Below are 284,767 nucleotides of genomic sequence, written 5' to 3' on the forward strand. Positions count from 1 at the left end.
AACTCTCTATTCTGTGTGCTATTTGTTTACCTGCAGACAGCTCTGGAATTCTTTCATCTGCCAAAGACATGAATTAGAAATGAATAACTCAAAGGGAATTACTTGAAGGTTCACAAGGAACTCTGGTAAATTTTTGCCCAAAACAACTACCAGAAGCATAGACACACACACACACACACACACACACACTCACACACACACTCACACACTCACTCACACACTCACTCACACTCCCACACACACTCACTCACACAAACACTCACACACACACACACGCATAGAAAATTGAAAACAAATCTATAGAAACAGTGGAATTTTTTAAAATCATGCATTCTTAGCTTCCTTTCCCAGAAAACCAAGTGGTTGCATTTTACTTTCAGAGCTGCCTGCACTTTGCAGACTGGACTATTAGGGTAATTAACCACACCACTGGACTTTTTTTTTTTTTTTCCTGTGTATTCTTGCTACCTTTTCTTAATATCTTCTGCTTCTGTTAGGTCCATTCCATTGCTGTCCTTTATTGTGCCCATCTTTGCATGAAATGTTCCCTTGGTATCTCTCATTTTCTTGAAGACATCTCTAGCCTTTCCCGTTCTATTGTTTTCCTCTATTTCTTTGCATTGATCACGGAGGAAGGCTTTCTTATCTCTTCTTGCTATTCTTTGGAACTCTGCATTCAGATGGGTGTATCTTTCCTTTTCTCCTTTGCCTCTGGCTTCTCTTCTTTTCTAAGCTATTTGTAAGACCTTCTCAGACAACCATTTTGCCTTTTTGCATTTCTTTTCTTGGGGATGTCTTGATCACTGCCTCCTGTACAATGTCATGAACCTCCGCTCATAGTTCTTCAGGCACTTCTATCAGGTCTAATGCCTTGAATCTATTTGTCACTTCCACTGTATAATCATAAGGGATTTGATTTAGGTCATACCTGGTCTAGTGATTTTCCCTACTTTCTTCAATTTAAGTCTGAATTTTACAATAAGGAGTTCATGATCTGAGTCAGCTTCCAGTCTCGTTTTTGCTGACTATAGACAGCTTCTCCATCTTTGGCTGCAAAGAATATAATCAATCTCATTTTGGTATTGACCATCTGGTGATGTCCATGTGTAGAGTCTTCTCTTGTGTTGCTGGAAGAGGGTGTTTGCTATGACCAGTGTGTTCTCTTTGCAAAACTCTGTTAGCCTTCGCCCTGCTTCATTTTGTACTCCAAGGCCAAATTTTCCTGTTACTGCAGGTATCTTGACTTCATATTTTTGCATTCCAGTCCCCTATGATGAAAAGGACATCACTATGAACAAAGCTAGTGGAGGTGACAGAATTCCAGTTGAGCTATTTCAAATCTTAAAAGATGATGCTATTAAAGTGCTGCACTCAATATGCCAGCACATTTGGAAAACTCAGCAGTGGCCACAGAACTGAAAAGGTCAGTTTTCATTTCAATTCCAAAGAAAGGCAAAGCCGAAGAATGTTCAAACTACCGCACAATTGCACTCAACTCAAACGCTAGCAAAGTAATGCTCAAAATTCTCCAAGCCAGACTTCAACAGTACATGAACCATGAACTTCCAGATGTTCAAGCTGGATTTAGAAAAGGCAGAGGAACCAGAGATCAAATTGCCAACATCTGCTGGATCATTGAAAAAGCAAGAGAGTTCCAGAAAAACATGTACTTCTGCTTTATTGACTATGCCAAAGCCTTTGACTGTGTGGATCACAACAAACTGTGGAAAATTCTTCAAGAGATGGGAATATCAGACCACCTTACCTGCCTCCTGAGAAATCTGAATGCAGGTCAAGAAGCAACAGTTAAAACTGGACATGGAACAACAGGCTGGTTCCAAATCGGGAAAGGGGAACATCAAGGCTGTATATTGTCACCCTGCTTATTTAACTTCTATGCAGAGTACATCATGCAACATGCCAGGCTGGATGAAGCACAAGCTGGAATCAAGATTGCCAGGAGAAATGTCAATAACTTCAGATATGCAGATAACACCACCCTTATGGCAGAAAGAGAAGAACTGAAGAGCCTCTTGGTGAAAGCGAAAGAGGAGAGTGGAAAAGTTGGCTTAAATCTCAACATTCAGAAAACTAAGATCATGGCATTCGGTCCCATCATTTCATGGCAAATAGATGGGGAAACAATGGAAACAATGAGAGACTTTATTTTTGGGGACTCCAAAATCACTGCATACGGTGACAGCAGCCATGAAATTAAAAGACTCTTGCTCCTTGGAAGAAAAGCTATGACCAACCTAGAGAGCATACTAAGAAGCAGAGACATTACTTTACAGACAAACATCCATCTAGTCAAAGCTATGGTTTTTCCAGTAGTCATATATGGATGTGAGAGCTGGACTATAAAGAAAGCTGAGCACTGAAGAATTGATGCTTCTGAACTGAGGTGTTGGAGAAGACTCTTAAGAGTCCCTTGGACTACAAGGAGATCCAACCAGTCCATCCTAAAGGAGATCAGCCCTGGGATTTCTTTGGAGGGAATGATGCTAAAGCTGAAACTCCAGTACTTTGGCCACCTCATGCAAAGAGTTGACTCATTGGAAAAGACTCTGATGCTGGGAGGGATTGGGGGCAGAAGGAGAAGGGGACGACAGAGAATGAGATGGCTGGATGGCATCACTCACTCAATGGACGTGAGTCTGAGTGAACTCTGGGAGTTGGTGATGGACAGGGAGGCCTGGCGTGCTGCGATTCATGGGGTCGCAAAGAGTTGGACATGATTGAGCAACTGAACTGAACTGAAGGAGGATTATCCTGGAGAAGGAAATGGCAACTCACTCCAGTATCCTTGCCTGGAGAATGCCACAGACAGAGGGCTACAGTCCACAGGGTTGTGAAGAGTCGGACACAACTGAGTGACTGAACACAGCAGGGAGGACATCCATGGCTGCTAACACAGCCACACATGAACTGAGAAGCCTGAGAGCGGAGGGCCACACACAGCACTACGGTGAAACGGACACAAACCAGACATGAACTTCATCAAGCGTCCCCACCTGGCAACTTCTAGAAAACAGAGGAAAGGGGAACATGTTAAACGGCACCACAGGGAAATAATCAGCAAAATCCACATTGTGGAAAACCATATACATCGTACAATCTAGTTTTTCAACAGGTAAGCAATAAATTACAAAGGGAAGACACACACACACAGAACTCTATATTAAAAGAGATGACTTGAACTTGCCTTTCATGGGGTCTTCCTATTTCAGGAAGGCTTCCCAGGTGGCATAGCGATAAAGAACCTGCCTGCCAATGGAGGAGACGCAGGGTCGACCCCTGGGTCGGGAAGATCCCCTGGAAGGAGATGGCAACCCACTCCAGTACTCTTGCCTGGAAAATCCCATGGACAGAGAAGCTCCGAGGGCTACAAGCCAAGGGGTCGGAAAGAGTCAGCCGTGACTGAGCACAACACACATTTCAGGAAACGCCAGCTTCATTCCTCTAGTTCTCAAGACAAAAGCTATGGAAACGCCTTTAACTCTTTCCTTTCCTCCAACTCAGCAAGCATCCAGTCAGTAACTCTGAGTACCCCTCACGCGACCCTTCACCGATGCTCTGGTCAAATCCCCCAGCCTCCCTTGCCTGCTTCCCACAGGAACCTCAAACAAGCCCCTTCTTTCCACCCTCATACCCTGATGCCTACCATGAACACAGGAGCCGGGCTGGGCCTTCTCAGATACACCATTCAAGGTCTTCATGTGGCATCAGGCCTTGTCCACAATTCAAGCAGCCGAAGGCCCTCTAAGTCTGGGCTCCTCCTCGCCGCCCTGCTAATCTCCCTGTTGCTTCTTGGACTCTGACCACACTGACCTCCCAGCGTTCCTCAAACAGATCAGGTGGCCCCTCCTTGGAGACTCACACTCGCTCGCTCTTGAGTCTAGAGTCTTCTTTCCTCTGGTCTCCTCACCCCTCCTTCCCCTGCAGATTTGAGCTTCGGAGCCAACCCTTCGCCGAGTCCCACCTACACCGCAGCTGCTCTCAATCTATCAGCCCAGCTCTGCACGTGTAAATTATTTCTTAATATCAGTCTCCCCTCCTTAGAAGGGAAGAAAGCAGGGATTGTTTTTAATGCGATATATGCACAGCGCTTAGAACGGTAACTGGCTCATAGTAGGGCTTCAAAAACAGTAGCTGAATAGAAGCATGAAGTAATAAAAATAAATAGCATACAAACACCGGATCTAGGACCCTCTTACAATCACTTTGGTTCAAGCTCTGCTGAGTCTATCCTGACAGACTCTGGACAGGGCCCTTCCTTCCTCAGAGCCAGAATTTCCCTTCATCTCTTACAACATGCCTCTCTATCAGAATATCCTGCAGCTCGCTGTTCTTAAATCCATGAAACCAAGTTCAGTTATGGTGCCCCCGAATTTTCCATATGATAGTGAGTTTCCCAGTTTTATCTTTGGCCTGATCAGAACTGCCTTTCGTTAGCTCCTCTGATACAGCAAGAAAAGCCTCAATATATTGTGGTAATTCAGACATGATTCTGAAGACAAACTGATGGTTATTTACATCCAGGCCAGCAGAATAACCTTTACCTAAGGAAAAGTTCATGAAATGAATTAGGCTGGATTAGGTAATCCATAAATCTGCCTCTGTAATAGGTCTGCTTCTTTTACTTTAGCCTTTGTTCTCTATTGCTTTTGCGACAAGTTAATCATTAAAGGGATGTTGCCTATAGCTTAAAATATATAAGCTTAAAATATATAAGTTCCTAGCGGCTCCTCTCTGGGAACCCTTCCCCCGATGTGCCTGAAGATTAAACTACAATACCTTTATTCAGTTCACCTGGGAATGGCTGACAGCAAGAAGAATTTAACACACTCCCTCGCGGTGTCAGGCCTAAACCAGGGCATCTTTGCAACCACTTTCACTGGTCTTCTTACTTCGGCTCCTCAGCCCGCTTTTTCTTTGTTCTATAATAAATAAAAAAAATAAACAAATGCAGACCCCAGTAAGATGCTTCTCTACAACCCTTGTCTGCCATCTGCTCGGACTCCTGGCTTTCTGTTTGTTTGTTTTTTAAATACTGTTATTTAGTTATTTTTGGCTGTGCTGGGTTTCCATTGCTGCTCGGCCTTTTCCCTAACTGCGGCAGGCAGGGGCTACTCGTCGCAGTGGTCTCTCTTGTGGAGCACGGGCTCTGGGGCGTGGGCTTCAGTTGCGGCTCCCAGGCTCTAGGGCACAGGCTCAATAACTATGTCACACAGGCTTAGCTGCTGCGCGGCATGTGGGATCTTCCCGGACCAGGAATCAAATCCATGTCTACAAGAGGCAAAGCGATAGATAAGAAGTGATTTACTACAATAGGACGCTTGTGAGGCTTACAGACAGGCGGGTGAGAGGAGGAGTTTCCTTGTCCCTACATGTCAAGCCAGGACTGTCACTGCGCAATGGAAATGAGTGAAAAGGCAGCGGCACATGACTGAAACGGTAAATCGTCTCATGTTTTAGTATATCACCTTTCCCTTATATGTTTGTTTTTAGTGTGCGCAGAGGAATCATTAATTTACTGAGCTCACGGGGCAGGATGTGGGTCTCAGGCCACAATTGTCTGATTGTTTTCGGGCATGTCTCATGCTGATGGTGCACAGTTTTGTTGCTGAACAAGCCTGCTTTCTTCAGTGATCAGTAACTTACAGGGGTCTCCCGTACTTTTTTCTTTACTAGAATCCCCTAGTGGAATCAACTATTTATTAATAATTACCTGGACTTCCCAAGTGGCGCTAGTGGTAAAGAACTCGCCTGCCAATGCAGGAGATGTAGGATACATGTGTTCAATCCTGGGTTGGGAACATCTCCTGGAGAAGGAAAAGGCAACCCACTCCCGTATTCTTGCCTGGGAAACTCCACAGACAGAGAAGCCTGGCGGGTTACAGTCCACGGGGTCATAAGGTGTCGGACGCGACTGAGCACGCGCACGAACGATGACAAAACAATGACCTCATCCCTTACTCTGTCCCTATCACTTCCTTCCTGCCTGCCTTCCTCCCTTCCTTTCTCTCTCTTTCTAAAAACAAATCCTTCAGTCTTGTCCTATAGCAGTGTTCCAGACCTTTCTTTCTTGAACTCATGATGGAAGCGCATTCTAACCTGACCCTCCTTTAAAGTATCATAACCCCCTTTTTAATACACACAACATAATGTTAAGAAAGGCAAACATTAAGCAAGGGGAAAAAATGGTTACTATTATGGTCTCTGTCAATAACTTTAAAAACACTAACCAATTTTTTACTATTGATGAATATTTAGGTCCCGGTTTCTTCTTGGCCCTAAACTCTAGTTCCAACAATCTCACCACACACAGTACAGCATCAAAACCCCGTGCATTGTCTCTTTGTATCTGTTTTATAGCTGTTCATTCATTCATTCAACAAATATTACTGTGTACCTACTATATGACTGATACAGATCTAGGCTCCAGGGAAACCACAGCAAAAAAAAAAAAAATTCATAAATTTTTGCAGCGTATATCCTTACATTCTAGTGCGGAAAATTAAACAAGAGAACGGATAACAAGCAAAATTAAAATAAAATGTGTATTTAGAAAGTGATAATGGTGAGAAGAAAAACTAAATGAGGAAAAGTGAAAGTGAAGTCACTCAGTCATGTCTGACTCTTTGCGACCCCATGGACTGTAGCCCACCAGGCTCCTCTGTCCATGGGATTCTCCAGGCAAGAATACTGGAGTGGGTTGCCATTTCCTTCGGGAAGACCTAATTCCCTGACCAGGGATCAAGGCTGGGTCCCAACAGTGAAAGCACCAAGTCCTAACCACTGGACCACTAGGGAATTCCCTGTATTTTCAAACATAGAGGAAACCATAAAGGCCCTGAGCAAGTGACATTTGAATAAATAAGATGGTTATCCAGCAAGCCATGTGGATGTGGGGGGAAAGTAACCCAGAGAGAAGAAATGCAAATATTCTAAATCTGGAATACTCCAGTTATCACTTGGGTACATAAGGAGGCCAGTGAGTGAGGAAGGAGAGAGGAGCAGAAGCTGAAGGCAGAGATATGATGGAGATTAATGGGACATGACCTCACAGTGAGCTGGAAATCCACTGGCATCAGAAGGTTTGGAGCAAGTTCGTTTGCTTTTACTGATTCTTTGACATACTATTTTTTGCTTCAGTCAAATTATACTTCAGATGGGTTTGAAAACTAACATGTGTGTGTGCATATATATAAACACATACATATTTTATATGTATCTTCATAGAGATCTAAAACTTTTTCAAGTGTCAGGGCATTCTAAAAGGTAATATATAAGCTCTATGTCAATAACATAAGACAATTACTATTGATGCATCTTGAAAATGATTGTGTGTGTGTGTTTCTGTTTCCCAAGAAAGAAAGAAGAAAGTAAAGTCACTCAGTCATGTCTGACTCTTTGCAACCCCATGGACTATAGCCTACCAGGCTCCTCCATCCATGGGATTTTCCAGGCAAGAATACTGGAGTGGGTTGCCATTTAGGGATCAAACCCATGGCCCCTGCATTGGTGCATTCAAAGTGTGGAGTCTTAACCACTGGACCACCGAGGAAGCCCCAAGACACCAAAAATTAATATCCCCCTTTAAAACAAGACTGTTACCATGTAGGTACATCTTCAATAAATTTGTAATCTATTAAAATGCCATTCTATAGGAATACTAAAAAGGAAGCCTTGATGATGCACTGACTACTTTTGGACACTTTTTTCTTTCCTTTATTATGCTTCCATGAAGGGGAGAGTGATGGATTTAGGGGGCTGGTTTAATATCAGTATATGGGAGTCAAGTGATATAAGGGTGCTGACTGAATCAATGGGGTCCCTGATTTGTGGTGACTGACTTAACAATAGGAGTTATGTGACCCACAGGGCCAGCTGGATCAGCGGGAGGGCCCCCCATCTTACAGGGGATAGCAGCCTTGCAGGTGGGAGAAGGTGGTGGACTAGGGAAGCTGGTAATACACAGGCTTGGGTTGTCTCAGCTATTTGAGCTCCCTAGGTCTGCCACAACGAACTGGCACAAACCAGGTGGCTTAACACAACCAAACCATATTCTCTCACAGTTCTGGAGACTGCTGCTGCTGCTGCTGCTGCTAAGTCGCTTCAGTCGTGTCCGACTCTGTGCGGCCCCATAGATGGCAGCCCACTAGGCTCCTCTGTCCCTGGGATTCTCCAGGCAAGAATACTGGAGTGGGTTGCCATTTCCTTCTCCAATGCATGAAAGTGAAAAGTGAAAGTGAAGTCGCTTAGTCGTGCCTGACTTTAAGCGACCCCATGGACTGCAGCCTACCAGGCTCCTCTGTCCATGGGATTTTCCAGGCAAGAGTACTGGAGTGGGGTGCCATTGCCTTCTCCGGTTCTGGAGACTAGAAGTCTAAAATCCAGGTGCTAGCAAGGCTCACGCCTCAAGAGTACAAGCTGTTCCATGCCTCTCTTACCTTGTGGTGTTGCTGGCAACCCTGTGTTTCTCGGCTTGTAGATACAGCGTTCCAATCTCCGCCTCTGTGGTCACAGGGCATTCTTCCCTGTGTCTTCCTCTCTTCTAAAGACAGTAGTCAGATTACAGCCCACCCTAATGACCTCATCTTAATTTGATTACAGTTGACCCATTTCCAAATATATTCACATTCACAGGTGCTGGGGATTAGGCATGAGACTCAAGAGATGTGGGTTGGATCCCTGGGTGGGGAAGATTCTCCTGGAGTAGGGAATGGCAACCCACTCCAGAATTCTTGCCCGGAGAATCCTATGGACAGAGGAGCCTGGCTGGAACAGCCTATGGGACCTCAAAGTGTTGGACACAATTGAGCAACTAAGCACATATATCTTTTGAAAATTAAATTATTTTTATCCCTGTCACATGGCATGCCAGTCTTAAGTTTCCCAGCCAAGAATCAAGCCTGTGCCCCCCATGCTGTGGAAGCAGAGTCTTAACCACTAGACGACCAGGAAATTCCCAACGACAGTTTGTTTTCAGAGAAATGTACTACTTCTTAAGTGAAAACATTTTAGCAGTATTTAAGTGTATGGAAAAGTGGAAGTAATGTCAATCCTGAGTATCTCAGTGGGGTGATGATGGATGACATTTTCTTCTGATTATACTTTGTAAATTTCCTACAATGTGCATGTAACCATCTGGGCCATCTGAGCTGCCAGAAGCCCTAACCTCCCTCCCCAGCCCTCAACTCCAACTCCGCTTTCTTACTGAGCCTGCAGATCTCTAGCGCCCTCTCCTATCTGCATCTCTCCATTTTGTGCTTCTAGGAGGTGCAGGTCAGTCTCCTGGGGGTTTTGTTAAAAATGTAGATTCTGATTCAATGGGTGTGGGGCAGAGAACCTGGGATTAGGCATTTTAAACAATTCTTAAGGGAAACTGATGCTGGACCCCACCAAGTAACAGGGGTTGAAACTGCTGAGTCACGAGGAGTTGTTCTACAACAGTGATCACAGTCAGCCTTGGATATATCGGTGCAGGAGTGCTCCTGCGAAAGCCTAAACCTAACGCGGAAAACCGACCACCGCCAGGAAGACTGCGGCGGTCCCGCTCTTCGAGGCCATCCCGGAGCCGCAATTGGCCGTCCCACTCACGTGGTGCGGCGCTCACGTGAGGCCGCCGTCCAATCGTCGCGCGCCTCCGGCCCAGCCGCTGGCTGGCACCCCGAGAGGTGGCTGCGAGCGCCATGGCGGGAAGACCGCTGCCCGGAGGCGGAGGGGTGTGCGCCGCCGCCTACCCTAACACTTCTGCCGGATTCCCCCCGCACCTCCAGGCCGGCGCGATGCGGCGCCGCTTTTGGGGCGTGTTCAACTGCCTGTGCGCCGGCGCGTTCGGGGCCTTGGCCGCCGCCTCCGCCAAGCTGGCCTTCGGCAGAGAGGTTGAGCCGGGGGCGCTGCTGCGGTGGGCCGGCGGGAGGGGCCAGGCGGAGGAGGGGCGCTGCGGGGCTCCGGGGCGGGGCGGGGCTGGCGGCGCTGGGGCCGTCCGACCCCCGCGGGTCTGTTTTGAGGGGTGGGTTGGGGGGCCCATCCGTAACCGGGCGCTGCAGAACAGCGGGGGCAGAAGAGCATACCTCGACTTGGAATCACGCCCAGCCCTCGTCCAATGTAGGTGGTAAGAGACGTTGGGGACTGAGGCCTGTTACCTTACCAGGGACCCCAAAAATCTGCCCTCCGACTGGGCTAGTTCACTCTCGGGGAAGACGCACACCTCCTACATCCACTCTCTACCTTTCATTTTAAGCCCTTTGTGCCTGAGCATTTCTCTCCACGTGACTCTTAAGGTGAGAAGCCTGTTGTCCAACTCCGTCTTTAACGGGTGTTTTGACTGGTCAACCCACCTGCCAGGGAATTTGGGATGTCCTATAAAAGGAAGATTGAGACAACCGTTCTGGATATTTCCCCAATGCTGAGAACTCTTGAACTGCCTCCCCACGTCTGCTAAGGTCCCATCTCAAGTCAAATAGGCCAGGTTCTGCTTGGTAGAGTTTTCATTGCAGCTGCTGCAACTCAGGGTTAGTCCTCAACTGAGACAGTAGACAGTCTGGTTCTTTAGGTTTAAGCCTGTTAAGGGCTAATCCAGTGGGCACTGCCATGCTTGAGGTTGGTATCCTGACGTGTATAATTCTCATTGGAGTAAGTGGTCCAAAGTAAGATGAGTAACCATGAGCCATGAGGTTTTCTTGTTTTCTCAGTTGTGCAGCAGACCTTCATAAGCCTTTACATAAGTAGGCTGCCGCTGGCACATAATGGGGCTTCTGTGTAAATTATACAGAGACACTCCTTCCTCAAGACACCATATATTCAGCTGCTGGAAAACTGTCAGGAGAAAGAAGAGGAGGTGTAGATGAGTGCCATCCCCAGGGGAAGCGGCTCTCTGCACGCAGGTTAATAACTCAAAACCAAGTAAGGGGTCCGCATGTCCTTTGTGTAGGAGGCTTCTAAAGATCCTCTGTTCTCTCAGTACTCTCCTGAAACAAACGAATGAATGAAATCTGCATGTTCTCCAAGAGACACCTGGGATCACTAGTCAGACACTCCCAGGTGTGGTTTCCCATGCTGTGTCCTAGTTCAGAGCATGGAGTCCCACTGCCTGGGCCTGAATCCTGGTGGCTCCCCCAAGCTGTGGCACTTCAGGCAAGCTCCTTAATGCCTCAGGTTCCTTATCTGTAAAATGAAGTTAAGGAATAAATAAAAATGTAACACTTAGCCCAGGGCCTGCTACCGAGTAAAAGCTCAAGAATGCCTGGTGGGACCTGGCTGAGTGGCTTATAGGCTGCATCGGACAGCAGGGAGACCACCAATTCCTGTGTTACCTGATTCTGGCATGTGAGGACCCTGCCCCTCATTTACTCAGACTGGGGTAACTACTTGGCCCACTAGGACTGAACTTCCCCTGCTGTGCTGGTCACTGTAGGGCCATAACAGACTGGTGTTCAATAGGAGATAACGGGATATGAATTAGCACTTTACTTCTGCCCAAGGTCACATGGTTAGTACAATGGCCAAATAAATGTCTTCTCTGAGTTTGTTTCAGCTGTTAAATGAGTGTGCCACTGGCTGAGGGTTAAGTGAAGTCCTATGCAAGAAAGCTCTGAGGACCCCCAGGCTGTGGTGGCCTGGCTGCCAGCAGTGACTGTGACCCTGGGTGGCTGTAAGGGTGGCTGCTGGTCAAGCTTGTCCAGGGCTGACCATGGCTGCAGTGATCCTTTCTCCTGCAGGTGAACGTGGGCTTCTGCGTCTTAGGCATTATTATGATGGCTACCACCAATTCTCTGATGTGGACGTTCTTTAGCCGGGGCCTCAGTTTGTCTATGTCTTCAGCCATTGCATCTGTCACAGTGACTTTTTCAAACATCCTCAACTCGGTGAGTAGCCTGAGTGTATGGTTCCTCTGTCCCAAACCTGGGTTCTGGGTGGGTTGTCCTTGGGCAACACCTGCTTTCCCACCTAGGAGAAGGGACAGGAACCGAAGCAGAGGTTGGGCGGTATCTTGACTCCCTGTGGCTTCTCCTCCAACCTCTCAAACTTGGTGACCTTCTCAAGTTAGATGGCAAGGAAGTCCAGCTGTCGAAAGCCTATTTGTTTGCTGCTCCACAAGGATATGTGAACTCAGGCAGGAGACATGGAGGGTGGAGGTTCTTCCCTCCCAGTGGGGCTGAGCCAGTCAGCGTGCAGTCCAAGCAGGGCGGGCGTGCTGGGCTGGCTGTGTGCAGGGCCTGGCTGCTGGCCTCTGCTGGCCTCTCTTGTTCCCTCTGCTGGTCCAGTGCCATGAGGAGGTACCCGCCCCACTTCTACAGGTGAGACTTGTTGAAGATCACAGCTGGGTTTCAGGCCCAAGACTTCCAGCTCCAGACCTTTCTTCCTGCCCTGGGAGGCACTCGGCCACAGGGGAGTCAGGTGGTGCCCACCCACCCTGCAGGCACGTGTCCACCCAGCCTCACAGCTGTCTCTGTCCCACAGGCCTTCCTGGGTTTTGTGTTGTACGGAGAGTGCCAGGAGGTCTTGTGGTGGGGTGGAGTGTTCCTCATCCTCTGTGGACTCACCCTGATCCACAGGGAGCTCCCACCGCCCAGGAAGCCCCTTCCGCACAAGCAGCGGTAGCACCAGCCGGCTGGGCAGACCCGCTGGAAAGACAGTCATGGCGGCTCAGGCTCGGGCTGGCATGTGGGGACCGCAGCTCAGGGCGATCTGGGTGCTCAGCCTTCCGACCCTGGGCCAGAGGAGGATGCTGCCCAGGGAAGTGGGCCCATGACCAAGAAGCCTTGTGGGTGGACAGCTCCAGCTTCTGTCAGGGGAAGTACAGCTCGGCAGTGTTCTGCCCGAAGCCGCCGCCTCCATCCGTCTGCACTGTGCTGTTGATTCTCATGTTTCCCGGCCCACCCAGCAGGCCCCGGCAGGTGCAGGAGACCCTGGGGTTGGTCAGCTTCCTGTATGGACTTGAGACCACACTGTAACTGCAATCCTGTTGCCTAACGAAGGCCAGTCACGGGATTTTGGAATCAGGACTGGTTGGGCTTTTGGCTTCACATCGATGTCACCAGACCATCAGCCTCATGCTTCTGTATTAAAGCAAGAGAAGAAAAACTGGATTAATAAATGCTTTGTTTTCTAAGTTTAAGCTGCCAGGTGTGTGATCTCAATTCTGTCCTGATTTTTTTCCTTTCCTCATTTTTTTGGAGTAAGAGCAACTGGGGTGAGCTGTAGTTCTCGGAGGGAAGTTGAAATCCCATCCCCACTTCCAGGCCTGGGACTTGGCTACTCTCTGCCTGCCAGTTCCTTCCTGACTCTACCCAGGCAAGTGTTCTTCAAATTCAGGAGCATATCTGTCCATATCTCTTACAATATTTTATGTTATGTTATGGCTGCGCCACTTGGCCTCTGGGATTTTAGTTCCCTGAGCAGGGATTGAACCCTGGTCCTTGGCAGTGAGAGCACAGAGTCCTAACCACTGGACCACCCCCTGCCCCAGGGAAGTTGCCGTCTTGTCATTTTTGAGTCCTGATTGGACAGTCGCCCCCCGCCGCCGCCAGAAATCCACACACAAGCTGAAAAGTGATAGGCTGATGGTCTCACAAGAGAGCCTTAGCAACTATCGCTAACTTCGGTATAAGAGCAACTTTGCCTTTTAAAACCCTACCAGTGTGTCTCCATCTGTCATCTCTCTCCTGAGACTCCAAGAGGCAGAAGTTACAGCAAACATCATCCATTATGCAGACTGGTTTTGTTTTTTAATACTGAGAGGATTTAAATTCCAACTCGCCTACTGGTGGCAAAAAACAAGGAAGTCGTATCCTGCCAACACTTCCCTCACAGCTTACCCTGGTCGGGATGGTTCCCCAGCATTTATGATATGACATTACGGGCAGTTGACATTTCAGTCTTTTCCACCCACCCAGGTGCAATAACTACAGAAAACAAAAGCATTAAAAAAAAATAAAAATTATGGCTGAGGTATGGCTTCCTGCAGTCCCAGCACTGCTCTGACCTCGTGAGCCCACCCGCATGAGGGTGCTGAGTCACACTGCAGGGCCTCAAGGAGGCGGCGGGCGAGGACGCTCCAGTACTACACATGGACTCTGTGCCCTGAATTCCTTTCCTAGGGCAGAAACAAATGGCCACAAAATTGGTGGCTAACCCAATAGAAACGTATTCTTTCACAGTTCTGGAGGCTGGAAGTCTAAAACCAAGGCATGATCACTGCCAGGTCCTCTTGGGAGGCTCCTTGGAGCATCCTTTTGTGGCTCTTCCGGTTTTTAAGGCTCTTAAGTGTGCCCTGGCTATGTCTGCATTACTTCAGTCTCTGCTGTGTCACCCAGCATCTCAGCTTTTGCTGCTTCACACACCCTGAGACATTTCAACTCCTTCCCATTTCATTTCAGAAAGGACAAAGTTCGTTGGAGTAAACAAGTAAATGAGGTCATGCAAATATGCTGGTCCTCATGAAAATCATTCCTGTCATTCCCCGCCGTGCCCCCGCCCCCCGCCCCCAACAATTTAGTCTCCACTGACAGCTCATGCTGGGGCTTCCCAGGTGGCTCAGTGGTAAAGAACCCACCTGCTAATGCACAAAATGTGGGTTCAGTCCCTGGGTCGGGAAGATCCCCTGGAGAAGGGCATGGCAACTCACTCAGGTATCCTTGCCTGGAGGATCCCATGGACAGAGAAGCCTGGCAAGCTACAGTGCATAGGGTCACAAAGAGTCAGGCACAACTGAGTGTGCATGCATGACTCATGTCTGAACCAACCTTCTCTGATGGTTTCACAGTCATTTCCCAACTTCAGCTCTCCCTCCATGCTTACCTACTGGGCCCTGGTATTCTGTAACCAAAACCCTTCCTTCACCCCAGTCTATCATCTGTCTGTCTGATCTATCAACCATCTATCCATCTATGAAACAATCTCTCTGTGTGGGCTCAAGGATCTCATTTGTCCCCAGTGGTTTACGATTGTTCCTGTTCTTAACTGTTTGTGCTAGGACTGTCCCACATTTGCCCCGTGGAAGTCCTGCACAGCTGGCTCAGGAAGTGAACATCTCTTTGATTCCTGTCTTAACTCATGCCCCCCATGTCTGACCTCCCAACCCTTACTGTTCCAAACCTCTCGTGGAGACCTTGCAGGACCCCACCCCCTACCATTAGGCCATGTAGCTTCCTCCTGAGACTGGTCTGCCTGTGTCCAAGGGTGGATGATAACCCCCATGTGCACGTGTGTCCCTGCTTCAGAGGACTTGGTTTTCACGGTTTGTGAGTTAACACAAATGAACATTTCCTAAGTAGCTACCACTTGATAGTTACAAGGAATCTATGCACAGAGAAAATGGGGGCCAAAGAGACTACTAGTCCAGAAGCGTGGGGTCCATCACAGTCATGAATCAGGGGTGCTAGAAGTAGCACCGGAAGTCTTTTATGATGGCAAAGATTTTGTCTCAAATGCCTACTCTAACCAGGTTTGTGGGTAGCCAGGGCAGTTGAGAATGGGCAGAAAGTCCTAAAGCTGGTGATGTCTCCATGGACTCAGGATGGGAGCCTGGATAACGCAATTGTTATTTCATCTTGAGCTCAGCTGCTTGTTTTCCAGAAAGAGGAAGAGACTTACCCAAAGTAACCCAGTTCTGTCCATCCAGATTTCATCTAATTCTGTGCTTGATGGTAACTCGTTTTGGGGGACTGTAGTAAATTACCACATCCCTTCTCTCTGGCTCTTTGGCAGCATCTGAAGAAACTGTGTCCTTGGATTCCAATACCTACTTGGACTCCCTATGTTTGATGATGACCCAATCATCAAAGGTTTCATCATTGCAGAAATTCTAGAGTCTGAAGAAATGACCACCTCTCAGGAATTTGTATCTTTCCAGTATGCTAAGCTCCCAGTAGAGGTGAGCCACTAGAGGCAGACAGGGCTCCTGCCTGGAGCTCAGTCTTGGCTTGGGGTGGGTCCCTAAGATCCCTGGGGGGTGCCCTGGTTGGCTTAGTCTTCAGGCCAGGTGTATTCCTAAGACAAATAACACTTTGCTTTTCCAAATTAGATTTTCTGAAGAAGTGATGCATCAATAGGCAATTTTTTTTTAAGTTTTCGCTCAACTGAATCTTTAACATTTTAATTTTTGGAATAAGTAATTATTTGCACGTAGTACAAAATTCTAAAGATGCAAAAGTTACAGTGAAAAGCTTCTTAGCAACTCTTTCCTGCAGGTGCGCACCTCCTGCCCTCCCCACACCCCCCACCCCACCCCACCCCCAAAGGTAGTGAGGGGTCTTTCACGACTTAAGCGTCAAGAGTTTCTCTTGGGGAATTTCACTCCCCACCCTCACCTAAGTGGCTTAGCAGAAAATTTCTCCCACCTCCTGAGAGGAGTTGGGGAAAACACACGTGTCTCCAGGCAGTCATGTCTCTAGGGATGTTTGAGGTACCTTGTAAACAGTAGGTGCTGCTGCTCACTTTGGCTAACTGAGACTGTGTAGGAACTTGAGCGCTGTACTTCTGGATCTTCTGATCTTTCAGAATAAGCTAGAGGAGCATGTCTGTTCTTCTACAGTGTGAAGGTCTTCTTTAATAATTCAAGTTGTAAAAATCGGTGTGTGGATCAGACTCAGCAAGTTGGAGGTTGAAATTGATTTCAGCTCATCGGTTTATACGCAGTGCCATTTATATGGCAGAAATGCTACTGACATCCCCGCCCAGCCCTGGCAGCGTGTTCCAGCCCTAACGGCTGCAACTGACTCTCCAGCCTGGATCTCATCCTTAGTAATCATCTACAGCTCCTAGGTACTTCTCACAGCACGCAGTGTGGACGCCCATGTGCCCTGCCCAGGACCAGCCAGGACCCTTCAAAGAGGCTGAGCTGAGGCTGGGACTCCCGGCTTCTCACACAGCGCCCCTCCCCTCTCCCGCAGCACTCCCCGCCAACTGAATGGTTGTGTGTCTTTGAATTTTCTAGGACAGTGAAGCCAGGGGAAACCCATCAGATTCCACATACAAGGCATCCTAACAAAACCTGGACTCAAGAAATTTTCATCAAGTTCCTGCTGAGAAGAAATTTCTCATTAGGTTCCTGCTGAGAAGACTGTTCTCATCACCAACTAGACTTTGCCTGATGCCCCGGAAGGAGGTGGCAGCTCTGACCGGTTCTGAGCCTTGGTTGAACATTTAAGCATTTCTTGCCTAGGGATTTTTGTTTGCGACCCCATGAACTCTAGCACCCCAGTCTTCCCTGTCCTTCATCATCTCCTGGAGTTTGCACAAACTCATGTCCATTTAATTGGTGATGCCATCCAACCATCTCATCCTCTGTCATACCCTTCTCCTCCTGCCTTCAATCTTTCCCAGCATCAGTCTTTTCCTATGAGTTGGCTCTTTGCATCAGGTAGCCAAAGTATTGGAGCTTCAGCATCAGTCCTTCCAATGAATATTCAGGGTTGATTTCCTTTAGGATTGACTGGTTAGGTCTCCTTGTTGTCCAAGGGAATCTCAAGAGTCTTCTCCAGCACCATAGTTTGAAAGCATCAATTCTTTGGTGCCCTTCTTTATGTCCAACTCTCACATCTATACATGACTACTGGAAAAACCGTAGCTTTGACTATACGGACCTTTGTCAGCAAAGTGATGTCTCTGCTTTTTAATATGCTGTCTACGTTTGTCATAGCTTTTCTTCCAAGGAAACCTTAGATATTAGCTTTCAGATAATTAGATTTTATTACTCATTAGATTTCAGATGATCAGGCTTGATTACTCATATGAGGGCAGATTCAAGAGCTAGCTGGGTGAAAGATAGCATTCAAAGGCCAACCAACCACAGCATCACAAGCACTGGGCCAGGTCACGTGGAATCACAGGGTCACCTTATTGACAGTAGAAATGCCCAGCCTGGGTCCCAGAGTCCTGCCCTGCCACCTTGAGTTTTGGACCACGGCTGTCTGTGATCAGAACCAAAGGCGTCCACAGCCCCAGAGGCCCTCCCTGGACCCTAGGCTATCAGAAGCCCAAAGCTGCTGCCCACTCGCCCCGTGAGAAGGGACCACCTCTTCAGTCCCAGTGCACATCAGCCCTGGAAGCAGCAGCTGACTGGAGCCTTCTGCCCACCCTGGCTGGGCCTGCTGAAGGTGTCTTCTCTCTCCGCTGTGTTTGCCTGAAGTCTGAGGACTTCTGCCCCTCACTCCCACCTCTCCTTCCTCCCAGAGGGGGCCCAAGGGCCAGCAGGGGGACAGGGCCTTTCCTACAGACCTCAGCAAACACCAAGCCCAGGCCCAAACCAGACGCAGGACTGAGGACCACGTGCTGTCTGCTTGCCTTTGACTTTTGACAACTTCAGGCAACTTGAAACTGTGATACCCGAAACCAAAATTCATGACCCCTGCCTGCACTTCCTCACAGCTGGTGGGCCTTCAAGGCACCTGCAGTGCAGGGGCCATTTCCAGTCTTCCACGTGGAAGAAGCCCCAGCCCCCTGGTGATGGTGGTGGGTGAGCCAGTGGTCCCACCTACTTGATCATGGTAAGTTAAGATCAGGAAACTTCAAGGGGGCTGACACGGGGCAGGGGGAGGGACGGGGGAAGATGGTGAATGGCTCCACCCATCCTGGTGCAGGACCCTGCCTACCTGTTCCCGCCAAACAGCCTCTGGACTTTCTCCAAGGAAGCCACAGGCTCCTCACCTTGTTCTCATCCAGACATTTCACTCCCACTCTTAACACCCAAAACATCCCCCTCTACACCCCTGCTCCTCACGTCAGCCGGCCCATCACAGGCCCCTGCCCAGCTGAGCAGGGTCAGCTCTGCGTCCCCTGATGCCCCCAGACCCAAGCTTCCCTTTTCAAGAAGGCCTGCCCTTATGAACCACCTTGGACGTGGCCCTAGAGTGGCCAGTGAATTTGCTGATCCTATTGCTTCAGTTCCTCCCTCTCACGGTCAAGGAGGTTAAAATCTATCACCCTGTACCTCCCATTCACTCCTTGACCCCCAGGGATAAAGCCGCCTCAGTGACCCCGTGGGCCTCCACCTCAGGGTGTGAAAGCAGGCAGGCCAGCCAGAAGGGCCCTGACTTGAACCAGCTCCAGGAAAAGAAGGGGGTTAAAGAAGGGTGACCCATCCTGACCTTTGGGGTAAAGAAGAATCCCAAGGAGTGCCTCCATGAAGGCTCCCGCCTAGTGCCCCACCTCATCTGACTGATGCTAGTGGCCCCATATGGCGGGCCTAGAAGCAGAGCTGTGGGCAGGAGTACAGGGACCTGGAGAGATGGCCTCGGCCTGCCAACAGGCTCTTGGCCACAGGGAGGTGGCCCAGCCCGGGAGGGAGAACCACCTTCCCTCGGGCAGGGATATGTCCCTTCCTGGGGGGATGGTGGTCATCCCAGAAGGAGGCACCTCCTTGTGCCAACACAAAGCCCTTGTGTTACGTGCAGTTCTTCTCTGGGTGCTGCCCTCCAGAGACTTGCTCAGATGATCAGTACACATTTAACTAAACTCCGATGCCTTCTAGATGACCATGTGGTCCTCTGGGTCACTTTTCTCTTTCTGTGAACAAGCTTCTTAGTGTCTTATGCTGGGACCATGTGGGAACTTGGAGAGCCATCTGATCCTCCGAACTTCCCAGGTCAAGGGACTGTCTCTTTCTGGGGTCAGGCTTCTTTGTTCTGGACCCCGTTGGGGATGCCTGCTCCTCCCTCTAAGGCCATAACCGCCCCCCCAACTGGACACACACTGGCAGAGGCACCATGTAGCACCGTGTGGGCTGAATGAGAGATATTTTATGTGAAATTTGCAGGAAATTCAGAGGTGGAGGCCTCGGCTCTAGAGTCAAGGACCTTCAGTTCTGGGCCTCTTGGCCCAAATGTCCACAGTAGATGCTCCATCAATGTTTGGTGCATAAAAGGTGAGTTTTCTTCCTGCTGGAAATACCACGGGAAGAAAATCCCAAGACAAGGGTGTAGCTATGTGACACTTGTCTCCTGGGCCACAAATGGGAGAGAAGAGGCTTAGAGATGTCCTCAAGGTGACCTGAGAGGCAGGATGCAGCCCAGGGGTCTAGACTGGGAGCTCCATGAAGACACGAGACTCTGGCAGCTGAGGTGGACCAGAGAGCTTTTTATTCAAACAAAGAGGTGGAGGCTTGTGCCTGGCCTCCCTCCCTGCAGCCCTCAGCTTGTTCTGACATCAGTTGCCCAGTGGTAAGTTTGGGGTTAAGCAGAATATCACACTGGCGACAGCCACTATGGAGAGAAGGCCACTGTGGTTGCTGGTGCAAGGCCACGAGGCTTAGGGTTGGGCAGGTGATTCCCACACGGCCCAGGTGCCTCTCCTGGGACATGGTCTCATGTGTCTAGTGTGGAGGAAGATGGGCTCAGCGAGGAGAGGGGTCGGGGCTGGGTCCCACTCTGTGCAGGTGAAAGGCCTCTGCACCCAACAATCTGAAAGCAGAAGTGGCTTTGGGCCTGGTGGGTACTTCTGCTTTCAGGCCATGATGACCAGAGGAAGACCAGTTTCAAACCTGTCATGCAGGGACATTTCTCAGGGGCCCTGTGGTTCAGCACATGCCTTTGACCTCAGGCTTGGACTCAGCAGAGACCCCTGAAGCTGTCTGCAAACAGTGACCAGTGACCCCTCTCCCCTTCTTCTAACCACGGCCTCCTGGGGACTCCAGGGGTTGGGATGGCTTTCCTTCCCCAGCATGGAGTCTCTTGGGTGTACGGTCCATCAAGCCTGTGCCTTGGATGCTTTTTTGGGTAAGGATAAAAACTAGCAGGCCTCCGTAGCCACATCCTGCCTAGATGGTGAGTTAACAGGCTTAAGAGCCCCCAGGGTCCCTTATGTGGCCGTTAATAAATATTAAAGCTGATACGGACCCAGAAAAGAGGCCTACGGCCTGGGTGTGGAAGGCCCCATGCCCTGCCAACTACTCTATCAATGCCAGAGTCCTGTTGTCGCCCTCTTGTGAGACATCATTAGAGCTGGGATGAGGAAAGAAGCAGCCCCTCCACAAGAAAACCCAGAGCCTGGCAGGTCACTGGGGATGGACGGCAGTGTCTCTCTGACAATCGCCACCTTTATGGAATGCCCAAGGGTGCCCTCCCAGAACTAGGCCACTGCCTGGCCTTCCTTTCTTACCCACAGTCACCACAGGGCGCCAACCCTCTGCTGGACTCTGTGAAAGATGCTGCTTCAGCTGCTATGAGAACGGGGATTGTGAACCCAGGACGCTCTGCTCAGGCCTTCAGGAATGATCACGGACACTTCAGGCTTCACAAGGGATGAGCAGGGTCCCGGCTCAGCCTGGTAGTGTGGAAGGTCTGTGTGTGTGACAGGGGACCTTCCTGCTTCTCAATCGGCAGGCCCTGACCCCCATTCATGGTTTGAGAGAGACGCCCCAAGAAAGGACACTGTCTTGGGAGAACAGGCCTAAGACTCTTAGGCCAGATTTTCTGGTCAGTTCTGCCCATGTGGGTGGTTAGACTCTTTTCAGGAGGGACAGTTAAATGCAGTTCTCACAGGGGAGGTTGGAGTTCCAGGAGCTCTACATAGGTTGTCCTTCTGCCCCTCCACCGGGAGTGGACAGAGTCTTAGCCCTGGGACAGGATGCCTCGGAGTGGACTGGGCTTCTGGTGTCTGTGGAATGCGAGCTGTTTGGGTGCTGCTGTCACAACTTAGGCTCGTGCCTACCGTGCATGTCCCACATGTGTGGGGCCCTCTCTCAAACCAAGCTGGAGCCCTGGAGGCAGCCAAGGCCACCATGGCTGTCTCCCAGTAAGGCAGGCAAGGGGGTTGGTGGTGGGTAGCCCTTTCTGGGGAGCAGCCAGGATCCTTGCCGCCTGCCCAGGCCCATCTCTGCTAATGCTGGCATCCCCCCCAGGTTCCCAAGGCCAGCCCTGCTCTGTCCTTCCGTCACCGCCTCACAGCCTTAGTTCCCAAAAGCCAGGAGCCTGGGCCCCAACCTTCTCAAGAGAAGACAGACACCCCAAGGAAGGACAGAGAGGCAAGTTCTTTTCTGCCCTGGGGCTGCCCTGCTCGGAGCTTCCTTTGCTGGGTGAGGCTGTGCAGGCTGAGAAGCTTGCCCAGCCTCGGAGGATGGTTCCTGACAATCCCTCACAGGGTGGGGAGCTCACAGCAGGGCTCTCGTCTGCCTCCGTCACGCTGCGGCCACCCCCGCCGCCTGACCTGGCCCGGCGTGGGGAGGGGGTCGGGGGTCAGAGGTCAGGGGCGTGAGGGGAGCGCGTGGGGGTGCCCAGGTGCCCCGGGCTGCCGCCAGCGAGGCCCGGTGCCGGCCCCGCCCGCAGCGTCACTCATCGACCAGCTCCACGAAGTCCTCGTTCTTCGGCTCCTCCGACGGCTCCTCTGTCGTCGTTGTCGTCGTCTCTGTGTTCTCCGTGTCCGACACCGAGGACACCTGTCGCACCCAGTCTCTGTCGCTGAGCGGCTTTGGGTGACACGGTCCGGAGAAGGGGTTGAACCAGTTCAGGGAAAAGTCCCCGCCGAAGGTCTCTTTGACCGACTTCCAGCTGCCCCTGCGTTCCCTGCGCTGCTTCTTTCGTTGGAGGCGCTCGATGCCCTGCGGGGAGAATGGGATACAGAGGGTCAGCGTGCTGGGGCCCCCGCACAGCAGAGCGCCGAGGCCCAGGGCTGGGGGCTCCTCAGAGGGCAGGGAGGGGCGCCGGGGGGCTCCTCAGAGGGCGCGGAGGGGCGCCGGGGGGCTCCTCAGAGGGCGAGGAGGGGCGCCGGGGGGCTCCTCAGAGGGCAGGGAGGGGTGTCGGGGGCGCTCCTCGGAGGGCGAGGAGGGGCGCCAGGGGGCTCCTCAGAAGGTGGGGAGGAGCGCGGGGGTGGGTTCTCCTCAGAGGGCGTGGAGGGGCGCCGGGGGGCTCCTCAGAGGGCGCGGAAAGGCACCGGGCTGGGGTTCCTCAGAAGGTGGGGAGGGGCGTCGGGGGTGGGTTCTCCTCAGAGGGCGCGGAGGGGCGCCGGGGGGCAGGGCTCCTCAGAAGGTGGGGAAGGGCTCCTCAGAGGGTGGGGAGGGGCGCCAGGGGTGGGTTCTCCTCAGGTGCGGAGGGGCGTCGGGGGCGCTCCTCAGAGGGTGGGTGGGGGCGCTCCTCAGAGGGTGGGGAGGAGCGCCGGGGGAGGCGGGTGGTCTTCTCAGAGGGCGGGGAGGGGTGCCGAGCAGCACAGCAAGCAGGGCCTGCCTTTCCTACCCCTGCCCGCCCTTTCCTTCCACAGGACCAAGGGTGCCCAAGATCGCTGCTGCACAGCGACCAGGCTTCCCTGTGGCAAACAACCAAGGGGTAACCCCTCAGGCCTCTGTAGGCGTGAGCTGCCCCCCCCCCCCGCGCCCCCATCCTGAGACCACCTGGAAAGATGACCCTTCCCCGAGAATCCTGGGCCACTCCCCCCTCCGACAGCAGGCGCAGGGAAACCGGCCTGAAGCGGGATGCTGGGGTTAAGGGGGAGCACAGGGGACACGGGACAGGTGAGGGGAGGAGGCAGCCGCGTGCACAGCGAGCACTGCATGCAACAGGCAGCCGGAGGGCACGCGGGGCAGCTCTGCGCGGGGGCGAGGGCAGGCCTCGGGCCTGCACATGCGGTGGACACGCCCTGAGGCCTCTCCCGAACTGCCCACTCACCTGCCTCTGGGTGTCCGTGTGCCAGGCCGCGGAGAGGGTGTTGGGGAGGGAGGAGAAGCCACAGGAGTTAAAGGCGCAGCCAGGCCAGACCCACAACACCCTCTACCCCCAACAGGGCGCTGCCCGCTCCATCTCTTCTGGAGCCCAGGGATTCTGCCAGGAGCAAAGGTCAGGCACCCGTCCTGCCCACGGACAGTGCTTTCCACCGCAGAAGGACCTCTGAGTACCTAGTTCTAGATTTTCTGTTCCAGGTAAGATCCTTACCGAACCGGCCCAGTCCTCTGTTGTGCAGGAGAGACTGACACACAGTACTGACTGAGATCGGGCTATGCCTGAGTCACTTCCTCTCCAGCACTCTTAGTTAATGGTATCCCATCAGTTACTGGTCTTATATCAATAAAGTTCCAAGTTTCTATATCTGTATTATGGTTTTATAAAATGTTTACATCTGGAAAGACTGACTGAAAGGCATATGGGAGCTCTTTGTACTATTTTTACCATTTTCTTGATTAAATCTGAAATGATATCTCAGTAGAAAGGTAAAAAAAATATGAGACACCATAATTTAGGCAATATAGTCTTGAATGCAGAATTACAATAATGAGAACTCAGAAACAATCAAAATGTCCAACAATGATGGCTAAGTAAATTTTCTATGTTTTTCTATAAGCAGAACACTAATGCAGTTAATAAAAGTGGTATCAATAAGGGCTTAATTTCCAAAATATGCAAACAGCTCACTCATACAACTCAACGACAAAAAAAAACAAACAATGCAATTGAGAAATGGACAGAAGGCCTAAACAGACATTTCTCCAAAGAAGATATACAGATAGCCAATAGGCACATGAGAAGATGCTCATTATTGCCAATTATTGGAGAAATGCAACTCAAAACTAGAATGAGGTGCCACCCCACATGGGCCAGAATGACCATCATCAAAAAGCCTACAAATAATAAATGTTGTGGAGAGCATGGAGAAAAGGGAACCCTCCTACACTGTTGGTGGGAATGTAAACTGGTGCAGCCGCTATGGAAAACAGTATGGAGGTTCCTCAAAAGACCAAAAAGAGAGTTGCCATATGACCCAGCAATCCCACTCCTGGTCATATACCCAGACAAAACTATAATTTGAAAACATACATGCACCCCTATGTTTAGAGAAGCACTATTTACAATAGCCAAGGCATGGAAACAGCCTGAAGGTCCATCAACAGATGAATGGATAAAGAAGATGTGGTATATACACACACAATGGACTATTACTCAGCCATAACAAAGAATGAAATAATGCTATTTGCAACCACATGCATGGACCTAGAGATTATCATACTAAAGACAAGTAAGTCATAGAATGGCAAATACTATATGGTATCACTTACATATGGAATCTACAATACAAATGAATGTATCTACAGAACAGAAACAGACTCACAGATACAGAGGAGACTTGGGGTTGCCAAGGGAAAGGAAAGGTGAGTGAGGGAAGAACTGGAACTCTGGGATTAGTAGATACAAACTCTTATGTATGGAATAGATAAACAAGGTCCCACTGTACAGCAGAGGGAACTATACTCAATTTCCTATGATAAACCATAATGGAGAAGAATGTGAAAAAGAATATACATATGTACTGACATAACTGAATCACCCTGCTGTACAGGGAAATTAATGCAACACTGTAAATCAACTATACTTCAATAAAAATTCTAAACAAGTGGCATCGATACAGGTTTACACACACTGGAAATTCTTGTCCATGTGGTGACAAGGAAAGAAAGCAACATTGCATGTGACATCATCATGGGATCTGGGGTTTGGGAATGAGATTTTAGATTTATTTCTGTTTCACGTTTTCACCAATGAACAGCTGTGACTTTTATAATGAGAACGAGAAAGCTGTGTCAGGAAATGGACCATGTAGACACAACTCTGGAGGGAGGCTCATGTGGGTCTGGGGCACAGGAAGCCATGATATTCACAATCTGGTCCCTTGCCAGGCCTCCCCCTTTAGCAGGATCAGTGATGGCCAGCTGAGGGACTTGCTCTGGGGATCCTGCATTCCTTCCTGAGTGATCAGTTGCAGCCTGTTGAGAGAAGAGGGGTTGAAGTGTGGCTATGTGGCTGGCCAGGCTACAGAGGGGATATCCAGAAATGCCAGAATGGGGGGGTCTGCACTGACTGGGCTCACTCAAAGCTATCACAGTGGATCCTCACAACCCCCTGAGAGGAGGTGGGTGTTAGTATTGACAGTTGGCAGAGAAGACACGGGTGCTGGGAGGCTGTGACAGCGGCCGAAGCGAGTCCTGCTGGTTGTGCTTCAGAACCAGGATGGGAACTGGTGTGCCCTCTGCATTTTCAATCCTACCGCAAATCTTCACTCAAAGGCAGGGAAAAGCTGGAGAGGAAAATGAAGCAAAAGAGCCCACAGAACAACACAAACAGATGGAAAGAAATACCATGTTCTTATATTAGAAGAATTAATATTGTTAAAATGACCATACTGTGCAAGGCAATCTGTGGATTCAATGAAATCCCTATCAAAATACCGACGGCATTTTTCACAGAACTAGAACAAAAAAATTTTAAATTTATATGGAAACACAAAAGACCCTGAATAGCCAAAGCAATCTTGAGAACAAGAGCTGGATGAATCAGGCCCCCTGACTTCAGACTATACTACAAAGCTATAGTAATCAAAACAGTATAGAACTAGCATAAAAACAAACAAATCAACAGAAGAGAATAGAGAGCCCAGGAATAAAACCCACACATTTTTGGTAAATTAATCTAACACAAAGGAGGCAAGAATATACAGTGGAGAAAAGACAGTCTCTTCAATAAGTGGTGCTGGAAAAACTGGACAGCCACCTGTAAAATAATGAAATTAGAACATTCTCTAACACCATATACAAAAACAAACTCAAAGAGCTAAATGTAAGACCAGAAATCATAAAACTCCTAGAGAAAAACATAGAATACTCTTTGATACACACTGTAGCAATATTTTTCTGGATCTGTCTCCTAGAACAAAGGCAATAAAAGCAAAAATAAACAAGTAGGATCTAATTAAACTTAAAAGCTTTTGCACACCAAAGAAAACCACTGACAAAATGAAGACAGCCTACAAAATGGGAGAAAGTATTTGCAAATGATATGACCAAAACAAGGTTAATATTAAAAATATATAAACAGCTCTTACAACTCAACATCAAAAACAAACAACCTGCTTAAAAAATTGGCAGAAGACTTGAATAGTTCCCCAAAGAGAACATGCAGATGGCCAATAGGCATGTGAAAAGATTCTCAACATCATTAATCATCAGGGAAATGCAAGTCAAAACCACAGTGAGCAACTTCCCTGGTGGTCCAGTGGTTAAGAATCTGCCTTCCAATGCAAGGGATGCAGGTTCAATCCCTGGTCAGGGAACTAAGATCCCACATGCCTCAGAGCAATCAAGTGCTGCAACTCCTGAGGCTGCATGCTCTGGAGCCTGCATGCCACCACTAGAGAGAAGCCTTCATGCCACAGCAAAGACCCCACGTGCCCCAACTAAGACCGGACACAGCCCCAAAAAATCCCCAACAAGGAGATGTCACCTCTCACCTGTAAGAGTGGCTGTCGTCAAAAGCAATGCAAATAAGTGTTAGCAAGGACGTGGAGAGACAGGAACACTTGTGCACTGTTGGTGGGAATGTAAATTAGTGCAATCACTGTGGAAAACAGTATGGAGTTTTCTTTAAAAACCTAAAAATAGAACTACCATATGACCCAGCAGTTCCACTCCTGGGGATATATCTGAAAGAAACAAAAACCCTGATTTCAAAAGATACTGCAATATTCACAGTAGCACTATTTATGATAGCCAAGACATGGAAGCAACCTAAGTATCTACAACTGACGAATGTATAAAGAAATAGTGGTTTGTGTATATATATATATACACAATGGAATATTATTCAGCCATAAAAGAATTTTTTCCTTTTGCAACAACATGGATGGACTCTAAGTTGAAGTAACTGAATTCACTAAGTCAAATAAGTCAGAGAAAGAAAAATAATGTATGATATCACCTCTATGTGGAATCTTAAAAAAACAAACAAAAAAACCCAAGCTAGTGAATGTAACAAACAAAAAAAAGAAACAGACTCATAGATACAGAGGACAAATTAGTGGTTATCCATGGGGAGAGGGGAAGGGAGAGGAGCAATATAGGGGTAAGTTATTAAGAGGTACAAAATACTGTATATAAAATAAGCTACAAGGATATATTATATAACACAGTGAATATAGCCAGTATTTTGTAATAACTATAAATGGAGTATAACCTTTAAAATTTTCGAATCACTATATTTTAACATATAATACCACACATCAATTATTCTTCAATTAAATTTTTTTAATTAAAAATAAAAAGAAGGGGACTTCCCTGGTGGCCCAGTGGTTAAGGATCTGCCTGCCAACAAAGGGGACACAGTTTTGATCCCTGGTCCGGGAAGATCCCACATGTCATGGGCCATGCGCCACAACTACTGAGCCCACGTGTCTAGAGCCCACAACGAAGAGTAGCCCCAACTCTCCATAACTAGAGACAGCCTACGCACAGCAATGAAGACCCAGTGTGGCCAAAGAGTAAATAAACAAGTTTAAAAATAAAGAGAGAGCCCACAGAACAATACTCAACCTCCTCAGCAGGCTTGTAAAAATGTTCCAGACAGAGCCTGGCCTGCCCACCAGAAGGACTTCCTCAGAAGTGAAGTGGACAAACATCCAGGAGTGTCTGTCTGAAGAAGAGAAAATACTCCAAATGAATCTGATGCAAAAGAAAGGCAGAGGGGGGCTTCCCAGGCGGTCCAGTAGTTAAGACTGTGCTTCACTGCAGGAGGCACGGGTTTGATCCCTGGTGGGGAACTAAGATCCCACATGCCACATGATGGCCAAATAAGTAAACAAACAAACAAACAAAAAGATTAAAAAAAAGAGAAAGGTTGAAGATCTGGACCATCAGGTTCATAAGGAGCCAGTGGGGTTTCTTTTCCCTGGTAGGACTCACTTTTGAGTTCTGTGTGGATTTCAAGGTGTCCTGGAGGCAGAGTTCTTAAGTTAGAGGGTTATGGAGGCAGCAGTGATATCCACTTCCTGCTCAAGCAAACAGGAATGGTTGGCTGATTCCTGGTAAGGGGGCAACTGCCTAAACCAGAGTTTCTAGCGGGCAGTGTGTGACTTCGGCCTTTTGGGCCTGATCAGCCTGGGTGCCACGTGAGCAGTGATCTATAAACCAACTGACCAATGCCCCAGAATGAATGAACCAGGACTATGGCTCCCCAGGAGACGGAGACCAGGCGCACACTCTGTAAGGACCTGGCTGAATCCCACAGAGGAACAGCAGGAAGTCCCTGCATCTCAGAAAGTTGGAGTTGCTGCAGCCCATGCAAATGTGCCCTCATTGGAGACAGCTGAACAACTCTCTCCTCATCAGCGGTTTCACATGTTTTTAGTGCAACCCACAATAGGAAATGGGCTTCCTTGGTGACTCAGTGGTAAAGAATCTGCCTGCCAATGCAGGGAGATGTAAGCTCGATCCCTGGGTTGGGAAGATTCTCTGGAGTAGGAAATGGCAGCCCACTCCAGTATTCTCGCCTGGGAAATCCCACAGAGCCTGGCGGGCTATAGTCCATGGGGTCACAAGGAGTTGTGATGACTGAGCAACTGAACAACGAAACAACAGGGAATACTATTCTGTTGCAGCCTACTATACACACACACACCCACACACACACCCACCCACACACATACACCAAAGTTTCATGAAAATACGTCTTTTACAAGGTGTAAGGCATTATTTTTTTATCTGTTTAAAAAATGCTGTTGCAAACCAATAAACTGATCTCGCACATGAACATTTGTGCACATGATCTGAAAAGCACAGCTTCACCAGAGCTAACGTTCTCTAGATCCATACAACATGCCAGACACCATCCTAACATCCACATCCATTCCTCTCTCTGAATCCTCCGAGCAACTTTGTGAGTTAGATTATCTCCAGGATTTTACAGATGAGCAGAGGCTTAAGCAAACTACTGCTTAAGGTCACAGGAAGGAAGGAGTTGAGCCAGACCGGAACCAAAGACAGAGGGCTCAAGGACCCATCACCACACGACCTCAGCTGCAGAAATTCAGAGCATCTTTTACATCCATGTCAGAGCGTGTGTCTTCATCCTAAAGGTTTTTGCAAACACTATCCTGGCGACATTGTTCATAATTCCATGGATCAGCTATGCTGCAACATTGTTCATAATTCCTTGGATCAGCTATGCTGCAACATTGTTCATAATTCCTTGGATCAGCATCCTCAGCTCCCACCCGCACAGATGAGGGATCCCTGGGGCTCACTCTGCTTTGCTAGTATAATCACAAGGCTCAAGTCATCAATGATTTTTTTTTTTTTTTTTAATTGAGTGAGAGGATGGGAGAAATGGAAGTCTTCAGTTTGGGAAAGTAGACTTGTTTAGTCGCTCAATTGTGTCCCACTCTTGGGTAACCCATGAGCTGTAGTCCGCCAGGCTCCTCTGTCCATGGGATTTTTCTGGCAAGAATACTGAAGTGGGTTGCCATTTCCTTCTCCAGGGGATCTTCCCAGAGATCAAATTTGTATCTCTTGCGTCTCCTGCATTGGCAGGCAAATCCTTTACTACTGAGCCACCAGGGAAGCCTGTAGACTTGTTAATAGCTTATTTTCATTTCACTGTGAATCCATCATCCTCTGTTAGGTGATTCTCAGGCAGATATGTATTTAAAAGATACAAGAAAAGGCCACATGGGTGTTGAGGTCCACAGACAGAAACCAAAGGCCAGGACATTCTTGTGTCTGCCCCAAGCCTCACTCACTCACTGGCCACTGCTCCTGCTAGGAGGACCCTGGCTCCACTCTTTTCCATCTTCTTCTGGGATGGTTCTTCACCCAAATGGCCTCTTGGTGCAGAAACAAGTGGGTCAGATGAGATATGCAGGAAGATCACCGGACAGGTGAATAGTCTGGCTCCCCCTCAAACACTTTACTTGTTTTCTCAGCACTCACTGGCTAGGGAGGCTGCCGGTTATGAGGGACTAGGGGCTCACAGTGAGCAAAACCCCAGCTAGCACCATGCTGAGCCTGGCAGCACCCAGGACCACATCATCGGCAGGCCTGTGGGTGACCCCTGTAGCCCCCAAGTGGATCCTCAGACTTGAACACGGGTCAGCATCACCTGGAGGACTGTGAGCATCCAGATCACTGCTCCCCAACCAGTTTCTGATTCAGCAGGTCTGGGGTGGCACCTGGGAATCTGCATCTCTGTTAAGTCCCTAAGGAGATGTGGCTGCTGCTGGTCTATGGACCACACTTGAAGATGCACTGCCTCAGTATATCCCTCAGCAGGAAGATTCTCAAGAGGGATTCTAGCAAAATCTCCCTCTCTTCAAATATCTTTGTTAACTAAGGGCCCCTTCTAGGTTGGAACCCCTCACTTCTGTGGGCTAGGTCACTATGTAGGCTTATGTACTACTTTGAAGTGAGAAAAACATAAAACCCATCAGCCTGGCTGAAAGAACCCAGCCCAGCCTTCCAAGGTCTGGAGTTTCTGTATGATACCGACCTCACATACGTGTTCAATAAACACTGTCTAATTTACCTCATGAGGAAAGTGGGTTTTAAAGACGCTTACTCCTTGGAAGGAAAGTTATGACCAACCTAGATAGGATATTCAAAAGCAGAGACATTACTTTGCCAACAAGGTTCGTCTAGTCAAGGCTATGGTTTTTCCTGTGGTCATGTATGGATGTGAGAGTTGGACTGTGAAGAAGGCTGAGCGCCCGAAGAATTGATGCTTTTGAACTGTGGTGTTGGAGAAGACTCTTGAGAGTCCCTTGGACTGAAAGGAGATCCAACCAATCCATTCTGAAGGAGATCAGCCCTGGGATTTCTTTGGAAGGAATGATGCTAAAGCTGAAACTCCAGTAGTTTGGCCACCTCATGCGAAGAGTTGACTCATTGGAAAAGACTCTGATGCTGGGAGGGATTGGGGGCAGGAGGAGAAGGGAACAACAGAGGATGAGATGGCTGGATGGCATCACTGACTCGATGGACGTGAGTGTGAGTGAACTCCGGGAGTTGGTGATGGACAGGGAGGCCTGGCGTGCTGGGATTCATGGGGTTGCAGAGTCGGACATGACTGAGCAACTGATCTGATCTGATCTGAAGTCAAGATGTCTCGCTCTGCGTTCTTCCATGAAAAAAGTATTACAAAGATGAAATAGTAAATGACTAGAAGGAGACGAAGCACATGCATTTCTACCCGTGTCTACTTTGTGCATGATGTCACCAAGCCCATGTAAATATGCACAGATTTGTTTGCTCCTAAGCTTTTTGCATGTTCAGTCTGGTTGCTATGAGAACAAACCAGAAGTTGACAGGTGGGAAGGAGTCACCAATCCAACTGATCAAGTCACCTTCCTCTTTATTTTTCCTTTCCACTCCTCAGAGCCCACATTCTGGAGGACCGTGGCTACTACTGGCTCATTTTTCCACACATGCACCATTCAGTGCTGTCAGGGCTCCTGTGCCGAAGCAAAAGGCTGGGTTGCCTTTGTGTAGAGATGTCCTTCTTCATCTGACATCCTGGGAGACTGAAGAGGGCTTGGGGGTGCCTGTTTCTTCCTGGGTGGATGCCAGGCAGAAGCTCAACCACTGCTGCAGAGAACAGCCACATTCCTCATTGCTGGCTGCTGCTGCTTGGTCACTAAGTCGTATCCGACCCCAAGGACTGTAGCCCGCCAGGCTCCTCTGTCCATGGGATTTCCCAGGCAAGAATACTGGAATGGGTTGCTATGCCCTTCTCCAGGGGGTCTTCCTGACCCAGGGATTAAACCTGTGTCTCTTGAGTCTTCTGCACTGGCAGGTGGATTCTGTACCGCTGAGCCACCTGGGAAGCCTCCACTCCCTGGGTTCCTGGCAAAACATTCTCCATCTCAACAAGATAAAATAGGAAGAACACAGGGAGTTTGGGGATATTTCCTATGTCCTGAGTGCAGCTGTTCAATCTGGCTTGAGAACTAGGGGAACATTCATTCTTTCAGCCAAAGGGCTTGTAAAAACCCAGAGACAGAACCACACTGGATGTCAGAAGGAGACTCTCTGGGAAAGATATAGGTGGTACGCTCAGGTATAAATCATGAGTTTCTATTTTGAGGACTTGAAAACAAAATTCAATATATCTTTAGCATGATCTACTGTATTCCTTAGAAATTCCATGGGGAGAAGAACCAATGTGATTCATTAAAAAAAAAAATGCCCTTGAAGATGGGGTATTTTGAGGCCTTCAAATACTTGACAATATTCCCTGAGTCCTACTCTCTCTTCCCTGGCAAAAGGAAACATAGCAAAAGCACCCTCTCCCCCAGGGATAGATCCTTGAGGGAACACAGCAGAGTGAGGGCTTTCTAAAATGCTCTGGGGTCATTCAACAACCACATTTCTTTCATCAGTGTAAGGGGTGGGGTTGGTGTGGTGGGGGAACCACGCAGGGAACAAATGCTAGGGACTAGATTTAAAAACAGCACTGAGAGGAAAAAGCCCAAACACAGGCTCGACTACAGCATAAGCAGCACAGCAGAGGCAGGTCAAGTCTAACTGCCTCAGAAGAGATTGCCAAGAAAATGGTTCTTCGCTTAAACATCTGAGGGGTGGTGGAAAGCACCTCAAAGCCACACCCCACGGTGTGTGTGAAGTTTCCAGTCATTTCCTCTGGCTTCACTTTGCTTTTTGCTGGGTGGGCAGAGGGAAAAAAGGTGTCTCTCCCAAGCCCAACTGGAGAAGCAAATTTTGCAGACCTGCTGAGTTTTTTTTCTGTTCCAACTGGGAATCCACAAGCACCAGGTAAGGGACTCAGGCTGCAGAAAGAGCCAGAGGAGAGAGGCCCGGTGGGGCCAGCTCGTCCGGAAGAGGGCTGTAAACATCCTTTAGAGGCGATGACGCAAAAGGGAGCATGCACAAATGCCCTTTAAAAGCGATGAATGAAACGCCCAAACAGCACATTCATGTTGACTGGACCATCAGCTCTACCCAAGGGGTGACTCCATGAGAGACAGGGGGCTCAGCCAGAACAGGTTTTGGAAAAATTTTATTGCGTTTGGTTTCCATGTGGAAGCACTGACAGAATTGAAAAGAGGCAGCATGTTCCACTTACTTTTCTGAAAGATCACACAGCTAGACGAAATCTCTCCCCACCCCGGGCTGATTTCGTGAACCTCACCCCAAAACCCACCCCAAGCAGATTAAAAAAAAAAAAAGAAAGGTTTGTGGTGATTATTTAAAAACAATTCCCCGTGTGAGACGGTCGGCAATCAAATTTCTGTGACTTCCACGTTTGATGCGCGTTTCCCGTCCCCTCACCTCCCCTCACGGTCTTCAGGCCTTCCCTCCTTCAAATTAGACTCAACGCACAAGTGTGCAAATGGAAACACTAGTCAGTCTCGGTGCCACAGGCTTAGGAATCTGCCGGTTCCACTGGACGGGTGGGCATCTCTCAACTTGGCGATGGTGCCTTCGCATCACGGGCAGCCCATGCAGATCCACGGCCTCCCAGGTTAAAATATAGACAAGACATGGAGACGTGCACATTTATGGGTCTAAAACATCCGAAAGTAAACCCACTTCGGAGATCTACAAAAATGAGGAAGGAGCGGGTTGACTGTGGGGCTGCGGCTGGTTCGCTTGGCAGTAACACTGCTGAACGGACATGGCGCTAGGAGAGGGAGGGAGGTGGGACGCTCAGATGGGAAGCAGAGGGAATAAAGGAAACGTAGCTCGCCTGAAGCTGCGTCATTTTCTTCTTCTCGTGATTGTGTAAGGCATTTTGAACTGGAAAAACTTCTTTCCTTCACATTCTTCCAAATGATCAGTTGGAATATAACCAGTGATTCGGAATACAAATAAGACCCCTTTCATCTCAACCCTCCCACCCCCAAAATCATTCTACGCACCCAGAGCCCAAAAAGTACAAGGCAGGCAATTGATTTTGTGAATTCAGAGGCAAATCGTGTTCACACAGGGCACGAGGCTGCTGTGGTCAAGGACCCTTCTTAGGGCTCCAGCCCTGATCTCCCAGGCCACAAGGGGTGAGCATCCAACTTCAGCGAGGTTTTAAGTCCCATCCAGGCACCTGCCACTGCCTCCTGGGCAGTGGGAGGTCACGGGCCCTCTTCACTCTCTCCTATGGGTCCCCCACCAGGCGTCCGGGCCAGTCCGTCCACGCACAAGCGTCACGACTCAATTAGTACAAGGGGGCGTGGCCTGGAGACAGTGGCCTCCACGTTAGTCATGCCAGACAGACAGCAGAGAGGAAACCAGAGGCCAGAGAAGTGATTTTAAATAGGAAAAAAAGGAAAGCAGCTTCGGTCACCGAAAAATAGAAAGGATGATCTTTTCAAAAATAAAAACCATGGGGACTTTTTTTTTTTTCTCTGCAATGTTCAGCCATTTAACTTGAGGCATTAAAAAAAAAAAAGTTTCAGAGTAGTCGTGTTGCTTTTTTCGGTTTAGACATTCATGAGAACGGATCGGACGGTAGTGCTGGGATGTGGTTTGTGTCTGAGTGGCAATGCTGCTCAGGGTCCTTCAGACCACATACTGGTACGGGTCTGCCTTCCCTTGGTCTGGCGTGGCAAAGGGGCTGGCCCAGCCTAGAGAGAAGGGGTGGCCAAAAACGGCTTTCATGTTCATCCATTTTGTTTTTTTAGCCCATCTTCTCTCTTCCTTTTTCAATTGTTCTATTCCCTGAAAACAAGAACAATCATACTTTCAGTCAAGCACTTTACTGCTGTGGTTTTTGGGGGAGAAAAATCCATTAGCTTGAGGTGAATGGAGTAAATGCTTCCTTTTTAAAGCCATGAAGCTTATCTACATAGTACATTTTTTTTTCTTCTCTTTCCCTCATAAAAAGTGCTAAAGACAAAAAGGAATCATCATTTTTCTTTTGGGTGGGCACACAGGCACGTCTGTGTAAGTCCCTCCAGGCAGGAAGGGACACATAAGAAAGTCAGCAGGCCCTGAAGCCGCTGCTCCTAGTCACGCAATCCGGTGTTGTATTAAATGAATCCTGGCCGGGGAGTTTGGGCCCAGGGCCAAGCAGTGTGTGGGAGCACTCTGAAGGCTGGGGTGCAGGGAGCCTCAGCTTGTGGGGAACTTGAGCTCGTGAGAGCCAAGGATCGGTTCGTGGGAACTCTGAAGCTGCTATGACCACTTTGCAGACAAAAAAAAGGACCAGGTGAAACGACTGCTCTGGCGCGGTCTGTCCCGAAGGCCGGGGAGGCCAAGGAGCACCCAGCGTAGGGGGGCTGGCCAGGTGCAGCGGAGGAGGTGAACAGGAGGAAGAGCACAGAGGAGGAAGGAGAGGGATTAGTACAGGTTAGAGGGGCCGCACTGGCAGACCACTCAGCCTCGGCCGCGGCCGTGGCCAAGGCCTTCCTGGGCTCCTCTGGGGACAAGTGTGGCCCGAGGCAGGCTCAGCAGTTGTCATGGAGCCCACACCACCCCCAGCCAAGTCTCGCAGGAAAAACGAGCTGGGGGAGCAGGTCAGTCCCTTCCTGTCTCCTTCTCCGAAAGGAACTGGTAAGCAGCTGGAGGACAAGGCGGAAGCAGCTTGGCGGGAGCCCCACCGGGGGTCTATCTGGTGGCCTCTGTGCAGTGGAGAACGGGGCGGGCCCGAGGGGACAGCCCAGTCCAACTCTGTTCACAGCCTAGGGCCCTGGGACCACACCATACTGGTCAAGGGCGGGACGCCCTTGCCCACGCGCGGCAGGCCCTCAACTCCTCTCTCCCTTCCTTTCAGCACTGCTCCCTTTAGGAACGGCCTTGAGGGGTAAGAACGACTAGGACCAGGGCCATGATTTGCCTTCTGACCCCCTAGGCCACAGCCTGTGTGGCCCAGTGGCGTCCTGACAGCCAGATGGTCACCTCTGGGTTCCCTGCAGGTCTCACACACAGAAGCTGGTCTGTGCGGTGCACAGACACACGGCTGGATGAACCTCATCGGCTACTATTTTTATAGACACTCTTTTATAATGGTACTAATAGTTATAAAAGAAAAAAAGGTGCTGAGAGGCACGCAACCTTCTAAGCCACCGGGAACTGCCCCAGATCCCAGTGATGGTGCCTTGGCAGCCGGCACACCATCCTCCTCTGCATGCTGAGTCTCCACACCCTCAGGGGTGGGGCCGCAGCAGCAGTAAAGGCTGAGTCTTCCTATGAGCCTCCAGCTAAGGCTGACTACCCAACCGGCCAACGTCCCCCCGAAGACCCCGAGGTGACTGTTGAGGATGGACTCACGACGTCCCCATAGAGCGCAGGGCTGCCCCTTCCACCTGGGGCCCCTCTCCGAGACCCCAATGCCGAAGAGGGAAGAAATGCCCACATCACAGCCATGGACTGGTCACCAGGTGGCTTCTGGACACCTTAGGAGGGTTTAGAGGTGGCAGCAGTGGTGCCAGGGGTGTGGGCTCCAGCAGTTTCGAAACTCCCAGAGAAGGAGTTGTGAACAGGGAGGAAGGTGGGGCAGGTGGGAGGCCGCAGACGGGGACCAGAACCAGCCTTGCGCCCACTGCTCTGGGGGCCCCCACTGGGCTGTCTCCTGACCCCACTCTCAGGATCGGATCATAAAGACGCTTTCACTGGGAAGCTGACCCTGCCTGTGCCATGCAGGTCAGGGCACCCTTTGTCCATCACCCATCTCCAGGCCCATGGCCGCTAGACAGGAAGGGCACCCCAGTGCCTCGTAGAGTGACACAGAGCCGTGGACAAGACTGAACCATCACGGGAGGCTGGGGGGGCTTGTAACAGAGAGGCTGTTGGGCCCCATACCTGTGTGACCTGAGTGCCAGAGGAAGAAGACCACAGGCCACTGCAAAGGGAGGAATGGGCCCTGCACACCCGCGGCCTGGCCACTGGGCTCCCAAGTCTGACCTGCAGGCAGCCCCCCGCCCCCAAGCCCCAGCCGTGGAGGGAGTGGTGGCAGGCTGCCCCCGTGCTCACCGTCTCATCCGTGCAGATGGAGTGCACCTGGGTCCCGAACATGACAGACGTGAAAATGAGGAACAGCAGCCCCTCGAAGCAGAGCAAGATGAGGAGGATCACCGTGGTGGGCGGCGAGAAGGAGCTGCACTCTGAAAGAGAATGGACACGTGGGGCTCGGGGCTCCACTCTGCCTCTGGCCGCACAGGACCGGGCTCCTCGCTGGCCTCCAGGCCCCGCACCAGCCTCCAACACCATGAGCTCGCACTAACACCCCATCGCAGCCCACGTGTTGGGAGTCGCCTGCTTCTGTCTGCCCTTGTCTGATGTCTGCCCTGCCTACTCAACCCCCAGGCTCCAGGAGGGCAGGGACTTTCTGTTCGGCTTGGTGTTGGCCATCAGCCTTGGAGCAATGCCTGACGACAAAAGAATCTGGGCGAGAGGTTGGTGCATTCTGAGCTTTAGTTTTCTTTCTGTACTGTGGAACGGTCGAGGGTTCGCGAGGGGAATTCTGCCCCACTCCACCTTGGCCCAGCATGAGCAAGTTGATGCTGCTCCCAGACAGGGGTGCCGTGCTTCCTGATCCCCTATAGCTGCCCTAGAGTGGTGGCCTGGCCACCATCCTGCCACAGCTGCAAGCACCCTTCTCATGGGCTGGCCATGGAACTGCAAGTAGAGTCTGGGGAGGTGGGAAGCAGATCGAGGGAAGGTGGAACTGCCTCCTTACCCTTCTCTGAACATCAGTTCAAGATGCCCTCATCCTGGGGGATTCCTCTTACACGAGCTGGATGCCCCATTGATCCAGGGCTGAGCAGAGATGGTATTAACTGAGCAGAGATGGTATTAACTGTACTCTGGGGACTGTCCGGCACCTCCTCTGCTCTGAGACCAGAGGAACTGGGGGCCTCAAGCCACCTCCATCAGGAAATCCCCTGCTGGAGGAAATCCACTCCATCTGGATTGACCACAGACAATCCAGAGCATGCAGGTAAGACCCTGGGTGGTGGAGTCTTCCAGACAGGGTAGGAAAAGCCCGCTCAGGACTAAGGCCTGAATCACAGGCCCTCTTCTTAGCCATGTGACAGGGTAACTTGCTCAACCTCTGCAAACACCGACTTTTGTCATCTGCAAAGGGGGGAGTATCTCTCCTACCCTGCAGGCTTGTTACAAGGTTGAGATAAGGCCTCGCTGACAGTCTCCTGTGCACTAAGTGGGAACACGGAAGCAATGGTCCCAGCCAACTCCATTGCCCCAACAGTGGCCCTCAGTGCTCTCAGCACTGCGCACGTCTCTTCTTAAGGGCACGAATTCTACTGCGAGGGCCCCACCCTCATGACCTCTTATGAAGAAATACCAGAGAGCTTGCTTTTCTCTCTCTCTGCTGGGTGAGGACACATGAGGATAGGGCCATTTGAAGCTGGGAAAAGGGTCCTCGTAAGGGATGGAATTGACTGGTACCTTGATCTTGGACTTTCCAGACTCTTGAACTGTGAGAAATACTTAAGCCTCCCAGTCTATGGCATCTTGTTGCAGCAGCCTGAGGTGACCAGTACCCATGGGATTTTTCTTCCCCTAGATGAGGTCAAGCCAGGTGGACCAGAGAGACAGAGGGGGCAGATGCAAGCTAGGAACAGAGGCTAGAAAAATCTCTTAATATCTTGTCAGGAGCTAAAGATACCTAAGAAGTCAGTACATGCAGGAAGAGCAAAACTCATAAAAAATGATGACATGAAGAAGGGGACCAATCAATGGTAAAAGGGTGGAAATATGTTTCTGCTCGAGGTGTTTGTCTCACAGACTGCGTGTGAAAGGAGGAGCCCGGCAGGCAGCCTCCTCATTCCTCCAGCAACTACAGCAGTCTCTCCCTTATCCTTGGTTTTGCTTTCTGCAGTTTCGGTTACCTGCAGTCAGCCTTGGTGCAAAAATATTAACTGGAAAATTCCAGAAATAATAAGTTTTAAAGCGCAAACTCCCCTGAGAAGCATGATGAAATCTCATACCTGGCTCTGTCCACATGAGATGTGAACCATCACTTTGTCCAGCATGTACATGCTACATATGCCACCAATCATTTCGGTGACCAAGTCGACTGCCACGGTATCAGAGTGCCTATGTTCAAGTAACTCTTATGCTACTTAACAACAGCTCCAAAGTGCAAGAGTAGTGATGCTGGCCGTGCAGATACTCTCTTACTGTGCCTGATTCATAAATTAAACTTTACCATAGGTATGCTGTGCTGTGCTTAGTCGCTCAATCATGTCCGACTCTTTGTGACCCCATGGACCATAGACCGCCGGACTTCTCTGTCCATGGGGATTCTCTAGGCAAGAATACTGGAGTTGGTTGCCATGCCCCCCCCCCCCCACCCCCCGCTCCAAGGGATCCTCCCAACCCAGGGATCAAATCCAGGTCTCTGCATTACAGGCAGATTCTTTACCATCTGAGCCACCAGAGAAACCCAAGAATACTGGAGTGGGTAGTCTATCCTTTCTCCAAGGGAACTTCCTGACCCAGGAATCGAATTCGGCTCTCTTGCATTGCAGGCAGATTCTTTACCAGCTGAGCTACCCAGGAAGCCCCTATCATAGGTACATCCATATTTAAAAAAAAAACAAACACCAAACGCTGTATATGTAGGGTTCTGTACTATTTGAGGTGTCAGGCATCCACGGACCGTCCTGGAACATGCCTCCTGCAGATAAGCGGGGACTACTATATTAAAAATTCTTTTCTTATATCTCATTTTATTCTTCTTAAAAAATTTCAAATTTTAATTATACGTTCAGCATCTATATTTTTCCCCTCAGGATTTATGCAGTCTTGTGATTGGAGTTCCCTCCTCAGCATTTGCATCTTTAAACGAGATACTTCAAAAGCAGGAAGAATTTGTCTACCATCTTAACATACATTGGTGATTAAGCAGCTAAAAAAATTATCGCACACAAAAACACCCAAATGAACAAAAACCCCACCCATGTCCTAGCCAGAAAGTTAAAAATGGATTTCTGCAAGGTTGGGATGCAATGACCTTCAATTAAAGCTCCTCACTTAAAGGCACGGCTCTGCTCCTGGGATGAGCTTCCCCGCTGGGGCCTACATTTTTCCTGGGCCCCCTCAGACCCAGGAGGGTCTGTTCAACTCACGACTTTACCTGTGGAACTGACTTTAAGGGGCTGCTTTATTTCATGAAGAGATATTCGGGCCTCTGCTGTTTCTTCCCTGGTCAGTCCATAGGCTTGCAGGAGATCTAATAAAATGAGGTCAGCCCCTGGCACCAGGACAGAGACAGAGAGCCCGCCCCCACTCCGGTCACGCGCCCCTCCTGGAGCAGGGAGGGAAGCCCTGGCATATACTCACTTGTCCAGTCTTCTTCAAAGCAGTGCAGGAAGTGGAATCCCACCATGATGAGGGCGTGCAAGGAAATGAGAGCTATGTACATCTGCAACAGGAAAGCAGGGCAGACGCCATTGCTGTGAGAACCGCCTGGCCGTGCGGGCGCCCGGGACAGGGTGCTTGCAACCTCCCACTCAGGAACGCTCAGGCTGAGGGCTGGGCAGGGAGGGGCCGGAGAGCCACCTGGTGATTCCCCCTAGCCAGCCCCCGCCCCTAGGTCTGAGGTGCGCGGCCATTCCCTGGGGGCAGTGGGGCTCAGGCTGTCCTGGGGGCTCCGGGCCCGCTGCCTCTTCTCGCTTGAAGGGTCAGGGCACTGACTGCCTGTGGTCCCTCCAGCCCTCGACCTACCTGCAGCTGAGGGAGGGTGGCCGCCTTCTTGGCTACTGAGCTCGACACCAGGCCTGGGAGCCCAGAACACGGCCCTTTGCTTAGAGCTAATCAGCTGGAAGCAGTTTTCTAGACGCTCGAGGGAAGGGCATGGGAGTGGGCCCGTGTGGAACCAAGGAGAGCTCTGGCAGAAAGGCAGAGGTCTGCATGGCCAGGCACCGTCCTGCCAGCAGCAAGGCAAACGGCGAGTGCTCCCCGCAGGGTGGGGACGGCATTCGGAAGCTGACTTACTGTAAACAGGACGAAGTACTTCTGGTTGTTCTCGCCGACACAGTTATTGACCCAGGGACAGTGGTGGTCCATTTTCCGAATGCACCGCTTGCAGACGCTGAAAGAGCCGCAAGGCAGACCTTGAGGGGGGCCCCCACGGAGGCGGGAGGGCCAGGAGGACTCAGAACCCACGCTCCAGCACCACTCCTCCTCAGCGGCCCAGTGTTTCGCTGCGTGTGTGCTGGAAGGGCCTGGAAGGGACAGGACCCCCAAGGTCACAGTCATTTCAGACAGGGGGACAGGTGGTGACCACCGAGGCCTCTTATCTTGTTTCACAGAGAAAAAGGCTGGAACTGACTCAACTGAGAAGGACACGGCTCTCCTGAGGGAAGAGTGGGCTGAGATTCTGGTTTACTGAGGGGACAGAAAAAAGAGGCAGTTTCGAAAACTTGACAGGATGAGATGGGATAGAGCTACTCCTCACTTCCCCCAAAGGCCAAAAACCCTAAGGGCGGGCCTGATGGGACTTGCCAGAGTGGCTGACGAAATAGAGAGAGACAAAGAGACAGAAAGTGAGCACTTGAAGAGTTCAGAGTGGGGTCAAGAACTGCGTGTCACGGGGCTACAGGAAGTCCCCCTCTAAGGACCTTTCAGCTCTAAGATAATATCCACTTAGCCCAAAATAGCAATAGAGTCATCTGAGCTTAAGTGTTGACCAGAAGTCCCACTAATTTGCAAACAGTTATTAACTTGTTGCTGGGATAGTTTTTGGCTTGGGACTATTTGAAGCTATGATATTTGATTAAAAAAAAAAAATGCCCTCCCCATTCCCTTCTGGACGACACAAGTAACAATCTGAAACAAGAGCACAAAGCTTAAATAGGGGCTCGAAAGCAGCTATTCCCAAAGCTCAAGTTCAGGAAGAGCCATCTGCCAACAAGATGGACTCATTGAGAACAGTTTCTTTTTCAATTCATTAAAATAGGCTCCATAACAATTTATCTTGGGGGCATTACATGTTCAAAACAGTTTAAAATACTGTAAATACAAGCTTGTTGTATATATTTATGAAAGGCCCTGAGTTCACACCAGCGTTTATTTCCACTAGTTTCCATAACCAACTTTATCTTAGGTTCTTACTGAAGTGGGCGGGGGGCTGCAGGAGAGCTGTTCCCAGACTATAGGTCAGGAAGCCCAGACCACTCGGAAGGGGGAGGCGTGGCCTTTCCTAAGCCCGGCATGAGCTCTGCTGGCAAGGCAGACCTCCCCCTGCCGGCCCCCCGCCCCAGAGGACACGTATAAGGGAAAGTGAGGAGAGATACTGGCTCAGACCAGCGCGGGCGTCATGGTCTCCACCCTCGTTCTTTCCACAGCTTCAGAGGCTGGTGATAACACAGGCCTATGGGAAATGAGCACATTTCAGAGATGCTAGCCCAGCGCCAGAGTCTTCCTTGGGAGCCAGAAAGGCAGGGTAAGAAAAGGATGCATGAAAGGGACAGGGAGGGCAATAAACTGAAGGCCAGGTGCCAGCAGCACCATCTGGTCAACCTCTCTCTGTGTCACCAATTTGGATGAATGAATGAATGAGTAGGCTTTCCTTGTTCCCAGTGTACAATTTTGCAAATCCCGATGAGCAGGCAGCAAAGCTCCCTGCATCCTGGGCCTCATCCAACACATTCCACCGTGGAACCAGCCCTGTAGACCATCTCTTCCACGTCCTTCCTCAGCTCTGGGGTTTCTTAACCCCCACCCCATCAAGGGAACCCCTGAGGGTGACCACCTCCCTGCTCTAGGCTCTTGAGCAGCTTCTCTTCCACTCACACTATTTTGTAAAAGGGATTTAAGGTGGGTGCTCCAAGACAGTGTGTGCTCAGCAGCAGAGAAGTGCCAAAGCACCTGGCATCCTCTGAGAGCTGTCAGAGGCTAAGTGAATCTGTCCTTTGCTCTCCCCTCCCAGCCTCCGTGAAGAGGCCAAGTGTGAATCTGGGAAGATGGGTTTCACAATGGGTGAGTCTCTCTGGGCAATCAAATCAGAACACAGCTCGTCCTTCCGGGAGCAGGCAGGAGTATAGCCAACCGAGAGCTGCAAACTTTGTCCAGAGTGTCGGTCTGAGTCTCTTTCCTATTTGCAGAGACAGGACAGGCCAAGACACTGCCTCCCCCTCCGGCTTACAGACTTGTTCAGAAGTGGGGCTCCCGGGTCGAGTGGTGGCGCACGTGGACAGGGAGGTCCATCCACGCGGAGGCTTGGAGGCTCTCTTCAGAGGCCGACAGACGCAGCTCAAGAATGCCCGGCCTGAGTGGCTCTGGGACTGGGGCTGGGAGAGCGCCAGGGGCAAGGCCTGGGGTAAGTCTGCAGGGCGCCAGGTGAAGGATGCTCCAGGCCCCGGGGGAGACCGCCCTTACCTGCCTGGCTACTTCATCTCTGGCACCAGCCATCAGGGAGAGGAGGAAAAACTGTGGGCCTTCCACAGCCCCTGACATCCCACTGACTGGGAACTTATAGCCCAGAGCCAGCATTCTGCCCAGTCTCCAGCGGGCAGGAGGCTCACTGTGTCCCTTCCCCCCGACACAGTGGCCACACGGGCTCCCAGAGGGTCCTCTCTCCACGCTCACCTCCTGGTGAAACCCACCTCCCCTGGCTCCTCTCCTGCGCCAGCTTTAGTGGCTCTCGTGCGAAATGCTGCGGGCACAGACACGTCCTAAGCCCGCTATGGCAGTCACTGAAAGGACCAAGGGTCCTCCCTGGAGGTTATTTTGGGTGCTCCTGAATTCAGCGTCCCCCCAGGTCCCTCCTGGTATCAGATGAGGGAGGGGGCTTCTCCCCTCTTCCTCCAGGTTCCCTACCAGTATCCATCCCCAAAGCACTTTCCTAGAAAGCCTTAAAGAGCCCAACAAGCTCACCGGATCCCATGAATTCAGGTTTCCTGGGGCTCGTGCCTCCTTCTCCAGGGAGACACAAGGGCCCTTCCTTGGCTCTCAGGCTCCAAGAAGAGGCTGACGGCTTCTGCCTGCCCTCCCTACAGGGGCACCCATCAAGCTGTATCTGTCCGGCCTGGGCGGTAAGCTCCTGGGTCAGGGCCGTCTCCCCTCTACCACTATAGCCCAGAGCCAAGCCTGGGGTTAGCTTACCAAGGGTCAGCAGAGTGAAGGCTCTGACACTACAGATGAGGAGACAGGTTCCACCGCCTCAGGCGGGGACATCACAGCACAGAAAGAGAAAGGAACACAGCTAGTAGGTCCCAAGGGGACCATGCTCTGCATATAGGCTTTCATCTCACACCTCATTCACTGTAATTAAAATTATAAGCAAAAAAGACATCTCCAGCATTCTGGTCCCAGCGGAGAAACAATTTGGGGTAAGGCTGCGCCCAGATGGGCTTCCCTGGTGGCTCAGATGTAAACAATCTGCCTGCCGAGCAGGAGACCAGGGTTCGATCCCTGGGTTGGGAAGATCCCCTGGAGAAGGGCATGGCTACCCACTCCCGTATTCTTGCATAGAGAATTCCCTGGACAAAGGAGCCTGATGGGCTAAAATCCACGGGGTAGAAAAAAGTCGGACACGACTAAGTGACTAAACAACAATAAAAACAAGTGTTCAAACAGGGCACGAGAAAGACAAACAAGCTGGCAGGGGCCTAAGCAGCCCGCGGCGGTCTCAGCCTGTGTGTGTGTCCGTGTGCGTGTGCGTGTGCGTGTGCATGTTGGGAGGAGGGGAGGAATATGAGGTTTCGCCGAGGTCAGACATCTCCATCTCCTTGTGCAAAAAGAACCTAACACATTACCTAATGCCCTGACCATCCATGTCAGCATGAGCTGCCCACCCTGAGGACTTCCACATGCTTCTGTGGTCCTTGACGTCAAGAAGAAAGCAGCCTGGCTGGAAGGAAGACCCACTCACAGACCACCAGGCTGGAAGGAACACCTAACAAGTCAATGTCAGGGAATATGCATGGTACCCATCAGAGCTGAGGGCAAAGAGATGGTTTTAAATTCCACACACTCTTCTGGGAGGAGAGGAAGCAGAGAGCTGGGCACAAACAGTGGCCCCTTCACCTGAGCAGGAGGACTGATGCCCACTCTCTCCAGCAGGGCAACAGGGCCCTCGGCTCCACCAGCCACAAACCCAGCTCTGTCTGGTGTGCTGGGGACTCTGCTCACCCGAAACCACGGGTGCCTAGATGGCCCAGGCCACCGCGAGCCATCACCAAGGACTGGCTGGCAGCACACGTTTCCCGAGACAGGAGCAGGCCACGCACAGGCATCATCACTCAAGTTCCTCTGCGTTTGAGTTTATCTGAGTCCGCGGCTTTTGTTTGGCCCAGGCAGATTTGTTTACTAGCACTCAAGAACACCTCCCTCGGATCATCCTGCGAAGGGAGGAAGTGAGGAGGAGGCGGTGAGGAAATGCCTGGCGGTGGGGAGGAAAGGGAAGAGGACCACTGTGGTCGCCGAGTGCTTTCTACAAAGCTCACCCTTCCGTGTCTGGCCCAGCCTGTGTAAACCCAGCACCTCCCCAGCGCTCACACATTCCTCCACTAACAGACATTCATACTGAATCCTCATGAGCTACGAGCAACAACCCTTTCTATAAAGGAGAGAGCTGAGGCCTTGAGAGATGGTCCCCGGTATGACCGGGACAGCACTGCCATTCCAGTGCTGACCAAAGCATCGCTCCACCACACCGGGATGCCCTGAGCAATCACGGCACCCGGGAGGTGGAGGCAGCTGGCTTCCCAAGCCTCGGGGGGAAGGCTAGCTGGGTGCCTCCCTCTTTGAATTAGTTTCTAATACAGATCTCAGAAACAAGCTGACCCAGGGACAGAAGACCCCATGGAAGACGGCAATTCCCGTGGCCTCTGCCCACGCTCCTTGGCCCTTACCCTTGAGAAGCAGCAAGTAGCTGGGGAGGGCTTCAGCTCGCTCTCTCAGACAGACGGAAAGACAGACAGCCTTAATTCCTCATCCAGGGAGAGTCTGTGCTATGGCGAAGCCATCTCTGGGGCTGACCATGGGAACGACGATGATGAAATGGGGTGGGCTGAGGTGCCCAGGACACAGCAGCTGTCGGGAGCCAACCCCGGCACACGGATGTGGAGACTGACCGCCTTCCTCCGAGAGGTGGGCAGCACAGCCCACACAGAAAAGACACCTTTCAGCCACTCGGACCTCTCACAAAGCCCAGACGCTTCCACAGCATCAGGCTGACGATACCTCCTGACGCTGGGAGGCAGTTCATTCCTCTGCAGCCCCTCTCCAGCCCCCACACACACTCATGTGAGAATGGGAGCAAGTGACAGGCTTGTATTTCTGTAATTTAGCATTAAAGTCCTCTTGTCATGATGAAGAGCAATATTTACCTACAAGTTTTTTTTTTTTTTAGCATAGAAGACTCAAAAGAACAAAGAAATCTGAAAATCAAAAAGGAAAAATCACTGCACATAAAATGGGGAAATGGCTTTTTTGGCTGAATTCTACAATGGTCAGACCTCTAGAAGTTTTGTTTTTAAGAAAAGTTGTTCTTTTCCTTCAAGGATAACGCCTTCATTTCCCTGTGGCCATCCACGTTAGTATGACCCGCCCATCCTGAGGACTCCCACGAGCTTCCATGGTCCTCAATGCCAGGAAGAAAGCAGGTGAAATCTCCAATTTCTGTGAAACTGGACCTGCCCCTCAAAGATGTCAGGCACTAGACATGCCCAGAATGACTTTCTAAAGCTTTACCTCGAGCACCCTTCATACAGTAATAAAGCCGTGAGGTAGGAACGGCAGAAATCAGCTCAGTTTCAGACACGGACACGGAACGGAGATGGGCGAGGGCCTGGGTGGGGCCCTCCAGCCAGCATGGCAAAGCTGACTCGTGCAATAGGTGTCCTGGGCCCGAACCCAACACCCTTTCCCATCCCTGCCCTCCTGTGGAGGCGGGAGGGAGAGTTGCAGCAGTCACTCCGTGCCCAGAGCAGGGCATGTTCAGAAGTCCTGTGGGTGATGGCACCCGTGGGGGGAGTGTGGAAGGCTATGGTGGGGGGCAGGGATGAGGAGGGGGCCCGGGCGGCACGGCGTACCTGCAGTGGTGGGCTCGGTCAGGCTTGATGCTGCAGCACTTGGGACATTTGTACACCACCTGCCCAGGCTTCAGCTGTAAACTCTCGATGAATTCTTTAGTGGCATTTCCTTTGGGGACTGCCCCCTGTAAGGAAGAGAGACGCTGGGGTCAGGCTAGGGGTGCCCTCAGTTGTGACATACCACGGAGGCGGCCGTCATTCGAAAGTAGCAGCTCCACGCAAGGGGACAGGACATCTTCATGCCAACAACATGTGGATTCTGTTCAGAGTTATGCCAACACCGATGATAAGAATTTACCCTGGGAAAATTACCCTAGGAAAAGTGAATAATTGTCCACACTGGACAGTTACATCATTTCTGATGACCTTCTATTTCCATTCTACTAAAACTGTTTTCACTGAATGCATCCTCTCCTATGTATCAGTAAATATTTCACTGAGGATCTGACTCATCAATTACTATTTTGGCCTACATTAGATTTCCCAGGGACTGCTTCAGTTCTTGCAAATGTTCACTGGGGATTATCACATCAAACAGTCCAGTTCACCCAGGTCAAAATTCACATCTCTGAATGTTACTGAATCAAGTGTTATTTTCTTTTTCACCAGGACTATTGTCATGGATTGGTAATCTGTGTTTAGTTCTTAAGAATCCACAAATATTCAAATATTCAACATGCTCTCCACACCAAGATGCTGAAAACCAGACGTGACCCAGGAAAATGATCAGCTCTGTGGTGGTGGGGAGGCTAGGGGTGGAATGAAGTGGGGTGAGGGTGGGGCATATAGAGAGGCTAACGTTTGTAATTTTTTTTTTTTAATTTACAAAGCTGGGAGGTAAACACATGAATGGTCATCATATTATCCTTGATACCCTTTTGACTGTCTCAAGTAGTTCATTATAATTTTTTCTAAAAGTTCAAAAGAGAAGTAAAAAAAATCTGGTCTGTAAAATACAGATACCAGATACCAGAAGAACCGATATCAGAAGAACCCATCACAGAAATTTTAAAAGCAAACAAACTTTGGTAGGCAAGGACTACCTGGTACATACAAGGTCATATAGGACAGAGTTGCGTGAACTTCCCTGACAGTAAAAGAATCCACCTGCAATCCAGGAGACCCAGGTTCGATCCCTGGGTCGGGAATAGCCCCTGGAGAAAGCAATGGCAACCCACTCCAGTGTTCTTGCCTGGAGAATTCCATGGAAAGAGGAGCCTGGTGGGCTACAGTCCATGGGGTCACAAAGAGTTGGACATGAATGAGCGACCAACAGTTGACATCAAATATGCCATAAAAGTACACAGTTATTGACACAGGAAACATCTATGATACACTGTTAAAGGGAAAAGGAGATTCTCAAACAGCAAGTAGACTACAAGCCCATTTTGGTAAAAATCACACTTACACAAATACAGACACACATGTGCATGTCAAGTACTAACGGTTATCTCATGTAGTAAAATCACAGTAATTTTTAATTAACTTAAAACTATATTTCTTAAATATTCCAGTATGAACATGTGGCTTCTACAATAAGGAAAAATCTCATTTGAAAAACCAGGAAAAATAGATACTCAGGAAGGAGCTATCCAAAGCAGGAGTATGAGCAACTTTGCTGAATTTTGTAACCGAGGTGCTGTGACGTGTCTCATCCTGAGACAGCTGAGGATCCCCCTTAAGGCACCAGTGGAGCATCAGGGTCTGGAAGTCTTCAGAGGCAAACCAGGGCCCAGACCACCCTGATGGACTTTGAAAGGGGCCTGGGAAGGGCGCTGACCCAGGAAGAAGGGTTGCAGGAAAGTCCAGAGGACTGTATTTTAAATTCTCTTTAATGTAAAAAAGCAACTGAGTTTGGGCAACCACATGACCTTTCATGGATCCTGAAGCCAAAAACCACATCTGGCAGTCACTGTTGTCACGTGTACGAGAGAAAAGCACTAAGAACATCGTCTCCCCAAGGAGATGAGGCAATGGGGCGGTTTTCCTAAATGGAAGTTGCTTTTGGTTTTTCCCCTAGGTCCCGTGTTTAAGGTCCCTGCCACCAGAACCTGCTGTAAACCTCAGGAGACCCCTCTCCCCCCATAAAGGCTACAAGAGCTTTACATCACCAAGGGCAACTGGAGCTCTCTTTTGGTCTCATTACCGCCTGCTATTCCAGATCCCAGCCAGAGAAACATCGATTCAAGAGCACAGCCTTTTTTCCAAAAGTTTCCCTTCCGTGGAACTCCCTCTTGCACACATCTCCTTGGAGGCACACTCCCATCCAGGCGAGACCCCACCCACCAAGGAAGCCCCCCTCGCAGAGCTAGAGACAGCCCGACCAGTCCCTGAGCTGAAGGTTCCGTCCTTCCTCCCTCTCTCTGTCCTTCTTTAAAAACAAACAAACAAACAGGCTCTTCTGGGCTCATCTCCGCAGATTCCAGAAGGTACTGGTTCATGGTAAGGAAGTTTGTTCCATTTGATTCTTGGTAAGACAACACTGAGTTGGAAGGCCCGCCGAGACACTTCTGCCGGTTGTCGCACGGTTGTCGCACTTGCACTACGAGAAACACCCTCCACATCCACCCGCCACTTATATCTCACAGGGATGGCTCCAGGCTCCACGTCACCACACCCCGGCAGAGCAAAACTTACTCATCTTTTCCTCATTTCCAAAGTAATACTTGTTCACGACTTTTAAAAATGCAGAGAGAAGAGAAAATTAAAATGGGGAAAGCCGTTTTATTTTCTGATTCTATCATCCAAAGATTAGTACTACTAACATTTTCGAGTACAGGCTTCCAGTCTTTTCTCCTTGTACACAGTAAGCTGTGTGTGCTAAGTCGCTTCGGTTGTGTCTGACTCTTTGCCACCCTGTGGACGACAGCCCACCAGGCTCCTCTGTTTCATGGGATGTCATAGGCAAGAATACTGGAGTGGGTTGCTCTGGCCTCCTCCAGGGGATCTCCCCAACCCAGGGATCGAACCCACGTCTCTTACACCTCCTGCATTGGCAGGTGGGTTCTTTACTACTCATGCCACCTGGGAAGCCCACATGGTAAGCTAAAACACTTTTTAAAAAATCGATACACCCATAAAAAATGCTCATACACTTCTAAAACCCATTTCATCCTGCAGTGGAATCCATTTGAATCTGGGGGCAGGAGGCATGATATGCCTCCACCATCCATTCCCTTCAGTGGCTAGCCCAAACTTCCAGTACCTTCCTCGACCCCTACTCACTTCCCTGTCCACGTCAGAGGAAACTGAGGCTGCTGAAGTAACCCCCTCCATACTCCTCCTCTCCCTACCCCCATCCCTGGACACCCAGGGGCTCATCCGTCTACCTCGGAGCTTTCCCTTCTTTGAGCTCTTAGAGGAGCCTCCAGGCTCTCCCCATCACAGCTAAGCTTCTCCGGGGTTGCGTGTGCTCTGCTCACCCCTGACTCCGTTTCATGCTCTCTGGCCCCTATTGCCTCAGTAACAGGGAACCACTCTCAGCAGGTCAATGAGCAACTCCCTGTGGCCAAGTCCCAAGGTCGGTCCTCCGCCCTCTCTTACTGATCCCTCGCCTGTCACTCTCCTGCGGCTGCTCCACACCCTCGGGGTCTCCGCCCATCCTGGACCTGGGTGTTCCTCGGGGCTCCACCAGCTGCCCTCAACCCCGTTCACCCTGCACTCCCCAGACAACCTTCCCCCACCACCAGCTCCAACTCGGACTTCTTTTGCAGCTGAACATCTTTTACCTGGTTGTTCAAAAGCATTCAGACAAAATAATCCAACCCCTTCCCCTCCTCCCAATTCAACCTGCTAGAACTGACCCCACCCCTTGCTCCCCAAACTCTCCTTCCTATTCTCCCCTCAGCCCCCCGCCCCGGCCCACGGGACACCCATCTGCCTGGTCACTGGGGGCAGAAGCCCACTTGTCATCCTCAATTCTTCTAACCCTCCGCCCCACACTCCCACCTACTCCACTGAGTCACCGTGATCCCCTATTATGCCCCGCCTCCAATATCCCCCCCTCCACACCATGCTCATGGCCTTAGTTGAGCCCCATCACCGTGCATCCCAGATACTAGAGTCCCCAGGTCTGCCTGCCTCCAGGCTCTCCCTCGCATCTGGCAGCCTCACCTCTATGCCTCCCCCTAACTGTTTTCCAGAGTCAACTTTCTAAATTGTGAATCTGATCATGTTATTCCCTTTGCCTAAATAAAGCCTTCCCTGGATCCCCAGAGCCCTCACGTGGTACAGAGTCCAGGCTCCTGGGCAGTGCCCAGGTAAGGTCACTGAGACCCAGCCCTGAACCACCCCTTCAGTGTCATCTCCCTCCTGAGAGCCCCACCCCCTGGACGAGCCCAGGGCTCTGTGCTCTGCAAGTCTCCCTCTTGCGCCCTCAGGGACCCACACCAGCACCTCCCTCCGGTCTCTCAGGCTCGTCCCTGCCTCCTGCTCGTGTGTCAGATGCTCAGTCGTGTCCGACTCTTTGCGACCCATGGACTACAGCCCACTAGGCTGCTCTGTCCATGGAATCCTCCAAGCAAGAACACGAGTGGGTTGCCATTTCCTTCTCCAGGGGATCTTCCGGATTCAGGGATCGAACCTGCGTCTCCTGATTTGGCAGACAGATTCTTTACCACCTGAGCCACAAGGGAGGCCCTGCGCCTGCACCAAACCTGGACCACACCCTCTGCCTTCTAACGGCCCCAGGCCATGCCCGAGCAGGGCCACCACCTGGGCTTTGTGCTACCACAGTTTCTACTGTCTCGTAACACCTATCATTTAACTATGCACTGATCTCTTCTACATGACTGTAAATTCCTGGAGGACAGGGACAATGTCTTTAATCTGCAGCCCAGTGAATTGCCCAGGGCCTAGCAGGGAGCAAGTCTTCAATAAATCCAAGCCGAGTTAATAGCGATGATGTAACAGACATTTATTGATTGCTTCTATGCCAGGTACACTTCCAAGGGCTTCGCTGTACACTGTCAATTAATTCTGACAATAAACCTATGAGGGAGAGACTACGATATTCCTCATATTATAGATGAGGTAACTAAGGCAGAAAAGTTAAGCAAGTTTCTGAGATCGCGTGGCTAATAAGTAGCAGAAGCAGGATTCACACCCATGTCCAGAATCTAATGGAAATCAGCCCTGAACATTCATTGGAAGGACTGATGCTGAAGCTGAAGCTCCAATACTTCGGGCACCTGATGTGAAGAACTGACTCATTGGAAAAGACCCTGATGCTGGGAAAGACTGAGGGTGGGAAGAGAAGGGGGTGACAGAGGATGAGATGGCTGGATGGTATCATACTCAATGGATATGAGTTTGAGCAAACTCTGGGACATAGTGAAGGATAGGGATGCCTGGCATGCTGCAGTCCATGGAGTTGCAGAGAGTCAGACATGACTGAGCAACTGAACAACAACAATCAAAAAACAACTTATGTATTTATTAGATATTTCTATTAACTGATTGAAGAGACCTTTGAATTGCCTTGATGCCATAACACCATTCCCCTGCTAAGAACTGTCTCACTACACGAACATTAAGACTGAAACAGACCCCAGATGATAAGGCCTCCTTTAATTAGTATCCAGGATAATACGATGATATAAAAAGGACACACTTGGAAAGCAGAGGAGACAGGTTACCAAGAGGCACCACCCATTCCATTTCAGGCAACAAGTACGAAGACTTGGTACACTGTCTCAGGGGCCACGGGATCACAGCCCCTGCACACTGGCTGGTCTGGGCAGGAGCTCTGCCCCTACCAGAACAGGTGACCAGCCTGGCCTGAGCTGCAAGGCCACCTGTCTCCTCCACAGAAAGGCAGGGGCTGGGCAACCCCTAAGTTCGTCACCCTCTTCTCTCTGGAGCTAGAAACATATTCTGGCTGGGGTTGATGGATTAGTCAGTGGCAGGTATGAGAAGCTGCCAGGCACAAGGGAGAACGTAGTACCCTCCTCAAGCGGACCCACCCAGGGAAAGTGCCAGGGCCTGGGGGCCAAGTGCACGAGGCCCTTCTCTATCTGCGTCCAGCACTCAGCGCCCACACACACCTCACGGCACTCGGGGCGGCCCTGCGCTGCTCGCCCTGTGTTTCCACGGGCCTGACATCATTCTGCCGAGGGACGAGCCTGAGCAGACACTCACTAAGCTCACTGAGAGAGACTCCAGAAGGGACGAGCGACTGCACGCTGCAGTGAGGCCCGTTATTCCAGTTTCCGCGGCTGAAACTCCAGTTGCAGGCCTGCGGTGGTCTCAGATAGTCACGTGAGGCCTGTTTATAACCAGGTGTTCACAGGGCGGGGTCCAAAGGCAGGGAGGGGCACCGGCAGCAGACAGACACCTTTTCTTTCCCTTCACGATGTGGTTAAACCGAACAGATTTCTAGTCCTCTTGTTCTCTAATCTCAGATTTGAGGTAATAAACAATTAGGTCCAAAGAGTGGAGGGGGAAAAAAAAGGCAACTGATCCTAAGGTTGCCACAGCTGTGATGGTGCAGTATACCTGGCTTTGGGCTTCCAGAAGACAGGACGGAAAGAAACCAGCTCTCAGCTTTAAGCATCTGCGGGAGACAGACACTGTCCCAGGCCTGAAGCTGTTGTTATTTTTGGGCTGCACCGGGTCTTTGCGCATGGGCTTTCTCTAACTGTGGCGAGGAGGCGCTCCTCTTGCTGTAGTGTGGGGCTTCTGACTGCAGTGTGTGCGTGCGTCTGTGCTAAGTCACTTCAGTTGTGTCTGACTCTGTGCAACCCCGTGGACTGTGGCCCGCCAGGCTCCTCTGTCCAGGGGATTCTCCAGGCAACAAAACTGGAGAGGGTTGGCATGCGCTTCTCTTGGGAACCTTCCTGACCCAAGGATCAAACCCGCATCTCTTGCATCTCCTGCATTGGCAGGCGGGTTCTTTACCACTAGGACCACCCTGGAAGCCCTCTCCTTGCAGTGGCTTCTCTTACTGCAGCGCACAGGCTAGTCTATGGCGTGCAGCCTCAGCAGCTGTGGTGCACGGGCTTAGCTGCCTCGAGGCATGTGGGGGTCTTCTCCAAGCAGGGATCGAACCCATGTCCCCGGCATTGGCAGGCAGATTCTTAACCTCTGGACCCTCAGGGAAGCCACCCAGAACTACATTTTAAACGGAATCCTTCAGGATTCCTGAGGATTCCAGCATTCCCAGGATGAGTACTTACAACAGGAAAAGGACATGTGGTGAAATCGGGATGGGGCGGGGAGAGAGAAGGAGCCGAGGTAAGAGCTGGAGTCCCGGCTGTCTTCAAGGGGCGGCCTCCTCTGGGCCAGTGGTGCCACTCCGGACCTCTCTACGTCTGAAGTGTTTTAGGAACACAGAGAGCTCCTCTGAGGACATCGCTCAAACACCAGTCTGCCGTGTGTGCCCACACCCTGCCCCTTCCAGGCAGCACCCTCTCACCCCTGCTCAAAGGGGAGCTCCGCCTCCACGCCCGCTCTGCCTCCGCACAGGCCCAGCCCTCTTACCCCGCTGCTCAAAGAGGAGCTCCGCATCCAGGTCCGTCCTTTCTTCCCTTTTCTGTTCAAGCTCTCCGTGGAGCCGTTTACAACTACATTGGAGTAAGTGACTGCCTACATGGTCCAGAAAGCTGTAGTGGTTGTGACTTGTTCTGATGCTACATTTGGAATAAGAATATCAGAGCTCAAAGTGGTACCAGTAACTGTGGGAGACTATAGGAGGGGTTTTTTTTTGGCACGCGCCGGGGTGGGGGGGGGGGGGGAAGGGGTGTTCTTTTACTAGTAATACTAACAAACCAAAATGATACACAGTGCATACTGTTATACACTGTTTGTGCCTTAGGACACAAGTTTTTCTGACCAATATACAATGTATACGTTATGATACATTGTTTATAACCTCTGGGCATAAACTTTTCTGAAAAATTATACACAGCATGAATTGACCTACAAAACATTACAGCCCTACAGGAAACTCCTTAGAATCCTGAAGTGATGTCTCTCTAAAACCAGACCCTGCCTGCAGTGTTAATAAGGCGCCCCTAGTGTCTGCTTTCAGGGTGAGATCTGGGCTTCCAGCTCCGCCCCTTGGAACCTGGCACGGGGGTGTCCTGGGGCTCTGCAGCCCACCTGTCTCTGTTTTGCATGAGATGTCACCTGCTGGGACGGGGACAGGCAGGAGGCCGCATGAGGAGCCTGAGACAGGGCAGGTCGGCAGGACGTGCTCTGAGCGGCTCCCCTACTGCTGTGGGCATTTATTTGACAGAGGCTTTACTGCTTGTTTGCCCAGTTTTCTTTGGAACCAATGGCAAGACACACTTCTGAGAAGCTGGGTGGCGTCTGGGATATGACAACTCCAGCTCTCACGAGTTTGGGGTTGGAAGCCAAGCAACAGGCCAGTGAGGCTCATTCTCTCCTGCATCTGACTGCCAGGGGCCAGGCTGAGGAAGATCTGGCGGGGGCACCATGGAGAGGTTAAAGAACATACACACGTGAGGGCAGCAGGAGTGCCAGGGCGGAAGCCTCCTCTCCCTCCCGCCTGACATCCAACACCTTCTATTCATAGAAACCAGTAACCTCCCTCCACACTCTAGGCTCTGACCCCCAATCCCCACCAGCCCCAGACCTGGCTACCTACTGCCCATCTGGCGCCCCTGCTTCCACATAAAAGACCTGCAGTTTGGCCGGAACAGAAGCCTTGATTTCTCCTCCAAAATCTGATCTCCCCAGGCTCTCCCATCCAACAAGCGGCACCAGCAGATCTCCCAGCTGCTCCAGCCAAGACTCTGGAAGGCACCCTCCCTGATCCCTCACGCCTCCTGCCACTCTGGTGGTTCTCAGATCTGGCTGAATAGGAGGGACACCTGGGAGCTCTAAAGCACCAACCCCAGGGCCCCACCCCAGACCAATCAGAGTATAATCTCTGGGGGCGGGCCCACGGCACCAGTACTTTTCAGAAGCTGCCCAAGGGGATTCTAATGTGCGGGCAAACCTGAGCACTGATGGCTTCAAACATATTCGGAGCCCAGCAGCTTCTCCTCCCCCCACCTCACTGCTTCCACCTTGGTCTGAGCCACCACCACGTCCAGCCTGGCCCACTGCACAGTTCTCACCTTCCTGCTTCTCCCGGCTGCACCTCAGTTCCCCCATCGCAGGCCAGACGGTACCCTTTTCAAAACCAGGTCACATCACGCCTCTTGGATGGCTTCTCACCAAGGTTCTCACGAGGCCCCAGGCCCTACCCGGCCTGGCTTCCGCAGCCCTCCCTGCCTCTTCCAGCCCCTCTCACCCCCACCCACCACGCTCTGGTCAGCCTGGTGTGAGTCCTGTTTCTCAAACATGCCAACCACGCTCCTGTCTCTGGGCCTCTGTACCTGTCCTCTGTCTGCAGGGTGCTGCCCGAGCACTGCTTCATGTCACTTAAGACTCACGGGTCCTTCTCAGATCACCTTCCTGCAAACGGTCTGGTTCACTCCAGAAAAGTCCCCACCAGAGCCCCTGGATCTTTAAAAGCCCTTTTCACTCCCTGGAATTGCCTTGTTCTTTCACTTGTTCTTCACTGCCCGACACCCTAGGCTGGGAGGTGGGCAGGAGGGCAGGGATCACGGTCTGCCTTGCTCACAGCTGAACTGACTGCTCAGGACCCTGAATATGGTAGGCACCCAACACGGACTGGCATTCATTTGACCCCAGCCCGCAGTGCCTGCTCACCGCTGCCGGGGATCCTTGTACAGTGGCAACCTATCTCATCACTCCTGTGTTTAAAATCCTCAGTGCCTCTTGATGGCCCCCATTATCCCACTCCTACCCCACTTCTTTGGCACTCTGGCCACGTGACCAACCCAAATCCATCCTCCTGGGTTCTCTTCACTCCAGACCACCACACCCCAACACTCGTGTGTCTCTGTGCACGCTGCTCCCTGAGCCTGGAACGCTCACAGTGTCTTCCAAGCCCCCACACCTCACCTTCCCTGCCCTTGTCCACTGTTCTGATCAGAGCTGGCCTGGGCGCCACTTCCTCCAGGCAGCCCCCCTTCCTAAGCTGGTGATTTCTTTCACACCTACTCATGCTTCCTTCTGCCGCAGCCTTCATCACACAGGGTGGACCTCACCTGTCAGGGCACCGTGAGGGAAGAAAGCATGCCCGGGGCCCAGCAGACAGCAGGATTATAAGCTGAGACAAATAACGTCTTTTAGTCTTGTGCCCTTTAGCAAGGGCACTGGGAAACCAGTGAATGAGCCCGTAAGTTGCTTCCAGTACGGTCAAGTTGATGCTGCTGGGAAAACCGTTCGTACCCTTGTGTTTGGGGGCACTTATAACCTTATACTTCGTTTCCTTCAGGTGACAAGTGTTCCAACAATCCCACAAGCAGTGCTAACGCTCGGTCAACAGGCCCCTGCCTGCCAGTGTGTGCCATCTCCACAGGCGCATGTGCGAGCAAACTTGTGACCGAGCTGGGCACTGACTTGTGACTGAGCCGGGCAAACAGCTTTCCCTAGGGACGGATTAATGATCCACCCCCGAAACCCCACCCCCCACCCCGAACCAGCAGTAAGTGGAGCTCTTCGAGAAGTGAACCAGTTCAGGACTCAGCATTTTGGCCGTACCTTCCCTGGGACTCAGAGGAACGAGATCTGCGTGGCCGGGGCCACTGCCATTCAGAGTGCTTTCCCTTTCCTAATTTAAACACACTCGTCCCACGTACTGAGACAATTAAGCCACAGGAGGTCTTTATCAAATAATGCACTCTCTTGCTTTTCCCATACACAGTAATGAGCGGGAACGGAGGATTTAATACCAGGGTAGGCGACACTCAACAGCCACTTGCACAGCTTGGTATATTTAGCTAAGTCCTTGGGCAGAAAACCGTGGGTTTGCCCATGATATGCACTGAGAGATGCCTGTCATGGCCTGAAACAGGCCTGTCCAGCTTTTCAGGAAAAGATAAGCCTCGTCCAAGCAAGGTAAAGGCCACTGCCATGCAGGTTTCTGGGCCTGGGTAGGGCTTTAATTTTTAATTTCATCTCCACCTAGCGCCAGTCCTGTCTTCACTAGGAGGCCCCAACCCCACCCAAGCGGCAGCGTGCTTTCTGCTTGGATCATCCGGCCCCAGCCTCCTGGGGCCCTCACCGTGCCTTTCTAACCAGAGGCTGGGCTTGCCCTGGCCAGGCCCCTCCCACGGCAGGCTCCATTCATGCAGACACGCACGTATATAAAGTATCGTTCAACCAACCCAGACAGGCCGCGGCACAGACGGGGTCCCCTTGGAGGGGCCCGAGTTTCCCACCCCTGTGGGAAAGAGAACAGGCCCTCCTATCTCTGCGTTCCCAAGGTCAGGGGGCACATGCAGGCTGCGGCCATGCCCGGGCCAGAGGAGGAGAGTGCGGGCTGGTGAAAACGAGCCCAGACATACTCACGGGGTCCGTCAGCATGGCCCGGCAGTGGGAAGCCAGGGCCAGGAAGGCCAGCAGGTTGAACACAAGCCCGTTGATGACGCTGTACACGTAGTCCCGGGACGGAATCAGCATGACGAAGAGGACCACGAACTCCGCGTAGAGGACCAGGAACCAGGTGACGATGGCACAGGCGATGCCACAGCCGTCGCGGATGAACCACATGGTTCCCGCGGGACGGGGGTGGGGAGGCGGGATGCACTTCTCCGGCTGGAGGTACTCCGGCTTCCGCTCAATGTCTCGGAAGTGGTGGGCGGGGATAAGCATCATAAACTATTCTGTCCATACTGGCATCTGGAAGAGAGAGGGAAGGATCCAGAAATGGCGGCGTGGTCTAGTCGTCTGGGAGACTTGATGAAGCTACCTTTCCCAAGGGAGCCGTGAGGATCTGGGTGTGAACTTCTAATTGAAAGCTGCCTACACCTGTTCACTTCCAACGCTGAGTTCTTGTCCCTACTCCTGAGAGCTAAGTTAACCTCTGTGAGACAGGGCCACCTTGCCCAAAGCCGTCACGTGACAGATAAAGAAGGACGGGGAGCTTGAAACGGGCAAATGCCGAGCTTCCCTGGTGGTCCAGTGGTAAAGAATCCACCTGCCGGTGCAGCAGACATGGCTTTGATCCCTCCTCTGGGAAGACCCCACATGCTGCGGAGCAACTAAGCCCGTGGACCGCAGCTGCTGAGCCTACACTCCAGAGCCCAGGAGCCGCAACTAGGGAAACCCGTGTACCTTAGAGCCTGTGCTCTGCAACAAGAGAAGCCACTGCGTGAGACGCCTGGGCACCGCAGCTAGAGAGTAGCCCCAGCGTGCCACAACCAGAGCCAGCCCTCGCAGCAACAGAGAACCAGCATGGCCAAAAATAAATTAAAAAAAAAAAAAAAAAAGGCAAACACTTCACCCAAGGTCAGCCAGGGCAGCAGGCGCGCACACACTACACCAGATGGGAGGCAGGACTAATAGACATATTCACATTTTGACCTACAAGACAAGGGGTGGGGTGGGTGGTGGAGTACCACGCCCTCTGGAAAAACTCTCTTCATCAGCTACACTGCTGCCTCTACACTGCGGACCGACCCAAGATGCATGCTGAGGCTCTTTGGGTTTGAGTAGGAGGACAGAAGGCCTGGGGTTAAGCTGCTCTAACTTACTGCAGTGCATTAGCCAATAGTAAAGGCATGACACTCAGCAGCATGGGGAATGTTCTAGAAACAAGCCAAGCTTGTTTTAGCCCTCTGGCCAAAATGGTTAATTTTCCAGGGAGAAGAGACTCTGAGTTAGGCTCTACCTGTGGTGACGAAGCAAAGTGTAGGAATGTTGGCCAGCAAGCCCAGAAGTGTGTCCCCACCACCTGGCTGTGGGGCTGGGTAAGTTCTGGTCTCCGGACCTAGGACAAGACCCACACCCCAGCCCCAGGCCCCTCCTCAGGACAGGGTAGGTGTGAAGGTCGAGGGAGCTGGAGGTGCCTGTTACACACGCTACGGACCGTAAGACCCTGCACACATCACAGACGGTGTGCACGTCCTCTCTCTAGGAAAGACGTCCATTCCTCCAGAAGCACGTGCTGAGCAAGGTGCCCGCTCTCTCAAGGCTCCAGCCGAGTCTCTGGAGACAGCCGTGAAATCGCTAAGACTCGATAACGGAAGTCTATCTGTCCACGGCGTGTGCTGCAAGACAGCAAGTCCAGACTCCCCTCCTCCGGCTCTTTATCTTACACTCTGTGGCCTGTCGCTTCACCCACCAGGTTTCTCAGAAACCATGGTGGCCTCCAGTTCTCTGCCAGACGTAGGAGCCGAGGGAAAACCACCCCGGAACACAGTCTCTGAGGCAGGCAGGCGACACCTCAGTCTGTAGAGAACTTGAGTCCCCTCACCGCAGAGGAAATCCCTCAACAGCGGCAATCCCTCAACAGACAATCCCTCTGTCTGCTTTCCTGAAGGACAAGAGTGAGCTCGCAAAGGCTTCTCCTTGCCCTTTGCCCAATTTTCCTCCTTCCTCGACTGCCCTCACCCCCAGCGAAGAAAGAGGACCTGAACTGAATACAGTACAGTCATGAAAAGTAAGGACGTGTCCAGAAAGCTGAGAGGGGAGAACAGTAACTATGACTCAAGGGACAGACATCCCAGAGTCAAAAGTTGCACAGACTAACAGGAAAGAATAAGGCCAGGGCCTCCCCTCCCAGGCTGGCAGAGAATCAATGGCTGAAAGGCAGGTAATGTGGATTGCGTGCATTTCCAAAGGAACACTGAAAAAAAAAATTTAAAAAAGGAACACCGACTCAACAAATATTCAGAGTGACTATCATATTCAACCAGTTTTCCAATAACGCAGCCTTGTGCTCTTCACAAGATAGTGGCGATCGGTGTTGCCAGGGACGACTTCGCAGCATTAGAAGATGCAGGGGTACCGTCTGCAGCACCGAAGAGAAGGGCTGCTGGAGATTGAGAACCGGGGCCATCAGAGGGAGCTGACCCACGGCAGGGAGATTCTAAACTTCCAGATTCTGCACAACCCAAACCCAACAAATGAAAAGCTGAAATTTCATTATGATTCAAGAGCTGATCAAGGCTCACCATTTTGACAATGTCCAAATGCAAGGGTTCTCCCGGTTTTTCCTGTTGCCATACTGATTTGTATGCATATCACCCAGGCCCCCACAATTGCTGTCTAAGCTCTAAACCAGTAGGGTTTTATTGGACCACCGCCACACTTTGATTACACGTATTATAGGGTCTATGTCTGTTCTGCATTATAATAGCAAGGCTGAGCAGCTGTGATGGAAAGACTCATTAGCTTCAAGTATTTAGTCTGGCTCTTTACAGAAGTTTGCTGGTTCTGGGATAGTTGTTACTCACCGAAAAAAATACAGATATGCCTTGTTTTATTTCACTTCACTTTATTACGCTACAAGAAACACAAATCCTGCATCTCTTTACAAATCGAGTGTCTGTGGCAACCCTGCGTTGAGCAAGTCTCCTGGTGTCATTTTTCCAACAGCATCCGCTCACTTTGTCTCTGCACTTTCGTAATCCCCGTGACATTTCAAGTCTTTTCATTATTATTTTATTGTTATGGTGACCTGAAATCAGCAATCTTTGATATGACTATTTTGTTGTTTCAGGGCAGCGTGAACAACCCCCCATATAAGACGGCAAACTTAAATGGCGAACGTTCTGGTGTTCTGACTGCTCCATGACGCTGCTGTTTGCCCCTCTCTCTAACTCCCCCTGTGCCTCTGTATTCCCTGAGATACAATAATATTGAAATTAGGCCAATCAATCAGCCTCCAATGGCCTCTAAGTGTTCAAATGAAAGGAAGAGTAGCATGTCCTCTCACTTTAAATCAAAAGCTAGAAATGATTAAGCCTAGTAAGGAAGACATTTCAAAAGCTGAGACAGACCGGAAAGCTAGGCTTCTTGCATGCAACAGTCAAGTTGTGAATGCAAAGGAAAAGTGCTTGAAGAAAATGAAAAGCGCTGCTCAGTGAGCACACAAAGATAAACAGGTGAGACTGCCTTACTCCCAAGACGGAGAGGGTTTTAGTGCTCTGGACAGAAGACCAAACCAGCCACAACATTCCTGCAAGCAAAAGCCGAATTCAGAGCAAGGCCTTATCTCTCTCCATTTCTGTGAAGGCTTCAAGAGGCGAGGCCGCTGCACAAAAGTCTGAGCTTGGCAGGGTTTGATTCATGGCGTGTAAGTTAACAAGCCATCTCCATAACATAAAAGTGCAAGGTGAAGCAGCAGGTGCTGACGGAAGCTACGTCAGCACGTCCTCCAGAAGGTTCAGCTGAGGTAACTCATGAAGGTGGCTACACTAAAGAACAGATTTCCAGTGTAGACGAAACAGCCTTCTATCGGGAGAAGATGCCATCTAGGACTTCCCAAAGCTCGAGAGAAGTCAATACCTCACTTCAAAGCTTCCAGGGATAGGTTGACTCTCTTGTCAGAGGCTAAGTAAGCTGGTGACTTGAAGTTGAAGCCAATGCTCATTCGCCATTCTGAAAATCCCAAGGTCCTTAAGACTCACGCTGGATCTACTCTGCCTGTGCTCTATACATGGAAACAAAGCTGGACCGACAGCACATATGTTTGCAACATAATTTACTGACTGTTTTAAGCCCTCTGTTGAGACCTACTGCTCAGAAAAAAAGATTCCTTTCAAAACAGTATTTCTCACTGACACGTGTACTCACCCAAGAGCTCTGATGGAAACAAATTTAGAGCAACGCTTCTACAACTTATATACTTCCAGTGAGTATATTTTCAGAGTCGTTGACTGTATTCTATCTGTCCTCTGACAACTGCTCATTCTTATTGTGAAAAGTGAAAGTGTTAGCCACTCAGTCATGTCCGCCTCTTTGCAACTCCATGGACTGTAGACTGCCAGTCTCCTCTGCCCATGGGATTCTCCAGGCAAGAATACTGGAGCAGGTAGCCATTCCTTTCTCCAGGAGATCTTCCCAACCCTGGGACCGAACCTGGGTCTCCTGCATTATAGGCAGATTCTTTACCACCTGAGCCACCACCAGTCATATGGCGACGACATGATTAAACCTGAGTTGTGTTCCATATGTGTGATTTTCCTGAGGAACAGGTCCTTCCACATAAGTAAATGTCCCAGGCAACTGTGGTTTGTTCCTAAGCAGAAACACATTTTAACCATTTGGGTGGTTAAGTTGGAAATCTTAAAAATACAAGTAAAATCAAAAACAACAAAAAATATATATTAGAGCTGCTTTTGTCTCAAGCACAGTAACCATGCATTTCTTTGGAACGATTTAGAGTCATTACTGGGAGCATCAGTTACTGGAGTGTGTTAGGTCATGATGTCCTCAGGGGGCAGAGATTCACTGTGCTCTCGGTTTTAACCAACTGGCCTGTGCAGACTATTCCAATTCTAATTCTGGGGTCTCCTTCCTATGGCTGTTCGTCTTCCCCCTCCATTCCTGGCTGTCATTTCTGTGTCTACGGCTACCCCCAATATACCCTTTATTTACTACTGGTATTTGGCTGTGGGCTGGACAAGCAAAGAAAACTAAGTCTTGCTGGGCTGCTAACTCGCTTCAGTCGTGTCCGACTCTGTGTGACCCCACAGACGACAGCCCAACAGGATTCCCCGTCTCTGGGATTCTCCAGGCAAGAACACTGGAGTGGGTAAGTCTTGCTAGACTTGTTTATAGAAGAAAGGTATTCACTTTAGGTAACAGGCCTTTAGAGGACACTTGCTATGCTGTCCTACCACACAGTCCTTGCGGGCAGGGAGCCTCGCCTTTCCATTAGCCCAGGGCCTGGCACATTGTAACCATCTACTACCTGTGTTCATTACACAAGTACGAGAGGAAAATGCATGAGACGGGTGGTCCTAGGCCCACCTCTCGGAGGCCTCATGTGATTATTCTCAGGGCTGCAGCCATGTTCCAGACGGTGGAGGGTGCCCTCGACAGGACCATGAAATAGACGGGCTGTGACTCGTACTCGTGGTTCCAGATGTGTCACCTTCAGACAACGTGAGACCAAAGGCTGGACAGAGGTGCTGTGTTTGCTCTGCCCCTCACTGGTGAGTGGGAGCCTGAGATCCGGGCAAGGACCCCAGCAAGGGTGCACCTGCAGAGCCAGACACTAAGAGCTGACCTGAAGAGCATGTTCCAGCCCACACTTTAGAGCTTCAAGTAGTCCAGTCAAAACCCAGGAAGACATGCTGCTCTAAAAACTCTACTTCACCCCCAGCCCCTCCAAAAGCGGCAGAAGCAGCTTTCTGATCCCGAGCAGGGCCCTGTGGGGCTCCTGGGCACAAGGCCTGTGTCCCCCCATTTCTCTGATTACAGGAAACAACCTTCACTCAGCCTCCAGGACCTTCCCTGAGTTCCAAGGGGCAGGTGCATGCAGTTGTTAATCAGGGGGGGGAGAGGATGTGAGACCAGGGAGGAGCAAACAGCCAAGGGCAGCCTTGGAGCAGAGTCCTGCTTCCCCAACACAGGATACATAAACAGTAACTTTGAGCTAGTCTGCAGATACTGAACCCTCCAGGTGGGAGAAGGTAATGGTAGGCTGCCCACAAGCATGCAGACCCCAGACCAGTTGGACCTGAAAGGTGATGTTGACCGCTACTGGACCTCACCATCAGCCCATCAGAAGAAATGTCCACGAGCTGACCAGGCCCTCTTTGAACAATTCCTATGATAAACTTCTCACTATCTTCCCTAAGCTGGGACACACGGTTTTGAGGGCACAAGCCTGCTGTGTCCCCTTTTGCCTGGTGAAGCAATAAAGTCACTCATTTCTACTTCACCCAAATCTCGGTCCCCGAGATTCGATTCAGCACCAGTGTACAGAGAAGCTGAGCTTTCGGTATCCTTTCCTTATGTTAGCCAACTGAAAATTTGAGAAATGTGGGGGGAAACCCACCATGAAAAGCAAACTGTACACATTCCCTTCACCCTGCTGCTAGTAACAATGGACAACAGGCAAACACAGCGCTCTTTTCCTTTTCCAATTAGGGAAATATCAATCCTTGGGGCTGAGGCTCTTTGTCAAAGACCCACTCCCGACACGAGTCCTCGTGTAAGCAGAAACGAGCAGGACTGGCGGCTCAGCCTTGGGGGCTGCTAAAAAAAAATGCTATCAACTGAGCCTTTCAGGGAAAGATTAGAGATCTCTTCAAGAAAATTAGAGATACCAAGGGAACATTTCATGCAAAGATGGGCACAGTAAAGGACAGAAGTGATATGGACCTAACAGAAGCAGAAGATATTAAGAAGAGATGGCAAGAATACACAGAAGAACTATTCAAAAAAGATCTGTATGACCCAGATAACCACGATGGTGTGATCACTCACCTAGAGCCAGACATCCTGGAATGTGAAGTCAAGTGGGCCTTAGAAAGCATCACTACGAACAAAGCTAGTGGAGGTGATGGAATTCCAGTTGAGCTATTTCAAATCCTGAAAGATGATGCTGTGAAAGTGCTGCACTCAATATGCCAGCAAATTTGGAAAACTCAGCAGTGGCCACAGGACTGGAAAAGGTCAGTTTTCATTACAATCCCAAAGAAAGGCAATGCAAAAGAATGCTCAAACTACCGCACAATTGCACTCATCTCACACGTTAGCAACGTAATGCTCAAAATTCTCCAAGCCAGGCTTCAATAGTACATGAACTGAGAACTTTCCAGATGTTCAAGTTGGATTTAGAAAGGGCAGAGGAACCAGAAATCAAATTGCCAACATCCGCTGGATCATGGAAAAAGCAAGAGAATTCCAGAAAAACATCTATTTCTGCTTTATTGATTACGCCAAAGCGTTTGTATAGATCACAACAAACTGTGGAAAATTCTTCAAGAGATGGGAATACCAGACCACCTGACCTGTCTACTGAGAAATCTGAATGCAGGTCAAGAAGCAACAGTTAGAACCAGACATGGAACAACAGACTGGTTCCAAATTGGGAAAGGAGTACATCAAGGCTGTATATTGTCACCCTGCTTATTTAACTTATATTCAGAGTACATCATGTGAAATGCCAAGCTGGATGAAGCACAAGCTGGAATCATGGTTGCCGGGAGAAATATCAATAATCTCCAATACGCAGATGACACCACTTTTATGGCAGAAAGCGAAGAAGAACTAAAGAGCCTCTTGATGAAAGTGAAAAAGGAGAGTGAAAAAGTTGGCTTAAAACTCAACATTCAAAAAACAAAGATCCTGGCATTCCATCCCATCACTTCATGGCAAATAGATGGGGAAACAATGGAAACAGTGACAGACTTTATTTTCTTGGGCTCCAAAATCACTGCAGATGGTGACTGCAGCCATGAAATTAAAAGACGCTTGCTCCTTGGAAGAAAAGCTATAACAAACCTAGAGAACATATTAAAAAGCAGAGACATTACTTTGCCAACAAAGGTCCATCTAGTCAAAGCTTTGGTTTTTCCAATAGTCATGTATGGATGTGAGAGTTGAACTATAAAGAAAGCTAAGCACCGAAGAACTGATGCTTCTGAACTGAGGTGTTGGAGAAGATTCTTGAGAGTCCCTTGGACTGCAAGGAGATCAAACAAGTCAATCCTAAAGGAAATCAGTCCTGAATATTCATTGGAAGGACTGATGCTAAAGCTGAAACTCCAATAGTTTGGCCACCTGATGTGAAGAACTGACTCCTTGGGAAAAACCCTAATGCTGGGAAAGACTGAAGGCAGGAGGAGAAGGGGACGACAGAGGATGAGATGGTTGGATGGCATCACCGACTCAATGGACACAAGTTTGAGCAAGCTCCAGGAGTTGGTGATGGAGAGGCAAGCCTGGCATGCTGCAGTCCATGGGGGCTGCAAAGAGTCAGACACAAGTGAGCGACTGAACTGACTGACTGAACTGACTGACTGAGCCTTCAGAGTGTCACAGTTGTAACGTCAAAGATCATTGATTACAGATCACCACAGAAAATACAATAATAATGAAAAAGCTTGAAATATTGCAAGAATTACCACAGTATGATACAGAGGGGAAATGCTGCTGGAAAATGGTACCAACAGACTTTGCTCAATGCAGGGTCACCACAAACCTTTTAATCTGTCAAAAATGCAAGTCTGGGAAGCTTAATAAAATTGTATTTTTTTGGTCAAGGGTTTTGTAGCATTAAAAATAGATGGCTTAACCACTGATGGTCCAGTGGTCAAGAATCACCTCTCAATGCAGGGGACGTGCGTTCGATCCCCGATTGGGGAACTGGGATCCCACATGCCGAGGGCAGCTAAGCCAGAGCACCACAGCTACTGAGCCCGTGCGCCACAACTAGAGGGTCTGTTGCGCAACGAAAGACCCCACGTGGTGAAACGGCGATCACGGGCCACAGCTGAGACCTGATGCAGCCAAGCAAAGAAATAACCATGTTTTAGAAAGAATACAAAGGTATGAACCACGGTAATTAAAATAAAGAGAGATGGCTTTCTCACATGTTAGTAATTCAAGCCCAAAGTAACTATTCTCCCCTCCCCACAGAGGAGCGCACCCAAGGGCCAGAAAGGTAAAAGGAGTAAGCCTTGGGGCCGCGGAAGTAAAGCAGAGAGAGTCGCAGGCCCACAGGTGGAGCTCCCCAGAGATAGTGAAACCGATGATAAGGCAGATGGTGTCCAGAATGACAATCTGAGCTCTGCGGTGGCGGGTAGTGTGTGGAGGTCTCAGGAAACCACCTCATCTTCCTTCTTGGAGATACAGAAGCAAAAATCAAGAAATGACTGACATGAGTGCTAACGTCCAAAAAACGCCACCGTTTCTGGTCCAGAGAGTGGCCCCCAGATTCAGCTGTAACACACGTGCTTCCTTATGCTTGACCACAACTGTGCCCTTCCACAAATCCAGATAAGCAGACCAAAATGTACTTAGTGAAATGCCACCGAGGGTCCCGAGAGCCCTTGCAGTATAGCACTCAGGACTCAGGTCCATGCTGCCTATCCATGGCTGGGCAGCTCAAAGGGTTTCAAAGTGGTGACTCATAGGCCAAGCTCACAGGCCCCGTTCCACTGTGGCCCACAGCTGGTTGGTGGCCAGGCGAGACCCCTGGCCTGGCCCAGTGCTGACACTTAGTGATGGGCAGAGTCCAGCTATATGCCTGGAGTTAATCACTTTATTTACTTTTTAAAAAATATTTATTTGGCTGCACCAGGGCTCCGTTGTGGCGTGTGGGATCTAGTTCCCTGACAAGGGACTGAACCCAGGCCCCCTGGGTTTTAGCCACTGGACCACCAGGGAAGTTCCATTCATCAGTATTTGTTGAGTGAGGGGCAAATCCTTATCAATCTATCACCTGGCCTCAGAACACTGACCAGAAGTCCATGCTTTGTGAACAAGGGTCAAAGGCATGACCATCACAGAAAAGTTCAGTATCAGATTATTAGAGCCCCCAAATATCTACTGTTCTTGATCTAATGAATATCCAAAGAACTCCAGACCCTCTCAGATTGCCAGCTGTTTTCCTGAGACAAGATACTACACTAAAGTCATGGGTTTCCCTGGTGGCTCAGCTGGTACAGAACCTGCCTGCCAATACAGGAGACACAAGAGATGTGGATTTGATGCCTAGGTCAGGAAGATCCCCTGGAGAAGGAAATGGCAACCCACTCCAGTATTCTTGCCTGGGAAATCTCACGGACAGAGGAGCCTGGCGGGCTACAGTCCATGGGGTTGACAAGAGTCAGATATGACTGAGTGCTCATGCATGCATACATACACACATATACATACACATATATACATGCACGCACGCACGCACACACACACACACACACACACACACACACACACGGCTTAGCTAAATCTAAACCGAAGTCCTATAGGCAACTCAAAGAACATTGTGAGGATTCCCTTCCAAAAACACCACACCCACTCACGCTCTCGTGTATACACATGCAACCAAGCACAGCATCCAAGCAGATCTTGGAACTGTATAGATTCAGAACCTCTCATGTTTTAGAAGAATGAACTTCAAGTAGGAAAGTATTTACAAGCCAGCCCTGCAACTGCAAAGATGAATAAAAGGTCCATTCCCTGGAAGCTTTGGAAAAGAATCTGATCAAGTAAAAAATGGATTTATCTATGTCTTTACTTAAATTTCAGTTAATTTGCATACTGATCCAAAAGGATTGTAAATTTTATACCCATGTTTGGATGATTCTCAGAAAAAGAATGAGCCATGAAGCATATGTTCGAAATGCTTCATAAAAACCAGAACGAGTCACTCAAGTTTTCCCCAAAGGTAAGCGTGTGGCCCAAAGGCAAGGTGCCTTACCTTCCCCTCTGCACTGCGCCCTGCAGGCCAGGAAGGCGTCCAGACAGGCAGAGCTGCTGGCCTGTTCTGGGGCTTGACCGAAGGGTCTACACGGTGTCTCTATATACGAGGGTCTGGCTTCCCCTGCCTGCCTCCTGTCTGTGTCATACTTAACTTTAACAAAAACAGAAGAAAAGAAAGGAAAGGAGGGAGAGAGGGAGGGGAGGAAGGAGCGGGGAGGAAGAGAGAGGAAGAAAGAAAGAAAAGAAACACATCATACCCCAAAAGCAAATCCTATACACATTAAAATTCACTAAGGGAACCAGGAAGTGGTCGGTAAGCTAAAGTGGCCTTCTTGTCTCATAATCAGACACCTTCTTATAAAACCCATTCATGTACAAACTCAGACTCCCAACAATGAGTCTCCATTTCAGAAAAAAGTTTTGGATTTGAAAACTCATGGAGGCTAACAGTTCCTCCGCTTACTACAACTGAGTACTACTGTACTAAAGCTGGCTGGTGTACTGCCTCTGGGCTTTCTGGATCTATTAAAAAAAAAAAAAAAACCACACACACCCACATACAGGATGACATAATCTATGTCACGGGCTTCCCTGGTGGCTCAGATGGTAAAGAATCTGCCTGCAATGAGGGAGATCTGAATTCAATCCCTGGGTTGGGAAGATCCCCTGGGGAAGGGAATGGCAACCCACTCCAGTATTCTGGCCTGGAGAATCCCATGGACAGAGGAGCCTGGCAGATACAGTCCATGGAGTCGCAAAGAGTCAGACACGACTGAAAAACTAACACACGCACACACACACACACAATCCATGTCAGAAACACGGGGAATCAGTAGAAACTACCATTCATTTGGGTCACACATTCATTGCTTTTTATGGGCATGTTTTATCATATGTTGCCACGATGAGAAAAATATTAAAACAAGACCACACATGAGATCAACTGGTAAAAACAGTTGCTATCTGAGTCAGAATTTTAGAGTGAGGAAGAACCATAAAGACCATCTAATAGATTTCAGTCAAACTCTTCTGCTTTCAGATGAAGAACAGTGGTGGGCACTAACAGGAACCGTGCACCCGTTAAGACCGAGGATGCACACAAACCAGCAGCTCTCAGCTCTCAGGCCAGCCTAGCACAGTAGCTTTTATCAGTCGTTGTGGAGATGGAAAGAAGGAGGTGTAGAGGCTTTTAATAATATTCCCCAGGTCAAAGAAAACCAGGATCCAAAACCAGCTCCGCCTGCCTCCACAGACCACGTTTTGAAAACGGTACGTGGCTGCTCTTCCTTTCTCTCTCTTTTTTTTTTTTTGCAAGAGGGGGCCAGGAGAATGACCAAGCAGAATACACAAGTTCTGCTTCCTACTTCCTTGCACACATTTCATGGTGCTAAGGAGAGGTCACGGCATTAAATGAAACTTAGCTTTAATGTTATCTTTCAAGCGACTGGGGACAACCAGTTCTCTAAACTTTGTGGCCTTCTTTTAAGAACCTGAGAAATGGACTCTAAGCAGACTTTCCTTGCACTCCTAGGAGCTTATAATACTGTTAAAAAAAAAAAAAAAAAGGAGCCTTCTTTCTTCTGTGAGCCATTTCACTGCCGATGGGCTGTCTCTTTAATGGGGCAAAGCACCCAGCCCTCAAATCCACGGCCTTTCGGGAAGAGACTGCTGGGACTAGCTGACCCCTTCCAGACTCTAGCCCAGGCTCCTCTACAGATGGATAAAGAAACGAAGCTCAAGGAGTCAGTTGGTTTCCATAGAACAGTTAGAGAGGTGGCTAACATCCTTTCTAGGTCTAATGGATGATATCGAATAATCGGGCTTCCCCGGTGGCTCAAAGGTAAAGAATCTATCTGCCAATGCGGGTTCTATCCCTGGGTTGGAAAGATTTTCTGGAGAAGGAAACGGCAACCCACTCTGGTATTCTTGCCTGGGAAATCCCAGGGACAGAGGAGCCTGGCGGGCTACAGTCCACAGGGTCGCAAAGAGTCAGACACGACTGAGCAACTAAACATCATCTACTAGTTGCTTATGCGGCCATCACCCTACATTAACCCCTCCTTCCAGGAAGTCTGCAACCCAGTAGGGAAAACCTTTAAAAAAGCAAAAGCATCTTACTGATTTAGCTAGCCAATTAATATCTGTCAGCCCGTTTGACACGCTCTAAGTATGTGGAACCCTCTGAAATCAGGTGAATGGTTCTCACTTGACACTGACCTGCCCTTGGCTTCTGTCAGGGTAGGTTCTGAGATGGGCATCTGGCTTGGCTGCTGCTCCAGCACAGACCACGTGGAAAGTGGAGCAGGGCCCTGACTCTCACTGAAGGTCTCACCTACTGGGCTGTATGCTGGACACTTCTCAGCCTGCTCGAGCCTCCCGTCCTACCTTGTAGGATAAGCACGCACTTTCCCACCCTCTTTTAGGGAAGATTAGCCTATGTTCACACTGCTGGGAAATTCCATGGACAGAGGAGCCTGGTGGGCTACAGGCCACGGGGTCACAAAGAGTTGGACACGACTGCGCAACTTCACTTCACTTCAGCCTATGTTCACACTGCTGGGAAATTCCATGGACAGAGGAGCCTGGCGGGCTACAGGCCATGGGGTCGCAAAGAGCTGGACATGAACCGAGTGATGAAACAAGAAAAACACTGCTAGGAAGCAGTGGAGACAGGATACACCCCCAGGCCTGTTCTCATCCCAGAGCCTACCTTTAACTGCTCTCTGTGATCGTTAACATTGCCCATTACCTAGAACCAGAAGGGGGAGGGGTGCTGGTGTTTCTGCCAGTGACCCTGGCTTACTTACAGTTTCAATCTCTTGCCCACACATGGTCACGGAAGAGATGGCACTATCGCGTGGGCCACGTGCAGCGCTGTTCACAGACCACAGAGCTGAACATAAGCATTTTGGGCCCTAAGGTGAGGCCTTGGCTGAACACCAACCAACGTTCAGAAGACTGGTCCTGCCTTAACTGAGGGAGCAGGAGGACTATGGAGCTTCAGCCAGAAGAGTCACCCTAAGATCGAGGCCCTAAAGTCTGCTTCTGCTGGGGGACACTTCCGGGAGGGCCAGGTTCCAGCACGCTGCTTGTTTGGGGGGAAAGCCCACCCATGCTAGGCTGAGAGCACCCAGCAAAGGGTCCCACCTGAGGGTGCTGAAAATGGCACCCGGCCCCACATTGTGCCATGTGCAGACATGCAGCCTCTGTGACATCACTCAGGCAAAAACCTGGCTTTTGTAGGGACTAAAAGCAACAGTGCTTGGAGGGATCTGAAAGACGAATTAAGGGAGGAGAAGAGAAAACCAGTTATGACCTTTGTGCCAGGCTTCAAGGAGGGTCCCTGCTGATTCCACTCACCCCAAGTCCTGTAAGTCCTGCAAGAGCAGGGCCTTGGAGGAGTCTGGCCCGAGGAAGCAAGGCTTCACATGTCCACTGCCCCTGTCTGCCAGGACGAATTGTTGGAGGGCTTTGGAGACAGATGAAAGTGGAATGAAGACTCGGTTTGGAGTCAAGCAGCCAGAATTCTACTCTGCACCTTGCTGCTCACTAACTCACAATTTGGGGTAAGACAGTTACCTCCATGGGCTCCATTTCCTCATCCATAAAGTAAGAGGGAAGACTAAGCTGACTGCTAAGGTCTGCTGCAGGACTCAGATTCTGATTTCTCTGTTCTCAGGAACAAATTCAACATCTCTGTTAATTTCTTGGATTTTTTAAAAATTATCAAAAGTATCCTTTAACGTCCTACCCCTATTCTTTGTTAATATTCAGAAAGAAACCCACCAACAACCGTTAGCAATTTTCCTGAGCATGTTCAATTTTTTCAATGAAATATGGCATGTAATTACCGCTTCCTTTGTTCTCTCATTTAATGTTTTGTGGAGTGGGAAAAGCACTATTAAAATACATCAAACATTAGAAAGTAGTTAAAGGAAAGTCTTAAATATAAAATTAAACATGACCACTTTTCAATGTTTAAATGTCTGTAAATCCAAGATCTACTGGGGCTTCTATAACCTGCTTAGAGAGGTCATTTTCGTGTAAAATGAGGTTTAGAGAGCTTGACCTGCTCAAAGTCACAAAGCAAGTTAGTGGCAAGGTCTGGCTCACTGGAAGAGATGCCCAGTAGTCTTTCCAGCATAGACCCTTATCTTCCTAGCCAACCCATCTTTCGAGATGCTCTGCTACCCCGTCTTGACTTAGAAACGCACACTCTGTACAAAGCGAAGTCCAAACTTACTGCACGGGAACTGCAGCCACAACTGCACTTGTCCCCCCAGGGCCACTGTCCAAAGGTGAAAAAGCAATCCTACCCAAGGGCATTTCAACCACTGAACCTGAACAGGAGGTATTCGTGTCTCAAATTGACCAGAAAATTTGAAGAGTTCAATCAACAAGTCTCTACATAGCTGAATGGTTACACTTTGGAGTGTGTCTATGAGTGCTCAGTCGTGTCTGACTCTTTGTGACCCCATGGACCGTAGCCCACCAGGCTCCTCTGTCCCTGGGAGTCTCCAGGCAAGAAAATAGAGCGGGTAGCCATTCCCTTCTCCAGGGGATCTTCCTGACCCAAGGATCGGACTCGTGTCTCTTGCATTACAGGCAGAATCTTTACTACTGAGCCACCAGGGAAGCCCATTCAATTCGGAGGAAACTGTGAATTGCCTAGATGAATGACTGGATTAGGTGGGACATGCAAGGTGGTCTTCTTACCTTTACAGTTGAGAGCCAGTAATAACCTGGTCATTTGTCTCTGGAAATGATTTAAAAATGAAAAACCAAACAAACAAAACAGGACGAAACCCGAGGTGGAGTGGTATTAACCTCCTTGGCTCCCCCAACAGGTCAATGGCCAGACTTTACACCTTCCTCAGGGGGTATGTGTGCGCATTAGTGGCTCAGTCATGTCCGACTCTTTGTGACCCCATGGACTGTAGCCCACCGGGATGTACGTGTGTTAAAATGTTTCTAGATAGGCTCGTCAGGACACATGAGCGCCCCTTTCTCATACTACATGCCCTCATGAAAGACATGGGCAGCACCCTGCCATTCTCTTAACATGAAACACCCAGGAAGACCCTTCCTCTACAGTAGAATAAGCTTTACCTGTGTATCCCCATCAATTTTCCTATCACTGGAATTACAAGGCATGGTTTCTACAATAGCGAGACAGACAGATCTGCGGGCCTGTGACAGGTTATTTATACTGAGTGTTCTTTAAGACAAGGCAGAGGCAGGACAAGTGCAAAGTGTTTAAAGGAAACAGAGCTACAGAGAAAACAATAGCTCTTTTTTTTTGGTAAAGATTGGTTTGATGTGGACCATTTTTTTAAAGTCTTTATTGAATTTGTCACAGTACCGTTTCTTTTTTTTATGTTTTGTTTCTTTGGCCACAATGCATGAGGGATCCTAGCTCCCTGACCAGAGATATGAACTTCCATCCCCTGCCTCAGAAGGTGAAGTCTTAACCCCTCTGCCAGGGCAGTCCCCAGCAATAGCTCACTTTTGCTTTTCTGGTGCTCTGCTTTGCTAAGTGGAGGAATGCAAAGGAAAAGGCCCAAAACTTGGCTTCCTCTGCTTAAGACCAGGAATACAGTGTTCCCTTGCTGAGATCTTAAGAGCTCTCTTTTAAGAGCTCTCTGCAATTTCAGCACCATGGACTCAGCAATGCCCCAAGCTCTCCCCTAAACCAACTTTTATTGCTGTAATTAACAAGGGTAGGTGGGACAGATTTCCTCTACAGCTGTAAAGTTATTGTTGCTGCCAGTGGCTAACAGCAGCTCTTTACCTGTTGCCCTTGATGCCTGGCCTGCCCAATTAGCACCTCATTCTAGCCAGGCCTCTCATCTAATTGCCATGTGTCTCAAGTGAGCACTTTATTTTATTGTCTTGTTCATGCACTAGTTCAAGAGCCTGGGCTCCCCGGTCAGAATACAATCTCCAGCTTCTCTTAGGCAGGTGTGTGTTTGCAGTTTCCTTATCACTGCAGGCCCACGGGAACACTAGGGACACACAGCCATGCAAACAAATACTTCCTGATTGTTTGAAGAGCTTCTTAGATATTTATTCTGGGAATAAGCACGTGGCTGGAATCTGGGTCTCCACGCCTATCTCAGCCCTCTACCAGATCTACTGGCCTTCTCTGCTGTTGAGGGCTCTCGCCTACATTGAGTTAAGCTCTACTTGGTCTGTATGTAACCTTTCCCCTTACCTAAAAGAGCTGGCTGAAACAGACACAGGGGCTTCCTACAAGCACCACCCTCAACATTCCCCTAGAGAAAGGAACACATTCCTTGCTTTTGGAATTAAAACTAACTATAGCTTATATGGCATTACCACTCCCATAACAAATATATTGTTTAGCTGCTCAGTCGTGTCTGACTCTCTTTCGACTCCATGGACTGTAGCCCACCAGGCTCCTCTGTCCATAGGGTTTCCCAGGCAAGAAAACTGGAGTGGGTGCCAGGCTCCTCTGTCCATAGGGTTTCCCAGGCAAGAAAACTGGAGTGGGTTGCCATTTCCTTCTCCAAGGGCTCTTCACCACACAGGGATCGAACCCATATCTCCTGCATTGCAGGTGGATTCTCTACCACTGAGCCACCTGGGAAACTGACAAGAAACAAGGTGAAGTGTGAAAGTCAAAGGTGCTCAGTTGTGTCCTACTCTTGCGACCCCATGGACTACACAGTCCGTGGAATTCTCCAGGCCAGAATACAGGAGTTGGTAGCCTTTCCCTTCTCCAGGGGATCTTCCCAACCCAGGGATCGAACCCAGATCCCCCGCATTGCAGGCGGATTCTTTACCAGCTGAGCCACAAGGGAAGCCCATAAGAAACACAGTTCAGTTCAGTTCAGTAGCTCAGTCGTGTCCAACTCTTTGCGACCCCATGAATCACAGCACGCCAGGCCTCCCTGTCCATCACCAACACCGGGAGTTCACTCAGAAACACAGGCTTCCTTCAAATGCTCTGGTGAATGAAATGAAAGGGGACACCTGCATAAGGGGGTGGTTAGGAATGTAGGTATGGGATCGAGGTTGTCTGCTCTCAAATCCTGACTCTACTGCTTCCCAGTTACGTGACCTGGGACCTTGGTCAAGACAATCTCTCTGTACCTCAGTTTCCCAATCTGTAAAATAGGATAATAGCACCTGCCTCACAGGGCTATTGTTAATAGGAATGAATCAGTTAGTCTTTGTGAAGTGCTTCAGAACAGAGTTGGGCACATAGTAAGCACTATTATGCTTCAGTTATTATTAGATATAATTAATAAGAATACAGAGATTTAGGACAGACGGACCTACAAATCAGTATGCACGCAAAAGAATCTGACAGTGATGGGAAAACAAGCTGGTTAATAGAATAATATGCCATCCTTGGTGTTTTGATTTTCTGGCAAACGTACAGTCTTTGAACTGCTTCAGTAAACCAAAAAGAACTCTGAATTTATGGGGTTTTGAAATATCTAATGTATGATCACAACCAATGTGATAAAAAATGTTCTGGCTGCATTAAAGTACAACAGTCAGTGAAGGTGTCATTGTTTTAGCAGAGAATTTAAAACGAACATTCGATTGTTTGTATCTCTTGTATCGATTTAGGCTAACATGTCAGACATTGTTTGTAATGTTATTTAGCAAATACTGCCAATCCTTCTCCAGCAGAGAATCTTTAGTCATTTATCTGGGAAACACTTCAAATGTATGTTCTATAGTTTTAAAGACACACTGAAAGATTTTTACATAAATATGATCCCATGGTATCCAAACTCAGAATTTTCTTTCCCTGTCTTTTCTGATCTATTCGCTGCCACTTTTTAAACCCTTGATCCTCTTAGATATCCTACCTATTAAAATTTCACATCCGGGTCTCTTCTTTCGGAGCGATCTCGAGCGCAAGACACCATTTCTCACATCAGAAGTCCCCTGTTAGCTCATCACCCAGGTGCTCATTAGAATCCAGGTGTTCAATCACACAAACGCCTCAAGGTGCATTTGTCCCAACAGGTGGGGCACCTGTACTCTCATGAAGGAGGAAACTCTTCTGGGTTTACCTCTCCGAGTTTCCCGGAGGGCAAAATTCAACACTGCAAGACATCCTCCCTATAGGTACGCCAGCAGAGAGTTACGGAGAGACGCCCAAAACAACTAAAGGTCCAGTCTACTAAGCAGAGATCATTTATTTGGGGGCTCCGCAGTTTAGCGCTTCAGAATGTGGGCAGGTACTTCCTCTCCATACCCTCTTCAGAGGGTATACCACCTCCCTATCCCACTATGTTCCCTGGTGCCACTGTTACAGCTCTTCACCACCACGTTTATGCTGGGTCTGGAGCCTTCCCTCTGCCTGGGAGCTTCTCTGGGCAGAAGCTGTGTTTCACTTGTCTCAGTGTCTCAAAGCTAGCACAAAGCTCATCAACAGTAGGCTCCCAAGAGTTATATGTGAAACTGTATTGAGGCTACTATCTGGGACCCGACCATTCTTTGGACGATCAAGCAGTCAAGGGTTAGTTTCACCATTCTTTGGACGATCAAGCAGTCAAGGGTTAGTTTCACTTCTGACAACAGGGAGGTTCCTCAAAAGTGGGGCACTTGGAAAAGTCATCAGATGCCCTCGTTGCTACTATCGTTTTGGGTTAATTTTCCTCCATTTATCTATGTGGCTCCTTTAAAATCTGTTTCCTGCCTTATCAACTCCGCCTTAATGGGCTCCTTCAGTGACCCCACGTTCACCTTGCAGGTATCCTTTCTGGGTATTCAAGGCCCATATTCCTACTTGGTCACGACCGAGGCCGGCATTTTTTTTTTTTTTTTGTCCACGGTTCCCAGCGATCACCCGGTCAAGCCAGGGCTTCCAGTCCCTGCTGGAAAGCGCTGGGGACGTCGGGGCACTGCGCCCCCGCAACCCTCCCGCCAGCGCTGATCAAGACTCTCCCCTCTACTCTCTTTGGGACAAAGCTCCGGCAACCATCCGGGGCATAGGGATCCTGCAAGGCTCCGGGGGGTCAGCGTTCGGTCAGCCAGCCCCAGAGACAGCGGGGGTGGGGGTGGGGGAATCCCTGGGGTGCAGCTGAAGACATCTCGGGACTAGACGGGCATTCACTCCCGGCCCAGATCCTTATCACCGAGAACGACCTAAAGAGAGCTTGATCGCTTCTTTCCTCCCCACCATCCCATGGGCCAGAGAAATACAACACATGAGGGCAGGAAGGAGAGCCAAGAGACAGCCTCTCTCAGGCCAATCGCGACGTCCGGCACCTCTGACTTGGGGTTGGTCTCTTTCTTCAACACACACGCACACACACGACCGGCCACTTCAACTCCAGCTCTGAGCAAACTGCGCCGCACGCCTCTTCCACCGCTAGTCCTTCGAGCTCCGGCCCCGGCCCGCGCCTGTCGTCTCGCCCCAGCTTTCTCACCCGATCCCAGTTTCCTCACCCGACTGACCGTGAAGCCGGAGGCAGTTCCCCAGTCCCAGGCCCCCCTGGTGGGGCTCCGGCTGCCGCTGCCGTCGTCGCTCCCCTTTCAGCCCTCGACCTGGGACCCGGCCCTGGGCTGCAGCGATGGCTCCCCGGCACGAGGCGCCGCGGCTCCCTGGACTCGGCCAGACACAGGGCGGCGCGCAGGAGAAGCCCATCGAGCTCCCCGGCGGTGGTGGCGGCGGCGGCGGCAGCTGCAGGAGCGGCCGCCGCGCAGGCTGATGACGCATGGGCGCGGGGTTGGGGGGGGGGGTCGTGCCTGGCGGCGGGCGACGCGGGCGGATGACGTCTAGCGGCGGGGGAGGCTCGGCAGCATGGCGTCGGTGGCGCTGAGCGAGGCGGAGAAGGTGTACATTGTACATGGCGTTCAGGTAGCGGGCAGTACCGGCGCCGGCCTCCGGGGTTCCCTTGGCCTTGCGGGTCGATGCCGGTCCTCGGCTCGCCCGTAAAGACTGAGGCAGGCTGGGTTTACCTTTGATTAGACCGCTGTGCGGCCGGCATGTGCAGCTCTAAAGCCGCCAGTGCCGGCGTCTTTGGGACCAGGCGGCGAGCATCCATTTAGGACTGTATGCGTACTTGGATCTTTCCGGGTCCACAAGGTTCCAAGCCTGGACGCGGTGGGCAGTCCCTGATTCTGTTAAATCCCCTCTCAGCCTTTGAAGGCTGAGCTGTCTCACTTTTGTTAGGTACATACTCTGTCATAGTTTTTATCTCATTGAATTTTTGTTAAGTCCTGAAGGTGAGTGTTATGTCTGCTTTACATATAAAGAACTAAGTTCAGAGAGATTAAGTCAGTTGTCTGAGGTCGTAAGGTAAGTGTGTGGTGGTATTGCTGGAAAACGGGTTTGACTCTTGGTCGTGAAAGTCGCTCATTTGTGTCCGACTTTTTGCGACCCCATGGATTATACAGTCCATGGAATTCTCCAGGCCAGAATACTAGAGTGGGTAGAGCCGTTGCTTCTCCAGGGTTGTCTCTTGGATGTTGCACCGAAAAACACAACCAAGCCAGAGAATGGGAGAAGGAGAATTTATTAATTGCATCAAGGAAGGGGACTCTGGGAATCTTTTCAGAAGCAATGTCTACCAATAGCAAAACTGGAAAACAAGCTAAGGGCACAGGTATATTCATGAAGGGGCTTGAGCAGAGGAGGTAGCCTACAGTTGGGGCAGAAGTCAGCGGAGTCCAAGCTTTAGTTGATTGCAGTCACCAAGGGGACTGCTTCCCTGGTGGCTCAGCTGGAGAATTGTATGGACTGTATAGTCCATGGGGTCATAAAGAGTCAGACATGAATAAGCGACTTTCACTTTGCTTCACTTCATCAAGGGGAAGAAAAGGGCAACATCATCTTCAGGTTGTGACCACTTTGGGCTCTTATCCTGGAGTTACCATCCTCCAGCTGAGTGGGCAGCTGAGTTCTTGTAGAACAACTCAAAGGTTTGTATCAGACTGTTACGTATATCCATTGAAGAAAAACTAGGGCTCCGTTTTATCTAAGAACTGTTGTTTCTTCATTGCTTTTCCATTTTTTCCTGAATTCTGTAGTTCCCTCAAGATCATTAATTACTGCAGCATGTTCAAGGGCAAGCACTGTGGCCAGGCGTAGATCACAAAAAGGCTGAGGACTAAAATGGCTTCCCTTGTGTCCAGAAAGCCATGCATGCCTGGTTCCCTTTTTCCGGAACCCCCACCCTTTCTTTGTACAGTGGACCTAGGATATAAATCCAGATCTGACTGTAAAGCCCAACTCAAGTCTTGTGCTATTTTCCCTTTTTAAAAATAGGCACCCAGAGATGAAAGCCAGGGAGAATGCCCACTGCTTCCACTTCTGTTTCTTTGCTCTGTCCTCTGAAAGCACGTCGGCGAAACAGGAGCAGGGAGGGCAAGTTCTGAACCCCCACCATTTTTCTAGGCCTTAAATAGTATATGGACATATATTACTATTACCTTTTTAGGCAGTATTTTTCCCACGTTGGTTTAAGCTTCTTTAGAACCCTAGTTAGCATTTTTTTGTACAGCTTTTGTTTTACTTACTTGTATCTAACTGGTTTTGTTTTTTAAGTATTTTATTTATGTGGCTATGCTGGGTCTCAGCTGAGGGATCTTCAGTCTTTGTTGCAGCATGTGAGATCTTTAGTTGAGACCTGTGGGATTTTAGTTCCCTGACCAGGGATCCAACCCAGGCCCCCTGCGTTGGGAGCACAGAGTCTTAACCACTGGACCACAAGGGAAGTCCCAAGCTGGTTCTTACATTCAGGAATTGGGGGGCAGGTTTCAGAATTTCCAGAATTAGCATTTAATCTTCTTTTCAGGTTTGCTTAACTGGCTAAATGTGTGCTTTCTTCCTCCCTGGAAAGACGTTGCTAACCTCTGTCTTAGCCCAGTAATTCTGAAACCTTGAAGTGCCTTTTACTCACAAAATACAGCTTCCTGGGCTTTACCTGGACCTTCTGGATCAGAATCCTTGGGGCTGGGGCTGGGGCTGGAGCCTGGGAATGAGTATTTTCATAAATGTTGGGAGATTTTGATGCAGTTACTAGACATTGGACCTTGGACCAGCCACTGGCCTGGTCCAGCCTGCCTGGAGTCTGCTGTAGAAATCTTTGCCCCTCTGCCTGAGGAGCTTGTAGAAAGGGGGACCCCTTTCAGGGCCAGCGAGTAGGCTGTTGTCTAACACTTGGAAATGAATTGTCCAAGGAGACACACGTGCTGACAAAGCAAGAGACTTTATTGGGAAGGGGCGCCCAGGTGGAGAGCAGCAGGGTGAGGGAACCCGGGAGAGCTGCTCTGCTGTGCAGCCCGCAGCCTCGGGTTTCACGGTGATGAAGTTAGTTTCTGGGTTGCCTCTGGCCAGTCGTCCTGACTCAGTATCCTTCCTGGTGGTGCACACATCACTCAGCCAAGGTGGATTCTAGTGAGGAGGATTCGGGGAGGTTAGTAGTTTATATGGACTGGCGTCCCCTCTCTCAAATTTGGGAAGAATTTCCCAAATTCTTCTAGTTAGCAGTAGCTTATTAGTTCCGCATTCCTTACCAGGACGTCCTGTTGTAAGATAATATATCTCCTGCAAATGGTTATTATAGGAACCTTAATGGTCTGGCCAGGGCAGGTGCTTTCTGCCAGTGGTTCCCCTGACAAGGTCAGTGGCCTCCAGCTTCTGTTTGGATGAGGACTTGGAGTGGACTGAGCAGGGCGCCTCCTGGCTCCACCATTCACAGAAAGAGTGTAGTCAGCTAGCTCCCCCTGTGTAAGGGGACAGAACAGGACCGTGTGGAGTGACAAGGAAAGGGAGCATGGGCCGCCTGGCGTGCACTCAGCCCTGAAGAGACGCCGCTCCCAGTGGAGATTTTCCTGTCAGAAGCGTGGCTTCGTCCGGAACCATCCGTACTACATCTGCAGCCTTCACAGTGACCCCATGAGGGGTTCGGCCTGTGGCTATTGAGATTTAAGCTCTTTTTATTTGGGAAGATTAAGTCAGGTTGCAAAGAGTTGGACACAACTGAGTAACTGAACTGAACTGAGAGGTTGTTAAATTGTTGGGTGTAGAAAGTCCCTAGGCAGCTCCTGGACACTGCCTCTCCGGGGCTCAAGCATGGATCACGTGTCTTTGTGACTCTGCCTGCCTTGATGTCTCTGGGACACCCCTACTTCTCTCTGCTGAAGTGTCTCCCTTCTCCACAGCCACTTGCTGTCAGGGTGCCCTCCACCTGGGCACACGCCGCCCGCCCATCTTTACTTCTGTGAGGCCTCTCCAGCTCCCTCCACATCATGACCTGTCAGCTCCTCTTTAACTCTCTTTCCCTGCCAAGTACTTCCCAGATCAGAGATCAGATTCTAAGGAGAGAATCGGTTTCAGGCCCCAGAGAGCTGGCCACTCTCTGGCCTGCGTGCCTTTGGGTCAGGCACTTGCAGCTTTGCAAGGCAAACAGCATTGCATCCTAAAGGAATGCGGGCCCACCCAGCAGGCTTGGAGAGTGGAACGAGGACAACATCTGGTTTGCCTGCTGGGTCTTGGGCCTGGGCCTGCAGAGCCGGGCTCCTTCTAAAGTGGGGTGGCTTCCTAGTAGGGGAGGCCATCTGGTCTCTGTTCTCCTCCAGTGAGCTCTGTGGTTCAGTCGCTCAGTCACATCCGACTCTTTGTGACCCCGTGGACTGCAGCACGCCAGGCTTCCCTGTCCTTCACCATCTCCTGGAGTCTGCCCAAGTTCATGTTCATCGAGTCATTGATGCCATCCAACCATCTCATCCTCTGTCAGCCCCTTCTCCTCCTGCCTTCAATCTTTCTCAGCATCAGGGGCTTTTCCAATGAGTCGGCTCTTCACATCAGGTGGCCAAAGTACTGGAGCTTTAGCATCAGTCTTTCAAATAAATATTCAGCGTTGATTTCCTTCCTTCAGGGTTAACTGGTTCGATCTCCTTGCACTCGAAGGGACCCTCCAAGAGTCTCCTCCAGCACAGTTGGAAAGCATCAGTTCTTTGGCGCTCAGCCTTTATGGTTCAGCTCTCACATCCATACATGACTACTGGAAAAACCTTAGCTGTGACTAGATGGACCTTTGCCGGCAAAGTGGTATCTCTGCAAGGTAGTGAGGGGTTAGCATCACCTCAGAGGACCACTTCGTGTGTTGGATTGCAAGAGCCAACTGCCAGCTGCTATTAGGGAGTAGGACTGGGTTACCTGGGTGTGAGGAATAGCAACTCCGGGCTGGGTCATCTGTCCTGTGTCAAACAGGAGTTAAACCTGGCACCTCGGTGTCCTCATTGGTAACCTCTCTCTGGGTTGTTTTTAAGGAGTCTGTGAGTTAATACATGTAGCCAGAAGCAGAAGGAAGTCCTGAGCAGGGACTCTTGTGAGCTGCCTGTGTGGGAGAGTCTCCTCTAACTCTGCAGGTTCGGGGTTATTCCCTCTTCTGCATAAAGAGATAGACTCAGAGATGTGCAGGAACTAACCTGCTCAAGGTCCCAAAGCTGGTGTGCAACAGCAGAGTTTTAAATACAGGTTGAAGGTGATTCCATATCACCCAACCAGCGGGGTTGTTGCAGTCACAAAGTGAACAACTTGAGTCACCAGGACCCACCCTGGCATTCAGAAGGCCTTTACCTGGAAAGGCGCTCAGTCCCCTGTCCCCTGAGGACAAGGCTCTGCTCCCTGGTGTGGTCAGTCACCTGTAGGCACTTCTACTGATTTTTTTTTTCCATTGACTTTTTAAATAGACCTTTCACTTCAAGGCAGCCAGTGTTTTAAGTGTTCACACATGGATTGGTTCCTTCGTTTGAGTACTGTAGGTGGATAAAAACTTGTGGTAGGGTGTCAAGCTCTGAGCCAGGCCAGATCACCAGGTTTGGGAGATTCCTAGAGCCTTTTATGTGAAAAAGTGGATTTTGAAAAAGTCCTGTGTGCAGTGATTCATGGATTTTGTTTGTTTTTCTCCTTTTGTGTGCTTTTTTTGATGGAAAACAACAAAAATATGCATCCCTGGAACGGGGAATTTGTAGCTTGCTTGTTTATCTCTCACGTGTCACCCAAGTCTTCCCAGCTGAGGGAAGAGGGCTCAGAGAGTGGGTTAAGGGCTGGAAAGAGAAGCCCTGGTGGCCCAGTTTTCTGACATCCCTTCTCATTTCTAAGGGTTCTGATTAGATCTTTCCAGAGCGGGTGGTGATTTAAAGCATAGTTGGAAGCCCTGTAGCCTTGTGGGCCCGCTGCTTTCATAGTCGTTAGCATCCTCACTAGGGCCAAGCGGTCACCAGGCAGCTCGTCCTCACAGGAGGCCTGTGCTGCCTGACCTGCACAATGAGGAGACCCTTTAGAACACAGGAGACTTCGGAAGCGGGGTCAAGAGCTCTGGCTTGGAATTCAAGTGGAATTCAAGCCAGCTCTTGACTGGCTCTGACCTTGGGCCATTTAGCATCTCTCAACCTGATCCTCATTTGTAGAATGGAATGAAAAATCTTATGTTACAGGGTTATTGTGAGGATTCAACATATTAACCTGTATGGATTTCCTAACACATTATCTGGTAGATAGTAGTTTTTTTCTTATTGTTTAGTCTCTCAGTTGTGTCCGATTATTTTCTACCCCATGAACTGTAGCCTGCCAGGCTCCTCTGTCCATGGATTTTCCAGGCAAGAATACTGGAGTGGGTTGCCATTTCTTACTCCAGGGGATCTTCCAAATCCAGGGATCAAACTCATGTCTCCTGCATATCTCCTGTATTGCCGGCAGATTCTTTACCACTGAGCCACCGAGGAGTCTGGTAGATAGTAAATGCATATTAAACAGTAGCTGCTATTTTAGTTCTTGCAAGCAGTGGTGGTTCTTTTCATGTATACATCCATAGAATTAGAGAAGCGCCTTTGAGGTCAAGCAGCGAGTCAGTGGCAGGACCCGGCCTGGAGTCCATGACTAAGGCTCCTAGTGATGCTCACCCTTGTGCCGTAGGTATAACCTACCAAAGACTCAATGTAAAGGTTTCTGAGCCAGATTTTTACTTTGCATCAGGGTACACCTTGGGGACGGGCTTCCCGGGTGGCACTAGTGGTAAAGAACCTGCCTGCAATGCAGGAGACGTGAGAGGTAAGAGATGCTGGTTCAGTCCCTGGGTCGGAAAGATCCCCTGGGGGAGGGCATGGCAACCCGCTCCAGTATTCTTGCCTGGAGAATTCCATGGACAGAGGAGCCTTGTGGGCTGTGGTCCATAGGGTCGCAAAGAGTCGGACGTGACTGAAGAGACTTAGCACGCACGCATACCTTAGGGATGGAGCAAGTAGAGATGGACCTAGGAAATCTTCATGTGGATGGGGGTAGGTGGGGTTGTAAAGAGATAAAGTTACATAGTTTTGGATCCTCCAGTGAAGAGAGATCTCTCTACAGAGTCAGGAGACTCATTCTCCTAGACATGAAATTCTGTTGCTTTTTAAGAACCTGTCTCCTCAGACTCCAGGAAGGGGTTGCCTCCAAGGAGAGGACGGCTGGGAGTGGCAGGGCTGCAAAGGGACTTCAGCCTGATTTAGGATTGTTTATTTTCTCTCCTTTAATAGGAGTTGAAAGAGTGAAAGAGCTCAAACAAAAACGACAGATGGTAGTAGTTGGTACTATGTGGCGAGAGCAGGCAGTGTTTTCCTTTTCTGTATTTTAATTTCCCAAAATAAAAAAAGTCAGATATGCAGTTAGCCAGGCAGTTTAAAGATAAGTTTCTGATAGTTACATACTTTAGAACAGTGGTTTGCTTTTTTGTTTTGGATTTTTTTTTGCTTGTTTTTGGTTTCTTTTGTGCTTGTTTTTAACATTTTGAGGAGCATTAACCTCTTTGAGAATCTAATGAGGTGGTGATTCTTTTTCTGAAAGAAAGAGCTTTCCGGAAAAAAGTTTACAAGGAATGAGGACAGTCTGTATGAGCCGATGTGTAGTGGTTTCCTGCACAGGCATTAGTGTTTAAAAAGAAGCAAAGTGTAAAAGAGTATCTGTTGTATGCTATCCTTTTGTATAAGAAAGAAAAGGATATTAAAAATACTCATGTAAAGGTTCATTTGTGCAAGGAAATACAGGAACCATGGACCGGGAGCTAAAGAGACTGGTTCCCTGCCTGGAGTGGCTGGGAGGAAGTAGGAAGAGGGGAGCATGAACTAGGGATGAGGGAGAGGGACATTTGTCTGAGCACACCTCTCCTGACAGTGGCGACTCCTAGAGCCCTAGTGATAGGCCACCTGGCCCAAAGGTAAATAGGAATTAAAAGTAACCAGGATGTGGCGGACTCAAAATGGAACATCAGCAGTTTTAATTGAACCTGAAAGGGGTGCACATGAGTAACAAAGGCGCAGGGAGGACAATTGGAAAAGGTATTTTGAGTGGGTTATGTAAGATAGAAGGCAGGAGGAGAAGGGAACAACAGAGGGTGATATGGCTGGATGGCATCACCGACTCAATGGACATGAGTTTGAGCAAGCTCTGGGAGATGCTGAAGGACAGGGAAGCCTGGTGTGCTGCAGTCCATGGGGTCGCAAAGAGTCAGACACAACTGAGCGGCTGAACAGTAACAATATTTAAGGCTAAAGACAAAAAGAAATCTACACAAATAACTGTATTAGTAAATTTGTTTCTCATAGGGTATGGCAGTAACAATTCTGAAACTGTGTATTCAGAGACTTAACAAATACAGAGATACACTGTAGATAATGAGAGCCAGGTTTCTCCCTGAGAGAAGTTTCAGATAAGACAAGGAAGAAGGTTGGAACCAACTCTCAGTATGAACACATGGCTCTTTAATCCACATGTGGATAGATAATCCACATAAATAAAGATGTGTGTGTATGCGTGTTTTTTTCTGGCTGTGTTCTACTGAGAAGATCTAGAAGCAATGATACCCTAATAGCAATTAATCTACTTAGCACCCAGATCTTGGTTTTTAAGTACCATTCTCCCATAAAAGGAACCAACGCTCCTTAGGAAATGGGCTGATCCCGGGGCTGGGGCAGGGAAAATCTCAGAGGCTGGAACTCCTCATGTGATCAGAAGTAAAGAAGTGCTCCAAAGATATCTGAGGGATGTTGAGAGAATGCAGGAACCAACCCATGAAATCTGGAACTCGTTGAGCAACAAGATAAATGCTAGGAGTAAACCACAACATAAAATGGTTATCTATGAGTTATACAGATAGAAGTAAATAATTGAGGAAGTAAATAACTGGGGATAAAGCCAGGCAGTATGTAGACCACCCTGAAACTCGTCCTCTGCAGCAGGGTCAGCAGACTTCCAGTGAAAGGCTAGGTGGTAGTGATGTGGGGGCTGCCAGTCATGTAGTCTCTGTCCCAGCCCCTCAGCTCTGTCCTTGTGTGCGAGCAGCCACAGAATACCTGCGTGAACAGGCATGGCTGGGTTCCCATGGGACAGCTTCCAGAATGAGCAGCCTGGGGGCCTAGCTGCTGACCCTGTCCTAGAGAATGCCTGTGTTAGAAGACACCAGCTGATTGTTTCCAGCCGTTTACAGAGTAGATCTGGTTGGGTTTAGGGGGTAGGAGGGCTACAAGCTGAGACAGGTGAACTTGTAACTGACAATCCGTGTTTCTTGTGGCTCCAGAATTGCAGATTTGGAAAGAAATAGCTCTTATTTATTATGTCTCTTCGGATTTTGTGTGTGCCTGTTCCAGATGGTGGTATATAGTTTGGACTTTCCACTTCAGACCTAGATGGGAAGCCGAGCTTTGCTCTCCCTAGCTGTGGGACCTTGAACACAAGTTGCTTAAATTCTCTGAGTCTTCGTTTCCTCATATGTAAGACAGTAATGTTATCAGCTCACAGGACAGGATTTCTGGACGAATCCCTAAAAGGAGCTGTTGTACCGCATATTTCTCTAGAGGGGAAAGGAGTGAGTCAGTTGAGGAGCCTCTTGGAGGGTTAGGCCCACAGCCTTAGGATGTTGGTTGTTGCACCCAGGAAGACCTCCGTGTGGACGGCCGTGGCTGTGAAGACTACCGATGTGTCGAAGTGGAGACCGACGTGGTGTCCAACACCAGTGGGTCTGCCAGGGTCAAGCTGGTGAGTGCTGGGCCCACGGTTTGTATGATGTTGAGGAATGGGTCGGCTCTCGGGAGCCAGCCCCTTGGGCTTTCAGGGTGCATTTTGTTCCAGGGGAAACATAAGACCCACAGCCAAGTCTGGGAGGGGGTCTGTGTAGATCTGAAGGACCCCTCTCCTTCTCAAAGGGCCCCTTTTCAAGTTCCATCACTGATCCTAAGAGAGTTCCCTGGAGGTGTGTGTCTGGGAGACGAGGGCGTGGTTGGGTGGCATGCTGTCCGCCCCAAATGAGACCCCTTCTTGCTTGTGTCCACAGGGTCACACCGACATATTGGTGGGCGTGAAGGCAGAAATGGGGACACCGAAGCTGGAGAAACCAAACGAAGGTTACTTGGAGTTCTTTGTTGACTGGTCAGTACTCTGCACATGGTTTTAAAGAAAAGCAATTTAAAACAAGATTCAGAGAATGAACCTCTGGTTTCCTGCTGAGCCCATTTTTATTTTGTATTTAATCATCCTTTATCCGGCCAGCAGATATGTGCTGAGTTCTCTGCTGTGCCAGGCCCCGGGAAATGCAGGAGGAGGCCTGAGCTTAGGGCCTGCCCTTGTCCTGATCAGCCAAGCCGGCCCTCATTTTCCCGGTACCAGGCCGTCCAGCACACGGTAGTTACAAGAGTCATAGGAAATGATGGGTGTCACTGAGCTTTGAAAAATAATCAGGTATACCTGACAAGACTCACTTGTGCTATAAGGCCCCGGCGGTCTTCCGGTTCTAGCTTTGCAGAAAACTTTTAATGACTCACTTGGCAGAGCTGGGACAAGGACCAGCCAAGCTTCTCGCAGGCTGAGGGGGTGGCAGCCGGGCAAGCTGCGTGGGCTCAGGGAAGAGCAAAGACTGCACCCTCAGCAGCCAGCTGGCCAGCCTTGTCACTGCCTTCGTCTCCGGCAGCTGGGTGACCTCGGGCTGGTTACCCAGCCCCTCTGTGCCTAAATCTCGTGACCTAAAGAATGGAGATGGTGATACTGGGGTGACGATGAGGAAGTTAGGTAATGAAAATAGAGCGAGCACCCAGTCGTTACACGTTCCATGGGCTTTCCAAAGTGTTCTTTCTCTCCACCTCCCCTTTGAAGGCTTGGGGCTTTTCACCGGGTTGCCGGCCCAGTCTCATCTATCTGTAACTTCCTCTTCCAGCTAGCAGCGGTGACAGTGAACCTTCTTGAAATGGATGAGGCTCTCTATTGGTTCATGCTAGTGCAGATATGTAACATTGATACTTTACTGGTAGAGGGGCAAGACCGCCCCCACAGTCGGAGATTTCCTGAACGGACTGGGAGGACTCAGCATGGAGCATGTAGTTGTACTCAGAGCTATGATTGTTACAGAAACACAGCAACCCATGCGTGATCATTTTGCCTAAGGAAACCCATTAGAGACTCAACACCCAAGATTTTGCCTGGTGACGCAGGCACCGTCTGCTTTACACACACTGAAGTTGCAGACTCCCAGAAGGAAAGCAGGTGTCTGGCATACACCATACGTTATCCACACAGTCTCGGCACAGTTTACTGCTGACTGGGTCCTCTCTTAAGAGCCGAGTGCCCAGATGCAAGCCAAGGGCCAGCCTCGCAAGCAGGCCCTTCCAAAGGTAGCAGCCTTGCGCCTGTGATGTCAGCCCTTTCCTGCAAAGATGCTGACCCACACTTGCACAGTGAGCTGCAGACTTGCAGTCTTCATTTCCGAACACAGATGTTGGTCCTCACAAAACTCCAGTAAGAGATGACACAAGGGGTTCCGAGAGGGTAAGTGACTTTCCTGGGTTCACACAGCTAGTTCTGCCAGCTCGGGTCTATCCAGCTCTGAGCCTTTGCTCTTGTATTTCATACAGCCTGCAGAAGCCAGCCTTAGCGGGATACCCTGTGTAGAGTTTCCAGAATGTGTCTTCATTTTTCTGGTTAGTTTTCCTTCCATCGTGTTGCTGCCCCCAGTCCTGGTCCCCTGGCGCAATCTCCCCTCGGTTCTGCCCAGCTGCTCTCAGCATTCCGGGTCATCCAGTGGAACCAGCCCATCTTTTAAGTTGCTGTACATGGTGGTGACCTTGTTCAGGCCTCCAGCTTATCCTTTCCTTTGCTCATGGAGGAAGAAAAAAATGCCTCTTCTGACTTGATCTGCCTGATTCGGTGCAGTAAATAGTCACTGAAGAGCAGATACCATGTGTTAGGGGCTGTCATCTGCTCTCCTTTCTTCCTCTTCGTTATCTCCTACCTCATTCATCTCAGGCAGATCAAAGGCAGTCAGTGCGGCCACGCCAGGGAGAGTGCTGCACTCATGGTTGCTGCAGGGGCCACGTTTCCATGTGGCTCTGCGTCTGAACATGGCTTGAGGTTGGCCCACTGCCCGTGTCCCTTTCTAGTCCTGGCTGGAGAGGGTGGCTCTAAGGCAGGCGGAGCCTTTGAGCAGCCTCTTCCCCAGATCTGGGTTCTAGAAGTAAGCCCCTCTCTCCTGACTGAGAGGCTGCCTGCTGCTGTGTTTCTTCTCCTCTGTAAGTCTCAATAGAACCTCAGCAGGCCTAGAAGCCCCACTTTCCAGGGAAGTTCTCCTGAATCTGTTTGTCAAGGTGGCACCCTTCGGCGTCTTTAAGAGACTCTGTGTGATCAGCCAGAGGATGGAATCACCGTGAGATTCATAAAAGCCCATTTTCCTGCAAACAGGAGGTCACCAAGCATCTCTGGCTGCCACCTTTATCAGAAGCTTATTTGCATCTTCAAAGAGCAACTCACAGTTGTGTAAACAAAGTCCTTTCACTTTGACCCAGTGAACAGGAATGGCTTCTGGGCACCTGTGGCTGTGCCCAGGCTTCAGGGTGCTGCCCCCAACCCCGCCAGGGCCCCAAGCGTGGGGCTTCTGCCAGAGAGCTCAAGGCACACACCCATCCACAGGCTGAGACAGTTGTTACCCAGTGGGAGGAAAGTGATTGGGTGGTGGTGGGACCCCTCCTGCCTGCCTGAGCCCAGCTTGACTTAACTACTTGCCAGCAACCTTCATGTTTTTAATTATTTCAATTTCCAGTGGTAGAGAGGTCATGGAAAACTAATTGCTTTTCTTCTAATTGCTTCTACTTCTTTTCATCTGCTTGGAATCAAATACAGAGCCTGGGGTAGACACCTTCCCCACCCCCGTGATTTTCCCTGGGTCTCAGAAGTGGTGCCCTTAGGGAAGGGTACCTGAGACACAGGCCTGATCCCTGTACCAGTGGAGGAGGAAAACGCGGGGGTTCCTGAGCTCTGCTCCAGAAATACCTGGCAGCACCTTTACCTGGGAGCGAACTCGGACCTTCTAGCTCCTGCCTCTGTGTCTTTGGCTTGTTAGTTATAGCCTGAGAGTAGGCTGTGTTATAAGAAGGTTCAAACTTTGGGAAAAGATGGTTTCCATCTGAAGGCCAGAAGGTGAGTATTTGGTGGGCTTGGTGTGTCACTGTGGTTACCACCAGTGGCCGTCCATCAGGTCACTTCCCGGCTCTTGGCCACCATGTTGATGGGCTTAGGGACTCTGTTTGTTCTCAGAGAGGCTTCAGGTTTTAGCTGGGGCAGTTGGGGAGAACGCATTTCATTCATGGACATTTCAGTGTGTCTGACGCTTTTCACTTGTCCGGGATCTCAACTACTTTAAGTGTGATCATTTGTTTTCTTCACTCACTGAATCTGGATTGTTTTCTTCATTCACTGAACCTGGATTGGTTTCAAGCCCTGAATAGGTGGGTGGAGCCACTCGATTTCTCTTCCTTACCTACTTCATGCTGCTTGAAGCGTCACCCTTCTCAGCTGAAGGGTCGAGGGTGGGGGCAAAGCAGAGAGGTAACCTGAAGGCCTCATTTGAGGCTCGCTGGGCTCTGAAAGTCTGCAAAGCTGATGAGGTAACTCTCCCAGGAACTTCAAACGAGGGCTTAAGATGAAACACTCAGAATGTGCCACTGTTCCCATCCCCTTCTACTGGGGCGCTTCAGCAGGCCTGGAAATGAGCAGTGTGCCTCCAGAGGACTCGGGAACTGGGACCTGCCTGGGGGCTAGGGACTAGAGGGTGAGGCCCGGAGTCATCCCTGGCCCACCTGGCTGTAAGACTTCATGGCTCTGCAGGCTAGATCCATTGCAAGGGGAACAACAATGGGCCTAGTGTCTCAAGTCCTGCTCCAGCTAGACAGGGCCTTGATCCCAGCCTAATGCAGTCAGAGCAGAGAGATGCCAAGCACGAGGAGCAGGGTGGAGGTGATGAGTCAAGAGCTGGAGAACTGGGAGCGGCAGCCTTCCCAGGATTTTTCTGTTTATCCAGCTCCATAAGCGATTTCCCAGCAGCCCTGGAAAAGGGGCTGGGTCATACTTTATGAAGGACCTGAATTGGTTTCAGTAACTGTAATTATAGAAAGAACTTGTCTTATGCAAAAAAAAACCCCAAGTGTATGTTCCTCGTCTGAAGAATATACACTGATGTCTGTGAACAGGGGGTAGGATTACCAGCCTGCATTCTTTCTCGCTCTCTTTCTAAACTTGGTACTTAATAGAGAAGCTTTTTTATTTAGGACTCCCTTGGTCTGCATTCATTGACTCCAACATTTGTGGTCTAGTAGTAAGTCCTAAGACCAGAGCACCCATTCAGTACCTTGAGACATAAGACGGGCCCAAGAGCACTCACCTGACTGATGCTAGCCTACAAGCCAGGTGTGCTGAATGACACATTCGGGCAGATCCCGGGAGCTTTCCATGGTCTCATGGGCTTCTAAATCCTCCTTTCTCTGGCTGCCAGCTATGCATAAAGGGTTAACCTGTTTTTGTGTTTTTTTTTAAGGGTAGGGGGCAGAAATCATTTAAAATGGGAAAATTTTCCACTTTAAACCAGCCCAGTGTCAAAAAAAACAGTGGGTGTGGTTTTGTTGGTAGATTAATTTAGCCAACTGGCTTGGGAAGTTGTTAAACTGTCCCTCTGGGCTGTAGAAGAGTTAATGAATCCATTCCATCATTAGTCACACCCAGGAGGACTCAGCCTACTGTAATGAGGGAAGGATAAACATTTTAAGCGTAAGGACCTCTGCTGGATTTGTCCACCCAGAGCTCTGTACAGATGCGCTTTTAAACAGAAGATAGGACTTAATGTTGATGGCTTAGGGTTTACATTAGAAACAGGTTGTCTTTTGCTGGCTCTGCAAACTAACGAACTTGGTTTCTGGTGACTTGATTATTTTACCATCAATGAACTCCTTTTCATGGCTTGGTGCCCGAGTCCGGCCAAGGCTGGGAAGGAACAGTGAGGTTGCTATGGCAGTGATGAAGTTTCTCTTGGGGATTTTTAAATGGGGGGGTTCTCCTGGCTTGTAGTGGTCAGGGAAGACTATATGATGAGAGAAGCAATGTTATTAGACAACGCTACACTCTGATTGTTTTAGGATTCATCTTACATCTGTATTAGAATGGACCAGACAGAAGGGACACTGAAACCTGTGAGGCGAGGTTTGCTTCAGCATATGCAAATGGGGTGGGCACAACCTTCGGCCTTTACAGAGGTTTTGCTTGGGCTGGAATCCCCCTGCTCGTCTGTGGTCAGACCAGCTTGTCTCATGTTCAGGTTCAAGACTCCCTCCAACCCACAATGCTGACTGACACCCCCTGCAACCCTCCCCGACCGTTTCTGTGTGCCTGTTTGCATGTGACTCCCTGCTGTGTCCCTGGAACTGCTGACTTGGGTCTGCACCTGTCCCACTGTCTCTAGGTCGCTAGTGCCTAGTCCAGGGCCGGGAACCTTCTGGGAGGATGAGCGGATGGACAGATGGACAGGGACCAGAGAGCTTCCACATGTGGTTTTGTAGAGACCTACTGAAACAACTGATTTCTTATCTTTCTGGGCCTTAAGTTCATTACAATAAAATAATTACTGGAGTGTTTACATATCCCACAAATGTACCAAGAGTTTATTTTTGTTAAGGCAAACCCTCAAAAATTTCCTGTTAAAACAGTAGTGCTTGGGGCAGGGGTAGGGGGCGCCCATGCTGATGCTTGCTCCTTCTTTGTTGAAGTAGTTCGGCATAAAATTCAGGAAGCTACGAAGGAAAAGGCATTTCTCTTGAAAAATAACAAAGTAAAAGCGATAACCAAAGTGAAGAGAGATTTCAGTCAGCAAACAGTTCTTAGTTTCCTGCTTTTCAGTACCGTGATAATCTAAAGTTTATGACAGAACTCTGACATACTATTATACATGTCTCTTTTTAAAAAATAGTTTTAATGGCGGATAATTGCTTTACAATAACATCAACATGAATCAGGTATGTGTGTATATATGCATGTCCTAGATAACCCCAGGAGAGTTACTGTGCCTACACTGAGGTTTTGTCTTGAGAGTGTCATCATCTAGGGTTGGTGTGTATACTGTCACCGCTCTGTAGACCAGACTCATTCTCTCGGCCTCCTACTTCCTTGGCCTGCCAAAGAAGAGTCTAGTAGACATTCAAGATATGAGAGTTCATTATTGCTGGAAGTGGTTCATTTCACCAGTGTTCTTGTTTCTCTCTGGATAAAGATGGCTTCTGTGAGAAGTCAGTGGGCACTCCCACCACACACAGCAACACAGCCAGGGCACTGTCCTGGCCTGGTTCACGGCCTGTGTCTGGACGCTGGAAGAGTGGCAGATGCAGCCTTCCCACAGTGGCTTTCCTCCCAGCGCTGGTTCTTCCAGCGTCCCCCAGGGAACCTGGAACAAAGCCTGCCCCTCTGTCCATGCATTCGACAAGACTCACCCCTTTCCTGTCGCCCTTCTGTGTAGTTCCGCCAGTGCTACCCCTGAATTTGAAGGTCGCGGAGGCGATGACCTTGGGACAGAGATTGCTAACACCCTGTACCGGATATTTAACAACAAGAGCAGCATCGACCTCAAGTCCCTGTGCATTAGCTCCCGGGAGCACTGCTGGGTTCTCTACGTGGACGTGCTGGTAGGTCTCACGTCACTGCACTGGCCATGCCCCACGTCTGTGGGAGACATGTGGGCCTGCTTTCCTCCCTGTGCCTTTTCCGTCTTCAGTTGGATACTTTCAGTTTCCAGGGTGAGATTACTTGGGGAAACTTTGGCCTCCCATATGGTTTCTAACTTACATACAACATACGTGCAGTAGGGCACGGATGATGCCACCTGACAGTAAATCTGCCAACAGCTGTACCATGGTAGCACCCAAAATTATCCGCAGAGGTTGTTGGGGAAGAAGGAAACAAGAGATGTTCTCTAGATGGTGCCAGACAGAGTTGACCGGCAGAGTTGTGACAAGGAAGATGAGCATTCACCTGCATTTTTGTGTAGCCCTTACAGATGTTCTGCCAGTGGGCACTAGCCTTCCCCATTTATAAGTGAGGGCACTGAGGCACAGAGAAGTCAAGGAACTCTGCCAGGGGATCTCAGCTTGTGATCAGTGATCCTGGGCTCCAAAGCCAGGGCTGTTTAATGCCAGAGCCAACTCGTGACCTCACCTCATCCTCCCTTGAAAACACTGTAGCCCACCTACTCTGACCCCCTTGTTTCCCATGAGGACCCGGGGCCCTGCCCCCTTGCCTTCTCCAGAGTCTGTGCCTGCAGTAGCCCACCTACTCTGACCCCCTTGTTTTCCCATGAGGACCCGGGGCCCTGCCCCTTGCCTTCCCCAGAGTCTGTGCCTGCAGGAGCCTTTCCGGTCTAGCCCTCCATTTCCTTCCTGGTGCTTCCCTCCCAGTTACTTGTCTGCCCGGTTTTGGGCACATGGCAGTAATTTCTCTTACAGCTATACTTGATTTTGCCAGTTTCTTGCTCACATACAGGCTCTTATTAGGTCTCTTTCCCTTTAATCTTGTGAACCTTGAGATGAGTGACATCTTCCACTTCATACTGAGGGCAGAGGGCGAAGCCAGGGACCAAACAAGTCCTTTCATGAGTATGAAGATAACGCTGATCTTGTGGACTGACAGTGAGCTTCGTTACTGGGAACAGCCTGGCTGTCTAATTGTTGGCCCTGCATGAAACAGGGCAGGGCTTTCTGGAAACTTTTAAATTAGTTTGATCATAGATGGGGCAGAGCTAGCCAAAAGAGCAGTGCTTAACTGTCCAGCAGGTTTAGGTCTGTTCTGAATGCTGATGCTTTGGGGTTACAAGTTCATTTGCTTTTTCTCATCTCCAATAACCAGGCTGTATTTGGAGTTTGATTCCTACTAAGCAGGTAGTTTTACAGGTGCCGGTTTTGAGGAGGGTGGGAACTGGCAGCCTGAAGTCACTGCCAAGAGGCAGGCTTCACAGCTGCCCAGGGAGGTGCCATCCCACACGCTTGTGGCTCGTTAGGCTGGTCCAGCGAGGGGGCCTCGTGCACTTTTGATTCGGGCAGGAAGCCTATCCTCTCAGTGCAGCCTCTTGCAAGACTGGTGACCATCAAAGAGACACTGTCTCACCTTAGAAGCAGTAGGCTTCTCCCACGAGCAGGGGTACACGGGGAACAGGAGCAGCTCAGGGTGCATTGTGTCCTGGTCACCCGCATGCCTTTTGCATCGGAATTTCTTCTCCAAAGGGGTTGTCAACAATGAAGACGGAGAAGCTATGGATGCACTGAACAGTCTGTGAGGAGAACAAAGGGAAGATGAAAGAGCAAATTAGGATTTATTTTAAAACACTTAGCTGATGCCTCCTGCGTGCCAGACACACTTTGGAGGGCTTTACAAAGACTCATGTGTTGAACACCTCTGGGAGACAGAGGGGCTTTCACCCTTTGTGAAGCCTGGAGTAGTGAGGTCCAGACTGGAGAAGTCAGCAGTCACCCAGCAAAGACAGGAATTGAAGCAGACTGTCCAGCGCCAGCATCTAGCCATTCAGCAGTCTGTATGTGAACCAGGGTGCAGGGGAGCTAGTCTGGCTGCTCGACAAACATGCTGCAGTTATCAAGCCAGCTGGTAATACAGGCTGGGAGATCATATTCTAATAAGCAGTAATTATACGAGGCAGTAGGAGAGATGCTTGGAGTCTACCGGAGGCTTGCCCAGAAAGCTCAAAGGTGGGAATTAGAGTCTGTACTGGGCATGGACGCAGTGCACGAGACCTGCCAGGTGTGACTGTTGATTCTCAGAGTTTGGAAGGCCCGGGCTTTGAGCCTGCCTGTCTTCCATAAATAATCACCAGGCTCCTCCTTCCCAGCAGCCCTTCTGCTGGACTCTGAAGAGAAAGGAATAAACAGAGCTGACAGCGTCCAGCCTCAGGAGTCAGTAGTTCAGACGAAGAGGAGACAGACTCGAAATAAACACACACGGAAATACACGGCTTTTCTTTCTCCATGTGACTTCCTCTCCTCTCTTCCCATTGGCTTTATTCCATAACCTCAGGCCAAGGCTTCTTGAGAATAAGGAAGAAGGGTGTGTTGCCCTCCACTTAATAATGGGCTCCAGCCCTCCCTGGACGGGAACACTCGAGTGCAGTCAGCACGTCTGCTCACAGGTGAAAACGTGTGAAAGACCTCAGTTGTGCTGTGCTTCACAGAGACCATAGAGTGAGAGGTGTTTGAGCATCAGATTTACATCGGTCGTTGTGTGCAGTAGTGACTGAGGTCATCAGCATGACCCTGGTGGCGGCGGCAGCGTCAGTGGCCGCCATTCTGCACTTGTCTGGAGGCTGGGTATATGCGAGCAGAGATGAGAGGAATGCTTGCCGAGTGCTTCTGAGAGTCACCTGGGGCAAAACGCCGGGGAGCAGTTTTCCCTCAGCGTAGGCCCGACTGCCTGAGGAGCTAGCTGCTCCACACGGTCTGGGGCCTCTGAGCGGTGGTCCCACAGCCGGGGCAGCAAGGCGGCACCTGCAGTTAGCGTGAAGAGCCTGTGTGGGGCGGTGAGCCGGCCGAGCAGCCTGGCTTTCTGCTCTGTATAAACACTTGGTCCGTATTTTTTAGGAACCAGCATGCTTTCATTGGGGTAATACTTAAGGTGAGAAATGATGCTCACTGCTTCTCCCCGCCTCACTCCCTGTCTCCCTTAGCTGCTGGAATGTGGTGGGAATTTGTTCGATGCCATCTCCGTAGCTGTGAAGGCTGCGCTCTTCAACACCAGGTAAGCCTGCTGGAGACAGCGCCGTGGCCTGTGGAGACCCTGAGAGGACACTTGTGGTGGACTGCGGAGGCATCGCGGCTGAAGCTCGTCGGAGAGGATAACCAGGGGTTTCCCCATCAGCAATGGGGTATTTAATTTTAAGCTTCAGAAAACAGATTTCCTAAGTTAAAACTAGATATATTTCTGTATTTATGTTTTGGATTATTATTTTCATAAGTAAACGTACCATGTAGAAAAATTTTCAAAAACCACAGAACAGCAGATGGAGTCGAAACCAGTGACCCAGCCAACTGTCCAAATACTGTTACTAGGTAAAGCTCCACAGGGGCCAGGGTTTTGCCTGCTTTGTACTCTGCTCTCTGGGCTTCCCTGGTGGCTCAGTGGTCAAGAACCCACCCGCCAACTCGGGGGACGTGGGTTCCATCCCTGGGTTGGGAAGAGCTCCTGGAGAAGGAAATGGCAACACACTCCAGTATTCTTGCCCGAGAAATCCCATGGATAGAGGAGCCTGGTGAGCTACAATCCATGGGGTCCCAAAGAGTCAGACACGACTTAGCAACTGAAAAACAACAACGACAAACATAAATACCCCCAAATGGACATTATTGCTATTTTCAAGTGCCCACACTATGGGTGATTAAAAAAGTTATTTTAGAGTTTTCCTGTGGTGGAATTTAAACCACTTGCACAGTTTAAAATACAACAAACAAAAACAAAGTTGAATAAATGTAGGTCAGATGTTGCAGGATGGAAGCTCTGTTGAGAACGAAAGCTGTAGAGTCCCCTTCCCCTCGCTGGGCCTTTAGACTCCTGGCTAACACTGGCCAAGGGCAGGCCTGGCCCTTGTGGCCACTGTGAGGCCTCGCGTCCCAGATGCTATCCGCAGCAGCCTGGCCTTGGGCTCTGTTGGAGAAGAAAGGAAGTTGCCATCTGTTGTACCTCAAGCCTCAGAAATCACTCCCTGTCTTGCCAGCTGGTTACCATGGGCACCAAGGCAGAAAGGGAGAGGAGAACCAGATGAGGCTGTTGGGCTGTAGGGGAAGTGTTGGGCAAACTGTACATCAGAATGGTAAACCCAGCTGCTCAGGTAGGGGAGGACACCTGTCATGGGCATAGCTGTCAAGTCCCATTCCCAGAGCACAACAGCCATGCAGGCAGCAAGGGGTGGGGATTCTGCAAGGCACTCGGTCTCCCTGGTGTGTGGAGAGGACTTTGTATAGTCAGGGCCTTCTAGAAGGGTGGCGGCCATTCTGTCGAGAGTATCCTGTAGCCCTTCTGATGAACCACATTATGGCCAGAGGATTGGGAAGGGGTGTGTGTGTGTATGTGTGTGGTGGGAAGAGGTATGTGTGTGTGTGAGAGAGAGATGGGAGGGGGTATGTGTGAGTGTGTATGCGTGCTTAGTGTGTGTGTGATGGGAAGGGGTGTGTGTGTGTATGTGTGTGAGAGATGGGAAGGGGTATGTGTGAGTGCGTATGCGTGCTTTGTGTGTGATGGGAAGGGGTGTGTGTGTGTATCTGTGTGATGGAAAGGGTTGTGTGTATGTGTGTGTGAGAGATGGAAAGGGGTATGTTTGAGTGTGTATGCGTGCTTAGTATGTGTGTGATGGGAAGGGGTGTGTGTGTGTGTGTGAGATGGGAAGGGGTATATGTGAGTGTGCATGCGTGGTTTGTGTGTGATGGGAAGGGGGGGATGTGTGTGTGTGTGAGATGGGAAGGGGTATATGTGAGTGTGTGTGTGTGTGCTTAGTGTGTGTGTGATGGGAAGGGGTGTGTGTGTGTGTGTGTATGCGTGCTTATTTTTTACCATATCAGAATTCAAACTGTTCACCTAATATTACTTAGTACTTCCACCCTGGGGGACCCCGGCACGGAGACTTCACGCAGGACAGACCATAGCAGGACTCCTTGGGGCAGGACCCTAGTGGGACGTTCTCTGGCTGAAACCCCTCTGCTCTGGACATTGGCGTGTGTAGGGACAGGCAGCAGGACTGAATCAGAGGGGGCTTTTGTCAGAGGGACAGGGAGAAGCACTGACGCTGCTTCCGTAACAGTAGCTGGATGAACCACCTCTTCCTTCCTGGCTCCACCCCACACTGGAATGAACCGGCTTTATGGCGTCACTATGTTTCTGGCACCCAGCTCAAGAAACAAGAACAACGCCAGCCCCCAGAAGCCCTCCCACCCTGTACCCCCATGCAGTCACTACACCCCCGAGGATAACCACAGTCCTAAGACAATAGGTTGGTTTGTGCTTGGTACACGCGGAATCCCGCAGTGCTTTCTCACTGATGCTCGCCTCGGTCACCGAGCATTATGTTTTGAGACATCTGTGTTGTGACTTGTGGTCATGGTCCTCTTTTTTGCTGTATGCTGTCCACTGCCAGTGAACACGCCACACTTGATGTATCCATTCTTCTGCTGACGAGCATCTGAGCACTTCCCAGTTTTGAGCTCCTGCAAATAGTGTTAGCAATACTGTGAAACGGTTTTCCAAATTGCTTTTACCAAATGATATTCCTAGGTTTGTATAGAGTCTGAGCTGCTCTGCATCTTTGCTAGCCCTTGGTTTTTTGTTTGTTTTTTTTTAATTGGTCTTTTTAATATTAGCCATTCTGGTAGGTGTGTCTTGGTATCACATTGTAGTTTTATTTTGCACTTTCCTGATGAGTATTTTAAGTTGAGCAACTTTCTGTGTGTCTGTTGGCTATGTGAATAGCCTCTTTTTTGAGGTTCCTATTGAAGTCTCGCCCATTTCTCTGTTGGGTCGTCTGTCTTTTCTGTTTGGTAGAAAGTCTTTATGTAATGAATGTGTCAGTTTATACACACACACTCACACAGAGAAATAATTTGTTTTCTCCATTCTGGATTATCTTTTAGTTTCCAAATAATGCCTTTTGACAAACAGAAGTTCATCATCTGAATCTATATTATATCATACACACGCACAGAGGCGCACCTCGTTTCACGGCACGTCGCTTGATTGTGCTTAGCGGATACGGCGTTTTCTGCAAAGTGAAGGTCTGTGACAGTGCTGCAGTGAGCAGGTCTATCAGGGCCATATTCCCAACGGCATTTTCTCACTTCATGTCTCCTGCAGTATTCAGACTTTTCCTTATGTATATGTTTGTCACAATGACCTGTGATCAGTAATTTTTGATGTTACTATTGCAAGAAGGTTCACATGATGTTTAGTGTTTTATAATAACAGTGTTTTTCACAGCGAGCTCAAACCCGGTGCTCTGTGACAACCCAGGTGGGTGGGATGGGGTGGGAGATGGGAGGGAGGTTCAAGAGGGAGGGGACGTACGCATACCTATGGCTGATTCATGTTAATACATGGCAGAAACCAACACAATATTGTAAAGCAGTTATCCTCCAATTAAAAATAACTTTTATTTTTAAAAGAGTCTTTTAAAATTAAGGTATGTGCACTTTTTTTTTTCTTTTTCTTGGTATAATGCTTATACCAAGCTTATAGACTACACTATAGTATAAACATCAGAGAAGGCCATGGCGCCCCACTCCAGTCCTCTTGCCTGGAGAATCCCATGGACGGAGGAGCCTGGTGGGCCGCAGTCCATGGGGTCGCTAAGAGTTGGACACGACTGAGCAACTTCACTTTCACTTTCATGCATTGGAGAAGGAAATGGCAACCCACTCCAGTGTTCTTGCCTGGAGAATCCCAAGGACGGCGGAGCCTAGTGGGCTGCCGTCTATGGGGTCGCACAGAGTTGGACGCGACTGAAGTGACTTAGCATAGTATAAACATGACTGTATGTGCACTGGGAAATTGACAAGTTCATGTGACTTGCTTTATTGTGATGTCTGAAACCAGACCTGCAGTATCTCCAAGATATTTATGTGTGTGTGTGTATTCAGTTATAACTGAACGTTATTTTTTTTTCCTTTACAACGAGTACTCTGTGTCCTATTTAATAATCTTTGTCTACTCTAAGGTCGTGAAGGTGTTCTTAGTTAAAAGCTTTTATTGTTTCACCTTTTACCTTTACATCTGTGGTCCATTTAGTATGGATTTTTGTGTTTGGTGAGAAGGTAGGGATAAGGGCTCATTTTTGGATATCTGGTTGACCAAGTATTGTTTTAAATTTCATTTTTAAACTTTTTGTTGTTGTTGAGGTGTAATTCATATGTAGTGTTATTAGTTTCAAGTGTATAATATAGTGATTCAGTATTTTTATATATTATACTCCATTTTTAGCTACTGTAAAATATTGACTATATTCTCTGTGCTGTACAATGTATCCGTGCAGCTTATTTCATTTGCAGTATTCAGTTTGTGCCTTTTGATACCCTCCCCCTCTAGCCCACTTGCCTCTGCCCAGCATCACTTTTAAAAGACCTCCTTTCCTCACTGCATCCGTGTAACTTTCGGCAGGGCTGAGGGGGAACTCAGGCACAGCATGACTTCATCTTCTGAGGCACAGGGATTCCAACTCAAGGAAAAGAAGTTACCATGCTTCCTTTCAGTAAGTGGGAATTTTAATTCTGCTTCTAGGATACCAAGAGTTCGTGTCCTGGAAGACGAAGAAGGGTCGAAGGACATTGAACTGTCCGATGACCCCTACGACTGCATCCAGCTAAGCGTGGAGAATGTCCCCTGCATCGTCACCCTGTGCAAAGTAAGAGCTTATATCTCCTGGTTTTTTCTTCCTTGTCAATCTCCTCCAACCCTGGCCTGTTAAGGTTACCCAGCAGGTTGAGAAGTTATGGTTTACAGCCCACACAGAAGTACCTTTAACCTAAACCCACTAATTTCGTTATATTAGAGACCACTACCATAAACAGCTTTCTCTTTTTAATGGGACGATATGGCTCTGGTCTCAGGAGCACATGAGTGGGTTCATAGTAGCAGTAGCCAGAGTTTGCAGAGCTCCTTCTGTCTACCAGGCATTTCACCAAAGTACCTTGAATGCTTAGTTCCTTTAACTCTTTCAACTCTGGTGTCTGGGCTGCTTGAATAGTAAAAAGGTGGTTGAAAGGCAGACACTGCCTCCTCTGTGGGCCCCAATGAGCACATCTATGAAATGAGGGCTGGAGCAGGGCCTGGGTGTCTAATACATCAAGCGTGGAGCACCATGGCCTGTGGAGCGGAGCAGCTGGCTGATGCTCATGCGTGACTGGCACCGCCCAGGACTGTGCAGAGAGGCTTGTTCTGATTGAGACTGTCATAATTCCACTCGGGATTCACTGGACGCAGATCAGACTGACAGGCCAGGTTTAATTCCACCAGGATCGCTACATGAGCCTGGGCTGTGGTGAAGTGTTGGGATGACCAGGGCCACCTGCCCTTGACTCATTCTTGAGTGTGTCCATCAGCATGGGCCCTCTGCATTCATCTCTGTCATCAGTGAAACGTCCAGGGGACCTCTGCTGGAGACCCCTGGATAGCCCCTGACTTGGAAGGTCTCTGGATTTTAATTCTGACCACCCTCCCCCCACCCTGTATTTCCATTTCATGCTTCTGTTACACTGTGTACACAGCCTTTCAACAGCACGAGCAAACAGTACTTCAAATATTTCTCTTGTGAACAGAATCCAACATAAGGCCTGAATGGGTGGTATGGGTATTCCCCCTGCGAGGCCCTCAGAAGTGGGGGTCCGGGGTGTGTGTTGCCCACGCGTGTGCACTGCTGCCCTCGTCTTGCAGATTGGCTATCGGCACGTGGTGGACGCTACTCTTCAGGAGGAGGCCTGCTCCTTGGCCAGTTTGCTGGTGTCCGTGACCAGCAAGGGAGTCGTGACGTGCATTAGGAAGGTGGGAAAGGGCAGCCTGGACCCAGAGAGCATCTTCGAGATGCTGGAGGTGAGTTTGGTTCTGAAGTGGGCGCTGGGACCTGGCTGGGAGCGCTTGCTGCCTCCTGCCCCCTTGGTCACATGGAAATTCTCCCCATTTTCCCCTCTTCACCCCACTTTTGGGGACTGGAGAGCAGCTGGTATAAGGCAGATGTCGCTGAGCTAGCTGAGGTGGTGGTGGGTGGGGGCTTGGGACCAGGAGGTAGCGAGCTGCCCATAAGAGTTCCTTATCCTCTCCTTCTCTGACCCCAGTGCCACGTTTCTGAATAAGAACGTTGGAATGATAATGTAACTCACTTGTAACTCCCAAATCACACGCTGCAGTGATTGGATAAGGGAACTGAAATCCTGGCCGACTGCTTCCTGCCTGTTGAGGAGAGTGGGCAGAGGTGGAGCTGGGGGTACAGGATGGTGGTCTCCCTGTTCCGTGTGGGCCTGGAAGTGTGTAAATGGAGATGAAGAGGGATGGGGGAAAGCCCCCCACAGCCTCTGGACGGGTTGCTCCCCTCGGTTTCCCAGGCCTGGCAGCAGCACTCGGGCGCTTTCCAGCTGCTCCTGAACTGACTGGTCAGCACTCCCGTCCCCTTCACTCCTGATAAAGCTTACACTCAGCTGGTTGTGTCTGCCGCCCCCGGCCGCTGTAACCTCTCCTGCAAGGCCAGGTCCAGATCTCGCATGTCCTGGTGACCTGTTTGTCTCATTTCCTGTTCTCTCCCTGCCTTCATTCATATGAATAATCAGTTTCCCTGGTCAGTGTCCCCTACTTGGACATTTTTTCCTTTTTTTAATGTTGCGATAAAAATCTTTTCAAAGTCACTTTGGACCTTAATCCTGACTTCGGATTTCATAGACTCTATCCCTTCCCAGTCTTTAGACTAAGCTCTTCTCTTCATATGAGTTTTTGTGACACCTGGGGTCTCATCCCTTGTTATAGTCTGGGGTCAGGGGAAAAGGCACACAGCCCTGGGGAGAGACCACCGATGACTGGGAGGACTGGGGTGGGGCCGGGGCCTGGGTGTCTTTCTCCCTGACATTGATGGGAACGGAACCAGGAGCACAAGTGAACTAAAGCTGGTATGGGAACGTGGAAGGCTTGAAGGGGAAACTTGTAGTCGGTTCATAATATTCTTGAAATGATTCATGTGACCCAAAAACAGTTGCATAAAGAAAGATTTTTATATAGTTGGGATTTTTTTGTCAAGACCCCCTTCTGTCCCCTGTGTAGGGGGCTAATTAGGAAATCTGTGGGGTTGTCTGACCTCTTGACATGTCTTGATCCCAGCAATTTATGCTTTTAGCATCTCTGCATGGCAGTAACATCAAAGACTCTATTCAGGTATTGACTTTGGTCCTATCTGAGCAGATCTCCTTTGGTGGCAGGCAAATTAGACACTGCTTGTTAAAAAGGGTTCCCAGCACCATCTGTTCCTTCATCAGACAGATTCTGGATTCCCCGTGGTCTCCCCATGCCTTCTCTCTGCAACGCAGTGGCGGTAACCAAGTTCTGACTGGGTTGACTGTTCTGCTGCTTCTGGTGGCAGCAGCTAAGGACCAAGGCAGCTTTTGTTCCTTTCTGCTTGCTGCTTGGGGGTTGGCTTTTCCTTTTTCCCCTTTCTCAGAATAGAGGCTTTCCCAGAATGTTAACTGCTGTGGTGTTGGGGTTTGGAGGGTTGGTTTTTTTATTTATCTTTTTTTTTTGGCAGCACCTGGTCTTAGTTGCAGCATGCAGGATCTTTCATGGTGGCATGTGGGATCTGTAGTTCCCTGTCCAGGGATCAAACTTGAGCCCCCTGCGTTGGGAGTGCAGACTCTCAGCATCCAGGAACTCCCTGGGGTTTTTATATTGAATGAAAGTCCTGTAAGGCCGATGGAATGTGTGCAGCTTTGGAATGGCTGATTGGCAGGGATGCTTCTCTCGGTCAGAGTACGTGTGCCTCATGGGCGGGCGTATGCCCTCTTCTGTCTGCCCTTCTCCATCCTGCAGACTGGCAAGCGCGTGGGCAAGGTGCTGCATGCCTCCCTGCAGAGTATTCTACACAAGGAGGAGAGCCTGGGGCCCAAGAGACAGAAAGTCGGATTCCTGGGCTGATGTGCACAGCAGCCTCCAACTGCCGAACGTTCGTCTTCTCCTTTTCCCTGGAAGCTGAAGTTTGTATACATTGTTTTCTTAACTGCTGTGAATTTAAGGCAACATTTGTACATGTAAAATTAAAGTCTATTTTCTGGTCTCGTGTGTGGTGTGGCTTGACTTCTTCAGCTGTACGCCAGGATGCCATTTGTGGCTCTGCCACAAATGACCCTTATCTAGGGAATGACAGCTAAGTCCAGAGACCTGCTCCAGGGGAGGACTCTGGTCCCGGGCCTCCCCAGGGAGACTTGTCTCCTGCTGCAGGAGATCAGAACAACAAACACACACACTAAAATAAGACCTAGCAGAAAAATAGTTCAAAGGACATGCTTATGATATCAGTATCAGTTCAGTCGCTCAGTCGTATCTGACTCTTTTCGACCCCACGAACTGCAGCACACCAGGCCTCCCTGTCCATCACCAACTCCCAGAGTTAATCCAAACCCATGTCCATTGAGTCAGTGATGCCATCCAACCATCTCATCCTCTGTCGTGCCCTTCTCCTGCCCTCAATCTTTCCCAGCATCAGGGTCTTTTCCAATGAGTCAGCTCTTCGCATCAGGTGGCCAAAGTATTGGAGTTTCAGCTTCAACATCAGTCCTTCCAATGAATATTCAGGACTGATCTCCTTTAGGATGGACTGGTTGGATCTCTTTGCAGTCCAAGACTCTCAAGAGTCTTCTCCAACACCACAGTTTAAAAGCATCAATTCTTCAGCGCTCAGCCTTCTTCACAGTCCAACTCTCACATCCATACATGACCACAGGAAAAACCATAGCCTTGACTAGACGGACCTTTGTTGGCAAAGTAATGTCTCTGCTTTTGAATATGCTATCTAGGTTGGTCGTAACTTTCCTTCCAAGGAGTAAGCATCTTTTAATTTCATGGCTGCAATCACCATCTGCTTATGATATATATATATTGTCAATTTTCTCCCCTTTAGAGCTTTCAAGATGAGACTCACACACAATATAAATGCAACTCGTGCATTTGGGGGCCTCCTGGTTGAGAAGATGGAGAAGGCATTCTGCCCTGGGTACCAACCCAGGGCTTCTGCCTGGCTGGTGAGCCTTCCCGAGTTTTGGGGAAGCCCAGTTCTTGCTTCTTGCCCTCTAAGAGATCCCAGCCAAGCTCCCCTAGGGTCTGGTCCGTAGCCAGCCTTTCTTATCACTCTTGTTTGGAAATTGCTTCATGTTTTATAACCACTCCCTGGTGTTTTGTAAGATTTCCATGTTTTATCAGTATTAAGGAGGCTGCTTTAGAGATGTTGTCATTTGATTACTCAGCCCGCCTTCATACTCTGGGGACAGAAGGGGGGGCCATTCTTCTGGCCATCAGAACATGCTTTCTATGAGCCTGTGTTCTACTCACAGGACAGCGTGTTGGAATTATTCGTCTATTCATGGGTTGAAGCAGTCTTTGTATTCCTTTTCCCCGGGGAATTGAAACTCCCCAATGGATCTTCAAGAGAGCCCTGGGGAAGGAGCTGATTCATGAAGGAGAGTGTTTCAGCCTGGCATTTACTCACTGCATTTCATTAAACAAACAGGGTAAGGAATTAGGAATTTTTATTGCCAGATGGAAAGAACATAATGTGAGCTGAAGCCCTTGCAGACTGACTGCAGAGGTCCTGGCATGGGCACCTCCTCCCGGCCTGGCCAGGTGTGCCCAGTGGAGAGAAGTGGCTGCCTAGACTTGGAGCTGCTGCCATGTGGACAGAACAGCCGGGGCTTTCTTCTTTTGCTTTTTTCCAGTGAGAGTCCTCATGGGTGCCACCACAGTGCTGCCAGCGAGGTGGCGATCGGCCTGTTCCTCTTCCTCTGGCGCTGGTTGGCTGCCCGTGATGGAGCATTAACAGTGGGGCTGCGCAGCTGCAACCAGAACGTGAACACAGTTGAGAAGCCTTCAGTTTCGATGATTAAAGACATCGGAGAGTTCTGACAGACAGGTGAGGCTTTCCCAGTCCAGCTGCGCTACAGCTACCCGCCTGGGCCTGCTGGCGGAGCACTTCCAGTGCAGATTAGGCGGAGAAGCAGATGTCAGCATCTGTCTCTACCGCCCCATCCATACCTTTCCTTGAGGGCCACCCTACATGGAAGAAGCGTCCATCACAAATGAAACAAAATACAAAGTGAGCAGGGTCTCTCGCAGAGAGGCTTTCCTGGAATTGTCTGATTACTACAGCTCTCAGAATAAGGAAAGAGAACTGAAGGCAGAGACTGGCAAAGACTCGGGAAAATATTGTCCCAGAGAAATCCACTACTTCATCCAGAACTAGAGCTGTCTTTAGTGGCCATTAAATCAGTGTTGGGGAGAAGAACTAAAATCAGCCAGAAGGCAATCGGGAGCCTGTGGGCGGGGGGCTCAGTGAGGGTGGGCATGGAAGGAATGGAGTGTTACAGAATATTCTAATTGCTTTTATTGTTTCTCTGATTCCTTGGTTTCTCAAATTGTGTAAATTCAAGTCTACAAAGCACATGAATTTCGAAAATTGACAGCAGTTTGCGTTTTGCTCAGTAAAGGCAGTGGTCTCCCATATAACTGCCAGTTCAGTTCAGTCGCTCAGTTGTGTCCGACGCTTTGCGACCCCATGAATTGCAGCATGCCAGGCCTCCCTGTCCATCACCAACTCCCGGAGTTCACTCAGACTCACGTCCATTGAGTTAGTGATGCCATCCAGCCATCTCATCCTCTGTTGTCCCCTTCTCCTCCTGCCCCCAATCCTTCCCAGCATCAGAGTCTTTTCCAATGAGTCAACTCTTCACATGAGGTGGCCAAAGTAGTGGAGTTTCAGCTTTAGGATCATTCCTTCCAAAGAACACCCAGGACTGATCTTCAGAATGGACTGGTTGGATCTCCTTGCAGTCCAAGGGACTCACAAGAGTCTTCTCCAACACCACAGTTCAAAAGCATCAATTCTTCTACACTCAGCTTTCTTCACAGTCCAACTCTCACATCCATACATGACCACTGGAAAAACCATAGCCTTGACTAGATGGACCTTTGTTGGTAAAGTAATGTCTCTGCTTTTGAATATGCTATCTAGGTTGGTCATAACTTTCCTTCCAAGGAGTAAGCATCTTTTAATTTCATGGCTGCAATCACCATCTGCAGTGATTTTGGAGCCCAAAAAAATAAAGTCTGGCACTGTTTCCACTGTTTCCCCATCTATTTGCCATGAAGTGATGGGACCAGATGCCATGATCTTAGTTTTCTGAACGTTGAGCTTTAAGCCAACTTTTTCACTCCTCCTTCACTTTCATCAAGAGGCTTTTTAGTTCCTCTGCACTTTCTGCCATAAGGGTGGTGTCATCTGCATATGAGGTTATTGATATTTCTCCCGGCAATCTTATAACTGCCGGTTGAGTGTAAATCTATGCTATTCAATATTTTTTGAAGATAGTCTGGCAGTGTGTATTAACAGTCTTAAAAATTTCATGCCCGTTGACCTAATAATTGAGTTCTGGAAATGTCACCAAAGAGTAAAAACAGAAGTTCATCCCAGTATCGGTGCTTGTGCGAGAATGGCCGAGCGGCGCAGGAAACTAAAGGAATACCCTTGGCAGGGTCCTCTGTCAGAGACAGGGCTTCTGTCAGGAAAGCAAGGGACTCTGACCTGCAAGAAAGACAGCATCTTGGTCCCTCATATTCCTCTGGACGCTTTGGGCAGGCAGAAGAAGCTCCCACCCTTAGAGAAGCGTTCCCCAGAGAAACACTATACCAGTTTCCACACAGGCACCATGCTTGAGGCAGATTTCTCATAAAGTGATAACACCTTCCCTCCTTGGCTCCAGGCCCATAACTAGGGACTGATGACAGCCCAGCCTGAGCAGGGAAACACAGGCCCTGCCCTGGGAAGAAAGACATGACTCATCAAAATAGTTGCAAGACCTGCTTGGCAGGTACCAAGGAAACAGAGCTGGGAGTGGCTCAGAGGGTGCTGGGCCAGGGTCAGGGCTGGGCAGCGGCCTAATGTCCTGGCACAGACATCTGAAGTTTTCCTAACTCACTGCTGGGACGGCCCCTGAAGCTGGGCCTCGCTGGGCCAGGGTCAGGGCTGGGCAGCGGCCTAATGTCCTGGCACGGACATCTGAAGTTTTCCTAACTCACTGCTGGGACGACCGCTGAAGCTGGGCCTCGCTGGACCAGGGTCAGGGCTTGGCGGGGCCTAATGTCCTGGCACAGACATCTGAAGTTTTCTTAACTCACTGCTGGGACGGCCCCTGAAGTTGGGCCTCACTGGCCCCTGGAGTAAATGAGGAGGAGGAGCCAGAACTGAACAGGCTGGAAGAGCAGCAGGCCTCCTCAGAGCTGGAAGATACGTCAGGACCCAAGGCAACCACTGCTCCCCAAAGTGGGGAGGCCCGCAGGCAAGTCCAGAAAAATCAATAAAGCTTCGTGAAGCTCACTTTAAACAGGAGACACATATAGAATAAAAGTAAATGGAGGAAGAAAGATAAACCATGGTAACATTCATCAAAACAAAGCTACAGTAGCTATATTAATTTCAGACAGAGGAGACTTCAGAGCAAGGAAAGTTATCAGGAATAAAGAGGAACATTACATAATGATAAAGACATAAAAATAAAAAGACATAAAAATCCAAGAAGACATAAAAATCTGTAACGTGTATATGCCTAACAACACAGCATTAAAATACATGAGGTAAAAATCTTTGACAGAACAGCAAGGAGGAATACACGAATCCACTATCGTAACTGGAGAATTCAACATGGCTCTGTCAGAGATGAACAGATGGAGCAGGCGGGAAATTGGTAAGGATGTGTTTGGACTCACCAACAGCATCAATGCGGATATAACGGACATCTGCAGACTGCTTCTGGGCTTCCCAGGTAGTACTAGTGGTAAAGAACCCACCTGCCAACGCAGAAGACATAAGAGATGGGAGTTCGATCCCTGGGTGGGGAAGATTCCGCTGGAGGAAGGCACGGCAACCCACTTCAGTATTCTTGCCTGAAGGAATCCCATGGACAGAAGGGCCTGGTGGGTTGCAAAGACAGTCCATAGTGTCCCAAAGAGTCGGACACTACTGAAGAGACTTAGCACCCACAGACTGCTTTATCCATCAACAGCTGGACACACATTCGTCTCAAGCTCTCTTGGAAACATTTCATGCAGACAGACCACATTCTGAACCATAAAATGCACCTTAACAAGTCTAGTAGAACAGAAATCACAGTGACCTGCTCCCAGACCACGACAGAATTATACTATAAGTCAATCACAGAAAGATAGCTGGAAACCACACACACACTTGGAGATTAAACAGCACAGTTTTAAGTAATACTTGGGTCAAAGAAAAAAATCTCAAATGAAATCTCATATTTTGAACTAAATGAAAATAAAAACACTACTTATCAAATTTGTGGGATGGATGTGCATTTAGGAATCCTAAAAATTTCACATTATTATACTAGCCATGCACAACCTCTCTAAGTTTTGCTGCTTTCTCTATTCCCTCATAGAACCCCTCTCTGTGTACCAGGAGTGCTAAGCAAAAGCAGTGCTTAGAAGGAAATTTAAATCATTAGGAAAAACAAAAGATCTAAAACCAATCATCTAAGCTCACACCTTAGGAAATTAGAAAAAGAAGAGCAAATTAAATCCAAAGTCAGCAGAGAGAGAGAAATTATAAAAAATCAACATAGCAATATAGATGTCAATGAAATTGAAAACAGAAAATCAACAGAGAAAATCAATGAAAAAAAAGCTTGTTCTCTGAAAAATTCCAGAGGAGGCAGAGCTTTGGATGGGAGCAATCTGCCACCAGCCCATTTCTTCCCTTGGGACCCACAGATTCTGGACACGGGCTAAGGATCAGACCTGGTACACAGAGAGGGGTTCTATGAGGGAAAAGAGAAAGCAGCAAAACTTAGAGAGGTTGTGCATGGCTAGTGTAATAATGTGAAATTTTTAGGATCCCTAAACGCACAACCGGGTTTATATTTGTTGAATTTTAAGGCCATTTGTGGAGGGTTGGGAAAAAGGTGTCAAAAAGGTAGATGCCCATCAATTCTATCCTACACAGCTAATCAGATTTTCCATTCCTGCGTGAGCTATTAACAGCTGAAGACATCAGGCAAGTGCAGAACTGGGCTGCACATGCAAGACTGACTCCTCCCAGATTTACAGGTCAGGTCATTTAGTGTCTCAGCCCTGGGGTGGGAGGAGGAAGGCGGCGGACGGAGGCCGAGGAGCCCTGAGGGCTGTGCAGCATCTCAGCCCCGTCCTCCAGCCTCCCACACCGTTACAGGCGGCCTGGCCACACCACACCCAGGGTTCCACTGTGCAGAGATGTACTGGACGACATCCCTTATATGCGAAGTCTACAAAGAAATGACACAAATGAGCTTAGGGAAGAGACAGACTCATAGGCTTAGACGACACACTCGTGGTTGGGGGACGGGAAGAATGGGGGCGAGAGATAGGGAGTTTGGGATGGACACGTACACACTGCTGTATTCAAAGCGGATAACCAAAAGGACCTGCTGTATAACATGAAATTCTGCTCAATGCTATGTGGCAGCCTGGATGAGAGGAGAGCTTGGGGGAGAATGGATACATGTATATATGTATAATGGATACATGAGACCCGGAAACTATCACAACACTGTTAATCGACGATACTCCAATATAAAGTAAAAAGTTTTTTTTTTAATCCCATTGTGTAGGCAGGGTAGAGATTATTACCCTGTTTTATGAAAGAGATATCTGGGTCTGGAATAACTTGCCCCAGAAGACCCAAGTGCTGGATGTCTGAGCTCCGCTTAGAATCCAAGGCTCCCAGTTCTCTTTCCGCTAGGGTACTGCTGACCTTTAGGGACAAAACAACCAGAAATGTGGCCTCACGGAGCCGAGAACCTGGGCAGATGGTGCACCGCCTCCCGCGCTGTGTGTGCCCGAGGGCCTGGCACACGGGGGCAGAGGCAGTACTCGCTGCATGAATGACAGAACCAGGCCAACAAAAGCTTCGAAAAGGACCGAGTGCCTTTCCTAATGAGGGTCATGAGACCATGTAACAGGATGCTGGTCTTTGGCCCTTGCAGTATTCTTGGAGATGTGCAGCCTGGATGTTCTTACCTTTGAACAGAGTGTGGAAAGTTCTCTGCTCCGCAGGCGGGCACGTTTCTGTTGACCAGGGCCAGCGGAGCCAAGAGGAAACATCTGTGCGCGACGAGGGTGGGGGTGGGGGATGTTTTCATCCTGCACGACGTGGGTGGGGTGCCAGCGCTTGTTTTATAACTCAGATCTTCGGCAGCTCGGGAGGGAGAGAACAAAACTGAAATGTGCCTTTCGGGCCCTCTTCAGATTTTTCTGCCTCTGGCTTTGCTGCCAAAATGATTCTTTGCACGGGGAAACTGACGGGAGGAGACTGGGCCCGGAGGGTGGGGTGTGAGCGCACAGACCTTGGCTTTCACTTGTGAACAGTAACCCCGCATGGATCTCCTGGCTGAAGCGCCCCCTGCTTGGTGCCCTTCCGGCTGGTAGAGGCCTGGGGGATGGTGCAGGAGAAGGTCTTTTATGCTGGGAGGGTGAACTCCCCAGGCCCCACCAGGGCTGGTGGTGAGTCCACTGCAGGGGGCTGAAATGGGGCCGGGAAAACTAGGCCTGGACAAGAGGACCCAGGGGGTTAACGGCCCTAAGCCCAATGTGGGCAGCAAATGAGGTGTGCTGTGTCTACAAAGGGTGCCTTTCTGAATGGCGTGTCCATTCTGAACACAGGAGACACAGGCCCCTGTCCACAGCAGACTCCTTGAGAACACGCACAAACACAAACACAGGGAGGACCGTGGCAAGCAGAATTTATCCAAAGATGCTTTCAAGAAGATAAAAACAAAGTCCAGGAACCGTATCTTAGAAGGAAAGTTGGGAGGAAGAGGGGAAGGACCAAGAAGAGACAATCAAAGAGGGACAGGAAGGCCAGGTGCCAACATTTCAGTTCAGTCGCTCAGTTGAGTCTGACTCTTTGTGACCCCATGGGCTGCAGCACGCCAGGCCTCCCTGTCTATCACCAACTCCCAGAGTTTACTCAAACTCATGTCCATTGAGTCAGGAATGCCATCGAACCATCTCATCCTCTGTCATCCCCTTCTCCTCCTGCCTTCAATCCTTCCCAGCATCAGGGTCTTTTCCAATGAGTTAGTTCTTCACATCAGGTGGCCAAACTATTGGAGTTTCAGCTTCAGCATCAGTCCTTCCAGTAAATATTCAGGACTGCTTTCCTCTAGGATGGACTGGTTGGATCTCCTTGCAGTCCAAGGGACTCTCAAGAATCTTCTCTAACACCACAGTTCAAAAGCATTGATTTTTCAGTGCTCACCTTTCTTTATGGTCCAACTCTCATATCCATACATGACTACTGTAAAAACCACAGCTTTGACTATACAGACCTTTGTCAGGAAAGTAACATCTCAGCTTTTTAATATGCTGTCTAGATTGGTCATACCTTTTCTTCCAAGGAGCAAGTGTCTTTTAATTTCATGCCTGCAGTCACCCATCTGCAATGATTTTGGAGCCCACGAAAATAGTCTGTCACTGTTTCCATTGTTTCCCCATCTATTTGCCATGAAGTGATGGGACTGGATGCCATGATCTTAGTTTTCTGAATGTTGAGTTTTAAGCCAGCCTTTTCACTCTCCTCTTTCACTTTCCTCAAGAGGCTCTTTAGTTCTTCTTTGCTTTCTGCCATAAGGGTGGTGTCATCTGTGTATCTGAGGTTATTGATATTTCTCCCGGAAATCTTGATTCCAGCCTGTGGTTCATCCAGCCTGGCATTTCGCATGATGTACTCTGCATATAAGTTAAATAAGCAAGGTGACTGGTTCCAAATCGGGAAAGGAGTATGTCAAGGCTGTATATTGCTGACATTTGCTGGCCCCTTAAATGCCTGTTCTGGTGAACCAGGGAACTGCCTCACCACAGGAGGACTTTATAACAAGCCAAGCATCTAATGATGGAACCAGCTATTTTGTAGAGTAATGAGCTGCTTGTTCCAGGAAGGCTTTAAGCAAACACATGGAGATCAATGGGAAAGGACATCACATATCGAGAGGTGGTTAAAGCAGGCAGCCTCTTCCACTCAGCTTTCTAGCTCAGAGATTGAGGGATGGTGGGCCACTTGCCTCTGGAGAGGCCACCGCAGCCCTGCGGGCATAGAGGGTGCCTCGCACCCCCAGGGCCGCACAATGGCAGGGGCACGTGGTGCAGTGACCGAGGGACTGGCCGGCTGAGAACAGTCCCAGGCAGGTCGGATGCAGCCTGGCTCCCATGTGGCTCCTGCAGGATAAGCCCCAGAGCAGAGTGTTCTAGGCTTCTGAGTGGCTCCTCTAGGACCTCCTCCCCAGCCTACCCAGGGCACGGCCTCCACAATCGGGCCTGTCCTGACCTTGTACTCGGAAACAGACTCCTCCCGTTTCCCTGCTGCCCAAGAGCCGAGGAGAGAAAATCAGGAACGCAATGGAGTTTTAAAAAGAAAAAGAACCATAATTTCTCTTGCCGTGTGCTACCCACCCAGAGTTCCAGGAAGCAAGACTCCCTGGTAGTTTGCTTAATCTTTGGTCCTTAACATTCCATTGAGGGCCCAGCTGAGAATATAAAGCCCCCTTGCACTCTGAGAACGTGAGGGCCAGCCAGGACAGGAAGGGCCGGGTGCACAGAGCTCCTGCTGTCCACCCCAGGCTTCGGAGCTGGGGGACTGCAGGGTGGGGCCTGGCCCAGCAGGCTGCAGGCACGTCCCTGCCCAGATCAGATGGAGCAAGGTGGGGGTCCCTGCAAGAAAAGCCTGAGTTACACAGGGCTGCTTTTTCTTGTGGAACCATCTAAAGCTCACACAAAATCTGCAACTACAGCACAGAGAACGTTTTTCCCCTGAGCCATTTCCGAGGGAATCGTTGACCTGATGCCCTATCACCGCCTCCTGCTCTAGTGCGTGGTCCCTGCGGCCGAGGCCCCTCTCTTCCGTCATTACGACGGACCATCCTTGCCACATGCTCCTCACCCCGTCCCAGGGGCGTCCAGAGAGCAGGAGGGTCTGGTCCAGTGCACAGCGCGTTTGCCGTTCTGTGTCTGCGACCTCCTTCGTGTCCTCAGACGTGTCCTGGATAGTCCTGAAGACTGCTGGGCAGTTGCTGTGGAGAGAGCCCCTTGGTTGGGCTTGTGCGCTGTGCCCTCGGCAGGAGACTCCCCAACGCCCATCAGGTGCTCAGGGGCTGCAGGCTCTCTGTCGGGTCCGTTACTGACGATGCTGACCTCGGTCACTTCATTAAAGTGACGTCTGCCAGGCTTCTCCGTTGCAAGGGGGCTCTTTCCTCTTTGGAGTTAATAAGTATTTTGTGGGAAGATAATCTGAGACAATGAAAATATCCCACTGCTCGTCAGACTTCCAGTGTATTCACTTCTTTATTTGTATCTGTATGCGCTCAGGGTTTCCTATTTTACTGTTACCGTCACTGTTTTGATGCTCAAACTGTCCCCGATTTGGGCCCTAAGAAGCTCCTTCAAGCTGGTTCCGTGTCCTGCCACGTTCTCATCCTTCTTTAAACATTTTCTTATGTTCTGGCAAAATAACCTGTGCTGGGCTTAGTTTCTCCTTTTCCTGCCCCGGCCCTGGAATGAGCCGTTGCTCCAAGGTGCTGCGGTTTCTTTTCGTGGAAAGCTGTACTGAGAAGCCGGCGCTTGAATGCCAGGCAGGCTCAAGCGTTTGGTGGGGCCGCTGCTCCACCCAGACGTCTAGCTGGGGGACTGATGTGCACATTTCCATGGACAGTTGCAGATTCAGCTTCATGTGTCAAAGTCCGTAACTGCACACCGAGAGCTCCAATTTCAATCCTACACTGTAGGAAACATTCTCTATGTTTTCTCTGTGTATTTGTACCTCCCTTTTCCGACAATGAGAAACCTGGCTCCCGTGGTCTTTTTTTTCTCCCATGGTCTTTAATAAATGCACTTACTTGATGTGTAACCACTCTCTCCCATGTGCCCCCACCCGCTCTCCCACGCAGATCTCTTCTTCTCGCCTGGACTCCAACACTCCACGGAGGACCTCTGTTCCCCCGGGGGTGCCCCTTCCACCCTGTTGCGTCCTGACACCCCACACCGGCTCCCCTTCCTGGGGACATTCTTTCCTCCCTGCTCCATCTCTGACACCACTCTGGGACACCAGGCTGCCCCTTTCCCACCGTGGTCACCTCGGCTTCAGGAAAGGATGGGTGACAGAGAGTGAGTCAAGAAAGGTCTTCTTTGTATTTTTAAACATGCATCAAGAACACAGAGTCAGAACTACAAAAGAATCGCAGCAAACACTCCAGACATTTTGGCAGTGAGCCCCAGCTCTCTCCCTAAGGAGACACGGTTCCGTAACTGTTCTGTACCCGGGCTGGGGTCAGATACTGGCGCTGCCTCTAACAGGTCCGGTAGCTTAGGCTCCCTTAACCTCACTGAGCCTCAGTTTCCTCAACTGTAAAATGGGGAAATGCCAGCACCCGGCTCATATTGCTGGTGTGAGGCCTCTGTGAGGCCAGGGAAAAGCGTGACCCAGCGCCTGCCCGAGGTAACTGCCCAGCAGATGTGAGCTCTGAGGACAAGCATGTATTTTTCAGAATCCTAGAAAACAATGATTGTTTCAGAGGGCGGGACCAGGATGCTGGGTGGGTGTTCCCGGAGCAGCAGCCAGGTTTTGTGGCTCCCAGGCCTTCCTCTTTTTGCAGGATTTTTTTTTTGGCACTCCCGCAGCCAACTTTGGGAGGGTTTCCTGGACAGAGGTCCTTGTGGCCACTGCCTTAAGACACGTAGCTCAGGCCCCAGCGGCCAGTGCTCTCTGACCCAGGCCACCGCAGGCAGCAGCGGCAGCAGCATGGAGCTCTGGGGGCCCTGCGTGCTCCTCTGCCTCTTCTCTCTTCTGACCCAGGTCACTGCTGAGACCCCCACCCCCAAGGCCAAGAAGGCTGCAAATGCCAAGAAAGGTAAGGAGGTGGGTTGGGGAGCTGGTAGCTCTCTCCTTGACTGGCCCTCACCCTCCGTTCTCTCCTTCCCTTCCCTTCTCCACGAGCCCAGCGAACATCAGTGAAGTCTCGACACCCCCCCCCCGCCCCCCCACCCCACCAACTGGGACCTAGGTGAGTTCTCCAGCTGCAGGGGCAGCTGTCAGAACTGTCAGAGTCACGGGCTCTTAGAATTGGAAAGAACCTTCCAGATCACCGTAATGGACACACACTCCTCCCCCACCACCGCAAGATTTTAAGAGAAACCACACCTTTGGCTCAGCAGCCTGGAGATATCCGACTCTTCTCGGGAGGGCTGACAAGGCTCCACTTTGTTGTCTCTGAACCTCAGGCTTCTCAACTGTGAAACAGAGATGGGGGCCTTGGCTCAAAGGGTTGGTTGGGAGGATTTAACGATAGAAAACACGTAAGGCGTCTGGAACACAGGGTATAACGTAATGCACAGGGGAAGGAAAAACGAACAGTTGGTAGTTCTGTGGTGCATCACAGCCTTCAGGAAATGAAACTGTTCAAGGCTGAACTAGGACAGTGGAGGTGGCTTTGCTCTCCCTCCGCGGCCTCTGGGCCCGGGTGTCCTTGGGTGGCCCTGGCCTCAGCAAGGCCTGCCCTTGGAGCCCTGCCTGCAGTGAGGTCACCCCGGGCTGTGTTGAGACAAAACTAGTGAAGTGCCATGGCAATGCAGTGGGCTGTCACCCCCCAGGAGATGAGCATGCTGATGCAGGCAGCCGAACGGCTGGCCTGGGGCCAAGGGCACAGACGAGGCAAGGCCAGGCGGCGTAGCTGTCCTCAGGCCCCTCCCGGAGCCTCCACTGTAAATGGACAGCTGCCCACGGGTCACGGACAATGTACGCAAGGGCACGTTAGGAACATGGAGCCCCACAGGCAGGAGACACAGAATGGACGGGTCCCAGTGCCAACAGGAAATAATCCCCAAGGTTCAGTTCATAAAGTAAACAACAAAAAATTCAAAACAGTATGCATACTTAGGTAACATTTGTTTTAAAAAAGGGATTTATATAAAAATATATATATTTACTTCAAAGAAAAAAATACATATTTACTTGTATATGCATAGAACTTTTCTGGAAGGATTCACAAGAGTTAGCAACAGTGATTATCTCTGGGAAGAGAAACTAGAGAGCTGAGAGCAGATTGACTGGGAAAGAGACTTGAACATTTTGAACTGTTTGGGTCTTTAAAAATTATATGGCTGTGTTACCTTCTACAAAATGTTCATTAAAAAAAAGAAGACTCGTGGCATGTGTGGTATGTCCACGAATGTTAGCTAAAATTGCCACCAAGGATGTTCTTTGTAAAGGATACCCAGTTCCAAAGGCAAATAACAGAATTTTTGAATGTGGAAAAGAGTTGCTAATTTCTCAAGTTTACCAAAGATGTAGTATGTATTTATTCGAACGTGTAAATCCCAGACCTCATCACATGGACAAGAAGGTCACACCAGACAATGCCCTGGCCCGCTCCAGCTGTCACGCTTGCACCCCGGCTCCATGTGGTCTCCGTGCAGTGCCCACGGAGGCCCAGGGCGCTGGAGGCCCGCACAACAGCAGGCAGCGCGAGAGCGGTGTGCCCGACTGCCTCTCCCCGTTCCACAGCCGGAGCCCCCGCCCTGCTGGTCTGTGTTGTTCCTCCAGGAAAGCACACCTGGGAGGTCTCCAGGGCCCCGGCCCTGCTTCCTGTGCTCTGTTCTCCTCTGGAGCTGGGACGGTGGTTGGGGGGGAGGGGGTCACTGAAGGCTCTGCCTGCAGCCCCACCCCACCCCGCCCGTCGCCATCCCATCTGACCCCTCCTACACAATGCAGCACAGGTCTCATGTTAGCAAGAACAAGTGAAGGAGGGCCCCCGGCAGAAGGGAAATCACGAGCAGTCACTTGGATGACCACTGGCAGGAACAGGGAGAGACAGAGTCTGCCAGGACATCAAGGTTAGGGGGTCATCCCCTGTCCCCTGGTGGCTGACGGTGGTCCACCCCTCCGGTCCCTGCCCTGCCCCTATCCCTACTGCCTTCATCACAGGATTGTCCCCACTTCCTTCCTTCCTTCTAGATGCTGTGAGTCCGAAGATGCTGGAGGAGCTGAAGACTCAGCTGGACAGCCTGGCCCAGGAGGTGGCCCTGCTGAAGGAGCAGCAGGCCTTGCAGACGGGTGAGTGAACGTGGCCGTCTCTCCAGGCAGGGGTGTGCTGGACACAGGGGCTCGGGCCCGCAGTCAGGGATGCGCCTCTAGCCTCTGGCTCAGCACCAGGGAACTGGCTGGCTCCCCTAGTCCAGGGCACCAGATTCAAGGAGGCCTCAGGAAGATGCCCTGATGTGTGGAAGCAGGAATGTCCCAAAAGGACAACAAACTCGCCCACAAGAATCCATTACCGCCCACTGGAAGCGTGAGCCCTGGAGCCCCCAGGAGACCCTGCACTCAGCCGACCCCGCGGTCCTGTAGGGCATGCGCCTCAACACCTGTATGTCTGCTGCGCTGCCGCAGCCACTCTCAGTCATCATCACTACACTGAGGCAGGATTTACCATCCCTGTTCTAAAGACGGGAGCTGAGACAGAGAGGCCCTGGTTTTGCCCATATCCCCTGGCTGGCAAGTGCAGGTTAGGGTGGGAATGGAGGCGGCCTGTCCCGTGCGTGCTGGGTGTGAGGAAAGGTGGGCTTTGGTCTTCCTGACCCTGCACGAACCAGCTAAGCCAGGATAGACAACACACCCAGCTGTGGAGCCCAGGGACACAGTCAGCTCACAGCCACCTGCCCTGGCACTTCCTGGACAGCCTGCCTGGACAACCCGCTCTCTTTCTCTCCACCGAGTCCCTTTCATATTGTCTCCAATTTTCACACACTTCACACTCACCTACTCCTTCGTGACCTTGCCCTGGAGGACACAGAATACAGACGATCAGTAATACTTAACACATGGGGGAACGTTTAAGATGAGCACAATGCCGTTCGGGGCCTCAGTTTCCTCATCTGTAAAGTGGAAGGGCTGGGGCTGGACTTGCAGGGCAAGCTCTAAGGTCTCATGACTCAGCTGTCCACTTATGCAAAGACCATGCCACCCAGACGCCACATGCCTTCTGAGGTGGGCAATGTCGTGGGGACCTCACTGTGCAAAGTCCACGGCATACAGAGATCCAAACACCCCCTCCATGTTTGCTGATTCCCAGAAGGTTCATGGGCTCCCAGTCTCCTTGGGGGCCTTCTCCCTCTCATCACCCTTTCCTTTACGACAATCTGCAAATCACCTTGCCAAGAACCCCTCACAAAGCATTCCTGAGCTCTGCTGACCTAGCCAAAGAGTTGAGACAATGAGGGGTTAGGGGAGAAATCCTTCCCTCCCACCACCTGCCCTTCCTCTCCCCCAATCAACAAACGCACGTGAGGTCCCCAACTAGCAAGCCTCTGCCACGCACAAGGAAACACAGGTGACCCAGGGGGCCCTGCTCTGGGGGCCTCAATGTATTCACGGCATCAGTGTATTCCCTGGCACCCTCAAAGCAGGTGTAGGAACATAAAGAGGGATTCCAAGCAGAGGGCAGAGCAAGAGCAGAGCTAGGCAGGGCCAGCATGCACCCACCGGATCATAAGTGGGCCAGAGTGACAAAACGCCAGTTACAATGGCAAGGCACTGAGGACTGACGCTCACTGAGGACTACATTAGTGCTGTGGGTGCGGCTCCCAGGACGCGGCCCTGAGGTGGAGCTGAGCCTGCAGGAGGCTCATGAGGGAGCAGCTCCCAAGACCAGTACCTGATCAGCACCCAGGATCAGAAGGGAAGAGACAGGACTCAGGAGTGGGCAGAGTGCCCTGCGTCTCAGTGAAGGCCCCAGAGACTGCAGAGGGAGCCCTGACCTCGGAAGGGCCCTTCAGAGCTGTCCTGAGTCAGGACAAGGGGGCTCATGGGCCGGTCCCTGAGTGGGGGCTGCTCTGGGGAGGGGCACGCTGTGGGCGAGGGGCTATCTTCCACTGAGGCAATCCCCAAAGGGAGGCTGAGCGCTCCCAGCAGCTGGGGTGGTCAGGCCTTCACCCCAAGGGGGTCTAGGTGGCATTTCACAGTGACCCCAGAAGGAAGGAAAGAGTGTGGGGCCAGGCTGGAAGGGCAACGAAGCCTGGCTAGGAGGCACTGCACGAGAGCACGTGGCAGGGCTGGTCGGCTTGGGACAGTGTCTGTGAGTGAAGACACCTCGGTGACGCTCCGGGCCTGGAGTTGAGAGTTCCAGGAGTATCCAGTGCTCACGGGGACACAGAGACATGTGTTAAGTGAGAGTAACAGAGTGAGCGGGTGAGTGAGGGGCAGGGGTGGTGGTGGAGTACAGACCCACCCCTAAAATTTTGAGGATCAGCAGCAAGAGGACAAACGGAGACATACACTCCAACTGTCTAAATATTTATGTTATAAACCCAGCTAAAGAATAAACTGCTAAGCAGAAACAGTCTACATTCCTAACTAGACCAAATATACACCTTCATTACAACCTTTGAGGCCAGAATCAAATTTAGAACTCTCGGACTCCTCAGAGTTCTGAGCCCGAGACAGCGAGCTCCTGGCCCACTGCCTGGGCCATCTCTTCTGTCTGGCAGCTGGCCAATCTCAGCTCTGAGCTCCCAGTCGCCACTCCAACCAGCCCTCAGGAGCACTGACCCAGAAGAGGCTGTTGGCAGACGCTGGGAGCCTGTCTGGGCCCCTGGGGCAGGGATTTGGGGTCCTGTGCACCTGGAGTGTGGTCTGGACTCTGGGTCACCATGTCCCCTGGCCCCAATCTCAGGGAGAGTGGGGTGGGAGGAAGATCAGAGCAGGTGGCTCTGGCGGGGCTCCCTGGGAAGCCCACTCTGAGATGGGGTTCATTCATCAGGGAAAGTCTGGGGTCCCAGCTGTGAAAGGGGGCGGTGGGAAGCAGACTGAGCAGAGGCACCCAAGGCCAGCTTCTGCCCCCTCCCTGTGCAGCCTCCAAGCTAAAAGGCCCTAAAGGGCCTTTTAATTCTGCTAAAAGGCAGAATTATCCTGCCTGGGGGAGAGATGACCCCCTCCTCCCCTGGGCGCTAGATGGGGCACCCAGGGGAGGGGTGTGACCTTGAGGGAGGGGCCGTCTGTCTTCAGCTGAGGCGGCTGAGCCCACGCCCAGCAGCAGGAGCTCCACCCCCTGTGAATAGGAGGTCTGGGATTCAGAGCCCATCACAGCAGGGCCATCGGGCCTGGGTCTGGAGCCCCTGGACAGGGCTGGATGTAGCGGGTTGAGCCGGCCCCTGGCAGTGGGCTCTCGGCTGGGGAACCTGGGGTGACGGCCACTTCTCCCCTCCCAGTCTGTCTGAAGGGTACCAAGGTGCACATGAAGTGCTTCCTGGCCTTCGTCCAAGCGAAGACCTTCCACGAGGCGAGTGAGGACTGCATCTCGCGCGGGGGCACCCTGGGTACCCCGCAGACGGGCTCCGAGAACGACGCCCTGTACGAGTACCTGCGCCAGAGCGTGGGCAGCGAGGCTGAAGTCTGGCTGGGCTTCAACGACATGGCGTCCGAGGGCAGCTGGGTGGACATGACCGGCGGCCACATCGCCTACAAGAACTGGGAGACGGAGATCACCGCGCAGCCCGACGGCGGCAAGGTCGAGAACTGCGCCACCCTGTCCGGCGCAGCCAACGGCAAGTGGTTCGACAAGCGATGCCGGGACAAGCTGCCCTACGTCTGCCAGTTCGCCATCGTCTAGCGGGCCAGGAGGGCCGGGCCGGGGCGCGGGATCCTGAGCCCCGGAGGAGGGGCACGGGGACGTCCCAGCCCCCTGCGCGCTGCGCGCCTCCTTTCGCAAATAAAGTGGGTGCACCATGCTGGAGAGTGGCTGCAGTCTGTGCCGGTTCCCATGGGCGGGGAGAGTCCAGGAGCCCTTCTGGGATCCCTGGGAGAAGGCTCTTAGGAGGTGAGCAGAGAGGCGGGGAAGGATGGTGAACTGGGTGCACAGAGAAGGGGAGGGAGGAAGAGAACAGCGGGGAGGCGGGAACCCTTGACTGCTGCTGCCTTTTTAAAATTAAACAACGTTGTATTTCATTTGATTTCCCTCTTACAGAGAGATTTGCAAGAATTCCCGAATACCCTTCATCCAGATTCCACAAACACTATTTCCCCCTATTTGCTTATCCTTTTATTTTTTCCTGAACCGTTTCACTGTAAATTGCAGACGTGATTGCCCCTTTACCCCTAAATACTTAAGTGTTTCCTGAAAGCAAGGACATTTTCTCATGGAGGTTTCCTCAAGCTCCGGAAATGAACACTGATACTCTATTGTTATCTAAGTTACAGCCCTTATTCCGATTTCCAGGCTACTTACCATAAGACTCCACTTCAGCATTCCCTCCACAACTCCAGGGCAGAAGGGACACCCCCATCCCACCCTTTTCTGTTGGGGGATTCATTTCTGGGGTGCACTGACACGCTGAGTCCTGTTAGGGAGAGGGTACGGTCTGCCCACAGGGAATATTTGCATACCCCTTCTTGCCGAATAGGAGTCAAAAATGAGAGTGGCCAACACTGCCTGACTGGTGTGTCCCCCTTTCCTGCTCCTCAAAGAAAGTTCCATCCTAGCAATACCAGCTACCACTTATTGAGCGCACTGAATGGCAGGAACTTTAAATAAGTCATCTTATTTAATCTTATCCACCAGGGACAGGCATGTTATTATCTCCGTTTTGTAGAAACGGAAGTTGAGGCTCAGGGAAGCTGAGTGACTTCCGTTGGTCACAGAGCCAATAAGCAGCAGAGCCAGGATGACCAGGGCCTTGGCCTTTCCATCACCACCGTGATGCTTGTCTCACGGTGCTGGACCTTCCCTGAGATAAAACATCAGAGAAGGGGCCCCGTGAGCCCCTCTGGCCCATCCAACCATGTAGGCCCAGCTCTAGTAACCCCCTTAGGGGAGGTCTTCCCAGATCAGCCATGGCATCATCCCCTGTGGGGACTTCTGCCATACCTTTTCTCCCTGGTCGTCTTTCAGTGTGTCCTGCCTTCAGAGGTAAATTGATGATATCTTGATTTGATCACGGGGAGTGGGCTAGCATGGGAGAGGTAGCTTACAGTGAACTCTGTGTGTGCACTTTGTGCCACACAGCCTGCCTGGCATTGTCATGGAAACCACCTCATGTAATTCAACAGTTTAGGAAGATGTAATGATGGAAGACATTCATTATAGGTGCAGAAACTGAAGCTCAGAACAGCAATGTGATTTTTTTTTTCAAGATGACCTAGCAAGTGAGAAGCAAAAATGAGATGCAGATCTCGGTCTGGCTGAGTCTTGGGCTCTTTTTACCCAACTCAGCTATCTAGCAGAATGTAGGAGGCCACAGGTCTTCAAAGTTCCTGCACTGGGTGGATGCCCGCAAGAGGGCACCAGGCCTTTGCGTATGAGAGAGGGTCCTGGTAGAGAACTGCCTCTGTGGCACTGCCTGATTTCAGCAGCAGGTGGCAGCATAAGCAAGAGAATCGTTAACCATTTTTAATCAGCTGCAAAAGCTCTTCAGTTTTTAAGACACTGAGAGTCGTGGACTTGAAGCTAGGGTGCACCTGCCCTGGGATCTTGCTTTAAGTTTTGACCTGTTGTTGTTGTTTGCATTAATTTTTGTTTTTTAAAACACTGTGTTCAAATATTTTGTATCATGATTACTGAGTTTTTTAGGCACTTCCTTAAATTTTGTACCCTAGTTAAATGCCTCACTCACCTTACTATTCCTTACGGCCCTGGCTACAAAATTAAAAAATTCCAAGGTGCATAAACAATAATAAGGTACTGGTTTCTAGATCTTCAGCTTCTCCACTACTCTTTATTAGAATTGATGGTAGAGCCCTCTTTCACCATCACCCATTTCCTTCTTTACCATGTGCTGCCCTGGTGTGCAAAAATTTTGAGGATGTCCAACAAAGGGACAATCTGAAATATTGCTATAAGTGCTGGTCACACAAAATGCTGGGTAAAAACTCCTTTCGCAAGTTCAGCTGTTTCCAGTTCTTTGCCTTGGAGAAGAGGTTAATCAAGGTGTCAGTAATATCTTTCCTGGTTGCCAACTCACCCATCAATCTCTCCCAACCTCCCTAAACCACAGGCTTTTCTGCATAACTGCTAGTTGCACAGCAAAGAAGACAGGTTCAAACTCTGGTCAGAGTCGGCCCCTGGAATGTGAGCTTCCCTCTCACACACATAAACATACTTGCTTCAAATGAAAACATTAAACCACTCATGTGTCCTCACACAACCTCCAGGCACATTCTTTGGATTTTGGCTTTGCTGAGAGAAGGTGGAAGTATTAATAAAAGCAAAGAAAATGAGCAGTGTGTGCATTCCTACTGTGGGCTGGGCACTGACCCACAAGCCCCTTACTATGTCCTGACAACAACTCATGAATTACCTCATTCAATAGTCATACTAACCTAGGAGAGTGGTTTTATTAAGCCTATTTTATAGTTGAAGAAAATGGAGTACCAAAAAAAAAAAGAAAAGAAAACGGAGTACAGAGAGGATAATTTTTCTAAGAACATCCATGAATGGGGCTGGATTTCAGGTCTGTCGAGTTCCAAGGCCCATGTACTATTATTTACATTCAGTCCTTCCTGAATCTTGAAGAAAGTTTTCAGATATTTCATGATGTGACTGAAACTTTTGTGAAAAGGAGTTGATGGTCATGTGCATTGGTGTGTATTTGTGATTGCTGGAAAGGAATTCTGTAAAAACACAGTTTCCACCCAGATTTTCCAGGGCTATTTTAAAGCTTAACATTAGATTCTACTTCACCTATTTTTCATGGGTGACTCATGAAAAGCACGGTTTATGAGTCTCTCTTTCATGCTAAAAATCATGACACAATCTATGAAACTAACCATTTCCTCCACTAGAATGCACTGCTGTTTTGTACAGCATGAGAACACAGTCGCAGGAGAAACAGATGGAAAAAACTGAGGCCCAGGGAGGTTAAGTGACTAGCCAAGGTCATGCAGCTTGCAAAAGAATGAGCCAAAGACTCTCACTTTGTTAGTAGAAAGAGCTTTGTGCAAACCATTTCTCCAAACAGCCAACTAGTAAGTACTGAGCTCCTTCCATATGCCAATTGCTCTGACAGAAGCTAGGCCACGAGGCCTGGATCCTGTTCTTGAGGTGTTCACTCACCTGGCAAGGGACCCGGCATTTCTGAGGCTGCTCAAAGACAGAGGGACGGGGCTGGTTGTATCCTCTAAGGGTAGCTTTCCTGTTTTGCACTGTTGGGAAAACAACTGCGCAGTAGTAGTAGGAAAATGTCTTTCAGATTAAGACACACATGCCACATAACGAGGCCAGAGTCAAACAGGGAAACTAGTGTTTCCTCCCGTTCATCAGCAAGTTCCGCCGGGAAAACCTTAAACCAGGTTGAAGCTACTCATTGATAGTGCAATACCGATCAGGAAGAAACCCTGGGTTTGGATTCCAGCTCTTCAAATGATGATGCATCAGGGATTTTAATTCATCCCACCTGAAGATGAGGTGCCACCATCCACTGGGTCTACTCCCCACTCTCCACCTCCAAAACCGCAAACAACCCTGAGACCCCCGTCTCTCACAGACAGGAAGGAGATCTCCACCCACAGGCAGGGACAACACTCCTGCTCAGTTCAAAGCGGCTAAGAAGATGGACCAGATCTTCCCTGGTGGCCTAGTGGTTAAGAATCCGCCTGCCAACGCAGGGATGAGGGTTTGATCCCTGGTCCGGGAAGATTCCACACGTCCTGGGGCAACTAAGCCCGTGCACGGCAACTACCCAGCGCACCATGCTGCAACCGGAGCGCCGCCACTACAGAGTCTCAGCCCCCATTCACTACAACTAGAGAAAGTCTGCACAGAGCAATGACGACCCGATGCAACCAAGAAATAAATAAAAATTTAAAGAAAAGAGGATGGACCATAGATACTTCCGCCTTTAGAAGATTTTAAGCGTCCAGACTCCTTGAAGGAGTAATGTTGGAGCAGGGAGATAGCCAGGTGCGAACTAAAAGGGGCACACGGGCCAACAGCAGGAAATCACATATCTCCTAAACAAAGAGGGTCCTTAGGCAGACAAAGAAGAACCCTTCGGACTCATGGGAAATCACACATTTTGAGCTGATAAGTGTCCTGCAGACAGCTAAAGAAAGGTGGAAAAACGTAGGAATTTCTGGCGTCCAAATGTAACCGTTTGCTTACTAAGCTCTCATTACAATAAAACCTTGCAGATAAGTTCCTATCATGCACCGAGGTCATGACACTTCCCATCAAGACTACATAGGGCAAAAATCCCTCCTCCCCTGGCAAGGTGGAGCTAGGATGAAAATCCGGGTGCGTGACCCCCCAAAACCCTCCCTCCCCAATGCATATTCCACCCCTTCATTTGTACATCCCGCATGTCCTGCATGCCCAAGAAACTCGGTGCAGTTTCTCACCTTTGAGAGTGTACCGTCGCTTAGTTAAATCTTCACTTTGCTTTCTTGACCGCCCTGTCTCTTCTCTGAACTCCTTCTGGGACAAGAGAAGCGCCTACTCCCCCAGTAACCCAGGCACCGGCTCTAACAGCCCAGTGTCCCCTGCCAGGCAAAACCACCCTTTAGCAAAGTGGAGAAGCAGGGAGGGCGAGGGCACACGCGAAGTCCTCACAGAAAGGAGCCGTGTGAAAAGAAGAGTAGCTGAGGCAGATCTTGATTTGATGCTTTAGATTCCAGTTTCTTTCTTTCTAAAGCCAAGTCCGTGCCTTTACTGGCCAGCAAGCTACTTGAGGGAGTCGAAGCAGGAAGAGTGGGTGGCTCCATGCCGGACCAGCCGTGCTTCATGGGCTTATATAGGAGATGGAGAACTCGTCTACGTAGTGGCCAATCACCTCAGGCTTGACTTGCACCTGGCTGAAGGTCCTGGCAGTTGTAGACGCCCACCATACTGCCCGCCATCTTGGGCAGGCCGACGCTGTGGCGCCTGGTCTTCTCCACCTCAGGCTCCTCTGTGGGCGGAGCCTCATTCTAGGTCTTGCGCAGGCGCTTCAGCAGCATGTGCTGCTCCTTGCGCAGTCGCACTACCACTGCTTTTAGGTCGCGTCCCGCTGGTCGTCGAGGTCCGCGCAAATGTAAGTGAGCTTGCAGAAGGTCCGTTTCTGTACCTCCATCACCTTGTTGCGTGAGTGCGTGCTAAGTCGCTCAGCTGTGTCTGACTCTTTGAGACCCACATGGACTGTAGCCCTCCAGCCTCTTCTGTCCCTGGGGCTTCTCCAGGAAAGAATACTCAAGTGCGTTGCCATGCCCTCCTCCAGGGGATCTTCCCCACCCAGGGATGGAACTCGTGGCTCCTACGACTCTTGCATTGCAGGCAGATTGTTTGCTGCTGAGCCACCAGGGAAGCCCTTATCACCTTGTTTGCCCTTCCTAAATTACAGTATTATCATTTAACACGACTTAGAAACCATAGTTGCCAAGCCAAAACTCAAGGCATATGTCTCAACAGAGGCTTAAAACAACAAAGAACTTATAGAAGCGCATTTATTCACAGTGTAAGTCACATTTGTATAGGTTTTTTCCCCCTGTCCTCTCTTCCCCCTTTTATCCTCTGCAGGCATTTCCGTTAACAAATCTTTTGCATGTCTAATCCTGTCTTGGCCTCTGCTTCTGGGAGGACTTGATCTGCTTCAGTGACTCAAAAAAATAAAGGTATTGCTGACCGAAGACACGTATGGCTGTGGAGGGTGCAGCTCAGACGGCTCTAAGATAGCCTGCTGCCAAGCAGGAGTTGACTGACAGCCTGGGCTGTCTGCAGAGGGGCAGAGGCCAGTCTTTCCCTGGCTGCCTCTGGGCAGTGACTGAGTACAGAACCATTCCCGCTGGAGAGGTGGCCCCTCTAAGTGGAAAGTTTAGCCTGGGAACTCCCCAAAGGCCTGGCCTCTATTGTCTCAGAAGTGTGCTGCAGTCTGGGGTTCTTCCTACGCAGTCCGCTTTTCCCCCTGCTGTTCTTCACACAGGGTCAGACCTGTATTGAAGACGCCTCTCCCTGCCGACTCCTGCTCCCTTGAGCCCTTGATCTTTCACAGGTGTTTCCCTCAGTTAATCTCTTGCACTTCTAAAAACATATAGAACAATATAATATGTAGTCAAACTATATGTAGGGTATCAAATAGTTTTATTACTTAAATCAAGGATATACCAGAAAACTGGAATGTACAATCACCCAGTGTTTCCAAAGAGGGTGGATTACCTTTCTAAGTGAGGGTTATCTGTAATAAGAATGGCCACTTCTTATGCCTGCCCCACCCTTCAACCTGGAACTTCCTCCAGTAATTCACAAGGCACCTACAATACAAAGGTTATCCTAATTCCTTCCCTTGTCTGCTTAATATGGCTTTGGAATATCATTCTATTCAGGCAGAGGAATGGAATCCTGGATCCATTTAGGTTACAGAGATATGAATCCTCTAAGCTAAGACACTATTTTACCCCACCCCCACCATAAGCAAATCCCCCTCCTCATTCTCATCCGTCCCTCCTCTTCCTCTTCAAATGTGAGGATCCTTATCCCATCGTGAAGATACAAGACTAGGATATAAAGAAGACTGGAACTGGAGGATCAAAGCTTTGCGTTTATAATGACAAAGACGAAAGTAGTCCCTAGCATCAAGCTCTTACCAGCCAGGCACTCAGAGCTAGGTGCCACGTTCTCTCAAACAGAGCTAGTCTCACCCATCACCAACTTCAGACAAGCGTGACAAAACAAGACCATTCTGTAGTCATGTCTGAGCACAGGGACAAACTAAGCCTCTGCCCACACGAGAGAAATCACTCAACTAACCCAAGTGACAGCTGTCTCTTCACAACCATGGCTTTAGCTCTGATGCCTTCATCTCACCTTCTGTATAAAAACCAAAGTTCCTGGTGGTAGAATCCTGCTTCCTGACACCATTCGATCCAGAGCAAACCCCTGCTTCCTTGAAACTTCCCACACACCATTTAACACAAGTCCATGTTCTGTTCTAAGTCCCTTGTGCTGAGAGGCCCCATGACTCCTTATCTGCATGTACACAGCCTTCCTCTCTGCAAAAGATCAGTAAATCCAACTTTGTTCTTGGTGGTCTTTGGCTACAGGGCACACACAGGTGGTCCACAGATGGTCAGGTCCTGAGTCTGTCTCTAAGGTGCTGAGTCCAGCCTGTGAAAGAAAAAGAGAAGAAAAGAAAGGCAAGACAATGATGAAAAAGAAAGGTTTCGGGATACAGAGCCAAGATGTACATGAATCCTCCGAGTAGGGTTCCAATTCTAACTCAAGTTGCTCTGTAACCCGGAAGAAGTCGTACACAACTAGAAATACAGTGAAGCTTCACAGGACTGCAAAGTTAAGTCTGAAACAAGTCAAGGATGAGAGTAAGCCGTGCACAATGGCGGGCATGCAAAAAATATTTGCAGGGCTTCCCTGGTGGTCCAGTGGTTAAGAATCTACCTGCTAAGTGGGAAGGTGTTACATAACACAGGGAGCCCAGCCTGGGGCTCTGTGATGACCTAGAGCGGTGGGCTAGGAGGGGAGAGGGGAGGGGATATATGTATAATTATTACTGATTTGTGTTGCTGTATGGCAGAAACCAACACAATATTGTAAACTAATTATCTTCCAAACTAAAAAAAAAAAAAAAGAAACTGCCTGCCAGTGCTGGGGACACAGGTTCAATCCTTGCTCCTGGAAGACTTACATGCATGGTTGTGGCCTGTGGACACAACTCCTGAGCCTGTGCTTTGCAACAAGAGAAGCGACCACAATGAGAAACTCACACCACAATTAGAGAGGCAACCCACTCCAGTGTTCCTACCTGGAGAATTCCAGGGACAGAGGAGCCTAGCGGCATCCAGTCCATGGGGTCACAAAGAGTCGGACACGACTGAGCAACTAACACATATTGTACAACATGAGGAATATAGCCAATGTTTTATAATAATTATAAATGGAGTTAAATCTTTAAAAATTGTGAATCACTATATTGTACACCTGTAACTTACATAATTTTGTATATCAACTGTACTTTAATTAAAAGAGAAATGCACAGAGCTTTTAGGGCAAAAAGAGACCAATAATGATCGTCACCTTCCAGAGAGTTAAGAGTCCAAAGCTAACGGCTCACCTTTTAACTCGAAGGCGGAAGTAGAGGACACCAGTTAGAAAAACTCATTCTTCTAGAAGGAACCAGGCTAAAGGAACTGTGAGCTCAAAAAGAAGAAATTGAAAGGCGGTAGGAAGGTTTTCTCTGCATCATCCCTGGGCCAAGTCAGCTCGAGCTATGGGAGGCTGCCCGTGTTGAATGGTGCTGCTAGCCGGAAGGATGGCCACCCATCCTACCACACGGCTGACACCTCTCGCTGTGTGCTTCAACTGGGGGAGGATCAGCGCCCCAGGTGGCGTAGTGCAAGCTCCAAAGGAGAAAGGGGCCCAAACCTAGGTGGAGCAACCTCTGTCACCCCCAGTGGTGAAAATGTTAACCAGAAAGGCCCTTGGCACAGTGTCACAGGGAATCTGCCCTTGTCCTCGACTAGGGGTCTGGCAGTGTCCTTACTCACATGCTGGTGGCCTTAAACCTGGACTTCCGCACCCTGTGGAGGGCCCCAGGTTCCTCACCTGTACCTGGATGTGATGGGAAGCTTCTTTGCATGCAGCGGGCTTCCCAGGTGGCGCTAGTGGTAAAGAACCTGCCGGCCAATGCAAGAGACATAAGAGACACGGGTTTGATCCCTGGGTGGGGAAGATCCCCTGGAGGAGCGCATGGCAACCCACTCCAGTATTATTGCCTGAAGAATCCCATGGACAGAGGAGCCTGGAGGGACATGACTGAAGTGACTTAGCACTCATGCACAAGGCGGCCCAGGGTGGGGGTCCTGATTCCCAGCTGGCTCACTGGGTCTCAGGATACTGGCAGGTGGCCTGGAGGGAGGCTGCCAGGAGGCTAAGTGAGCCGACCTCCCCCTCGAGTAGTCCCCCTGCCTCTCCCTTCCCCTCGGGCTCCCCTCCCCACACCTCGCTCACAACCTCCCCCTTCTCTGGACCCCTGCTGCTGCTGCTGGAACTCTTTTGCAACCCCATGGACTGTAGCCCTCTAGGCTCCTCTGTCTATGGGATTTCCCAGGCAAGAATACTGGAGTGGGTTTCCATTTCCTTCTCCAGAGGATCTTCCTGACCCAGGGATCGAACCCATGTTTCCTGTGTTGCAGGCAGATTCTTAACCGTGAGCCACCAGGGAAGATCTCTGGACCTCTGGCTCCCTCAGTTCTCCTCAAGGTCCTTCTCATTCTCTGGGCCCCTCAGGCCTAGGAATTCTTTGCCTTAATTGTCCCCATGTGGTCCACTTTAAACATAGTTTAAAATGATGGCTTAGAAGTGGGAGGCAGGGCAGAGAGCCAGGCAGTTGGTTTAAAAATATGTCTCAAGATATGTCTCATCCCCGCCCCCCAGGGAGATGGGGTGGAAGGAAGGGGGTTGGGGGGATGAGTCTGGCCTCAGACCCTTGCCTCACAATCCAAAGATGAGAGTTTTGCTTTTCAAGCTAGAAGACCTGGAAGGATTGGTAACTGAGGTAATCCAGGATCGTTGGATGGGTGGGGATTTTTGTCGTTGCTGTCATTTTGAAGGCAGTCCTTGAACACGTGTGGGAGGAAGGTGCTCCCCTGAGCACAAACAGTCCTTTATTTAATGGTCCCCTTGTGACAGGAGCCCTTTCACTGGAATTTGCTGGAAGAACTTGACCAACCGAGGAGACAGAGCTCAATTCCCTTCCCTTGTCCTCAGGTCACCCCCTATTTAGCATCTGAGAATGGCTGTTCAGAGAGGAGGACAGTGTTTGTTCTGCAGAAGCTCAGCCCTAGCACAGCCATGATCTTCAGAAACCCTCTTTCTAATTTTCTGGGCCTTCAAAGAACTCGGGAAAGGGGACCTGGAAAATGACAATTCAAGAACTTGAGATGGGACTAAAGCATTGTAGATGACCCTGCCCTTCTCAACCCCAAACTCTGGGTCTGCTGAGTTAGATCCAGGAAGCCCCAGGGTTCCACCCTTCCCAGCTGAGGCTGTTTGGTCCCTTTTATTCCTCGGTGGCCTGGAAGTGTGTTTCGTCTCCAGTTCAGGTGAGAGAATAGTAGGCTGCTGTTCCTAAAATGGCAGTAGTTCTGTGCAAAGATCTGGAATCAAGGTTAAATCTTGGGGCGACCTGTGTCTTACAGGCACAGGATCTAGAACATTCTAGCACTCCAGTCCTCAGCATTCCTGAGGGCCACGACAGAGAGCATGGTTTTCTAAGTATCCTCAGCGAAAAGTTCTTTGTGTAAGAATATTACCGAGAGGGCTCCCCCTCAGGGCTCAGGGGTAAAGAATCCGCCTGCCAAAGCAGGAGACGCAGGTTTGATATCTGGTCTGGGAAGGTCTCACATGCTTCAGAGCATCTAAGCCCACGAGCCATATCTATTGAGCCTATCCTCTAGAGCCTGGGAGCCCCAGTGGCTGAGGCTGTGTCCCAGGACTACTGAAGGAAGCCCCTGTGTCTAAGGCCTGGCTCCACAGCGAGAGAAGCCAGCACAGTGAGACCCCTGCACATGGCAACTGGAGAGGAACCCCCCCCCCCCCCCCCGGTGCCACTAGAGAAAAGTCAGGCAGCAACAAGGACTCTGCACAGCCAAAGGTAATAAATAAATAAAATTACCAAAATGAAAAAAGCATATAGCTGAGGAATCAGCACAATATGTATTGCTTGGTTTATAGATGAATGAAGCTTGTTTACTAAATACTTGCAATGTGGTCTGTTGCCTCAGGAGCAGAGTGAGAAGCAAAACATTAGTTGGGAAAAGTGACTAAAAATTGGCAAAGAACTCACCATATTTTATGACTGCCTCTCCAGCCAAGCCTCACAATTCATTCCTCTTCTGGTTTAGAAATGTCTTAACCACTCAAGAAAGGAGCTAATGGAACCGAGACATCCAGCGCCTCACTTGGTGAAGTGCTTGTTGAATGAATGAGCAGATGTTGCCACCGAAGGTTCGTCGTCTCCTCTCCTCCCCTACGCTGTGTCTCAGCCCTCCCTCGTAGCACTTTATATGGTAACTTCTTCTCCACCAGCACTCAGCCTGAGCATACTGTCTTACACAGGAAAGTCGCTTAGTGTGTCTGCCTCCTTGCGACCCCATGGACTATACAGTCCATGGAATTCTCCAGGCCAGAATACTGGAATGGGTTCCCTTCTGCAGGGGATCTTCCCATCCCAGGGATCGAACCCAGGTCTCGCACAATGCAGGTGGATTCCTTACCAGCTGAGCCACCAGGGAAGCCCACACTTAAGTCTTACACATAATCCCACACTTATGTCTTATACATAGTAGGCATTTCATGAGTACACTGAAATAACTGGATTGAATTGGATCCACAGCAGAATGAATACCAGGCAGTTGAGTGCTACCCACACTGAAATTCCTCATGAAGATCAAAGCAGACTTGTTGCCATGTTCAATTATCGCTCAACCCTTGGCAAGGATCTGAAGACAAACAGAAACATCTTGATCTATTTGTGCAAAAAGTCAGCTTGCAGCATCTGTAGCAAGTATGAATTCTCATTTTAAAAATTGATGTCCCTGGCCTGGAGAAAATAGATTAATTTTTTTTTTTAACGCCAAAGACAAAGGCTTCATTATCGCAAAAGGAGCTTGTTACCCATGTTGTTTAAGAAAAATATAATTGAAAATACAGCTTTATCCTGGATATATTGGACTGATTTGACACTAGACATTTTTTAAAAGGTATAAGGGATTTTCATCTTCATTATTAGAAGTACCTATGTTGCCAGTGTTTCTCAAAAAGACTATTATTTGCAGAAATATCACCGGGTTGCTTTTCAAGAGGAAGTGAGGGCAATTTAACTCCTGATTGGAAAGGGTCACCTCTGAAGTTCACATTTCCCAATTATCCTTCCCTCAGCTGGCTCCCTGGGCTTCCATAGTGGCTCAGATGGTAAAGAATCCACCTGCAATGCAGGAGACACAGGAGACATGAGATCGATCCGTTGGTCGGGAGGATCCCCTAGAGAAGGGAATGGTTACCCACTCCGCTATTCTTGCCTAGAGAATTCCATGGACAAAGGAGCCTGGAGGGCTACAGTCCATGGAATTCCAAAGAGTCGGACAGGACTGAGCGACTAACGCTTTCACTTTTTCACTTTCAGCTGGCTCACTGGGTCTCAGGATACCAGCAGGGGCCTCCTGGGTAGCAGCTGCAGCCATCAATGGGGGTGACTGGGGGTTGCAGCCTTGGGAGGAGGTTGGAGAGCAGGTTCCCTCCCAGTCTCCCAGGCGAAAGGTAGGATTAGTGTTCAGCCTGCCAAGAGCTCTGGTGACACCGCCAGTGGCAGGCAGCCAAGCAATTAATGTGTCCAGGAAAGAAAGGGACCTACGAGGGACTTGGACCCGCCTGCTATCCTGAGACCCAGGGAGCCAGCCCAGGGTCCAAAGTACACACTGAACCCAAGCCTGTGGTAGAATGGCTCTTTCACTCTTTAACATGGTTTTTTTTGGCTGAAAAAAAAAAAAAGAAATTTTTTTTTTCCTTCCAAATGATTAAGCATCACAAAATGATTTCTTCTCCCTGAACTCCAAGGGGCAGCCGATACCCTCCCAACCGTACTTCCTAGGCTTAAGATCTGAGCAGATTCTAGTCCCTCCAGTCTGGCTCCTGGATAGGTCAGATCTGAACATCCTGGGCAATGATGGAGCTGACGTCAGGTCACCAGCTGGTCCCAGGACTCCTCTTTCCGATGCGGGAGCCGAGTGCAACAGCTGCTGTCCCAGGATTGGTGTCGGCTCCCAGAGAACTTCCTGGCCTGGGAGCATCAGCATTGAGGAATGATCCCTGAGGTAGTATGGAAGAGTCTTCCAGGGTGTTTGAGCAGCTACCATGCCTTCCAGTCTTCTCCAGCCTTTAGCCTCTCTCGGAGTAACCTGGGATTTCTGACCAGATAGGGTGAAATCTGGCCAAACTGGTCCCACCACTGGGGGCGGGGCGGAGGAGCCGGGGAAGGAGGCTTAAAAGTCTCTGAAAAATTGCACTCACAAGAAGATGGCAAGACTGAACCACCAAAGAATCTAAAGGGTACTCTGTTGTTATTATTTTTTGTTTTTTTATGTATTAAATGTATTCTTTATGTATTTTTATGTATTAAATGTATTCTTTTTGGCCTTGCTGCAAGAAGGAGCTGTTTCCTGAACAGGGATCAAACCCATGTCCCCTGCATTGGAAGCACAGTCTTAACCACTGGACTGCCAGGGAAGTCCCAGGAATCTTGAATTTTGACAAGTTTTAAAAGGAAGTTTTTGTTTCCATTTTCTTTCACTGAAAAATAAGATACATTTGTACAGTTCCAATTCAAAAGCTACAGAATGGTATATGGGGGAAAATTTCCCAGTCACCATTTCCTTCTATAAAGGCAAACACTGTCCACAGTTCCTGTTGAATAAGATTTTTTTTTCAAACTTCTTTTTGAAACTTTTCCGATGCTTAGAGGCAATTTAGAGGCATTGATTTGGTTCTACATTAGAGAAGTGATGAGTTTCTGATCAGCTTTAAAGGAGGGATACTTTTTGCCAAAAGTAGGCAGTGTATTAAAAAGCAGAGATTTCACTTTGCTAAGAAAGGTCCGTCTAGTCAAAGCTATGATTTTTCCAGTAGTCGTGTACGGATGTGAGTTAGACCACAAAGAAGGCTGAGCGCCAAAGAATTGATGCCTTTGAACTGTGGTGCTGAAGACTCTTGAGAGGCCCTTGTACTGCAAGGAGGTCAAACCAGTCAATCCTAAAGGAAATCAACCTTGCATATTTATTGGAAGGACTGATGCTAAAGCTGAAACTCCAATACTTTGGCCACTTGATGCGAAGAGCCGACTCATTGGAAAAGACCCTGATTCTGGAAAAGATTGAGGGCAGGAGGAAAAGGGGATGACAGAGGATGAGATGGCTAGATAGCATCACTGACTCCATGGACGTGAATTTGAGCAAACTCCAGGAGAAGCCTTGTGTGCTGCAGTCCATGGGGTGGCAAAGAGTCAGACATGATTTAGCGACTGAACAACTCTTGCCGTCTTTGTCACTGAGGAAAGGTGTCCTGTGATGGGGTAGGAGTGGAGCAAGGAGAAAAAGACAGGACAGTTGCTATGGTAACTTCAAGCCACAATGCTGCACACCTCTTATGTGTTTGTTGAGGTCCTTCTCTGGTCTGGGTGCCTGCTCTGGCAAGCCCAAACAGCTGGTGCTGCCCCTGCCACAGGCAGCCAAATATCTTATCACACTGCAACCGTGTTAGAAAATGAAAGCCCATAGTTCTGGGTTCCTTGGCTGTGGAGCCCGCATGGCTCATGCTGTGATGCTTCCCCCAGGAACATCTCTTTCTAGGGCTGCACGAATGATGAGGATCATATGTCAGCTTGCTGAAGCTGACAGCTAAAATGAGTGTGGAGAGGACGCGGAGTACAGCGTCTTCAAATTTGACACAATTAGCTAGAGAACTGTCAGCCCACAGGAAAAGACAGCCAGCTTGCTGAAGATGAGACCATGCCAAATTGAGCAGACTATAGGCTATGTATTCTTTTTCTCTTCAATGCAGATTTAACAAAGAGTGACTACTAAATCCAGACAGTGTCACATGCAGCATCTCTTCCCCACCCTGGCAGTCACCTTGTTAATAAGTAGGTATTAGGATTTGCATTTTACAGTTGAGGAAATTTTGGCTCAGAGAAGTTAGCCTGTCTCAGTCACACAGGTCACGTTTCATGGCGGCCTCTTAGCCAATTCCGAGATCTCTTCGGTCTGGGGAGACATGGTACCACTCTTGCTGCACTTAATGTAAATAATTAAGCCAAATTGCATGAGACTAGACTTACTTTGCAAACAAAATAGTCTTTGATTATCTTTGATAGAAATGGGGGTACTTATAGAGAGAAATTCTGTTTTTCAACAACAACAACAAAATCTAGCATATTGTTGTGGGTGGGTTGTGGAACTCCAGCCAGGCTCACTGCCTCTGAGCCTTTTGACCTCTTGGTAAACTGGCTTCTGACGTGCATTTTAGCAATTAACATTTCCATTTTTTCTCTCTCCCTCCCAGCTTGGTGCCATTGAGAACTACCTGACTGCCTAGATCCTTCTTGGGACTACCTTAAAAAAAAAGAGAGAGAGAAGGAGCGCCAGGAGGAGAAGCCCTGCAAAGTGCAGCTGGACACCTCCACGCCTGACCGAGAAATACTGGGGATAGTGATGCTCATGGAGACGCTCGAATCCGACACTGGAATTGCAAACTAGGAAGTTTGTTGGCTTGGCACTGCTGTTCTCAGTCCACCATTTAAAAATGCTCTGAGCCCAACATCTAGAAATCTCACTAACGACCCTCTGGACTCAAAAAATGAGGTTACAGTTTGTTTCCCCTTCATTTCCTATAGAAATGTCCCTCATCAGGTGCCTGACTGCTGACACCATATAAAGGCTGGACTTAAGCAGGCTCCCGCTCCTGCCTGCAGCACAGCTTCCTAAAATGAAACACAGCTGTTTCACCGAGTGACTCCTTCCTGGGTCTGAGAGACTGATTCATTAAGACATGGGCAGGAGACTTAGGTTTGTTCTTTTCCCCTTCTTCCATTTAGGCTTTTCTCTGCCTCTGCAGATCTCTTATTTTGCTACTTCTCATTCCAGTCTCTTTGCACAGCTGCCAACTCAACTTTTAATATATGAAACTTACGTTTCAAATGGGAAAGTGAGGGATTTAGGGTATTCTACCCCAAAATATGCCAGACTGGCATGAGGATTATTTTGAATTGAAGGCAGTTAAGAAGGAACAGACACAAGAAAAGCTCTCTGTCCTCCCCCTCTTTACCAGGAAGGACAGAACGATTCTTAATCACCAGAGACAACTCTACACTCTTAGCCGGGAGACACCACCAGAGAAATCGACACAATGCACTTTGCTAAGAACTGTATTTTCCATTTGTTTTCCCCATATTCTTACCTTTCCACAATTTGCCACTCCTAGAAGCTCAGAGTACTTCTCCTTTGTCTTGTCACTTCTCTACGAATTTAATGTTCTTTTGTGATGCTGTGTCCGTACCCTCTTAAATCTGAGGTTCTGAGACTGACGTACCCATAGGCTAGAATGAATGTGACACTGGGCCAGGTTCCAGGCCCAGGATTCGAGACACTGGTCTGATTCTGGGGGCACTCGCCCTGGGAATTCAGCCTCTGGGTTGTGAAGTCCAGAAAGCCCTGTGGAGTGAGCAGTCCTTGTGATGAGGAATCAAAGCTCCTAGCTGGTAGCCAGCGCTAACTTGTTGGCTGCGTGATGCACCATCTTGAAAGTGGATTCTAGTTGAGTTGCCCCAGAGGCCGCATGGAGCACAGAGAAGCCATCCCCGCTGAGTCCTGCTCAGCTTAGGTTTGTGGCAGAATACACGATTATTCTTAAGCCATTAGGGTCTGGGCTGGTTCGTTACACAGCAGTACTCCGTCTCCCTCGAGCACTTGGGTCTCCTGTCCAAGTGCGCAGGTGCCCACCTGGAGGTTCCCCTCCCACCACTCTCCCTTTGCCTCTGTTCTGTTGGCTGGTGAGCTGCACTGGGCTTAGAGCAGTGTGCATATGTTTTCGTGTGTGCTCAGTCGAGTCTGACTCTTTGTGACCCCATGGACTGTAGCCCACTACAGTCCATGGGATTTTCCAGGCAAGAATACTGGAGTGGGTTGCCATTTCCTCCTCCAGAGGATATTCCTGACCCAGGGATGGAACCCGAGTCTCCTGCGGCTCCTGCACTGCAGGTGGGTTCTTGAACTGAGCCACTGAGCAGTTAGTGGCCAAGGTGGCCTCAATAGGGGACAGGTATTAGGAGGGTCATGCAGAGGGGACTCCGGCTGCCTCAGCAAGAACAGAACAGAACAAACTCTGGCCTCTGAGTCACCCACTGGCAGCTCAAAGCCCGGCCTGCTGGAACATAAACACATAGAGAAGATGGAATGCGTTGAGCTCCTGCTGAACCTGTCTCAGTCAACAACCGGGCAATGAGGGCTTCAGCTGACCCAGGGGACAAGCTGCCAAAGCATTTAAACAACCTGATACCTCTTTTTTTCTGTATATTTGTTTATTTAAAAAAGTATAGGAAATGAACAAAATGCTGCCTAAAAAGTATCTACAACAAATAAATTATTTTGAGTTAAGCATTGCAGATCCCACGAATCTGTCCTAACCCTCACCAAGGTTATGTCCCATAGACTTCTGCTTTTCCCCCTGGCTCTTCCTTGAGACCAACCCCCCCGCCCCCCCTGCCGGCCCCACCCAACCTTGCAAAATGGCTGCAGCATTAATCAGTCCTGCCCGAGCCAGGCTTCGTCAGAGGATGGGCTTGAGGGCGAGGGCAGACGTGGCCTGGAGGGCAATCTGCTGGCACCAGCTAGGCTTTGACAAATGTGTTTGGTTTTCAGTGACCCTGAAATATGTTACAGAAATGGGGCCTGAGCTTTAAAGGGAAGAGCCAAGGGTATATCGGTCTGGCCCCTTCAAGGAGGCATGTTTTTGGAGATTGACTTGAGGTCTCAGGAGATAGTAACGTGGCCTGGAGTTTTGAGCTCTTGGTTAAAAGGGAATGGCCACGTGGGGCCCCTGCAGGTAAAGATGATGTGTGTGAGGACAGCCACGCTTTGGGGGTGGAATTCCGAGCGCTGAGTGACCCTCAGAAGAGGCCAAGAGGTCGGAGAAGGCAGAGAATGGAGGAGCGGGGCCCCAGTGATGGTTTTAAATAGTGATACAATTTCAGTGAAAGGAAAGGAGCCACAGACCTCCTCTGGTCCTTCCTGGAGGGGCTTTGCCAGCATCTCAGGCCAAGACAATGAGGGTCCGTGGGCAGAGCCAGCCTTTCAGAGTAAAAGCGTCACAGGGAGCACCAAAGACACAATAAAAATAATATTCCTCTTTCTGGAAAGAATTCAAGAGACCTTGGACCTCACAGCATTTAGATGATTGCAAAACTTTTCATGGAGGCAAAGTAGCAAGGGGACAAGTCCAGACAGTGCATTTCCAAGGTGAAGCCACTGAATTTGACAACCCGCATCTATTTTTTAAAGGAGGTTTTGCCACAGAAATATTGACCTTGGGACTGTGCTGACAAGCCATAACACAATCCTTTTCCTCCTGGACGAGAGCAGGGGCCACGAAGGCAAACGCCTGCAGGAGCTGGGCTGGTAATTAGTATAAATGAAGGATGTGGGCTGGGTGTGAAAAAACAACTTTCCTGAAGCACACATCAACCTCAAGACTTGTCTTTTTATGTCACTTGAGGTATGAGTCCTGAACTTTCCATTATGGGAGAAGCAGCCCTGAAGGGCACTCACCCACAGCAACAGACCCTCAGCCTCTGTGGGAGGCGATAGGGAGAGGTGTGGCCTGCAGGGAATGGGTGAATCAGGTGCCCCCTCTAGAGAGCAGCTGTGTGTCAACTCCAGACGGCTATTTTCTGATGAGCACGCAAGTCCCAGCATGGCCAGATCTTCCGATCCAGATTTGTTATGTAAACATTTTATCATTTCAAATGTTGGTGAGTAATTCTTTAAAAAGATGCTGCAGGCCTAACAAAACACATCTGTAGGCTGGAACATTCTGTAGTCTCTCCTGGGGCGGGTAGAGTGTGGTAGGCAGGAGAAAGGTCCATGTGCTAATGCCCGGAACCTTACAGGGCAAAGGGGATCTTCAGTGTAATGAAAGATCCTGTGACGGGGAGATGACCCTGGATTACCTGGGTGAGGTTTGTAAGTGAAAGGTCCTTGTCAGTAGAAGAGAGATGCAAGCTGTGGGAGAGAGTGGAGGCCAGAAGAGCCTGGTGTGCTGCAGTCCATGGGGTTGCGAAGAGTTGGGCACCACTGAGCGACTGAACAACAGCAGTGTCACAATGCCACGATTGGAGGCAAGGAATGTGAGAGGCCGCTATGAGCTGGAAAAGGCAAGGAGACGGATTCGCCCCTGGAGCCCCCAGAAGGAGCACAGCTCTGCTGACACTCGGATTTTAGCTCAGGGAAACCCGTTTTGCACTTCTGATCTCCAGAACAGTCAGATAGGAAACGCGTGTTGTTTCAAGCCTCCATGCGTGCGGTAATTTGTTGCAGTAGCTTTAGCAACTAATACGAGTGGCCACTCTCTCCTGTACCTTTCAATGTTATTTTTCTAGTGTAAGCTTTTGTTTGCTTATATCTTTTTGGCTGTGCTGGGTCTTTGTTGCTGGGCAGGCTTTTCTCTCGTTGCGGTGCTCGGGCTTTTCTGGTTGCTGTAGTGTGCAGGAGTTGCGTCCCCCGGCTTCTAGAGTGCTGGCTCGATGGTGGCACACGGGCTCGGCGGACCTGAGGCATGTGCGATCTTCAGAGATCAGGGATCAAACCCGTGTCTCATGCACTGGCAGACAGACTCCCCACCACTGAGCCACCACGGAAATCCTCTTTCAACGCTTCTAGAGGATGAAAATACTCTCTACGTTTCTGTTTAAATGTTAAAGCGTCGCTGCAGCTGGGTGGAGCCACACACCGCAATTCCAGGACATTTCTCTTATTCCTAGATGCAAGGGCAACAATGCGACTCAAGACGGATTTTTGCAGCGAGAGAACCACATGCAGAGCAAGACAACCAGCAAGTCTCTCCTCAAAGCAGATGTGCGTCAGTGCCCTCAAACACACACACACTGTTTTCCGGCTGGAGAGACTGCAAATTATTCCCACCTCCCAGAGGACAGGCACATGTTTATCTAGTGGTGGGCAGAAGTCAAAACCCAGCCATCTAATCAGTGAGCATGAGCTGCCACTATGTCTGGTGAGACGAGCTGCATGGCAACCCATTTGACCTCTTAAATACCCAGGACCACCCAATAAATAATAATAGTTAAAAAAGCACACTGACATTTTCATCCAGGGGCTCCCCAGTGAGAGCAAGGACCCAGGGATCAACACTGTCAACCTGAAGAGGTCTAAACCCAAATGTGGGGCTCGCTGCAGCCCTGTCCTGGGTGATTCAGCCGCTTCCCTCTCATTATGGGCTGGTTACAACCCAACCTGAGTTTAAAGGACATGCCCGGAGATGATAGCATCCGGATCACAAATCATCATGTTCAACGTCTCAGCGGCGGAGTGAGTCCACATGGAAATCAGAAGTTGGTGGCATTCAGGAAAAACCTCCTTTTGTCCTTCCACACAATTCCTTGTCTTCAGGATATCTGGGTGGGAACCCTAAAGGGCTTCTCAGTGCCCTGCCGTATGCCAAGTCTTTGGGTGGGTCCCTGTTATTCCCCGGGCTCCGTGGGCTCGTGGGCGTCCAGCAGAGGAGTGTCTGTGCTTCTGTTGCTGACCTTCCCGTCCTTGGGGTGGGAGAAGGTGTATGGCTCGCTCTCAGACTCAGAAGGGGAGCCAGGGGGCGGCTCATCTGTGGCCAGCTTGACGGTCGGGGCCTTGGAGTTTGTGGGGGGTGGGGAGGGAGGGAAGTCCCCTGTGGGCCCCTGGAAGGGCCGGTAGGTGTCCACCTCTGCCTGGATAAAGGGCCCGCTGGCATCCTGCAGCAGATGCCCGTATACCATGGTGTCGTCAATGACGGCATACACGTGCGAGTCATTGTCCTTGCGCCCTTTCTGAAACTTCTTCCGCTGCATCGGCATCTGGGTGTTGATGTTCCCGTTGTAGATGCCTACAGCCGGGCCCTTGGTGATCTTCTTTTTCTTACTGAGGGAGGGAAACAGACAGAAGTCAGGAAGAATGTGACCTCAGAGGCCCATCAACTGTATGTCCCTACTGGAATGTATAATAGATCCTTCAGGGTCAATTATACCCATGTCTCCCCGAGTCCCTCAGGTCACTTTAGCATTTGAAATGGAAATTGCTGTCCTCAGAGAACATTTAGGAGGGACCAACTCTGTCTCCAGTTTTTAAGGTGGAAACTTAAGGAGCAGAGAGTGGTGTAGAGTGGGCACTCTCAACACCATCTGTGCCTCCATTTGCTTTGATTACTCCCGTGGTGTCCAAAGGTGGAGGGTCTGATAACACCCTTTCCTTGCAGAAATGGGCATGCCCAGGCCAGCCTCCCATGACTTTGAATTCTTTCCTGTAGCTAACACTTCAGCTCACTTTTGCACGTGTACAAGCCACGTCCATTTTGATTCTAAATGACAGCACACAAGACTCAGGATGGAAGGTTGTATCTTAGTTTTTAGTTGGAGTTGGGGACAGTTTGGACTCAGAAGGAGCAGAGGGAGCCAGTCCCTTCAGCAGTAACCTCCAACAGAGGAAAGAGCAACCAACAAGACAAAAGTCAGCCCAGGGTGCCCGACTCCCCCCGCCACCAGTGACGCTTGGTTTGTAATGTTCTTTGGTACTTGGACGTGGACAGGCATTAGCACTCCCTGCCTCAAAAACAAAGCCTCGCTGTCCATCTCCACCAGTGAAAAGCGGGGTAGGCTGACTTTTTAGCCAATCAGAGATTCAAATGGAGGATATTAGCTCAATCAGCATAAGGGATCACATAACGCAGTTCGCTGGCTGGCGGTTCGCTAATGATGAACCCGGACTTTTCTGAGATAAAAATAAATCCAGCACATGTAGCTTGTAACGCTGGGTTCCCCGGCCAGAAAAACGGGCTGCCAGGGCTCCAGCCTGAAGTCCTGTAATGATGACCTCCCGTGTGCTCCTACAGCGCCGTTCTTGTCCCCACTAAGCTCTTCTGTCTCCTGTGTATCCCCAACACCTCATTTGGGTTCCTAAGGCCCAGAAGACCCTCAGGAAATACATGCTTTTTAAAAAAATTTTTTTTACTTGGCTGTGCCAGGTCTTCATTGCAGCAAACGGAATCTTTAACTGTGGCATGTGGGATCTAGGTCCCTGACTAGGGATCGAACCCAGGGCCCCTGCATTGGGAGCGTGGAGTCTTAGCCACTGGACCACCAGGGAAGTCCCAGGAAATACATGCTTAAGAAACAAGTTCAACGGCACTGTCTGCCCTTCTTCCCCCTTACAGAAGCCGCGTTCCCTCCCACCCTAACTTGGGGATGGAGGAGCCTTATGTAAATCTGCCAGCCAGTAGCCTCCCCCACAGCAAGGAGGGGGCTGAGGATTCTCAGGCCCGGACTGGGGCACTTTAGGGATGGAGGCAAGTGCAGGTCCCTCCCCTCCCTGCCCAATTCCCTCCTGGGCAGGAAGCTGGCTCTCAGTATTAATGACACGCTTTCCCATCTGGGTTGAGCATACCATGCACCCCAGACGGGAAAGTTTCCTGAGAGAAACCTTACGATGATATGTCATTAAAAGAAGTCCTTTCCCCTCATGCAAGACATGTGCAATCCCATTTCACCGAGAAGACGTCTCCCCTGGACCTGCCAGCCCGTCCTCATCAGCAGAGACATTTCTAGACAGTCTCACTGATGATCAGCAATTTCAACTGTTTGCTCATGGCCCCGGTTAATAAAAAAAATTTTTTTTTAGTTTTTTTGCTAAGGAAAACAGACGCACCCCCCACTGCCCCCTCCGCCCATGGCTTTAATCAGAAATACGAGCAGAATTGATGAAATCTGGTAGCAGCGTGGACTAAGGTGAACCTCTGAAAAGGTCAACCCTGTCCTCTCATAAAAAAGAAGCTGTCATCCCGAGGGGGTGGAAGGTGAGACTTGAGTCAGTTAACTGGCTCTTCCTCGCTCTTGCCCACAGGGCTGGCTTTCTGGTACTCGTCTGGAGGCCAACAAACAAGCATAAACAGACAGTTTGTTTAAAAAACTGGAGGAGAACAAGCTGGGCAGCGTGCATGTGTACCTCAAGGTGACAGCGGAGCAGGTTCACAGGCCTGGTCTGGCAGGGCTTACGTGAGCTTTTTCTGCCAGCATCACCCCCATGAGGACCGCAGTCTAATGAGCAGACAGTAAATGATTCACAGGGAGCTTGTGCTGAGGCAGCTGCCTAAACACTGCAGGCTACAATGTCACCACATGTGTGTTTTCTTTTTTTTTTCCTGCTAGGTAGGGGGTTTCTATGCCAACCCCATCCCCCAAGCATACTTCACATCTGGCACTACTGTTTATGCTCTTTTTTTTTTTTTGGCTATGCCAGACAGCTTGTGGTATCTTAGTTCCCTGACCGGGGATCAAACCTGTGCCCGAGGTAGGGAAAGCTCGGAATCCTAACTGCTGGACTTCCAGGGAATTCCCCCCTAGCAATAGTATTTAAGATTGATCTTTGTGGGGGGCCGGGGCGGGGGCGGTCAACGGAAAGCAAGGAAAAAAAGTCAATAATTAATGACAGCTCTGGATTGTGTGATATGAGGAGGTGTCAGCTCAGGAGGAGAGTTTGAGAAATTCCACCTACTTCTTTTTCACGAAGCATATGATGAATCCGAGGGCAAACAGCAGTAAGGCGCCACCTCCCACCACCGTGAGGATGATGACAGTCAGGTCTGTGAGCAGAGACACAAGGGAGAGAGATGAGGAGACATGTGAGGTTAGTTTAGCCTGGTGACAAACTTCAGTAGACAGTCTTCAAAGATGGCCACCATCCATTCCTTCCCTGCCCATATGCACATGCCATTCCTCACACATTCAGGGAAATCTGCTTCCTCTCCTCTTGAATATGAGCTGAGCTGGTATGCACCTAACCTTTTAGAAATGTGCAAGCGTCTTGTGTTTCCTGAGGAAAATCCAGCTACCATGTAAGAAGTCTGACTATGCTGAGACCACCATGCTGTGAGGAAGCTCAAGCGGCCATGTTGAGACTCCAGGAGGGAGAAAAAAAACAAAACCCAAGGGTCCCACCCAGCCTTGAAAGTGAACAAAGGTGAACCATCCCAGCCTACCCCCCGCAGCTGTTCAGGGCATCTGGCAGAGGCTCCCAATATCTTAGAACAGAGATGAGCCACCTGCTGTACCCTGTCTGAATTCCTGACCCATGCCTGCATGCGTGCATGCTGAGTCGCTTCAGTCATGTCTGACCCTTTGCAACCTTATGGACTGTAGCCCGCCAGGCTCCTCTGTCCATGGGATTTCCCAGGCAAGAGTACTGGAGTGGGCTGCTATGCCCTCCTCTGGGGTATTTTCCAGACCCAGAGACGGAACCCATGTCTCTTACTTCTCCTGCATTGGAAGATGGATTCTTTACCAGTAGTGCCACTTGGGAAGTCCTCCTGATCCATGGAGTGTGGGCATAAAAAAATGGTGACCATCTAAGCCATTAAATCTTGGGGTAGTTTGTTACACAGTGAACTGGGAGACCTACCAGATCTACTCCAAAGGCTACTCCTGGCCTATCCCAGCTGTGCTCCCCCAATCGCCACAGCCCGAGTTGGAGGAGAGAAGAGTGTAGAAGAAAGCAGGGAGTCAAAAGTCAGAGGAGAAGGAGTTAGGAGAGGGTTGTCTCATGTGTGCTGTCCTTCTCCTGCAGTTGTACAAATGAAAAGGAAAAGCAGTCAGAGAGAGAGCCCTGCACCAAGCTGGGATTTAGACTTTCTGGCTGGCTCAACAAGAAAACAAAAGGTGAGACTGAGAGAAAAACAGGACTAGACATAAATGACAGAAAATGAATGGAAGAGAAGGAAAAAACCCAGGAGCTAATCCGAGTGTGGGCGAGCTTTTCATATGTGGTTTCCGGTCCCTGTCGATGCTCCTGCTGCTGACCACCTGTGTGGCCTGGGTGGTCACAATCTATCCACCTGGATGGACACACAGTCTATCTGACCATCAAAAAGAGAAGGGGTCAGGGAACAAATCTCCATGGTTCCAACACTGGGATGCTCTGTGACTATCTTGGAATCCAGTGCAAACATGGCCCCAGCACAGACTACCTGAAACCCTCCAGTGGATGCTGCTACCCTGGGCATAAAAGCAAAATCCTCATCATGGCTCACGACCAAGGGCCTTCAGGGATTCTGATGCTTCACTGGACTAAATAAAAAGTGCTGGTGCCATGCGTCCGTGTCCCACTTTTCAGGTTCTCACATCTGAGTCACCAACTCTGAATGCCCAGTGAAAATTTTACAGGGTAGTTACAGTCATCTATTCTCTACAGAAGGAAGATGAGGAAGATCAGAGGGCAAAAGAGACTTTCTCTATGTCAGAAAGAGGTCAGTAGTAGATTGACTACAAAAAATGCCCAATTCTCCCCCCTCCCCAAACCATGTCCTTTACTGTGTGATTCTGCAGCTCCTCCCACCAAGAGGGGGAGCCTACCTGTCCTCCCCTTGAATCTGAGTTGACCAAACCAATGCTGTCACAGGGATGGGGTATGAGTTTCTAATCTTAAGCATCAGGTGACCTAGCATGCTTCCCCCAGCCTCTCTTGGATCTCTCTGGCTTTGCCATGAGAAGGGGCCTGGGTTAGAGGGTAAGAATCCACGTGGAGTAGAGCCAAGGAATCCCAGCTGTCCCTGCTGATCTTGTCTGGGCCCCAGAATGTGAGAGTGTTTGGTCAAGACTGACAAAGTTCTCTAGCCCACCTGCAGCTGCCCACAGGGGCTTGAGTGAATGAATCCGATAAGCCCAGCTCAGACCAGAAATGCCCAGCCAACATGTGAGAAATTACAAACGGCTGTTTTTAAACCACTGCATTCTGGAGTGGTTTGTTATTCAGAATTACTGATTCAATAGCTAACTGATACATGGACAGCCAGGGCTGAAATCCATGCTTTCTGACTTGCCTTCCAGGCTTGCTCCCGACTCTTAAGCCAACAATTTGCTGTCCACCACCACCCCCAAAAGACCTTACCCGTGGTCCTTGGGGTAAGCGAGACCCAGAAAAGCAGGTCTAGCTGCTTCCCACTCATGGGGCTGCAGTTGGAGATGTTGACCCAGAAGCTGTGATAGCGGAAGCTTGGCTTTGGCAGCACCTCCTCCTCCAGGCTGAAGATCTCCTCGGCGTGGGCCCGCTGCTCTTGGATGATCATGAATGCACGCCCTGTTTGGCAGACCACACCTGTTCGCTCTTTGAGGAAGGTCAGGCAAGCCACCTGGTTTCGGGGCACGCTGATGTTCCAGGACACCGAGGCGAGGGACGGCAGGCCCCGGTCCCAGTTAGGGGTCCGCAGGTAGACCTTGTTTTTCGTGTCTGGGGTCACTGTGAAGACACTTTCTTCTGCAGGAAAGGGAAGAGAATCCACTCAGATGTTTCACTCAATCACGATGGAGAGAACGCAGGGCTTCCTTGGGGATACAGTGGACAAGAATCTGCCTGCCAAAGCAAGGGACACGGGTTCTATCCCTGGCCGGGGAAGACTCCACGTGACTCAGAGTGACTAAGCTCTACGCTCCTGAACCCATGTGCTGCAACGACTGAAGCCCGAGCTTCCGTAGCCTGTGCTCCGCAACAAGAGAAGCCACCACAATGAGAAGCCCGAGCACCGCACCAAAGAGTAGCCCCTGCGTGTCACAACTAGAGAAAGCCGGCAGGCAGCAACGAAGACCCAGTGCAAGCAAACATAAATTAAATAAATTATTTTTAAAGAAGATGGAGAGAACAGGAAGGTGGAGGAGATGATGTTACAGCAGACCACAGAGCATCCCGCCATGACGGAGAAGCTCTGGATCAGCACCGGCCAGGAGAGTGGTCACAGCCACAGGTGTCTGTTGCAAGACTTGGAAAGTACTTGGTGTGACTGAGGAACTGAATTTTTAATTTCATTTACTATTGATTTAAATGTAAACTGCCACCTGTGGTCTGTGGCTACCATATTGGTCAAAAGAATAGTCTTCAAGGAGGTTCTCAGGCCTTTTGAAAAAACCAACCAAACATAAAACAGGCCAGTTTGCCAAACTGGTGGTTATCTCAGGTTCTTTTCAGAAATGCCTGCAGGACTTGCCTGGTGGTCAAGTGGTTAAGAATCGCCTTCCAATGCAAAGGACAAAGGTTTGATTCCTGGTTGGGGAACTAAAATCCCACATGCCACTCGGCACGGCCAGAAAAGTTAAAAATGGAAAGAAAGAAATATGCCCTCAATGGAGCTAACATTCATCTAATGCTCTGCACCGTGGTGGGACTGGAATATACTGATTTCTATTTTGGAGATTTAGAAAACTTCAGGTTCTGGGAGGAATTCTAGAATGGCAAAGCTGAAAGGATCTCTAATCCACTCCTTACCTTCGGGTAAGATAAAACCCCAACCCTCCACACTGAGGATGGTGTGTCTTATTTTCAAAGACTCCCCAGAAGGAGTTTCACTGGTAACCTAGAAGACACCAGACAGCCTGGACTGACCTTGATCTCACCGGCCAAAGATTCATCTCCCTCCCACTCATGGCTCTGAGAACAAAATTATGGAGTAAACCTTGAATTAAACTCTCGGTCAAATTAAAAATGAACTAAAAACTTTGTAATGGTGACCGTGAATTTCAAAATCAGCCATATAGAGTTCATCCATTGTGACTGATTTAAACCTCATTTACTGCCTGAGAAGATCATGCACCGGCCCCCCAGGAGGGTTCTGCTCCCCCATGCAAGAGAATGCTCCAAAGATTCATCTCTCTCTCCATATTCCTTCCTCTGTGTCCTCTGAACCACATTCTGAATTGTCAAAGCAGAATCATAAGCATGTCTGTATAAGGATTTTTATGTTACCACCTCAAGAATCCAGGACTTGAGACTATGGTTAGTTCTCATTTATGCCCTGCCTGCTTCCAAAAAAGGCTCGAGACCTGATTATTTGTTCCGCTGCCTACCAACCATCACCTCCTATTGTCAGTGAGTGATGTGAGAGACTTATTTCTAACTCCTGGAATTGTCTACACTAGCCTAATGGTAAAGTCAGGATTAGGATTCTTCATCTTGCGAGACGAACAGCCCACTCAGGTACCCCTTTCTCTTCAAATCGACAATTAAGTCGATCACAAAAGCAAAATGAGTTCTCCAACGAGAAAGGCTAAGGGGGCATGGAGATGGGGAGAGAGTGAAAGACACCCTTACCTTTGAAGTGGGGGATAAAGGACACAGTCAGGTCCTGCTTAGCGCTCTCTTGTTGGAAGTTGGGGGCAAAGGTGCGGAGGGTCACCGAGATGTTCTCCTTCACCTGGATCTGCTCGATGGACCCTCCAGAGCAGAAGGAGCCGAAGTAAAGGTTCTGGCCTGGCACGGCACTGGCCACCAGGTAGCTGAAGCTGGTGTTGCAGACTCTCTCGTGCGTGTGCTGCTGCAGCTTCTGGGCCGGCACCAGCGCCAGGCTCAGCCTGTCCTTGGGCACCAGGAGCTTCCAGGTGAAGTCGTGCAGCTGCACGGGCAGCTGGAAGACGGACTGTGGCAGCTGGAGCGAGTAGCGCATCCGGTGGCAGTACCGGTGGTCCAAGCAGCCTGTGAAAGAGGGGCAGGTGGTGCTCAGCTGGGAGGAGACCGGCAGCGCATCCTCTCCAGCTCTCAAGTTAGCCCGAGGCTTTCTTGCTTTTCCCTTTGGTCTCTCCTCTTCCTTCATTCCTGCCTCCCTGGTGCTCCTTTCCCAGCTCACCCCCTGCTCTCGCTTTCTTACTCTCCACTAAACTGGCAGACCACCTTCTGGGGAGGAGTCAGGGTTGAAAATTTCTCTTCTTGTTTGCTGCCAGTTCTCATCTCTAAGACAACCTATATCTTAGATGCCAAGTGCCACATGGGCCAAGTGTAGGTATTTTTCCTGCACCCAGCCCTACTGCCCAGCGTCCCTGCCTGTGGGGAAGCAGTTCTGCTTAGTGATTAGAGCAGAGTGGAGCTGGGGAGATCTCAGCTGGCGTCTCAGCTCTGCTGCTTCCTATCAGGGTGGCCTCGGGCTAGCTGCTTCACCTCTCCTGGACCCAGCTAATGCCTCGGTGGAGACCCTAAGAGCATCCATGTGAGAGATGATGGTCGCCAGGAGGAGGTGCCTCTTGGTTTTGCTGCTCTCCACTGACGGAACATTTCTTACGTGACAAGCACTCGTCTGGCGTGGCTAGTAACTAAAGGGGTTAAAAAAAATGGAAGAAGCCAAAGTCTTTGACCTCAAGACTTGCTCTTATGCAAGAGAAGAAGAGCAGGTAGTGAGAGTGGAAGCAGGAGGTGTACATGGGGGAGGTTAGGGAAGGCTACAAGGACTTCAAAAGAGGGAGACTGGAGGCTGGGCAGAGGAGACGTGAGCATGGACCTGGGGGACGCTACCTGCTTCTGAAGGAAGCATGTCCCCAGTGAGGCTGCTGGTCCTAAAAGGAAGTGTGTCTCTACCTCACTCTGTGCTTGCCGGTTGCCCTTGCTCTGCCCTGCTGGTGATCAGATTATTTACAACCCACCCAGCGGACCCCACTGAGACAGGATCGTACTTATGGTTTTCTCGGCGTTGATCCACAGGCGTGTGAGATCATCACAGAGGAAGGAGATAGTGTGTTTGGAGCCAGCTGTCAGGGTGAGGTTGGTGCTGCAGGTCCGAGAGTTCAGGCACACAAAGCAGCTGGGGACAAACTCGCGTTTCAGTTTGTTGGGCCGTGGCTCAATGGACAGCGACATGGTTCGCTCCTTACTCAAGTCAACCACGTAGGTTTTATCTGGAACCACAAGTACAAAACAGGCCTGAAGAACGGTCAGGACCAACCTCACGTGGAGGCAAAAATGAGCACAGAACCTCTCATGGCTGGGGAATGCTGGGAAGTTTGTTTATTAGTAAGAGAACATTATGATAGCTTGAAACAAAATTTAAAAAGAAAATGAGCAGGACTGCATTTCTACCCCTCTCATGGAAGCACTTCATTTCTTCAAATTCATTTTAGTCCTTGTTCATGCATATTACAGTGTATATAAAAATGTATATTCAGCTTTTACTTTATTATTTTGTACAGATATATCTACTTTAGTATACAGTTTTCATACTCACTCATCTTTAAAAATATTCATTAAATCTTAGTCAACCAAGTGGGATGTAGCATCACCTATTTAAATATTCTGCTACTATGAATAGTAATTAACAACCGTTGGTATTAGTGCAGGGAGACAGGATTCATAGACAGGATGGAATCACAGATATAGTCTCTAATAAATGCTACATTTCAAATAAGCGACAAAAAGATGAACTACTTCATAGGCTGGGCCAAGAGAATGGTGTCTCCCATGAGTAAAAGAGGAATGTTACACTGGTGCCTCAGAGCAGTCACCAAAATAAAAACAAAGAGATTATCTTTTTAAATGTGGAATAAACACAAATTATAAAAGCAAAAAAAAGATAAAAATGTCTCTCTGGTTGAGGTACCAAAAACAATGTCTGAAGGACAAGGCACACACTGGGAGAAAATATTTGTAACAGAATGACTGAGAAGTTCACAGTACAGGAAATATAAATGTCCAAATATCCAAAATGTGAAGGGTTCTTTTTTTTTTTTTTTTACATTTGAATAGAAAATTTATTATTTTCATTTTCCAAGTGTTTTCTTTTTCTATCAGGGGGGAAAAAAAAAAGAAATCTTAAGGACAGTTGTCACTTGCTGCCGAATCGAGGGTAGTCTTTCTCTGGTGGGTTAGTCTCTAAGTCGCGTCTGACTGTTGTAACCCCATGGACTGTAGCCTGCCAGGCTCTTCTGTCCATGGGATTCTCCAGGCAAGAACACTGGAGTGAGATGCCATTGAAGGGTTCTTAGTATTGCTTGTAATACTGCTTGTAATTAGAGAAAAGCAAATTAAAATCAAATACAGTGGGACTTCCCTGGTGGTCCAGTGGTTAAGACTCCAGGCTCCTAATGCAGGGGGCCTGGGTTCAATCCCTGGTCAGGCAACAAGATCCCACGTGCTGTAACTAAAGATGCTGCACGTGTCAGCAAAGATCCCACATACCGCAACTAAGACTACGTGGTGCAGTCAAAAAAAAAAGCATAGGATAAAAATAAAAGCTCTTCAGCCCTATAACTCCAGCAGTGTATGGGGATATATGCCCACATTTGTACACCAGCGATAGTTAGCGGAATAATACTGGAATAGTTAAACAGACCATGAAACACATGAAGGGAATATTACACAGCAGTTAAGAAGATGTTGTATGAGACAAAATAGCAAGCTGTAGAACCATATTTAGACTGTGACATTATTTGATTGTAAAATCTCTATGTAAAGTGAAATAGCTGTTTCTACATGTACATACATTTGCATTTAATATTTAAATGAAGAGAAAAAAATTTGGCGAGGAATATAACAAATTCATAATTGTGGTTATGGGCCTCCCCGATGACTCAGATGGTAAAGAATCTGCCTGCAATGCAGGAGACCTGGGTCCCATCCCTGGGTTGGGAGGATGCCCTGGAGGACGACATGGCAACCCATACCAGTATTCTTGCCTGGAGAATTCCACGGACAGAGGAGGCTGGCGGGCTACAGTCCATGGGGTCACAAAGAGTTGGACACGACTGAGCGACTAAGCACACACATAACTGTGGTTACCCTGGGAGGGGAGCCTGGAAGTAGGGACAATACAGATTGTCAAGGAGATTTGTCTGTGATGTTTGGATTTTTAGAGCAGGAGTTACCCAACAAAAAATACAAACAAAGCCAACATTTAGTTAAGGGCTGCAGGTGGCTTTTGGTGGTTACGAAAGCTGAAAAAGAAGCAGTGTAACTGCTTCCACAACCAGCGAGCGTTTACCCAGATGGGTCACTGGAAGCATGTGATACACAATGCTGGAAACTCACGTCCCTTTACCTTATTTGAATCGTGATAACTTGGAAACCCACAGGGCTTGAAGATACACTTAGTCTGTTGGTATTTTCTGAGCAAGTAAATGTATCTTCCAGAAGGTAGGAAATGTTAGTTGCTCAGTCGTGTCCAGCTCTTTGTGACCCCATGGACTGTAGCCTGCCAGGCTCCCCTGTCCTTCACTATCTCCCAGAGTTTGTTCAAATTCATGTCCGTTGAGTTGGTGCTCGGTGGAGATAATTATGAATCAAGCTCTCTGACAATCTCAGACATGGTTAAGCTGCAGGTTTTGGGCAATGTAGGCTATCTGTGCTCACACATCTGGTCACAGCTGGCTAGATCAGTTATTCCTCGAGTCCGGGGCAGGTTGTACATTACTGTCTTAAGACACAGGGTGCTTGTGGTCAAGCCATGGAAAGATAATCTCTGCAGGAGCCATCTGGGTCTAGTGTGAGCCTAGTTGATATTTTCAGCAAAGTACAGAGGTTGAGAAAAGGGCTTGGGGGGCGGTCAGGCTCAATGTAGTACCTTCCTGCTGTCCATATTCATTAAGTTGGGGTTTTTTTTTTTTTTGGCACTCTGAGCCAACTGTAGTCAGGTCCTACTGGATGGATGATGACAAGGGTCTGGGTGCCTCTGACAGCTGCCTCTGCCCTTGCCGAGGCTCTGCCTTTGCAAGGGGGCTGTGACAGCCGCCCTGTGTGGCCTGAGAAGGCCTCCCAGCTCTGCCTCTGCTCTGGTTCTACTTCTCTTGCCCTTGCCCGACTTCTCCGCAGCTGCACTCTTGGTGCCGCCACTGTATGCCACCCTTGCCCCTTTTGAGGCGTGGTGCTTTTGGAGCACCAAAGTGCTCTGAGTCTGAACCACTTTGGATAAGAGGGGGCCTCCTGAGAGTAGTGAAGCAGGGTTTACAGAGGGCCTGGAATGTGCTGGATACTGCTGAGAGTGGGAAGATAGAGAAATAAGAAAAGATGCCTGATGGGGTGTTTAGCAGGACCCAGACATGGACAGATGGATGATCAGATGGATGATTGGGACATGGTGTGTGCTGAGTGCAAACCACTCTCATGGGGGTTCCTGGTGTGGTGGTCTGAGCATTTGCTTCCTTCTGCTGGGACAAAGCAAGGTCAAGGCTCTTGAAGTCCCTCTCACCCAAAACCTCTAGCTTTTTTCTCATCTCCAAAATTAAGAAAGAGCAGAGGGACTTCCCTGGTGGTCTGATGGTGAAGACCCCCTGCTTTCAGTGCAGAGGTGCAGGTTCAATCCCTGGTCGGGAAACTAAGATTCCACAGGCCGCCAGGCGCAGCCAAAAAAAGTAAATTAAAAAAAAAGCAAAGAGCATAAACAGCACATATGTGTTTCTTTCCTGTGGCCACGAGGGGCACGTCCTGTGTGGGGCCTCAGGCAGCTTGAGAGGGGCCAGGCTCTGTCACAAGTCTCCTCTTGGTACCCCGCCCCCCAAGCCTGAGGCATGCTCCCTGCTCTGAATCCCGTTACATGCCCCTGAAACTGCTTCTGAGGGGCTTCCAGGTGGGTCAACACGTGGAGATTTGGGGAGACAGCCTGGAAGCCCTGCCCTCCTTCCCACACACCCATGCATCTCTTCCATCTGGCTGCTCCTAAGTTAGCATGCGAGTGTGCTAAGTCACTTCGGTTGTGTCCGACTTTTGCCATCCCATGGACTGTAGCCCGCCAGGATCCTCTGTCCACGGGATTCTCCAGGCAAGAATACTGGAGTGGGTTGCCATGCCCTGATGCAGGGGATCTTTCTGACCCAGGGATCTTCCTGACCCAGGGATCAAACTCGTGTCTCTTGGGTCTCCTGCACTGGCAGGTGGATTCTTTACCACTGCGCCACCGGGGAGGCCCTCTTCATTGCCTAGGAGGAGGTATATGTAGGGAGATCAGGAACCCCAGCACAGACACAGTGGGAGGCGCAGCATGGCTGAAGTTACTGGCAATCCATAAGAGTTTAACACAGATATGAACTGGCCAACCGTGGGTACAGAACAGCCACAAGTGTGGAACAACCAGCTCCTAGCACCAAACAGCCAACCACAAGCCGGGAATAGCTGACCACCAGCACTCAGGAAAGGATGGAGATGATGACCCCTCTGCCAATACAAGTGCAGAGACAGTGCCAAGGTGGGGAAGACAGCCAAGTGGGTAGAGATGCCAGCCAAAATTTCCTCTGAAACTTCTATCATCTGTGCAAGAAAGGGAGAAACAAAACCAACGGCATTTGTTACCACCAGCTGACGCTGAGAGGGCATGAAAATGACAGACAGAATCGGCTGGAGCAGAACCAGGAGACCCGGCCCTGAAGACCTCCGCCCGTCCCAGTGATGCACAGCGTACCGGGGTCCTGGGCCCCTACAGCGATCCACTGCAGCCCCAGAGGAGCCTGTGGAGAAACGGCCACCCACACGGTGACCACATGTCACACCAACAGGGCACAAAGACTGCAATTATTAAAATAAAACCAACAAGACATGAAAATAGAAGAAACTCCTCTGGGAGGGGACCACCAGCACCCTACAAATCTCGTCTGCCTTCTGGATTGCCAGCTAACCCCTAAGGACAAGTGCTGTGTCTTGTTTGACGCTGCCTCCCTTCCCTGACCTGGCACCTGGCAGGATAACATTCAGACAGTGCTTACGACCTGCCAGGCAGTGCCCCCTCATTGCATTTTCACAGCACCCCTACGAGGGCAGGCCTATTGGCGCCACCGGAAGATGAACTGAGTCACACAGGAGTGAAGTGACTTGCCTGGGCTCACACAGTGAGTAGGGGAGCCAGGATTTTAACTTCTTGGAGGCCAACTCCAGAGGGAGTGCCCTTGACTGCCGGCCTATGCTGCCTGCAAGACAAGCTGTCCACACATATTTATAGAGCCTGACAAACGTGTGAGTGCACAGGGCTGGCTGCCTTGCACAATGTCCTGAAATTTAGGGTCCATGCTGGGTTTCAAAGACGGAGATGTCCAGAGACTCAGAGCTCTCAGGGCACCCAGCCTCGACTAATTTTATCTCTAAAGATACTTCTGCTGGACAGCCCTGATAGTACAGTGGGTAAGAGTTCATCTGCCAACGGAGGTGACACGGGTGTGATTCCGGGTCTGGGAAGATCCCATATACCGCAGGGCAACTAAATCCATGAGCCACAACTACAAGCTTGTGCTCCAGGGCCCAGGAGCCACAACTCCTGAAGCCTGCGTGCCCTAGAGCCCGTGCTCCAAAACACGCCACCGCAGTGAGAAGCCCACGCACCGCAACGAGGAGTAGCCCCCGCTCACCGAAACTACAGAAAAGCCCGCCCAAAGCAATGAGGACCCAGCACAACCAAAAGTAATTGAATCTAATAAAAAAGATACTTCTGCCAGCCAGGTTCACTCAGTAGTCTAGAAAAAGGCAAACCCTGCTTGATGTAAAGCCTTGACGCTGCTAAACACATCTAAATTGCAGTTAACCACTATTTGCCTCAAAACTAAAGCTGTATCCTTCTTGATGCTGGTAATAGCATGCTTAACAATTTGATCAGATGTAGCTTTCAACCCAACCGATGTTACAGGAAGCAGAATTCAGCAGCAGCACTTCACTATGACCAAGATGGTAAACAAATCCCTTCGTCTTCTACAACTCAAACCCAGTCCATTTCTGATCCCTCCGATGGCTGTTTTCAACATTCTGCTAACACTGATGACAGTGGACTCATCAATGGACACACACATGTATATATAACGTTATGCCTTGTACACGGTTCTTGTGAATTAGAAGGAATCTCGGGCCAAGATATGATGGAACTGAGGCTTCTCCAGGAGCCGGGCTCCAAGTGAGCGCTGAGCGGGCACTCCCAAGACAGCCTCAGATGGGCAAATCTGGGAGTGGATCCCGTATAATCCCTTGGCAGATATTTACCAGGCCTGCCAGTCCACACTCCCACTTGTTTTCTCTGCCTGATTCTCTGCCTGTTTCTGCCTACTTTCCAAAGCAAATACTGATAAAGATAAGGATGAGAAGCAGCCTGTGGGCAGGATCCATCCTTAGCACGTGTCACAGAGGTCCTGGTTCAAGGCCACACATCACAACTCACAGACTCCAGCTCATAGACAACCCCAGGGAAGAGCCCCTCTGAACTCATCCTGTACCTTTTTCTCAATATCCATGCGACTCCCCTCCTTTGAGGCAAGGGAACCCAGGGAGCAAGCATTAAGGAGGTGCTTGCTGTCAGGGGCCGACCTCGTACTGATCCAAGGGTAGGGGGTCTGTAGGAGTGTGCGCATGGGAGCTGGGGCCTCCTCCAATGCTGTGCCCTGGGCACGTCACCTCGCTGTAGATTCGGCCCTGACAACCCTTCTCAAGGTTCACGGCATCTCAGCAAATGTGTGTGGAATACACGTTTGTCAAAAATACACGATACAGTCAAAAATACACAAACAATTTCAAAAAACAAATGAAGACAACCTCACTGTCACAGAACCTGGGGTTCTGTGTGGTCCAGAAGCACAGGCCGCAGGTTCTGAGCTTGCTCTGCTCCTGGCAAGCTGTGTGATGTTGGGCTAGTGTCATCCTCCCTGAACCTTCTGGTTTGTCATCAATAAATGAAGATAACTCTTGGGACTTCCCTGCAGGTAAAGCAGGTAAGAATCTGTCTGCCAATGCAAGGGACACAGGTTCGACCCCTCTTCTGGGAAGAGCTTGTGCGTCACTACTCGTGTGCAACTACTGAAGCCCGTGTGCCTGGAGCCCATGCTCCGCAACCAGAGAAGCCTCACAGCGAGAAGCCCATGCGCGTGGAGACCACGCTCCGCAACAGAAGAAGCCCTCACAGCGAGAAGCCCATGCGCCTGGAGCCCACGGTCCGCAACAGGAGAAGCCCTCACAGCGAGAAGCCCGCTTACCACAACGGAGGGTAGCCCCCACTCACTGGAACTGAGGGACAGCCCGCTTGCAGCAATGAAGACCCGCGCAGTCAAAAATACACAAACAATTTCAAAAAACAAATGAAGACAACCCCTGTCTCCCTTACAAGACTATAGTAAGGATTAGTTGGGACCAAGTGAGTGGTGTACCTAGGGCAGGACTTGGCATGCAGAGTGTGCCCATGGTATGGGGCATGCAGCCAATAAAAGTGTTATTAGCAGTGCTCACAGTGCTGGTGACGTCCTGATTCACTGGAGGGTCAGTCAAGACATGAGCTCTAGAGCGTAACCTTCCAATGTCTTCATTAAAAACAACTCAGCACCCTGAACGCAGGATCGTCTCAGCTTATTGTGCTGAAATGGAGGCATGCTCCTCGTTCACCCAGTGACCTGGTATCACTAGCAACGGACTTCCTGAAAGTCTTACGGGGTCCAGAGTCCACGTGTGACTGACTGACAGACGAGAAGTAGAAAGGAACCTCACCCCAGGCAAGAGATTCCAGAAAGGAACGAAGGAGGAGGGAGAGGGGAAGGAAGGTGGGGCTCACTTACTGCTATCATTCTGTGGATGTTGGACAGAAACTTGAAACTGCAGCCGGAGGATGCCTGGATTCTGGGCATCTTGGTCACAGCCCTGCAGAGAGAGGTTGAAGTTCCCGGCCATGTTCCCGGGCTGCTGGTCCTCCAGCTTGAACACCTCAGGGTTGGTGGTGGAGCCCGGAATGTAGTACTCCACCCGCTCCTCCTTCTTCACGCAGTTGGAGACGTTGAACTGGAGGAAGGAGACGCTGGCCCGCAGGGGTGCGGGAATGACGAACTGCCACGTCATGAGCTCGTCCTCGGGGAAGCCAGCTGGGTAGTTGGCGGACATCAGCGTGGCCGAGCCCTCACCCTCGAACACAGACTCGATGATGCACAGGCCTGTAGGGGTGGAACCCAAACAAGAGAATTGGTCATTCGTGGCTGGAGGGACCAGGGTTAGAGAAGAGGTGAAGGGCTAGGTCTCAGATCCTGAGCATTGGGTCTGGATATGGCATGTTTATACTCAAGGTAGAGGAGATCAAACCAGTCAATCTCAAAGGAAATCAACGCTGAAGACTCATTGTGAGGACTGATGCTGAAGCTGAAGCTCCAATACTTTGGTCACCTTTCATTGAAAAAGACCCTGATGCTGGGAAAGATTGAGGGCAAGAGGAGAAGGGGACGACAGAGGATGAGATGGTGGGATGGCATCACTGACTCGATGGACATGAGTTTGAGCAAACTCTGGGAGATAGTGATGGATAGGGAAGCCTGGTGTGCTACAGTCCATGGGGTCGCAAAGAGTCGGACACAACTAAGCAACTGAACAACAGTGAGCATGAGGATACATCAGCATGTGTGAGTAAATGTTTAATAACCAGCCCAGCAGGGGAAAAAAATAAAGCCCTAATTTGTAATGTCTGCCCACTTCCTTGGTGTAAAGACTCCCACTATTGCTGTTTTCAAACTGCTGACAGGAGATGGATGAACATGGAGGTGGGAGGTGATAGACAGCCTCTCCCATAACATAGGATTTTTACCATACAGATCCATCGGCATACCCACCCTCAGACCATAGAGAAAACTGCAGTAACTAAGAAGGATGAGCTTCAAGTTCTTATTACCTTTACTCCTCAACTAATTTATCTAGCTATAAGTTTATATAGTTTTAGTAATTGCTCTGTTTACTACCAGCTCACAAAATTCCAGAACACTTAGCAATTGGCACTCAGAACTGCTGTGAGCCAGCTTTGGCACACGGCCACCGATATGATTCTAGAAAATATGAAAGAGACAGAAGACAGGACAAAGACATGAGAAACAGAGTCACGGAGCGATAGATTTGTGCAGCCAGTCCCGTTCTGTTTCTTGAACACAGGTGTCACATACCAAGGACAAAGGAAAGAGTCGCCACAGGGTCTGTGTAACAGCGAAGGGTGGGCTCACACCAGGCGTCCCGCGTGTTCACAAAAGAGTGGGATGTGCTTTAAGGGGTCAGATGGAATCACAAAACCGCCCCATCAGACTGTTTCTGATGGAAAGTGAGGCTGATTTTGTAGGTTTCAACCTCAGCCACTACTGGGGGAGACGGGGGTGGGCAAGCTCACGTTTTATCGACGAGCGGTTTGCGATGCTGAAGCCAGAGACGTTTCTGCTGTGGAACCACGGTAGGTCCAAGGCCAGGTTCACTCCCTCTTGCATCTTGATCCGGGACACAGTGCCGTTGCCGCAGAAGGTCCCAATCCTGACCATCGTGCTGGCGTCGACGCGGCCGCTGATGCGGTGAGTGACTCCATCCGGGCAGTTCTCCGTCAGCCCAATCTGCCTCAGGCGTGACAGGGAGAACTGCAGCTCGAGACTGACATTCTTGCTCGCTTTGATGTCCCAGATGAAGGTTCTGTTGAGGGTGGGCAACACCGACGTGGAAGGCTGAAGATAAACCTCCCCAAAGGGACACTGGCCTGACACGCAGTCTGAAACACAGTCACAAAACGGTCTGGTCACAAACGCTACTGGGCCCCTCACTGCCCCACCTCTTCAGCCCCTGGAGTGCAGGGGTCCCCAACCTCTGGGATCTAACACCTGATGATCTGAGGTGGCACTGATTTGGTAACAGTAGAAATATTCATGTTGTGTAGCAGAAAAAACAAGACCCTGACACTGAGAAAGACTGAGGGCAGGAGGAGAAGGGGGCGGCAGAAGATGAGATGGTTGGATGGCATCACTGACTCAATGGACATGAGTCTGAGCAAATCTGGGGAGACGGTAAAGAACAGGGAAGGAAGCCTGGCACGCTGCAGTCCATGGGGTTGCAAACAGCCATACACAACTGAGCAACTGAACAACACCTGGCAGAAACCAACACAGCACTGTAAAGCAATCATCCTCCAATTAAAAAGATACTTTTTTTAAAAGGTAAAAAAAATAAAGGCTAAAAAAACAATAGAAGTAAGGTGCACAATAAATGTAATTTATTGTAATTTATTGAATCATCCCCAAACCATTCCCCCCGCTGCCCCCCATCTCCTGGCTACGTGAATGTTGCCTGCCCATGGTTCAGGAGTGTGTCCTTCTCTGGGGAAGTGCCTTGGCTGGAGGGAACTGCTTTGGGGCAGAAAAGCCTGAGACTTCCCTGCTCCCCGACTCGCATCCCCTCAGAGGGTCTTCAGTCGTGTCCGACTCTTTGTGACCCTATGAACCACAGCTCACCAGGCTCCCCTGTGCATGGGATTCTCTGGACAAGAACACTGGAGTGGGTTGCCATTCTCTCCTCCAGGGGATCTTCCCAACCCAGGGATCAAACTTGCGTTTCCTGCATTAGCAGGAGTGTTCTTTATCACGGGGCCACAGGGGAAGCCCCAGTCACCACCAGCCTGACCCTCTGCCCCTTTTCACATGACCCAGCCCGGCAACTGCCACTCAAGTTCCCATTCAGCCTACAGCTAAAACCACAAGTATCCCTCACTTTACTCATTTTATTAAGTTTTCCTCTTATCCTGTTTTTCCTCACTTCTTCACAGGTTTCTTCCGATGGGAACTCTCCTTTTTTTTAAGAGTTTTTTTTTTTTGGACCTTTTTTTTTTTTAAGTCTTTATTGAATTTGTTACAATATTGCTTCTGTTTTATGTTATGGTTTTGTTTTGTTTTTTTGCTGAGAGTCATGTGGGACCTTAGCTCTCTGACCAGGGATCAAACCTGTACCTCCTACACTGGAAAGCGAAGCCTTAACCACTGGACCGCTAGGAGAGTCCTCTCCCAAGGGAACTCTCTTGATACCAACTTAAAGACAAGAATCCCCATGTCAGGCTCTTCTTCCAGTGGACCAGACCAAAGTTACCTCCTAACTACACGTCTCCCCCACTTTTTGCAACTTCGCTTTATACCACTTCGCTTTTATGAAAGACTTACATTAGTACGTGTTTCCACGAACCAAAATAAATCCAAAGAGAATTTTTGCTTTTATGAAAAAAGGTGGAAAGCGTGAACAGCGTTTGGTGTTTATTTTGCAGGGAGCCATTAGAGAGGCAGTGCGTACCTGGGGAGTGGGCATCGCTCTCTCTCCCCTGGAATGAGACTCAGCCTCTCAGCAACAAGCCGTCACAGCTCTGTACTGTATCTGTGAGCATCTGTGCTTTATTTCAAATTACTTTGTGCCTCCATTAGCAAAATATGTCCTATGGTAATTGCTGCTTCAATTTACACCGTTCCAGCTTGTGAAAAAAGTGTCACAGGAACTCTGCTTTTGAAGAGCAGGGGAAACCAGCATTGTTTTCCAGATTAAGTCAGTGGAGTCCAGCTTGTGGCTGCATTCTCAGCCCCCAGAGGGGGGCCCTTCGCGGTGGGGCTTGTGCTTTGGGATGTCCTACCTCCTTGATCCCGAAAGTCATGACTTCATAATTTTTCAGGCACTGCGCCAAGCTCTACCCTTTAAAACTGGTTTTCCCATCAGTGCAGTCATCAACAGATGGAGTATGCCCTGAGTGTACAAGCCCTTAATGGCTGGAACCCAGAGGCCAGGTCATCTTCTTGCCTCCTGGCTTTAATGCTGGTATGTTATTACCACTGCTGTTGAATCTTTTCCCCTAAGGCTAATGTCTAATCCTTTGATGTACTTTGTTTCCTAAACCTTTTTAAAACAAAGGGAGAATTTTCAGTGAGGTGGATTTAACTAGAATCTGTATTACAGAGTAAGTCAGAAAGAGAAAAACAAATATCGTATATTAATGCATATATATGGAATCTAAAATATGGTATGATGAACCTATTTGCAGAACAGCAAATAGAGACGCTGTCAGAATAGAGAGGGAGGAACAGGAAGGCCTGACGTGCTGCAGTCCATGGGGTCGCAAAGAGTCAGACACGACTGAGTGACTGAACAACAACAGAGATGCAGACATAGAGAATGGACGTGCGGACACAGCGGGGGAAGGAGAAGGTGGATGAACTGAAAGAGGAGCACTGACATATACACACGACCATGTGCGAAATACATAGCTAGTGGGAAGCTGCTGCATAGCACAGGGAGCTCAGCCCGTGCTCTGTGATGACCTAGAGGGCCGGGAGGGAGGCTCAAGAGGGCGGGGATACATGTATACCTATGGCTTATTCACCTTGCTGCACGCAGAAACTAACACAACATGGTAAAGCAATCGTACTCCCATTGAAAAGAAATTTAAAAGAAACAAAAGAAAACAAAGGGAGAAAGGTTGTCTCAGGGAGGCACTAAGGAAAAGGCAGTGTGGCTTTTGCTGTCTCGAGCACAGGGAATCTGAAAGGTGCAAAGCACTCTGGCCACTGTAATAATAATCTGCAAGTGTTTTATTGCTGCTCCAGGGGAGTATGCGAAACTACTGCCAACTCGAAAAGGACTTATGGGAGAATTTCAGAGCTGTCAAGGACCTCTGAGGTCAGCACATCAAGCCTCTCATTTTTTGCAAAGAGCCCCAGAGTCCCGGTGGCCTGTGTGCTGCTCACAGTGCACACGCTCCCAGGACGAAAGCCCAGACTGTTGTTTGTTGACTTGTGCTCTTGCCAGTTCCCTGCACTGCTCAAGTGATAAAGCAAGGTTAGATAGCGAGGTGACGAATGCAGCTAAAATCAGGCTTTGTGTGTAGGTGAAGATAGTATCAACGTTTTGGAGCTCACAGAAACTCTACTGTTTGCATTAAGCCAGGTCTACTTTTTAGCTACACCTGCCATGTGGCTCGGAGTGGCTCCTACTGGCTTCCGTGTCCATATGGGATCACTTAACCCCACTAAGGCAGTGATTCTGACTTAATTCCATACCAAGTACCTGGAGCAAAAAAGCTCCGTCTCTCAGCCACAGCTCTGCCACCAGTCACGTGACCCTGCGGCTGTCAGGTTGTGTGGACACTTTTTAATGTGCTGCTAAGAGCTTAGTTTTCAAATGGACACACAAGCTCAGTTCAGTTCAGTTCAGTGGCTCAGTCGTGTCCGACTCTTTGCGACCCCATGAATTGCAGCATGCCAGGCCTCCCTGTCCATCACCAACTCCCAGAGTCCACCCAAACTCATGTCCATTGAGGCGGTGATGCCATCCAACCATCTCCTCCTTCGTCGTCCCCTTCTCCTCCTGACCTCAATCTTTCCCAGGATCAGGGTCTTTTCAAATGAGTCAGCTCTTTGCATCAGGTGGCCAAAGTACTGGAGTTTCAGCTTTAACTAGAACACCCAGGACTGATCTCCTTTAGGATGGACTGGTTGGATCTCCTTGCAGTCCAAGGGACTCTCAAGAGTCTTCTCCAACACCACAGTTCAAAAGCATCAATTCTTCAGTGTTCAGCGTTCTTTATAGTCCAACTCTCACATCCATACACGACTACTGGAAAAACCGTAGCCTTGACTAGATGGACCTTTGTTGGCAAAGTAATGTCTCTGCTTTTGAATATGCTGCCTAGGTTGGTCATGCTTTCCTTCCATGGAGTAAGTGTCTTTTAATTTCATGGCTGCAATCACCATCTGCAGTGATTTTGGAGCCTCCAAGTCTTCAGTTCCCCGTCCAGTGTAAAAAGGTTTATGTAACTCAAATGATTCCTTATCTAGAGGATAAGGAATTTCTGAAGTGATTCACACCTCAGTTCCCCCGCACAGACTTGTACCTTCATTAGCTTTAATGGAGTCCTTCGAGAAGGGATGGCATTGTAAATCAGTTATATCTAATATAAAATAAAAATTGAACTTCTTTTTTAAAAAAGAAGGGATGACAGCAGAGGGGCTAAACATTGAAACTTTCAGAATGTTTATTCAGAAAGGTTTTCAAAAACCAGAGGTAAGCAGAACACTGAACTTGATTCCAGTGTGTAGATTTATAATTCCAAAAATGTTATTTTCATATCATTTTCAGAAACTGCGAGCATGGGTTTTTATTAGTTGGGAAACTGTGTGAGATGGGGCTCATGAGATGTGTCTTGTGAGATACGATTGTGGTATCTTTTTCCTTTTTTCAAGATGGCAGTCATTTTCTTGACTTAACTGGTTATAAAAGTAATGCCTGCTTGTAAAAAAATGACAGTACAGAGGAACAGAAAGAAGACCATGGATGCCACCTGTGCCCCTCCCCTACTCACTAGAGAAATAATATAAGGATAGCATTTTGGTGTTTAACCCTCCAGACTTGAGGCTCTGTATGATTCTGTGTACTTAATAAAGTGAAATTAAGCTATACAAGGGCTTCCTTGTATAGGTTAGTGGGAAAGAATCTGCCTGTCAAGCAGGAGACACGGGTTTGATCCCTGGTTTGGGAAGATCCCCTGGAACAGGAAGTGGCAACCCACTCCAGAATTCTAGCCTGGAAAATCCCATGGACAGAGGAGACTGGCGGGCTACAGCCCGTGGGGTCCAAAAAGAGTCAGATACAACCTAGCGACTAAATAACACCAACCAACTATACAAACTCTTCTCCTACTGAAAGCTGCATTGTTTTGCATGGAACAAAACGACCAGGGGGATCTTTCCATGTCAAACATTAATACATAGATTTCCTTCTTTCTGTAATAGCAATACACCATTCCTTTGAATTCTAAGTATATTTAGACTCCTCACCTATGTAAAAGCTTCACTGACATTTTAACTGTAATTGACTTAAACTCATAAATTAATTTTGGGGAGAAACGACACAAAAAATACTGAGATTTTCATCAGGTAACATGGGAACATCTCTCCATTTACTTATGTCTTCTCTTCGGTCTTTCAGGAAAATTGTATATTTTGCTTCATATACATCCTATGTATTTATTAAGATTATCTCTAAATAGTTAAACAGAACCTTTGAATACTGGCGCCCAAAAGCATGCACAGTGGGAATCCTTATGTTGTTCCTTGTTTTTCTGGTAATGCTTCTATGTCTGATGGTTAAATATACTTGTTATTGCTTTTTTTTGGCCACACTGTGCAGCAAGCGGAACTTCCCCTATCAGGGATCAAATCCATGCCCTCTGCAGTGGAAGCATGGAGTCTTAACCACTGGATCGCCAGGGAAGTCTCTGCTATTGGTTTTTGATGAATACAATTTATTGGATTAAGAAAACATTCCTCTATTTCTGGTTTACTAAGAGTGTTTTTGGGCTTCCCCGTTGGCTCAGCGGTAAAGAAGCCTGCAATGCAAAAGATGCAGGTTTGATCCCGGGGTTGGGAAGATCCCCTGGAGGAGGGCATGGCAACCCACTCCAGTATTCTTGCCTGGAGAATCCATGGACAGAGGAGCCTGGTAGGTTATAGTCCATAGCACTGCAGAGTCGGACATGACTGAAGTGACTGAGCATTCATGCCAGAGCATTTTATTAAAATCATTTAAAATCATCTATTAAGATGATCAAGTGTGGGCCTCCTTGGTGGTCCAGTGGTTAAGAATCCATCTGCCAATGCAGGGGACACGGGTTTGAACGCTAGTCTAGGAAGATCCTACATGCTACAAGGCAACTAACCCATGAGCCAAAACTACTGAGCCCGTGCGCCTACAGCCTGTACTCCGCAACAAGAGAAGACACTGCAATGAGAAGCCCGAACATCGCAATCAAGAGTGGCCCCCACACTCTGAAACTTGAGATAACCCATGCTCAGCAACGAGGACCCGGCACAGTCAAAAATAAACACAATTGAAAAAAAAAAATCGACTGCAGTTCTTCCCTTTCACATACTCACATGCTGCAGTTCATTGAGCTGATTGGCTAATGGTTAGAACTATCCTGTCTTCCAACAAGTCCTCTTGCTCTTGTTGCTTTGGTCTTTCCATGAAATTTTTGGATCTGATATACTTCTATTTTACTTAGGATTTGGGGGGCAGAGCATATTCATAAGAGATTAGTCTATTTTCTTTTTATGCAGGGGAAGAGTCTGACATCAGGGTTTTAAGGACCTTAGAAAATGAACTATGAAACTTCACCTCTTTCAACGTTCTAGAATGGGGTTTGACAAACCACAGCTCATAGGCCCAATCCAGTCAAACATCTGTTCTTGTAAATAAACACGGGATGTTCATTGCCCATTTGTTTATCTATTGTCTATGGCTGATTTTGTGCTATCATAGCAGAGCAAAGGAGTTGTGACAGACACCATCTGGCATAGAACGTCTAAGATATTTACTCTCTGGCCTTTTACAAAAAAAAGGTTTGTCAACCTTCCTCTGGAATTGTTTAAATATCACAGAAATTATCTGCTACTTGGAGTTTCATAGGGCACTTCTGTGAAACCATCTCTGACAAACCCAAACCCTTTCTCCTTCATACTGGACATTTTTTCCAGTCTCCTCCTTGATCATATACTTATTCATATTTCCTCCCTTTCTTTGAGTCAATCTGGCCCAGTAAATTTTCCCTGGAAATCATTTTGTCATTCAGATTTTCACAATTATTACCAGTCTCTTACAGTTCAGCAATCTGCTTTCTATATGTCATTAAATCCACATGTATACATTCAATGTTATATATTTGCAATTTCTCTTCTTGCCTGGAGACTAGTCAGAGATTTGTCTTTTTAATTGGCCTTTACAAAGAACCAGGTTTTGGCTTTGGTTACGAACACTTCTTTTTGGCTGCACGGGGCCTTCACTGCTGTGTGCGGGTCTTCTGTAGTTGTGTGGAGTGGGGGCTGCTCTCTGGCTGCAGCGCACAGGCTTCTCACTGCAGGCTCTGCTCTTGTTGTGGAGCCCGGGCTCAGTAGTTGTGGTGCATGGGCTCAGTTGAACTAGAGATTGAACCCGTGTCCCCTGCATTGGCAGGCGGATTCTTAACCACTGGACCACCAGGGAAGTCCATAAACACAATTTTTAAAACTGCTTTTACGTACTTTAATTTCTCTTTTTATTTTTATGAATTCCTTCTTCTCAAGGTTTATTTTATTCTTCTTCTCCCTTCATGATCTATTTTCAGTTAAAGGTGAAGAAATTTTCTGAGTATGACTTTGATTACAAAGTCAAAATAGTGTTCTCATTGTTGTTAATATATCTATTAGTTCCTCATTGGCATGCCACCTTAAAATAACTGGGAAAGTATACCTTTAATTCTCTCTGCCTGATTAGTATTTCTTACATCAATCTCCTATCCCAAACTCAAGTTATCATTAATAATGCCAAGTATCTGTAGTTTATTGAATGCCAGTATGTTATACACCTCAATCCATTATTTTATTTCATCCCGAAAACATCCCTATTGGTTGGTACAATGACTCTTGTTTTACAGACTAGAAAACGAAATCGCAAAGCAGGTAAGTAACTTATATGAAGCCATGCAATCAAGGCACATGATCAGTCGCCCTGGCACTTGAAGTCAAACCAGGTCCCTCAGCCTGCAAAGCTGCTGTTTTTTTCCCATTGTAACTAGTGGATCCACTACCCCACTCTTATCTCCTCAATCTTCCAATTCTTCTGTCCTCCAGCTCCCTTGACTTCCGCTCCTGCTCGGCCAGATGTTTCTAGCACATCAGACAGAGCATTACCCGAGGATCCGTAGCTCTGCTATGAGACAGTGTTGCATGGTGGTCACAGGCAGACACTCTGGATCCAGAATTCCCGAATACTTGGGGTTCCTGTCTTGCTGAGACATACCCACTGTGCCATCTTAGGCAAGTGACTTCCTTTGAGAACTTCTCTTAGGGCTGCTTTGAGGATTAAATGAAAAAACAAACCTGAAACCATGCAAAACGCTTAGGACTGTGACTGGCCACATACAAGCTAAAGAGAGTGCAGAATTTCAGAACAGGTCTCACCTCTCTAGCAGTACAGGCCGGGTTAGCTTGGAAAGAAGAGACAGGGAGGCCAAAGAGTCCATGAGTGAGTACTTACCAATATTCTTCTGGATCTCGATAACGAAGTAATTATGTGGATCCTGGCAGCTAAAGGAAAAGACCTTTTTCTCTCCGGCTTTGATGGACAGGGTGGTTTCCCATCTTTTAGACATGATGTAACAGAGTTTCACTGGCAGAGCCTGGGTCGCAGGCTTCAGGAGGACTGTGATGCCGCTTCCACGTGGCAGATCAATCTCATAAGCTTCAGAAAGAAGGAAGAAAAATAATAGAATGAACTAGGGCTGCCTGCCTGCTGCCGTCCCCTCAGCTGGTCCAGAAGGATGGTCTTCTGAACCCTTTTATTCCTTCCTCCAGGTCTGAGGAGCGGGGTGATACCAAATGACAGCATCATCCTTACCTGTGGACAGAACCCGGCCACTGAGGGCTAGGCCCTGATGTTCATCTCTGATATGGCTTATTCATTTCTCGAAAAATTAAAAGCACTGCACCATGTTCTAGATGTCCAGAGCAGTATGAGTCCAGATACCCCTATCTGTGCAATATTAAACAGAAACTGCCATATCTCTTCACAGTACGACTGTAGGTAAAAGTCCACTCATAGAAACTGTCATTCTGTAGAGACACACATTTATCTGTGATGCCTCATTTGCCCTGTGCACACATATATGCAGTAGTGGAGGCTGGGTAAACTTGCAGAAATTAGATATAAACATACTGATCGATAAACTTGGCGAGTCAGAGCCAAACATGGCTCAGACCTCAGACCGGCGCTCAGCAAAATTACGTGAGCAAACTGTATCAAGCCAGACAGACGGGGATTGGTTACTAAACAGAGAGGTGGGTGCATTGGGTCAGGATGAACCAGTCCCATCTCCTTCCCATTCCCTCTGCTTGAGGGATTTTGGGGTCCTCCCAGGCCAAAAGGAAGAGCTGTTTTTCTCCTTAGTGATCCCTGTTCCTTCCTGGATTTGGGTGCTGACTGTGGTCTCTGGGTGGCTGATGGGCTGGGTACAGAGAATGGGGGGACGGTCTTCTGGAGGAGGGAACCACGGGGCTTGTCAGTCCTCTCCCCACCGTGTTTGGCACAAACAGCCGCTTGGCACCTGTTATGGCACCTTGCTCATATGCACAAGAGGTGCTCCGTAACCACCTAGCCAGTGAACAGCAGTTTAACCAAAAGCTTTACTTTCCCCTTTCCTTTTCAAAATTTTTAGAATCAAATTTATTGAGATATAATTTACAGACATTAAGAAAGACCTAAAAGACTTTTGACAAATGTGTATACGTGTGTATACCACCGCGATTAAATATAAAAATGTTCATCATCCACAGAAGCTCCCTCAGTGCACTTAGCCACCGACCTCCACTCCTGGCCCCAGAAAACTATCAATTAGTTTTGCCTGACTTAGACTTTCCTGCAAAACAGCAGCTGGCTGCTTTTGCTCAGCATGTCTGAGGGTCACCCACGTTACTGCATGGGTCTGCAGTTTGTTCCTTTTCATTGCTGCATAGTATTCCACTGTCTGGAGAGACTGCAATCTATTCATCTGGGCACCCATTCGATGACAACTGAGTTCTTTCCAGTTTTTGACCAACCGTGTGACTTCATTTTCCCAGAGCTGCAAGCCTGCTCAAGAGCTGTGCTCACTTCTCCCACTCAGGGCACACATGTGCCCGTGTTCCCACCTGCCAGTTGCTGTGTGCCATCAAACATCTGGATTTTTGTCAACCTCCTCTGAACCCCTCCCCCTCATTCGCTCTATGCCAGCCCCACCCGCCAGCAGCTCTTTATACGGGGTGGAAACTGATGTCTCAATCTGACATAATGAAACAGAGCAGAACCATATGGTCCTTGTGCCCGCCCCCACCATGGCCTCTGCCTGCCTTTTGCCTTTAGTCAAACTAGAGTCAAAGAACAAGTTTCATCAGAGAAATGAGAAATGTGGAAACAAAGGAAAACAGTCAAAGAAGACTAAATAATAATAACGTAGTCATTAAGCACAGTCAAGGACCTTTAGTTCTTTCTCAAGGGCTGGGGATAATATTCTGAGTGTATCCTGTGAGCTGTCTTACAGATACCAAAGCACCAGGTGGCGAAGTTAACTACATGCTGACCAGACTGTTCCCAGGACTTGAGCTGCCTCAATTCTGAGAACTGACCGCAAAGAAATGGGAACAAGCACACCCCGCACCTGAAGATTAACTGTACGTACAACAACCAAGATGGTGCTGGTCAGACCACTGATGACCGATTTGAAGCTGGCTGTTAGAGATGACTGTGCTGTTTCTGCATGTGCCCCCCACCCCCGAATCTGTCTGTAAATGCTCTCACCCCCCGCTTGTCGGTGGCGGCCGGGTGGGGGGTTGGCCTTTGCACAGATGTCTGCCACCCTCCCCCTACAGTTGCTGCCACCTGAAATAAAACAAACTTTCCTTTCCACCAACCTGGCCTGTTTATTGCCTTTTGAGCAGCAAGCAGCTGGACTCCCCGCACACCCCTCCTCCTTTCGGTAACAATAATGAACTGCAAATATTTCCTCCAGGTTATGAGGGAAGAACTTTACCCTCTGGGCCTCTGTTCCTTCCTTTGTAAAATGAGGAGGTTGGGCTAGACTAGCTCTACCTTCCCAGGCAGCTCATCTATGAACAGTATCCAAGGAAATAAGAAGCCATTTTGCCAATGTAAGCATTCCGTACTACCGCCCCGCCGTGACACGCGACTAGCAGCTCAGGGGGCACCGGCACAGCTGGCTTTGCTACTTGGTTTCCAAGAGGGCTCAGGTGTTGCATATTCTGGAGCAGGGCTTATCTCTCTACCCTCAGCTCGCGTCCGTCTCCACCTTGGCCACTGAGCCCTACGGCTACCTTTGCCCTTTTTTCTGAACACAAGCCTCTTTGCTACCTCAGGGCCTTTGCATGTGCTGGTCCTGGTTTTTATAATGCTCTTTCTCTAGCAAAAACTGGTTCCTTTTTGTTTTGGGGGGTCTTAGCTCAAAGATCACCTCCTCAGAGCCGTCCCTGACCATTACCCAAAGTGTTCACCCCACCCCAACCCAGCTGTCCTGCCCCTGCTGTTTGTTCATCCTCTGGAGGACCCATGTTACTCATTCCCACCTCCCGAGACCAGAACGCGAGCCGCTGCCTCCCAGAGGGCAGCAGGAGTTTGCCTGTCTTCCTCAGTGACAGCCTTGGGACCCAAACAGTGCCTGCTGGGTGCCCTCATGGAGGCAGAATTGACCCGCCTGACAGCACCACATAAAATCTCCACATTCTTGTCTTTGCACCATGTAATTTCTCATAGACTTACCACCATTCCTGTGTTTCAGTTTGGGCTATAAATCTTAGTGGGACTCTTTAGTTTCTTATAAATCAGGGACTCTGAGCTTTATAATTAATAGCTTCAGAAAAAGAAAACATCCTCTGAGGCAGAAGTTTCTTTACTTACTGCTTCATCTTCAAGCAGCATGGCCTTTGAGACTCTTCTGAGAGGGGGAAGGTCCAGGGGTTCTTTAAGATACTAGATTAAAAATGAGTCCAAGGACTTGCCTGGTGGTCCAGTGGCTAGGGCTCCATGCTCTCAACACAGCGGGTCTGGGTTCAATCCCTGGTTGGAGAACTAGATCCCACAAACCACAATGAAGATCTGGTACAGCCAAATAAACAAAATTTTTAAAAAGAAATATTTAAAAAAATAAGTCCAGATGCATGATCAGAAACTCAGTGGGCAGATGTATATCTGAACTGAATATGTAAACCCTTGCCTTCTTTTTCTGTAATCACAAAAAAAGGTTTCACCACATTATTTGTATTAAAAAAAAATTCTTGGAGCACCCAGTTCTTTGTGGCCCCCTACCCTGGGTCTCCAGGGGGGCTAACTCGTTGTCCAGTGAAGCTGCAATTTGTCTCAGGGCTGCAGTCTGGCTGGCTAGGTTACCAATTTCTTTCTCATTTCTCCTCTTTGGTAAAAATATTCAAAAATTCTTGACTCTTACAATTACTGTTTTTTGGGTTTTTTTTTTTTTACCATGCCTTGAAGCTTGTGGGATCTCAGTTCCCTGACCAGGGATTGAACTTGGGGCCCCCTGCAGTGGAGGGCAGTGTCCTAACCACTGGACCTCCAGGGAATTCCTGATTACTGTTACTTTAACTGACTGTTAGACCCTAAGCAGATCAGTGGTTCCCTAAGATTGGAGGTGGGAGGAGGGGATGGAAACAAAGAGGGCAGAGGAGACAGCGTAGGGTGAAACAACCGTTCTGTATCTTGACCATGATGGTGATTATAGGCGGCACACAAATGCCCAAAGTCATCAAACTGGGCACTTGAAATTGGTAACGTTTATTATGTGTAAGCTATGCCTTAATAAATTAGAAAAAAAAGAGGGAAAACTTGTGTTAGAAAGACTGTGTTTCTGCACAAAGTAGGCACTTAATAAATGAAAAGAAGAATAATCATGACCACAGTTAAAATATGGTTTAATAATATTTTGAAGTGGGCTGAGTTTCTCCCAAGGTAAGTGTAATAATTTCATATAGCTTTAAATTAAATCTTGAGACGAAAAGGCTGATCTCACTAACATGTCTCTACTCAAATCCTCTCTCCTGCTTTTCAGCAGTACCCCAAATAACTCTGCATGTATGACCATCTATCTCATTATCAATGACAGCCAAAAAAAAAAGTATGAGCTCTTTCAGAAGTTCATTGTTTTTTCTTTTTTTTTAAAATATAAATTTATTTATTTTAATTGGAGGTTAATTACTTTACAATATTGTATTGGTTTTGCCATACATCTGTTTTTTCTTTTAAATTCTTTGAAGTCACCTATTCATTCCAACAGTTTTTAGAGTCATATGACAAAGGTCCATATAGTCAAAGCTATGGTTTTTCCATTAGTCATGTACAGATGTGAGAGTTGGACCATAAAGAAGGCTGAGTGCCAAAGAACAGATGCTTTTGAACTGGTGTTGGAGAAGACTCTTGAGAGTCCCTTGGACTGCAAGGAGATCCAACCAGTCCATCCTAAAGGAAATCAACCCTGAATATTCATTGGAAGGACTGATGCTGAAGCTGAAGCTCCAATACATTGGCCACCTGATGCAAAGAGCTGACTCATTGGAAAAGACCCTGATGCTGGGAAAGATTGAGGGCAGAAGAGAAGGGGGTGACAGAGGATGAGATGGTTGGACAGCATCACCGACTCATCACATGAGTGTGAGCGAGCTCCCGGAGTTGGCGATGGACAGGAAGGCCTGTCGTGCTGCAGTCCACGGGGTGGCAGAGAGTCGGGCATGACTGAGTGACTGAACAACAACAACAACTGTGTTCCAGGGACCATCCTGGGTGCAAATGATGTAATAGAAGCAGCAGAGTCCGTGTCCCGTGGGGGTTAACAGTCTAGACTAAATGATCTGTGACGGGCTGTAAAAATGATAAAGTTCTAAGTCAGAATAGGGCCTCTGTGGGACCTGGGAGTCCGAACTGGAAACTTTTGTGTTTTTTTAAAATCCCTACAGTAGGAGGTAGGGATTCCCTTTCGTTTTTCTCCAGATGGAAAGCCAAATGTCCCAAGGCTAATGATTGAGTATGCCAGTTCTTCCTTAATGAATTGCTCATGCTACTTCTGTTGTTGCTTTATTTTGGGGTCTAAATAACCCAGATTTTCATCCAAATTCATTTCGGAAATACAGCAGATGGAGCCTTGTCAGATGAGTTAAATGACTCACTCGGGTGGACTTTTAACATCTAACCATGTTTCTTCACTCTGACTTTGAGATGAACAACCTGGAATGCTCTACGGTCAGGCCCTAGTTCATCTCTCTCCTTCAGTGCCCCAGACCAGAGTATCCCCCTGGTCCAGAGCCCAGTTCAGTTCAGTCCAGTCGTGTCCAACTCTTTGCGACCCCATAGACTGCAGCATGCCGTGCTTCCCTGTCTATCACCAACTCCCGGAGCTTACTCAAACTCATGCCTATCAAGTCAGTGATGCCATCCAACCGTGGGTCCGGAGCCCAGGCAGCACTGAAGGCCTACCTGCCTTTGCACAAGGAGGGGATCTTTTATTATATGCTGTTTTCATAGCATATAATAAAGGCAAGGCCACATCACCCACTGGACTGTCATTTTCAACTGCTCCCCCCCTCATCCTCAATGATTAACATACCAGCTGGAGGGGCACAGCCAGAGGGAGAAGACAATGATTCAACCATATATATACTTGAAACCTGGACCCTCTTTACCCAGCCCCCCACCAATGCTAACCCCTTGCATGTGTGCCCAATCACTCAGCCATGTCCGACTCTTTGCCACCCTTTGGACTGTAGCCCGCCAGGCTCCTCTGTCCGTGGCATTTTTAATGGCAACCCATTCCAGTACTCTTGCCTGGAGAATGCCATGGACAGAGGAGCCAGGCAGGCTATAGTCCATGGGATCACAAAGAGTTGGACAGGACTGTGCAGCTAACTTCCAATTTTCACTTTTATTTCACTATAATAAAAGTAGCAGAGAGACCCCGACCCCTGCCACTGCTTGAGTAAAATAACTTATAACTCATTTATCACAAATGCTTGGAGTTTGAGAAGGACACCTTGTTTGCACATCTTCCCTCTTGCCCACTCCCCACCATTCATCACCCCTTGAAATGAAAATTTCAACCCTGTAGAAGCAATCTCACCCCACTCCAGTACTCTTGCCTGGAGGATCCCATGGACGGAGGAGCCTGGTAGGCTGCAGTCCAAGGGGTCGCTACGAGTCGGACACGACTGAGCGACTTCACTTTCACTTTTTGCTTTCATGCATTGGAGAAGGAAATGGCAACCCACTCCAGTGTTCTTGCCTGGAGAATCCCAGGGACAGGGGAGCCTGGTGGGCTGCCATCTATGGGGTCGCACAGAGTCGGACATGACTGAAGCAACTTAGCAGCAGCAGCAGCAGCAGCAGAAGCAATCTCAACCTCCTACCACAACCCCCAGCCCACTCCCACCAGTCACGCTGGCACATCTGAGCGCTTGATAAATGCACTGTAATTTAAATAAAATGGATAGGCATCTTCTTCTTCAGCATCTCTTTCTTTTGTCTCCCCAGGAACTTGGTATTTCGTTGGTCTGGTTATTTTTGAAGATCTATTACCCAAGTTCACAGGAACCCAGACAAAGCTCCAGATTCCGGCACGATTTCGAGGGCTCAGGGGCTGAAAGAAATCCAAGGCGACCCTTACGTTAGCAGTGCGTGGGCTGCCGGCTGGAGAGCTTGCAGGCGCCACACGTGGGCACGTGAGTCACAGCTCTCATCCTCCGCTCCCCTGCCTTCTGACCTCTCCTTATTAGGATGCCTTGCGGAGTTTCTGCCTCCCCAGGAGCTCCTCAGGCGGGAATTTCCAATTGTTTTAATCACCACCATTCATTATTCACCATTCATTAGTCACCTATCACAGGATATTATACAGATGCCCCTGTTACTCCTTCTCCGTGCCGGTGTCTGTCTTTGTAAGGGAGGCAGATGCAAGGAAGGGGATTCACCCGGGAAACACCAGGAAGTTATCTGTTCCCAGATGTGGCCAGTACAGGTTACAAGACTGCCAAATATGATTGACAGTTTCTTAGATGGGTCAGAATCTGCTGCCTCTGGGTGTGGTTTCCTGGGAGACTCTGCTCTCATCCACTCTCTCTGTCCAAAGAAAATGAACAGAACGGCTCCCGGCCAGGGTCTGGGCTCAGCCCGGGCGCCAGGAGACACATACGAAGACCCACGGGACGAATGCCCGGGAGGTTGAGAACTTGAACACAGGAGCCAGGCGGTACGACTATGAATCAGCGTGACTGATCAGTTGCAGCCCGTGTGGGAGTCAGATTCCCAGGCAAGCCCATAAGGAAATAATTGCTTCTGGGGAAACAGCCCTGTCCTCTTTCGGGAAGATATCCCACTGCAGACCCACATCCTTCTCTCAGTGAGTCCACGGGGCCGATGGCTGGAGTTTGCTCCTCCACAGAGCAGACCCATGCTTTGCTGGCTGAGCATCAAATAAAGTGATGATTTGATTTTAGAGCCAGGTTTACAAAATTCAGCTTGTTAGACTGTAGATGCTCACAGCACAAGAGGCAGAGGAAGAGACACCAGCAGAAGGCAGGGGGTTCACCCTCCCACCCCGCACCCACCCCACAGGTCACACCATCCCGATTCCTCCCGCCTCTACTCCTCAGGGCCGCAGTCCTCAACCTTTTTACACATGGGGGACCAGCTCCGTGGAAGACCATTTTCCTACGGCTGCGGGTGAGGGGAGGGGGATGGTTTTGGGATACTTCCAGTGTGTTACACTTATTGTGCACTTTATTTCTATTATTATTACATCAGCTCCCCCTCGGGTCATCAGGCATTGGATATTGGAGGTTGAGGACCCCTGCCTTATGGGAGGCGATTGCTGAATTCACAGAACTGAGTGTACGTTTGCCTGTCTGTCTGCCCCATGTGACCCCACCGGATAGTCAGCAACTTGAGGGCACCAAGGAAGGTCAAGGTACTCTGAAGATGCTGAGGTCAGCTATGAACTGTCTCGGGGTGGTCAAGGAAGACTTCACGGAGCAGACTCAAGAGTGGGGTCTAGAAAAATGAGTAAGGGGTTTGCTTGCAGAGAAACGGGTGTCAGGAAAGACAGTGGAGGGAAAGGCAGGTGCAGGGCCACAGGTGTGAAGAAGGCCTTCCTTGGAGCCACTCCAGGGAGTCTGGTTTGCCTAGAGAGTGGGTCGAGGAGGCTGGAGACAGAGGCAGGGGCCAGGCTTGGTTGTTGCCATGGAGTTCGGGCTTCACCCAGTGGGACTAGGATACCTTGGCAGTGTCGTGGTGAAAAGCTTGGATGCTAGAATCTGACTGCCTGGGATCAATTCCTGGCTTGGTACCATTTACCAGCTGTGTCCCGCTAGACAAATTCCTTACTTTCTCTGTGTCTTACTTTTCCTCCCTGCAAAGGGGCGCAATAATGGAATAGTTGTAAGGATTAAATGAGAAAGTACCTGCGAATTGCTTAGAACGGTGCCAGGTAGTCAACCAATGATGTTATTGTTGATATTAGTAATGATAGCTAGCACATTATAACCACCGGGGTAGTACTCGTGGGGCGTTGTTGAGGGTGAGAAGTAGAGAAACAACTGTCGCAGCAGCTTGGCTCTCAGTCTAGAGCCCAGGGTCCTGGCGGGGCTGGGCTGGGAGAGGGCAGCGCAGGTAAGGTGCCTAGGGGCAAACCATCACACTCAGGGTTGTGCAAGGGTGAGTGCTTCCTTACATTTTCCACACCTCCCCTGCCCTGGCCTAGCCCTGCCCAGCTATTATTAAGGTCCTTCCACGTGTGTTGATTCATTCGAATTCAGCATCCCTTTGAGGCTCAGAGAAGTGACCTCATGTCCCTGTCTGCTGAGCTCAGGAGGCAACTGGGAGATTCTGGTTTGACCTCCGCACACTTGCCCTCCCCACCCCCCAGGTACCACATTGAGCTGTCCTTCGGGAAGTTGCCAAAGCTGGCGGAATCAACCAGCAGGAGGGGAGGAAGTACTTGTGATCAAGTACGTGTAGCTGTTGGCTGACACCAAGGGCCTGAGCATGGGTACCAACATAACCCATCAGAACAGGGCCTGTTTTGGGAGCGAGTGCCAGACTCTCACACCACCAAAGTTAAAGTGTTATTAATCCAGTGGACCTGGGGCTGCACGGCCTGCAGGCTGTGGAGGAAGAACTGGTGTAGCCACCCTAAATCTCTTTGGCGTGGCCTTGGCCAGGTCTGTTCACGGACTGGCAAACCAAGGGGAAAGTCTCACCAACGGCAGGAAGATCAGCCATCTTCCGGCCTGGAAATAGTTAATTTCCCACATTCACATCCAAAAGGAGTGCAAGGGAAGTTGCTGTTTCACAAACTAACCAGTCTTCCTTGGATGAGAAGCCTTTGGAGTCTAGATACCAGGCCAGCCTTCAGAATAACAATGAGTACTTAATACACGCAGGATCTGTGCTTGCACTTGATAAAATGCCCACAGCCACCCCACGGAGCAGGTTCGAACGTTAACCCGCATTTTAACGATGACAAAGCCGAGGCTCAGAGAGGTCAAGGAACTTGCCCAGGCACGTGTGATTAGTAAGAGGCAGGGCCAGGTTGCAGCCTGACATCAGAGCCTAGCACATGAACACTGGCTCATGGCAGACCCAGCCCTGCCCAGAGAATTCCACACACGGCCAGCCAGGGGCCTGGTGATGGGCACAGTCTACTCTCTCCAAGTGAAATGGAATGAAACATTTTTCAGTGGCTGGCTTGCTAGAGACTCTTCAGGCTATTAAAAGGGACAGGCATTTCTTTAAAATAGTTAAACAGGCACTTTGTTTCAAAATCATTTGCAAATGTGGCTCTGGATTTAAACTGAAAGTTGACAGTTCCCCGGAATTCAAATGTTTGGGGTGCGGTTCTTCTGTGTGATTTTTTTTTTTTTTGGCAGTGACTCTAGACAAGGACCTGAGAAAAGGGAACCTGGCGTGTTGAGACGTGGGTGGCTTTGTGAGGCTTGCCCAGGGGCCGTGGGCATGGGAGGCTAGTGGCTGAGTTAGTGGCAGACAAAAAGCAGCCATCATTCTGGAACGAAGCACTGGGTGTACAGGGCTAGTGCCAGGTCTTGGAAGAAAAGCATCTGCAGAAACCCGGGCTGGAGAGGCTCACTTCTGCAGGCCACTGTCAGTGGGACTCATGGGCGAAATCACACCTATGTTTAAGGAGAGTTCCCCAAACCCCCACTACCGAATCTCCTTCCTCTTTACTTGGCCTTCAAATCTCAACCCAGACCTCTGGTTAGCTGGGGAGGAAATACCTTCTCCTGGTAGGAGACTCCCACCTGTCCTTCCAGGCATCAGAGCTGTAAAGCTGCTCCCTCATGCACTGGCTCAGAAACCAGGCAGGGCCTGATGGAGAAGGCACACCCCGCCCCACCCCAACCCTGTCCCCCTCGCCACTCCACCCACCTTATTCCCTGGGTTGGTGTGGGAAAACCAGCCTCTTACAGTAGAGGGCAAATCTTTCCTCATCCTCTTTCTCGGAGTGCCCACACACACAGCATCCCCACGGAGAGGCTGAGTGGGTCCTCCCACGTGGCTCAGCAGTAAAGGATCTGCCTGCAACACAGGAAATATGGGTTCGATCCCTGGGTTGGGAAGATCCCCTGGAGAAGGCAATGGCATCACACACCAGTATTCTTGCCTGAAAAATCCCATGGACAGAGGAGCCTGACGGGCTACAGTCCATGGAGGTCGCAGCTGCTGGTAAGTCGCTTCAGTTGTGTCCGACTCTGTGCGACCCCATAGACGGCAGCCCACCAGGCTCCCCCGTCCCTGGGATTCTCTAGGCAAGAACACTGGAGTGGGTTGCCATTTCCTTCTCCAGTGCATGAAAGTGAAAAGTGAAAGTGAAGTCGCTCAGTCATGTCCGACTCTTAGTGACCCCATGGATTGCAGCCTACCAGGCTCCTCCATCCATGGGATTTTCCAGGCAAGAGTACTGGAGTGGGGTGCCATTGGAGTCGCAGAGTCAGACACAAATGAGTGGCTGAGCACACACGTGGTGGTCGGGCCGGGGCTGGGGAATGCTTCAGGCTATTGTTGGAAGTCTGGAGGGACGGGAGGCCACAGGACAGGGCCTCATTTCAGCCCCCAAAAGCAACTGAAGAATTAGCCAGCCATTCTGACAGGGAAAGAGTGAAGGGACAAAACCGGTTATTAAATAGTTACTCCCACTAGGGGATTATAAGTAGGAAAAATATGGAGACCCCTGTGAGTTAATGATGACTCAAGAGAGCTGGTTTGCTTAACCACAAAACCAAGCAGGCTTGCTTGGCAGCAGAACCATTCAGCAGAAGCATAAGACGTGCCCCCAGACAATGAAACAATGGCGCCAGGGAGCCCCACATCCTGCCCAGTGAGCTCAGTAAGTTAGGACACGCTCTTTGCACACACACACACAAAAACAATTTGTGGACCAAGCTTGACCATGTAGGGACAAGAAAACTCCCCTGCTCAACTTGGAGGAGGAGCTGATGATGGAAGCATAATGTCTACTCAAGAAAGATAAAGAAGTTCTCCTCCTCCCCGCTTTTCCTTTGATTATAAAAAACCGTAGCCCAGTAAGTTCTCAGGGCATGGCATTTCTCGCCCATCCCCTTGTAAACCTCACATCCTGTTCTAACAAATCACTTCTTATTTATCACTTTTTGTGCTTCTCTGGTGGCTCAGATGCTCAAGAATCTGCCTACAATGCAAGAGACCGGGGTTCGATCCCTGGGTTGGGAAGATCTCCTGGAGAAGGGGGTTACAGTCCGTAGAGTCGCAAAGAATCAGACAACTGAGAGCCTAACACTTTCACTCACCTATCACTTTGCTCTCCCCGAATTCTTCTCTGCGATGAGACATAAAGGACTATGGAACCAGAGCTCTCTGGAGCTCCTGGAAACGACACAGATGGTTTCAATGCCAGCACAGGAGCTTCCCAGACTCCTTAAAGAAGAGGGCCACACTTTAAGCCCATACACTAAACACTGCAATCATCAGTCAGTACACCAGGAAGGACTGGACATCGACCACAGTTATAAACAAAGGGCCTGGGGGTGACCAAGAACAACCTCACTCCAGGGTGGAACTGCCCTGGCGTGGGGCGGCGGCAGGGGTCAGGGCAATGAAGAAGCCGCAGGAGGAGGGCCAGGGCACGCACAAGAGACGCGGAAGGCCCAAAGACAACTGGTGCTGCAGCCCTTTTGTTCTTTGACAGATCCTGCCTCGGGTTCATTTGTACAAACAGCAGAGGAGCGGTGACATGCAGACAGCAGCAGCAGGGGGATCACACCCGCCCTCCTGTCCTCACACTGGCAGATAAAGGCCTCTGTGCTGTGCTATGTCGCTGCAGTCATGCCCGACTCTTTGGGAACCCGTGGGCTGTGGCCCACCAGGCTCCTCTGTCCATGGGATTCTCTGGGCAAGCTACTGGGGCGGGTTGCCATTTCCTTCTCCAGGCCTCTACTCTGGAACCTTTGTGGGTGCCTGGGCACCTTTGGGAACCAGAGTATGAGCCGCAGGCGCAGCTGCCAGTGACTGGGCATTGGTGTGAGCCTTGGCCCGGGACTTCGGCCGGCAGAGCCTGAGACTCTTGGCAATGTGGGCACAAGCATGTTTCCTGGGCTAGGGGTGAGCAATGTAGGTAAGCTGACTAAGCGTGCAGCAGCCACCCTTTGGGGTCTTGGACTTGACCTCCTTGGACTTCGTGAGAGCCTCCACAGCCTCAGCACATGCACTCATGGCCTTGGCACTGTGGGCCAGCATCTTCTTCAGGCCCTTCTTCCTGTGCTTCTTGGCCAAGTGCATGTTCCTCAGGAAGCGGGGGTCCACCCCCTTAAGAGATTCACATCATTGTGATCGGGGCTGCTTGATGCCATTTCTGTGCCGTTTTCAGGACTGGTTGTGGGTGGTATAGTTCTTACACTTAGCCACGTCCGCACCGGGGCCCAGGGATCCCAAAGCATCTGGGACTGGAAGGGCGGTGCTGCCTTTGTAAGAAGGCTGACTGTGGCCGCGTGCCTCCAGGGAATGGCGAGCTCGGTCCAGGCCAGGTGCAGGCATACAGAGATGCACAAGGCTGGGCCCAGCCTGTGGAGTCACATCCACAGACTTCAGAGCTCAAAGGACATCATGTTCTCATCTGCTCAGTGAAAGAAACCCACAGTTCCCATTATAAACCAGTTTACTATTTTCATATCTCTTAGAACAATCATGGACACAATAAAATAAACCTCAAAGAGCAATGTTAAAAGGAACCTTGTGCATTCTCGGTCAATACTTGTTGAATTGTTTAGCAAAACAGAGGACCGTGGTGTCCACGCATTCATTTCCTCCTCTTAATTCCTGAATTCCTTAGGACAGAAGTTTATATTCAGTGATGCACGTTCATTGTCTAAAGTAACTAAATGATTCTCCAATGTAGATACTAGCGATAGGCTGTTTCCAGGGCTTGTGCTTTGAATTATTTATGTTTTTAAGTGATGATGGGTTTGCAGTTCAGTTCAGTTCAGTTCAGTCGCTCAGTCGTGTCTGACTCTTTGCAACCCCATGAATCGCAGCACGCCAGGCCTCCCTGTCCGTCACCAACTCCCGGAGTTCACTCAAACTCATATCCATCGAGTCAGTGATGCCATCCAGCCATCTCATCCTCTGTCATCCCCTTCTCCTCCTGCCCCCAATCCCTCCCAGCATCAGAGTCTTTTCCAATGAGTCAACTCTTCACATGAGGTGGCCAAAGTAGTGGAGTTTCAGCTTTAGCATCATTCCTTCCAAAGAAATCCCAGGGCTGATCTCCTTTAGAATGGACTGGTTGGATCTCCCTGCTGTCCAAGGGACTCTCAAGAGTCTTCTCCAACACCACAGTTCAAAAGCATCAATTCTTCAGCGCTCAGCTTTCTTCACAGTCCAACTCTCACATCCATACATGGCCACAGGAAAAACCATAGCCTTGACTAGACAGACCTTTGTTGGCAAAGTAATGTCTCTGCTTTTGAATATGCTATCTAGGTTGGTCATAACTTTCCTTCCAAGGAGTAAGCGTCTTTTAATTTCATGGTTGCAGTCACCATCTGCAGTGATTTTGGAGCCCCCAAAAAGAAAGTCTGACACTGTTTCCACTGTTTCCCCATCTATTTGTCATGAAGTGATGGGACCGGATGCCATGATCTTCATTTTCTGAATGTTGCGCTTTAAGCCAACTTTTTCACTCTCCACTTTCACTTTCATCAAGAGGCTTTTGAGTTCCTCTTCACTTTCTGCCATAAGGGTGGTGTCATCTGCATATCTGAGGTTATTGAGATTTCTCCCAGCAATCTTGATTCCAGCTTGTGTTTCTTCCAGTCCAGCGTTTCTCATGATGTACTCTGCATATAAGTTAAATAAGCAGGGTGACAATATACAGCCTTGACGTACTCCTTTTCCTATTTGGAACCAGTCTGTTGTTACATGTCCAGTTCTAACTGTTGCTTCCTGACCTGCATACAAATTTCTCAAGAGGCAGGTCAGGTGGTCTGGTATTCCCATCTCTTTCAGAATTTCCCACAGTTTATTGTGATCCACACAGTCAAAGGCTTTGGCATAGTCAATAAAGCAGAAATAGATGTTTTTCTGGAACTCTCTTGCTTTTTCCATGATCCAGTGGATGTTGGCAATTTGACCTCTGGTTCCTCTGCCTTTTCTAAAACCAGCTTGAACATCAGGAAGTTCACGGTTCACATATTGCTGAAGCCTGGCTTGGAGAATTTTGAGCATTACTTTACTAGCGTGTGAGATGTTCATTACCTGGCTTTAAATCCTTTTTTATTTATCTTTGCTTATTTACTTGGCTGGGGCTTAGCTACAGCACACAGAATCTTTGTTGCCTCCTGCGGGAACTTTAGCTGTGGCGTGCGGACTCTGTACTTGTGGCTAAGTAGACTTAGTCGCCCTGTGGCATGTGGGATCTTAGATCCCTGTCAGAGATTGAACCTGGGTCCCCCACATTGCAAGGCGGACTCTTAACCACTGGACCACCAGGGAAGTCTCTAAATTCTTTTTAAATTTAAAACTATTTTTAAGGCAAAACTATGTTGATAGAAGGCAAACAAATGGTTGCTAGGGGCCAAGGGGCAGGGACTATCTGCAAAGGGGTCTGGAGGAACTTCAGGGGGGGACTGAAACGTTGTATCACGCACCTGACAGGGCCCATCAAAGAGTGCCGCTGAGAGGAGAATCTCATGGTATATACATCAAATCTCAATAAAGCTGAAAAATGTATTTTACTTTTAGATAAATGATACATGAAGCACAAAATAAAATACGTGCGCATAAGGCATTCCTGTTTTATTTCATTTTGCCAAAAGGTCGCGTACCATCCTCATTGTTCTGAGTCTTGTGTTTTCCCCTCCAGAATGTATCTTGGTTGGAGTGGGGGGTCCACACCATATCTGTACATCCCATTCTTTTAAATGGCTGTGCAGCATTCCCCTGTTTAAATGCACCATCATTAATGTAACCAGTCTTCTAAGGACGGATATTTGGGCTGTTTCCAGTCTCCAGTGACCAGAGGAAGGAGCAGAAGATGTTTATTTGGAGTTTCAAGGTGCCAGCTGGACACACCTTCTTGGGTGTGTCAGGTTCCTGGCTGGAACTTGAATTGTATTCCCACAGAGGCTGAGATCAGGGAAGCTGGAAGACGTTATTTCCAGGGTTTGGCTGCACCACGTTGACATGGGCTTCTGCAAGATGACCCGAGCACTGTTTACTATTTGAAAAACATCTTCCTTGTCGTGGTAAGTTGAGAACTTGCTCCTGACAGCCTACGGCTGGAGTGCCTGATAAGACTGTCAGCAACTTCAGAGCAGTTGGGCAATCTTCCACCTCTCAGCAGTGGTGAAAGGTAGTGGCCCTGCCAGGTTCCACGGAAAACTCGGCTCTGGTTTCATGGCCTGGCACACTGCAGCTCAGACTCGGTTTAGTTTTGACACCTGCTCACAAGGATGGCTGTAAACTTCAGAAGCCCACTGAGGCATTCTCTTCACTTCTCATGTGTAACTGGGTATGATGTTTACATTATATAAAACTGGTCTGGTCAGTTCCTTGGTTAAAAGAAAATATGCGTGCTTGTGTGTATGCGTGTGTGTGTGTGTGTGTGTGCGCGCGCGCGCACAGCTGCTCACTTGAAAACAATTTTTTAAAACATGTTCTAGGACCCCCTGGCAGCACAGTGGCTAGGAATCCGCCTGCCAATGCAGGGGACACAGGTATGATCCCTGGTCTGGGAAGATCCCACATGCTGTGGGGCAACAGCCACGACTACTGAGCCTGTGTGCTGCAGCTCCTGAAGCCCGCACACCTGGAGCCTGTGCTAACAAGAGAAGTCACCGCAGTGAGAAGCCCTGCACCTCCAACTGGAGATTAGTCCCCACTCATTGCAACGAGAGAAAGCCCGCGTGCAGCAGTGAAGATCCAGTGCAAGCAAAAAAAAATTTTTTTAACACATGATGAAAACACACACACACACAAAAGCAAAACATGTTCCTGTGTCACTGATTTCTTGCAGATTTTAATCCAGGAGCTTCCCCAGATGTTCTCCTAAGGGCCCAAAGCTGACTACTGCGATACTGCCTGAAGCACGCTGTGTAGTTAGGCTGAAACAACCAAAACGTCTCCCCAAAGCAATCTGGCCTGGCAGTTTGGTCCAGATGGTCTGCTGCTAAAAAAAATCTCGGTGTTCTTTTTGGGCTCAATTTAGATAATCAAAGTAGTATCAATTCTTAAGCGAGGAATCCGTTTGAGGGCAGACACTGTGCTGAGTGATTTACAGATGTTGTTTTCACTGGGTCCATGCCTGGAAGATGCTCCGAGGCCCTGCTCTCCAGTGAGACTTGTCAGCCAGACGGCTGATGGTGAAGATGACCCATCGCCCCAGACTGACTCCTCCTGAGACAGTGTCTCCTGCTGCCCCGGACTTCCAGCATAGGGCAGACTTCTAGCAGGGGCAGCAATATATGGTAACTTCACCCGCTGTGCTGCTGGCTCGTCGCTTCCCTGCCGTGGCCGAGTGCCACCCTGCACCAGAGTCAAGCGTCTGTCTGCGTCCAGGAGATGCCCTGAGCCCATCACATGCAGGGGCTTCATCTCATCACCTCTGCATCCTCATGTTTCTTTGCAACCCCATGGACTGTAGCTCACCAGGCTCCTCTGTCCATGGGATTCTCCAGGCAAGAATACTGGAGGGGGTTGCCATGCCCTTCTCTAGGCAACCTTCCCAACCCAGGGATTGAACCCAGGTCTCCCTCATTGCAGGCGGATCCTTTACTGTCTAAGCCGTCAGGGAAGCCCGATGTCCTGAGACTTCTCACAAATGCTTATGAGTTGTCTTCAGGTTAAAAAATGTTTTTGCTATACATCCTTGTTGGAAATGACTTGCTGTCCCCATGACCAGCTCAGTGATGGAAGACAAAGCATCTGCTTGAAGGAATCTGGCACATGCCTGGACATACACCATCCTAGCCCAGCTCCGGCTGGACCACACATTGTCAAGTATTGAGAAGTCGCCCTCGTGGCTCCAAGCATTGTGTGACACTGAACGTGGCCAAGTGGGCAGACCTCAAAACAAAAACAACAGCTTGACTTGAACTCCATGTGATTTTTGGACTTGGAAAGTTGATTAACTTAAACCTGGAGATTGTCTTTCATTGTCCCAGCCAAAGGCAGCAGGTTCGCACCCATTCATTGTTGCAGAAATGGCACATTTCCCCCAGAAGGCTTTGATTTTTTGTCATTGAGGGTAGGGAATATTTACACTTCGTTAAAAACAAAGAAAGCTTCCCATTTGTGCGCATGGAACAGTTGTATTTTTTCAAAATATTTCCCAAATATTAAATATTATTTAAAGATGTTCAGACTCTCAGGGGAGGTGGTTAATGGCCTCAGAGAATATTGTACTTGGTCGCTCAGTCAGGTCTGACTTTTTGCGACCCTTTGGACTGTAGCTCCCCAGGCTCCCCTGTCCATGGGATTTTTCAGGCAATACTGGAGTGGGTCACCATTTCCTTCTCCAGGGGATCTTCCCGACCAGGGATTGAACCTGCATCTCCTAAACTGCAGGTGAATTCTTTATCACTGAGCCACTGAGGAAACTCACAAAGAATACTGTATTTCCCTCTGGCAGAATGGACGGCCCGTTCAAGAGGACAGCCCCTCCCTGGCAAAGTCAGACCAACAAGGCTTTCAGTGGTGCCCTTGGCTTGGGCTGTACTCAGGAGAGAAGTGAAAAGTGCAGATATTTTTTAAGTACAGTATCTGAAGAAACAACTTTAAGTTTTACAAATGTTTGTGTGAAGTGCAAGTCAGTAAAACAAATTCTGATTTTCTACTGCATTCTATCACAAATTCAGTATTGCTGTTTAGAAAATTCCAAATGAAACAAACCAGGCTGGGATACTGTGAAGCCAGGTAGGTCACAGGAGAGAACATGTAGGACAGTACAAAGTCCTCGTCATGACCATAGGTTTGATATAGATGGACAGAGGCCACACTTGTTGAAGATGCTAGAGTTAAAGTGGAAGAAGCCTGTGTCCCCATATCACTGCTTGGAGGAGATCCCATTTAGGGCCTTTTTATTTATTTATGTAATTTTTTTAATTGGAGGATAACTGCTTTATAATGCTGTGGTGGTCTTTGCCATACATCAACGTGAATCAGTCATAATTATACCTATATCTCCTCCCTCTTGGGCCTCCCTGCCCTGCCTATCCCACCCTGTAGGTCATCACAGAGTCCCAGGCTGGGCTCCCTATGTTATAAAGCAGCTTCCCACCAGCTATTTATTTTACATATGATAATGTATGTATGTCACAGAGTGAAGTAAGTCAGAAAGAGAAAAACAAATACCATATATTAATGCCTATACATGGAATCTAGAAAAATAGTACTGATGAACCTGTTTCCAGAGAAGACATGGAGATGCAGGTGTAGAGAGCACACTGGTGTTTACAGCGTCCTATGAGCAGGAAATAAACATCTATTGTGTTTGAGCCATTAGACACATTTGGGTTTGTGTTACAGCAGCTGGAAGTGCGTCACACCTTAACTATTAGACTTATCAGGTAAAAAGTCACTAAGGATCCATCAGCCCTCAGTGCAAACACTTCACCTGGAAGCTGTCAGAGCCCAGGTGCATCTTCAGCCTTCTTGATACACAGCGCTCATGGCATTCTGATCACATAACCAGAAGTGAATATTTGAAAGGAGATTCAAAATATTTCCCTTGTCTAAAGTTTATAATTAGTTTCAACTGGAAAGAATAAAGAAAGGCATAAATTGCAGGCTGGGGGCGGTTAAGAGTTTGTATTCTGAAATTAAACTGCCCAGATTCACAGATGGCACCACCACTTATTAACTTACTCCACTGTTACTTACTTTCTTCCATTTGCTCTGATGTTTTCTAGATATGCTAGTAAAGAATCTGCCTGCAATGCAGGAGACCCCGGTTTGATTCCCGGGTCGGGAAGATTCCCTGGAGAAGGGATAGGCTACCCACTCCAGTATTCTTGGGCTTCCCTGGTGGCTCAGCTGGTAAAGAATCTGCCTGCAATGTGGGAGACCTGGGTTTGATCCCTGTGTTGGGAAGATCCCCTGGAGAAGGGAATGGCTACCGACTCCAGTATTCCAGCCTGGAGAATTCCATGGACTATATAGTCCATGGGATTGCAAAGAGTTGGACATTACTGAGCGACTTTCACTTTCTGTACAAACCCCAGTAGCTCCTCATCCAGGAATTTCAACTACAGATAAACTTGTCCATATATCCAACCAAATCAACTGCAAAGATGGTCACTGACGCTCAGTGTATAGAGACAAAAGATTGGGAACAATCCATTATAAGCTGCTGATTAAATATAATATGGTATTTCCATGATGAGGACCTCTGTACAGCTCTCAAAAAGCATATGATAGTCTTTGCTGAGGGTCACATTGAGCTTCCAGCGACTTCAGGGGCATCTTTAGGAGTCAGCACTATGGCAGAAGACATCAAGACCAAAATCAAGAACTACCAGTCTGCTCCTTTTGACAGCCGCTTCCCCAACCAGAACCAGACCAGGAACTGCTGGCAGAACTACCTGGACTTCCACCGCTGTGAGAAGGCAATGACCGCTAAAGGGGGTGACGTCTCCGTGTGCGAATGGTACCAGCGTGTGTACAAGTCCCTCTGCTCCACATCCTGGGTGTCAACTTGGGACAATCGCCAGGCAGAAGGCACGTTTCCTGGGAAGATCTGAACTGGCTCCATCCCACCTCCTCTGTCCTCCGTCCTTCTCCCCAGGGTGGTGAAGGGGGACCTGGGTACATGGAGATCCCCACCCTGGGATCCTGAATCATGCTATAACTAATAATAAATGCTCATTGGAAATGTGAAAAAAAAAAAAAAGCATATGATAGCTCTGTATGTTTTGCTATATAGTGAGCACCAAAATGGATTGCTCAGTGAAAAAAAATCAGGAAACATATGGGATACATCCTCCACTATATACTGTATTTCTGCTCCTCTTTGTGCAAAGAAGGGCAGTATATACATTTGTTAACTTGTACATGCTCAGGAACAATGCATAAGAAATCACAACTGCCTCTGGGAGGAGGCCTGGGGTCAGACGTAGAAGGGGACATACTTCTTTCCTCCTACAGACCATTTTGTGCTATTTGAAATTATGTTACCAGGAACAGACAATTATTTTTCTAAGCACAGCTTTTAAATATTAACAGTAATACACATTACCATATGATCCAGCTATTCCACTTCTGGGTATTTATCCACAGAATACAAACACACTAATTTGACACACATACCAAATGTTTACAGCAGCATTATTAACAATAGCTAAGATACAGAAACAACCCAAGGGCCCATCCATGGATGAATGGATAAAGAAGATGTGAGACAGACAGACACACACACACTGGAATACTACTCAGCCATAAAAAAGATGAAACATTTTGCCATTTGTGATAACATGGATGGATCTTGAGGACATTATGCTAAGTGAAATAAGTCAGATGGAGGAAGACAAATACTCTATGATTTCATGCATATATGGAATATAAAAAACAAACAAAAAACCAAAATAAATGAACAAATCAAACAAAAACATACATTCAAAGAACAGAGTAGTGGTTAGCAGAGAGGAAGGGATGAGGGGTGGGGACACAAATGTGGAAAAGGGGGTCGATTTTACAAGGAGGGATAGAAAATAAACTTTTAGTGGTAAGCATGCTGTAGCATGCTTCCCTGGTGGCTCAGCTGGTAAAGAATCCACCTGCAACACATGAGACCTGGGTTCAATCCCTGGGTTGGGAAGATCCCCTGCAGAAGGGAAAGGGTACCCACTCCAGTATTCTGGCCTGGAGAATTCCATGGACTGTATAGTCCATGGGGTTGCAAAGAGTCGGACATGACTGAGTGACTTTTACATGCTATAGGATATACATAAGTTGAAATACAATGCTGTATACATGAAATTTACATGCTATAAACAAATGTGATCTCAATAAAAAAATACCACATACACATTTCTAGAACAGATATGAACACAGCACTCAGTAAGTGCTGATTTTTTAAAAAATGAAAGAGGGACTTCCCTGGTGATCCATTGGCTAAGACTCCATGCTTCATATGCAGGAGGTCCCAGTTCAAACCCTGGTTAGGGAACTAGATCCTACATGTTGTAACTAAGACCAAGCACAGCCAAACAAAGAAATATGTACATTTAAAAAAATGTCTGGCGTGCAGACAGTCTCTAAGATGACCAGCAAATGCTGTCTTGAGTCCCACTGCACATAGCGGGCATGGTGCACTGGTGATGTAGCATCTCAGCATCACTACATACCTGCTGGGTAACCCTGGGCAAGTTACTTCACCTCTCTGTGCTCCTCTATTCCCAGGGTTCTAGGAGTACATGCTTGAAGAAGGAGAGCTAAATGACTCTTGATTTATATTTTCTCAAGAGGAAACAGCTGAGCTTTTATTACGCAAACACTGTGTCATCCATCATAGTTATTTTTGGCCAACGTCTATTTAGGAAACATGTATATTTACATCTCGAAACATAACACAACACCTTAAACAAAATATATGTTGTACACAGAGGCAGAATGTCAGGATCTAGTGGAGATTCTCTGAGTGCCAACAAATGGGGGTGCAAGAAGTTATTACACACAAAGTAACTGTCTACAAAGAGCCACATAAACGTCTTGCAATTTGGAAAGGATGTCTTACACGTTTTACATTTAATAGAATTGGCTGTTAATTATATATTGGTATCTCCCAGTGTTTCATTATGCTTTCAGAAACTGTCGGGGGTTTGGGTTTTGTGCAATGGGATGTTACAGTTTGTCCCACAAGAAATAATGAGACATAGGGCATCAGTGAGTGTTTTCACGTAGAATGTCTGGTTTTTAGGGATGAATTACTGATGTTAAGTAATGGGACATGCTTACACATAAAATACTCAGAAGAATGACCAGCACAGAGTAGAAGCTCAATGTGTGTTAGTTACTACAAGTAGCACTTAGTAATTTAAAAAAGAAAAACAACACTGATGTACTGAATACAAACCCAAGGTTACAAAGAGGTGAGGGAGGGAACTTGGCTCTCCTTGCCTGTTTCTCTGGAATACTGCCAGATGCCCCGGAGAAAGTAATGGGTTAATTACAAGGTGGTAGGAAGAGGTTTGAAATAATTTGATTGTGGAATAATTTTTACAATTTAGAATGATAATGAAAGGGTGTGAACTTTTCTTAATCACCCAGGTGGAGAGCCTTAGCACTGTATCATCCCCTAGCATTCCACCCATCTTGACCTCAATCATGGGTCCTTCTGACCAGCAAACTCCCCTTCTCCTCAATCCAAACCAAAGCCAGCCCCACTGAGCAAAATCAAAGCTGAGGCATGGGGTATAAGAATCTGCCTGCCAAGCAGGAGACATGGTTCGACCCCTGGGGTGGGAAGATCCCCTAAAGAAACAAATGGCAACCCATTCCAGTATTTTTACTGGGAAAATCCCATGGACAGAGGAGCCTGGTGGGCTATTACAGTCCATGGAGTTGCCAAGAGTTGGACACAACTTATCGACTAAACAATAACAACAATATATATAGTACTTAAAACATGTAAATAATTTCAACTTCCTTTCCCCACATTGATAGCTTGGGAGAACCCCTAGAAGAATGTTGAGGAGGAGCACAGTCCGGTCATCACAGACAAAACGCTGGCATCTGAGGTGAAGCTTGAGGCTGAGGTGAGCACCCGGGCACATCATACAACCAGCAGAGCAGCGGTCTCTGACTGTCTCACACAAATCTGTGTGGGTGTTGGGGAGGCTCGGGGGAGGATCCAGCAGTTCTGCCAGTTACACATTCCAGACAACAGGCACCAGCTCCTCATGTGAATCTGAAGAACGACGAACTCACACACTCACCCAGGGTAAGAGAACACATCATTTGATGTCTACTCATACTTATGGCAAGAATCAATGGTAGCGAGAATGGGGTCACCGACCCAGAATCTGGTACCTGAGTGGTTCTTGGAAAGCCACTAAGTTGAGGTTTTAACAGGATTATTTTAACTTAATCAGCCCTTCATTCTTAGAAGTGGGGGAACTTGTAAGAATACCGAACTCAAACACACCCCACGGCGATGTCAACTTTCCTTTACAGTTCCATCTGTGCAGTGACACCAACTTCATTTTCATTCAGAAGAGTATTAAGAGAGTTCAGGGATTTATAAAATAAATCCACTATGCCAGGCTCTCTGATTTTCTCCGTCTTTTCAGGACAGACTCTAGAAACTTCTGGGCAAAGCAAATGTACTCTGCCTGCTTCAACCAAAAAGACACAACCATTAGTTCAGCCCAGTGATGTGGCCTCACAGGTCTAGTTCCTGAGAACACAGGAGGGATTTAAGAAAGTGAAAGGGGCAAGTTCCTGGGCTTCCTTGTATTTAGACAATGAACGGTGAGACACTGCTCCAACACTTAATAACTTCCTGGAAAGAACAGGCTCCACTGGAGACCAAAATGGCAGCCTCCGCAGGCCACAAGTAGGAATCAGACACGTTAACAGAAGCCAGTTCAGGGCAGTCTGTCATTGTGATCAGTAATGTACTGATGCCTTGATTTACATCATATTCTTACTGGAGTTCTCAACTGTTATCACACACAACCAGAAACATCTCAGACAATTCCCCCGAGTTTCAAGAGGGCTCCCAAGTCTGGTGGGCACACTTTTTTTCTCATACACACGTTTACACCTATTCATTTGCTAAGTTACTCTTTATTCTTAAACAGACTTTTTTCAACGGAAATCTTGAAAACTCAGTCCTAACTTACAATAAATACAGTCAATACGCGCACAGTATGTTCAATATCCCATCTACTGTGCAGTTAATATGTCGCCTGACACCGCTGAGGAAAAGAACCAGGAAGCTTTCCCGTCTCGAATTTGTCATGATGGCAGTTGCCGGAACGCCCAAGTTCAACTCATCCGCTTAGTTCCATTCTTTTTAATTTCCTCTAATTTGTCTGCCTGCCAAACGCAAACGTCCCCTCAGATGCAGCAAAGGGTAATAATTAAAGATCGCTTCCTGGGTAGTTCTTTCCAAAGGGGGAAAAAAAACCACCACACAAAACCTGTAGTAGTCTCAGGGAAGGCTTCAAATCAAGTCCTTACGTGAGGAGACCAGGTATTCATGGTGTAAATACTTCCAGGGCCCGCAGGGCACCTCCCCGCGGGCAGCCGGGATGGGGGCGTCCCTGCGCGCCCCCGCCCCGCCCCCACCGGAACTCCGGATTCCCCCACAGCGCTGGACCCTCCCCTCCGCCGACCCCCTTCCGCCTTCAGGGTCCACCGCCCACAGGTGCGAGGGCCCGGGCTGCCCAGCCTCCGCGGCGCAGAAGCGCTTTCCTTGTGGAATTCGTGTTCCCGAACTTCGGGACAACGAGAAAATTCCGGGCGGACAGGGGGGAAACGAGGCGAAAGCTAGGAGATGGTGACCCTTAAACCACTGTTTCGTTTCCTCGCCCGCGTCTCTGGCCGGGGCGCTGAGGTAGGAGGGTGCACCCGAGAGGGAAGTTTCCCTCCTCACGGCCCGCCCGGCGCCACCAACAGCCCAGGTAGAGCGAGCGCGCGGCGCGCCGCCTCAGCGAGGTCCCCGCGCCCGACTTCCGCGCGCCCTTCCCTCCTTCTCCCTCGGCGCCCGAATCGGGCGCCCGACCGCGGGGCTCCCCGCGTGCCAAGCAAGGCCTGCGTCCTGGGCGAGGTGGCGCGGAATCCAGGAGGGCACGGCCACCGCGCCCACCCCGCTCCGGCGCCGGGCAGTCCCGGGGACCCCCCGGGACCGCGCCGCCCCCGCCCCACCCTGCACCCTCGGCAACCCGCGCCCCTCTCCGCCAAGCGCCGGCTGGCGGGCGGTCGCGACCCTCAGCGCTCAGCGCCCCTTCAGCGCCGTACTCACCCACTCCGCGGGACAGGCGCGCGGCGCCCAGCAGTAAGATCCCCAGCAGTGCGACCGCGACCCCGCAGTTGAGGCTGGCCATGGCTCCGAGGCGCCTGGGCCTCGGCGGGGAAAGCGACTGTGGCCCGTGGTGCAGAGTGGCGGCCGCGGGCCCCCGAGCCTGGCATCCGAGGCGCTGCGCTCCACCCCAGCTCGCTCACCTGCGCGCGGGGCGGGCCCGCCCAGGCTCCGCCCAGCGCCGCGGGAGCACGAGCTGGCCGGCTCAGTCCCCTCCTCCCTGTCCTCCTCCCCTTCCTGCCTCCACTCCCGCCTCTCGCCTGGAGCACTGGGACCGGTAGCCACCTTCCCGGGGTCTAGCCGCCGTCCCTCTCCTGACTTTCTCTATAGGGGCCAAAGTCGCCCTTGGGGAAGACACTTGCCCTCCTTTCACTGTCTGGGAGACACTGAACGGAGGCCACTGTGCAGCCCTTTTTCCGGGGAAATCAAGTCTGTGGAACACCCAAGCCGTGGCTTCCGCCTCTGCTTCCAGATTTGGGCTGCAGGCTTTGGACTTTTAAGGCCGATGCTTCTGGTACTCTTTTCAGAATGATGAGCCCGCAGCCAACCCCAGGCACTTCACGGACAGTGTTTCTAATGCTCACAGTAACCCTTCCGCAGAACAGATGAAACAGACACCCAGTTACGCAACCTTCCGAAGGTCCCCGGGCCAGTTAGTAACTTGCGGAGGCAGAATTTGATACCCCTGGAAGGGGTTTGCACAACCGGAGTTGCTTCGTTTCATTTCTGAAGACTGAATGAAATGAGTGAATACTGGAGGCTGGAGAGGGCCCTGAGGAGAAACCTGCCATGGGGCCCCTTCCTTGAATTCTGAACAGTATGGCCTGAGGCATTTTCTGCAATTATTGGGCTGTAAATGAATGACCCTGGGCCTCTTTCCCTCCTCCCAGCTGCCTTTCTTTGGTTTCTGAGGTCCTGTGGATTCTCCTTCCCCTCTGCAGGCCACACACCAAGTCCAGGGTCACAGCGTCACAAGGAGAGACAGTGGATGGTTCAGGGACTCTCAGCTAGCAGACCAGGGTTCTATCAGAATGACTCCAAAGGCCCCCGTGGGCCTGCCTGTGCCGGTGGGCAGCTAGCAACTTGGCCAGGGTCACCCAGAATAACCTGGAAGCAGAGTACATGCAAGAGCATTGGTCTGTGTCCAGTTCCCACTTTTTTTTTTATTCTTGGGAAACAGCTTCTCCAGGCTGATTCTACTCTTATCAGGAACAGGGGTGAGAAACCATCTCTTAGGAGAGTCATCCCCTTCCTTCTGTGTGTCTTCAGTGATGAGAATAAAGCAGCCTCTGTCTACAGGGAGCCCACAGTTCATGAGGGATGCAGGGTTGTCCGGGCTGTGGACATGACTGCTCCGCCCCTCCTCCACCTATGGACTGTGAGCTGAGGGAACATGAGTTTACCTTCCAGTTACTTAGAAGACAAATGAGGAAGCTGAGGCCTAGAGGGAAGGAAGAGGATGAGAAAAGTAGGGAGGCTCTTGGTTCTCCCCAAGAAATTGAAGGCAGACTCATCAAGAGAAAAAAATTATCAGAAAATCTAAACATCCTTTAAATATGTTTATGCTGACAGGAGAGTAAAGCAGATTTTGTCTGTTTTCCTAATTGTAAGCAGGCATATATACCCCAGCATCTTTTCATAGCGTCCCTAACTCCATTGTTTTTTATATATGATGATGGTGATGATGATGATAATATTGATAATAATAATGGAGTGGCAATGAGTTGAATTGAAAATACTAGAAATATTTTGTGATAAGTTTAAGCCTAAGCAACAAGTTATCTTTTTACTGTCTCATTTCTCCGAAGTTTAACTGAACTCTCTGGAAGAGTGAAACTGGCTGCGCTGGGTCTTCGTTGCTGCTCATGGACATTTCTTCTTTGAGGCAAGAGGGGGCTACTCTCCAGTTGCAGCACGTGGGCTCAGTAGTTGTAACTCACGGGCTCTAGGGTGTGGGCTGAGTAGTTGTGGCACACCAACTTAGTTGTTCTGAGGCATGTGGGATCCTCCCAGATCAGGGGCTGAATACATGTTGCCTACATTGACAGGCAGATTTTTAACCGCTGGACCACCAGGGAAGTCCTAAATGAACTTTCCATAAATGACACAAGAGTCACTAAGTCTCAGATGTGAAGGATTGGTAGTAGTTCCAGATAATGGCAAGTGAGAAAGAGTCAAGGAAATGAGGAGGCATTTCAGCACCCTTTGCAAGACAACCCACCTCTGTAGTTGAAATCAAGATGTCTTGAGGCAATGGTTTGGTTCATGGAAGAATGTAAGCAAAGCTTTGCCAAATTTTGGAAATGTCTTCTCTTTACAAACTTGCCTGAATGGAAGGAATCAATTTTTAAAAGTTATTTCTGAACTGAAAGAAATCCAGGCAGCTGCAGTCCGTTGCCAGAGAAAAATGACATTGAAAGATGAGTTTTAAAGCTGTTGTATTTAATTTTGAACCCTCTGTTCAGTTCAGTTCAGTTTAGTTGCTCAGTCATGTCCAATTCTTTGTGACCCCATGGACTGCAGCATGCCAGGCTTCCCTGTCCATCACCAACTCCTGGAGCTCTCTCAAACTCAAGTCCATTGAGCCACTGATGCCATCCAACTATCTCATCCTCTGTCGTCCCCTTCTCCCCCCACCTTCAATCTTTCCCAGCATCAGGGTCTTTTCCAATGAGTCAGGTCTTCACATCAGGTGGCCAAAGTATTGGAGCTTCAGCCTCAGCATCAGTCCTTCCAATGAATATTCAGGACTGATTTCCTTTAAGATGGACTGGTTTGATCTCCTTGCAGTCCAAGGGACTCTCAAGAGTCTTCTCCAACACCACAGTTCAAAAGCATCAATTCTTTGGCCCTCAGTTTTCTTTATAGTCCAACTCTCACATCCATACATGACTACTAGAAAAACCATAGCTTTGACTAGATGGACCTTTGTTGGCAAAGTAATGTCTCTGCTTTTTAATATGCTGTCTAGGTTGGTCATAACTTTTCTTCCAAGGAGCAAGCATCTTTTAAGCATTTTTGACCCCTCTGGAAACCCTACAAAAGCTACAAAGCAGGGACTTTTTTTCCCCCCTTTGGTAAAAAACATAAGCCTACAAAGATGAGGGGAGCAGACAGAAGACAACAGCCTCTTAGAAACTGGAAAGCAGATGGGTAAGTAGAAACTGGAAGCCACTGGAGGGGAAAGTTGAGAAATAAACAAACAAACAACCACCACTAAGGAACTGGCAGCAGAAGGTATTGTGTAATGGGAGAGTGAAGAAGGGGCTAAAACAATGAAACCTGGGAGAAAGCTGAAAAACTATAGTTCGATCTCTGGAAACTGTTCTCCATTTCTCCTGGCTGGGCAACTGCCCCTAAGCAGAAATCTGAAGCATTGTTTTCTGAAGAGGTTGCAACTGAGGAAACTGGGCTGAGGAGTGCTGGGCATAGCTGTAGGCTTAGGAGACATTCTGGAAAATAGGTAGATAAAAGGAACAAATGTATTCCTTATGCTTAGTTCCCTAGGTGCCTGGCCCCGGTTTGCCCCTCAGACTCCAGTAGTCTCAATTCATACTAGAGATGGAAGGAGTCTTCTGGAGAATCTGACAAGCTTGAAGAGAAACACCTAAAGACACAGACATTTATCCCCATCAAGAGGCTAACCAGATTCTTCCCATGACATTCACAGCTGATAAGCCCCACCAGTTAAACTTTTTGATCTCTCACTTTTAAATATGACCAGACAGTAGGAGTTTATGACATCTGAGGAAAGCAGCTAACATGATAGAGTCAAAACCAACCAACCAACCAAACAGAAAAAGGCACTTGGAGAAAAGACAGAGAATAAAACAAAACAATTGCTACCTTCTTTAGAAAAATAGCAGACAACAGTGTATTTATGCTGTAGGGATAAGGAGTAATAAAAAAATGAATATTCAGGGACCTACAAGAGTTCTTAGAAAAAATTGTAAATGACAGTAAATATTAAAAAGTAAATAGAAAAATTGAAAGATTTCCCAGAAAGTAAAGCAAAAAGATACAGATAAAAAGTAGGAGAGAAAAGGTAAGAAAATTAGGGGTCTAGTTCAGGGGCTGTAACGTGGATAGTGGGTTTCACAGATAGAAATAGCAGATTAAGCAGAGATATCATCATCAGTAATATAATTCAAGAAATTCCCCAGGTCTGGAATGACATGAGTTTCCCGATTTAAAGACTCATGGTGTGTCCAGTACAATGGATAAAACAGGCTCACATCAAGGCACATCACAGCAAAATTTCGGGAGCCTATAAACAAAAAGAACATTTTATAATTTCCAGGGTCTTATGCAAAGAAACAAAAATCAAACTGGCTTTGGATTTCCCAGTAGCAGCACTGGAAGCTGGAAGACAATGAAGCAATACCTTCAAAATTGTGAAGGTATAATAATTTCCAACTAAGAATTCTATATCCAAGCTACCAATTAAGTGATAAAGTAGAAAAAGAGCACTTTTAGACGTTCAACATCTAAAACAGAAAGAAAACCAATAAAACCTCCAAACAACAAACTCCCACACACCTTTTCTCAGACAAATACTGGAAAATGTATTCCGTTAAAACAGGAAATGCGTGAGACACAGAGAGGAGTGGATACCGGTTTGTGGGGCTGAACTTAATTACCTTAAGAAAAAGAATACAGAATTACAAATAGAAAGTCAAATGTGAAAAGTGAGTATTTATTTATAATAAGGAAAGAGATGACAACAAATCACAAACTTGAAAAACGCCCTGCTGCTGCTGCTAAGTCACTTCAGTCGTGTCCGACTCTGTGCGACCCCATAGACGACAGCCCACCAGGCTCCCCCGTCCCTGGGATTCTCCAGGCAAGAACACTGGAGCAGGTTGCCATTTCCTTCTCCAATGTATGAAAGTGAAAAGTGAAAGTGAAGTCGCTCTGTTGTATCTGACTCTTAGCGACCCCATGGACTGCAGCCCACCAGGCTCCTCCGCCCACGCTATACCTCAGGCAAGAGTACTGGAGTGGGTTGCCATTGCCTTCGGAAAAATGCCATAAATGTCACTAAATCTAGGAAGCAGTGTGATATCTCTAATATGAGTTCAGTTCAGTCGCTCAGTTGTGTCAGACTCTTTGCAACCCCATGAATCGCACTCAGTTCACTCAGACTCACGTCCATCGAGTCAGTGATGCCATCCAGCCATCTCATCCTCTGTCATCCCCTTCTCCTCCTGCCCCAAATCCCTCCCAGCATCAGAGTTTTTTCCAATGAGTCAACTCTTTGCATGAGGTGGCCAAAGTAGTGGAGTTTCAGCTTTAGCATCATTCCTTCCAAAGAAATCCCAGGGCTGATCTCCTTCAGAAGGGACTGGTTGGATCTCCTTGCAGTCCAAGGGACTCTCAAGAGTCTTCTCCAACACCACAGTTCAAAAGCATCAATTCTTCGGCGCTCAGCCTTCTTCACAGTCCAACTCTCACATCCATACATGACTACTGGAAAAACCATAGCCTGGACTAGACGGAACTTTGTTGGCAAAGTAATGTCTCTGCTTTTCAATATGCTATCTAGGTTGGTCACTGGTCCAGTATTCTTGCCTGAGGAAGTCCATGGACAGAGGAGCCTGGAGGACTATAGTCCATAGGGTGGCAAAGAGTTGAACACAGCTGAGCAACTAACGCTTTGACTTTTCATAACACTATATCCTTCATTTGTTCATTTCTTCAGGTCATACTACGTCACTGATATATGTATCATTTCTTCTGGAACTGTCAAATTTCATCATGACAAAATGCATCAGATAAGGTAAGATACAATCTTGATGTATTGTGATGCATTCAGCATATGAATTCATACACAGAAATGCAGTGTCTCTAGAAACATAATGTTGTGCCATGCAGAGTACAGAAATTCTTACAAATTCTATGTGTGATTCTTACTAAAGAGCAAAGTAGTGTGATACATTTATAATTGTATATGCTGCATTATTCATTTATTTCTGGCAGAAAAAAATCCTTCATTTTTTATAAGACATTTGAACTGCATGTTATGCTTAATATTTTAGTTTTGATAGTTGAAAGAATTTTCCAGACTGGCTTCTTTGATTCTTCCTCCTCCACTATCCGCATGCTTCTGGTTGGGTACTGTAGGACAGATTCATCATATGATACCACTTCTGACCTTGCTCCTTTTGGTCACCTCATCTGATGAGTCAGCCCAGTGGGTCTGAGGAGTATTTCTAGAAGACACTAGTACAGCATGAGTGCAAGCAATGACCCAAAAGTGACTATGAATTATGTCCCACTAAGATATCCCACTAACTCCCAATTAAATGTATCTCCAGTTCAGCTTCTCCTTAGCCGGATCCCAAATTGCTCATAGCCACTCAGTGCTGCATTGCATAAAGGGAGGTGGGATGGAGGGGAGGTGGAGGAAAAACTCTTTTGCAATTGAAATACATGCCTTTGCGACTATTACAAAAAACAGGAGTAGATGAGCATGTGCCTTTAGAAGGATTGCAGTGTTATTTAAGCTTTCTTATCTTCATGATTTATTTGCTTCTGGACACAAGAAGCACAAAATCCACCTCAAGGGAGAGGTAAGGAATGCCCAGGCTGACATGCACTGTGCTTAGAGAGACGGGAGTCCAGATTTAGTCAAGTTGTAAAATGTATGGCCAAGGATTATGGGAGCCCCTTCCAGGTGAACCGATGGACAGAATAAAATCAAATGGAGACATAAATTTTATTGATGAGGTCCTCAGCGGTGTTTGGCCAAGATGTACATAATCCACACCTCAGCACACCTGTGTTCTTCAGATGCACTTGAGCCACACACGGCTGAGCAACCAGAGACAAGGAGCCTGACCATGGAGTGACACACCAGCCTCAAGGAACATACTCCCTTTTCAAGCTTCTGTGGTTTGCAGCTTCCAGTCACTTGTAGCGGAACCTCGTCCTTAGGCCAGCACTAGAGATTTTTCTCGTGCCGTGGAATGTTAAGGGAAAGCAGACCCAGTGATTCACTGCAAAAAGGAATTTGACCTAAATGAGCATGGTGGAATGGCTTAATGACTACCACTGTGATTCTGCAGTCAGATGTCCTAGATTCAAATACTGGCTCTGCAACTTACCAGCTTGTGCAACTCTATATGTGCCTTGGTTTCCTCAGCCACAAACCAGGGCTATGAGAGGATGACCTTCAGAGGGTGTTGTAAACATTCATGAGATAATATGTGTAACAGATAATATGTGCATAGTGCTTGGCATGTAGTAAATGCACAATAAATGTGGCCAAGATTGCTTTTGCCATGGGGGTTGGTGTGAAATGAGAGGGTTTCAGCTTGGTTGGGGTGGAGGGGAGAGCTCTGGAGAGGTCTGGAGACCAACATCTTCATGATCTCATTCATGCATGAAAGCGTCAGTTCCCCAAGACAGGAAGTTGCCTCTGCTTTACTCATCTGGATGTTCTCAGTGCTAAAAACGGTGCTTGGTACACAGTCACTGCTCAGCAGATAGTTGGGCAATGAATGGATTCATCAAGCTGATGAATGTGTGGATGGCCCTGCTAATCTAGCCAGCTGAGCCTGGGGATCTTATTAAACCTTGGGACCCTGAAAAGATGAATGCAAGTTGTTCATTTTTAAAAGGGGGGGGGGCAGCTTCTAGAAAGAGGTCATTATGGCCCAGGCCAGGTGTCTGGCAGCAACCCTGGTCTTATGGGACTGGCCAGTGTCTGGTGGGCCAAGACTTCATCTGGTTTGAACAGAGGGGTGGAAAGAATCTGTCTGCATCAGGCAGCTTCTCTGAGACTTTGCTTTCCAGGCGATTAAGCAAATTAACAAAGTGGAGATTCTTTGGGAGCACAAACAGCCCTTAACTGTCACTTTAATGCCAACCACTGTTTCAGAGAGAAAACCTCCCAGTCACAGCTGGGGCAGAGGCCCCTTTGTGAGCATTGAAACAGAGGAGCTGGCTATGGTCTGGGGATAAGATGGGTGTTCCTGGTTTGCCAAGTCATTTGCCCAAAGGGGGAGCCACCTGGTACAATTTCAGTCCTAGGATGACAAAATAAGGAAGATCCTCCAGAAGTAGCTAGTCAGCTGCTGCAGACTGGGGCTGAGTGAATTTGAATCCGAGTGACTCAGGAAGTCGCCAGCAGGCTGCCAAGCACCTATGTGCTCGCCCCACGGTGCCTTGAAGCCATGGAGTTCCCAGGCTCCATCACCTCCCCGGATCATGGCACCTAGGAGGTCAAGGTAGAACGACAGAGGGAGAAAAATGAGGAGCAGGAGACAGAGCTCTCCCCTCCTGCCTCTTCAAGCCTGTGTAGTCAGCTCCCTGTAAGTCTGGCCCACAGGGTGAAGAAATCCAGACCCTGCCCCTCCCTGGATATGACCCATATCCACATCAGGCCTGAGCCTGCCAGCCTTGCTTCTTTCTTTTCTATATTTTCACTTGGAGTGTGGGAGGAAGATGGTCTTTAGAATACCTTCAGAGATTGTTCTTCCCCCAGGAGAGGGAATTGAGTCATAACCATTGAGCTGGAGGCTTGGAACTCATCTCGTTGTTACCTCTTGATAGATGGAGTCACAGAGAGGGGACGTGACAACATCAAGCCACCCAACATGTGGTGTTCAGGGCAGAAGGAAGCCAGGCGTCCAGCCAGGAGCCCGTGAGCTCTCCTTCTTAAAAAATCCTGGTCTAACTCTGCCAGCATCCTCATTCCCACCACTCATTCACCCGCTCTGACCCTCTTCCTTGGCCGCTTGGCCTCCACTCTCAGTGCTCTGCTGAAATGTTTCTCTCCAGAATAGCCAAAGCCCCTCCCCGTGGTCACACCAGGTCTGGTGATGGGAAGATGGCTTCAGAAGGAGGAGGGGATGGGGAAGCAGCGTAGGCTAAGGCTCTGAGACTCCCCTAGTCTAGGACTGGTTCTGGAGCTAGATGGGCAAAGACACAGCTAACTCAGCAAGCCTGGAGCCATTGGTCACAGACTTTGCCTGCAGTGCCCTCCCACACCACTGAGAATCCAATCCGTATCCTCAGGAGACTCACGCTTCACTTGTGCAACCGTCACTACCATCTGCCGCCAGAGCATTTTCATCTTCCCAAACTGAAACTCTGTTCAGAAAGTCCCCTACATAAGAATAAGTTCTGCTCCAAGAGTGTGTTCCTAAGTCCAAGTGGTTCGTGAGTCCACCAAAGTTAGCCGAGGTACTCAACTAACACAGTTGACTATGTAGTACTGTACCGTAATAGATTTATAATACTTTTCACACAAATAATACATAGAAAGCAAACACACAAAAAATAAAACATTTAAAATCCTACAGTACATTACCTTGAAAAGTATAAGAACTGGCATACAGGGGCCGGAATTGAACATGCAAGAAGAGTTACTGATTGGAGGAGGGAGAGAAGGTGAGAGATGGTAGAGCTGAAGGATCATCAGCAATAGGAGACAAAAGGCAAGCTGCAGTTTCACTCATGCCTGACGTTGATGTCACAGGTTCTGGTTCCTTGCTGGATTCAACTCTATCTACCTTCTTGAAAAAACAATCCAGTGATGTCTGGATAGTATTAAAAGCTCTTTTTTTCTCTTCATGTCAGGACCTGCTACACCACTGCTTTTATGCTTGCTTCCAGACATCCTGGGCTTGAAATAAAAATATTACCCTACTGTACTCTATATAGTTCTGTACAGTAAAGAACACAAAAGCACAACCATGACACATGACAATGTACGCCAGACACCTGAACTTGCTTATGCGATTGGACATGTGAAGGCACGATCGTGTCTTTGAAGCTTGCAACTTGAAGGTTCATGTGTAAGGTACTTACTGTACTCACTAAACAGCTTCCTAGTCTCCCTCCCCACAGCCCCTGAGCAACAATTATTCTACTTTCTGTCTCTGTGAGTTTATTATTTTAGGTACCTCATATAAATGGGATCATACAGCATTTGTCTTTTTGTGTCTGGCTCATTTCACTTAGCTTAATGTCTCCAAAGTCAGTCTATGTTGTAGCGTGTGTCAGAATTTCCTTCCTTTTCATAGTTGACTAATACTCCACTGTGTAGATACACCACATTTTGTTTATCTCTTCGTTCATCAGTGGACATTTGCATTGTTTCTGCCTTGTAGTTACAGTGAATAATGCTGCTGTGAACATGGGGGTACAAGTATCTGTTTGGATCTGTTTTCGGTCCTTTTGTTTACATAGCCAGAGCAAAACTTCTGGATTGTAAGGGGATTCCCTGGTGGCTCAGCTGGTAAAGAATCTGCCTCCAATGTGGGAGACCTGGGTTCGATCTCTGGGTTGGGAAGATCCCCTGGAGAAGGGAAAGGCTACCCACTCCAGTATTCTGGCCTGGAGAATTCCATGGACTGTATAGTCCACACAATCTCATAGAGTTGGACATGACTGAGCAACTTTCATTTTCACTTTCAAGGTAACATCAGCACCTCCCTGGTGGCTCAGCGGTAAATAATGTACCTGCTAATGCAGGAAATTCGGGTTAGATCCCTGGGTCAGGACGATCCCCCTAGAGAAGGAAAAGGCAACCCACTCCAGTATTCTTGCCTGGGAAGTCCCATGGACAGAGGAACTGCTGGGCTATAGTCCAGGGGGTCGAAAAGGGTCGGGACTTGACTGAGTGCCTGAACAACAACAACATCAAAGACAACAACAATGCCGTCATCACACCTCCAACTGAATGGATGATGGGGCCTCAATAGCATCAAAAATCTAGTCAGTGTTCAAATTTACAATCGTCTCATCAAAATCATTTTTACTGTTTTAGTTTGATTCAAAATCAAAACATGGTTCATGTAGGTTCATGTATTGCAGTTGATCAGTGTGCCTTTTGTTTAAAATAAAATAAACTTTATTTTGGAATAATTTTATATTTACAGAAAAGTTGCAAAGTCAGTACAGAGACATCCCATGTACTCCGCACCTAAGTAGCTCTAACATTAACATTTTTCATTACATGAGACATTGGTCAAAACTAAGAAATGAACACTGATACTTTACTAGTAACTAAACTCTCAACTTTACTGGGATTTCACCAGTTTTCTCACTAATACCCTTTTTCTGTTACCACATTCCATCTTGGATACCACATGGTATATGTTTAGTCATCATGTTTTCTTAGGCTCCTCTGCTCTGTGACAGTTTTTCCTTTTTCATGACCTGGACAGTCTTGAGGAGTACTGGCCGGGTATCCTGTAGCAGGTCCCCTAGTCTGGGTTTGTCTGAGGTTTGTGTCATGATCAGACTGGGGATGTGGGTTTGGTAATGACAGCACAGAGGCAGAGTGCCCCATCACACCTCATCAGGGGTGGGTAACAGCCACAGGACATCCCTGGTGATGCTCACCTTCCTATCTCGGGTAAGTAGTGTCTCTTGGCTTCTCCACCATGAAGTTACTATCTTCCCCTTTTCTTGCTCTATTTCTTGCAAGTGAACCAACATTAAACCCATGGTATGTCTTCTAAACTCATTTGAATCAAGATTGCCTTATCTCTTATTTTTTCTCAAAATGTATTTATTGAAAAAACTGGGCTGTTTGTCCTGTTTCCTTTGCCCTGTGTGGTTCCTATAAGCTGGATCTCAAGGTCTGATCTGCCTCATGCTTGATTTTTTTCAGCAGGGCCACCATAGGGATGGGGCTGTGGGCTTCAGTCAGGAGGCAATGACTGTCTCCTTTTTGTCATGTTAGCAGCTACTAATGCCCAGTATGTTACCTCAATTCTAATGCCTTTGCTGCTAAGTTGCGTCAGTTGTGTCTGACTCTGTGCGACCCCATAGATGGCACCCAACAGGCTCCTCCATCCCTGGGATTCTCCAGGCAAGAATACTGGAGTAGGTTGCCATTTCCTTCTCCATCTAATGCCTTTAGAGTCCTCAAAACTAAGCTTATCATGAATGTAATCTTTCCTACATGAAGAGAGTTCCTTTTCCTCCTTCATTACACACAGCAGATCTTAGCAAATCAAAGATAGTACCCATGGTAAGAAACATTATTGTTTATGTACAACTAAGAAAAGAAATGCAAAAATAAAATGGCTGTCTGAGGAGGCTTTACAAATAGCTGTGAAAAGAAGAGAAGTGAAAAGCATAGGAGAAAAGGAAAGATATAAGCATCTGAATGCAGAGTTCCAAAGAAGAGCGAGGAGAGAGAAGAAAGCCTTCCTCAGTGATAAATGCAAAGAAATAGAGGAAAACAACAGAATGAGAAAGACTAGAGATCTCTTCAAGAAAATTAGAGATACCAAGCGTACATTTCATGCAAAGATGGGCTCGATAAAGGACAGAAATGGTATGGACCTAACAGAAGCAGAAGATATTAAGAAGAGGTAGCCAGAATACACAAAAGAACTGTACAAAAAAGATCACGACCAAAATAATCACGATGATGTGATCACTCACCTAGAGCCAGACATCCTGGAATGTGAAGTCAAGTGGACCTTAGAAAGCATCACTATGAACAAAGCTAGTGGAGGTGATGGAATTCCAGTTGAGCTATTTTAAATCCTGGAAGATGATGCTGTGAAAGTGCTGCACTCAATATGCCAACAAATTTGGAAAACTCAGCAGTGGCCACAGGACTGGAAAAAGTCAGTTTTCATTCCAATCCCAAAGAAAGGCAATGCCAAAGAATGCTCAAACTACTGCACAATTGCACTCATCTCACACGCTAGTAAAGTAATGCTCAAAATTCTCCAAGCCAGGCTTTAGCAAGACCTGAATCATAAACTGCCAGATGTTCAAGCTGGTTTTAGAAAAGGCAGAGGAACCAGAGATCAATTGCCAACATCCGCTGGATCACAGAAAAAGCAAGAGAGTTCCAGAAAAACATCTGCTTTATTGACTATGCCAAAGCCTTCGACTGTGTGGATCACAATAAACTGTGGAAAATTCTGAAAGAGATGGGAATACCAGACCACCTGACCTGCCTCTTGAGAAACCTGTATGCAGGTCAGGAAGCAACAGTTAGAACTGGACATGGAACAACAGACTGGTTCCAAATAGGAAAAGGAGTACGTCAAGGCTGTATATTGTCACCCTGCTTATTTAACTTATATGCAGAGTACATCATGAAAAACACTGGACTGGAAGAAACACAAGCTGGAATCAAGATTGCTGGGAGAAATCTCAATAACCTCAGATATGCAGATGACACCACCCTTATGGCAGAAAGTGAAGAGGAACTAAAAAGCCTCTTGATGACAGTGAAAGTGGAGAGTGAAAAAGTTGGCTTAAAGCTCAACATTCAGAAAACGAAGATCATGGCATCTGGTCCCATCACTTCATGGCAAGTAGATGGGTAAACAGTGGAAACAGTGGCTGACTTTATTTTTCTGGGCTCCAAAATCACTGCATATGGTTATTGCAGCCATGAAATTAAAAGACGCTTACTCCTTGGAAGGAAAGTTATGACCAACCTAGATAGCATATTCAAAAGCAGAGACATTACTTTGTCAACAAAGGTCCGTCTAGTCAAGGCTATGGTTTTTCCTGTGGTCATGTATGGATGTGAGAGTTGGACTATAAAGAAAGCTGAGTGCCGAAGAATTGATGCTTTTGAACTGTGGTGTTAGAGAAGACTTTTGAGAGTCCCTTGGACAGCAGGGAGATCCAACCAGTCCATCCTAAAGGAGATCAGTCCTGGGTGTTCATTGGAAGGACTGATGTTGAAGCTGAAACTCCAGTACTTTGGCCACCTCATGCGAAGAGTTGACTCATTGGAAAAAACTCTGATGCTGGGAGGGATTTAGGGCAGGAGGAGAAGGGGACAACAGAGGATGAGATGGCTGGATGGCATCACTGACTCGATGGACATGAGTCTGAGTGAACTCTGGGAGTTGGTGACAGGGAGTTGGTGACAGTGGACAGGGAGGCTTGGCGTGCTTCGATTCATTCAGTTGCAAAGAGTCGGACACAACTGAGTGGCTTTCACTTTTTTTCACTTTCAGGTGAATTGCACTTGTTAGAAGTTCAGCCAAAGGCAGAAGTTGCCTGGTGGCTGGATGTTGGGCAGCCATTGCTCCAGGGCATCGCTCACACCAGCTTTTGTGGTCAGTGTCCCACTGCCTTCATCCTTCCCTGGGACTCAGTTTCCTCTAAGCTCCCTTGTGTTGTTGCTTGGTGTGTGGTCTGCTGTCCTTTGGACACTTCTCAGTGACAACACAGCTTAGTGGAATTCTGCTTCTTCTACATCCTTTCTTAACTACTATAAGCACTTTGTTATAGCTTTGCAGGAAAATACAGAATTGTGGTCATTCCTCTCAAGACTGATAATTGCTACTCTGCTGTTATATTTCTGCCCCACTGCCCCATTTCCCTGCCTTCCTGTGCCCATACTGTTTGTTTCCATACTGAATCAGATTGTCATCTTTTTTGATGATGTTTTAAATGGTAAATAGACCTTGCATGGATAGAACCAACCATGTGTATAATTCAGTGGAAGGTGATGCAGTATGAACACGATAGCCAGGTGGGATTGTGTCCAGGATGGTGACCACGCTGCCACTTGTGAGCAACAACTGTGAGAAGTGCCCACATTACAGAGATGCTGAAAGTTTTTAAGACATGTGTCTGGGAATTGATGAAACACAGTTTCTGGATTCTAGGCTGGCAAGATCCCCCATGTTTTTAATCTGGGTGACCTCCCCAGGCCTTCACTCAGTGTTTGCAATATTTCAAAAATATTTGTGGGAGGAATCAAGTCAACAGTAATCAATAAATATTTATTGTGCATTTACCAGGATCAAGGTCTAGGTGGGATAAATATTTGAGAACCCACACCAGTTCCCTTTCTTAAGTGCTAATTTGCTTTTCTCCATTTCCATCAGAGTTTTGCAGCTGTTCTTGGCCAAGTTGAAATCTCTCACTGCTACCTTGGTAGCCTATTTGTTTCTTTTCCGCTTGAGTAATAAATACACCCAACTGTCTATCCTAGATTTTCTACAAGAGTCCTGATTCCTGTCTTCAGGTCCCTTGAATGAATTTGGGGATCAGAAAACATGGTCATGTCATGACCACCCTCTAGTTCATTTTGTTCCATAGAGTTCTGACAGCTCAGCGGAACATTTGCCTGAATTGCGAAAGGTCTACGTCAGGGTGAACAATTTCCAGTTTCATTCAAGCAGCACTGTCCTTTCTTTTTTACCCACATGGCAGGTAATCGTCTCACTGGATTCTTTCCTTCTTTCTTTTCTTTTATTAATAGGCTTTATTTTTTTTTACAAGTTTTGATTCACAGAAAATCGAGCAGATAGTACAGTGAATTTCCAAGCATCCCCTCACCCCCTGAGTTTCCCCTATTGACATCTTACATTATTAGTGTGGTACATGTATTACAGATAATGAAGCAACACCAATACATCATTTTTAACTAAAGCCCGTGTTCAGACATCCTTAGTTTTTACTAAGGAGATAGGATCCCATGTTACAGTCAGTTATCATGTCTCTGGAGAAGGAAATGGCAACCCACTCCACTATTCTTGCCTGGAAAATCCCACGGACATAGGAGCCTTTTAGGCTACAATTCATGGGGTCGCAAGAGTCAGGCACGACTTAGCGACTAAACCACCACCACCATCACATCTCTTGGGCTCCTCTTGGCTGATACAATCGCTCTTCCTGCCTTGTTTTTGATGATTTTTGACAGTTTTGTTGTTTCTTGCCGAGCTGTGCTCAGCATGCGGAATCTTAGTTCCCTGCCCAGGGATTGAACTTGTGCCCTCTGCATTGGAAGCATGAAGCCCTAGCCCCTAGACCACCAGGAAAATCTCGATATTGACAATTTTGAGGATTCTAGTCAGGTAAATGGACTTCCCTAGTGGCTCAGTGGTAAAGAATCTGCCTGCCAGTGCAGAAGACATGCGTTTGATCCTTGGGTCAGGAAGATACCCTGGAAAAGGAAATGGCAACCCACTCCAGTACTCTTGCCTGGGAAATCCCGTGGACAGAGGAGCCTGGCAAGTTACAATCCATGGAGTCACATAGGGTCGGACACGACTTAGCGACTAAACTGCAATAACAGTGTGTAGTAAGATGATCCTCTATTGGGATTTGTCTGATGTTTTTCTCGTGGTTAGACTGGGACTATGAGTCTGGGGGAGAAACATCACAGAGGGAAATGACATTTTCATCATATCTCAAGAGTGGAAAATACCAATATGACTCACCACTGTTGATATTAATCTTGGCCACATGCTGGGGTGGTTCTCATCAGGTTTCTCTCCCTGCCCCCACTTTTCCATATAGGACTCTCTGGGAGGGGGTCCCCAGGCCCAGCCCCACATTAGGGGATGGAGAGTTATAGTCCCTCTCAGTTAGGGCGGAGCTTGGATTTCTTTTTGAGAGCCAACCTCCTGTGTTTCTCATCTTTTCTTCCTTCCCTTACTCTCACCTCAGTTCCCTCCCAAAGTCTTCTTTCGAGGTCTTTCTTCCAATGTTTGATCTTTTTTCTCTTCAGATTTAGATACTCTTGGGTTTTTGCTCAGTCTCCACACACTCCTCTTTTTCTTAAAAGAGATTTTCCTGAGTTGGCTCTGCAGATGGCCCCTTTTCTGGCACACTCTGGGAGAAAAGGTTCTTTGGACCAACACCCATGGGAAATGCTCATTACTTACCCCTTCTTAGAGACTCGGAGCTCACACGAGCATAATAAAAGGTCTGGCATAAAGAGGCCTGTTTAACTCAAAGTTTTCCCAACCCCATTTCACCCTGAAACCTTCTTACCATAATTCATTGATTCAGAGACATTTGTTTCTTTTCTCACATATTACTGTTTTTGAAATTGGGATGCATCTTACAGATGATGAGAAAAGAGTATGTTTCTTTTTCTTAGAGGTACATGCAATGGTGTGAGCTACACTGATGCTATTTGAGATTTGAGGAAATATAGTAACATGGCACATCTATAGATTATTCTTCAGAACCAGTGGAAAGTGGAAACTGAATTAAGAAACTCTGCCTCTCAGGTCCTCACATTCCACCTCTTCCTACTTGGATGACCTGCCTCCTTGATTTCAGGTATTCTTTCATTTGGGATGCAGGTGTCCTCTGCTCACTGAGATGTGCCCAAGGGCCCCTTCCCCACCCCCTCTGACATGACTGGCTAGGCCAGTCTAATTTAAGAATGGGGCGTTAAGGAGTCTCTTGGCCACAGATCTAGACTGTCCTCTTGATCAACTTTATCATTAATGAGATGCATTACTGTCCTTAAGGAAACACATTCCTAGTCTGCCTGTTTTGAAGTCTAGCCTGCTGTGTGATCTTGTGCAAGTCATTCAACCTCTCTGTGCCTGTTTCCGCACCAATACACCAGGGATACGTAATTGTGTCTACTTGATAGGGTCGTACAAGGCTAGTGGAGGTGATGGAATTCCAGTTGAGCTATTTCAAATCCTGAAAGATGATGCAGTGAAAATGCTACACTTAATATGTCAGCAAATTTGGAAAACTCAGCAGTGGCCACAGGACTGGAAAAAGTCAGTTTTCATTCCAATCCCAAAGAAAGGCAATGCCAAAGAATGCTCAAACTACCACACAATTGCACTCAACTCACACGCTAGTAAAGTAATGCTCAAAATTCTCCAAGCCAGGCTTCAGTAAGACCTGAACCATGAACTTCCAGATGTTCAAGCTGGTTTTAGAAAAGGCAGAGGAACCAGAGATCAAATTGCCAACATCCGCTGGATCACAGAAAAAGCAAGAGAGTTCCAGAAAAACATCTGCTTTATTGACTATGCCAAAGCCTTTGACTGTGTGGATCACAATAAACTGTGGGAAATTCTGAAAGAGATGGGAATACCAGACCACCTGACCTGCCTCTTGAGAAACCTGTATGCAGGTCAGGAAGCAACAGTTAGAACTGGACATGGAACAACAGACTGGTTCCAAATAGGAAAAGGAGTACGTCAAAGCTGTATATTGTCACCCTGCTTATTTAACTTATATGCAGAGTACATAATGAGAAATGCTGGGCTGGAGGAAGCACAAGCTGGAATCAAGATTGCTGGGAGAAATCTCAATAACCTCAGATATGCAGAAGACCACCACCCTTATGGCAGAAAGTGAAGAGGAACTCAAAAGCCTCTTGATGAAAGTGAAAGAGGAGAGTGAAAAAGTTGGCTTAAAGCTCAACATTCAGAAAACTAAGATCATGGCATCCGGTCCCATCACTTCATGGCAAGTAGATGGGTAAACAGTGGAAACAGTGGCTGACTTTATTTTTCTGGGCTCCAAAATCACTGCAGATGGTTAATGCAGCCATGAAACTAAAAGACGTTTACTCCTTGGAAGGAAAGTTATGACCAACCTAGATAGCATATTCAAAAGCAGAGACATTACTTTGCCAACAAAGGTCCGTCTAGTCAAGGCTATGATTTTTCCAGTAGCCATGTATGGATGTGAGAGTTGGACTATAAAGAAAGCTGAGCACCGAAGAGTTGATGCTTTTGAATTGTGGTGTTGGAGAAGACTCTTGAGAGTCTCTTGGACTACAAGGAGATCCAACCAGTCCATCCTAAAGGAGATCAGTCCTGGGTGTTCATTGGAAGGACTGATGTTGAAGCTGAAACTCCAATGCTTTGGCCACCTGATGCGAAAAGTTGACGCATTTGAAAAGACCCTGATGCTGGGAAAGATTGAGGGCAGGAGGAGAAGGGGATGACAGAGGATGAGATGGTTGGATAGCATCATGGACTCAATGGACATGGGTTTGGGCGGACTCCAGGAGTTGGTGATGGACAGACAGGGAGGCCTGAAGTGCTGTGGTTCATGGGTTCACAAAGAGTCAGACATGACTGAGCGACTGAACTGATTGAGTCATGAGTATCAGATGGGGTATTACCCATAAAGCACTGAACCTGGGACCTGGCACTTGGCAAGGTACTCTAAAGCATCAGTTGTTACTACAAAGACAACATTTTAATCTCTGGTTCCTGAGTCATTTTTCAGGGGTAAAAAAGACTTGGAGGGACTTCCCTGATGATCCAGTGGTCAAGCATCTGCTTTCTAATGCAGGGAACACGGGTTTGATCTCTGGTTGGGGAACTAGGATCCCACATGCCTTGGGGGCAACTTAGCGTGTGCGCCGCAACTACTGCATCGTGATTAGGACCCAACACAGCCAAAAATAAATAAATAAATATGAAAAAAAAGACTTGGAGACGGTGACTAGCTCAGGTCCTTATGGTGGCAGGAGGCAGTAGGGTGGAAGACAGAAGAGAACTTTTCTATGATCAAACCAACCTTGCCTGCTGCTTAGAGTTCCTGACTCTAGCTGAAAAGTGGAGAGAGAGCAAGAAAGCAACTGTCTTCCAACCAGCCTCTTGAACAGGGGAGGCTGACAAAGTACCAGCCAGAAGATTCAAAAGCAGTGAGTGGTGTTCAAGTTCCAGGAGACTGGTTGTCTTCGAGGGTCCCCTCTGCCCCCTGCCTCGGGTGGGACTCTGGGCACTCCATGCAGTCCCTGAAGTCCCCTCTGCCTCCCTGTATTATTCAGAACACCTGCTTCATATCCATTCCCCATGTGTTCTGTACAGTTTAATTGCTCTGTCACTGAAGATTAATCCCGACAGATAGGAAAAAGACATCTGGAAATGTTGACTCTGCTCCTTCTTATCTTCCATCCCAGGCCTTTACTCCAAAGCCTTGTCCAGTTGTAGAAGTAGCTCATTTCAGGGGGTGAGCTCTCTTGGGGGCTCTGGTGCCCAGTGCTCCTGGGGACTGGTGGCTGGCCTCCGGTTGCTGTGCTGGAGGGATGGGGCTGGGACTGGAGCCTGAGCCAACTGGGATCCCAGGTCTTATCCCATGCAGGCATAGTGCCTTGCCGTTCTGAGTTGCTAAGAGACAGAAAGACATCCGGAAGGCAGGCTGCTTTAAAGAATATAATATGCAAAGGGTCATTGTAAATGGAACATCATCAAAACTTTGCCAAGTTCTTTCTGGTTGTTCAGACGATGGCCACTTTTCTTTCTTTTTCTCACTCCCTTCCCTCTGTATCCCTACTTCTCTCTGTCCATCTCTCTTTTTAGCTGTAGTTTCTGATGGTTCAGCCCTTGCTGGTCGGTTGGTGAGGCTGAGCAGGGGTCAGGCGTGAAGAGGTAAGGAGGTGAGGTCTCAGATACAGGTCAGCCCAGGGGCCCAGGAAGCATTTGGGAAAACTAGCTCCACTTCATCCAGCCGTGTCTGTGTCATTCACCAGGTGGCCTCTTCAATGAGCAAACTCTTACCTGTGTGTAAAATAAAGTGATTATCTGGTAAGCAAGCATCCACACTTTTTGTGATTGCCACTGGTCACCGTGAGGCCCTTTGCTGCCCTCTGTGTCCCCAGCTCTTTTATATCTTTCATACGAGTGTCTGGCTCTCTATTTTATTTTTATACAAATAATAACATATTATCATCTTGTTCTACCCCTAAGGATTTTTTCCCCTTCATCCTAACAAGAGTTTTGATTATTTCAGAGTGTCTGTACATAGGAAGCAACATCAGTCATTTTTGATGGTTAATCAAACACACTTCAGTTCTAAGGCACTGCTGCCAGCCACCCTGGAGCCTGCAGACTGTACAGTGCATGCCCCCAGGTTGCCCTGTGACTCGGGGAGGAAGGAAGCAGGTGACAACTGAAACCTGGTGACTGACGAGCCTTAATGAAGGCACCATTTACAAAGGTGTAGGCTCAGGACAAGGAACCAGGCTGCACCCTGGGCACCAGGGCCAATATCATCTAGCTTGCTCATTTTATCCAGTCCCAAGGGGCTGTGTAACTTGCCCAGGGTCACACAGCAAGAGGCAAAGCCATTGGAAAACCAAGTGTCTGAGGTTCCAATGGATGGAACAAAACAAGAACTTCCCTGGAGGTCCACTGGCTAAGACTCCAAACTCCCAATGCATGGGGCCTGGGTTCAATTCCTGGTTGGGGAACTAGGTCATGCATGCCACTACTAAAGGTCTTGTGTGTTGCAACTAAGAACCAGCACAGACAAATAAATAAAAATAAAAAATTTTTTAAGTTAAAAATGAAAGAAAACTCCAAAACACCCTTGGTTATTTAAATTCCAATCATGAGTCTAGAAAAGCATTTTTAAATTAATCTGTTCCACAATTAAGACCAATTAGTCAAGTCTTCTATCATGAGTATCCATAATTTTCAATTTTCCTAACTTACAAATTGCTTTTTAGATCATAATTTGTAAATTTATTCAAGAAAAATGTTTTTAAAAGCAAAAATTTGATACCAGTTAAAGTGTCCCCAAATAGGATAATGGGCAAGTAAATGAGGATCCATCTACCTTGTGGGAAATGATGCATTTCTTAAACTTGATAACTTATAAAGAGTGAGCAATAAACTGGAAAATGCTTAGTTGTAATGCTCAAGGAAAACTGTCATCTCCAATTTATTTAGAGTATCATCAGAATTATGTTAATTCACACATGCACTGAAACAAACCAAAAAAACCCATAAGGTTACATAAAGAAAAATAAATACAGGAAAGGAATATACCAATATGTTACTGATAATGATTGTCCTTGCTAAGTCACTTCAGTCGTGTCCGACTCTGTGTGACCCCATAGACGACAGCCCACCAGGCTCTGCCGTCCCTGGGATTCTCCAGGCAAGAACACTGGAGTGGGTTGCCATTTCCTTCTCCACTGTGTGAAAGTGAAAAGTGAAAGTGAAGCCGATAGTCACATCTGACTCGTAGCGACCCCATGGACTGCAGCCTACCAGGTTCCTCCATCCATGGGATTTTCTAGGCAAGAGTACTGGAGTGGCTTGCCATTGCCTTCTCCGAATGATTGTCCTTAGCTGGGTAAAATATGGGTGGTTTTGATTTACTTCCCTCCATATTTTGTACATCAGTCAACTAATATGTTCATAATAACAACAATAGCAGCTATTACAATCACAATTTCAAAAAAATTTTTTGAGGTTGTGCAAAACTATTGTATTTACAAAAATGGCACAAAAGTGAATTCAACAGTCGATGCACATGCACACTTCATTCACATCTTCAATGACAAAAGGTATTCTGAACACTATAGAACTGAATAAGAATACTAGCTTCAACAGCAGCTGTTAAGCAATAGAGTCATGTAAGTTACACCAGAATGGGCAAATATTGCCCAAGTAAAATTCTATTGTTAAAGCTGAAGCAGATTTAAGGCCATTCACGTTCAAGCACAGGATACAAATCTTTTGGAGCCCCATTTATTTGTGTTTGAAATATGTGACCTCTCTTCTAACTTGTGGTCTTAAACTTCTGTTTACAAAACCCAAAAGGAAAATCCAGAAGAAACCAACAGTAGAGGTTATATTAAATAAGAGTAACATACAAAGCTATAATTAAGATGAATTAAAGAAAGCCAACATTAAAACTGCAAAACTTGTTAGTTACTTGTTGGATCCAGCCCTACACTAGGAGTTAGGTAATATATACAATTATTTTCAAGTAGATTACTTTATGTTGCTCTAACATGTTCTTTTCATCAGTGCACTGTTAAACTAATCAAAAACTCTACACATGTATATTCCCTTAAAATAGCAGCACACACTACCGCTACCTGCAAAGCCATCACTCTCAAATGACATAGGGAGTAAAAGGAAATAAAAAGCAGAGGAGTAACATATTGAGAAATAATGGGAATTAGAAGATTCATGCAGTTCAGCTCTTTTTAATCAGCCAGCCAGTTTGCTAGCAACAAGAGATGGTTTCCATTGAGGAAGGTCCTGTGGAGTGGGAATGTGGTCACCAGTGACCTCTGTCTTATCCAGGGTTGCAGTAGGAATTTGCTTGTTCTTCATTTTTGCTTTAGCCATGTTGTAATCCCAAGAATCAAAATATTTTTGCCCTTTCTGCAATCGTTTCCTTAAAAAATCGGAACCTCCAGGCTTTTGTCCCAGATGAGGATACCTTGCTTTTAATTTTGCTTCCTTAGCTTTCTCTGGATTAGTCACTTTATCTTCCATTTCCTTCTGCTCCTCCGCGGAGGCTGCCTCGGGGACTTCCGCACATACTTCTCCCTCTTACTCCGCTTCTCCCACAATTTCAAATTTTTTAAAGTCACTGTGATCAGTTGACAAAGGATGCATATCCAGAACCATAAAATACCCATACCTTCTGTCCCAGTTATTTCTCTCCCAGGACTTTGTCCTGAGAAAGCAATTCTGCTTGTGGGCAGATCTCTAGGCAGGAAGAAGTTTACAGCAGAGGAAAGCTGGAAACCACCTAAATTCCAGACAGCGGAGTAACAATTACAGACAATGTGGTTCAATTACTCAGTGCTGCTTTGTGTTCATTAGGAAAAAGATAATTATGACAAAAGCATGTGCTGCGACATTCAAAATTAAATGGAAAACGTGACTCTTAACAGGTTTCTTTCTTTCTTTTTTTTTTTTTTTAAGGTGTAGATTTGGGGGAAAAACACAAAGATGAGAAGAATGAGCTGGCAGGGCAGGATGTTGAAGTTGCGAGTGATTTTTTTCTTGCTTTTCTAACATTTTCTGTAATGTAGCTGTCTTGCCTTTATAACTTAAAAAACACAGGAAGTATTAGTAGCTGTTCATCTGGGAAGTCGGTTCCACCATCTCACAGGGAAGGCGGGTGGAGACCCAGCCCCAATGTTAGCAGGAGGACAAGCGGGAAGTGTTCATCGGTGAGGGGCTGCTGAAGTCTGAGTCATTTACTCCAGGGTTGTTGAAGCTCTGAGTAGGTGAAAGGAATTACTGGTCCCTGCAGGAGTGCAGGTGGGGAATGAGATGGATACTAAGAGATAAGGAGTGCTGTCATAGGCAAGAGGCTTCCTCTGTCCTATCCAGAACCCTCCACCAGCCCTGGCAGCTAAGGAGCACTTAGGATGTTCCAGACACTGTGCTCGGCTGTGAGTTATCCAGAAGTGGCTTTATCTATCATCCGGGGACAGGGTCTGTGTATTCGGGCCACTTAACCTATTACCGCACAGCAAACCATTCTGATACTTGGAAGCTAAAACAGCAAAACTGCCTCTATTTTGCTTAACTTTATGGTGACAGCTGGGGCAGTGAGAGGCTAGGGCAGGAGAGGAATTGTCTGAAGGACCCTCACTCACACGCTGGCTGTTGATACTGGCTTTTGGCGGGACTGTTGGCTCATGGGTGGCCTCTTTCTGTATGGCCTGGGCCTCCTTACAGCCAGGTGGCAGGGATAGAGAGAGAGGAAGGAGGAAGCTGTATTCCTTTTATGACCTGGCCTCAGAAGTCACACATCAGTCATCCACATCAGTACTTGACTGATTGTGTGTGCTAAGTCACTTCAGTCGTGTCAGACTGTTTGTGATCCCATGTAGCCCGCCAGGCTCCTCTGTCCATGGGATTCTCCAGGCAAGAATACTGGAGTGGGTTGCCATTCCCTTCTCCAGCGGATCTTCCCAACCCAGGGATCAAACCTGTGTCTCTTAAATCTCCTGCGTTGGCAGGGGGATTCTTTGTCACTAGTGGTACCTAGGAAGCCCATTTTACTGATTAGAACCTTGTAACTAAAGGGACCCAAACACAAGGAAAGGGGAGTTAGAATTCACCATCGATGTGAGGAAATGTCCAAGAACATGCATGTATGTTTTCCAACCTCTGCTCTTGGTCTTTCCTTGTACCCCCTCCTCCTTGGGCCTGACACAGAGCCTTGAACTAAACATTAGCCAGACTTGTTGGGAGAGCCGGATTCCTTTCAGGTTGCTGCAGGCCTGGGTGCAGAGGGCAGTTTGGGGTGAACCCACTTGCTTCCCTTTTGTGTTGTTCAGAAATGCAGGACACTTGGAGAAGTATGGGTTTTTCTTGCCTCCAGCTGCCCACAAGCTTGGCATCTGGGTGGGTCAAGGCTGCTGCCTGTCGTCTGGCCCATTTTCCCACCCAGCCTTTCCCCCGCTGCTCCATAAACTCCACCCCATGCTTTCATCAGACAGGCCCCCTCATCTGTCCTGGGGGGTTGCAGACAGCCTCTGCTCAGGTGGGTTCACCTGCTGGGATGCCCTCTCTTCTTTCTACTTTTGAACTATGCCAGCTTTCACAAGCCACCTCAAGGAACTTTCTTGGCATTTCTCTCTCACCACCACCAACTCCTTCCCCCACCATTGCCTGAGCAACAGAAGTGAAAATCAGGCCTAATTCACAAAACTGCAATCCTGAGTCCTTAAGGAAGCCCCAGAGCAGCAAGGGCTAAGCTTTGATACCAGGTGGGAAAAATGGCCGAGAGAAGCAGGCTAGAGGCCATCTAGACCGTAGGAAGGACCCCAGCCATCTGGTCTACCAAAAGGGGCAGCAGCTCCTTGCCTCAGCAAGCTGTTACCAGGGGAATTGAAGGATAGATCATCTGATTTTTTTCCTTAGAAGCAGGAAAAAAAATGGATTTTTATGTGGGATTTCTTAATTTGTAATTATTTATGTTTAAGAATTTAGAACGTAGGCTAATTCCATGAGCTGCATTTGCCCCACCTCTATTCACAACTTTTGGGGGAAAACATTTGGATCTGGGAGAAAGGTTTGGAGGTGGGATCGGAGAGGAGGCTGGAAAGGACAGAGTTGAGGTGGGTGTTGGAGATGGAACTTCCGGAGGGTCGTCCAGAAAGGATCTGGGCACAGTGTGAGACCCTGAACTTGGACCTCACAGCGGGGGAAGCATCCAGAACTCAGCAGAATGGGACTTCTGTGGAAATTGGGTTAAGTTGTAGAAAAATAAAATCCTACTTCCTGCTACCCTGAGCTTGGGGTGAGATTCATACTCGGAAGCCTTCAGCAGAGCCTGGCTGAATGAGGATCCCTGTCTCAAGTTAGCCCCTCAGGGGAAACAGATTGGCATCGTTTTATCTACAAAATCCAGGCTCACAAGAGAGAGCTCTTAGGGTCAAGACCTCTAGGGGATGAAGACAGCAGGCTTGACCGGAGGGCAAGGTTGAACGTGATTCAGTCTTGACAAAGGCCTCAGTGCAGTTAAGGAAATGGAGAAGGAAATGGCAACTCACTCCAGAACTCTTGCCTGGAGAATTCCATGGACAGAGGAGCTGGGCAGGCTACAGTCCATGAGACTGCAAAGAGTTGGACACGACTGTGCAACTAGCTTTCACCTTTTGGTCCAGCTGGTGCAGAGCTCTGGTTCCAAGTGGACCTGTATGGACACGAGGCTGCTTGGTCATCGTGACCAGGCTCTAGATGCAGGCAGCCCTTCTGGACACATCTCAGCCTTGGATAAGGGCGTCACTGCAGCAGAAGGTGGGTCCCAGAGAGACTCAGCGTGAGCCACCAGCAGGCGGGGGAGCAAGTCTCCGTTCCTGGAGGAAGGAGATATCTGAGCGGTTCATTCAATGTCCACCATCCCTCACACTACTCAGATTCACTGGTTTTGTTTGGTTTTTAATTATTTATTAACTGAAGGATAATTACTTTACAACATTGTGATGGTTTTTGCCATAAATTAAAATTTGTGTCAACGGCCACATCTGTGAATGAGCCATAGGCATACATGTGACCCCTCCCTCCTGACCCCTCCTTCAACCCTGCCTTCCTCCCCACCCCATCCCTCAGATTGTCACAGAGCACTGGCATCGGGTTCCCTGTGTCATACATAAAACTCCCACTGGCTATCTGTTTTACATGTGGTAATGGATATGTTGGAGAAGGCAATGGCACCCCACTCCAGTCCTCTTGCCTGGAAAATCCCATGGATGGAGGAGCCTGGTGGGCTGCGATCCATGGGGTCGCAAAGAGTCAGACACAACTGAGCGACTTCACTTCACTCACTTCTTACTTTATCATTGGGGAAGGAAATGGCAACCCACTCCAGTATTCTTGCCTGGAGAATCCCATGGACAGAGGGGCCTGGCGGGCCATGGTCCATGGGGTCACAAAGGGTTGGACACGACTGAAGTGACTAAGCAGCAGCAGCAATGTATATGTTTCAATGCTATTCTCTCAAATCACCCCACCCTCTCCTCCCACTGGGTCTGAAAGTCTGTTCTTTATGTCTGTGTCTCCTTTGCTGCCCTGAATGTAGGATCATTGATACCATCTTTCTAGGTTCCACATATATGCGTTAATATACGATTTTTGTCTTTCTGACTTACTTCACTTGGTACAATAGACTCTAGGTTCATCCACCTCATTGGAACTGATTCAAATGCGATCCTTTGTGTGTGTATGTGTGTTTTAATAATTTTATCTACAAATGACTGTGCGTGGTCCTTGATGCTATGCAGGCTTCTCTCTAGTTGCGGTGCGAGGGCTTCTCTTGTTGTGGAGCAGGGGTTCTAGGCATGCAGACTGCCGCAGCTGTGGTGCACAGGCTCAGTAGTTGTAACACATGGGCTTAGTTGGCCCACAGCATGTGGGATCCTCAAACCCATGTCTCTTGCATTAGCAGGTGGATTCTTTACCGCTGAACAGGGAAGCCCAGATTCACCAGTTTTATATGATAAGTTTTGGGAAGCAGCTCCTCCAGTCCCCACTGGGCCTCTTTTCTTGGGCACTCTTGCCGGGGAAGCTTGGAGGTCTAGAATTCAGCTCCCTCCTCCCTGCAGCTGGTCTCAAGGGTATAACTGACATCCTCACCCCTTCCTGCACCACCTCCTTGTGCCCCTGTGCCCTGAGCTGGCACCCCCACTGGTTAGGTGGCTTGGATGGGGGTGGTGGTGAGTGAGACCCTCATCCTTGAGAGGTCTGTACTGCTTATTACCAGGCCCTTCTTGGTCCATGCATTTCTTCATTTCCTGTTGAAACTGGGGACGAGAGAACTGAGAGCTGTCCCAGTGAACCACTTAGGTGCCAAACCTCTTCTTTCTTGCCCCTACTGTGGATCAGCAGCTAGACTGTCTCCTGATGACCAGAGTCTATTACCCAGTCATGGAGGGACTCCTGTCCTTCCCTGCCAGTGTCTTGGCATGAGGAGCCCAAAGTGACTGGACAGCCTGGGGTCTGGTGGAATCCTTGCTCTCACCAGTGCAAGTGTTTCTCCTCTGGTTACTAGAATTTCTAAACTTTCCTGGTGACATGAACTTTCCATCTGGGTTCCCAGAAGTGACAGTGACTGGAACCACTCTGCTCCCCGCTCTTGGTTTCCAGACTGTGTAACCCCTCTAATGGAGACATAGCCCCATGCAATGCCCACTGACTTAGGGCACCAGGGTATACACTGCCTCTTGCAGGATGTTACCCCGTCCTCTCAGGCACCCTCTTCATTAATTTTCCAGTATGTTCTTTATGTCAAAGGGCATGTTCTGGTGTGTCCCCACATCCGTAAACACTTGCTCTGTCTGGTAGGTACCTGAGTCCGCCTAGGATTTATCCCTCACCTTCTTGAATGTGTGTGTCTTACTAACATCTCTCACATACCTGTCACCTCTCGATCCTCTATTCTGATGACATGATCTCAAAATGCAGCGGACCTGCAGTGCTCTGGGGCACAGGTGAGACAGATCCCTTTGGATGTTATGTGATGACAGAGGACAGGAGAGGTGACCTAGCCCTTGGCAGGCTCATCAGTGTGTACTGCTGTTCATCCCCAGAGAAAGTGAATTTTCTCTGATCCCCTCTTCTGAGAAGGATGGTTCTTCTTGTGTTAGTCCCAGCCATGTCTGACTCTTTGTGATCCCATGGACTGTAGCCCGCCAGGCTCCTCTCTTCATGGGATTCTCCAGGCAAGAATACTGGAGTGGATTGCCATTTTCTTCTCCAAGGGATCTTCCTGACCCAGGGATCGAACCCAGGTCTCCTACATTGTAGACAGATTCTTTCCCATCTGAACTATCCAATATAAAATGCATTTGCCAGACCAATAGCTGCATACTATGTCTTGTTAATCTGCTCTAGCAAGGATACTGCATTTGGTAACAGCTGTTGGGGCTACCATCTGGCTTTTTTTTTTTTTTTTTCGCTCTATATGTTTTTAAACATTTGTTTCTTTATTTTTGGTTGTGTGGGTCTTCATTGCTGCCCGCGGGCTTTCTCTAGTTGCAGTGAGCGGGAGCTAATCTCTGTGGCAGTGTGCAGGCTTCTCACTGCAGTGGCCTATCTTGTTGCAGGGCACAGGTTCTAGGATGCTCAGGCTTCAGGAGTTGTGGCGCACAGGCTCAGCAGTTGCAGCACTTGGGCTTAGTTGCATGGTTAAGTTTGAGACAATTCACTGCCATCTTCCAGTACCCTGTGGCTTAGATAGGGGGCTGCAATCCTTGTATCTTTTAGGACACTGAGAAAGCACTAGTCTCCACCATTCTCCTAAGGATGTGACATGGCTGGGGGCAGCTTTGAACCTTCCCCTTTTCCACTATCCTGGCTCCCATCCCACAGTCCAGGAACCTGAGGCGTGGTTTTTACTCCCAAGTGTATCCACTCAGTACATTACACATCTGAGAACTAGAGACATGACCACCAGTTGGCTCCATGGATGCACCACCATGAGCTGGACCTGGGCCAGGGACATTTATCTCAGATGCTGACATTAAGGTCAAATAAGATAATGTTAGAGAGGAAGACTGTGACATGCAATGGGTGACAGTTATTTCCACTTTGGAACCAGCTCCTCTGGGTTGCAATCCTGGCACCTCCGGTAATGGACTGTGAACCTTTGGGCAGGTAGCCACACCTCTGAGCTTTACTTTCCTCACCTATAAAGTGGGCACAATGGCATCTTCTTTGCAAAGTTGTCATAAGTGTAAATAAGCCTCTACAAAACATGTAAGTGTCTGGCTTAGTTCCACACTCAGCTTTTCTTGAATGAAAGCTTTATTTTTATTTTTCCTGCAGCCTGCAGCATGTGAGATCTTAGTTCCCCAACTAGGAAGCAAACCCTTGCCCCGTGCAGTGGAAATGTAGATCTTAACCACTGGATGACCAGAGAAGTCCAAACGAAAGCTTTATTTTATTGAGAACTCTCCATTCTGAATGCCCAACTTCTACAGGGTTCTTTGTCTTTAGGGGTGATGGCTCCTTGGCTGGGCCCAGAATGGCTTTATGTGAGACTGTCAAAGCTGGATCCCCCAGAACTTGTAGGTCATCTGCTTCTAAAGGCAGCTCTTCCTCTGTCCTGCATATGAGTGAGATGTCACCATTAGAAGGCCATACTTTTGCCCCTGTTTCATCTCCAGGAAGCCCCTTTTTGGCACCTATATCTCCCATTTGTGTGACAATTGTTTTGTACTGTCCAAAACACTTATCTGTCCTTCCAGCAGCCCTGAAAAGTAAATCAGAGCTTTTCCCAAAGTTTCTCACCTGGAAAGAGAGGGACTGGGGTTTGAACCCCACACTGTCGGTGAAGAGGCTGTCAGCTGGAGGCAGTCTGAGTGATTAATGCCAACACCGTGTAGTCCCTCTGTCTCCCAAAGCACCTTCTGCCACTCTAGGTGAGGTACAGTGAGTCAGGCCATAGCAACTAAATTAAACTTTAGGAGTCCACTCTGCCTCTCAAGGGCCCTGTCTATAGGCCATCTACCCAGAACTTAATGACGAGAGCTGTAGAGAAGGTAACTCACTCCCATTCACGTGTTTGTTCCACAGCAGAGCCGAACCTGGAGCAGAGCCGAACTTGGAGCAGAGCCCAGATCAGAGGCTCTCAGAACCTGATTCCAAGCGCTTCACCGCTGTGCCACACTAGCATGCAACAATAGATGGTTTAAGATTGTTTACAGAGTGAAGCCTGCATGACGAGGGCGCTGTAGGTAAGGGGACCAACCCAAGCCAAGGCCCAGAGGGGTGGAGCAGCTCTGTGTTCAGGGTCACTGGGAGAGAGGTCATGAGGATGAGAATAGGGTGAACCAAGATGCTCTGGGGAAGGCAGGGTGACATTGAGAAGTCTCAGCTCGTCCCCTCAAGTCACCTCCAGTGCCCCGAATGGAGAGACTTTCCTTTGGGTGTCTGAAACTGGGACTTGTGGCTTCCTTTGAAAGTGTGGTTCTCTGCCTTGCCAGGGCCTTTGGGGCATAGTGTTCAACCACCCATGGTCACAGCCAGCCACATCGTAACACCGGGCTTGACTACAGCCTTGCCTCCACTACTCTGTGTGGAATCCTGGTTTGGAATCTGGTTTGGAATCCTGGCGCTGCCATTCACGAGCGAGCCCTGAGGAGTGCATATTCTTTGGAGCGTGTGTGGTCTTAGTGGAAATTGGATAAGTGGGTCTGGGTTTGTGGGTTAAAAAGACAAACATGTAGAAACACTCTAAGCAGCCCAGGTAGGGGAGGCAGCGAGGTCCAACCAGGAGCATGGCTTTAGAGGAACAGACCTGAGTCCTAGTACTTTTCTTTGCTGTGAACCTTGGGCCAGTCTCTTAGTCTTTCGAATGCCCAATTTCTCCAGATGTGATTTGGCACCCCAAATACTCCTCTTGACCTCTGGCTCTGAAGATGGAGGGCAGAGCCCAACTCCTAAGTATGTGTCTAATGATGGTAACTCTTGCATGACTCTTGGAAGGTCCTGTGTTTTCACAGTCTCAGGACAGAGTCTTCCAGAACCTGGTCAAGGACCTGATGCCAGCAGTTTCTGAAGGGAGTGTTCTCAGGAGAACCTGGTCAGGCAGTGGGGAAAGCAGGAGAGGGATGGGAAGGAGCCACCTCCCCAACATCACCATCCCTCCACCCAAGGGGAGAGTTCAGGGGGAGCGCAGTCTCGGCCTGATCCTAGACATCAGGGAGCCCTGGGCTTGTCCTCACCTTGAGGCAAAGGAGCTGGTGTCTGTCCTCCCACTAGGGAGTTCTTGGTCACAGGCTGCCAGGGAGCCAGAGGGAACTCCCAGCTCTCTGTAAGGACGAGGTGGCCACAGTGTCATCTTCTTAGAGCCAGGGGCCAGCCCCCAGGAACAGGGCATGCAGAAGCTAGGGGAGGGATGTACAGAGCTGGTGAAGAGATTGGAGGAGATCTGCACGACCTTGAATGTCTTCACTTGTGCTCTAAGGGCTTTCCCAAGCCAGCCTGCGGGACCAGGACCCTTGCCAGAGAACAAAGCTGACAACAGGTTGACTTTTAAGTCTGAAAGCCTGTGGCTGGTGTAAGATAGAAGGTGTTTGGAAGGAAATGTGATTGTGTTCCTTTCCCTAAGGCTGGGAAGGCCCCTTGCCTGCCCTTAGGGCACCCCGGCTGGCCACCTCTGACTCCAGGTCGGTGTTCTGTCTGGGGTGTGGGAATCTGTCCAAGGGCGCAGAGTGGCCATTTGAACTTGCAGCTGCAGTCCTTATATTTGTTACCTAATGCTTCATAATAAATCACCCCAAAACTTCATGGCTTAGAACAACAAACATGGGACTTCCCTAGTGGTCCAGTGGCTAAGATTCCCCACTCCCAGTGCAGGGGGCCCAGATTCAGCCCCTGGTCAGGGAACTAGAATTAGATCCCACGTGCCACAGTGAAGATTGAAGATCCTACGTGCCACAACTAAGACCCGAGGCAGCCAGATAAAGTACTGTTGCTTTAAAAGAGAGAAACAACAGACCTTTATTATCTCAGCATTTCTGTGGGTCAGGAATCTGGCAGCCGCTTTCTGTGGGTGGCTCTGACTCAGAGTCTCTGGTGAGGTTGTACTCCAGCTTTTGGCTGGGGCTGCAGTCATCTGACTGCTCAAGCGGGGCTGGAGGGCTCGCATACCACTGGGCTTTGCATAAGGGCTGGAGGGCTTCCTTACTACTTGGCTTTGCACAGGGCTGCTGGTGTATACACTGACACAGCAGCGGGCTTCACCCAGAGCAAGCAGGTCAAGAGGGAAAGCAAGGAGGAAGCCACAACATCTTTTATGTCCCAGTCTTACATACCATCACACACCATCATTTCTGCCACATCTTATTTGTTGAGAGCAACTCACTGAGTACCTCCAAACTTAATTGAAGGAGAAGTGCCTTTTGTTGATAGTTTAAAAAATATATTTATTTTAAAACATTTTACTATTTATATCTGTATTTAATTTTAATATATTTTTATTTGGCTGCACCAGGTCTATGTTGCACACGGGATCTTTAGTTGCATCATGCAAACTCTTAGTTGTGGCATGTAGGATCTAGCTGCCCAACCAGGGGTTGAACCAGGCCCCCTGTATTGGAAGCATGGAATCTTATCCCCTGGACCCTCAGGGAAGTCCGGAATTGCCTTTTAGAGGGAGAAATATCAGAGAACCTAGGGATGTGATTTACAAGCACGGTGGTGCTGTAGAGCTGCTCCCCACCTTGCAGGGGTGCTTGGAGAGTGCTGCCCTCCATCAGCTCCCTGGCTAATGAACTCCCCTGTGTCATTCTGCCCCAGAGGAGGGGCAGAGGACTCTCTGCCACCAGTTGCTGCACCCACCCTTCCCCAGACCTGCAACACTTGTGGTTCTTCCCGCCCTTCTCCCCTCTTCTTCTCCAGGCATCTCGGTTCTGCTTTCCCAGAGATGGACCTGAGATGCTCTCAGACCCGTGATTTCACCTTTGTGGAAAAGGGGTGTTCAAATCTGCCAGGTGTGCTGGGTGGAGGTAGTCTCTGTGGGGCTGAGGCAGCGTGTCCCAGTCCCCAGAGAAGATCTGAGCCTGAATGAAGCCTGGTCCACTCAGCACACACCCACCCTTTGATCTGAGGATGAAGAAGTACTTAGCCACATCACACATTTTTCTTTCCAGTGTACCTGTGGGGTGAGGCAGGGAGGGAGGGTGGAGGAACTGGGGCAGAGATGTTTTTCTTGACCTCATTTCAAGGCAGTTGAGCTGGGTCTGGAAGACATGTGTCCGGTGGCAGCTGCAGCTGACCTCTCAGCCACACTGGACTTTGTACTGGGATGTGGCGGCCCTGAGCCTGTGCTTTGAAGACCTCTCACTGCAGGGAACTTAACCAACCCAGGGCCCCAGATCCTGGATTTTGGATTCTTATTCCACCCCTCATTTGTGTTGAGGCCATGGCACTTCCCACGACCTGTCAATAGTGCAGAAGGAATACTATTTTGGGAGATGCCTCAGATGTCCCATAACTTTGGCTCAAGGATTCCCCGGTGGCTTTGCAGAACCTCCTTAGACAGCCCAGCAATTTAGGATGCTGCCAGTAAACCTACCTTTCTCCTTTCCTCAGAGTTAGGGCTGCTGGATAAACTATAGGACACCGACCACCCCGCCACCCCACCCCCTGCCAAAAAGCTATAGGACATTCAGGTGAATGTGAATTTCAGATAAACAACAAACGATTCTTATATAAGCATGTCCCCAGTCCTGCATGAGACTTGCTGATACTAAAAAATTTATTTGTTTATCTGAAATTCACACTGGGCATTGTAGCTGTGTATTTGCTACCTCCGATAACCCTACTTGGGGTCAGGCTCACTCTGAAGCCTCTTCTGATCCCTCTCTTATTTCCTGTCACACAAGCATTTCCTCTGATAAAATCCTTTCATGTTTAATCCCTCTTGGCATTTACTTCTCAGCCAGCAGGGCAGGGCTGGGAGTGGTGAGCTCAAGTGTGCAAGCTTGGCTGACAAACATCTCAGCTGGTGTGGTCCTGGGAGTGGGGCCATCTTTTGTTGCTCAAAGCTATGCTTGTGGGGGAAGAGGAATTACTCTTTGGTCCAAATTTTAATGCACTTTCCCAGTATTTGTTGTTGTTGTTTAGTTGCTAAGTCGTGTCCAACTTTTACCACCCCATGGACTGTAGCCCACTAGGTTCCTCTGTCCATGGGATTTCTCAGGCAAGAATACTGGAGTGGGTTGCCATTTCCTTCTCCAGAGGATCTTCCCAACCTAGGGATTGAACCCATGTCTCCTGCATTGGCAGGCATATTCTTTACCACTGAGTCACTTGGGAAGCCCCTTTCCAAGTATAAGGAACTCCAAATCAGTTATCCAATTTCAGTGTGCTTTTAAGAGTCACATGGGGGAATACAAAGGAAATGGAGGTTCCTGGGCCCCTCCCTTCAGATATTCCAATTCTATGGGTCTAGGATTGGGATCACAAACGTGCATTTTTGCAGGCTTCACAGTAGATTTTGAAACTGCACCAGGAAGATAACTTGGTAAATTTTGTAACACTTTCCACCAATGCTTCTGCCCCTGCTTATTCCATGCTCTCTCTGGGTGATAATTAATTAGCATTTAGTAGTCAAGGCATCAAGGCTGGGAGTAAGTTTGCTTTCCTTTCTTTCCCTCCTTGCTTATTTTTCCGAGGTCCTCTCTGGGTTAGAAAAATTTGCCAAAAGTCTGGGTCCCTGAGCAGGTATGGTGTACTTTTTTTTTGTTTGATAATAAGAGCAGTATCAATCACTCTTCCCCTTGTCTGCTAGGAAGCTCTGAGCAAAATTTCTGTGTAAGTTGCAGTATTCCCCCTTTGTCAGGATTTCTGATACAACAGATTCCTGCCCCCTGCCAAGTAAACACACAGGGATTTTGTTACACTGTTACTGTGGTTTCATTCCTGGCAGTAACAGCAGGCTTGTCTGTTTCTCACTGTAAACAGCGGTACCCAGAAATATGCACAGTACAAACCAGCCTTGACTTACCTGACTCCTAAGAAACTGGAGATGCCTCCCAGGGGCCAGGGTCACGTGTTTCTGTGCTTCTGTAGGAGGGTTAAAGTAGAGGGTAAAGCTGCAGAGAGGGTGTGGGCCTCCAAGAAACAGCAAGCCACGCACCACCCTTAGAGGCACAGCTGGGTGGGTATCAGTGCGAGGCTGGCCGGTGTAACCAGTGAGTTTGCAATGGGTGTTGGCTGATTCTGATCCCAGGCAGCCTGGGTGAGTCGGCAAGGGAGGAATGTCCTGACTCACTCCTGTCTCGGTTTCTCTTAGGGTGGAGGGCTAAGCTACCCCTAGGGGCTGGGGAATCTAGAAAGAAAGAGACGGACAATGGGCCTTAATATGAAGCCTGTGGGAATAGGAGTCCTGACCACAAGGATTCCAGGCCTCTTTCATTCTGACATTCCACCACCCACCGCTTTCTGAAGACCTAGGAAGTATAGCTCTGTGCGAAGGGCTGGATTGGGGGCCATCAGGAGACTGGACCTCCCACCCCAGAGATTCAGGCTGCCAAGTGTTTGTTTTCAGATCGTGTTTAGTATTCTTCCCATTTCCCTGCCCTTCAGCCTTAGTTGGGTGACATGGGGCTCAAGACATGGGGCTCAAGTGAGCACCATCTGTTAAATGGGTGCATGAGGTTGGAGTGGAGCACAGGGGGCTTAGAGTCCCAGTGTCTTCCCTCCTGTGTGCTGGCATCAGTTCCTCCTCCCTCGTACTGTGATGGCAAGACGTGCTGATGCAAGCCTGGTGGGGACAGACCCTGTCCACGCATCCCTCCATGTGCCCAGCCCTGGGCAGCTGGCTCAGAGCCACCCCCAGGAGGGGTTAGCTGCCCAGGTATGGGGCTGGAGTGACCTGTGTTGCATCCAAGCTCCTGCCTTTCATCATGGAAGTCCCAAGGCCAGTGTTCTCACCAGGCCCAGGGACATGCACCACCTCTTTTAAACAGAGCTCGAAATCTATGGGACTGGGGAAGCAGAGGTTAAGTTCTGAGCAGCTTCATTTGGTCCATTTTCCAGATGGGCTTCAAATGAAGATTCACCTCCTGAAAGGAAAAGAAGCAAGCCTCAAATCCTAGGCTTCTAAATGTGAGACAGAAATGATGAAACTACAGATAGGTTTTTACATCCAAACCGGAGGTGGGCAGAGGACGCTGCTGGCAAAGCCAGGCTCTGGCCAGTGGCTCTGCAGGTGGGGGATGAGGCAGAATCTGGTGACAGCTGAAGACCCTGAGAGTTGCATCTTGAAGCTTCATGTCCTGCCAGTAACATAGGGAAATTCTGTCTTCCACTGAGTTATCCCAAGGTCTGGGGTAATACAGCTGGGAGTGTACCAGGCACCAGTTACTGGGGCTCTCACTGCAATTAGCTCTTCTCTGCCTGCCAGGAAGATGACAATCAGGATCTAGGAATTTCGCTCTGCAGTGGGATGTAGAACCATTTGGGGCCCTGCTAGGTGCGTTTTGGGAAATTAAGTCATATCACAAACACTCCTCAAAAGGTACCGCTTCAAGACTTCACTGGTTCGGCGGATATGGACCTGCCTTGCAATGCAGGAGACACAGGTTCCATCCCTGATCCAGTAAGAGCCCACATGCCACGGGGCACGCACCACAACTGTTAGGGGAAGCACCCTGATTGAAACTGCCCACCCTGGCCAGGCACCATAGTAACCATTTGCATGAGTTGTTTTATGGCAGGAGATCCTGATAAGGAATACGGAACTAATAAGCCATCACCAACCGGAAGAGTTCGGGAAAGGTCAAAAGGAAACACCACTTGTCCGTCCACTTCCCAGAATCCCTCTGGCTAGCACCCATCTTGGCTGAGCAATGCGCGCACCACCAGGAAAGACTCTGAATTAGAATGACTGGCCAAAGACCACCCGGAAACTAATCCCATCACCATACAACCCAGGACTGCGAGCCACGCGACAGAGCAGTTCTCCTGGGTTCCCTTACCCTACTGCTCCCCACCCGGGCGCCCTTTCCCAATAAAATCTCTTGGTTTGTCAGCACATGTGTCTCCTCGGACAATTCATTTCCGAGTGTTAGACAAGAACCCAGTTTCGGGCCCTGGAAGGGGTCCGCCTTCCTGCACCGCAACTACTAAAACCTGCTCACCTAGAGCCCATGCTCTGCAACAAAAGAAGCCACAGCAGTGAGAAGCCTGTGCACCGCGACGTGGTAGCTCCCGCTCACCACAACTAGAGAAAGCCCGAGCGCACCAGTGAAGACCCAGTGCAGCCAAATAATAATAATAGATCAAATAAATACATTTTATTTTTTGGTAGAATTTATTTATTGGTAGAATGAAAGGACCCCTAATTCCACCATGTTGGTGTTTTCCCAGACACTTCTCCACCCCTGGAGGGCAGACAATTTCCTGTCCTTTCATAAAGTGAGCTGCACTGAACAGGCCTCTGCAGAAAATAGCTCGCACTCTGTAATTACCGATGAGTGTACAATCTCTGGACAGTGAGGACAATTATTAGCTGATAATGCCCGATGACAAGGAGCCCACTAAGTACAGCCCTTGTTGTACAAGGGAGGGAATAGATGGAAGTGTGATGGGGCTTTTCAGGGTGGGGGTCTCAGGGCTGTCTGCTGGTGGCAGGCAGCACACTAGCGGGGATGAGGACTAGATGAGCTTTGGTAAGAGGGTGCCCACTGATCCCATCTCTGCCACATGACTACTTCATTCACAAGCCCACAGTGCAAACACTCAGTGGTCGGCAGCTCATCTAACGGCTAAGTCATCCTGTTCGCTTAGGCGTTTAGTGCCTCTTCTGGAGCAGATCTTCACAATGGGCCCTAACAAATGGCACAGAAATCCTTCACCCGTTGGTCCACTGTAGGCCTCTTCCCCAGGCCTTTTTGTTCTTGATCTTCCAGTCTTGCCCCTCCCAGGCCTCCGATCAACTGGCTAAGCCTTTTTTTAAAAAATTAGTTTTTATTGGAGTGCAGCTGCTTTACAATTCTATGTTGGTTTCCACTGTACAGCAAAATGAATCAGCCATATATATACATATATCTCCTCTTTTTTAGATTTCCTTCCCATTTAGGTCACCGCAGAGCATGGAGTTCCCTGTGCTATACAGTAGGTTCTCACCAGTTATCTATTTTATACATAGTAGTATATATATGTCAGTCCCAACCTCCCAGTTCATCCCACGCCCTCTTCCTTCCTCGGTATCCATGTTTGTTCTCTGCATCTGTGAGGAGCAACCTAAATGTCCATCAACAGAGGGATGGATAAAGAAGCTATGGTACATATGCACAATGGAATATTACTCAGCCATAAAAGGGAACAAAAGAGTGCTGCTTGCAGGAATGTGGATGGAACTGAGGCTGCCACACAGAGGGAAGTGAGTCAGAAAGAGAAAAACAAATAGCACAAAATATCACTCGTGGAATTTAGGAAAATGCTACAGATGCACTTGTTTGCAAAACTTGCTAAGTCTTTTATCACCGCTCATGCATCTGTGTATACTCTTGCCTCAAGCCCCTCTCTTTCCACTCAGGGTGGATGGATGACCGGGTGCCCTTTGCCCCAAAGCCCTACCCATCAGGGACATTCCCTTACTCTCCTGTCTTTTCCTTCCTGTCTGTGTGTGTCAGAGCTATAGCAGTCCCCTGCATTTGGTACCCACACCCTGAGTTAATCACCCAGCAGCCAAACTCAGGCCTTCTCCTCTGTCAGCTGGCCATGGGGACCCCACACAGGGCCAGCGGGGTGAGCCGAAGGAGAGACACCCATGCAGCAGTGACGTGTGGCTTGAAGGTCCGTGCCACCTGGTCAGGCAGCTTAGTTGTCCCTTCCGGCCCAATTTATATCTGATCCTGCGTGTCCCTCTCCCATCATGTGAAGGATTGCTCTTCAGTCTGCCCGCTTAATGAACTAGTGGGTCTGATGTTACATGCCTCATGATGGCCAGTCCTGCCAGATGGTCATCTGGTCAGTCTCTACTTAAGTACAGTAATATGCTTGGTGCTTCTTTCTGAGTGGCATGTAGATCATTCCTGCAGCTGGATGACCTTATTCCCAAACCCCATGGGTTTGTGCTGTGCATCTCTTTTTTGTATGTTTTGGGTTTTTAGAGTAGTTTTATGTATGTATTTATTTATTTTTGGCTCTGCTGGGTCTTCTTTGCTGTGCAGGCTTTTCTGTAGCTGCGGAGACCAGGGGCTACTCGCTAGTTGTGGTGCTCGGGCTCAGTGGTTGTAGCTTCTGGGCTCTAGAGCACAGGCTCAAAATTTGTGTCATACGGGCTTAGTTGCTCCTCGGCAGGTGGGATCTTCCCAGATCAGGGATCGAACCAGTGTCTCCTGCACTAGCAGGGGGATTCTTTACCATTGAGCCACCAGGAAGGCCCATTTGGTTTTGTTTTAATATGTATTTGTTTTTGGCTGTGTCAGATCTTGGTCGCGGTGTGTGGGATCTTACACACAGCTTGCTGGCACGTGGGCTCTGTAGCTGCGGTGCCCAGGCTTGGTTGCCCCCTGGCATGGGGAGTATTAGTTCCCCGACCAGGGATGGAACCCAAGTCTCCTGCGTTATAAGGTGCATTCTTTTCAAGCTTCTTTTCTTTTTTTCTTTCTGTTATTTTTGGTTGCCCTGGGTCTTCGTTGATGCGTGAAGGCTACTCTGTTTGCGGTGCGTAGGTTTCTCATGGTAATGGCTTCTCTCGCTTCAGAGCACAAGCTTTAGCTTCAGTAGTTGTGGCGCATAGGCTTAGCTGCTCTGCAGCATGTGGATTTTCTTGGACCGAGGATCAAATCCATGTCCCAATGTCCCCTGCACTGGCAGGCACTTTCTTACCCACTGCCCCATCAGGGAAGTCCAGAAGGCACATTCTTATCCACTGTTCCACCAAGGAAGTCCAGAAGGCAAATTCTTAACCGCTTGACCACCAGGGAAGTCCCTGTGCTGTGCATCTCTTTTGGGGACACACAGAGGCTCTGCATAGCATCTTTTCTACCTCAGACACCTCTGGCAGCATGGGATCTTACAGGTCACATGGCCCAAAGACAAAATTTTATCTATTACTTTGAACAGAATGTCTCCCTATGTCCCAGAACCTCTGCACCCGTGAGTCTTTGTGTGACCCATTCTTTGTAGTGGTTGGGAATCCAATGTACTTCCATTACTTTTGCACATCTGATTCAATTCATATAATGTCATCTATAGAGTAGAACAGGACTTCCTAGGTGGCTCAGTAGTAAAGAATCCACCTGCCAATGCAGGAGACGCCAGAGACGCAGGTTGAATCCCTGGGTCAGGAAGATTCCCTGGAGGAGGAAATGGCAACCCACTTCAGTATTCTTGCCTGGAAAATCCCATGGACAGAGGAGCCTGCTGGGCTATAGTTTATGGGGTTGCAAAGAGTCGGACATGAGTAGTGACTGAGCACGCATGCCCGTAGAGTAGAACAGTATGGTAGTCTCAGGAATATCTCACTGGTCTAGGTGTCTTTAGACTCAGTTGTGGCAGAGGGGTGAATTAACATAGCTCAGGTGACACAATGGGGAAAGAGAATGCCTAGGTCTTTGGGCACCAAACAGCCACCATGTTCCACCTGTGAGACTGAGGCTTGTAGGGTCAGCTAGTAAATGAAGCTGCAGCCCAGGTTCATCTCACAGTGGGTCCACTGGGTCCATGGACCTATCCAGTAGTCATTCTCCAGCTTCCAGTTGTTTAATTGCAGTGGTCTTACTTGAAAATAAATCTTCTCATTCGTTCCTTGATCAGTAGAGAAAGAGGAATAAGAGCTATGTTTTGTAGCAAAGACTAAGTGAACACTTATAGCCTCTCCTGCCAGGTCAGGAAGTCACAAATGATATCACATTTCAGAAGGATGACAGAGAATAGGCCACCCACAGAGACTTGAAGGTCATCCCCCACCTACCTCCATTTAATTCAGTGGCCTGGCCTCTGCAAAAGCCAGACTGACTATAATATAGTCTGATGACAATAATCTACCACAAAATTTCTAAGCAATAGCCCCATTGCAACTGCCAAACCCGATACGGTATCTTTATTTGAGCAGATCACATAGCCGCTGGTAAGGAGTGTGGCAAATGCATTGTGTTCCACACAGATTAGTTTATATTCAATTGGGACCGACAACAGTGTGCACTCATTGTCTTGCTCTGGGGCTATGTTTATTCACCTCTCTGCCACAATAGAGTCTAAAGGAGCCTTGACAGCTAGATATTCCTGAGAACATCATCTCATTCTACTCTATGTCTGTGCATGCTCAGTCGCCAAGTCATGTCTGACTCTTTGCAACCCCATAAACTGTAGCCCACCAGGCTCCTCTGTCCATGGAATTTTCCAGGCAAGAACACTGGAGTGGGGTTGCCATTTCCTCCTCCAGGGAATCTTCCCAACCCAGGGGTCCAATCTGCATCTCCTGCATTGGCAGGTGGATTCTTTACCACTGAGCCACCTGGGAAGCCCATTTATTGTATTAGGTATTATTTTTTCCAGCTTCCAAGGGTCATCTCATTACCAATTAGGGTTCTTGGCCTCCTTAATAAATAGAAGTTGATAAGAGGCCAGATAAAAAATTCAAGCAAGACTTTACCGGGGCCCCTGCTCCAGAAATGGGGAGCAAAAACAAGCAGCAGGTTCCCTTGCCCACTCCCCAAGGCAGATGGAGCTGGTTCCTTTACATGTGGTGTGTCCAGGGGTCAGGCTGGAGGGGTATCTTAAGTGGTTTGCCCACCCTTTGGTGATGTTGAGTGCAGGGGATGTGTGCAGTACCCTGCTTTTGCCCAACACCCTGTTTTTGCTCCCAGCTCTTCAGAAGTGACAGTTGAGTCTCTTGTATCTTGTTCTTCATAATTTGCCCCAGCTGTGCATGCATAGTCCCTCATAGTTTCTTTCTATTCTGTTGCTCGAGGAGATGTTTTTCCAGGTGCAAGCACTGCAGCAAAGGGTCCCAGGCCCCAGGAAACCCCACCTGTCTCAATCTCAAGCCAGGTATCAGAACAAGATCCTAGGACCTGTTCTGGGTGTTAACTCCTGTGTCATGGGAGAGTGTGCTCATACCAACAAACTCTTCCTTACTTAGTTTAGATTCTGGCCCCCTTGATCCAGCACCAGGAGGATCCCCTTTCAGGCCTATTCTCCCAGATCCTGCTTGTACATATTAGGCAAGAACTGCAAGTCCTTCCACACATAATCTGTCTCCTTCCTTAGCATGGCCAGAACTTCCCCATCCAAACAAGCTAGCTATGCTAAGATTCAAGAGAGGCTGAAAGTTAACCCTAGTTGTCAGTCTAGCGGCCAGGAGGGGAGAGAGGGCAGGTTCTGAGGAGGGCAAGCTTTGTCTTGTGCGGCCTCCGTCTCATGTGAAGCTTCTGCTCAGTCACGGAGAAAGCAGAGGTGCTTTCTCTATCGAGGGACAGTGAGTCACTCCTGAGGCCGCAAAGGTTTCCAGAGAATCAGAGGTCGAGTTTTCCAAGTGCCTCTACCTAGAGATTCCCATCCAGAGTCTCAGAGTCCCACTCCTTCTCTACCAGAGATTTGATGAGGCTCAGAAATCAACTTCTCTCAAGTTCTGCTACTCTTATAATTAGGACCTAAGGCTGCCCTTCTGGAGAAGGCAATGGCACCCCACTCCAGTACTCTTGCCTGGAAAACACCATGGACGGAGGAGCCTGGTAGGCTGCAGTCCATGGGGTCGCTAAGAGTCAGACATGACTGAACAACTTCACTTTAACTTTTCACTTTCATGCATTGGAGAAGGAAATGGCAACCCACTCCAGTGTTCTTGCCTGGAGAATCCCAGGGACGGGGGAGCCTGGTGGGCTGCAGTCCATGGGGTCTCAAAGAGTCAGACACGACTGAAGCAACTTAGCAGCAGCAGCAAGGCTGCCCTTCACAAGGAAAGCCCACAACTCAGTGGTAGAGAATCCACCTGCCAATGTAGGAGACTTGGGTTTGATCCCTCCGTCAGGAAGATTCCCTGGAGAAAGGAATGGCAACCCACTCCAAATTTCTTACCTGGAAAATACCATGGACAGAGGAGCCTGGTGGGCTGCAGTCCATAGGGTCGCAAAGAGTCAAACATGACTGAGCGACTAGACAATAACAAAAGACGCTCCTCATCTGCCCTTTAGCTACAGGAGATGAGGATTTCCTTAACTACTGCCAATGAGGCCCTCTGACTTCCATATTTTTAATTGACTACTTGCCCGAAGTATATTGGGCTTCCCAGGTGGTGCCAGTGGTAAAGAACCTGCCTGCCAGTGCAGGAGACATAGCTACTTGGGTTCAAACCCAGGGTCGGGAAGATCTCCTGGAGAAGGAAATAGCAACCCACTCCAATATTCTCGCCTGGGAAATCCCATGGACAGAGGAGTCTGGCGGGCTGCAGTCCATGAGGTCGCAGAATCGGACACGACCGGGCATGCGCACAAACAACAACCACCTCAGGGTATTACTTTTTCTCTCTAAAGCAGGAATGGTGTCAGTAGCAGTCTTACAGTCAGCCAGCAGGAATGGTGTCAGCAGCAGTCTTACCGTCATCTCCTCTATCCCTGTATTCTTCACATGCCTGAGACGTCATATGAGCCAGTGCACCCCCTTCCACCCGAATTCCATCCCAGTCAACCACACCCGAAAATCTTAGCATTTGTGCAGCCACAGCCAACCAGGCAGAGAGAAAGAGGCAGTGACTTGCCCAGTTCAGCCAGTGAGCGGATAACCAAGCCAGGACTAGTGTTATTTTTCAGGCTAGACTGCCTGACAGGGCAGGGGGAGAGGTGGGCTTCCGGGATTCCAAGAAAAGGAAACTCCCCGCCAGTGCCATCGACCAACGGCACGTGTAGTTACTGTAGGGATTCCTGAGCTCAGAAAGCCAGAGAAGGGACCTCTCTGTCAGTTCAGTGGCTAAGACTCCACGCTCCCAGTGCAGGGGGCCTGGGTTTGACCCCAGGTCTGGGAACTACATTCTGCATGCCACGTCTAAAGATCCTGCATTCCACAGCTGAAGGATCCCACATCCTGCAAGGAAGACTGAAGATCCTGGGTACCACAACTAAGACCCAGTGCAGCCAAATAAATACTTTTTAAAAAACAAAAAAATAGAAAGAAAGCTAGGGAAACCCAAGATCCAGTCCCCCCCCCCCCCAAAAAAAAAAACCCATGGAATTGGGTCTACCGAGGCCAGAATCCATATATGTGCCTCTGAGAGTACAGCGGGAGGAGCTGAGAATCTCCACCTGGGAACTGGGTACTTGCTCGGGGCCTGCCTTCTTCTCTTCTCTCTACTCATTGTCCTTTACTGTCCATATTTGAGAGCTCGGAAAATCTGATTGGCACAACTGATAACTGTTAGCCTGCTGGGAAGACATTTGCCATCAGACCACATCCTGGGCTGTTGACCATACTGGGCATCAGCTGCCATTTGACCTCTCAGGAGGCGGCTGTGTACGGTGGATGTGAGCAGAATCTGGAGCTGGCCGGCCCGTTCGAATCCTGGCTCCACTGCCCATGGGCTGTGTATCTTTGTCCAACTAATGCAACCATTCTGTGCCCCATTTCTCATTTATAAAGCAGAGGTGCGAATAGGGCCTGTCTCCAAGGGTTGTTGGAAGAGTTCCATGAGCTAATGTTGTTTAAAGCCCTTAGAAGAGTGCCTGGCACGTAGTCCGTGCTCTCTGTCTGTTAGAGAAGAAATATGGCAGAGTGGGGTCAGAGGGCTCAGAGAGGAAAATAGAAAACCCAAGCAGGAAGAAATCTGTGGAGGGAAGGATGGGCCTTGGAATTGCATTGATTACCAAGTCTCCCATTTTCAGTTTAGTCCATGTACTTCTTGTAGGAAAACTCTTTTCATGAAGCTAACTGAGTTGGTTTTCTGTCCTTGCTACCAAAAAGTTGGTCTAGAACAACCCTCTTTCCCCTGTCCATGCAGTGAAGCTCCACCCTCTCTTTAAAGTCTCTTTGAACCTTTCCTCCTCCATGAAGTCTTCCAAGGTTTCTTGTCAGATGTCTCCATCTCTACGCACCCAGAGCAGGATCTGGGTCTCCCTTAGGCCTCTTCCCACTGTCCACCTCATTCTGGGGGGTGCTTGTGCACGTGCCTCACCTCCCTGGCTGAACTGCATGTGTGTGTAGAGTCAGGAAGCCCAGTGACCAGATACAGCATCAAGAACTCTTCAGTGTGCAAAATAATGAGACAGAAGCTACATCTCTGACATGCTGGTGGCACCAAAGGTGCTCCTAGGGTGTAGGAACCTGTGTTATTCCATCTCGAAGGCACCTTTGCAAGACGTTATGTGCCTGTCATTGGGAGAGGGTTTTTCCTAGACGTCTCCCCTTCATGCTCCTCCCACAAGAGGAAGTACTGGCAGGATGGCTGGTCAGAGCCTGAGAATCCATCAGGCAGTGTTTTACTGGTGGGCAGACTCATGGGTGTTAGTGGTAAGGGCGTGTTAATGAACTTCCTCTTGCCCTTCCCGTCTCCGAGTGACGAGTATGCCAAAGAAAACCCCGTTTTCGCAGGGCGGGTCCAGCCACCCCCTTTCACTTTCTGTTTCACCCTCTCACCTGGCAGGGTTGGCCTCTCTTTCTGGTCCACTTTCCCCACCTGAGGGTGGAGGCTGCAGATCCAGGCACCTGAGATGCGGGGGTTTGAGAGTGGGAGGTGAGTGAGAACAAAGGGACCGCCTAGTGACCACAAACCTGAACTGCCTTCTGCAAACCAGCTTGTCCTGAGGCTGGGAGTCTCATCTGGGCCACCATGTAATCCATCATCCAAGTCAGGCATTTTGACAATGAAAGGGGAGGTTATGAATATAGACCCTGGGAAGGGCACTTCCAGCCACCTAGGAGCTCTGGGCCCCCTCGTTGTCGGCTTTTGCTCCGTATTCATGCAGCAGCACTTTGTTTTCCATTTAGTTCTCATTCGTGAGCTCCTTTGGTGAGAAGTCCCAGAGGGAGAGGAGAGGAAAGTCAGGATCTGGAAACCGAAACCCAAGCTTGAATACCTTACATGTAACAGACTCTTGATTAATCTGGGGGAAAGAATAATGAGTGAAGCTGAATTTTTGCCCATTGACAATAAAACCAGAAGACAATATCGTGGCAATACCAGTACTTAAAAAAAATAAATAACTGAAGCCATGTTTCTTTACTTTGAGGATCCGGGTTAGAACGGGCTTGGAGTCCCAGCTCATCTCTTACTAACTGTATCATTCTGAGCACTTTGCTTAAACTCAAGGCTGTGTGTAATCTGAGTGTCACGTGGGGCCTTCCTGCCCCTTGGAGACTTGGCACATTTAACTCAAACATCCTGTGGAGTGGATTAGGTAATTCCAGAGTTTTCCTCATCATTTCTGGAAATTTCTATGCCTAAGGCTTTAAAAAAAAAAAAAACAACTTTTTTTTACTTTTATGTTGCACTCTGTCCCCACACTCCACATCTGTCTGTTGCCTCACGTCAAACCCAGATGCGAGCTTCAGCCCCATCCCTCTTTTCCACAGCAAACATAACCTTTCTCAACACCTCCTGAGTTTGGAAACTTCATGGGTTTGAGGGGTTATATGGAGGAGGGCCTCCTTGGCAGCTCGGGGGTAAAGAGCAAGTGTAGGTTCTATCCCTGGTTGGGAAGATCCCCTGAAGGAGGAAATGGCAACCCACTCCAATATTCTTGCCTGGGAAATCCCAGGGACAGAGGAGTCTGGCGGGCTCTCTGGGGTCACAAAGAGTCTGATACAACTGAAGGGACCAAACAATAACAGTAGAGCTCATCACACACTGTGACCTTCTGCCGTCTGGGTGGTTCCAGATCCTCTTCTCCTTTTCACTTGGTTGTCATTCAGAGTTCCCCTCTCTTCCCCCCACTTCCCCTTCCATCCCACAGACGCTTGTAGAATACACTCTGATCTATGACTTTCCTCACGAGAGCCATACTTCCCTACCCTGGCCCCAACCCACTGCTCTGTTTTAAGGCCTTCGCCTTCTCCTGAATTCTGGTGAAAAAAATGCTCTCCATTTCATTTCTTAAGGAAAAAAAGTCTAGAATGGTCCGGACTTGCAGCGCTGTAACCATTCTTTGGGCGGTAGAGGTTCTTTCTGAAGCCTCTTTGAAAGCTTTAGCGGGTGGGCACTGTGTGTGGGTGTGTGCACTCTCCCTGCTGCTGCTGCTTTCTTATCAGATTCCCCCAAATCTCTTTGACCTCTGAAACTGGAACCAGTGCTTTGGAACTTGATGTCCCATTTCACGTCACAACTTTAGAGTCTGTTTGTATGATACAGGCGCAAGGTTGGACTGTCTCTTAAGCTTCACGGCAGTGATCAGAGCTGTCTTTGGGTTCACATAAAGAAAGAGGATGAAATGATCGGATGGCATCACTGACTCAATGGACATGAATTTGAGCAAGCACTGGGAGATAGTGAAGGACAGGGAGGCCTGGCATGCTGCAGTCCATGGGGTCGCAGAGAGTCGGACATGACCAAGTGACTGAACAGCAAAGGAAAAATGAGATGGAGTTCCTTAACCCCCTTTCCCAAAGGCGACAAGGTGCAGACAGGTAGGAAGAAGAAAAGTGGGAGAAAGTTAAGTGTTATGTCAGTATATTTCCAAATACAGGTAATAGAAATACCAACTGGAAATGGATTAAGCTATAAAAATACCCAGGGGCTTCCCTGATGGCTCAATGGTAAAGGAATCTGACTGCAATGCAATTGATGCAGGAGATGCGGATTCGATCCCTGGGTGGGGATGATCCCTTGGAGAAGGAAATGGCAACTCCAGTACTCTTGCCTGGGAAATCGCATGGACAGAGGAGCCTGGCGGGCTACAATCCATAGGGTTGCACAGAGGTGGAAATGACTGAGTGACTGAGCACACACGCATGTATAAAAATACCCAGGCCTGGATGACTCCAAGGTTGATAATCCTGCAGCTCAATAACATTGTCAAAATCTCAGGTTCTTTCCATCCTCAGCTCCTCTTAGTCCCAGGTTGGTGGCCTCAGTTCCAAGCATCATCAGCAGACCCAGCAACGTCCAGTGAGAAAAGGTCAGCATCTCCTGTGTGTCTCTTTTCCTCAAAGAAATAGTTCCCCAGAGCCCCTCACTAATATCTCATTAGACAGAATTGTCTTATCATATGTTCCTGCCTAAACGAATCACTTGTATGCAGAGTACATCATGAGAAATGCTGGGCTGGAAGAAGCACAAGCTGGAATCAAGATTGCCGGGAGAAATATCAATAACCTCAGATACGCAGATGATACCACCCTTATGGCAGAAAGTGAAGAGGAACTAAAAAGCCTCTTGATGAAGGTGAAAGAGGAGAGTGAAAAAGTTGGCTTAAAACTCAACATTCAGAAAACTAAGATCATGGCATCTGGTCCCATCACTTCATGGGAAATAGATGGGGAAACAGTGGAAACATTGTCAGACTTTATTTTTCTGGGCTCCAAAATCACTGTAGATGGTGACTGCAGCCATGAAATTAAAAGACGCTTACTCTTTGGAAGGAAAGTTATGACCAACCTAGATAGCATATTCAAAAGCAGAGACATTACTTTGTCAACAAAGGTTCGTCTAAGTCAAGGCTATGGTTTTTCTAGTGGTCATATATGGATGTGAGAGTTGGACTATAAAGAAAGCTGAGCACCGAAGAATTGATGCTTTTGAACTGTGGTGTTGGAGAAGACTCTTGAGAGTCCCTTGGACTGCAAGGAGATCCAACCAGTCCATTCTGAAGGAGATCAGCCCTGGGATTTCTTTGGAAGGAAGGATGCTAAAGCTGAAACTCCAGTACTTTGGCCACCTCGTGGGAAGAGTTGACTCATTGGAAAAGACTCTGATGCTGGGAGGGATTGGGGGCAGGAGGAGAAGGGGATGACATAGGATAAGATGGCTGGATGGCATCACTGACTCGATGGACATGAGTTTGAGTGAACTCCGGGAGTTGGTGATGGACAGGGAGGCCTGGCGTGCTGCGATTCATGGGGTCGCAAAGAGTCAGACACGACTGAGCGACTGAACTGAACTGAACTGAAACAAATCACAGGCAAGGCAATAGTACCACTGACTTGGCTTAGACTAATTAGGACACACTTCTGGGAATAAGGATAGACTCAACCCTCACAAATCATGTAACTGCCATGAGGAAGGTGGATACTAGGATAAACCTGGGTTTGTTGGGTGAGTGGCTCGGTTCGCAGTCATGTGTCTACCACATGAATTAATTGATCTTCCAGTTGTGGAGGACAGAGGGGAAGGAGGGCGCAGCCCAAGAAGGGTGTCATTTCCCTGGGTGGGGAGGAAAGAGATGGTGAGTTAGATTTCTCTGCTGGGATGATGGACTGCTGTCAGTTGGGACATTTCTGTGATTTCCTATAAAACCTCAGGGCAGATAGGAGCTGCGGAAGGTATTGTCTGAGTGGCCCTGAGAATAAGTTCTGTTGAATATGCTGCTCCTCGAGGGAGCCTCAGATGAGATCTCATTTGCAGGGTGTAATCACACTCGTTTCTGCCCCAACACTTCCACTCCAATTCCTTGTCCATTGACTTCCTCTCACACTGGGCATGTCTTTCCTTGTCTCAGAATCTTTAGTAGCTTTTCTGTTCTTCTCTCTTTCTTTTGTTGTTGTTCAGTTGCTCAGTCATGTCCGACTCTTTTCGACCCCACGGACTGCAGCATGCCAGGCTTCCTTGTCCTTCATCATCTCCCAGAGTTTGTTCAAACTCATGTCCATTGAGTCGGTGATGCCATCCAACCAGCTCATTCTCTGCTGCTCTTTTCTCCTCCTGCCCTCAATCTTTCCCAGCAACAGGGTCTTTTCCAATGATTCAGCTCCTCACCTCAGGTAGCCAAAGGATTGGAGCTTCAGCATCAGTCCTTCCAATGAATATTCAGGGTTGATTTCCTTCAGGATTGACTGATCTGATCTCCGTGCTTCCCAAGGGACCCTCATCTTCTCCGGCACCACAGTTTGAAAGCATAAAATTGTGTTTTTTTTTTTTTTTTTACCACATCGTTAATTTTCACAAAGGCTCAAGAAATAGTTTCCTTGTCTTTAAAGTCTTGTCTGGACAGTCCACGTAGGGAAACAGATGGAGATTTCAGCTCAGATTCTGTTCTGCGTAGTTCTAAAAATGTTCAGTCCAAGCATAGTGGTCCTTTCAGACCTCCAGAGCCTGCATGGAAATACCTTTCTACTAATGGATTCAAATAATCCTGTATAGATCTTGTCTCTGATAACCAGCTCTTAGCCAATTTCCAATCTACAGTATAAAGTCATCTCCGTTGGTGTGGTGTGATTTAAACACATTTTTAAATCAAGTGAGTGTGAAGTGAAAGTCACTCAGTCATGTCTGACTCTTGCGACCCCATGGACTGCAGCCCGAAAGGCTCCTCTGTCCATGGGATTCTCCAGGCAAGAATACTGGAGTGGGTTATTGTTTTTCTTCTCCAGGGGATCTTCCCAACCCAGGAATAGAACCTGAGTCTCCTGCATTGCAGGCAGATTCTTTACTGACTGAGCTATGACGGAAGTCCACTTTTTAAAATCAAAGTGTTTTGCAAAGAACTCCACTTTTCTATGTTCCCATGATGGCGCTGGTGTCTGCTCAAGTCTAGAATGAAACTTGCAGTGATGCTCCCACCACATCCACCAGGAGAGATTCTCGTAACTGAAAGTTTTATTGCCAGCAGCTTTTGTGTCTCCATTCCTTCACCCCCATTTCACTAAAACTCATTTTAAATAGTCCTGTTCTTAATTTCTGGCTCTTCAAAGATCTGATGTACACTGTGGAGAGGAAGGCATTGGTTGAGATGATTCCAGTTAAGAGAGCAGTTTTGCTGGGCTGCTCCGGACCTTGATGTATAAAAACACTCTTCTGCTCCCACCCAGCATCTCTTTGGATACATAAGAGCTTTTGATCTGTATTGGGAGGAGGAAGCATGAGTTTTATTTGGGGGATGGGCTGGAGGAGACAGAAGGACTCCAGGAGGGATGTTATGTCACCTGTTCTTTGAACCAGTATTCTTGCCTGGAGAATTCCCTGGACAGAGGAGCCTGGTGGACTACAGCCCATGGGGTCGAAAAGTGTTGGACACGACTGAACACACACACGCTTGAAGCAGAGAAAGAGATTTGAGACTGTAGCTGCTCAAGTGAGAGCTTTTAAGACCCTGGATCCAAGCACAACTGCCAGCGGGTTCAGGGAAGACAATGGGAAGCTGGCTGTGGGGAGGACTGGTCGCCTGGCCTCTGCCCCAAAACCACTGAAGGCAAGCCCCGGCTCTGCATCTTATTGTTTGACGTTGATGGCCGTCAGATGGCCTTGTGGGCAGTGATTCCTGACCAGGAAGAGTGGGAGCTAGGGTAGGAAGTGGGGCAGTGTGGGTAGAAATGGCAGCAGTATTAGCAAGGCCGAGAGGACATCCCCTGGGACTCCTAGAAGGAGCAGGTTGGACCATGGTTTTGTTGATAACCAGTGGTTAGGCTGCTGGAGCGTGGTCCCTCACCATCTGGCTGTAATAACGGAGGTTAGCATCATTTTGAAGTCGTAGTCTCATAAAGATTCTAGCAATTTAATTTAATGAAAAGTCCAGGAAAGACAGGTAAACATTTCTTTCCTCAAATGATTTGCGGTGACGTCACTGCCTGCCCACTTCGTTTCCTGTCTAATCCGAACTTGGCCAGGACCACGTTCCAGCTATTGAGTGCTGTGTAACAAGTCACCCCACAACTTAGGGCCTTAGGACAGTAACCACTGTGTAACCTGCCATGATTTCTGTGGGTTGGGAGCTTGGGAAAGGTTCATCTGGGCGGTTGCAGCTTGCGTCTCGTATGTGGTTGTGATCAGACAGTGGCCAGAGCCCGGAGAGCCAGGCTGAAGCAGCAGGCGGCTGGCCAGGCACTCCGTCTCTTCATGGGCTGTCGGGGCCTCGGTGTGGCCTCTCCGTGTGGCCTAGTTTAGGTTTTATCACAGCATGGAGGCCTCAAGGAAGCTGAAATGCTTCAGGAGGGTTGAGGGCTTCACAGGCGAGGCCTGGGGATGAATGTGGATCTCTATGGTGGAGCCTCCCAAGTGTCGCCTAGCGTCACTTCAAGCGTTCACTGCTAATTCAGTGTCTAAAACTCACTTCATGTCAAGGGCAAGGGAATTAGACACGGTTCTTTGTTTTAACTTTTTATTCCATGTTAGAGAGTAGCCGATTAACAATGTGGTGATACTTTCAGGTGAACAGCAAAGGGACTCGCCATGCGTATACATGTATCCGTTCTCCCCCGAGCTCCCCTCCCATCCAGGCTGCCATAGAACGTGAGCAGAGTTCCCTGTGCTATACGGTACGTGCTTGTTGTTATCCATTTAAAAAAAATAAATTTGTTTATTTATTTTTGGCTGTGCTGGGTCTTCATTGCTGTGTGGGCTTTTCTTTAGTTGTGGTGCATGCACTTCTCGTTGTGGTGGCTTCTCTTGTTGCACAGCAGGGACTCGAGGCCATGTGGGCTTCAGCAGTTGTGGCTCCTGGGCTCGAGAGCACAGGCTAAACACTTGCAGCACACTGGCTTAGTTGCCCCGAGGCATGTGGGATCTTCCTGGCCCAGGGATCGAACCCGTGTCTCTTGCATTGGCAAACGCATTCTTAACCACTGAACCACCGGGGAAGCCCTGGTTGTGCGTGCGTGCGTGTGCTCAGTCGCGTCAGTTGTGTTCAACTCTTTGCGACGCTATGGACTGTAACCTGCCAGGCTCCTCTGTCCATGGGATTCTCCAGGCAAGAATACTGGAGTGGGTGGCCATGCCCTTCTCCAGGGGATTTTCCCGACCCAGGAATCAAACCTGGATCTCCTGCAATGCAGGCGGATTCCGTACCACTGAGCACCAGGAAAGCCCTGGTTATCCATTTTAAATTCAGCAGTGTGTACATGATCCCAGACCTGTCCTTTCCCCCTGGCAACCACAAGTTCCTTCTCTAAGTTTGTGAGTCTATTACTGTCTTATAAATAAGTTTGTTTGTATCATTTCTTTTTAGATTCCTCTCTTTCTGTCGGACCCCAGTCTTTGATGGGGGAGTGGCAAGCTTCTGGAAGAGTACTGGGGGCAGGGAGGGAGGGAGACTTGGCTGCACTCATCTCTGGAAAATGCACCCAAATGCACCCTCTCCACACTGGTGAAATCATTCTTCCGAGTCTCCCTCTCTCCAGGCTGGCTTCATTTACAACAGCCTTGATCTGGATCACCTGTCCTCCACCTTTTCTATGTGCTGGAGTCTCTGCTCTGTCTCCTCTTCTCCCAGCTCCTCAGCCGTGTTGGTTCATCTCCTCCCGAGCCCTGATTAATAGTCAGGGCCTCGGATAGAAACCTCTCCAGGTCTGCTTTCCCGCTGAGGAATCTTTTCCTAAAAAGGTGCTGAACTAACCGTTCTCATGAGCAGAGAAGAGTGTGGAAATCCATCAGATCACTGACTGTGAAGCAGGGCAGCTGTGGGACAGCTCGCTGACTGAGACATCCCTGTGTTCTTTGAGCTAGGCACACACCAGTGAGAGGCTTCATTAGAGGGGGGTTGGGCAGGCTGGAAGGGCCCAGGGAGAATACCAGGAAGATAAATGCACTTGGAGACCGGGAAAGGCTCTCAGGGAATATTTTCCAAGCTTGCAGGAATGGAAGGGCACTCCCAAATTGCCAATACGTGAATCATCACCAATTATCATGCAGCCCAGTTAAGGATAATGGCATACTTTAGGCCTAGAATCAAAGCCTTAAAATAATAATTATTATTATTTTTTTTATTGAGGATTTTTTTAACGTGGACAATTTTTAAAGTCCTTATTGAATTTGTTACAATATTGCTTCTGTTTTATGTTTTTTGGTTTTCTGGCCGCAAGGCACCCTGTGCACTGGAAGGCAAAACCTTAACCACTAGACCGCCAGGGAAGTCGCTTACCACAGCTAGGAAAAGCCCACGTGGCAACGAAGACCCAGGCACAGTCAAAAATAAAGTTTTTAAATTATAAAAAATAATAATAATGGGGGGGCGCCTCTCTAGCTGTGGTGCGCAGGCTCCTCTTGCTGCAGAGCACGAGCGCTAAGGCACTGACTCAGTAGTTGTGCTGCATGAGTTTAGCTGCTCCTCAGCACGTGGAATCTTCCTGAATCAGGGGGCGAACTCGTGTCTCTTGCATTGGCCGGCAGATTCGTTACCACTGAGCCATCAGCGAAGCCCTGTTTTTAAGTCAAGAGAAAATACAATCTATTTAGAAGCCTAGAGGATGACCTAAAAGAAGAGGTCAAGATGGGAACCCTCAGAGGCAGGACCGCAGAAATACAGGGGTATTCCATGTGGCTGAGGAAGGGAGCCTCCTGGAGAAGCATGGAGCTCTGGCCACAACAGACCTGATCATAGAATCAGCTAGGTCCCCTGCAGTCACACTTAACTGCTGCCCTCTCCTGCTTGGGGCATGTGTCCTTTTTCACATGTCCATGAAATAACCAGGCCCCCCACACACATACCTTTCCATTTCTTTGTGGTAATTCTAGCCAGAGAAGCCGGAACTCAGACCCAAGTGTGAATTCTGGCTCTGTCACTATTAATCTGTGCAACTTGGGGCAAGTCCCTTAACGTCTCTGAATCTCTGCTCATGAAAACTGTAAAATGGGGACTATTATCCCCTACCTTTGTGTTATACTAATGAGAGAATAGGAATCAAGGGTCTGCAATAGCCTTGGACCCAATTAGTGCTTATAAGTCTGTTCTATTCCTTTCCCTCTTATTTATCCAAAGAGTGCCGTGTTTCATTTTGTAACCAGTCTTTAACTTGAGTGGTGTGCATTATAGCTAGAAGAAAAAGAAAGGATTTATTTTTTAAATAATTTTATTTGTTTTTAATTGAAGGATAATTGCTTTGCAGAATTGTGTTGGTTTCTGCCGAACATCAACATGAATCAGCGTAGGTATACATAATGTCCCCCCCTTCTTGAGCCCCCCTCCCCATCCCACCCTCTAGGTTGTTAGAGAGCCGGGGTTTGAGTTCCCTGAGTCATACAGCAAATTCCCATGGGCTATCTATTTCACATATGATAATATAAGTTCCCATGTTGGTCTCTCCGACATGGGAGAGATATCCCACCCTCTCGTCACAAGACCCCACCCCACCCCCCACCCCACCAGGGTGTCTGTTAGTCTGTTCTCTATGCCTGTGTCTCCATAAAGCAGGGCATTTAAATCGAAACATAGTTATACTAAATGACACTCCGTTGTCATTCTGGGGGATTCAGCAAAGGAAGACTCTTTCCCTGGTTTCCTTTGCATGTGTGAGCCTTGCAAATGACTTTTGCTGCAAGTGGATCTTCTCCTGGTGAGTTGAAAATCCATCTCCTCTTGAGAAGTGAGAAGTGCAGATCTAGGCAACACCGAGCTGTGGATGCAGCCCAGGCAGCATCTGGGCCTTGGCCTTGGATCTAGGATCCCTGATTGCTCAGCCCTTCACCTGTTGCCATCACAGGTTTAGAAAAGGCTTTTGCTATGAGTCTGTGAGGCACAGAGGCCTTGTAAGGCAGATCCATGTGCCTCATTCAAGTCTGTTGTTGTTTAGTCACTAAGTCATATTCGACTCTGTGTGACCCCATGGACTGTAGCCTGCCAGGCTCCTCTGTCCATGGGATTTTCCAGGCAAGAATACTGGAGTGGGTTGCCATTCCCTTCTCCAGGGGATCTCCCCAACCCAGGGATCGAACCCATGTATCCTGTGTCTCCTCTATTGGTAGGCAGGTTCCTTACCACTGAGCCGCCAGGGACGCTCCATTCAAGTCCAGCCCCTCACAAACACACACCACAGATCACCTATTCCCTCCCCCTGGGATAAAATGCCCCCCATTTCCTCTGAGAACTCCCCTCTCAAGCACTTTCTCCTTGGGGGCCTCCTGTCACCTGGGACCTGCCTCCATTGACTTGGGTGCACACGGCCCTCCCTGCTAGGCTCCTCCCAGACTCCTGATTCCCAGCTGAGAGCTCTGCACAGAGCTGTGCTCAGTAGACATCTGTGGACCTGAGTCAGACTGATGAAAGGCAAGACTTACAAGACTTTCCCAACCCTAATACTCCATGATTTCAAAAAGTGCTTCCCCAGGCTTCCCTGGTGGCTCAGTGGTAAAGAATCCGCCTGCAGTGCAGGATATGCACTGCAGTGGTTCAGTCCCTGATCTGGACATTTTCCACATGCGGCAAAGCAACTAAGCCTCTGTGCCACAACTGCTGAGCCTGTGCCTCAGAGCCCACGAGCCGCAACTACTGAGCTCACGCGCCACGGCTGCCGAAGCCTGTGTGCCCCAGAGCCCGTGTTCCGCAACAAGAGAAGCCGCAGCAGTGAGAAGCCCAAGCATCGCAGTTAGAGAGGAGCCCCTGCTCTCTGCAACTGGAGGAAAGCCCACGCAGCAATGAAGACCGAACACAGCCAGAAATAAATAAATATTTTAAATTATTTTTTAAAAATGTGCCTCCTTCGTTAACTTCATTTTCAAAATCTAATTAGGTGGAAAATATATGTTATAGAGTTGGAAATTTCACGTTACGACTCAGAGGTACATAAAAATATTGCTTAAATTTTTTTTTCTCCTCTAAATGATTCATCCTGCTTTGAATGTTCAATGTCTTTTTACTTAAAATTGCCTTTAAAATGAACAGTCTCTGGAATAGGATAAGATTTCTTAACTATAATGCAAAGAAAACACTAACTATAAGGGGAAATTTTAATTAATTGGACTATGTTAAAATGAAGAACTTCAGATCAGCAAAAAAAAAAACACCCTTAAGAATGTGAAAAAGAAGTTTCAGGCTGAGGGAAGATATTTGTAATAAATAAATTCAATAGAAGACTCAGAATATATGAAGAACTTCCTTGGATCTCTCTTGGAATGGCAGATGTGGGAGCCAGAGGGAGGTGAGTGTTGGCTATGAAGCTGGTTCTATCTTTGTGGAGAAAGCCAGGAAGCTGAGAGCAGCAGACACAAGGCACAGGGGCTTGTTGTTGTTCAGATCTCAGTTTGTCTGACTCTTTGCAACCTCTTGGGCTGTAGCACGCCAGGCTTCCCCTATCCTTCACTATCTCCAGACACAGAGGGAGATACAGAGATGTGGGAGTGAACCTTGGCTCCCCTGAGGCTCTGCTGCAAGTCTCAACTTCCTTTAGTTAGCTAATCCAGAGAATGCCTCTTTTGGCCCATGATGGTTTGAAATGGTTTTAAGTCTTCAACAATCAAAAAATTCCTGACTAATACATCTGTTAGGCTGCCTTGGTGGCTCAGCAGTGAAGAATCCGCCTGCAGTGCAGGAGACGTAGGTTCAGTCCCTTGATGGGGAAGATCCCACATGCCATGGAGCGATCAGGGCCTTGCACCACAACTCCTGAGCCTGTGCTCCAGAGTCTGGGAGTCGCAGTTACTGAGCCCACACGCCACAAAAAGAGAAGCCCATATGCCCTACAGCCTGTGCTCCACGAGACAAACCTCTATAATGAGAAGCGCGCATACCGTACTTTCCAGGCGGCACAGTGGTAAAGAATTCACCTGGCAATGCAGGAACTGCAGGAGACTTGGGTTTGCTCCCTGGGTGGGGAAGATCCACTGGAGGAGGAAATGGCACCCCACTCCAGTATTCTTGCCTGGAGATTCTTCACACTCTTAAGGGTGTTTTTTGCTAATCTGAAGTTCTTCATTTTATTATAGTCCAATTAATTAAAATTTCTCCTTATGGTCAGTCCATGGGGTTGCACAGAGTCGGACATGACTTAGTGACTAAACAATAATACATCTATTAAAGGTTTTTTTCCCCCCAAAGAAGCGGAATCTCTAAAACATCCAGGGTTGGAGAGGAGGTAGAAGAGAAACCACTCACCCCTCCTGTGAGAATGGCAGAGGGCAACTGGTGGTGCCCTGGCAGAGCCTCAATCTAAATCTGGCATCACTCATGGGGGGCTGTCATGGTAGGGACTTGGGGAACCTGGGATTTCATCTTCCTTCCAAGATGAATTCAAACTCCTGGCTTGAGGAAAACAGAAAAAAAATTGTTTTACATTTTAAAAGACTGAGTCAACTTTGCCCACCTTTTACTGGCTCCCCCTCTAATCATCAGGGTTGTCAAAAATCTGGGCTCAGTCTCGGTGTGAGCACCACCCCCCACTAAGATTCAGGCCTAGAACTCAGCTGGTGCTTGATGAACAGGTGTTTGTGCAATGAACAGATCATGAATGTGACATAGTAACACCAGGAAATAGACTCACTGACCCAGGACATGTCACCTGAGGTGCTGGTTTATCTTAGGGGCATGATGAAACATTTCTGGGAATCTCACAGGCTGACAAAAATTCAGACTTTGTCAGGAAAGCAGATTAAGTTGTTTTGATTGCTAGCCAGACCTAGCAACATTTCTCTGTGGTTTCAGCTCTGGATTTTGATGACCTGTCTGAGTGTTTGTTTATAGAAGCACAGCCTTTCCAGGAACAGCCAAAAGGGTCTTTTGGGGAAGCCTGTGTTAAGAAGCCACTGTGACATGACTATCACCACAGGCAGTGATGTATCTGATGGAAAGATGTGACTCTTAGGTGGAGTAAGTGAAGTCTCTTTAATGATGAAGTTTAGGGAAATGGCAACCCACTCCAGTGTTCTTGCCAAGAGAATCCCATGGACAGAGAAGCCTGGCAGGCTGTAGTCCGTGGGGTTGCAAAGAGTCAGACATGACTGAGTGACTGAACACACGCATGGAAATATGTGGAAATGGTTACAGAAAGCTGTAGGCAACCCAGCCTGCTTCCAGGGAGAGATCAGACTTCCCAGGTTCCCCAAGTCCCCACAATGACAGCCCCCCACGAGTGATGCCAGCTTTAGATCGAGGCTCTGCCAGGGCAACTGGTTGGCACCGCCAGTTGCCCTCTACCATCCTCACAGGAAGGGTGAGTGGTTTCTCTTCTGTTACTTCCTCTGCAACTCTGGATGTTTTAGAGATTCTGTCTACTTACCTGCCCACTCAACGGTGCAAGGGCTTTGATAGAAAAACACATACCTGAGTGTTCACTGTGAAAATAGTATCATAGATAAAGTAAAAGCCTATTTTCCAGGAATATCCATTCCTGCCAAGGGCATTCATCCTACTGGAAGGGGCTTGATCGTGATATATATTTCCAAATTTGAGTCCAAGTTGCTTTCACAGATGGATACTCTCATCAGTGCCTGCATGAGGACATCCTCACCTGTCAGTTCAGTCTCTCAGTTTTGTCCAACTCTTTGCAACCCCATGGACTGCAGTACACCAGGCTTCCCTGTCCATCACCAACTCCCAGAGCTTGCTCAAACTGATTAAACTCGCCAGCATTAGATGTTAAGGTTTTTTTAAAACTTTTTCCTCATTTGACAGTTATAAAGTAATATTTAGGGTTGGTTTTTGTTTGCATTTATCTCTATTTTTACATAATGCAGTGGGATAATGCTTTGAATATCATCCAATAGATATTTCTTTCTCCATAACCCATTCCTCTCCACCCTCACAGCCTGTGCCAGTGAGCCTAGGCTAGGAACAGAGGAAAACCTCTCTGAGGAAGTGGGAAGTGGCTAGAGTCTGAGTCAAAGACGTCATTTCTCCACCTTGAGTTTCAAGGTAGTCTTAAAATCTCATAGCAGGACAATGGTCTTTAAAGCCAGACTTTTTGAGAAGAAAGAGTTTTCTTAAACCTCCCAAGGCTGGAGTTTTCACACATCAAGAAATCAAAGCTGCAAGAAGTTGAGTGATCATTGAGTGAATCATAGGGGACGGCAGAATGCAGATATGACAAAAGAGAGGTTTCTGTTCTACAGGACGTACAGTTATTTTGGGACTTGGGGAAAGACTCAAGAACCAGAGCAAGAAAAGGCAGGCAGGGGTCAGTCTGTGAATGTTCTGATTCTTTCCTCCCCACTCATCGGGATCAAACCCGAAATGTAAGGGAGGATAGAAACTCCCAGGTAGTTTTAAGGACTCCAAGAACACCAGGCTGGGGTCCCCACTTCTCTGGGTGTCCCCTGAGGAGGCTTGACCTTTCTCATGGCACCATCGGGTCAGCCCAATACTGCATCCAACATGGCGACCAAGCTGTGGAGTAGAGCTCACTGCAGGGGGCGGGGATGGGGGTGGGGGTGGGGTGGGGTGGGGGTGGGGGTGGGGGTGGGGGTGGGATGGGGGGGCGGTTCAGGTGGGTTGGGATGGCAGCCCTGGGTCATAATGTCTGGTCCAGTACGACATGTGGAGGCAGGCCAGAAGCTTCTGTATGCCACAGGAGGACCCAAATAGTAGCTGGGGTGCTGGCTGGTGAGTTCACTAGGGTGTCACCATGGCAAAAAGCAAAGTGACATTTTAACAGAGAGCAACAAGATGGATTTCTCAAACCACAGATCAGATGGCTTTCCCAGGCAGGCCCTGGGCAATCAGGAGCCTCGGTGAGAGCCAGGTGAGACGTAGATGGCAAGACAGTCCTCCAGCCTTGAAGGCAGCATAGAATTGTGCTGCAGACCTGACGACATGTCACCTTCCCCTGAAACCAGCTGTTGTCTTAGAATGAAGAGGAGGAAGGAGAACCCTTGTAGAGATGGAGAGACCAAAGACGAAGTCATTACCCAAAGGAGGTCATTTTAAGCCAAAAAAGTCTGAGATACCGTAATGGCATGAACAGGAGTTTTTTGCCAACAGTGGAAAAAGGAGCTTTGTGAGCTGCCGGAGATCTTACTGACAGTTGGCAGTTGTGTTTTGCACATCTCAGCACACGCCACCTTCACGACTTCTATAATAACATACTTCATTTTTTTCCAGTTGGTGGCAATATGATTTCATTTCAGAAACTATGGAGAACAACAGTATAAAACAGAAAAATCATTCTTTGATCTCACCAATCACAGATAACCACTGTGCTCTCCTGGTGTATTTCCTTCCAGTCTTTTTCTATGTACGTGTGTGCGTGTGTATTACTGTGATTGTGCCATGGTGCATCTTGTTTGTTGACTACAGTCTCTAATGTCTGAGGCACTTTTGTTTGCAGAGAAGAATACCCACCGCTATGTGTACTTTATTTATTATCTTTGAATAATTAACAATTCTAAAAGTTCATAGCACTCATGATTGCCAGATTGAAAATGTAAGAAACCATCCAATCTAATTTCCCCAGATGCTTAAACGTTGATGAAAGTGTGATAAATTAAACTTCCTGAAACATTTGATTGCAAATCTCAAATGTTATCAGATTCTCTCATGTGGTGTAAATGCCTTAAAATGCAGACAGAAGAGGCCCACAATGACAATGATTTCTAACCTGAGCAGCAGTTACAAAAGCACTCATCTCATCATCTCATCCTTACTCTTGTACGTATTTCTCTCTCCTTCCCTCAGTCCAGGGAGTGGGCTGCCTCTTCGCCGGCTGAGATGGGAGAAAGGGCAGTGGGTCGGGGACTGCTCAGATTATCAGCTCTGACTTCTCAGATATGATTTGTTTTTTTTTTTTTTTTAGTCCTATCACATGGGGGGGGGCTGACCTGATTTAGATAAAAACTTGTCACACTGCAACTATAGCTTCTTTTTCTCATTGATTATTTTGACCTATATTGTTGACACTATTTTTCCCTCTTCATATCGTTTCCTGAGCATTTCATGAATGATTAAATTTTCTTCAAAAAAAACTTTTAATAGCTGTCTGACATTTACTGGGATATACCATCATTTATTTAACTTGGTTACTTGTTGGGCATTTATATGATGTTCAATTTGTTTTCCATTAAACTCATCTCCATTTGAATAGTGCACGCTCATGAATCTCAGCTTGCCTTTCTAGTTTCTTGGATTAAATTTGTAGAAGGGAGCTTCCTATATCAATGGTTATGAAAATATTTAAGGCTTTAGATACATAATGCAAAATTGCCTTCCAGAATGGCTCTGTAGGCTTCATTTCTGGTGCGATCCCATGTAGGATAGAAGACATTGCTACCTTTTTTCAAAGCCAGGAAAATCAAGACATGGCAGAACTAATTGTCTGAAGAGAGTGTCACTACTGGAGGTTTTGGTGAAGGAGGGCCCAAGCCAGGTTTCCAAATACTTCCCGGGTTACTCACATTTGGGAACTGTACTTTTCAAACTAACAATGCAGGCTCAACCTGACAAGGCCAACTGTACTTAGGGGACAGTGGGAAAGAATATTTGGAATTAGGACTGTTGCAGAAAAGCTGGAACATACTGTCATCAGCTATTCATCCCTGCATTGTCCAATAGGGCAGCCATCAACCACCTGTGGGTGTTGAGCTAATGTGGCTAAGGAATGGAATTTTAAATTCTAATTCAATTAATTTGAATTTAAAAGCTGATACTTGAGAATTCCCTGGCAGTCCAGTGGTTAGGATTCTGTGCTTTCATTGTCGAGAACTTGGGTTCCATCTCTGGTTGGGGACCTAGGATCCTGCAAGCCAAGCAGCGAGGTAAACAAACAAACAAACAAACAAAGCTGATATTTGATTCAGTTATGGAAAAAACTGCTAAGTGTGTTTGGAACAACTTGGATATGTGAATCTATTTTTGAGTCTTAACTTTTATGAAACCTAACTAAATAGATCAATATTTCCAATGAAAATGTAGCATCCAAATTGAGATGTGCTGTAAATATAAAATGCCCAGTGAATTTCAAAGACTTAGTATGAAAAAAGAACATAAGCTATCCCATTGGTGAATGTTTTATATTGATCACAGGTTGTAATGATAATATTTGGAATGTGTGCACGCTTAGTCGCTCACTTGTATCCGACTCTTTGCGACCCCGTGGACTATAGCCCGCCAGACTCCTCTGTCCATGGAATTTTCCTGGCGAGAATACTGAAGTGGATTGCCATTTCCTACTCCAATATTTTGGATGTATTAGGTAGTTAGAATAGGAAACAGGAGTCCAAAATGGCGATGGCTAAAAGACAAGGAAGGGAAAAGCCCGCGAAAATAGAACAAAGGAAGGTCAAAGGAAGGTCCGAGGACCAGAGTGAGGACTTCAGGTAGAACAAACAGCACTTCTGGCTAGCCCAATTTGCATAGGGCAGGCCCAGGGGGAGGGAAAAACAAAAAAGATGAGCCAAAGGGCTCCCCGCCCCCCGCGCTGGGGCGCTCTTCTCTTCGCGTCTTTGGTCGACATCCCTCACGCCTCGAGGATGGATTTTCCTGCTATTATCTAAATAAAATAGAGCTGTACCACGGAGCTGTAACACTGATTTGTCTAACAGCTATAATACGGTCCATTTGAGACCTGAGAGCTATAACACAGTCCGTCCAAGACCGGAGAGCTGTGACACACCGAGGGCTTTAATGTCCGTCACTCCAAATCTTCTGTTGGAACAAGACAGAACCAAGGAGCACACACTCGCCTGACAGATGTATGGGGTTAAATAAAATATGTCATTAAAATTAATTTCACCTAAATCTCCTTTTTAAAAATAAACTTGTAATTTTAGAATACTTTCAGATTTACAGAAAAATTTCTAAGAAAATATAGAGAAGTCCATATGCCCCACACCCAATTTCCCAATTATTAACATCTTAATATTGGTAGAATATAATTACCAATGAGGACTTACTGTATAGCACAGGGAACTATGCTAAATATTTTATAATAATCTATAAGGGAAAAGAATCTGGAAAAAGATATACATATATATAATTGAATCTCCGTGCTGTATACCTGAAGCTAACATGATATTGTAAATCAACTATACTTCAATAGAAAGTTTTTCAAAATAAAAATGTATTCATAGGATATATTTGTAACAGTTAATGAGTCAGTATTGATATATTATAATTGACTGAATTTTATTCAGATTTCCCTAGTTTTTCTCTAATGTCTTTTTCTGTTCCAGGAATCCCTATCAGGTCACCATGTCACACCACATTGCCTTAGGCTCCTCCTGGCTGTGACCGTTTCTCACACTGTCCTTGGTTTTGACAATCTTGACAGTTTTTTGAGGACTACCGGTCAGGTATGTTGTAGAATGCCCCTCAATTAGAATTAGAATTGTCTGGTGTTTTCTCATAATTAGACTGGGGTTATGGGTTTTGGGAAGAAAGACCCTAAAGGTAAGATGCCCTTGTCATCACAGCATGTCAAGAGTATCTACTGTCGACATGACTATGGCCTCTGCCATGGCTCTCCACTAGAAAGTGACTCTCGGCCCACACCGTGAGTGAGGAGTTGTGTTCCACCCCCTTGTGAGTGGAGACCTACATAGATTATTTGGAATGCTTCTGTAAGGGAGATTTGTTTCTTCTCTCCATTTATTTATTCAATCACTTGTTTAGATCAGAAAGGAGTTTTAGATACTTATTTTTTAATAAATTTATTTATTTTAAATATTTATGTGTTTATTTGGGGCCTTACTCGTGGCATGTAGGATATTTTAGTTGTGACATTCGAAGTCTTAGTTGCAGCATGTGAGACCCAGTTCCCTGACCAGGGATCAAGCCCCAAGCCCCCTGCACTGGAAGCATAGAGTCTTAACCACTGGATCACCAGGGAAGTCCCTGTAATTTATTTTTTAATTGGAGTGTAATTGTTTTACAATGTTGTGTTAATTTCTTCCAAGTAGCTGGGTCAGAACTATTGACCAGTTACTTGCAGAATCTAGGGTGCTCCTAGATTTGCAGAGCCAGCCTTGGCCTCCTAGAAAGGGCGCCACCTGGTGGCGAGCACTCAAGGGATGGGCATGCATTCTCTCTCATACTAGTGCATGTGGAGGTGGGGACTAACCGGAGGTGAAGGCGTGTGGCCTCTTGCAGCGTCAGACTTACCTGGCAAGTCACTGCCTGGGATACAGTTGCTGGCCAGCTGTGATTGAGGGCTTCCTGGGGCAGTGGAGCCAGATGTTGGAATTCAAGTCCCAGCTTCAACGGGGACAACTTAGCAAGCAGTGCAATCTCTCCAAGACTCAGTTTCTTACCTGTAAAAGGGAGATCAAAGGACCTATCTCCCTGAGTCCCTTCTAAAGAATAGATTAGATTAGGCATGATCTGAGTTTGGGTTCTCCAAAAGCAGATCCTAAAATTCAGATGTAAGTAATTTATTTGGAGGTGATCTCAGGAAATACCATTTGGGGAGGACATGAGACAGGTGAGACAAAGAAAACAGCGAGAGTGACTTATCCAGAAAGCGTGCTGCCACAGGGGCACCAAGTACTTAATCCTTCTCAGCATTACCCTGGCCTGAGGGCATAGAGCCGGGGTATTTCTACAGATTCCTGGCAGTTCCTGATGAGGGCTCCTCTTGGAGTGCCTTAATTCCTCAACATTGCTGGCTTATTCGATACAAGCACAATTAGGGTGCAGCAACCAGTGTCCTAAGAGTCAGAAATGACAGTATTTGGAAGCTGGGTCAACATGCATAAAAATAGGGGTTTCCCTGGTGGCTCAGCAGTAAAGAATCTGCCTGCAGTGAAGGAGATGTGGAAGACAAGGGTTCAATCCCTGGGTCAGTAAGATCCCCTGGAGGACAGAATGGCAACCCACTGCAGTATTCTTGCCTGGAGAATCCGATGGGCAGAGGAGCTTGGCAGGCTACAGCCCATGGGATCGCCGAGAGTCCGACACGACTGTGCGACTTTCACTTCACTTTTATGGGGAGCACAGGCGTCAACAACCCTACCAGAAGAGGCTTGATGTCCCCCACGTTATAGATAAGGAAGCTGGAGCTCAAGGAGTGTCAAAGCCTCGTCTGGTTCTGGGGAAGATGACGTCCATGTCAGTGTCCTGTGGGTAGGTACGGCTGATCCTGCCAGGGCCCGGATTGTAAAGAATTTTCATCCTGTGCCTGAATAAAAATGTTCTCTCTATATATTTCTGAGCCCGATCACGACTGCCCAGAAGTGTGTTTCCTTCTGTAAAATGTCAAGGCTGAATCTTTTCTGTTCTTCCCTGGGTCTGCACCCAGTAATGAACTCCATTCAAGCCCCACTGCTACCTGCAGTCCCTGAGACTCATTGATAGTCTTGGAAACTTAACACAAGGAATAACTCTCAGTGGTTGGAGAGAGCAAGGGAATGGTTTCATCTTTCTTTTCCTGCACCACTTAGACCTGAGAGAGAAGAGGGAGTTGGTGGAAACAGGAAAAGGCCATGGGCCCGCTGTCTCCCTCTCTTTCAGGTGTGTCCACGGGGGATGCTGGAGCCTGCCTGCCCACGGAGCCTCACCTCTGTCCACCAGGAGCCCAGGATGTCATTGCTGGCCTCATAGCCGGAAATAGCAGGTCTACTCAGCTCTCCTTCGTAAGTGTCAGGGTCACATCTGTCAATGCTGGTGATGAGGCTCATGCAGGACTAGCAGGAGAGCAGCCGGGAGTGGGCTGGGCAGGGCTGCCATAGAGAACATCAGGGTTTCGGGGCAAGGAATGGTTCACGCCACTGAACAGAGGATAAAACCCATCTTTTGTGGTCAGCTCTTGGTTGGAGCCAGGATTATTTTTTTAAAAATATGTTATTCTTCAATTATGATTGTTAAAGCAAGTTTATTTTGGTAAAATACATGTAACATAAAACTTGCCGTTTTAACTCTTCATTTAATGTTTTAAATTTTAATTGTATTTATTTATGGCTGAGCTGGATCTTTGTTGCTGCAAGTGCCGGGAGCGGGGCTACTCTCTAGTCGGGGAGCACGGGCTCTAGGCATGGCAGCACACGGGCTCAGTAGTTGTGGTGCATGGGCTTAGTTGCCCTGTGGCATGAGGAATCTTCCTGGACCAGGAATTGAACCCATGCCCCTGCATTGGCAGGTGGATTCTTATCCACTGGACCAGCAGGGAAGTCCCCATTTTAACTATTTTTAGATGTGTGATTCAGTGGCATTAATTATATTCACAGTGTTTTGAAACTATCCTCACTGTTTCACCCTGTCTCCATTAAGCAACAACTAACCATTCTTTCTTCCTCCCAGCCCCTGTGACCACCATTCTGCTTTCTGTCTCTGTGATTTTGACTACTCTAGGGACCTCATGATACTGGTGGATATTTCCTTTAGTGACTGGCTTGTTTCACTTAGCATCAGATCAGATCAGATCAGATCAGTTGCTCAGTTGTGTCCGACTCTTTTCGACCCCATGAATCGCAGCACACCAGGCCTCCCTGTCCATCACCAACTCCCGGAGTTCACTCAGACTCACATCCATCGAGTCAGTGATGCCATCCAGCCATCTCATCCTCTGTCGTCCCATTCTCCTCCTGCCCCCAATCCCTCCCAGCATCAGAGTCTTTTCCAATGAGTCAACTCTTTGCATGAGGTGGCCAAAGTACTGGAGTTTCAGCTTTAGCATCATTCCTTCCAAAGAAATCCCAGGGCTGATCTCCTTCAGAATGGACTGGTTGGATCTCCTTGCAGTCCAAGGGACTCTCAAGAGTCTTCTCCAACACCACAGTTCAAAAGCATCAATTCTTCAGCGCTCAGCCTTCTTCACAGTCCAACTCTCACATCCATACATGACCACAGGAAAAACCATAGCCTTGACTAGATGAACCTTTGTTGGCAAAGTAATGTCTTCAGAGTTCATCCATGCTGTGGCATGTGTCAGAATCTCCCTCCTTTTTACACCAGAATAATACTTCCTTGTGTATATATAGACCCCATTTTGTTGTCCCCTCTTCTTATAATGTTATCCCTTCATCAGTAATACTCCATTGTATATATTGACCACATCATGTTATCTCTTGATGGAGGCAAGTCTTTCTTTTACATCTCTACCTGAGCGTGCACTTAAAAAGGAAAAGAATGCTTTTAAAAGGAACAAAGAAGGCACCCAGTGCACGTGACCCTCTCACAGCGCTGGGTGCCCAGCCACCAGACTTGCCCAGCCACCAGTGACACCAGTGGTGATCAGTACTCTTCGGTGATGCTTCTGAGAACAGAAGCTAACAGTAAGAACAACATACACATTTCAGTCAATTACCCATAAGCATAGATTTAATATTTTGGTCTTTGGAAGTGATTAGTCTGGGCTATGTGTTCTATGAGGGCAAGGTTCAGGCCCATTTGATCTCCACTCTGTACCCAGGACTCATCGTGACCTGCCTAGCATGTAGTAGTACTAAACGAGTGTTTTCTGAACATGGAATGAAGTAGCTGGTCTGCAGGGCTGGAGCGGCTTGCTGCCCTGGAATGATAACACTGCCAGGACCGTTCATTGTACCTACATATGCCTCGTGCTGCTTGTTCCTCTTCCTCCCATCAGCCCTCCGAGGATAGGCATCATCATGCCCATTTTACAGCTGAGGAAGCTGAGGCTAAGTATGTAACCCAAGGGAGTACAAGGCAGAGCCATGTCCCAGTTGGAATCAGTGTTCCTGGAAGGGTGTGGAGAGGAAGTAAGCATTTTGCTTGGTTATCACTTTTTAAAATTAGTTGATTTGCCTACGAAGGTCCTACTTGCGCCCCGTGGGGTCCTTGATCTTCACTGTGGCATGCAGGATCTTTAATTGTGCATCATGTGGAATCTAGTTCCCTGACCAGGGATCAAACCCAGGCACCCTGCGTTTGGAGCACAGAGCCCCGCAGCCACTGGGCCACCAGGGACGTCCCTAGGTTATCTTTTGTAATCTGTGCAACAATACCTATGAAAAGGTACTGTTGCTACTGCCGTTTTACAGAGGAGAAAGCTGCGACCTGGAAAGCAGCTAGCAAGTGCTGGGGCCAATATAGGAACCTGACCAGTCTGGCCTCACTGCGCACCTCCTCTGCCCCACCAGACTGGCTCCATTTCTCACTCCGTTCTGCTGGAGTCACCCCCGCAAGCTGAAATGTCAGGCGTTGCTGGGGCTTTGGCTTCCCTCTGAATGCAACTGGTAGGCTGAAGTGAGCCTGCAGGAATTTTGCCATCTCATCTGGCTAATTAAGTGTGATTTGGGGGCTCCTGAATGAGGCGGATGTGAGTCATAAACAGTGCAGGCTCATTTGAACTTAATAACCCCGCTCGTCACGGATCTATGTTTAGAAGTGAGTAGGGAGCTGCATGGGTCGGGGCTGGGACATTCCTGGAGGACCCCATGTCTGTTCACTGCCTTCCGCAGAGGACAAGCGCTCGACATCCAGAAGAGAACTGTTTGTTGCTCAGTTTAAATAACTAAATTGTATTTAAAAAACAAACAAACAAACCATGGCGTGCCAGATAAATTCTGCATGGATTCTTTTAAACATTTATTTATTTATTTAGCTGCCTTGGGTCTTAGTTGCAGCACGTGGGGTGTTTGTTGCAGCCCGTGGGATCTTTTGTTGTGGTTCAGGAACTCTCTGGTTGTAGCACTGTGAGCTTACTTGCCCCACTGCACGTGGGGTCTTAGTTCCCTGACCGGGGATGGAACCTTTGTCCCCTGCATTGCAAGGTGGATTCTTCTGTTGTTATTGTTACATTTTATAATATTTACATTTATTGATTTTGCATTGGAGGATAATTGCTTTATAAATGTTGTGTTGGTTTCTGTGGTGTAATGTGAATCAGCCATAGGTATACACGTGTCCCCTCCCTCTGGAGCCTCCCCTCCACCTCCCACCCCATCCCAGCCCTCTAGGTTGTCACAGAGCATGAGGCTGAGCTCACAAGGTAGATTCTTAACCACAGGACCACCAGGGAAGTTTCAGCATGAATTTTTAAAATAAAACATAATATTTTAAAAAATTGTCCCTTGCAAGAGGCAGCATTAGATAACAACCTCAGCATCTCCAAGGTGGAGGGGCGTTCTCCACTGTGACCAGAAGGCTTTTGCAGAGCAGTTTGAGAATTCATCTACTGCATCAACGTCCTATCAGGCCAGTGTGTCTGGCCGCCAGCTGCTGCCTCTCCAGGCTCTAGTCTGACGCTCAGGGTCAGGCACACCTGGTACCTATCCTTAGTGAGTAGTGGGGTGTGTAGTTCAATCTGCCGTGTTCCCTGTTATAATCTACCACATGGACAGAAAAGCTCTCAGATGATATTGTAGGGTCTATCAACTTGGAGAACCAGAACTTTGATTCTTTTCATGTCCATGAGATAAACTTTTCCGGGAAGGGTCATAAAGTTTCCCCACAGCCTTTATTGCTCATCAGATGCTGTGTGCAAACACTCCTTTCCACACTGCTTCCAGCTCTCTACTTGGTGATGGCTCTCCTCCGTCATCTGAGCCTGGGAGATGGAAAATGTAGAGCAGTGTCTGCAAACTGTGACAAAGGACTGTGAGCCTGTTTTTGTATGATCCGTGAGCTAAGAATAATTTTTACACTTAGTGGTTGAAAAAAGTCCAAAGAGGAATAATTCGTGATGTATGGCTTCCCAGGTGGTGGCGGTAGTGGCAAAGAACCTGCATACCAGTGCAGGAGACAGAAGAGAAACGGGTTCAGTCCCTAAGTCAGGAAGATCCCCTGGAGAAGAGCATGGCAACCCCCTTCAGTATTCTTGCCTGGAGAATCCCATGGGCAGAGCAACCTGGTGGGCTACATACAGTCCATAGGGTTGCGAAGAGTTGGACACGACTAAAGCGACTTAGCATGCATGAATGCATGGAATTTAAGCAAAATTCAAGTTTTATGTCGATATTTTGAATAAATGTATCAGATCAGATCAGATCAGTCACTCAGTCGTGTCCGACTCTTTGTGACGCCATGAATCACAGCATGCCAGGCCTCCCTGTCCATCACCAATTCCCGGAGTTCGCTGAGACTCACCTCCATCGAGTCAGTGATGCCATCCAGCCATCTCATCCTCTGTCATCTCCTTCTCCTCCTGCCCCCAATCCCTCCCAGCATCAGAGTCTTTTCCAATGAGTCAACTCTTTGCATGAGATGGCCAAAGTACTGGAGTTTCAGCTTTAGCATCATTCCTTCCAAAGAAATCCCAGGGCTGATCTCCTTCAGAATGGACTGGTTGGATCTCCTTGCAGTCCAAGGGACTCTCAAGAGTCTTCTCCAGCACCACAGTTCAAAAGCATCAATTCTTCGGCACTCAGCCTTCTTTACAGTCCAACTCTCACAACCATACATGACCACAGGAAAAACCATAGCCTTGACTAGATGAACCTTTGTTGGCAAAGTAATGTCTCTGCTTTTGAATATGCTATCTAGGTTGGTCATAACTTTCCTTCCAAGGAGTAAGCGTCTTTTAATTTCATGGCTGTAGTCACCATCTGTAGTGATTTTGGAGCCCCCAAAATAAAGTCTGTCACTGTTTCCACCATTTCCCCATCTATTTCCCATGAAGTGCTGGGACCGGATGCCATGATCTTCGTTTTCTGAATGTTGAGTTTTAAGCCAACTTTTTCAATCTCCAATTTCACTTTCATCAAGAGGCTTTTTAGTTCCTCTTCACTTTCTGCCATAAGGGTGGTGTCATCTGCTTATCTGAGGTTATTGAGATTTCTCCCAGCAATCTTGATTCCAGCTTGTGTTTCTTCCAGTCCAGCATTTCTCATGATGTACTCTGCATATAAGTTAAATAAACAGGGTGACAATATACAGCCTTGACGAACTCCTTTTCCTATTTGGAACCAGTCTGTTGTTCCATGTCCAGTTCTAACCTTTGCTTCCTGACCTGCATACAAATTTCTCAAGAGGCAGGTCAGGTGGTCTGGTATTCCCATCTCTTTCAGAATTTTCCACAGTTTATTGTGATCCACACAGTCAAAGGCATGTATACAGATTTCAAATTTCCATGTCCATAAATAAAGTTACCAATATATAATTGGCTTCCCTGGTGGCTCAGATGGTAAAGCATCTGCCTGCAATGTGGGAGACCCAGGTTCAATCCCTGGGTTGGGAAGATCCCCTGGAGAAGGAAATGGCAATCCACTGCAGTACTCTTGCCTGGAAAATCCCGTGGATGGAGGAGCCTGGTGGGCTACAGGCCATGTGGTTGCAAAGAGTCGGACACAACTGAGGGACTTCACTTTCACTTTCTTTATGAAAAATACATACATACGTACAACCACACCTCTTCATTTACATACTCTTTTCTTATTTTTGGCCACATTGGGTCTTCCTTGCTGCACTGAGCTTTCTCTAGTTGTGACAAGCAGGGGCCACTCTCCCTTGAGGTGTGCAAGCTTCTCGTGTGGTGGCTTCTCTTTCGGGGGAGTATGGGCTCTAGGTGCACGGACTTCAGCAGTTGTGGTGCACAGGCTTACTTGCTCTGTGGTACGTGGGATCTTCCTGGACTGAGATCGAACCCATGCCTCTTGCATTGGCAGGTGAATTCTTTACCACTGAGCCACCAGGGAAGCCCTCTTGTAGCTGTCTTTGAGCTACACCAGCCCAGCTGAGTAGCTTTGGTAGTCTGCATGGCCCACAAACCTGAAAATAGTTACTACTTGGCCCTTTACAGAAAAACCTTGCCAACTTCTGGGCGTCTTGTCCAGAGCCCGCAGGGCCCCTGCAGGGGGATAGTCAGGATGACCCAGGAGCAATGTCTAAGGCAAGCTGTCTCTCCTCCCTCAGCATATTGTGGATGCTGCTCCCAAATTCCACTTCCATGCCACTGGTGGCCTCTCCCCCAGTGGGGAAGGCTGGATATGACCTCACCGTTCCCAAGTCTTCAGGGTCTAGGCAGCCAGCTCTCCCAGGATTCTCCTGGACATCTTGTACCCAAACTCGGAATCTTATTTTGCACATGGAAGGATGGCCTGTCCCCCATGGGCCACAGATTATTAGACTGGTGCCAAAGATCCTGATTTTAAAAAATAAGACAATTTCCCTGACTACTTAATTTGGAAAAACATGCATAAAATATGCTCTGGTTATCGTAAGTAAAAACATGCCTGGTTAGATCTAAATCTTCTAAATCTGGTTTACTGGGGGAAAAAGAAAGAAGACAAAGGGGTGCAGGTGTTGGATGAATTCACATTTGTTTTATTTGTTTTTCTTTATTTTTAATTGAGGGTAATTACAATATTGTGTTGGTTTCTGCCATACATCAACATGGATCAGCCATCGGTATACAAATGTCCCCTCCCTCTTGAGCCTCTCTCCCACCTCCCACCACATCCTACCCTTCTAGGTTGTCACAGAGTCCCAGTTTGAGTTCCCTGCCTTATACAGCAAATTCCCACTGGCTATCTATTTTATATATGTTAGTGTATATGTTTCCATGTGATGAATGGAATGTTTGTTTTAAAATAACTTCCCGTGGAGTTACTGAACCGAGTTACCTTAGCCAAAAGCCCTGGATTTGCAGGAGCCGGGTAGGCTTTGTGACATTTTCCTGTGTCTGAGCTGTGAACTTGGGTAAGTTATTTTGGCTTCCAAAGCCTAAGTCTGTCCATAAATCATTAAGGTAGTGAAAACGCTGTCTCCTAAGATTGCCATGATGATTTGGAAAGTCAAGTTCCTGGATGTAGTAGGTATATAACCCAGGATAACTTCTCCTGTTCCTTGTCTCATGTAGGCCCTGCCTTAGAATCTGATACCCAGTGTTAACCCACAAAAGCAAAGAAGATGTTTTTTCACTGTGAAAAATTTCTCACTTTTTGTTTGCTTCATTGACTTGAAAAACCTTTATTCCATGCCTCTGGGCATTTGAATAGAGGAAAGTAAAATCATAATTTTATGGATTATTAGATCCACACAAGCAGCCAGTGTAGATAATCCAGTGGTTAAAAATCTCTCTAATAAAACACCTCTTCTCTGATTTGTACTATACTTTTCTGCTTCAAGTCACCCGGAAAAACGAGTGGGCTTGGCCTCTGTTTCAGTCTGCCTGAAGAAATGCTTGAGGGGTGTGTCTTTGTAGCCGGTGTGTTCTGACTAGCCTGGGAGATAGGAAGGGGAGAAAAGAACATGATACTCCAGGCCTGGAAGGACTGAGGCATCTCCTCATCCAACAGCCCTGTACTGTAGACAAGGAAACCAAGGCCAAGCAACTCATTAATGGCAAGGCTGGTACCCTAAGCAGGGGGCCCAGTGCCCTGTGTCATATGACTGCCAGGCTGCTGGAAGTCTCAGGGATGCTAACACTGTATCTAATGCTGGTACTAATACTGTGGGACTTCCCTTATAACACAAGGGTTGAGGAGCTACGGCTTTGAACACAGACAAATGGCAGGACTTCAGACTTCATCAGGGAGGCCCAGCACACCAGAGCCGGCTGCACCTCAGGTGGCACGGGTGCAGGACACCCAGAGGCAAGGCCGGCTAGCTGGACGTCACCTGAGACAGGCCAAAGCCCTGGGCGTCAGCTCCTGAGTGGGATGGAGAGTTTAAAGTTCACTCGGTGTTGGGACTTCCCTGGTGGTTCAGCGGATGAGAATCTGCCTGCCAATGCAGGGGACACGGGTTCGATCCCTGGTTCGGGAAGATCCTGCATGCCGGGGAGCAACTGCTGCACTGCAGCTACTGAAGCCCGTACACCCAGAGCCTGTACTCTGCACAAGAAAAGCCACTGCAATGAGAAGCCTGTGTGCTGCAGTGAAGAGTAGCCCCCACTCGCCACAACTAGAGAAAGCTGGTGTGCAACAACAAAGACAGCATAGCCAAAAATAAATAAAGAATTTTTTGTTTAAATTAAAGAAAGAAATAAACTTCACCTGATGCCTTTCAGCTGTATTCCCCACTTGCTACTACTGGGAATGAACTCAAGAGTGAGGCGAGGTTGGCAGTGAATCCTGAGGGTGTCCCACCCAGATCCCCTTTACGGGCCTGCAATCCACCACTGCTGGGAGTGTTTGTGTGCATTAGTCACTCAGTCATGTCCGACTCTGCGACCCCATGGGCTGCAGGCCACCAGCTCCTCCATGGGATTCTACAGCCAAGAATACTGGAGTGGGTTGCCATTCCCTTCTCCAGGGGATCTTCCCGACCCAGGGATGGGTCTCCTGCATTGCAGGGAGATTGTTTACCGTCTGAGCCACTAGGGAAGACCTGCTGGAAGTGTGCTGGCTTCTAATATCTCCCAGCTCCCTCTGTCTATGGGGACCTGGGCCAAGTTAAATGGGAGCTGCCAGGGAGGCCATGCAGCCCCTTCCCCCCGGCCCCAACTTTGGCCAGTGATTGAAATGGGAGTACAGAAGCCCAGCCTTTGGCATCAAGTGGCACAATTCCCTCTCCAGAGACCCTCGTGGGGTTGGCTGAAGCTGATTCCAGCTGACACCACATCCTTGCTTTGCTCCTTCCCTGCTTCCCCCACTCCCTTCCTCCTGAGAGCACCCCTCAATCAACCGCTTGTATGAGTCTTCCCATCTCAGACTCTACTTCCAGGGACCTCAGTCCTAGACAGGATCACTCCTAGAAGTCCTTAACACTGTCCATTTATTATGATTGGTGCTGAATATATTTTGACTCAATGATAGTTCCTATCCTTGGTGGATTCCTCCCACCTCTGGCCCCATCTCCTTCCTCTCTCTGGGAAGGTTCTGTCTTTAATCCCTGCCCCTGACAGCAGTGGTTTCTGAATGCAGCTGCTACTTGGCCATGTGGGGTTGTGACAGCTTTAGGGGCAGCATTATATAGGAGCAATATCCTTTCTGATTATTGAATCTCAGAATTCATTTCACACCAAGACATCAAATAAAACCAGACAATACAAGGCAGCTCCATGGTTATGACTGGAAGGGAGGAATCTCATTGTTCATCCTCTAAAGTTGTGTTCTGTCCTTAGCAACCTCATCTGAAACCTCAAGAGTAGATATGTTTCTCCAGGAAGAGTAGAAAGTTTGAGCTGGCTTTGATTCGTGTTGGAGATGATGGACTTGTGATGGGAAAGATAGAAGACCTCCCCAGCCCACTCTCTGCCAAAAATCTTCATCAAGCCTTTGGTCCTCAGATAGGTTTCAATATCCTGTTGCAGCTGGACCTCTGACCCACATCGAGAATACAGCCTTTAAACACTCACTGCCCTGAGAAGCCTTCCATAAACCTCTGCAGAGGGAGGGACCCCTCAAAGGCTCCTGAGTGGAGGCAGCAGAGCTCTGAGAAGCAGGTGCCCGCTGGGGTTCATATACGTAGAACATATGCATGAAGGTTTATCGATAAAAATGAGTCACGGTCACTGACTGTCCTGGTGGTGTTGCTGCCATCTATTCCTTTGTCTTACAAAGGATATTTTCTCAGTTCTCTATGATGCAGCACTTGTATAATAAAGAAAAGTTTTCAGAACAGTTAAGTATAGAACAACTCCATTTGTAGTGTAAATAACTTATCCTGGACACATATACATGTGTAGATATAGACTGGAAGTGTGTGCACCAAAACTCTGGCAGGGCTAGCCTTTGGGTAGTAGAAAGATGAGCTCTCCTTTCCTTCTATGCCTGTGTGTCATCGTTCCTAATACTTCTACAGCGGATAGATAGCATTCACGTTCAAGCCAGGGTACAAGGATGATGCTGCGTAGCAAAGTGTCATTTCTGAGCCGTGTTAACCACTGCAGGGACATGGTGACAATCTGGAGTTGGCACCACAGGCTATGCCTCTCAGTCTAGGGGAGACACGGTTTGGAAAGCAATGATTCTAGCCTTCCAGGGCCAAAGGAGGAAACTGTTCAGAGCAGAGCAGAGAGTTGGTGGGGCTGTCCACTCAGGGGTAGCACTTATAAGAGGGAGGCCAGCAGAAGCTGTTCCCAGCTCTTGCCCTCGTGGCCCCTGTCAGTGCGCATCCTTCCTATGGCGGGTTCCTCGCCTGCTGCAGGAGATGGCTCCAGGTCGGCCACCCCACTTTGATGTCCTTTGTGCCTTTGTGTGGGGTCTTTCATTGTGTGTGAGGGGAAGGGGAGGGGACGATGAGGTGGGGGATAACCTTTCTATTCTTAAAGCTGATTAAAAAAAATATTTTTATTATAGTTGACTTACAATGTTGTGTCAATTTCTGCTGTACAGCAAAGTGATCCAGTTACACACACACACACACACACACACACACACACACACGCGCGCGCGCTCTTTTCTGTTCTTTTCCATTACGGTTTGTAACAGGACGTTGAGTAGAGTTCCCTGTGCTATCGAGTAAAGCCTTGCTGTCTGCCCGTTCTATGTAAACATTCTGCACCTGCCAGCCCCACAGCTCCCCCCATCTTCGGCCCACTGCACCCCCTTGGCAACCACGGGTCTGCTCTGTGAGTGTTTCTGTTTCGTAGATAAGTTTATTTGTGTCACATTTGAGATTCCACATAAGTGATATGGTGTTTGTCTTTCTCTCTCTGACTTACCTCACTTAGTATAGTAATCTCTAGGTCCATGTAAATGGCATTATTTCTTTTTTCGGCTGAGCAGTATTATATATACGCACCACATCATTCTCCATTCATCTGCTGCAGGACATTTAAGTTGCTTGCACGTCTTGGCTATTGTGAACAGTGCTGCTGTGAACATGAGGGTGCACGTACCTTTTTGAATTAGAGCTTTCTCCAGATAAATGCCCACCAGTGTGATTGCTGGGTCCCATGGCAACTCTAGTTTTAGTTTTCTGAGGAACTGCATACTGTTTTCCATAGTGGCTGTAGCAACTTACATTCCCACCAACAGTGTAGGAGGGTTCCCTTCTCTCCATGCCTTCTCCAGCATTTGTTATTTGCAGACTTTTAAAAAATATATATTTTTTTAATTTAAGGATAATTGCTTTAGAATGTTGGGTTGGTTTCTGCCATACATCAACATGAATCAGCCATAGGTATACATATGTTCCCTCCCTCTTGAGCCTCCCCCCAACCTCCACCCCATCCCACCCCTCCAGGTTGTCACCGAGCACCAGGTTTGAATTTGCAGACTTTTAAATGATAGCCATTCTGACTGGTGTGAGGTGATACCTCATTGTAGTTTTGAGTTGCATTTCGATAGTAATTAGCGACTTTGAGAATATTTTCCTGTGCCTTTTGGCCATTTGTATATCTTTGGAAAGATGTCTGATTAGGTCTTCTGCCCATTTTTCAGTTGGGTTATTTGTGAGGTTTTCTGTTGTTGTTGAGCTGTATGAACTGTTTGCATATTTTGGAAATTAAGCCTGATCTGTTGCATCATTTGCAAATATTTTCTCCCATTCTGTAGGTGTCTTTTCATCTTGTTTATGGTTTTCTCTGATGTGCAAAATTAAAGCTGATGTTTTAAATTTGGGCTTTCCTGGTGGCTCAGGTGGTAAATTCACTTCTCTCCTCTTAGTTACTGTTTTCCCTTCTACTTTTCCCTCTCTAATCCAAAATAATAATTTATTTATGATGATGGTGATAATAATAATTATTATTATTGCCATTGTGAAAGTGAAGTCGCTCAGTCATGTCCGACTCTTTGCGACCCTGTGGACTGTGTCCATGGGATTTTCCAGGCAAGAGCACTGGAGTGGGTTGCCATTTCCTTCTCCAGGGGACCTTCTTGACCCAGGGATCGAACCCCGGTCTCCCACATTGTAGGCAGATGCTTTACCGTCTGAGCCACCAGGGCAGTCTCCGTATTGCCATTGTAGTCCTCCTAAAGAGGTTGCAGAGTTATCTAGGAACACAGGAGGAGAGGTACTATATTAATATAATGATAAAGCTTTTAGGAAAAAACTCAGCATCTTTTTTACCAAAAGAACCAATGAATATGGAATTTAACTCCAGCCAAGGTAGTTCTATGATCATGGAATATTCTGAAATAGATTCCAAGGTACTAACTATAATGATAAAGATCACAATTCTAGATCATTATACAGTGTGATTCATGATTTAAGTCCAGAGTGGAATTTACAAGGAAGCCTAAGAGCTAGGCTGGAATTCACAGTGTATCCTCCAGGATAGAACAGTGTGGAGCTTCGGACTGCTGGGAAAACTGCAGGGACAAGACTCTGAGGCACAGCCACTAGGAGGGGGCTCTTTTAGGTTCTGAACAAGGTTCAAACCTGCAGTCCAGGGTCAGACCCAGGGTGAAGTAGAGAGCTAGGGGGGTCATCAATCTTGCCCCGCCTCGCTCCTGCCAACTGACCCTCAGGAAGTCTGATGGAACTTCCCAGGAGCCCAGGAAGGACTCTGGAAACAGAGCAAATTGGGTCCTGGTGGGTACCCCTCCCCAAACAGGTTATTTCCTCAAGTGCCAAAAAAGCTTTCTGGGAGACAATTTGTATGAAGGGTCAAACTGAGGCCTTAGGGTGTTATCAGGATGCTAAGTATTTTGACCTTCATCACTGGCCCATGAAAGCACAAAAAATAATGGGTCCTCCCCAGCACATTAGCTAACCTCAGTCCTTTAGGTAAGGAGACAGATCTGGCAACGCTCAGACAATTGGAACACCAGAAAATGCCAAGAGTGAGAGGTGGAGAGAGTCCCTTATTTGTCCTGGGTGAGCCGCAGCTGTGCCACCAGAGAACCACAGTAAATCCCCATCCTCCTCAAAATACCCTTGGACCCTGGCCCATTCCCGGGGGTGGCAGAAATGACCGCATGTCAGCACCCGTGTAGGGGTTTTCAAACCTAGCCTGGGGACTGTGAGATCCTGGTGGCTGGAGCTGAGCGGGGAGAGACAACAGATTGCGGGGCCCTACCCCAGAGCTTCTGCATCTGTAGTTCCTGGACAGGGCCCCACTTTTGCATTTCTAACAATTCCCAGGTGCTACTGATGCTGCTGTCCCCAGGACCCTACTTTGAGAACTATCAAGAACAGTACCTACTATTCACCAGAATGGAATGCTTTAGCGCACCTATTCACTCAGAAGTGGGGAGGGGATGGAGAAAGGGAAAGTAGCTTTAATAGTTTTTTAAAGGTGTTTATTAGTCCGTAAGACTTTACTTGAGAAAAAATCTTAATGCCAAAATACCCCCCGTTTTAAAACCAGCTTTTGAAACGTGTCCATATACTAAAGGTTACACATATGAAAAGGAAATCTACATGCCTTTTAAAATGAATTGTTTTCATGAAAGACACTTGGCTCAGAGGACCTACTGATTTTACCATTTCAGCACTTTACTGGGTGTTTTGTGGGGCTTGCCTGAAGTGGGTAAAAAGATAAGTCACATAAAACTCTGAATGCCACCATGACAAGTGGTAGTGAGGCTGAGGGGGGAGGGATGTTGTTTCAGGGGAGGGCAGTGTGGTGCAGGGCGAAACAACATGGGGTGGGGGCATTAGGGTCAGTAATTTGGTTTCCATCTCCCACCTCGCCCAGACAGGTAAGGGAGATAGTTAGCCCTTCTCTAACTTTTTGGAGATTCCCTTCCTCACGTTTCAGGGGATCATCTCGTAATTCTTGGATTCCTTTTCCGAATCAAATAAAGAAAAGGCACATACGCATCTCTGGAGGAAAATGTCTGTATTAAAAGCCAAAAAAACACAGAGTACAAGAAGAAACGCCCATCTGGCCACGTCACTGGATAGATCGACTTGAAAAAAGGTTCATAAAGTTCATTTTCAGCGGTAACAATATATCGATGTTAAATCATTCCCATGCCCCCCTTTTAAATAAATTAAAAAACAACAAATTTCAAATACTATGTTCAGATACAAAGAGCTTCTCTGACTACAGCAATAGCAATTTAATTTTTTTTTACTAAAACTTTCATTTAAAACAGTTATTAAATATATAAAACAAATACACAGGATTTGGTCGTTTTCTATAGGGCACGTGGGTGCGGGGAGGGAGGAGGGCAGGGTGCGCAAAAAAGGGGAAGGGGCCCCATTTCCCTCCTCTCCGTCTTCCAAGCTGCGGATCCCACCCTGCAGGGCAAGGGCTTGCATCTACTTTTCGGAGCCAGAAGCGGGGCACAAACCTGGCTTTTCCCACACGCTGGGGCCTCTTCGGCGGTCCCCTCCCCAGAAGAACTAACGGTCACTACAGCACGAAGCACACCGGCCGAGTCTCCCGGCGGGAAAGGCACCGAGAGCGCGGACACGGAACGGACACGGGAAGGAGCGGGCCGGGTCATTTGGTCGCCGTCCCCGAGGTGACGGCCGCGGCAGCGGCCGCAGCGGCCGCAGCGGCGGCGGCGGCGGCGGTGGTCCCCGCGGGCACGGCGGCGGGGGCGGCGGCGGCGGCGCTGGCGGTGGTCCGGCGCTGCTCCATGCCGTTGGGCAGGAAGCCGGCGATGATGGGCACCGGCCAGATGAGGGCGGCCACGCTCCACACGACGATGACCAGGGTCATGAAGCAGGCCACCAGCGTGGACTCGATGGGCTTGCGGTTCAGCCGCCAGCCCGGCTCGCCCTGCAGCTCCTCCAGGCTGAAGTCCAGGCAGCAGAAATGCAGCGGTTCGCCCTGCAGCCACAGCGGCCCGGGGGGCTCGGCCGCAGGGTAGGCGGGCAGAGCGGTGGGCGCCCCGGCGGTGGCGCCGGTGGGCCGGAGGCGGCCGGGGCGGCGGCCGCGCACCCAGCCGCAGCCCACGCAGAGGCGCAGGTCCTGCTGCGCGCCGCCCGCCGCCAGCCCCAGGTGCTCGATGAGCAGTGGCGGCCCGACTCGGTGGAAGGCGGCGGCGAAGAAGGCGCGGCCGTGCGCGTTGGTGGAGAAGAGCAGCAGGTCGCACTGGAAGCCCCGCGGGCGGCCCCAGCGCACAAGCAGCGAGCTCAGCATCTGCCGCTGCACGCTGATGTTGCACGGCGCCGCCGCCTCCTCCTCCGGGCGCTCGGGGGCCCCGGGCGCAGCCGAGGCCAGCAACCGCGGGGAGGCCGGCTCGTCTGAGGACGACACGTTGACCGAGGCGTTGAGGGGCGCCCCGAGGAGGCCCGGCGCGTCCACGGCCCCGCCGCGGGCGGGCGGCAGCGGGCAGGCGGCGGCCAGCAGCGCGGCAAGCAGGGGCAGCATGGCCTGCGGCGGGCGCCTACGCGCGCGGGGCTGGTGGTGGCTGCATGGCGCGAGGGAGACGGGTCGGCGAGCGGACGGCGGGATCGCGGGGGCTGGCGGCGGGCGGAGTGAAGACGCGTCGGACCTCCAGACAGGCCCGCGCGGGGGCGGCGGCGGCGGCTCGCTTGGCGTGGGGCTCCCTCCCGGCCCGGCGGCGTCTGGGGTTCCCCGCCTCTCCCCGCGCGGGGGCCCTCGGACGGCCGGGAAGCTCTGCTGGGCCGGGCGCTCGCGGGGAGCAGGAATCCCCGGCTCCGCTCCGCCTCCCGCGCGCTCCGCCCCGTCGCGCCCCGCCCACCGCCCGCGCGCCGCTCGGAGACTCCGGGGAGGGCGGGGTTGCACGCGCCGCGGCGGGGGCGGGGGCGTGGTCGGGGGGCGTGGCTGGGGGCGAGACGGGTGCTGGCCGCGTGCGGGGGTGGGGCTCCGGTTCTTGAGCGCGGGCGCGGCCGAGGCGTCTATGGAGAACGTCCGATGGTCGCGGTGGGGGTTGGCAGGGCCGGCGGAGCTTGCGGACGCGCCCTGGCGGCCGGGCCAACCGCCGGAGTCCAACTCCAAGCGGAGAAAGCGCTCTGAGAGAATTGCGTCCTCTTGAGGGAGGCTCAAGGGCCCGGCGACCAGCCTTTGTTACGCCTGAGGCGGCCGAGTGGTGTCTCACCTTAGTGCTCTCCGGACCCCGTTCCTTTCACAGAGGTAAAACTGAGACGTCCCCAGGTCACCGCAGGAGCCAGAACCAGAACTCCTGGCCACCGTGTCTCCTCAAGTCTGCAGAGTTCGGCTGGTTTTTAATGTGCCTCCAACACAATAGATCCACTTGTTATTCTCACAGCAAGCAGACCCCAAGGAAAATTCCAAGAACTCTGTGGAGTTGAGGTGCAGGGGTTCTGGTGGGAATGTGAGCCCCACAGCGGTTCTGGGGTTCCCAGGAAACAAGCCCTATTTGGCAGGTCCGATGAGCAAGGTATTTATGAAAGATTCGTATGTAGAACGTTTTCAAGGGAAGATTCATCCCTGTTAGGGCATTAAGTGGGGGAAAGCCTGTCAAGAATAACTGCCAAGATCAGATTTATATGTTAAAAAAAAAAAAAAAAAAACCACCTCTTTTTTTTTTTTTTTTTTTTAAGCAATCTGGCCTTTTACACTTGTTAAGAAAAATTCCCTCATGCCCCTTCAAGAGAATAACCCTGTGGTTTGAAGCCAATGTGCCCTCGGAGCACCGGCTGTTCCTGAGTCTGAGAGGGAAGGAGTGTGGAGAGCAGAAACAGGCCCTCAGCGAAATGACACTCCCTCTAAACTTCCTTTCCTAAACAGAACATTACTAGGCTTGGTGGCTGATTACATTTCTGGCAGATTTATCCATTGTATCTAACAATGAGTCAAACCAGGTTGAGGAAGATGTAAAAACAGCTCCAAAATATAGGTCCCAAACCTACGTGGCTTCTTTCTAGTGGGGCAAGCTATTATTCTAATTGGCCTTGGCTTCCCCATCTCAACACTGGGGTCAGTGGTACCTGCCTTGCAGGGTTGGTGTGATCAGTGCGCTCAACCCAATGTCTGTCCATCAATCCACAAAGGTGCTTATGTGGTGGCTGAAAAGATGTAGCTCCTATTAGTTCAGTGCAGGCTAGCTGGAATGATCTTTGATTTCTACAGAAATGATTAATTTCCCCAAGGAACCAGGACTCCCCTTTAGTTTAAACCTTCATCACTTTTCTGCTGGGAAGCAAGCTATCAGGACAATGTGAACTTCTGTGCTTTTATTAAAAATTAGTTTTCCTTTTAACCTTGCATGTCAGGTACAGAATCTTCTGTCTGATCTGGCAGAGCTGTTTTAATCTGAGCTATGTGGCTGGTGAACAGCCCAAGAACAGGGGCCTCAGGTAATCCTGAAGGCTGAGAGTCACCCAGTTTTCAAGGGGTGGGTTTTAAGTCCAGTGTCTTTGGTAGCGAGGGATGCTCTCTAGGGTTTGACCAAGAGGTAGGAACTCTCTGGCTTTGTCTGAGCAGGGAGGCAGCAGCAGAGGGAGAAGACACAGAACCAGTTGTGGAGCCAAACAGTTAAGTGCAAAGCTGTGCCACCATTGCCCTGCATCCTGGGAAGCCGAATTCTGCCCCCTTTCCATTTTATGCTATGGACTCCAGCACCGTGCCCTCATTCAGAGGGACAGCCATACAGTTCTAGAATGATTTGCTTTCTTTGGGGGCAGTTGGAATTGGGGAAGATAAGATAAAATTGTTTTCAGTTTTGTGTGCTGGTGTGTTACCAGAGACAGAAGAAGCACCGAACAGGGGAGAGAGGGCCTGTGGTGGTTTTTTTTTTTCCTTTCTGAGAATTTATGTTTTGCTCTTTGTTGATTGGATAGATTTGCCTGTTTGCTAAAGCTCTGACAAGCCACCATTTAATGAGTACTTTCCACATGCCACATGTTTTACACATCATCTCTACTCTTTTCAATAGTCCCAGAGTGATACCTATTTTACAGTGAAAAACTAAGGCTCAGAGAGGGTGAGTAATTTACCTGAGGCCTCACAGAAGCTGGTGACAAAGCCAGGATGTCAGTCTGGTCTCCATTGACTCAGAGTTTGTGCTTTTTAAAAAACTGGTTGTGTCTTGTCTTATGGAGGTTGCGTTCCAAAGTCTGTGCATTAGTTAAACGACTATATGGCATAATTTTCTTTTATCTTGATAAAAACTTTTGGTTGAGTTTCTTTTTATTTTATTCATAATAATTTTAAAACCTTTTTTTTCTTTTGGCTGTGCCCCATGTCATGTGGAATCTTAGTTCCCTAACCAGGGATCAGACCTGAGCTTCCACCCACTGTGGTGGAAGCACAGAGTCTTAACCACTGGACTGCCAGGGAAGTCCCAAGTTTCTTTTTAAAGATATACATATATTATAAACATAACAGCATTAGACAAAGATTGGAAAACAGTGGAGGAAACCGTTAGAAACCTGGCTACCTGTTTCTCTACTTTTCTGCATTATTATTCTCTTCTGCCATCTTCATATTCTCTAAATGTACCACTAATACTCTGGGAAAAAAAGGAAATTAAAGTCCCACTGTCTTTTGCAGCCATTATCACTCTGTGCTCTTCCCTTCAGCCCAGTGGGGATCTGGGAGTCTACCCAGGAGCAAAGGGCACTCAACACACAGCTGCTGACTGAGTTAGCCTACTGGTTAAGAACTCTGCCTGAGCTACGGGCAGAGGCCTGACGGTTAATTGTGGCTTCTGGTCCCTTCTCTGATCCATCTTCTACCAGTTTCCCTTCCCCTCACTGGCTCTGTTCCAGGTCTGCTGGCTTCCTTGCTGGAACACAGCAAGCACATCTAGAATTAGAGCCTTTGCCCAAGCTGTTTCCCCTGCCTGGGATGTTGTTCTTCTGGTAGCTGTCTTTCTTGCTCCCTCCCTTCCTTCAGATCTCTGCTGAGATATCAGATTCCCCAGAGGGGCCTTGCCAGACCATTCCTATAAAATAGCACCCACTACCAGCATCCCCATCCCTCCCCATCCTCTGGTGTCTTGTTCCCTGCCTTCCTGGTACTTACCGTCAGCTGACACACTGCGTGTTGTTCTTCTTGGTTTAATGTCTCCCTTCTTTGGAATGCCTGATCCCCCAAAGCAAGGCTTTATCTGTTTTGTTCAATGAAACAACGCGTGGCACATAGTAGAGGTCCAGTGACCAGCTGACGAATGAGTGAGTGAATTCAGTAGACCGGGCCGACCCAGCAGGCAGGGTGTGGGCAGTAGTCAGGGGCTTGAGATGGACAGAGCCATACCAGTTCCACAGCAATGAGACTCACACAGCCGTCCCCAGCCTGCAGGCCAGGAGCCACCCCCAGCCCTGCCTGCCCTGCCCGGAACCGGCGGAGGAGCCAGGTCTCGTGGGGAACCACATGGCCAGGCAGAGTTTGGCCTGGAAGGCTGAACTGAGCTCAGACCCAGATGCCCAGCAGTATTTAGGGGCGTGAGCCAGGGCAAGCTGAGTGACTGGGAGGAACATCCCAGATGACCCCAGTTCCCTTCTAAGGAAGAAAGCAAATGACACTCCTTCCATCTGCTCAAGTCTTATCATTTTTATCAAACAGAGATTTGATAAATCTCTGTTTCATCTATAAAACACAAATAGCAAGTTTTTTCTACATGGGCTGTGTTGTTA

General features: G+C 48.8%; 7 protein-coding genes, 1 long non-coding RNA gene and 2 pseudogenes across 20 annotated transcripts; 4 read left to right on the forward strand and 6 right to left on the reverse strand.

Annotated features, from left to right (window-relative positions):
* The first annotated feature begins 9,646 nt into the window (after window positions 1–9,646).
* Window positions 9,647–13,129, forward strand: TMEM42 (transmembrane protein 42). 6 transcript variants are annotated; one of them, XR_003507791.1, is made up of 4 exons: window positions 9,649–9,890; window positions 10,784–10,895; window positions 11,730–11,876; window positions 12,472–13,129. XR_003507791.1 is itself a non-coding variant. In XM_027523136.1 (3 exons), the coding sequence occupies exons 1-3, from the start codon at window positions 9,699–9,701 to the stop codon at window positions 12,950–12,952; spliced, it is 396 nt and encodes a 131-aa protein (XP_027378937.1). In that variant the 5' UTR covers window positions 9,647–9,698; the 3' UTR covers window positions 12,953–13,129. The 6 variants fall into 6 exon arrangements, 3 of the variants coding, with proteins under 3 accessions (XP_027378937.1, XP_027378938.1, XP_027378936.1); XR_003507790.1 differs by having other exon boundaries at window positions 9,819–9,890; window positions 10,704–10,895; XM_027523136.1 differs by lacking the exon at window positions 10,784–10,895 and having other exon boundaries at window positions 9,647–9,890; window positions 12,896–13,129.
* A 6,939-nt stretch (window positions 13,130–20,068) lies between these two features.
* ZDHHC3 (zinc finger DHHC-type containing 3) lies at window positions 20,069–79,609 on the reverse strand. Of its 7 annotated transcripts, none has more exons than XM_027522581.1 (9): window positions 79,348–79,557; window positions 59,095–59,424; window positions 47,707–47,831; window positions 41,663–41,759; window positions 41,009–41,090; window positions 40,803–40,898; window positions 37,673–37,803; window positions 23,607–23,612; window positions 20,069–22,546 (listed from the first exon to the last, which is right to left on the reverse strand). In XM_027522581.1, exons 2-9 carry the CDS (start codon window positions 59,398–59,400, stop codon window positions 22,277–22,279), a joined length of 1,113 nt encoding a protein of 370 aa, XP_027378382.1. In that variant the 5' UTR covers window positions 59,401–59,424; window positions 79,348–79,557; the 3' UTR covers window positions 20,069–22,276. The 7 variants fall into 7 exon arrangements, with proteins under 7 accessions (XP_027378382.1, XP_027378381.1, XP_027378385.1 ...); XM_027522580.1 differs by having other exon boundaries at window positions 79,357–79,482; XM_027522584.1 differs by lacking the exon at window positions 40,803–40,898 and having other exon boundaries at window positions 79,357–79,482.
* A 48-nt stretch (window positions 79,610–79,657) lies between these two features.
* On the forward strand, window positions 79,658–107,022 carry EXOSC7 (exosome component 7). Its single transcript, XM_027522588.1, has 8 exons — window positions 79,658–79,759; window positions 88,817–88,918; window positions 89,214–89,308; window positions 95,700–95,865; window positions 98,907–98,977; window positions 103,496–103,619; window positions 104,648–104,803; window positions 106,778–107,022. Exons 1-8 carry the CDS (start codon window positions 79,703–79,705, stop codon window positions 106,880–106,882), a joined length of 876 nt encoding a protein of 291 aa, XP_027378389.1. The 5' UTR covers window positions 79,658–79,702; the 3' UTR covers window positions 106,883–107,022.
* On the reverse strand, window positions 94,829–119,961 carry LOC113880424. 2 transcript variants are annotated; one of them, XR_003507742.1, is made up of 4 exons: window positions 119,193–119,961; window positions 114,023–114,200; window positions 111,719–111,799; window positions 94,829–97,502 (listed from the first exon to the last, which is right to left on the reverse strand). It is a non-coding gene; the product is annotated as an uncharacterized LOC113880424 (long non-coding RNA). The 2 variants fall into 2 exon arrangements; XR_003507741.1 differs by lacking the exon at window positions 114,023–114,200 and having other exon boundaries at window positions 119,193–119,952.
* CLEC3B (C-type lectin domain family 3 member B) lies at window positions 118,598–124,774 on the forward strand. Its single transcript, XM_027522589.1, has 3 exons — window positions 118,598–118,902; window positions 121,005–121,103; window positions 124,253–124,774. Exons 1-3 carry the CDS (start codon window positions 118,794–118,796, stop codon window positions 124,651–124,653), a joined length of 609 nt encoding a protein of 202 aa, XP_027378390.1. The 5' UTR covers window positions 118,598–118,793; the 3' UTR covers window positions 124,654–124,774.
* A 4,597-nt stretch (window positions 124,775–129,371) lies between these two features.
* Window positions 129,372–131,649, reverse strand: LOC113880444 (annotated as a pseudogene).
* Window positions 131,650–142,068: 10,419 nt separating this feature from the next.
* On the reverse strand, window positions 142,069–198,546 carry CDCP1 (CUB domain containing protein 1). Its single transcript, XM_027522779.1, has 9 exons — window positions 198,352–198,546; window positions 172,338–172,541; window positions 163,648–164,013; window positions 162,071–162,439; window positions 154,247–154,468; window positions 152,898–153,278; window positions 150,708–151,073; window positions 148,320–148,407; window positions 142,069–145,694 (listed from the first exon to the last, which is right to left on the reverse strand). Exons 1-9 carry the CDS (start codon window positions 198,431–198,433, stop codon window positions 145,262–145,264), a joined length of 2,511 nt encoding a protein of 836 aa, XP_027378580.1. The 5' UTR covers window positions 198,434–198,546; the 3' UTR covers window positions 142,069–145,261.
* LOC113880524 (cytochrome c oxidase subunit 6B1-like) lies at window positions 192,784–193,275 on the forward strand. Its single transcript, XM_027522780.1, has one exon. It carries the CDS (start codon window positions 192,797–192,799, stop codon window positions 193,124–193,126), a length of 330 nt encoding a protein of 109 aa, XP_027378581.1. The 5' UTR covers window positions 192,784–192,796; the 3' UTR covers window positions 193,127–193,275.
* Window positions 198,547–221,064: 22,518 nt separating the features above from the next.
* On the reverse strand, window positions 221,065–221,441 carry LOC113880778 (annotated as a pseudogene).
* Window positions 221,442–279,072: 57,631 nt separating this feature from the next.
* Window positions 279,073–280,889, reverse strand: TMEM158 (transmembrane protein 158). Its single transcript, XM_027523251.1, has one exon. The coding sequence runs from the start codon at window positions 280,572–280,574 to the stop codon at window positions 279,699–279,701; it is 876 nt and encodes a 291-aa protein (XP_027379052.1). The 5' UTR covers window positions 280,575–280,889; the 3' UTR covers window positions 279,073–279,698.
* Window positions 280,890–284,767: the final 3,878 nt, after the last annotated feature.

This window comes from Bos indicus x Bos taurus, chromosome 22, assembly GCF_003369695.1.
Source record: "Bos indicus x Bos taurus breed Angus x Brahman F1 hybrid chromosome 22, Bos_hybrid_MaternalHap_v2.0, whole genome shotgun sequence".
NCBI classification, from domain to species: domain Eukaryota; kingdom Metazoa; phylum Chordata; class Mammalia; order Artiodactyla; family Bovidae; genus Bos; species Bos indicus x Bos taurus.

Bases quoted from the DNA above. Each gene is read 5' to 3' on its own strand.
- TMEM42 (XM_027523135.1), top strand. From the start codon at position 9,699: ATGGCGGGAAGACCGCTGCCCGGAGGCGGAGGGGTGTGCGCCGCCGCC. The intron at 9,891-11,729 runs GTTGAGCCGGGG...TTTCTCCTGCAG, and splicing joins AGCTGGCCTTCGGCAGAGAG to GTGAACGTGGGCTTCTGCGT. The intron at 11,877-12,471 runs GTGAGTAGCCTG...TCTGTCCCACAG, and splicing joins TTTCAAACATCCTCAACTCG to GCCTTCCTGGGTTTTGTGTT.
- ZDHHC3 (XM_027522581.1), bottom strand. From the start codon at position 59,400: ATGATGCTTATCCCCGCCCACCACTTCCGAGACATTGAGCGGAAGCCG. The intron at 41,760-47,706 runs GTACGCCGTGCC...CGGCTCTTTCAG, and splicing joins GACCGAGCCCACCACTGCAG to CGTCTGCAAGCGGTGCATTC. The intron at 40,899-41,008 runs GTGAGTATATGC...TCATTTTATTAG, and splicing joins CTTTGAAGAAGACTGGACAA to ATCTCCTGCAAGCCTATGGA.
- EXOSC7 (XM_027522588.1), top strand. From the start codon at position 79,703: ATGGCGTCGGTGGCGCTGAGCGAGGCGGAGAAGGTGTACATTGTACAT. The intron at 79,760-88,816 runs GTAGCGGGCAGT...TGTTGCACCCAG, and splicing joins ACATTGTACATGGCGTTCAG to GAAGACCTCCGTGTGGACGG. The intron at 89,309-95,699 runs GTCAGTACTCTG...CCTTCTGTGTAG, and splicing joins TTGGAGTTCTTTGTTGACTG to TTCCGCCAGTGCTACCCCTG.
- CLEC3B (XM_027522589.1), top strand. From the start codon at position 118,794: ATGGAGCTCTGGGGGCCCTGCGTGCTCCTCTGCCTCTTCTCTCTTCTG. The intron at 118,903-121,004 runs GTAAGGAGGTGG...CCTTCCTTCTAG, and splicing joins GGCTGCAAATGCCAAGAAAG to ATGCTGTGAGTCCGAAGATG. The intron at 121,104-124,252 runs GTGAGTGAACGT...CTCCCCTCCCAG, and splicing joins GCAGCAGGCCTTGCAGACGG to TCTGTCTGAAGGGTACCAAG.
- LOC113880524 (XM_027522780.1), top strand. From the start codon at position 192,797: ATGATAGTCTTTGCTGAGGGTCACATTGAGCTTCCAGCGACTTCAGGG.
- CDCP1 (XM_027522779.1), bottom strand. From the start codon at position 198,433: ATGGCCAGCCTCAACTGCGGGGTCGCGGTCGCACTGCTGGGGATCTTA. The intron at 164,014-172,337 runs GTAAGTACTCAC...ACTGTGTTTCAG, and splicing joins CGAGATCCAGAAGAATATTG to ACTGCGTGTCAGGCCAGTGT. The intron at 148,408-150,707 runs GTAAGGTCTTTT...CTCTGCTCACAG, and splicing joins GCTTACCCCAAGGACCACGG to ACCTGACTGTCATCATCCTC.
- TMEM158 (XM_027523251.1), bottom strand. From the start codon at position 280,574: ATGCTGCCCCTGCTTGCCGCGCTGCTGGCCGCCGCCTGCCCGCTGCCG.